This window comes from Danio rerio, chromosome 3 (assembly GCF_049306965.1).
Source record: "Danio rerio strain Tuebingen ecotype United States chromosome 3, GRCz12tu, whole genome shotgun sequence".
NCBI classification, from domain to species: Eukaryota; Metazoa; Chordata; class Actinopteri; order Cypriniformes; family Danionidae; genus Danio; species Danio rerio.
The window spans coordinates 40,882,071-41,170,428 of record NC_133178.1 but is presented as its reverse complement, the minus strand read 5'-3'; the positions used below and the strand labels follow the sequence as shown (position 1 = coordinate 41,170,428).

Below are 288,358 nucleotides of genomic sequence, written 5' to 3'. Positions count from 1 at the left end.
ATGAGGTATTTAATTGACTCGCTACATACTACACTCATTTCATTTGACAGTTGGGTTTTACAGTGTAGTATGATTCAAAAAAAGAGAAAACATCCAGTGAGCTGCAGTCCTGCGGGTGAAAATGCCTCTAAATCTTTACATTAACAGGCTTTTTTTTCTTCTACTTTTAAAGGATGAAATGTTTATGAGCTGTTCATTAAAAAATCTAGATCATCTCCATAGAGATGTATGCATAAGTGCTGCACTTCACCTTTTTAAGTGAAATGCATACATACCTGTTTTTTTTTTCTTCTTTTTTTTTCTTCAAAGCACAGCAGTATAATAGTCTCTATCTGCTAGTGGCTTGAATTTAAACACCCATCTTTGCCTGTGTCAGCGACATGTTTGGGATGATTCTGGTTGGTCCCCTTGTGTGGATTCAAACTCAGAAGAGGAACCTTAGAATAAGTTCAACTTTTTAGATAGAAGCTTTTTGCTTTCTGAATAGATACTCTCAAAATATGCACAACATCATATAATGTAAATAAGTATAAGAGAAAAAAATTTGAATATGAGAAAAACTTTAATGATTGAAACATCGGTGATGAATTCATACAGGCTCTCCAAAATGTAACAATGACTTGAAAATGATTTCTCAAACAGTTAGGTCAGTGTTCTTACACAATTTACACAACCATACAAACAGACTGTGATTTAACAATTGGATTTCACTTTATCTTGCTTAATGAACTGCATTCAGGTAAAACATTAATTCATAGAAAATACTGCAATTAATTCTGGATTATTGTTATATATCTGTTGGATATAATTAAGGATGTCAAGAAATACCACATGTTGCATATTATAAAAAATAAATTGACTTAAATAGCCTACAAATGTCTTCTTTTTACATTTTGACAAAATCACGTTTTTCTTTTTTTCTAAGATGCATCCAAGATGAAGAGTTCATGTAAATGTTAAATTCCGACACTCATATAGGATCTCTGAAGGTCTCTGCTTTTGCTTGAAGATACATTTCTCTGTCAAACAGATTGCTCATCACAGATAGGGAGTTTTGGTCTTTGGTGACAAGTGACATTGACTGAGTACAAACATTCCCTTCATTTCTCCTATATGTTGACCCTGAGGTCACATAATATGTTGACCTTGAGCTGAACCTGATTCATAAAACGGTGTCCTCAAGTGACTCTAATGTCATCTGGGGCAATTCTTTGCTTCCATTTTTCTTTCACTTTCATCCATTCAGTATAAGCTTCTTCTTTCTCCCAGGGCCTTCATTGTTTCGCTTGTATGGACAGGCAAGATATAATTAAACAATTTGCTAAATTGCACTTCTGGTGCATTGTGTATTACCTATTAATGGAAAATTCAGATAATTTTACCTACTCTGACTTTTGAGTCTTGTTCATTGAGATGATTTTGTTTTTGAGTCCTGTTGTGCAATTTGCCAAAATATAAAAATATTACAAGTTGCTTCCAAACACATCTACAACTAGCCCAAACTCAGATTAAACTACAAACAAGTCATAACTCAAATGCCATAAGAAAGAGAAAATAATCATTCATTGTAGGGATGCTCCGATCAGGATTTTTGCAGCTGATACCAGGTCCTGATTCCTCGTCAGGTTCATTGAACAGTGCAAAAAATACTATCCACAAAACAGACCATATGTCTTCAGTGATTCAATTGGAATATTATCAAGCTACGAGAATCCTTTTGTGTGCACAAAATACAAAAAATAACAACTTTAGTCAACAGTTTCTCCTCCTCAGTGTCAGTATAGGGCGCTCATACTTTCTGCTCATACAGATTTAATTTAATTAAAGAATTAAAAAGATAACCAAATTGTAATATTACTTGAACTATTTAATGTAAATCCTCACAATTAAGGTGAATTCTGAGCAAGTTATGTGACTGTTAATTGCTTTGTGAGCATTTAATACAATTATCTTAGTTCACACGCAAATAAAAAACCCATATTCCATTAATTCTTTAAGCTATTTCCCCCTCTGTACTGTTAAGCAGTCTATATTTACAGCAATATCAGCCTTGAAATGGAAAGGAGCAAAAATGAATATGCTAAATTGTCAACACATAGTATTTTATAGTACGAGCAAGCATGTAATAATTTGATTCAAATTTACAGTCAGGGCAACCTTTAATGCATATTAATATACTACTTTAACTCACTTCACTGAAAAGAATAAGAGTCCTGCACCAGATAAACAGTGCAGCCAGACAGAGCGGGTTCCTTTATGTGGCTAGATGTATTAAATGTAGCCTGCTCTTCAGTTCAGACTCCAGGTTTTCTATAGCGTTCAACTCCTCAGGCTTAAATGGACTTTGCATAGATGATTCATTCTTGGAAACGAAGTGTTCTACCAGGCTCAATAAAATGAAAGCCACTGATTAAATATAATGAAACATAAATGAACATTTCTGTACCTGGAAGTTCCGCATATGTTATGCGTTTAAAAATGTGTTTATAGTTAAAACAAGATATAATTTTGTAGACCTGTAATTCTACTTCTTTTACCCTCAGCCTTCCATTTTATTCTGATTTCCAAGTGCTACTGTTTTATTTTATTTTACTTCAATTTACTTTATTTTATTCTATTGCAACAAATTAACAAAGTTGAAACAATTTAACTTTAGAAATCATCTCCACTTTAAAAAAAATTAGGTATAACTTTATTTTGATTGTCCCTTTAACACATGTTGTTGGATTTAAGTTACGTTGCATCTACATGCCAACTAATTCTCATTAGTTTATAAGTAGACTGTTAGGTTGGGTTTAGGGTTAAGGTTAATGTAAGTTAACACGTATTTGCAAAGTTCCTTATAGTCAGTTAAATGTTTGTTGAAGGAGCAGTATCAACAGATATTAAGCAGACAGTCTACTAATATTCCAATAAGTAGTAACTGGCATCTACTTGCAATGCAACTTTTAGTCAACAAAATGTGCGATAGGGACAACCAAATTAAAGTCTTACCAAAACCGAATGTTAACTTTCAAAATGTTAAAGTATCCTATAAATGTATGTTGTCATGCCTTTTTGATCTAATATTTTATTGTTTAGTTATTTTTTTATTTTGAAGTCTTATCATTCATTTTTAGTATTATTACTTTTGTTCAGTCCATTTAATTACAATTTTATCATTTTAATCCTTTTATCTTAATGTACATTTTCCATGCGCAAAGAGATTGTTAAATTATTTAGATTTTTTATTTTCTTTGTAAATTTTGCGTGTGTGTGTGTGCAACTTGACCTCATGGCAATTCGTAACTTTTTAATTTAGTGTGCGTATGATTTCGTATTGAGTTTGTATGAATTCATAGGATTTCATACAATCTCATTTGTACAATTTAGCTTGATTTGCTCATCCCCTAATGACAGTTGAGTTTATAGGCGGGTTGGGTGCCATGCCTCCTTTTTAAAATTGTACATTTTTGTACGACTGAACTCGTATGAATTAGCCACTAAACAAACAAAACGCTAAAATATACTTTTCCTTATGAGATCAGGTTGGTGTGTGTATGTGCATGTGTGTGTTCAAAGTTCAGCTGTGTGGCAGAATGTCACAATGTAGACCATTCAAATTAACTAAATATAAAACAAAAAATACTAAAAAATGGGTCAAAATTACCCGAGGAGGTGCTTAGGGTGGCAAGATGGCTCAGTGGTTAGCACTGTTGCCTCATAGCAGGAAGGTCACTGGTTCGAGCAATTGATTATAATTTATACCAGGGGTGCCCAACCCTGTTTCTGGAGAGCCACCTTCCTGCAGATTTCAGTTGCTACCCATATCAGACACACCTGAACCAATCAATTTTGGACCTGAACACCACGTGATAATTACAGGCAGGTGTGTCTGATATCGGTAGCAACTGAAATCTGCAGGAAGGTGGCTCTCCAGGAACAGGGTTGGCCACCCCTGGTTTATACTTTTTTGTGTGTCTGTGTATTGTATTGTGACCAATGACTGTAAAAAATATGGACGACGCGACAGCCCCTTTTCCCATTGAACGCATTGAGGGCAAAACGCCTGCTTGACGGGCACAAACTGTCGCAAAAGTCGGCTGAAATTGGAGCCTTGACATGCGCAGAAGGATTGTCTGATGGAGCCAGAGGAGGAGCCGCGAAAATGAGCGGAGTCGAGCTTCCAACCAAACGCTTTATGTAAAATCAACCACGCCCCCCGAACTTCTCACTCGACTGCTGGTGTCTGCACTATAACAAACGCTCACTGATGTAAATAGAAGCACTTACATTAAAAAAAACACAATAATATACGGTTTAAAAACGGTGTGATGTAAGCTGTTAAACTTTAATAAAAGCAATACATGGTGGACTGCATAAATAAACGATCTTTTATACACTCTAGCCTGAATATGAGCACAAATAATATATTCTCTTATTGTTATATTTGTTGTTGGTATTTGTTATCTTCATAGGGGTAGAAATAACAAAATATGAACAATAACATATAAACAACACATACATTTTTAGAAAGGTTTTTATTTTTAATTAGCCATCAACAGAACCCAAAATATAGCCTACACACCATAACGATTTACCATGCGGGAACAATCGTGCGTTTAGAAGATAAATACAGCAAGATTACTAAATATCAACAGGATATTTACACATCCCAACCCTGCAATTAGTCAATTTGTGCAAAAAACTTTGCACTATTAATACAACGTCTATCTGCTGCAACATCACTAGTATATTGTTTATTTATTTTCGCTTGAATTGTTTATTTATTTAATTTTTTTGCCTCCGTTTTCATTTGGTTTATTCGATGCCTTCATTATATCTGGCAACGAGGAATTTACATTCATTTTAATGTTAGCTGGAGTGTTCAAATAAAACGCCAACAGTAAATGATGTAAATAAATAATATCTAACATTACAGCTCTATTAGGTTATATAAGATTCGATTTCAAGAACCTTATAATGATTTATAACAGCAAATTCAGTAGATTACTTAATAACATGCCAAAATTTAAAATGCAGAGACGTCCTGTAAAGCAAGTTCAAATAACCTTACAGGAGATCAACGTGGAGATTATTATTAAGACACAAAGAGAATTACTGCTAACGATCTCCTGTATTTTCCCCGTACTTAAATTGGTTTATTTTATTGTGCAGTTTTATTGTCATTTTCGTATTTCTTAATTCTTGTGCACTACAAAATGTATTCAATTGTATTATTATTTAATACTTGTGCAATCGATACAGGTTTATTGTTATTTATTTTGTCCTTTATTTAAATAATTGCTATGTATGCTGTTTGCATCTTTATTCAAAGGTTAAACTCAGTGATACACTTTGCGTTCACATAGTAGCATGCGTTTGTTGTTATATCAACAAAAATTGTTGTAATAACGTTAACAAATGTGAGGGTTTTATATAATGAAGATTCAATCGCGCCAGCTCCGGGCAGCAGCGCACATAACCTACTCGCGGCGTCGCGGGCTGATTCCGGCTCGCATGCGGCAGCGCCTGCTCGCTCGGCCGCCGCATCTGGCTCAATTGACTCAGGCTGGAATCGGGCAGTGAGTCCAGGCATCCGGAGTAGGTCCAGCAGAGGTAGTCAGTCTGAGGGGTAAGTCTCCGGCAGGCAAGAACTGGCCCCAGTGTATTTTGCTATCTGGGTGGCTAGGCGTGTATTAGCAAACTAATAAAGCCCGAAAAAAGCTCTGACCTTAGCGAATAAAAAGTGTTCCACCAGATCATGTATGTCAGAAACTGTAGTTTACTGCTGAACTCATTTTGTCATAGTAAAATATCACAGAAATTGAGTAATAACACTTTAGTCTTCTGCCGAAGCTCAGACGCCGCGCTTTGAGAAACTGTCAATCACCGCTGTCAATCACGATGACACGCCCAGCATTAAATTACTGCTAAAAACAAACTGTTTACAAAAATAAAGATCTGCACCTATTTCAGCACAATAATCAGTGCCTTAATCGACCAGAACCATCTTTCGGGACATTTTATTGCAAGTGTAATTAATTTTTTTATTTGGGCTCAAGTCTCCTTCATTAACACGGAGGAGGCGGGCTTTATGACTTGTACTGCAGCCAGCCCCCAGGGGGCGATCTAACGGCCGAGACCTTCACTCAAACGCAGGCTTGCGGCACACTTGATTGTGACATGTATTTTTTATTTTGTAACTCTGTCCTATACTGCCTGTCTTGACCAGGACTCCCTGATAGAAGAGATATTGCATCTCAGTGTGTCATTCCTGGTTAAAGAATTTAAATAAATAAACAAGAAATGGGCATAGTGAAGAGGTGTCCATAGGTCCTGGAGGGCCGGTGTCCTGCATAGTTTCACTCCCACTTTGTTCAACACACTTGCCTGGAAGTTTTAGTATACCTAGAAAAAGCTTAATTAGTTGTTTCAGGTGTGTTTAATTGGTGTTGGAACTAAAATTTGCAGGCCACCGGCTTTGGGCCGAGTTTGGGCACACCTGCCGTATGAGTGTGTGTAAATGTGAGATTTGGGTTTTGAAATATTGGGTTGAGCTGGAAGAGCGTCCACTGCATAAAACCTGACAAAATAATTGGTTCATTTCGCTGTGGCAACCCAGATTAACCTTCCTGTCGTGTTCTGGTCAAATCTGACCGATTTACATTTGAAAACACTCATAAATATTGTGTTTTACATTTGATTGCCTCAAGGCATCATCATATCCTCCACACTATGCATTTAAACATAAGTGATGATCACCTCTTTCACTGAATTTTGAGTGTTTTAATCAACAGCGTTACACCTGTGGAGTTCCCGGTCAAAAGTGACCACCGTAAGAAATGAATGGCTAAACAGACTATATTCAACCATCAAACAGAAAACATCCCCATATACACTACCCCAACTCACTCACTCTCTCATACACATTTCAGACTGAGTACACCTCTTTCCCGTGCTTATGTGCTGATTCTCCCATGTGATTACCTCCATGACATGACCATTTTGTAATACATTATCAGTGCCTATTGGTATTTTCACTGCAGCTATTTTATCTCTAATTCTATAAATTCTATTTAAACACTAGTTTGTTTACAGCTAAAGAATGTTTTTTTTAGCAGTTTAAGAGCAGTTAAAAGAGACCAGTCAATTTTGACTGGGAACACTAAATTAATGGGCGAGGTATGAACAGGACAAGAAGGTTAATAAAGGGACTAAGCCAAAAAGTAAATGAATGACTGAATGAGTTGGCGGTTCAATCCGCTGTAGCGACCTCTGATAAATAAGGGACTAATTCGAAGAAAAATGAATGAATGAATGACTTGAGGAGAAGATGAATGTTCAATTATGAATGGCAGCATTAAAATACAAAAACACTACAGTTTCACAAATGTAGAAGTCAATATAAAATTCATTCTGAAAGGTGCAAAACATAACTCTCTGGCAAAGTTGTGTGTGTGTGTGTGTGTTATACAGAGCATCAGCTCTAGACAAAAGTCTGTCACATTGTGAGACAGAAACATATTACCATGACCTCAAGTTCCTGAACACTGGCCTCAGAGAGAATCTCCAGAGATGTTCCAGGAAACCTGAAGGACGCGAGTTAACAGCAGTAAAACTTAAAGCGAAAGAGACAGAACAAAAAAAGTCCAAAATCAAAATGATAACTTTAGTGCCCAAAAAAAGCTCTCATAAATGTACCGTGATCACTTGTATTTCCATATCAGTGAGTGAGGCTGAACCCCTGCAGACTCCAGTCTCCACTTTCACAATCGTTAACAGGCATATAAGACTAAGCCCTCAAATAAATTCCTTAATCTTCTATAATGAATTCTCCAAGCTCTCTTTCACATGTCACAGATGCAGGAGGGGATTGTTCCCAGTGTACATTTTTTTCTGATACGTCAATGCGATGATCAAAAAAATCACTGCATTCAGATTGACAGAAGCGGCACGCGTTAAACATGTTGCTGACACAGGCATTCAGATTAAAGAGTGCGCTTGCAAGAATTTCCATACTGTATGGTGCATGCTGCAGCTCTGAATCTGAAAGCACCTGAGCTGCCGGCACAATTCATTTAGGTATGTTTGAGTCTCTCGGCTGAGGCTTGAGATTAGAGCAATCCAGAGTCGAAGCTGACAGTCTTTTTCTAGCGTTTTCGAATGAAGCCTGCAGCCTACAGTTTCAGGTTGCTCATACATATATAGTTTTATAGGCAAGGAGTGTATATCTATAAAAGGCTTTTGTTGTCAATTGTAAAACACCTTTTATTATTCTTTTTAGCATATTAATATATGTTAGATTTAAATTTGCTTTATTTCTCATGGTCTTGATGGTGAAGTATGCTGTTTCTGTGCTAAAGTGGCACCTAGTGGGGTTAAAAGATACAGCATTTTCTTTTTATTATTAATAAAACATTTGCAAATGCTTACACCTACCACATCCCCTTTTAAGATTGTTTTCTGGCAAGGCTACAAACTTTTTGAAAGATGTTGCCATTTTCGCACGTTTCAGGTTTGGCCAGGGGAGCAAATAAAAGCTTTTCTCCTTTTTTGCCCCTTATTTTAGTAATTCCTGTGTGACTCCAGGCGATACTTCTGGGTTTCTTCCCACCGCAGCCTTGCTTTCACTTTTAAAATGAAGGTCTGAATAAGTTTATTGTCTTGATTACATCTGCATATGTTTTATAGAAGGGACTATTTTGTCACACTGCTCACTTAGTCTTTATGATTGGTGTAATTTTTTGGAATAGCATTATGGGTAATGTAGTTTTTCAGCACAAATTCCTCTTTTAAAAAAATCTAATTTATGGGAGCAGGTGATTTAAAAAGGTATTGACAACCAGTTTATCAGTTATTAACCAAAAATTCCTTATGTTTAAAATGTCGAGTTTTACTTCTTGATCCCGACAGTTGGACTGCTCTCAATGTTTTGGTGAAAGAGATACTTTTCAGAGAAGAAGACCCTTAAATGCCATTCTTATAATAGTCTGTTAACAATTTATATTCATCATTGTTTGACTTTATCTAATGAAGATTTTTAATTGAAACATTATTATTTTACTTTAAAACGAAAGGAAATAGTCTGCAGATTATTCTCACTGAATTAAATGTGTTTAATTTTTGACAGGAGATTCTAATATTACTCTTATTTTCATATATTTAGTTCTGCACAGAAGTATATTAGAGGCTTCAATTCAATTCATGTTTATTTATGTAGCATTTTTACAATGTAGATTGTATCAAAGCTGCTTAACATAGAAGTTCTAGTAAATTGAAACAGCCAGTCCATTTTCTGAGTTTACATCAGTTCCTCGTGGTTTAAATTTCACTGCTGAAAGTCAAAACACTGAAGAGTAAATCTATCAATGTGCAGCTCCACAAGTCCCAAACCAAGCAAGCCAGGGGTGACAGTGGCGAGGAAAAAACTTCAAAAAACCTTGAGAGAAACCAGGCTCAGTTGGGCATGACCATTTCTCCTCTGGCCAAACTTCTTGTGCAGAGCTGCAGTAGGCTACATATTGTTGCAGTAGGCTACATCTCTACATATTGTAGCCTACTTAACATAGTTGTAGAATCTGTGTGTGTGATCTATTTTTTCACCTAAAATATTCTCGCTCTAAAATGTTTGCCAGTTCATGATTTTCATGACACTCTTTTCCTATGGTTATTGAATCTAGCCTGAAGCATACAACTTTTAGCTACTTAAAGTTTGAGGAGTTTCACTCAATAGAGCATTAGAAATGAAAAGAAAATGAAAGAAAAGCAAAACCATAAAACGCCAAGAGGCTTTCATGATGAATACACTCTAATTTAACCTCTATGAATCATTTAAACACCCTTTATTATCTCTAAATTTCTTTTCAGCTAAGGTTAGGCTATGTCTAAATTCTCCATATAGCACAAGCTGGAAGTCATTCAGATGGACTGAGAGTCTGAGGGCTGATATCTGTGAGACTGCACTGCTACACACACAAAAGATTCTCATTAGTCATACTGTCTGTAACACACTTCTCCATCCTCTCTGGCTTATAATGAGAGAATGATTACATCGTTCTACACGGCTGGAAAAACTGATTTTCGGTATTGCGTAAGCAATTTAGCTTTCCGGTTGGAGGGACGTCAAATTAAAGTGTTGTCAAATAAGACACACTTCAAGAGTTCGCTAAGATGTAAATGACAGTGCGTGATTTTTAACTTCTGCGCACTTGACCATCAAACGGTCAAGATAAACAATGTACCCAATAAAAGCATGTCTACGCCGTCTCTCTCTACACTGGAATGGTACAGACTCTCAGGATTAATGTTATGTTGATGCTTTCACGTGGGCAATTCAAGAGCGCCATCTGCTGTAGAAATTAATATCTTCACATCCACTTCAGTATAAAGTCTTCCTCTTCAATACTTTTAGATGAGACACTGCAAGCAAATAAAAACTGTCAGTTTTGAAAACTTGGTCTTTTGGTTGTTCATAAAGTTTTTTTTTTTAATCCAATGTAAAGAAACCGCACAATATGCAATTTTAAGTAATGTTATTGTCACACTATTTCAATTTGTGTTTGTAGATTACTTTTGGGCTACAATCTATCTCTTTTATCTTTGCCATGATGACAGTAAATGATATTTTTTCTAGTTATTTTGTGATATAGTGTTCAGTTTAAAGGGCAAATTAAGGCTTAGATAATAAAGCTAACTAGGCAAGTTAAACAAATTAGGCAAGCCGACAAAAGGGGTTTTATTAGCCAATCAAAGAATTCTTAATCACAGGCCAGGGTCTTTTAAAGAAGCCTGAAGATGACTGAAAATATATTAAAATAAGACAAATCAATGTTTAAAAAATAAGCTTAAAGTAGTTTCTCTCGGGTGGCATGGTGGCTTAGTTAGCACTGTCACCTCACAGCAAGAAGGTCGCAACAACAACACAATTAATGTTTTTTTGGGGGGATAACGTAATTGTTTTATGCTCAATACACCTAAATTTGCTAAACCAATAACTTAAATTAATACCTTCATAGTGTCCCGATACAAATCAATTGTGTGGAACTGAACATTTTTACAGTGTACTCGGAAAAACTAATTTTACAACACTGGAAGTCTTTTTGTTGTTGTTGTTATGTATATTGGCTTGTGACTACTAGTTTGTAAGAAATTGTTATACTGTTCAAAAGCATTTAAAAAGACTTAAGCATTGCTAAAAAAAAAAAAAAAAAAAAAAACTTTATATATAAAAATGTATACATATTCGACTGCATATACTCACACTGCATTATGGTTATTATCTTTTAAAAACGTTTTCCCTATCTATCTGTCCTTTATCTAACGTCACAGACATGCTTAAGGTAAGATAAGTAGTGTTGGGACAAAGTTGTAAATTATAAAAAAAAAATAATAATAATTACAATTACTCTTCTTTATTATGAATTGTTTGTTATCATCACTAATCATTTATTTACTTATTATTAAGTTATTTTTTGATAGCTAGTTGTTGTATTATTTGTCAAAAAATTCATCTTAGACTGTGGTTTAAAAACATCCAATTATCAGATAATATGAACATATGTCTCTTTTATTATTCTCTCTGTGGTTTTGCAGGATATAATTAATAAATATAAAATAGAGGATTTCTATAAAATCTATATAAATGCATGCCAATCATGCCTTTATAAAATTATGCTTTAACACAGCTAGGAAATTGAAAATCATGCAAATCTGACTTGACACGATGTCAACACCTGAATACTTATTCCACTAGCATTCACATCTACAATATGAATATATCTAATGCTGTAGGAAATTTTTTGGATAAGGAAATGTAATAAAGTTTTCTTTCATTTAAACAGATCGTACATTTCAAGTTTTAAACTTTACAGGGTTCACACTCAATTTTTAAGGACTATAGCACCATTACTTTTCAATCAAGTGCCTTTCTTAATTCCCTCAGCCTACCCTCTCCACAAGAGCTGTCATTGGGGCAGTACCTTTTCAAAAGGTACATATTTGTACTTAAAGAGTCCTTAGTAGTACCTCAAAGGTATATATTATTACCCAAATGTACCTAAAATGTACCTTTGAGGTACCAAAATGGACTCTTCAGGTACAAATATGTACCTTTTGAAAGGTACTGTCCAAGTGACAGCTCTTGAACCTTTATTTCTGAGATTGTATGTAATGCCATGAAAGTTTTGCAAGATGAAACTGCAAGTCTCGGACACAATGTACTCACTGGAAGTAGTGATGTCACTGTGAGGGGTAGGGTTAGGGGCAGGGTTAGGTGTAAAAAGCATTGCATGCAGCTCAGATTGCAACTGCACTAGGTCTGCATCCAGAGCCTTTTCACTTCCCATGCTTTGAATCCATATGCCTGCAATTCAAGTACTTTCAAGAAGTGTGGAAACCTTGACTTAATTAACGTGTAATATTACATTTTGAGGCAAAAATCTTCAAAGTTAGGACATTCAAAGTTTAATGCAAACTGCTGCTGCACTACAAGGAGTTTTGACATCACAACCCCTACGGTGTCACATGTGGCATCAATACCAAATACCAAATTGTGATCTGTCATTCAGCAAACTACGAGACCTGGATTTCCAACTTGATGGCTGTTTTCAACTCCACCCCCAACTGTGCTCAGCTAATCTTGTTGGATCATCGACTGAAGTTATGGTTCACATCAAACGCACCTAAAGCTTTTCAAATCTTCAAAACAACTCAATCAATTTATTCACAGAATGATTCAATGTTTCGAAGCTTTAGGGAAACTGTGTAAATGCAAAAATAACTTATTTATTTATTCATTTTGTCTTAGTGCCATTATTAATCAGGGGTCACCACAGTGGTATGAACTGCCAACTTATACAGCACATGTTTTACACAGCAGATGTGTTTCCAGCTGCAACCAAACACTGGGAAACATCCATACACACTCATTCACATTTGAGGGAGCACCAAGGAAACACATGTGAACACAAGAAGAACTTGCAAACTCCACACAGAAATGCCAACTGACCCATCCTGGGCTCGAACCTGCAATCTTCTTGCTGTAAGGCGATTGTGCTACCCACTGCACCATCGTGATTCGTGACGCCTGCACCAATAACTTATAATTGACTTTTTCAGAAATGTTGCAAACTTTAAATTAAAAGTATAACTTGTAAAGTCACTTAGTTTACCATCAAATATCATTAAATATTAAGTGTGTGCATAATGCAGACATGTCAACAATGCATTCTTTCATACATTTTCAAGGCTTATATATTGTTTGTTCCATATAGTGGACCAAAAAAACAACCCAACAAAAGACTGTTAGCTATCACCCCTTTTTCTTTTTACAAATAACTTATTAAACAGGGCTTGACATTAACACCCGCGGGTGTGCTAGACTGCTGCTCCTACTAGCCACTTCGGTTGGTTGAAAATAATTTTAAAAATTGTAGTTCATAAAAAGCAGGGTTTGACAATCAGGATAGCCTTCGGGAATTGACAAGCTTTTGAATTTGTCTTTCGGTGTGGCCAGAGGAAAATTTGCTACACACTTAATGTTGAGCCCTGAAAAGACACGTGAAATAATAACTAATTACAATGCAACACCATGAAATCACTACTGATTTGCCAATGCTCACTGAGCAAATTCATACACAACCCAACAGTGAAATGAAGTCATGTGTAAATAACCCAATATCTCAATCAAGTAATTTTAGCATGCCAAACTCAAATTTTATGCATATAAAATATATTTTCACAACAACAAAATTGTGGCTAGTGAAAATGGTGAGTGGCTAGTAATGTTGAAAAACTACTAGCCACAGTGGCATGGTGATCAAAAAAGTTAATAATCGAGCCCTGTTATTAAACATCTACAAACTTGTTAAACTGATTTAAGATCAGGTAAAAATTCTGAAACCCGTTTAGTGATTCGCCACTGAGGGGGGTGGGGGGGGGGGGTGATCTGAATGAATTCATGTGGATTTTATGGAATTACACAAATCGCCCCTAGTGGAGAACCACTGAATTTTTTAAACATTTCTTGACGTAATGACTTAGGGCCTACTCACACTATGCTAAATGGCCAAGGCCCGTTTCCCGCAACGTTTGAAAAGTGTGAGTGCTCTGAATTGGGCTCAGGCACGGTTCACTTGGGCCCAAACTGAAAGGGAGATGTGACTGTTTCATAAGGATTAATTAATCACTCTTACTGTTCAGTGAACGCAAACTATCAGAGTTTATTAAAGACGCAAATCCCTCACTGCACGACAGCTGCAACTTCAGCAAACCTCCTAATTCCTGCAGCACGAGGACTCAATGATTGTTCATGAGCGACAAAAGTGGCGGATCTGTTCGGCGAAATATTTGACTGCGTGTCACTGCATTACAAAGGACTAAATCAATATAAATAAAAAGAAATCTCCACTGTGCTGAGCGAGAGCGCTTACTGAACAGTGCATCATCGATGATGTAAGCTTGCCAAGGCCCGAATGTAATGTGTGTGCGGGCCGTCGGGTGAGGCGGGAGGGGGACAAGCGTGCTTTGGCCCAGTTCAAGACAACTGTACATAGTGTGAGTACGCCCTTAAAAAAGCCCTGTTGAATGAAATCATGTGATGCTGACAATTTGATATGCGCTCTGACAACTGATTTGAAACAAAGGATTCATAAAGGTTTTAAAGCTTCATGAAGCAATCACTGCAGAGAGGTCAACAGACCATTTTTAGGAGAACGAAAAAGCAGTAGTAGAATAAAAATGAAAAATATGTAAAAAAATAATGAAAAACATTAGCACATATCTGAAAAACAATCAAGCCTTCAAAAATACCTAACTGACCTTCCCTTTAAAATACAATTATTTATTCATATTTCATATTTTAAAAATGCCTTAAAGATTAATTCTATCTTTTTTTGAACATGCGGGCCAGAAAGAACAGCTCTGCTGACTCCTTCCTGCTTGCTCTGGGTTTCACAGTTCTCACATCTTGAAATGCAGAGAAAAGTCTCTGCTGGAGCTTATGAGCCAGACCTCCATCCCAGTATTTACAAATTAAAGAGCCTCCAGGCCGCAACACCTTGTCAGCTAAGTCCAGCATTGACAGACACATGGAGACCAGTCTTTCGTGATCCAGCTCCCGGAAGCCGCTGGCATTGGGGGCCATGTCACTGAGGATGACGTCTGCTCCAGCTTCAGGCAGGAGTCTCTCCAGCGCCGTGTGAGTTGAAGGAGAAGTGATGTCATGATTGGTCAGAAACTGAGCTCCGTCCAGCGGGAAAATGTGTAGTATGTCTATTCCGATTACGCTGCCTTTGGGAAGATCCACACCTAGAATAAACAAAGGTTTGTTTAGTAGCGCCATTGTGAAAAATTGTTCGAGAAAATGATTCTGAATCGATTATGGAACCTTCAAAAACAAATTCGAATCTCTCTGGATTCAAGTTTTTATCAGCTGATGTCTCCTTAGAATAGTCAAGGTTATTTTTATTGTCATTCCGCTACATGTTTGGACATACAGAGGAATGAATTGCCGTGTCTCACAAGACAACAGTGCTACATAAATATATCAAATACAAACACAACACTGGACATAAGAGCTATTTAAAAAAAACAAAAAACAATGCATAACTAACATACAGTATACTGTAAGAATACTTTTCAATTGCATGTAGCAGATGCCAGCTGGTAAAGTGCTGAGCAGGTAAGCCTCACTGCTTTGACCTCTAAATGTTCCCCTAGAGGCTTTAGAGGTCTTTAGCCTCCTTGGTAGAACAATCGACTCCCATGTGAAAGGTTGCCGGATCGTTTCCTGCTTGGAGCAGGTTGGGTGGTGTAGGATTGGTGGGGTTACATGTACACCGAAATGCATTCAGCTGCGTCAAAAAAGCTGACTTTATTTAGGTATTAGCTTAAATCTTTCTTAACTTTATTAGAATTGTTTTAGGTTCAAGTGGTTTTTTGTAAGGAACTGAACCCAAATAAAGTATGACTGCTTGTAAAGCATACACCGCCACCTGCTGAGCTCAGAATCATTCAAGAAAGAACACAGATGCATTTTGAAAATCTCAGAATGGATGCAGAATAGATGTCTATGTTTAGGGAATGTCCTCAAAATGACAATTCTAAGAGTTTGTTTTGGCCATGAAATGGTTCTATAAACAACATTTAAGCTTTAAACAGTTGTTCTGAATTTATTTATTTTGCAGCCTGAAAATATGATGAAAGGCATGATTTTATTTTTTTAATTTTATTTTATTTTTTTTTTATTTGCCATCAGCAGGTTAAATGTCATTTTAAATATTTGTAAAATGTTAATTATTCAGTATTATTTGCTGTCAGTCAACTTTTTTATTATTATTATTTATGACAAAATACTCTTTATGACAATATTTTTATTTTAAATGATGAAAAACTTTATCTTCAGTTTACTGCAGTACGTAACTACAAATCATAAATCCACAGAAACTGGAAAGTTGTGGCTATTTAATATGTATAAACTTCAAAAGAATAGTATTTTGATTTGGTTTTGAGTTTCTAAAGTCACCTTTTTAATCAAAATAGTATGTCCTTCCTTAATAAAAGCAGTAATAAAAAAAAAAATGGTGGCACAAAGGGTATCGCTTTCGCCTTACAACAAGAAGGTCACTGGTTTAAGCCTTGGCTGGGTCAGGTGGCATTTCTTTGAGGAGTTTGCATGTTCTCCCAGTGTTCGCGTAGGTTACCTCTGGTTTCCTCCACAAGTCCAAAGATGTGGTATAGTTGAATTGGGTAAGCTAAACATTGTCTGTAGTTTATGCGAGTGAATGAGAGCGTATGGGTGTTTCCCAGTACTGGGTTGCGGCTGGAAGGGCATCCACTGTGTAAAACGTATGCTGGATAAGTTGGTCGTTCATTCCGCTGTGGCAAACCCCAGATTAATAAAGGGACTATGCCAAAAAGAAAATAGATGAATAAACAAAAGCATTTATTTCTACAAATAAAAACATTTAAAAAAAACTGACTTATAGCAGTACATGTATTGACGTGACATGACATGGTTTTTACATTATCCTTCATAATTTACCATTATTACTTACTCTCTCCAGTTGAATTGACTCTTTGCACTGCAACTTGACTCCACGCACCGGGCGCAGCACCGCAGTCAATGACAGTAAAACCCGGTTTGAGAAGTCGGTATTTGTCGTCCATCTCGATCAGTTTGAAGGCGCTTCGACAGCGGTAATTCTGCTCGTGAGCAGCTTTAACGAACGGGTCACTGAGCTGCCGAATCAGCCACCTTTTATCAGCAGCACTCTTGCCCTTTAGATGCAGAGGAGACTTCTTCAGACACACCGCTGACATGTGAATACACGACCTCTGCATGCGTTTCCACATTATTAATAAAGAACTAAGTGACCTAGAGACGAGATCACATGTAGAAATTAAGTGCATGAAAACAAGGAAGCACGTGGGCGACTATGGTTTCAGCGCGTCAACGATGCGTACACTATGCGCAGAGTCATCCAACATCTGAGGTTGAACAGACTAACGTTAATACCTTACTTTAGATATTAACGTTTTCTGTTAAACGGCTTAAAAGTCGTTGAAATTTTTTAAAGAAACATTAATTTTAACATGACTTTGTGCGTTTGCTATTTACACATATGTGGAAAAGCGGTGGATCTGTGTTTACAAAGGAAATACTTTTTAATTTGATGATAAGTTTGTTAAAAAGTAAGCTTACATCAATCAGATAATTTCATTAGCCATAATTAAAACTATGTTATTTATTAGTGACTTTTTTTTACAAAAAAAAAAAAATCCTACCCAAACAAATGCTATAAAACTAACTGATCCTGTTCTGTTTCTGTCGGAAATGTTTGACTGTTGCACGCTTTGACATCCGATTACTGAAAGAATTGTTCATTTGAGTCGGATCTTTTTAATGAACCGCATTGAACGGAATGTGGACGCATGTTACAATTATCGCAAATAAATAGTGCTTACAATGTTTACTGTTCTGTAAAAACATGTATATGATTGTGTAAAGTAAACATAACGTTTTCAATTATTTTAACTCGCCTCGTTCTGTTCAAAAGAACCGAGTCACAGAGCCAACTCAGATTTCCAATCGAGAACATTTCACTGTTGCACGCTCAATTACAAACCTTAGGTAGGTGGAGTTTACTTGTTTCGCAGATCTACAAACCATATTTGTACGTACCACACGTACCAATCTAAAATCACTATTATTTCAATATCGACTGTTGTGAATCTGAATCCTCCACGTGACTCTGAGCAACACGCGGGAACAAGAGCGAGAAATTCATAACATACACAAATATTTATTCTGTTTTTGTACAAGTTATTACGTTCTGTCTCCACAGGCTTCTTTGGACAAAGTAAGGATATTATTTGGATAAGAAGTAACCGTGAAAAAACCTTGACAGGACTATTTAAATGAATCGTATTAAGTCACTGTACTTGAATAACCTTATATTATTATCAATTATCTAATCAATTAATTGTCGTCTTCTGTTGTTTGTGATGTGAATGCTTCAACTGTAGTGTAAATACAAGTCAAAACTTTGTATAATTCAACAGAGTCGTCCACATTTCAAAGACTTTATATTACAAAGTTGTTATAAAGCTGTCGTAAAGAGTGATGTTATACGCATTTAGATAAACATCAGTGACTTTCAGACAGTTTGCTGAATTTTAGAGGAACTGTGTTGTATTTATAGGATTATGTTCACGTCTAAGCTGCTGACCCTGGTGCTGGTGGTCCAGCCCGGCCGGGTGTTGCTGGGCATGAAGAAAAGAGGCTTTGGAGCTGGAAAATGGAACGGCTTTGGAGGAAAAGTCCAGACTGGAGAGACCATAGAGCAAGCGGCCAGACGGTTAGAACAAACCACCCCAGTGGCACTGTGTGTGTGTGTGTGTGTGTGTGTGTGTGTGTGTGTGTGTGTGTGTGTGTGTGTGTGTGTGTGTGTGTGTGTGTGTGTGTGTTTGCAACATCTCCACATTTGAGTTTACGTTGAGGAAATTTTGTATTAATTAACACATATTGTTGTGGTTTTATTAATATTTTGAATTTTCTACCAGCTGAAGTAAAGCCATTTTATGTTTTATTTTATGTCAGTTGACCTTTTATTTCAAGTAATTATTTTGAATATATCTTCCTTTATTATACAATTCTTACTTTTTTTCGTGGTTTTGGGTTCTGCCAGTGCTACGTTGTTATCTCTGATATATTGCAATAGTTTTTAATATTCAGAATTTTCTTTACGATGAAATATTTATATTGTTTTATATCAGTACGTAATCTTTTTCATTTCAAGTAATGATTTTTAAGGTTTATATAAGATGTAAGATAAAGTTTTTGAATAAATTTTTTTTTATTGATTTGGGGTCTATATTCTACTATAACTAATGGTATAATAATAACATATGCAATATATTTTGCATATATATATTAGAATACAGATTCAAATAAAATAAACAGTGCTTTTATGATTTTCTTGATATAGTATTCAGGCACAGAACTTGAATAATTAAATGGAAAATATCACTGTATGGTCTTCATCATATTAATAATTAAATATAAATAAGCTTCGTAATCTAAAGCTTCAAACGTTATAATTTCTTGATCTTTTCTGCTTTCTTGAAATGCTTAAAAATAATCAAAGTTTTAAAAACTTGCAAACGATAAACTTTCACTAGATTGTGGATAAACGTTGCTATGATGAACTATTGTACCTGATCAACTATAATCATGACTGGAAATTGTACATGCTACGATGTGACTATGTACATTGTGGTATGTGTGGTTATGTACATTGCGATATCGATACTGAAACGATATATTGTGCAGCCCTATTAATAATGAACAATTATAATTATGTTTACAGGACAAAACATTACAAAAACACAGAACAAAAAATATCTAACAATACATTTTCTAAGAATTTTCTTATAGAGTGTATTATATTTTAGTTTTTACAAATGGTGATGAAACTGTACAGTAATTCCTTTATTTTGCATTTGAAAATGATGTTTATCAGACTAGTTTTGCTGTGCGTTTGCAGCATGTTTTGAACATACTGTAAAACCAGGACATTTCTAGGGACTGTCGCTGGAAAAGGAACATCTCTGGTAACCCTTTGTTAATATAATTATTATAATAACAAAATTACAACTAGGGCAGCACAATATACAGTTGAAGTCAGAATTATTAGCCCCCTTGTTTATTGTTTTCCCAGTTTCTGTTTAACGGAGAGAAAAATTTCTTCAACACATTTCTAAACATAATAGTTTTAATAACTCATTTCTAATAACTGATTTATTTTGTCTTTGCCATGATGACAGGAAATAATATTTTACTAGATATTTTTTAAGACACTTCTATACAGCTTAAAGTGACATTTAAAGGCGTAACTAGGTTCATTAGGCAGGTTTGGATAATTAGGCAAGTAATTGTATAACAATGGTTTGTTCTGTAGACTATCGGAAAAAAAATAAAGCTTAAAGGGGCTAATAATGTTGTCCTTAAAATGTTTTTTAAAAAAGTAAAAACTCCTTTTATTCTAGCCAAAATAAAACAATTAAGACTTTCTGTAGAAGAAAAAATATTATAGGAACTATTGTGAAAATTTCCTTGCTCTGTTAACATCTTTTGGGGAATATTTAAAAATGTAAAACAAATTCAAAGGGAGGCTAATAATTCTGACCTCAACTGTATATAAAAAATCACCAAAACATCGATATCGCAGAGAAGTGCAATGATTTTTATTAATTTTGATGTGCCAAGCATTTGAGTGCTGCATGCTTAGGTTGTTTATCTAAATCTGATCAATCATATGTGGCCATTACTAAACTAATGCCGGGAGACAAGAGAAAAAAAAATGACAAAAGCCATAAGAATCAGAATTTCAGCCGTTTTTACTTTTTTTTGTGGTGTTTTAAATTGCTGATAAAATAAAGCTTTTTAAAAGTAGTTATATCATTATCACAATACTCAACAACATTATTGCATACTTTCTAAGTATCATGCAGCCTTCATTACAATACCAATTCACAACAGCAGTTTTTTTTGCATGAAAGTATATTCATTCAGATCTTATCCTGCGTATGTTTTGCGCAGCGGATGCCCTTCCAGCCACAGCCCAGCACTGGGAAACACCCTATCACTCTTGCGTTCACACACATACACTACAGCTTAATCAATTCACCTATACCGCATGTCATTGGACTATGGGAGAAACCGGAGCACCCGGAGGATACCCACGTTAAAAACGAGGAGAACATGCAAAGTCCACACAGAAATGCCAGCTGACCCAGTGGGACTCGAATCAGTGACCTTCTTGTGGTGAGGCGACAGTGCTAACCAGTAAGCCACTGTGCCACCCATTAAAGCATTTTAATTTATGTAAAAATACAGTTAAGAATTACCTTCTTCATTAACCTCTTTAGGGATTTCATGTTTAGGTGTATCAATCAGTGTCTGTTTTCACTCCCTCAGAGCTACAGATCAAAGTTAAATGGATTGAACCTTGTAGTACCGATAAAGTTTAATATTATTTACTTGTCTTGAACTTAACAACGGTGTCAGTGATCGGTCATGGTCAATCTTCCCGCTTTTATTGGTTTCCCAACTGAAACAAAATGGTCTTTTTTTATTTGACAGGGAGCTGCTGGAGGAAAGTGGCCTCACTGTCGACACCCTCCACAAGATTGGAAACATCAAATTTGAGTTTATTGGGGAAACCGAACTAATGGATGTCCACATTTTTAGAGCTGACAACTATGAAGGAGAGCCAGCCGAATCAGACGGTAAAACAGCTCTATTGTCTGCTTTTTTTTTTTTTAGACATTTGATGAGGCTAAGGGTCTAATGATGGTTTGTTTTGTCTTTCAGAGATGAGGCCGCAGTGGTTCGACATTGATAAAATCCCTTTCAGCCAGATGTGGGCCGATGACATCTTGTGGTTTCCTCTGATGCTTCAGAAAAAGAGGTTTTTGGGGTATTTTAAGTTCCAGGGTCATGATGTAATAGTTGAGCATAAACTGGACGAGGTGGAGGACCTTTGAGTGGGGTTTTAAAGAGACAGTTCACTTAAAAATGAACATTGTGTCATCATTTACTCAATATCAAGTAAGTCCAAATGAAGTTATTTTTATTCTGTAGAATTAAAAAAAAAAGATATTCAGAACAATGTTGGAGACCGGTAACCATTGACCTCCATGGTAAGGAGAAAAATACTATAGAAGTCAGCATTCTTCAAAATATCTTCTTTTGTAGTCAACAGAAGAAAGTTCAATGGAATACGTGTAGGGAGAGTAAATTATGACAAAATGCTAATTCTTTGGATGAACATTTGCTTTAATACTGTTTTTGATGGATGTTACCACTGTATCAGTGGAAATTATCCAGCAAGATCTGATGTTCACACTACTGAGTATGTTTCATGGATATGGCCAAATATGTAATATGGCCAATATTTGCCTGATATCCAGTGCTGTATTTTGTATTAGCACATTCTTTTGATGTGAGAAGTTTCCATTGAAATCCACACATTCAAGAATCTGTATTCTGATACGGTTTGGTTTTACTTAATTCTTTGTCTTTTCTACAATTAGTAGTGTACTAAATAACAAAAAAAGAAATCGCATCGTTAACTTCGTCATTTACTAAATAAAACATCAGAAAATCCAGACAAAAAGTAGCTTCATTCAGTAGTATGGTGTATTTTTTTATGTCCATCTTTGTTCACACCTAAGTTACAAAAAATAAAAAAATATTGAGAGAAAAATTGTTTTTGTAGGGCTGCCTGTTATTGGAAAAATCAGACATTTTAGTATTTTGTTTTTCTGCAATAAATATTGTGATATACTGTATATACAATTAAACCATCGTCACCTTAAAATTATAAGGTTCTGTCTGCGTTCTGAATGATTTTGAGAAAATTGAGCTTCAAAGTTTTTGCATTCCATAGTAAACAGTATGTGTATAATATTTGTTTTTAAAATAAAAAATCTTAAAATTTAAACAACTTATAAAAAAAACATCCCATAATGTAAATAAGTTGTCATTTAATAAGAATATGTCAATAACCCAATTTTGACAAAAATGTCAGCTAGAACCTTATAATTCTAAGGTGACGAAATGACTAACTGCGATTTTTGAAATGTGTTATCCTATACAAAGTTACTTGTCAAATAAATTAACATGGAAGATTATTTTGAGTTAAAAGTTGCTATTTTCTAAGTCCCCCCCCACACACACCCTATAATAAATTACAAGCATAGATAAATACAAAAGAGCAAAGACAGAAGTGTGATAATATTAGTGTTTCATGGTTTTTGGGGTAGTCAAATAGTATTTAAACTACAGAATTTGAGTAATCAATGTAAAATAATAATGCAAAAGTCTTTAATGCATAAATAAATCGATAAAAGTATTCTTTAATTAAGAATACTAAATGTTGCGGATGTGCGATATTGATGATTAAACAATATATTGTGCAGCCCTAGTTTTTTGTTATCAGTCTTAAAATTGCATTACCAATGTATGTCAATCGAAAGCTTATTTGAAAAATAAAGAGTCAAAAAATCAAAAAAGAAATATTTTCTTTACCATTTATTTAGTTTATTAGTTGAATGTATCCCTGCCAATAACAGGTGTTTATTTCTTTCCAATTATTCATTTCTGTGTATTTATATATTATTCATACATTTATAATATTCTGCAACTTGCATTTACCATCAGTGCCAGCAGGTGGCAGAAATGAATATGCACCGCTCAACAAAACTGTTTTCATCTCTTCATTTGTTTACTTCATCAAACATACATTTAAACAGTCATTTGAGTTTTAGAGAATATTAGGCATAAAAAAGCAACAGCAATCTAAACACTGACTATACATGATGATATATTAAGCTTTTTTTTTCAGGCCGACATATAAAAATATGTCTGAAATAAAGTTCATGTAATAGCTTACTTTAAACCTTCACCCTCTCAGAAATAAATGAAAATACACCTCTGGTTTGTGTTTTTTAGAGCAGCTAATAGAAGTCAGTACTGTGGCAATGAATATTTTGGTTCGTTGTAGTTATATTGATTCACTTAAAGAGCCCATATTATACATGAAATAGGGTCATATCTTGGTTGTAAGGGTCTCCAACAACAGTTTAATATGCATGCAAGGTCAAAAAACACTTTCGTGGTCTTATAATCTGCATTCATTTTTACCTAATTATCCCAGCGACTCCTGTATGAATCGTCCAGTGATTCATTTGTTCCCAAACCCCTCCTTAGCGCGAAGCTAATCTGCGCTGATTGGACCAATGACAGTCTGTTGCGATTGGTCGACTGCCTTCAGTGAGAGAGTGAAAAGCCAAACAGCTAATCAGCAATATAAAAGTAATCACAGTTCATACACGCTCGATAGTGTAGGCGTGGATTTTAGCTGCCAGTGGGTCAATGTAAATACAGACTATGGACTTGAAAATTCAGACGATTAACTATTTCATTGAGCAAAAACTCCAAAAACAGTTGAGGAGATCTCCTAGCTTCTCACTCTGCTCTTTTCACAGACACACACACACACACACATATTGCACACACACACACACACACACACACACATATTGCACACACACACACGCACACACAGACACACACGCTACTCCTCGTCCACGGAGCTCCGTTAACAAAGCTGCACGCGTTGCGTTTTTAACGTGACTTTGCACGCGATAAGAGAATATAGCCAGTTAACCTGATACAGTACACGCGGTTACAAGTAACAAAACACAACTAAACACATTTGCAAGCTCGAGTCAACGAGGCAACTTTAATCGCACGTACTTACACTTGAGAAATGGAGGAAGAAAAATCCATCCTGACATCCATCAGTAAGTTACTCTTTACTGATCCTTCCTTTAACAAACGCTGATGAAGTATTCTTTGTAGCATGTAGCTTCCAGTAGTTTCCAGCTGCTTGGCTATAATGCTGAGGTTTCATCTTTGGGTAGAGACTCAATATATCCATCTGCAGTGTGACTTCAATCGACCGGCATGTTTGTGTGTGTGTGTGTGTGTGTGTGTGTGTTTGTGGGTGTCTGTGTGTGTGTGTGTGTGTGTGTGTCTGGGTTTCTGCGTCAGAGGGCGGGGCCTCAGGTTTGAAATCTCCCGGGTTTGCGCGTGCACGTGAATAACTTGGTTTCGTTTGTACGTCATGGCGAAACACCTAATGAATCGGTATCAAGGCGACTCGTTTGAAGCACTATGAGTCGACTCTTTTATAGATGAATCAACAGTTTTAAACACTGTACACTAACAGATTTAAGCCTCAGCTGGATACTTCACTTCACTTAGAGCTGTGTTACACACTACATGGAGGGGAATTTTCAAAAACCCATAATATGGGCTCTTTAAAAAGCCTAAAGATCCTCTGAATCCAGAATCGGTCTTAGCTAAGTGTCAAATCCAGTTCCTGGAGGGCCACAGCTCTGCACAGTTTAGTTCCAACCCTAATTAAACACATCTGATCAAACTAATTAGGTCCTTCAGGCTTGTTTGAAACCTACAGGTAAGCGTGTTGAAGCAGGGTTGGAACTAAACTGCAGAGCTGCGGCCCTCCGGGAACTGGACTTGACACCTGAAAAATTGATTTAGCTTTTTATTTCTCACATAAAATACAGATTCAAAATGTTCACTTTTAATCTGATGTTAACCAATAGTGTTACAATTTAATAAAGCCTTTCTATTTCATTTAAATGTGCTGCTTTTTTGTTGACACATTTTAAGATGCAAAAATGTTTGTAATGCACATTTTTGTTACAAATTACAGTCACTTTTTTCATCCGTGTTGAAACGTAAATGAAAGAAAGTATGGATTTCTTTGACACATTAGAATGAAAGTGAAATGTGAAACCAAAACAAAGCTGCAAATCAAACACACAACATATATCAGACTTGTAGAAACATCTTGACATCAGTTAAATCCCCAACCTAAAAACTAATACAGTGCATTTACAACCAATAACACAATCTATAGGCATTTTCTATATTTTTCATGTATACTAAACAGAACACTACAAAACACTATTAGACTAACTATTAGCCTGTCAGCTCACTTTATTTTGCACCTAAGATAGAGAAGTGATAAAAGTTTGTTTCCTCCTATTTAGATTAAGCTTCAAAACCACATCTCATCAGCTTTGCACACATGTAGACTAAAAACATTAATACAGTGTCTTTCTAAAATTAATAATAATAGCTTCAATGGTGGAAAAAAAACTGTTAAACCGACCACTACAATACCTATAAAATGACTGAAAAACATTCTGCTGAAGCATTGAAAATGATGAACTGGCCCACCTCAAGTCTGGACCTCAACCCAATTAAGCAAATTTTGCCATAGGAGGATAAACAGGACAGATCTATTGTACATTCAAAGGAAAGTGTCTGACTTGATTTACATAAGGCATTGGACAGCATTAGTGTTGAATATACTGAAACTATGCCAGGAGATGTGCCGCTATAATTGCTGCAAAACATATTTACATATTACAGTTAAAAGTGGATAAAAATGATACTTCATCTGATATCTGTTGTCCTCAGAACAACCACCTGCACATTTCGTCAACATTATGAAATGAAATCAAGTTTTGGAGACAAAAAAAGGTCTTCATTTTCAGATTCTGTCAGGAGTTCTAATAATTTTGGCCACCTTTGTATTTATTTTAGATGTCAGTTTGCTAAGTTCAACCTCTGTCAGGTTTTCTCCATAATTCTTATCCCAATTTTCTTTTCAAGAATGGCAGTGCTTTTATATAATTTTAACTGTACTAGTTCTCTATTGAAAATAGGCCAGAGTTCTTTGTCTTCTTTCAATTCTGAAGGCAGAGTTTATTTTGGGCTGAGAGGCGGAGAGCGTCCATTACCATCCCCAAAAAGACTTTTCAGCTTGGAATGCAGATCTTGCCACACCTCACCCATCTAGATCCAGAGCCAAATCAACAATAATTAGACATTCATTATGATCGGATGTGCAATATTTATAATCTACTACTGACTTTTTACCATTTTAAAATCTATTCAGCCTATCTCCTGAATCTGGCGGAAGAACTTTTAGCTTAGCTTAGCATAAACTATTGAATCAGATTAGACCGTTAGCATCTCGCTCAAAAATGAACAGATTTTTGCTAATTTTCCTATTTAAAAATATACTTCTATAGTTATATTGTGTACTAAGTTGCAAAAAGTTACTATTTTATTGGTTGTACGGCTTCTAGGAACTATTTTCTCATTGTGTAATAATCGAGGACCTTTTCAATGATATTACAAAACTTTAAATAATTTTGCCAGAATGAGAGTATAGTTCCTATCCATATCGACTTAGAAAATAGCAACTTTTAATTTTCTGTCTGCCCTAGTACACAATGTAACTAGAGAAGAGTCCAGCTCTGAGTGACACGCCAACAGTCTAATCTGATTCAATTATCTATGCTAAGCTAAGTTAAAACTGCTCCAACCAAATGGGCTGAAAGCATTCAATAGTGGTAAATCTCAACTGTTTAACTTTAGGACAACTGTAAAATAAGTATTTTCCAAAAAAAGATGTGTTCATAAAACACACAAATAGTAAATAAGCTGACCTCTTTGTGTCCCTGCACTTGTGAGTCCACAAATGATGCGAGGATGTGTGATGTAATGGGCAGGTATGTGAAGATCAGCTGGCTCTCCTGGTGCAGGCAGAACAGGGAGAAGTAGTTGCGTAACTCCATGGCCTGAATAGCGTTTTCTTGCTGTCGTGAGTCAAAAATCGAAGAGAGGTCACATTACAGTTATCATCATCATCGTCATCATCTCTGTTACTCGCTCATTATGAGCCACCCTGCTGGTTAAAAACACTGAATCATGTCACGCTATGAAAGGTTAAATAGAAACTGTGCTGCGTGGCTCACATGATTTTGCCTGGCATTAAAATCACTCAAGCCCAAGGGAGTCCTTCTTTTTTTCTCTCATATTCTCCATCTGGTCAGGCTTTAAGCATGAAAAAGATGAGGGCCTCTATAAAAGTAAAATAATTCAGTTCATAGCTCACATTTTGATAATTTGACAAATGTGGAAAACCAAACAATTGCTGGTCCCCAATGCCCTATAGTATGAAAAAGTCATTAGGAACCAAACATTTAGTTACCCACATTCTTCAAAATATCTTTTTTTTTGTGCTTTGTAGCAGAAAGAAATTTGCTCAGAGTTGAAACAATGTAGGCTGTTGAGTTTTGGGGTGAGCGATCATTTTAAATGCAAATGTATTCAATAAGCCAAATTTATAGACATAATAATATTTGTTGCAAGGACTTAATTGATGGCTGATTAAAATACTTTGTGTTAATCGTGCAATGAAATTACATTGTCTAATAGTTACACTAACAGTTGATCTCTTTAATTTACACAACACCTAATTTAAAATAATTTATGTGAACAGAAGTGTTCTCAAAAAGTTCATATTCAGTCACAGAATGAGTTGACTTCATTAAAAAAATATATATATATATTGAAATTGATTTATACTTCATCCGATGTTTAAACTATATTTTTCAAATAAGATAAATGAAATGCTATCATAACTGACAAATTGTCAACTAATGATGATGTTGTTATATTATCTATATGATCTCTGTTATGATCTGTAGTCAATACCATGTGTTTTTTCAAAGACGATGCTTTTGATAAACTAGAATGCATTTTGATCAGAAATACAATAAAATATTAATGTCGTGCAGTATCTTTCCAAGTTGAAATAACAGCTTTTTATTTTGATACATTTTACAAGGTCATTATTATTATTTTTTTTTGCGTTAGTGTCACATGATCTTTATAAATCATTATAATATGCAGATTTGCTGTTTAATAACAGTTTCTGATTATTACTCTTGTTGAAAATAATATTGTTTTGTGGGTCATTTGATGAACAGAACAACATTTATGTGAAACTTAAATCTGCTTTAACATTATAATTGCATCTATGGTTACTTTTAATAACCTTAATGAGTACTTTCTTTGCTCAATTAAAAAAAAATGCTACTAATACATACACACACACACACACACACATTTTAAAAATTCACATTTTACAGTATATAAATACTCTTTCATACATTTGTAGATCATAACCACAGGTACAGCACCATTATGGTAAAAAGTAGCCTAACTATTAGTGGTGTAATGGATCACAAATCTCATGGTTCGGATCACTTTATGGTTCTTTAGTCACAGATCGGACCATTTTTCGGATCAGCCAAAAAGGGTAAGAGACAAATGTAATTTGCTTTCCATTTATAACAAAATCAGCTCTGCAAGAAACAATTTTTTTAACGAACAGAACTTAGAACCTGTAATTTTATAAAAAATAAAATGAAGAAATAATCAGCTGAATAAAAATAAATAGTAAAATATTCAGTACTGTTAAAAATTCACTGTTGCTACTGCTGTTGCTGATAACATTAAATCTAACATTTTAATTTATACAACCCATATTTATTAAATCCTTTCATGCATGTGATTTGAATGACATAAGAGGCGATCTCTCTGTCATCATTACAAATTAATGATTAATCTGCAAGTAAAAACAATGTATTAATCCGCAGGTCACGTGTGTTTCATGGGTTGTAATCCGTAAAAATCACAAATCAATCGTGATCCGTTTTACCCTTACTAACTGTTTCTGTAATATTTTATTTGAAAACAGTAACATGAAGTAGGCCTGCACGATGTTGGGAAAAACTGATATTGTGATATTTAATTTTTCTGCAAAAATATTGTGATGTGAATACAGTTTTACAAGATAGTTTTAATACCAGTATTTAACACTTTTTTTTTTAAAGGGAGTCTAAGAGTATTCAAATACAGAAATTAAATAAATGCAAAAACAATGCTATTTTTACTTTGATTTGTCTCGTTTCTAGTCCAAATGACAAAAAAATCTTAGATGGAGTAAAATAATTGTTTTGTTTTCAACTTCAGAAAAAAATAAGGCAAAATGAAGAGTTTTACCTTAAAGCAAGCAAAGTTATCTTCCTGTGGGGGAAGTGAAATAATCTTGCTTTCGCTTTGAAATGTAGATATTTGGACTAGAAACAAAACAAAAATTTTATGTACTTTTTTATGGCAAAAATCATATGAATTCCATATAAATACAGTAATTAAATACAATTCTATAGCTCCTGGTCTACTGTAATCCAGACTCAACATTGCAGATCTTGCGATTTGACTGTTGTGGATGTACACATTGTGATATCAACTCTGAAATCATATATTGTGCAGCCCTAACCTGAAGACATTCAGTTTAAGTACAAATGCAGTTGTTGAGAGAATGTTCAATCTCTGATTAAATTTCTTTTTAAACTAGTTTAAATTGCATACCTAAGTGATTTGTACTGGAGAACTCCCTAGATCTCGCTTTCTCTCACAATCTTTTCTTTTGAGCTTAGCTTTTGGTGTTTAACGTGTATTCATCTTGCAAAACAGATTGCTAAACCTTATGTGTTTGGCAGTGACACCTCAAAAAAAAAATATGTTGCGGTCTGGAGCTCTGGCAGACTACTATCGAACCAGCAACTTTCTTGCCGTGAGGTGACAGTGCTACTCACTTCACCACGATGCCACCCTTGCTTATTTTTTTATTTGATATAATTGCATTTTCTTGGCATTGTAACCATATGATTGAAAAATATTTATATAAGATTATTAGTGGAATATTTAATACATCTTTATTTGACCTTAAAGCATATCAGCTTCTGTGCTCGGAACCACTGCACTACATATCAAGGAAACAAGTCTCTCCAAAGAGCCAAAGATCTTCATTCAGATGCCTGCAGCTGCCCAGGGGGGCTTTGGAGAGACAAATCTTGCTCAAGGGCTTTGGTTTCAAGAGCTTAAGATCAATTTCAGCTACTAAATTAAAGGATGAATCAGTGACTCTCAAGCTACTGGTCGCTACATTTCCCCTTCAGGATATTTTACCTCACCAGCAGCTGTCTCTTCATGTGTGTATGAGCGAGTGTTTAATGTGTACCTCACATTTTACAATGTTGGGACCAAAAGTTCCCTCAGGTATAGCAATACCAGTCAGTTTTGACCTTATGGATAATGGAAGGAAAATGGCTCACAAATCACACATAAAGATGTATTTTTAAACTAAAAATGCACAATGCTACTTATGAGAGTTGGTTTTAGCAGGATAGAATATACATTATTGTTGTATGAATTCATGTTAGTTAATGTGTTCACTAACATGAACAAACACTGTATAATGCATTTACTACAGTATTTTTGACTATGGTAGTTAATGAAAATAATTGTTCTTTTCCAGCAAGCATTTTTTTGTTTTTAATAGATGTCTAATAGACATAAACATAGTCGTCTTGGCTAAAACAAGGCTAAATTTAGGCTGTCAGTGAAAATCTAATAGACATCTAAAGCCGCCTTTCCACTGCACACAACATTTGGACAGGACTGTCGGAATACCCCCTTGTGGTAGTCACACAGAATTTTCAGTTCTGACGTGCGCAATGGGAGAGAAGCTGTTCCCGAAGTGTCCGAAAAAAAGGAGTGCAAAAGCAAGAGCTTTACACTATGATTAAATTAATGAATAAATACTAGAACTCATAGACCACTAAAAAATATTGGAAGCAACATAAAAAAATATTTTTATTACTTTATTACATACATTTATGAATAGAAATTGTTTAATTTTTTATGTAGTCTTTGTCTGATTAAAAAAATAACCAAAAAAACATTTTTTTTTCGTCTCGTGCACACGGACCTTCTTGGACAACACTGGAATACATCACATCCGGACGGCCAGTTGCATACGGTCTAGTCCCAGGAGTTCAAATATTTCAACTGATACGCAGCTCAATTCGGATCCGAACTTTCCACATACGAAGATTATCGGAACTCGGCTCTCGGACTACTTTCCATGGGAAATTAATGACTTCTGGTCTGTCGTTTGTCGTGTGCAGTGGAAAGGAGGCTTAACCATGGGTAAAAACCATAGACTTCAAAATATATGAATGTAGTATTCGTGACGTCAGCCATAGGTTTCTGAAAAATGCAAAAGAAGCTACCAGTAGACATAGCCAACTGTCATAATTTTGTTTGAGTGTTATCACACCGACCGGGAGATACCAAATAAGGGTAAAGAGACGGAGCTACAGACACCTGCTAGCATTTTGCTTAGACAGGCTTTTCTTTGGCAGAAACGCTTAATATGTTGTTACCTGCGACTTGTTTGTGTTCTGACCATATAAGCTTGGTTGTATACTCCTTAAACAAAGTGTTTAGACTTTAAAAATAATAATAAAATAACTGTTGTAATACATTGAGCCACTAAGCATTGTTCTTATGACGTTTTTCTACAGGGGGAAATTACTTCCAGGCACTTCAAATATAGTATGTGTTAATAAATGGAAGACTATTTATGAAATCCAGGCATAACACTGTATGACAGGGCTATTCAATTAGTTTGTCGGGGGCCGGTTCATGAAAAGCATCTCAAACGAAGGGCCGGACAGTTATGACTTACTATATGAGTGATAACACAACTGCATATAGGAGCCTATATGCTGTATTTTTCCTTAAGACACCCACGTTGCCTTTTTCTACATTAAAATGTTACTATATTGTATTTTGAAACTACAGTAACAATAAACAATAAACTATCAGTGTATTGTACAATAGACTTTTTTTTTACAAACATTCAAATGTTGTATTTCAGAGCAACAAAAGCGGTGCATTGCTGAAGTAGGCTTCTTCTACATTTAGACACATTCATATGTTATGTTTTGAAATGTATAACAATTAGGGATGCAACAATTATAGATTTTGGTTGTACGATTATGCAGTCTGAAGAATAATCATGGTTTCAGGGTTATCACGTCTAATGTAAATTCAAGCTTTATATTGGGTAAGTAACTATTTAGATGAACTCTTGTTGCCATCTGCATTCATGCATACATAATCATTTTAATAATAGTACGTCTAACTTTTGTTTATATTGCACTGAAAGGCACGCACAACTCTCACCGAAAGATGTTTTCTACTGCGTGCCCCTGAAAGACACAAGCCTGTTGCTCCGCTTGCGCCTGCATATTGTCATATTTTTTTACATTAGAAATAACAAACTTATAAGCGGTAAAGATGTGATATGGGAACGGCCGCTGCTATAGTTAATCCGGTGTGTGTGGGTATTAGCCTCGGTGTACATACTTGGAACTTTAAACTAGCGCACAGTTGGCAACTTGGCATAACTTTGTTTAATTACAGCAGTTTTTTTTTTGTTCCGTGCAACAGAAATGTGGCTTAGAAGCCTTTACGATTAATTAACTGTGACAAATTAAAGGGCAGTAAATAGTGGCTAAATATCGGCTAATCGTTGCATCTCTATTGATGATATCAATGCATAGTACAAAAGGCCTTTTCTATAAACAGATCCAAATGTTTTCGGCTGCCCACGTCACATCACGCTCTTTGCAGCCCTTAACTGCAGCTCCTGCTGTATTGAACAGACGCTTATCACTTCATAATTATAGCGGCTGTTTTTCAACTAAATTTATTTTTGATGTCTTGGTCACACTATTTGGAGGGCCGGAACAAATTGCCTTGGCGGCCGGGTTCGTTGTCAGTATGACACTTTAGATGGCTGTTCTAAAAACTACAGCTAATTAATCTGTCAGATTATGTAGTGCATTACAGGTCTAAAGAAAATGTTAAAAATATAAATGATCTTAAATAAAACTAATACATTTATAAAGATGGCATAAGTATATAATTTCACTCACCTGGGAAATGAAGGCCACATGAATGGTTTGTGAACACAATTAAGTGCACACAGCATGCCATATCATCTGATAATGGTAGGATAAAATTCCAAAAAGCAACTGACTGTGTAGCTACATAAAACAACACAAAAATACGATGTACGTATATGCCGAGTTTAGCGGCTAATCAGCCAAAATCAGCTGAGGTAAAGTGACGGCCACCAGCAAGACCTAGCTGTCACTCAAGTGGCCACGCCCTTTATTATGCAGATTTAATACAACCTAATATAAAGGAAACTGATGATTTATTACAAAACTCACCCCCCTAACAGTTGTCATGAAGGGTAACATTAGCTATATGAACCAAAATCGTTCTTTGCACCAGGCTGTAAACACCTTTTTTTTCTGCTGTAACGTTGGCCATTTTAACAGTGGGCTCAATAGAAATTTGCTCTATTATGGAACCAGGACTAGCGGAATTTCGATATATTGCAGTTTCAGTTCCGTATTAGCTTCATAAGGGATGACTACAGCTATAAACTCTGTCTAATCTGTCTGTTTATACTAGTCTAGTTTTGGGCTGTTTTTAGATGTCTATTAGATTTTCACTGACAGCCCAAGTTTAAACTTGTTTTAGCCAAGCTGTCTACATTTAAATGTCTATTAGACGTCTATTAAATATAAAATAGTTTGCTGGGTTGTTAGTTCACGTTAACTGGAGGTACATTCACTAATGCTAACAAGCAATTTAGATCTTAATAATGCATTAGTAAATGTTAAATTAGGAATAATAAATGCTGTACAAGTGTTGCTCATAATTATATGTTAGTAAATGAAACCTGATTGTAAAGTGTGACTAAAACTCATCAATTGAAAGTCTCTAAAAAGATAGCTGTTCAAGTCTGTTTGTGTGTGTGTGTGGTCTGACCTGGACGATGCGGGACTCCAGCTGTTCAACAGAGAGCTGTTCTTTAGGCTGTACGGTGGCACTCATAATTTGCCTCTTCATGATGCCATATTTTTGCAGCGCTCGCTGGTGATCGTGCAAAACCCCTTTCTCATGCCGTTCACACAAGTCCTAAAAGACAACACAAGTGCATGCTTAGAAAAACACACACTAGTGGTAAACTTAAATTTGCATTTATTTCGGTGTGCATTTGAGCGACATTGGTTTGAATCCAACCTTTAGTATTTTCTGTTCTCCTGTTTTGATGTAGCTTAATAGAAAAAACTGGCTAGTTTTGAAATGTCCTCCCAAAGCATGCCGAAATTAGGAAAACTACTAGTTAAAACTACTAGTTAGTTTGGTATGATTTCTTTATTCTTTTTTCAAAAGAAGTGTCTGTTGCTAACAAATGCTGCATTTATTTAAACAGGAATATTGTAAAATAGTAGTAAATAATAGTACTGTTTTTCAATTGACATATTTTAATACTGTATTTATATCTGTCATGTGTCACAGCTTAATTTTCAGAAACTGTTAATGCATATATTTTTTTTTCTGGTAAACATAAATACATAATAAAAGTCTTTACTTTCATTTTGGATCAATTGTATACATCCTTGTTCAGTGTTTTTGTTTTGTTTTACATTTGTAGCTTTTTGTCCAAATAAAGCATACAAATAAATACAAAATGTCAAATAAGATCAAAATATGCATACCTGACTTCAAATTATACATAGTATGGAACATGCGAGTTCGATACCATGGGCTAATCTGGTTACAGAATCACGTCAAACTCCTTGACACCTTTGCTTAAATAATCAGACCAAGAAAGAATCTTCTCCAAGGATGGGTGTGTGAAACTACAATAGGCATTTGCATTTAGTGGTATGTTAGATCTGGGAGTTACTGCCTATAGGGAACAAATTGTCATTTAAATAGAAGCCCCCTAGATGGACACACACCCTTAGCAGTGGGTCAATAGATACCTGGAGTTATAAAATTTTACCTAGATTATGCTTATTTCTATGAGAACGAGACTCTTGTACCAGTCCCACTGAGACATTTCAAATGATATCAAACATGATAGATAAAGTCACTTGCATTGATATAGAACATTCATACTTTGAGATGACCATTCTTTGTGAGATGGATGAAGGGAAAGGAGAGTCGGAGAGAAACGAAGGAATGAGCTTTTCCTGCATTCTCACTCTATATGGTGCGAAGGCAAATGTTTCTATGTTTATACACTGTTTGTATTATCCATATGTGAATGCAGTAGAGTTGTGAACATACGCTGGTCTCACGGTTTGGTTCGGTTATGATTATCATGCCATCGATTAGGTTCAATTCGATATCTCGGTGCATTGACGATGCTTTCCATACACAGTTTTATATTTTCTTTACATCATAGTAATTCTTGAATTAAAATGTGTAAATATATTTATATACTCTTTGTAATACAATTTTGTCCTTTAATACAAACAGTCAGATTTATAAACTGTACCTTTAAACTACATGAGCATTTATAGCAAATAAACAAAAATAAATATCCCGGTCGCTTTCTGAGCCTAGTCTACCAAGTTCTGTCTTACACCCCTTTGATTGGTCACGCGCTCAACGAAAGGGCTGCGATTGGCCCTGCCCGTGCTGGCGCTCTTCATAGATGAGTAATAAACGGCAGCGGCGATCACATCTGATTCATGATAGACACGGTGGAGAAAACTCTGCAGACACACGCTAGTGTCTGGATCCAGAAGTATCGCTGTAACAGCCAAGAGGAAAGTAAAAGTCATGCCAGCAGGTCAAACGGCCACAATGGGAAAAGAAATGGAGTTTACTTTCATTTTCTCAATCGCAGTGAAATAGGGGCCTCTGCTCTAAGTGTCAGTGAAAGACTGTTTAGCAAACAAATACGCAATGTAATTGTGCACAGTTTCTGCGTTTTTAAGAAGTTAGAGCATTATAAATACTCGCGCTCGCCTCCCTCGCCATTGTAAGCTACGGCGACATTGTGCATATGAGATAAATGGCATCAGTACATAATAACCGGTTATGAATATTACTGAAAAAATACAGAATTGTCCGCGTCGGCATCACGGTGCACCAAAAAAACTATTAATTTTGACACCCCAAGAATGCAGACGTGAAGTATCTGAGATTTATTCAATCTTACAGTATATTATATATATATATATATATATATATATATATATATATATATATATATATATATATATATATATATTTACATTTACATTTAGTCATTTAGCAGACGCTTTTATTCAAAGCGACTTACAAATGAGGACAATCTATATATATATATATATATATATATATTATACAATACACTAAATGTTTCTTAGGCACTGAATCAGCCCGTTTCAGAAGAACTGAAGTAATGATGCTGACTATTCAGTAGTAAATGACAAATAACAAATCTTTACAGAAGAAAACCAAAAATGATGTTTTACTCAACCACAATAACTTGTAAATCCAGTGTAGAAGGAACATCCTCAAATATCCTCAATATTTCAGTCTTTTGACCATAATCTTTTAACACACCCCTAAAATTTACATTAAACTTGGTTCCCAGTAAATTTACAAGCCTGCAAAGCAAAATGTCTTGTAATGGCTGTGGTGAAATATTACAGCACATCAATACTCACCCTGTACGACTGCAGCAAGTCCAGGAACAGATCCAGTTTTTCCACCACCTCATCCTCCTCTCTTCTGCCCTGAATGAAATAAACAAAAATGAGATTCCCAAGCAGCAGAATGCGACCGGTTCTTGTGGTATGAGCGTCACAGTACCTGTCGGGCAGCTTTTTCAGACAGTGCAGAAAAGTCAACAGAGAGGCCTTTGACCGAGTGCCTGAGAGCAGACCAGGGGTTCCTGCCAGACACCAGGATGGGCACAGGGGACTCATCTGACCCCAAAGAGCTAGAGAGGACAGAGATTCAAGCTCTCACATCAATTAAGATTACAGTTGTGTAATGTTACATGTAGTGTTGTTTGTAGGAGAGAATGAGCAGTCAAATAGTTACTGTCACAAAATTAACCCCCCTGCAGGGGTCATTTTAAATCATGATATTAATAACTATTTATGTATAGGTCTTAAATTTAAAAAAAAAATTAAGTAGAAACAAACTTTACTATAAGAGTATAAAAATAAGCACATCATTTATATAAATATCTATAAATTAATAAGAAAATACATTCTTAGTCCGTTTATTAATCAGGGGTCACCACAGCGGACTGAACCGCTAACCTATCCAGTATATGTTTTAGGCAGCCGATGCACTTCTAGCAACAACCCATCACTGGGAAACATCCATACACACTCAATCACACACATACACTACGGACAATTTAGCTTACCCAATTCACCTGTACCATATATGTTTAAACTGTGGGGGAAATCGGAGCACCCGGAGGAAACCCACGCGAACATGGGGAGAACATACAAACTCCACACAGAAATGTCAACTGACCCAGCCAAGGCTCAAACCAGTGACCTTCTTGCTGTGAGGTGATTGTGCTACCCGCTGTGCCACCGTGACGCCTGAATAAGAATATAATATAAATATATGCACAATTTGATTTATATATTGCATTTATTTAATTATATATATATATATATATATATATATATATATATATATATATATATATATATATATATATATATATATATATAGTAAGTAGTCCATTTGGAAGATAATTTTATCCAAAAGTGACACTAATTCAAGATACTTTCTCTGTTTTACCTTTAATTTTGCCTTATAAAACATTCAAGAATTAAATGAAATTTGCCCATACTGTAGAAGAGGCTAAACAATAATCGTCAAAGTCTTGTCACCAAAGACAATACACAAAAATAAAAGTTTTGACACTTAGATTCTGATTAGAAAGAAAATGTAGTAACACTTTACTTGAAGGGGTGTTCATAAGACTGACATGAAACCTTTATAACCATGTCATGGAGGTGAATGTTATTATATGCATGCTTATGACAACTGTTATCAAGTGTCATTTGCTTGGTTATGTCATTTTAAATGCAAGATGACATTGTTATGACAACTTGACATTACAAAGACAGCATAACCTGTCATAAATCTGTCATAAACATAATTGTCATGAAACCATTATAACTGTCATGAATATTTTTATGATCACATTTTCAGTGGAACAAATGGTATTTGTCATTAAATTGTCTCATTACAAGTTTCATTACTCAATAATCATTTTTAACAATGTTATTAATATTTAATGAAATTTTAATGACAATTTCAACTTGTACCACTGTAGTTAAGGTAATATATTTTAATGAGGCTGTTAAAAAATTCATGACATATTATAATGGCTTCATGACAATCGTGTTTATGACAGATTTATGACAGGTTTTGTTGTCTTGGCAATGTCAAGTTGTCATGACAAAGACAAAGATGTTGTGTATATATACACAAAGATGTTGTGTATATGTTATGTTTGGATTTAAAAATGTCATACCTGAGTAAATGACACTTAATGACAGTTGTTATAAGTATGCATAAATATCATATACATTAATGACATGAGTAATGTCCTTAAAAAGGTTTAATGAGTCTTATGAACACCCCTTTAAATAAAGTGTTACCAAAAATCTTTGTGGCAGCAGGTCTTGCGTGCACGGTTTATCTTAGATGTTTCTAAAGCATGATTGCATTGCTCTATTTTTTTACAGTGTTATGTTTTTTATAGTGCAATTTTCACCATACTGTAGCTCATGGTGTCATGAGGTGCATGTCATACTCAACTTTATGAGATATATGTGTGACTTATTATGAGGTGGTAAGTTTGCTAAAACTGCATAGAGTGTAAAATAATCAGTTTCAGACAGAGCAGCACTCTGGATCATCTGGTACCTCAGCTCTTTCCCAAACATCAGCAGATCTGTGGCATTGTCCTTCGAACGCTCGGCCATTTTCTCTGCCCTGTCCCGTAACTTCTGAAAACTGCTATGGATATTTCTGATCAGCTGCCTGCTGGAGGAAAACTGACTCTGGATATCAGCTGGGAGATAATCCTACAAAAAAAATTATAACAATAATAAAAAAATAAAAAAAACATACACCAGTGTTCAGGTCCAATTGATTTCCCAATATTGCATTAAATAGATAAATGGTGTTGATGGTGACATTTAAATGTATTTATAATATATATACCATTTACTTTTGGCAATTCAACATACAATACATGGAAATAAAGTAAAACTGAATCAAACCTTGGCCTGTGTTGCATATTTACATGTCATGAACTCATCACCCAGTTTTCTGCAAGCATCTCTGAGTTTAGATTGGACATCCTGTAGGACACAAATATTGTATGAATGAATATATATATATATATATATAAATCATAGTGTCATGAACTAAAATTGCCAACATCCAATGTACTTTTAAACTGCCTCAATTTAAAATGTTCCTAAATATATTTTGGAAGGTTTCCTACAATAGTTTTAAATCCATCCAATGTCAAAAAACACTTTTATTGTAATAAAATAAATTTAAGCAATAGCTTAGTACACTAAAGTATTTGAAATGATTCGATTGGCAAACAAGCACATATACAGACTATCTTATTTTGCTTTTAAATGGCCATCTTTAAGCAGAAATGCAGGTGAAATAGATCCAAGAGAAAATAAAAAAGGAAAGATTAAAAACAACGAAGGAAGGCAAGAAAAGTACAGCGTGGGAATGTATTAGCAAGGTGGTTAACAAGTCTTTGTTTGTGCTGAATATACAGGTTATAGTTTGTGTGTTGCAATGATGTCAACAGCAATATTTAAAGTCTGAAGGAAGTAATGAAGCCTGTTTATTAATTTTATTAAGAAAATTTGGCCTAAACTGTCATGAATTAATGTTTGTTTAAATGCAACTTGCAGTAGAGTATTTATCATAGAGGCACACGACACAGATCACTGAATTTGCTGTTAATCCTTTAAGGTGCACTCCTTAAAAATATTGTTTTGGCCCACATCTTGTATTGAATATACTGATACAACACTTATAAATGGTAACAAGCAATTACATATAATAATGATAATCTAGGTCAAAGGTAATCGGTAAAAGGGCAACCAGGTGGTTAGGATGCCTGTTATATATATATATATATATATATATATATATATATATATATATATATATATATATATATATATATATATATATATATATATGTATATATATATGAAAAAAAGTATAGGTGTGGGTAAGTGGATAATTACTTTGAAGCAGTTGATTCAGATGACATTTGAGTTGATATTATATATAGTGGGCAGCCAATTAACTCAATAGAAGATATGGAAAGTTGTGTAAGTTTTGTAAAAAGTTAGGCTTGGTATTACTGACGACTCATTTCAGGAAGTTCAAAAACACATCTTTCTTTTAGGAGGCAATAACACTATTTATCATGCCACTTTGACCTTTGAAAGTGTTCAGATCTTTTACATTGGCAATCACAAACATATATAAACAGAACTTTTTTTTATTTTTTCAAATATTTCCCAAACAAGGTTTAACAGAGCAAGGGAATTTTCACAGTAATTCCGATAATATTTTTTCTTCTGGAGAAAGTCTTACTTGTTTTATTTCGGCTTGAATAAAAGCAGTTTTTATTTTTTTAAACCATTTTAAGGTCAAATTATTATCCTCATTAAGCAACATTTTTTTCGATTGACTACAGAACAAACCATCGTTATACAATAACTTGCCTAATTACTCTAATTTGCCTAATTTACTTAGTTAAGTCTTTAAATTGCACTTTAAGCTGTATACTAGTATCTTGAAAAATATCTAGTAAAGTATTATGGTAATACTTTAGCTTAGGTCACAATTCGCAGTATTAACAAACCATTAACTAACTCAATAGCTTAATAAACTACTAATTAGCTGTTTATTATTAAGTATTAAGGAAGAAGTTGTGTTTAGGTTTTGGGTATAGGGATACAGAATAAGATCATGCTTTGTAACTACTAACAAACAGTTAATATCTTAATAATAGGCAGGTAATAAGCCAGTAGTTAATAACGTGAATTGTGACCTAAACTAAAGTGTTACCAATATTATGTACTGTCATCGTGGTAAAAAAAAAAAAAATCTGTCATTAGAAACTAGTTATTGACACTATTATGTTTAGAAATGTGTTTGAAAAATCTCTCCGTCAAACAGAAATTGGGGAGGAAATATACAGGACGGCTAATAATTGTGACTGTACAACTGTACATTATGCAAAATAAGGAGCACTTTAAAAAAATTTTTTTAATAAAATCAGAAAAAGAATAGGTGCGAGTGAGTGGACGATTAGTTTGATGCAGTGGATTCAGACATTTGAGCTGATATTATTTATAGTGGACAGCCAATTAACTCAACAGGAATTATGGAAAGTTTTGCAAAAAGTTTGACTGGAATTACTGACAACTCATTTCAGGAAGTTCAAAAACACATCTTTCTTTTAGGAGGCAATAACATCATTTATAATGCACTTTGACTTTTGAAACTTTTCAGAACTTTTTTTAACAATCACAAACAGATATATACAGTTGAAGCTGTGTATTTTTTTTTCTGATAATATTTTTTTCTGCTGAGGAAAGTCTTATTTGTTTTATTTCAGCTAAAATAAAAGTTTACAATTTTTTAAAAAACATTTTAAGGTCAAAATTATTAGCCCCCTTAAGCTAAATTTTTTCAATTGTCTACAGAACAAATCATAATTATACAATGACTTAATTACCCTAACTTGTCTGATTTACCTAGTTAAGCCTTTAAATGTCACTTTAAGCTGTATACTAGTATCTTGAATAATATCTAGTAAAATATTATGTTAACTCTTTAGTTTAGCTCACAATTAACAGTATTTACAAACCATTAACTAACTCTACTAGCTTAATAAACTACTAAATAGTTGTTTATTATTTATTAATAACTAGGAAGTAAGAAGTTGGGTTTAGGTTTTGGGTAGGATTAGGGGTACAGCATAAGATCATGCTTTGTAACTACTAACGAACAGTTAATACATTAATAATAGGCAATTACGGCAATACGCTAGTAGTTAATATGGTGAATTGTGACCTAAACACTGTTATAATATACTGTCATCATGGCAAAGATTAAAAAATATGTTATTTAGTTACTGTTATTTAGAAATTAGTTATTGACACTATTATGTTTAGAAATGTGTTTGAAAATCTTCTTTCCATTAAGAAACTGGGGACAATTACACAGGGTGGCTAATAATTCTGACTGTAAAACTCTACATTAATTGTAATATGCAAAATAAGAAGCAGTTTAAATAAACATTTTTTTATAAAATATAACATTTAAAAAAAAACTCAAATAATCAAATTCATGGTCAGGAAAAAAGTCCACACACCGAGCCACTGAAGGTGAGGAATGTTTTCACAAGCTCATCTTCAGAAAACACAGGGTGCCGCGCCACAAGATTCAGAAACCTGGTCAGAGCTCGTCTCCGGCCTTCAATGAACTCTCGCTCCGACACGGAGGTCAGGACTGCAGCAGGGGCCAAAGAACAGAGGAAAGATTAAACTTTTCCAGAAATAACAAAACACAGTCCTTCCATTAATACAACACAGCGAGGAACGTTCTGGTACTCAGTTACTATGGAAGTACAGCTTGCTGAAGTCTGCAGAAAAACAGAGAAAGTTTACTTTTTTTAACCTTGGCAGAGCAGCTATTGTTTGTCTGGTGCTTTCCCAGATAGCATTGAATGTCACAGCTCAGTCGAAGTGGGAAGTACACTAGACTGTAATCTGCTGGTTTGATTAAACAGCATTTACAGGCTGGGAGTTTACACTGTTTAAAACATCACTTTACCTCCTTTCAGCGCCCTTTTTGGAGGCAGAGCCGGCACCACTCTGTAAGAGTATCTCTGAAGCAGAAGCTCGTGGAAGACATCGAAATCGCTGTATCGTCGATAAACTGTTAATGTGAAACGCTGTAAAAGAGAACATGACTGAAATAAGTTGTGCTTTTAGCCAGCTTAAAAAGAATTTAACTGATAAATGTTTCCCGCATTCTCTTTCACATATATAGAGTTGAAGTCAGAATTATTAGCCCCCTGTTTATTTTTCCCCAATTTCTGTTCAATGGAGAGCAGATTTTTTTTCAACACATTTCTAAACACAATGGATTTAATTACTCATTTCTAATAACTGATTTATTTTATCTTTGCCATGATGACAGTAAATAATATTTTACTAGATATTTTCAAGACACTGCAGCTTAAAGTAACATTTAAAGGCTTAACTAGGTTAATTAGGTTAACTACACAGGTTAGGATAATTAGGCAAGTTATTGTATAACGATGGTTTGTTCTGTAGACTATTTAGAACATTTTGTGCTAAAAGGGGCTAATATTTTAACCTTAAAATAATGTTTAAAAATTAATAACTGCTTTTCTAGCTGAAATAAAACAAATAAGACTTTCTTCGGAAAAAAAAAAACATTATCAGACATACTGTGAAAATTTAAAAACTAACTATACAGTGTTTTATATAATAATACTATACTATTTTAGACACAACAATATGTTGTACCATCTGGACATGCATGACATTTGATGTATGTTAAAAATAGGAATAATTTGATGACCCATTAAAATGATCACAATGCAACTGCACAACACTGATTAACTGTCATTTTAAACTTTATAGTTTGAAACTAGCCTTCAAACATAGATTTTTACTTATTTGCAAGCAAAAACTTTCATAGTGAGTATAATAACTTTATTATAATGAAATTTGGTATTGATATTTGTATATATACAAGCACAGGTAAGACACAACGAAACATTATTCTGTTTTGATATGTTATCTTCATTATAAATAGTGTTCTGTATAAATCATTCAGTACGTATTTAAAATCTAAAAAAAAAACATATTTGATTTGTTATATGTATATAACATATATACAGTGCATCTGGAAAGTAATTATAGCGCTTCACTTTTTCCACATTTTTTATGTTACAGCCTTATTTAAAAAGGGATTCAATTAATTTATTTCCTCAACATTCTACACACAATACCCCATAATGATAATGTGAAAACAAATTTTTTTAAATTGTTGCAAATTTATCAAAAATAAAAAACCCAAATAAAAATACATCTACAAACGCATTAACAGCCTTTGCTCAATACTTTGTTGATGGACTTTTGGCAGCAATTACATCCTCAAGTCTTTTTGAATATGATGCCCCAAGCTTGGCACACCTGTCTTTGGGAATTTTTGCCCATTCCTCTTTGCAGTACCTCTCAAGCTCTATCAGGTTGGATGGTCGGTGACGGCGTACAGCCATTTTCATTCTCCATTGATATTTTGGCGGTGTGCTTTGGTTCATTGTCCTGCTGGAAGATGAACCTTCGCCTCAGTCTGAGGTCTAGAGTACTCTGAAGCAGGTTTTCATTCAGGCTGTCTCTGTACATTGCTGCATTTATCTTTCCCTCTATCCTGACTTATCTTCCAGTTCCTGCTGCTGAAAAACATCCCAACAGCATGATGCTGCCACCACCATGCTCACTGTAGGGATGGTATTAGCCTGGTGTTGATCGGTGCCTGGTTTTCTCCATACGTAATGCCTGGCATTCAATCCAAAGAGTTCAATTTTAGTCTCATCAGACCAGTGAATGTTGTTTCTTATAGTCTGAGAGTCCTTCAGATGTCTTTTGGCAAACTCTGTCTGGCCACTCTACCATACAGGCCTGAGGGGTGGATTGCTGCATAGACGGTTGTCTATCTGTAAGGTTCTCCTCTCAGACAGAGTGACCATCGGGTCATTAAACACCTCCCTGACTAAGGACCTTCTCCCCTGATCACTCAGCTTAGATGGTCGGTCAGCTCTAGGAAGAGTTCTGGTGGTTCCAAACATCTTCCACTTAATGATGATGGAGGCCACTGTGCTCATTGGAAAATTCAGAGCAGCAGATTTTTTTCTGTAACCTTCCCCAGCCTTGTGCCCCAAGACAATCCTGTCTCGGAGGTCTACAGACAATTCCTTTGTCTTCATGTCTGGTTTGTGCTTTGACATGCACTGTCAACCCTTGGACCTTATATAGACAGGTGTATGCCTTTTCAAATCATGTCCAATCAACTGAATTTACCACAGGTGAACTCCAATTAAGCTGCTGAAACATCTCAAGAATGATCAGTGGAAACAGAATGTACCTGAGCTCAATTTAGAGCTTCACGGCAAAGGCTGTCAATACTTCTGTACATGTGATTTTTCAGCTTTTTTATTTTTAATACATTTGCAACAATTTCAGAACATCTTTTTTCACATTGTGTTTATGGGATATTGTGTGTAGAATGTTAAGGAAATAAATGAATTTAATCCATTTTGGAATAAGGCTGTAATATAAAAACGTGGAAATAGTGAAGCGCTATTAAGTGCACTGAATATATACAGAAGAGTAAAATGATTTTTTATCTTAAATGATCCTGCTGTTGTGTCAAATACATCCTTTAATAACAGGCTTTTGGAAAATTCTGAATTACACTGTGATGGGATCGCAAAACAGTCTTTGCTGAAACTTGCCAGTGGTCACCCAAGTTCCTTTTTAGACTGCAGAGAGGCATGCTAATGTTGCAGGATGATTTCATAGCTCAAGCAAAGGTTTTAAGCTATTCTTAAACAGTCAAATAACCTCTTTCCTTATGGTGTAAAATCTTTAGAATATTGTTTTCATGTTTATTTTGGGCTGTCAACAAGTGATCAGATCACCTGAGATGGACGCTAAAGCTGAAGTGGGCATTTCATATAAAAAGACAAAAATTTCCCCCAAAAAAATTCCCCAACGGTGTGGGCGTGTACATCATGGCAAAGTAACAGTGACTCCACAGTTTTTCTCTGATCTAGAAATTTGCTCATTCAATGATGATGCCCTTCAACATACCATAATTAAACCTTTTAGAATGTCTTTTAGGAATATTCAGACTGCTGTGTTGGCAGTGGTTTTCTTCATGGTACATGTTAATTATGCAATTATGCAATTTCTTAAATATTGATTGAAAATATTATTATTTAACATTAAAGTCGGCACAAACCAGAGGTTTGTGTGTCTTTTTATTTCAGTGTGTTGATGTACCTCCAGCTGAAACGGAATATTGAATAGCGTCTTGACTGGCTTTCTTTTTGCTCATCATTCCCTCGTAGCAAGCCAACGGTAGAAGGGGAATGGTTAAAGTAATTGTGGCTGAAGCTGTCAAACTGACATCAACAAAAAAGAGCCACCACTAAAAACGTGAAAGCAAATGGTAACATTTTAAAGATTACCAAAACCAACTTTTTTTCAGCAGATTATCTTGCATGGATGAATTGTTCACTTAAATAATAACACTGTGTGCTACCAAAACAAACAATGTAAATTCTCATTTCATACAGACTTTAATAAAATAGCTTCTATCTACCTAAAGTTGGAATTGGTGTTTTATTAAGCTGTGGTGACCCCTGACAAATCAGGGAATAAGCCGAAGGATAGTAAGTTTTTGTATATACAGTAGCTAATAGTTAACACATGCTATTGAGAAAGAAAGAGGGAGAAGGCTATGCTTATGACAATAACCAACGCATATATATATATATATATATATATATATATATATATATATATATATATATATATATATATATATATATATATATATATATATATATATATGTATATATATATATATATATATATATATATATTAGGGTTGTAACAATATACCGGTATGACGGTTTACCACGATTTGAACGTGCACGATTATCATACCATGAACAATTGCATATCAACGGTATTAACCCTTAAAGACCGAGACAGCCGCCCGCGGCTAAAAATAAGTATTGCTCTTAAATGTTTAATAACTTTTGATCCGCTGATCCGATTCATACAATTCAAAGATTGGCATAAAGAAGAGAATCTCAGCTTTCCAGTGCTGTATCACATAATATTTGCGGACTTTCAGAGGCTCCGGAATCAGTGCGGTTACGTCATCAACATTTGACAACGCAGATTTGACAAAGAAACGCTCGTCACTGTGTCTCCGGACAAACCAGACATGATACATTGATGCATTGTCCCTCCTCCATGCCCAGATTGGTTCAAACTCGCTATATCACAACCAATAAGCATAGGTTTCGCTTTTGTTTGTGGACCAAGCTTTTTGAACAACACGGAATGAGAGATAGGCATACATTTATGCGCGGCTAAATAAAACGCAAAAAAAAAGTTTTGCATAAAATAATTCTCATACTAAGTACTTTTGCATGCACAGCAGCACAGAAACATGACAAAACAGTGACACAGCAAAGACGAACTGCTGCTCTTGCTGTTTTAAAAAGACGCAAATGAAGGTGCAGCTGTTTGTCTGCATTGCAGACAACCATGTCCAAATCCATATCCACAGACAACCATATCCATGCTGGCACATAAAACCTAAGGATGTTCCATATTGAATCTAGTTTCGTTATGTAACTATTTATAGTATAGTAAATATTTATATCTATTTTTTACTGAGGATTTGCACCATGTTTATTTGGACTTTATTTGGACTTTGACACATTATTTATTATTTTCTTATTTTTATTTGTTCATTGTAAGTGGTGTTGTTTATAGTAACTAAAAATATATTATTTGGAAAAAGTCAAATTTGCTTCACTGTTCTATTATTTTGTAACATTTGTAACATACCGTATACCGCGAAACCGTCAAACCGTGGTATTGTTTTAGACGATTATCATACCGTGAAAAATTCATACCGTTACAACCCTAATATATATATATATATATATATATATATATATATATATATATATATATATATATATATATATATATATATATTTATATATTTATATATATATATATATATATATATATATATATATATATATATATATATATATACAATATGAAGAGGTTTACATGACCTGTTGATAACTCATTCGCGTTACAGTAAAGTCACATGATGCAAAACACACTGGACAAGAAGCGTGTGCTGACAATTTAATGCTTTACACACCGGACGAGCACACTCTATTCATGATTACTATAATGTCTTTGAATCTAAAGCTATGTAGATGATGCTCTGTGGAGTGGTGGGTAATTTGAACAGTGTCCTGTCTGGCCAAAATGTGCAGGAAATCTGTGGCATCAAAAAAAAATGCAAGCTTTACAAAATTTTGTGTAATTTGCTTGATTTTTCATTAAATTCGACGATCACGGAATAACCTAAAGGAGTCTGGTAACTGAATATGTAGTTTAGTGTATGCTCCATTTAGCCCTTTTGTTTCATTCAGCTTCGTGTTTCGTGTTTATTTTTACGTTTTGTGACAACTCTCACGATCAAGCCTAAAGGCTGATTTAAGTTATGCACGAGCTAGAAGGAATATTCTCCATATTAAAAAGAGTTTTTGTTCTAACCAACACTTCAAATAGATATATTAGACTTCTTGTAGATGAACGACAGAAAACAATGATCTCCTCAGGTACACCTCATGGTCTTTATTCAGTGTAAAATGCTAATAATATGAGTTTGAATGCCATTTTACATGACATTTATTGCCATATTACTGAAAGCAGCAGCAGATATTTCACCTCAGATCTTAAAAATAAAATAAACCGTTAAAAATTGAACTTGAGAACTGTGATTTAGCATGTACATTTAAGAATGTTAAAGAAGTTTAATATGTATTAATTAGATTATAAATCGAACCATTTCGCTGGAGTGCAGTAAGTACATTATTTTGTGCGTCTAAATGGCTTTATTTAAATTTCTGTCAAGTTTCATCTGGTGCAATCAACCAAATTGCTTATCACTGCAAATCTCATTACAAAGATCATTGTTAGGACACAGGGTAACAATGTAACCTGCTCACCTAATGTTTATGCTCGTAATATTTATATAATTTGCTTATTAATAACCTCATCTGAAACTCTAAATCTGCGTCTTATTTTGGAGTGTACTACTGTCCGCTGGAGGTCGCATTTCGGTCACGGTTGCAATGAATAAATGAAATATGTGGTTTTCCCAGCCTGATCTCACGAGGAAACGCAAGTATTTTACGTTTTGTCAGTTTAGTAGTAGGTAATTCGAACGAATTTGTTTTAAAAAGGAGGCGTGGCACCTAACCCCACCCCTAACCCCAACCGTCATTAGGTGATGAGCAAATCGTACTAAATTGTACAAATTAGATTGTACAAATTTATACGAATTGGCAACTAAATAAAAAAGTAACGAATTGCCGTGAGATTGCATTGGGTTTTCCACCAAGGCAACCCGGGGTGCTGAAATATAATTGGCTAAACTAGCAGCGGGAGGGTTAAAAGAACCAAAACAAAGACAGGAGCTGCGTCTCAAATGGCACACTATACACTATGCACTCATGCACTATGTTCTTATGCACTTACACACTCAACAGCATAGTACATGTATGTAGTGTCGTCCCAAATGGAACACTGTTTTTTTTACTAAACGGAAATTCAAACTGTTTCCCTGATGACGATTGACGGTTGCCAAATCAGTGAAATAAATGAACAAACTATCCAATAATATCTACCGTGAGTATAACCGCATTCACCATCGGGAGGCGCTATAATCACTCTCGTATGAGAATTTTGCTTTCACCAAACAAAAAAAATAAAGTTATCCAACATGTGCGCCCGATAGCTCCGCTCCTTTCCGTTACGTGAGCAAAGCTGCAACTGTTAAGTGCGTGAAGTGTCCATCATTACACACTTTATTTTACTTGTCGAATGTGTGCCTCATCCGGGTAATTAAAGTGCACTTATTACTTTTAGAGTTTTCAGTGTGAACGCACTACTTACACTATACTACAAAATGGCGTAGAATAGTGCATAAGTATGCGATTTGGGATGCAGCTAGGGTTCAGGCACTAAACAAAAACATATTACAAAGCAGAATATCTGACTTCAGCATTGTTTTTCAGATAAACAAGACTGTTCAAGAGCATGTTTCTTAATATCTGCAAATATATTGGTATTGTTATGCTTTAGAAGAGTCAAAAACTCACATACAGCACTTTTAAATTCAGCCCATATAAATTGTTTGCAACAGTAACCTTAAAAAATGGTGTAAATCCGATTAGTTCTTATTTTCAGTGTATAAGCAGGATTAGATGCATCCAGGATGTACTTTCGTATCGCTTCAGCATTTATTGGAAAAAGAAAAGTTGATACTGTCAACAGCCTACTTTCATAAGTGGCAAAAACGAATTGTAAACTTGTATACTGAGCCTTTTAATGCTGCCTCTAAACTCACCTCACTAGTGACCTGATACTCCACATGTTTAAGAAACAGACCCTTCTTCTCTGGAGTGAGCTCAATTTTGATGGTGTCCTTCTTCAACAGCTCTGCCAGGGTCAAAGACAAGATAAGAGGACTGTCCTGCATCGTCTGCATCTTCAGACTCTGAAGTTCCTTCGGCTCACCCAGCTGAGGCTTTGGGAAATCTTAAAAATCATAGACACAGAATGTATTTAGAAAGATGTGACTGACTGTACATTACACACAGAATGCAAAATCATAGTTTATGACTTTAAGGAAGATTAGATGTTTTTGGTAACACCACAGAAATAACATGTAATTATGGAAAGGACAGAAGGAATGACTGAGAATGAAAGAAAAACAAGGGACAATGTTGAGCTATGTGGCACACAGTGTGGATTTCTGTGGTTTGTGTGTCGGATTTAGAATTTAAAATATGCAAAATAGGAAAAACTAACATGATTTTGCATAAAAACAGAGATGTCTCAGCAGATTGAAACCTAGAATCTTTGCTTTTGTTTGGTGATGTGCAATAAAAAAAGAGAAAGATGTTTCCCTGCCATTTCAGAGAGATGAGCATTTGGCATGGAATGAACAGGAAACATGGTCTTGCTTTGAGGAGAAAACAGGAAATATGACTTTTAAAGTGCACAGTCAACTGCCATACTGGCAACACCTGAAACAACACAAGAACCCCTTATTGTATAGAAACTTTAACCCTTCAGTGCTTTTACATGAATTGTATGTGGTTAAGAACACTCCTTCAAGATGACCTTTTTTTCTTCAAGGAAACTCTAAAGGGGTAGTTCATCTAAAAAAAAGTGTCATCATTTTTTTACCCTTCATTTGTTCAAAACCTATTCGATTTTCGTTTTTATTCTGTTAAACACACAATGCTGCAACCATTATTCTTCAAAATATCTTTCTTGTGTGTTTAACAGAAGAAAGAAACTAAGGGAGAGTAAATCAAGGTTTCTGCAGGTTTCTTCAAGTCAATATTAGACTTTTTATGACCCCTTAAGAACATTATGAATAAAAATTAGAAATTAGAAAATTAGACTTATACAGGACTAAACATTAAGGATTTTTTTTTCTAATGGGCCAGCTAGTTCTGCAAATAGTTTTTGTATTAAAGGAGGATCGTGTTGCTTTAGTTTTCTTTCCCTGATTAAATTTACTTTGCAGAATTTTCAGTAAAAATGTCTAACAGCTGTTGTGAATTGTCTGTCTTTGCAATAAAAAAAAAAACTTAATAAAAAAAGTTTTAAGATGTATAATTGGGTAGCTAAATGGACATAGGAAAATAAAGGTCTGTTTGAAATTAATTAAAACAGAGTTACAACCCATTAGTTCAGTACATTTAAGACTTTTTTTAAGACCTCGCGGACACCTTGGTAAATGATGAGGTCATTTAGATTTTTAGGTCAATTGTCACTTTAAGAATCCTTGTGATTTATAGTGAATCATGTCATCCAAGTTGATGGCTTCTATATATCTATATATACTCTTTCAAGATATATGTATATATATATATATATATATATGAATTATCAGACATACTGTGAACATTTCCTTGCCCTGTTAAACATCATTTGGAAAATATTTTAAAAAGACAAAAATTCAAAGGGGGGCTAATAATTCTGACTTCAACTGTATTTTATAAAATACACACATTTCTAGTCCAAAGAGAGAAAATACAAAAGGAAAATACCAAACAATTTTGTAATATAGTTGATCAAAAGTGCCTTTTAGGCGGAGGTTCAGTAGTCTTTGACTACATTTGTTCTCTTTAAAAGGGAAATACTTAGATAATATGATGCTTACATTTACATTAGACAAATACTATTTTTATTTATTCTTTTTTATTATTATTTATTCATTGTTCTGTCATTTATTTTCAGTGTAAAATTATTACTTATGCTTAAATGGCAAAAACTTTTTTTCACTTTAATATTGATGTTGTGATAACCATATAATCGTACAACCAAAATCTATAATCGTTGCATCCCTAATGATGACTCAAATGATTGATTTAAAAACAAATTAATTCCAGAACGAAACACACTGAAGTGTTGCTCTCAGACAAAAAATGCTAAATCTTCTTTCAGAAAAAACTGCAGATACCGTTCCTTATGTGTCAATCAAGCACAAAAATAAAAAAATATGACAAGCAACATGCTATAAATAAATAAACACCTGCAGAGCAAATCAAATGTGGATGTTTTGAAAAGTACAATGGTTATATTTTATTTATAGTACAATTTCTGAAGTAAAACTGACTTAATAACAATTGAATACCTTCTAAAACACAAATCCAGTTCCTGGAGGGCTGCAGCTCTGCGCAGTTTAGTTCCAACCCTGCTTCAATACACTTACCTGTAGGTGTTTAAACAAAACTGAAGGATTCATTTAGTTTGATCAGGTGTGTTTAATTAGGGTTGAAACTAACCTGTGCAGAGCTGCGGCCCTCCAGGAATTGAATTTGACACCTGTGTTCTAAAACACATTTGCAACAGTAATGAATATTGTTACTTACTTTAATATGCACATACAAGAACACCACACATATAAAAACAGCTTTAAAAGAATAAGCAAAAGCCATGAGATAACATATAACATTTTGGAACTTGTTTGTTTACCACATTTATTTTGTGATTACCGTACCTGTAATGTCAGCTCAAACATCTTTAAACAACATATACAATATTATCATAGAAGACAAATATAGCACACACCCCTAAAACAACTTAATTTTTAAAAAGTAAACAAAGTTACACTTTAAATATTTTTTTTCTTCTCAAAGCCTTTTATAAATCACCAAGGACCACAATTTTGCCTAACATTATATCGTTCTACTGAAGAAAAATTCAGTCATGGCTATTGGATGGTCTGAGGGTGAGTAAATAAATAGTACATTTTAATTTCTGTGTGAACTATCCCTTTAAACTCATCTCTTGTGCAAATCATGATTATGACAACAAAAACGAAATTCATCTTGCATGTAAATCATTTGGGAAAGCGTGTAAGAGTGCCATACAGAATCACAAGACACCCTGAACAGAAGACAGCTTTATGGAGACGAACTGAGGTTACTGACTTCATAATGACATCTGATTAAGCTACACATTTACAAGTCAGCTGAGGAATCTGCTTGTGCTTACCTTGTATGAAGTTCTCCAGCAGTTTGGGACTTGGTGGTTTTCCTTGTTGGGCAAGGGCAATGAGAGCCAGAGCTTTATATAGCGATACTTTACTTAGGAATCCATCACTGCTGTTAACATGTTCGAGAATCTAAAATGTAGATATCATTGAGTCTTTACAGGATAGTTCATGGTTCCACTGGCAAAACCATGCAATCAACTCTTATTCAGGTTTAAATAATGTTATTTAGCTAACTACCACCTACAGTCATCCTAACCAATAATGACATGTAATCCTGGAGTAAATCTCACCTGGTTTTGAACAGTGACGGGGAGAGATGTTCTGGTGAAAACTCTCTGAAATACATTTACAGGCACTCGTTCATCACTTGCGGAGCAGAGGGCTTGATGTACTTCACGATAGTATGAAGGGACCGATCCTACATTCAGAAGAGCTTTATGTTATTAATAGTTAATTAACAAAATAAAAATAAACAATTGGGATCTTTTCCGTTTTGTGCTACTGTGATTTGTGAACACACTGATCTATTCATTTTTGTGCCAAACATGCTGATTGCTAAAACACTGGTAGGACGTTGTAGTTGCACAATTTGTACAATTCTATTTTTGATAACCGAGTTGGGTTGGTTCTTAAGGATAAAATAAAATAAAATAGGAACACTTAAATAAAAACAAAATGACATTAAATGCAATGTTGACCATCATAAGCAAATCGTCACCTTAGAATTATAAGGTTCTATCTGAAATTTTTGTCAAAATTGAGTTATTGACAACTTATTTACATTATGGGGTGTTTTTTTAATAAGTTGTTTACATTTTAAGACTTTATATACTGTTTGCTATATGGAATGCCAAAACTTTAAAGCTCAATATCTCAAAAACTTTCAGAACGCAGATAGAACCTTATAATTCCAATGTGACAATATGTTAAATGCATATTTAAATGCTTATTTTAACTGAGAAAAATAGACAAGTAGTTTCTAATATTATTGATTTAAAATAAATTTAAAGAACAAAAAATTGTTGATTATTTTCCAATCAATCATAAATTTTCACAAAGCTAACCCTTGCTATTTATCTTGTTTTGTATTCTTTAATTTAGCCTTGATTATTTATTATTATTATTAGTTTTGACTTGATTAATACCAGTGTTATGCAAACAGCTTACATTTCAAATCAATCAATTACTAAAACATTCTTGTTTTATAGGCTTCTTTTTCATTTAATACTAAATATTTACCATTTCCATAATGTTTGGTATATGGAAAAATACTTGATATAAATATATGTTCTAATATAAATATACTGTATATATTTTATTCTGTTATCTCCATTTAAGCATTGCTGGCCAAATTATGTGGATATATTCATTGTAAAACCCAACAGTTTATCAAATGAAATGAGTGTACTTATCTCAAAATTGACTGAAAGTTAATTTTACTCATTTGAAAAGAGTTTTAAATTCAGTGTTAAAGGTCATGAGTTAATTAAAGACCTCATTACTTCAACTAAAAGTAAAGATCACAGTTATCATATAGATTAGTTTTTTAACTCAAATGGTTTATATCTGTTTCCTCAAACGGTTTGAGTTTCCTTAACTTATTGGGTTTTGCAGTACTCAGTTGGTTTGAGTTCTCTTCATTTATTGGGTTTTACTGTGCTCAAATTGCTTCATTCCTCAAATGGATTAAGTTCACAGTACTCATAAGGATTCGATTTTTTTAACTTAAATGGTTTGTTGCAATCGGTTTTCTCAAATGGTTTGAGGTATCATAACTTATTGGGTTTTACAGTGCTGTCATGGGCGTCCTTTATTGGTACTTGTGTGCCATTTCATTTGATGCACAAACTCTTTACTATACACTTGCATTAGTTAATGTTCGTTAACAATTAACATGAATCAACAATACATTTATTACACAATGAATTCATCTTTGTTCAAGTTAATGAAAATACAGTCATTCATTATTAGTCCTTGTAAATTCACAGTTCATTAACTAATGTCAACAAACACAAATCTGGAATTTAATAATTTATTAGTAAATGTTAAACTATGATTAATAAATGCTGTACAAGTATTGTTTATTCTCAGTCCATGTAAATAAGTACATTACTCAACATGAACTGAATCTTTATTTTAAGATGTTTTGTAAAGTGTGACCCTTAAAGGGTCAAAAAAATAAATAAAAATTATTTGGTTGGTTTTTAAAGTAACATTCAGCCTATAACGATGGATGTATGGCCTATTGACTGATAATGATTATCCCTGTGATTTTTGTTCCATGGGAAAATAATCTATTGTCCATCTGTTTTGTTATTGTATATATAAGGATTTTCTGGGTGGATGTTGAATTTTTTATTAGAAGAAAAACAAATGTCATATTCAAGTTACAAAATGTTGACATAGTATGTCTATGTAACAAATTTACCTTCTTCTTACAACTTTTTAAAATTGTGGGAAAGTTTCATACATAAACAAATGGTCTGGATTCAAGCCAAATTTTGTTCATTTTCTTTAAGAGACTAAGGACTACTGGCCAAGTTTGGGAAACGTTATTAATCAAAAGCAAAGAAGACTTGCAATATTTTTTAAGAATATTAAATTAATGTATGTTTTGTATATTGTTGAATATTATTCCATAATTCTATATGTTTTTTTAAAATACAAATCCTATTGACTGAATGCAATTGATTGTTTGATAAATCGATACAACGTTAACATACCTATAAACATTACAATTTAATGCAATGTACTATTATAATGTATCTCTGACAACTTAAATAACCGGTTATCTAGTCACTAAACAGGTGAAACCAGTGAAACAGCAAAGAGCAATAAAGGCAAGAGGATGAATAGAAACACGAAGAAAAGGTGACATGTTTCGGTAGCGATTTTTAAAAACACCAACAGCGATATCAAAGTCAAGAAAAACAGTCGGGAAGTCAAAATGTACAAATATAAACACGAGTAAAACGGACAAGATTACCAAAACTGTATGATATGTTGCTGAAACTGTGGTATTTTGTAATCCTTACCTTCATTTATGTCCCCTGCCATCGTTTAGCTGTCATGTGAGCGCGATGGCACGTCCATGTGATTTCCTGCAGAAAAGAGCAGGAATGTCCTTCTTAAAGTTGTAATGATGTGGAAACACATGGTGAAGTGTATGACAGAGCGACTGGGCGGAGCTTCATGTCCAACAAGCTCTTTAAGGACAAACCATAGACTGTGGGACAAGCACTACTTTCATATGACATTACTTACAGACTGTTTTATAAATAAATAAATATACATAAATAAAATAAACGTATGAATAAAGACAAAATGTTATAGAACAATAATGCAATAGTTCAGCTTCCACATTTACCTTCATATAATGGAAGATGTCATAATTTGCTCACCCTCAAGTGGTTAGGTTTGTTTGTTTGTTTGTTTGTTTGTTTGTTTGTTTGTTTGTTTGTTTGTTTGTTTGTTTGTTTGATTGATAATTAACACAAAAGAAAAATGCAGAAAATTGTAATGAAATCAAAACTGGTGCATATACTGTAGGCCTATGTTAATACATACTTTATTATGCTGTTTAGTGTGTTATTTATTTATTTATTTATTTATTTATTTATTTATTTATTTATTTATTTATATATATATATATATATATATATATATATATATATATATATATATATATATATATATATATTTATTTGTTTATTTATTTATTTATTTATTAACTTATTTATGCTCACTAGTGTTAAAAAAATCTAAATGCATGAACATGAAAAGTGTTGTGTTATTGCAATGATCAGACAACAAAACTTTGGATATGTTTCGCTCTTCCCCTTTTGGTCAATATAGACCAAATTAATATTAATGTTGAAGACAGAACACATGCTGGGAATCTACCCTGACCTTAAGAAACTACTAAAAATAAAAGTTACAGTTTATTATAATTTACTAAGAAAATAATTGATGAAGTACTGTCTGTTGGAAAAGCTAGTGCATTAGAACACAGCTAAATTAGCTTTTATAAAAATGAACAACAGACTTTAATAAAGCAGGGGTCACTATATGTTAGATGAACATTATTTTGTAATAAACTCATAATGGGTCATATGGAGACTAGATTGATCATTTCTTGATGCTTAAATAAATTCACCTTTAATCACACTGCATCACATTTGCAGTAAAACTGCTCACATGTTGTTGACTAATTATCATCACATAATTTTACTAGTGAACCTAAATGCCAATGCTCATATTGACTTGCATGTGATAGTTCATGAAAATTTATAATTTTCCCACTTTGTCTGTCGTGAAAGTGAAAATGTGAAGACATTTTTTAATACTAAACTGTTACTAAACATTAAGCCTATACTGTTCCCTGCTACAGTAAATGTGTATTGCTATATAGATTCGTGTTTACTATGAAATCTAGTTAACAGTGTTATTTTATATTTTATTGTTGTTGCTACATAGCAATGAAATGATGAAAATTGCTAAAAAAAATGTATTCACCAAGGGTTATAATTTCACTGCATCAGTTGCATTTGTAAGAAATTGTTGGTATTGACTGATTGGTTGGTTGATTGATTGATTGATTGGTTGGTTGGTTGGTTGATAGATTGATTGATTGATTGATTGATTGATTGATTGATTGATTGATTGATTGATTGATTGATTGATTGATTGATTGATTGATTGATTGATTGGTTGATTGGTGTGATGGTTTATTTGATTTTTGTTGTTTTGTGTGTGTGTGAGCACGCATGTGTGTTTGTGTTGTGTGTTTCTCACAGAGAAAGGGGTAGAATTCAGATATTTATTTATACTGCACGAGAAAACAACTGAAATTTATATACTCATATAACATTTCTCATGTTTTTTACACCTTACATATTGAAAAAATAAATATTTTCATACAAAAAAATAAATGCTGATAAAACACAATAAATCTGAAGTGATCTTTTAGTTTTCTAGAACTGTAGGGTTATGTGACCCTGGACCACTAGTCTTAAGTTGCACGTGTATTGAATAGCCAAAAATACACAGTCTGAGTAAAAGTAATTTTTTTTCTTTTATGGCAAAAGTCATTAGAATATATATCTTTCATGAATTCCTCCCAAAAATATATTAAAACTAAATTCTTCATTATAAATATGCATTTCTGAGAACTTAATTTAGACAGCTTTAAAGGGATAGTTCACCCAAAACTAAACATTCTATCATCATCTACTTACCCTACTTGTTTCAAACCTTAATGAGCTTCTTTCTTCTGTTAAAGATTTTTTTCATGAATCCAACATCCAGCTGTGCAAGAAAACACACAATCTGACATGAGAAAATCCTTCTTTTGCCATTGCATTGTTTTTAAATAGAGAAAACATTTTACAAGTAACTTTTATTTAAAAATAAATAAATAAATAAATAACCAAATGGCCAAATTCTGACTGAGGCTGCATGGTCAGTTTGTTATTTACCTAATAAATGACAATAGGCTAGTTTGTAATTTAAAACTTTAACAGAATCCTTTTTTTTCTAATGATATATGATGTAATAAATACGTATTTTAAAAATAAGTATTATTTCACACTTATTTATTAAAATATTTAGAAAATATATTTGGTACATTACAAAGTGTGGTTATAATGGACATCTGACAAGCTAATTCAGCTAAAATGGTGCTTAAAATCTCATTAAAACACAGTATTTAAATCTCATAATTAAACAGAAAATGAGGCGAATAACTGCAAGAAGGTCCACTTTTGGAGAAAAAAGAACCAAGCCATTCAGCAGGCTGGCTACAGTCCTGTTTTTTAGTGTGCATTTGTTGATTTCACCCCTACTCCTTTGTTTGTAATGGTTTGCTCCAATCTTGTTGTACTGTTTGTTATATTTCGAAATGGGAAAGTGAAAGACAGAGGAGCAGTTTTTGACCGGGGTTTGTTATTATGATGCTTGAGAATTCAGTAAACATCTTTACATGGAAAGAAACTCTAGTCAATCTAATAGTCGACTGATTTTTAAAATCTTATAGTACAGACAGAACCTATTTATTTAGCTTTTTTGAGAACACGTATCAATATATATCTCAAAAATTGATGTAATATTATATCTGACCACTAGATGTCCGCATTCTCAACGCTTATCTCATACCATAGTAAATAATTATCCAGTCTCTCTCAGCGTGAGTTTGTTTCAGTGGGCATCGGTCTCTCTCTCTCTCCCCCTTCACCAACACTGGATTACAGCTCATCTCACCGAGTTTTGTCGGCAGGGAGGAGTCGCGTGGCGCCCACTAACCCACAAACGGACGTTTCGACTTAATAAACACCTTTTCCCAGTCATTTAGGACTAATAAGAACGAAAGGACGGAGGAATGGGAATGACGGAGCCGAAGACAAACGCTCGGCACTAATCTCGGCCAATGACTGACATAAAACGGGGAGATCCATCTTAAAACTGGCTGGCGTTGAAAGTACCCCGAGGATTGAGTCTTGGATCTAGGAAAGGATCCAGCTTTGAATGCATGTTCATCTCAGGGTGTATCGTGTGGATGCGCTTAGTTTTAATGTCTCTAAACAATAGGCAGTTTGGCGAGAGGAAGTAGGAGCTTGTAAATCACACTTCCCTTGTGTATTTCTGCCAGCCGGTAGGAATAACGTTAGGGAAGCTCAAATCTTGTTTCATACCGTTTAAATCCTTTAAACGATTAGCTCTGTTGGTGTATTCACATCGTTTTACTTCACCACCTTTCGGTTTCACTCTGGGGACTGCTGGAGCTTCAAAACAGCCGCGTTTAGCTTCATATCACTATGGATATATGACGACAGATGTTATTTTCCTGTGAAGAGCAGCGTTTTATATCATTTACAGTCTAATGACATTGTTTAGAGCCTAGTTGTGAACTTCCTGCTTTAGTTTCTGTCGGCTCGGAGTGTTATTGTCATAAAGATAATGGCAGCCGTCGTGAATTACTCTCCTCCGTGGTGGGTTAACCTGCTGCACAGACTGCCTCACTTCAATCTCCAATTTGAGCAAACCAGCAGTGATTTTCGCCCAGAGGAGTCGTCATACCAGCAGGTGAGTTTATGTATGTAACTGGTTGATACAGCACCACGTGCAAATGAAAGGATATGTTGGAAAGGTAGCTATAACAGCCAGTGTTGCTCATGACATTCATTACTAAAGCACCATGACTTTGCTTTATACTTGTGCAGTAGCTTTTTATTTCATTTAACCAGGCATAAATTGGATTGTTAGTGTGTATATTTTGTTTAAATTTGTTATCAAAAATCAAAACCAAGCTTTGCAAATTCCCCTGAAAAGCTGGACCTGATATTGCTGCAGCTGCTTGGCATTTCGTTCTGTGATTACTCCACTTTATCCATTTGCTGCTTTCCAACACATGTTGAGAGATGGATCTGTAGAAGTTCATATTTATAGTCCAGGACATTCAGTGCTGCTTAAAGTGTTAGTTCACCCAAAAATTGTTAGTTATTACTATACGTTACCCTGATGTACTTCCAACCCCCTGAGACTTTACTTTGTCACTGCACAGTGATCGTGAATGAGCACAATATACTGACACTGAGATGAAGAAACTGTTGAGTATGTGTGCACAAAGGTATTCATAAACAGTACATTTAATATTGGTTTGCTTAGTGCTTTCAATGTCATTATGATAAAATTTAAAGGTTTAAAATGTGAAGAAAATATTTTGTTATTCGTTAATTTCAGCTTAGTCTTATTCTGAGGATGCTAAAAACTTCCCTCATTTAAATACTAAGAACATTTATGAAGCCTTGTCATCGCTAAAGTCAACGTTTTCTCTTTTTCAAATATACAACCAACCCAAACAAATGTAATTCACTAAAATGTTTGGCATAAACGTAGCCTGTACTGTTCCACTAACATATTAATTGAATAAGTGTCACAACGTGAAAAAAAGTGCAAATCAGCCAGCAGATAAGCAGTCACATACTTCTATTGGTCATTTTTGGAAATTACACGGCTTACTTACCTGTTAGTTCCATGCCAGTAATATGGTTTGCTCTTTTTAATGCAGTGAGGTATTGTTTGCTTGTTTGTGTGTGTGTGTGTGTTTGCATTGAAGAGCCACAAAGTACACGATAACAGCTGACAGGTTGTGAACATTGACACTATATTTCAGCATCCAATTTGACGGCAGACACTGAATAAGGAGAATGTTTTTCTCTCTTACTTAAATCTCATTTGACTGAAGCACAATGGCTTTAACACACATCTTTCTTTCAAAATTAAAGTTTTGCATCACAAAAACACTGTAAGCCACTGGAAACAGTATTGACACCCAGTTGTTAAAAGCTTCTCTGGCTGATGACAATTCTTAACGCAAGTTCTAAGCAGCCAACCGGAAGGCACTGGTCACTATGGCGCCCCTCCATGCAGCAACGAAGAAAAAGGTATATAGCGCATGTCTTTGGACTCTGAGGGAAATCGGAGCACCCGGAATAAACACACTTGAACATGGGGAGAACATGCAAACTCCACACAGAAATGCCAACTAACCCAGCCGCCACTCGAACTAGCAACCTTCTTGCTGCGAATCAACAGTGCTTACAACTGAGCCACCGTGCCCCAAAACATTTTGTGATTAAACTTCTATCCAAAACAAATGCTGTGTGGCCAGTTAAAGTTGTTTACAGATGCCTGTTAAAAAACATTAAACTAACATCAGAATGATGAAACTGAAATTGCTTACGCATTTTCAAGATTTTGTCTGTAAATATGGTATTCGTACAGTTTTCACAAATATAACATTTTTGTTTTGCGCTTGTGGTGCAATCAAAAATGCACCTAATGTGTGTTTTTGAATCAACATATTGTAAACATTAAAAGCCAAACATTTCCAGTCAAAATTATTTGAAAACAACTTTCCTATTTGTAAGTACAAACTATACAGGAGGAATTAAATTAACCAATAATTCCTGCTTTTTTAAGGTCTCATTAGAGGACCAAAACAAACTGTTCAATTCACCTAAAGAGGGAATTGGTAGCTTGTCTCCTGATGAGATTACACAGATCTTCTTTTTTATGCGCACATGTTATGGTTTCATTAAACGCTCATTCAGTCTTTATAATCAATGTATAATTGTCGTTGTTAATCTGTGCATCTCTCTAATGCTAAACACACACATGCATGGCTGCTAAAGGTATAGTAGGTAGACTTCCTATGAACTGCCTTTGAACTACTTGGTTTGTCTTTCATAATGCGACAACAGATGGCCTATAGACAAGCCAGAAGTGCCATAAGCCTGGTTACAATACATCTAATCAAAGCTTCTTAAATCAAGTTTGGCCTTCACTGTTGTTCATTTTATGGAGGCTTGGGTTAAACCAGTTGCGAGCTTGGAATACTAATGTAGAGAAGCCTCGCTTGTGCCTGACCATCAGCACCAACCTAAGCAAATGTAGCGTGTATGTTTTGAATGACAAATTTGGTCATTTGAATGAAATTGAGAGGTCCGTCTTACCACATCGTCATCTAATCATTGGCTATACCTGTGTTGTTCAGCATGATTTGGCGTTTTATTAATAGTCAGATTACTGGTTGAGGGTACTTTCACAGGCCATCATTACTAAAAAAAACTCATTACTGGTTCTAACTAAAATTAACACGTCTCTCTTGTGTTCGGATTTCATTAAAATTTTGTGAGCAGATTAAATCACATGAACGTTAACATCACAGCATTGTCCAGTTGGTAATATTTCCGCAAGATGACAATGTCACAGTTTATCAAAATAAACATTGTTTTTCAGCTGCAGCCGAGCTTCATTCTTTTATTCTGCGGGTTTCCACCTCTGAATAAATGGGGTTTAGCTTCTTGTAGCTTTCAGAAAAAACAAAACACCCTCGAAGAAACCCAACACAGAGGAACAAAAGAACCTACTGCCAGCTAGTGTTTCAGAAGTGTTATTGCAGAGCAACACAAACGGCACGCAGAAGTATAAATGCACGACCATGCGCAAGGCTTGCGCCATGGGTGACACCGATTACTTGATGCATCAGCTTTGAATACCAAGTGTAAACGAGCCCTTTTATGAAGTCAATCAGCTAATATGTTTTGGGGTGGACAAAAAGAGATCAATAAAACAATGTAGTAGTTTTGCTAATCATATTTTTATTTACATGCGATTTAGGTATTGTAAACATTTACTAAATCACCTTAACATGTTTCCAATTTTTTTTTAAAATCATTACTTAAGTGTCTAGACATTTTATTAGGGCTGCTGCAGATGTTTACATGATGATGAGTATCACTTCTCTTTCAGCCAGAATGTAGAAGTGAGATACTTTATTTAGACAGCAGTTGCAAGCCAAAAGGGATAGTTGACCTAAAAATGAAATCTGTCATCATTTACTTTATTTGTTTAAGGTTTCAGTTTTTCTTCTGTTGAACACAAAATAAAATATTTTGAATAGTTAATGGCACCCGTCTTAGTATTTTTTTCATATGGAAGTAAATAGCATCAACCAGCATCTTTAAAGTATCTTCTTTTGTGTTCAACTGAAGGAATAAACTATACGGTGAGGTCATTTTCTGTGAACTTTTCCATTTAAAGCTTAAACTTAAAGCTGAAAGCCAACTCGAAGCTTGATCCCAGTCTGCTAGCTTGTAGCTTCTAATAAAAACCATGAAAAAGTTGTTCAGGAAAGCAGCTGAGATGAAGCGCACAGGTGAAGTTGCTGAATTCAGTGCTTTTGGGTCATAAAATCCAAGATAGACTGTCAGCTGTTTGAAGATATGCTTCACCGGTGACTTTAAAACCAGGAGCTCTCAAAGAATGTCTTAAAGCAGCATGACAAGCGCAGACATAAGCACGCACGATTTAGATTAAGCAAAGATTTTCCGTTTTTCCGTTGTGCTATGGAGTCTGTCCCCCTCCAGTCAAAAGCCAATACTATCAGTTGTGTATAACAAACACAACTGCAGAGGAAAGTCTGATCTAAACACTCAGGTTTTATTTAGGAAGTGCTTATTTGCAGCACATATGATTAAGGAATTTATTAAAAATTTTCAAATCAAAATCTGGACAATAATCAGCTAAATAGCATAGCCTTTGTTAAATTTGAGCCAATAATAATAAAAAAAATATTTTTGTCCAAGTGTTTTTGGATACTTTAAAATGTTATATTATTGTGTTCTTAGCAAGAACTGGCCTAATTTGTTGCTGAGATGAAATTCATTTACAACTTCGTTTTTGTACTTAATTGCTTGTGAAGTTTAACATTTGCAGAGTGAAAGATGGTGTAGTGGAGAAGCAGAAAAATGTGAAGGGTTCACTTAAAAATTTAACTAATTATCATTTATTTGTATCCATGTCATTTTAAACCCTTGTAAACTTAATTTATCTTCTGAACACACATTGAGATATTTAGATGAAACCTGAGAGCTCTTTGACCCTCCAAAGATAGTGGATGTCCTGAAACACTTGGGGTGCGCTCAAACTATGTTATCCGAAATATGCCCAGGTGCGTTTCCCGGTTCGTTTGACTAGTGTGACTATTCTGAATCGGGCTTGTAGTGTGAGTGTAAAGCGCACCTAAACCTGAAACTGAAGACACGACGTCACGTTTAAAGGACTGTTTCATATGAATTTATTAATCATTCTTACTTTTCAGTGAACACAAACTGTTGTAGTTTATTAAAGATGCAAACCCCTTGGTGCATGCCAGTTGCACCTTTAGCAAACCTCCTAATACCTGCAGCACGATGACTTTCATGATCATTTATGAGCGTTAAAATTTAAGGGCATCCCAAATGACTAAAACGATATAACTAAAGAAATCTCCACTCTGCTGAGCGAGAACAATTCTCTTCCTGTTTAACTGAACAGTCGCATCATTAATGATGTAAGCGTGCTCGGGTTTGGAGGGCAAAATCAGTGTGAGTGTAGGTCGTCGGGAGAGAGGGGAGGGTGGACAAATGCTTTTTCGGCACAGTTCAAGGCAACTGTACCTAATGTGAACGCCCTTAAAACCTAGAAAGATACCAAGTACATCTTCAAAACGTTTCATATGACTTCATTGGTTCAAATGTAATTTTATTACTATTAATTATTATTAAAATCTCTGCATCACAACATCTCACAGTGCTCTTGTAAATGTGCACCATGAACTGATGCTGAAGAGAATAAATTGTTGAGTATTTCATTTTGTCCGCAGAACTGTTCTTGTAACTTCATAAAATTACAGTTGATTTATGTTTTTTTTTTTTGCAAAATGTAATAATGAAGGAAGAATAGTTGTGAACAGAAGAGTTACAGTTATGGTAGGGTTGCCAAAAGAATCAACTTTGCTACCAGTCGGAACTGCATAAAAAAAAACAAAAAAACGTCAGTTTCCCTTCAAACATTTCAGCACTGTTGAATGTTTTCTTAAACACAGTTGGTTGGAAATTTTGTTAGTTTTCAACCGATTGGACTGTGATTGGCTGTAAAAGTCATCGGTTCATCACTCTTCACTGATGGTTACCAAGTGCAAACATAGTTACACTGGAGAATTTCAAAGCTTTGATTGGTACTGAACTCAATACTTTTGACAACCTGACTATATAAGCATTGTGACATATGAAAGTGGCAATATTTATTCATTCATTCATTTTCTTTTTGGCTTAGTTCCTTTTAATCTGGGGTTGCCACAGCGAAATGAACCATCAACTTATCCTGCATATGCATACACACTCATTTACACTCATACACTACGGACAATTTAGCCAACCCAACTTACCTGTACTGCTTGTCTTTCGACTTGTGGGGGAAACCAGAGCACCCGAAGGAAACCCACACGAACGTTGGGAGAACATGCAAACTCTATACAGAAACGCCAACTGACCCAGCCGAGGCTTAAACCAGCGACTTTCTTGCTGTGAGGTGAACGTGCTACCCACTGCGCCACCCTGCAGCCGAAAGTGTCAATATATTGAACGCAATGTGACTATTATAAAAGTGAATTTAAGTATAATGTCATAAACTGTAAGGAAATTAGTATTTTTCTATTTTTTTACATGCAATATTGATGGTCTACGTAAATAGTTTAATTCCTAAAACATATCCAAATCTAGACAACCCGACAAACCATTTAGTCATACACATTTCAAAGAGACAGGATGTTCAAGCAGCTTGTACTAGCAGCCTGTTCTCTGCAGCATTTGTCTTCTAGTCCAAGCACACAGTGAATGATAACAGACAGCACAGCTGAGGATGGGGGAGAGAGAGAGTGAGGACACCTGCTGTCTTTTTGAATGGCGCTTGTTCTCAGGATTGGCAGTAACTAAAGATGTCATTTAGTTTGGCCACTAGTTAGGGGTTAAGCTCCCTCCTGATGTCCCACTTGGGCTTTCCTCCAGGCACTTATGTGTGAACTTTGTCCTACTTTTAATTTCATTACTTTCCAATGGTCTGTTTCCATTAAAAAGAACAAAGGCACCTTTGTTTTTAGCACAGGATCATTATTTATTGATGCCGCTGCCTGAATATTCAGTTGTTGGGGACTGCTGGGCTTGAGATGACAGGTTATTAATGATGCACAGCAGACTGTTAAGAAATGCCGAATTGCAAATGCATGTACTGGAGAGAGTTTCGCTAATGAGTTTATGGCAACTTTAATGCAGGATGTCATCGCTTCAGCTATTCCTGTGTAAATATGACAATATGCATTTATATTCACTTGTTGAATCTTAAGTGAACCTCTGGGTAACAACATTTCACATTGTTATTTTAGTGTTAACATTTCAGCAGTGCTTTTTAAATCAATATCTGTTTCCATTCAAAAATGGCAATTAACTTTATGCGCAAACCTGGAATATCGCTTAAAAGATGTGTGAATAAAGCACCGTTTCCATCCAGTCAAAGAGAACCAAATGGTCACTTCCTGATTAACTGGCGCCAAATATCAACAGTAAAAATGAAATTTACTGCAGTAGGAGAAGCTGTGTGAATCTTTTCTTCATTTAATAAATGATGAAGGCAATCCTAACACGTGGTGGTTTTTGAAGGCATGAGATGTGGAGCACAGACATTCTTGATTCTGGAGGCCGTTAATATTATAATAACACTAATACTGAAACGGTTAAGCCATTTTAGAATTACCAGAACAACATTTTAGATGTTTTACTATGTGCTCAGCCTGCTGGTGATCGCATGATCTCTTATAACAAAATCACTTTTTTAATGCACATACTGGAATTTGTTCTGTAAAAGTGTTTCCATCGTAGTTTATGCGCATCTTCTCTCATCAATGAAAAGTTTATCCTACTCATTTATGCGCATGTATCTTCACGTTTTAATCAAACTTTTTTTAGGTGCATATCCAAAATGCAAGTAAAAATATAGGTGGATAGAAACATAGCTACAATTATAATGTTATTATTATTATTTTTAATGAATATGAACCCTTAACCATTTTAAGACTGAAAATGGTATTACTAATACTAATGTTTAATAACTCTATTTAATAACTGAATAAATCAGACCCCCTAGTAGTTTGTGATATTTATTTATTTATTTATTTTATTTATTTTTTTTTTTTTGCGATTTAAAAAAAAAAAGAGATTTGTGGAGATTTTGCGAGTAAAATATTTTAGATTCTTGTCAAGACAAGATCTAAAACAGATCTAAAACTATAGGGATTAAGAAAAAGGAAGGCTGTGTAATTTTTATGCACAAACTTACTTTATCTCTCTCTCAGAGCATCTGACATGTACCTCACTCCGAAAATGCATTAGGGCTTCACCTACCGTAAAACACCTAAAACACGGATTGGTGTAAAATTTGTCACAGGGAATCATTTTGGTTTTCTCTCGTTAACTGCAGTAAAATAGTTAAACGAAAGCACTTATCAATTTCATAAACATCATAATACGTGTAAACTGTAAGGCACAAATAATGTCTTTCAATTTGGACAAGTCCAAAGCTTTCATGCTTGAACCAATCTCCATCATTGTAAGCTGCTTGCTGTTCTGTCTGTTTCACACTGCTCCATTTTTTTAGACGTTTGCTCATACTTTTTTGCAGTCTGAAACGCGCCAAACTTACAGAACACCCAGTTTACAACACAGGATGTCTAATCGCATCTTTGCATTGACTTCACATTTAAAACACTCGCGCTTCATCCCGTGTCTGCCTACTTCACTGGCTGTAAAACAGACCCCCGTCCACATGTAATCGTCATTTTGTCATTTTGTCATTTTTCAAGAAAATCTCAAATACATGGCGTGCGCTGTTTGTGCAATGTCTATAAGTCATGTAAAACAATTGATTGGTAACTGAAATAAATATATTTTGATTATATGGTTTGGATTTTGATGTTTTATGAGATTATAAAAATTTTTAGATTTTTTTTATTTATTTTTTTTTTTTTTTGTTTTGTTTTTTTTGTGTGTGTGTGTGTGTGTTTAATTTTGCTAGCTTGCGAAAATTTGTGACTTTTTGTTGATTTTTGCGAATTGCGAAAAATTAGGGGTCTGAATAAATGATTACATTTATGTCTGGGATGACAAATCAAATTTAAATGTATTTTATTATTTAATTTAATGTAATTTTTTATTTATTTTATTTAAATTAATATGACATTATAGAAAAAAATCATTTGTTATAAATTCTGTCACAAAACAAAACTGTCACAAAACAAAAAATACAATTCCAAAAAATAATAAAAAGGACTAGCTGTAATTTTGTTTCAGTTTAATGTGTCTTGCTGCAAAGTATTAGAAACATTTCACTAGAAATAACTAAATATTAAATAAAATATATAAGAAAATGTAAACTTTAAAATGGTATAGTGTAATCATTTTAAAACTTCACACTTTATTTTACCTAAAAACATATTTTAAGTATCACAAAATTAAATAAAGTGCATAATCATTCTGCCGATTCCATTTAACTTTGGTTTAGTAAATAACTGGTATTATTAAATGCGTTACGTAAAAAAATAAAAATTAATTGGCACAGCTATTTTCCAGTATTGACAAAAAATGTTTCGGCTGCTAACATTTTTTGGGTCCACCATTCCATCTGTGAGGTCAAGTGGGGTGCATCTTTGTCTGATATTCCAGCTGAACTTCAACCTTTCCCATCCCCAAACACTTGTGATTGGCTATCAATGGGTATTGCCATTGAGAAAAGTATGTCTAGCTTGTTTACACAGGCCAGGGCTGTGGGAGTTTGAGCAGTGCTTCTCCTCTCACGAAGCGTCATGGATGAAAGCCAAGCTGTGAAGGGGAGGTCCAGTCAGCCGGATGATGGATGAGATTGGACCTCTGGGTTTGTTTGGGTGAGGACAGACCTGCCAGTGGATGAGGAGGGCACACAAGGCTAACTTGAGCATGTCGCCATTGGGTTGTCTGCCTCGTTGATTAGCCTAAATGTAGCTTGGGGAATTTCTTTCAACGTAAAAAAGAGTTTTTATTTTTTTATTAAAGAGTAGACAATGCTTATAGCATATGCAACCTTGCTACAGTTAAACAGATTTGATAAAGTAGTGTTTGTATATTTATGTAAGCTATGTCTTTTTGTTAGTTATGTGTTTCCATTCATATTGGACTGTCCCAAGCGAATTTTACTCGAATTAAAATCTAAAATCTAAAGAAATAAAGTAGCAGTCTTTGTACATTTAAAAACACACCAACAAGCCATCTATTGCCACTTTTTTTTTTTTTTGCTAGCTGGAAGATAATTGGAAAATTGGCACATATGCCATTCTAGAAAGCATTTTTTAAAAAGCACCTACGCTTCTCGTGCTTGTGATTGAGGTTTGGGTTGATTTATAATGGGTTTCATCAACGGACACCTCGAATTGATAAATAAATCAATGTAATCCTTATTTTCTGCAATGATTATGATGACTGACGGAAAGGCAAAGTATACCCAAATATCACCAAAATATATTGCGATTAAACAATATCATTGTCATTTTAAGACTACTTTATGCCACTCATTAATGTCAGAATGAAAATATAATATCATCATGATGAAAGCACACTTCCAGAGAACACATCATATTTTATTCTTAAGAATATTTCATTTAATTATGGTCATTTTAACAGTTTAATAATGAGGCATTGGAACTAGATTGTGAAAATGTATATCCTAAATAATAATAAATGTTAACAAAAAAGTGCAAGATAAAGAGTAAGAGAGGCTGCGATATCTACTTCCAGTTGTCAGACACCCACATGACAATATACTATAGTAATTTATAGGTAATACTATAGTGTTTTTTAACCATAATGACACCACCACCATTTTTTTTATAGCACATTGTGTTCTGAGTCCTGACTGGCTGTAGACCATTGTCAATCAATGTCCTCCATGCTTTGTCTCCTTTACAGTGCTGAACTGTATGTTTGCAAATTTTCTTTCCACAATATCAACAAAACATTCTGCACTGTTAATGACACCTGTGGTAGCACCCAAAAGGCAGAGAAAAATGCTAACCATCTTCTGGACTTGCTAGAGGTAGATAGAGGTTATGCGGTAGGGCGCCATTATGGAATAAATAAATGAAGATCAAATGGTTTTGATGTTTGGTTTCATTCTATAATACTGGACTTATCTTTCTACAAAGGTTTGAACTTTGAGAGTGTTTAAACCAGAGAAAATTGTAAAAATGTTAATGGCTGCCTGAGAAAAGTGTATAAAGTGTGTAGTGAGGGGTTTTACAGCCTTAAAACATCTATAATAATTGTAAAAAATAAAGCTGATTGCTACTTAGATTTTGCCTATTGCTGTTTCTGCGAATAACAATGGACCACTAAGGGAAATGACATGCATACCCTTCCCCATAGATTCTTCCATCAAATAAATAAGTAAATAAATTAAAAAAAATAAATTAAATTAATGCACCAGTAAATAAATAAATGATAAAAATATATATTTTTGTATTAATTTGTCTCTAATTTATCATCCTTCTGTTACAATTGTCTAAAACTCACCTTCTTCCCAGGGGTAAACATACATTGGTTTAAAGGGGACTGAATATTTCATGCCATTTTTTTTCTGTGTTTAAGAAAAGTGATAGCTTTTGGTTGCCAGAACAAGACTGTAGACTAAATTTGTAAATTCTATGATAATTTTAAGCTTCACAACACAAGAATTCGACTTGAGTTAAATAAAAGTGTTTAGTCTTCAACAACTTTATTAAAAACACCAGAGTAGTGTTGCTCATTTGTTTTGCTGGTTAAAGTCCGCTCTTCGTGTAGTGAGAATGTGGGCTCAAGCACGACATGAAGTGCAAATTTGAGAAACAAAACCCCAGCATGCTTTCCCACTCCCACACCTACTCCCCAGGCTGGCTGTGGGGGAGGCTGGAGAAATTCGTGACCGGCCTCTTCGTGTCACGGGGGAAGAGACAGAAACATTTTCACATTTGCTAATCGTAGCGCTGATGATTGTCGAATCGTTTGAGTCATTGTAGCGTGTCATGCTAGGGATGTTGTTGGGCTCACAGGAAACGAGAGCAGGGATGCTGCTAATCTGTTTTGTCAGCGTGTTTGCATGGTGCGACACAGACTGACGAGGCAGGAAACACAAGCTGTCTCTCACTGTGGAAAACTGCCAATAAGTTCATCACGTGACCAACTGGTTATGAAGGATTTGTGAAGGAGCCATTCATTGAATGATGTAAACACAAACCCCATTTGAAATATTAATGTCTCAGCTTTTGTTCGACTCCAAATCTGATCTGGGTGGCTCTGTTGCTTTTACAGTTTACATTAGCAGGTAAGTGTTAACTACTAACTTCCTGTGTGTGTGTGTGTGTGTGTGTGTGTGTGTGTGTGTGTGTGTGTGTGTGTGTGTGTGTGTGTGTGTGTGTGTGTGTGTGTGTGTGTGTGTGTGTGTGTGGAAAGGTTTATTGCCATCCATTCTGCCTTCAAAGACTGAGATGCTTTTGACATGCTCTCTGCAAGTGTTTCGGTCTCCTCCCCAGATTACTGTTGGTTTCCCAAAGAAATCTCTGACCCAGATTTGGCCCCTTGCTGCTCCAACTGCAAATGAAAAGAGCCTCATTCTTTTTCATGACAATGTGTAAGCTATATGGCTCCCTGAGGAAAATTAAATCAGCAGAAAGTGATGTTTTGGGATGTCAGTATGTAAATTTCAGACTTTAAGCACAACAAGATTTTCCTCTTAGTGGGAATGATCTGCTTGAATGAAACAAAACTACTACAGGAACACCCTTCTCTTTAGGACTGCACAATATAGAGTTTTAGCATCGGTTTTGCCTTGTGATCATTTGCAATAGTCACGTCGCAGAATATGCAATGCTGAGTCTGCATTACAATCAATCAACACAGTCTAATGGCAATTCGTAATGTTTTAATTTAGTGGCTTATTCTTATGAATTTGTGCAATCTAGTTTTGTACGATTTGCATATCCCTAATGACGGTTGGGTGCCAAGCCTCCTTTTTAAAATCGTATATCTTCGTACGACTAAACTTGTACGAATTAGCCACTAAACTGACAAAACGTAAAATACTTACATTTTCTTGTGAGATCAGACTGTCATTTTGCAAGTGTTTTTTGAGGCCTGTGATTGTATGAGGGTTTTAAAAGCATTCAGGCATAAGAAATTGTACCATTTTAAAAAAATTTTAATGATTAATTTTATTGTATTGTTTAAACAACAAAGACTATGCAGTATTATTTTACATTTGATTATTCAATTACGTTGCTGCTTGTTCAAACTGCTTATTTAAAATGAGTTGAATCAACACAATTCAATTAAAAAAATGTGTTAGTCGGACGACTTAATCGTTTTATGTTTAATTCAATTACGTTTTTTAAAACAATTAGGCTAACTGAATAGATTTGTGTTGGGACAACGTGAGGGAATTGTGTGGAACCCAGCATTTTTTTACAGTGTGAATCAGGGCCGGAGCGGGGATCCTTTTCAGCCCTGGAGTTTCAAGCCTTAGACCGGCCCACCTCAGTTCACAACTGACTATATTAATATAACGTCATTTCCAACTCAGTTTCTTATGACACTATCACATACGTCTTTTTCAAGGAAACAGCTGCTTTAGAACTTCAAATGTTTTTCATAAATATGAGAAGATTAAAGGGTAGCTAAATCTCCGACACTATTCTTTAAAACATCACCATGTCCTTTCCTGCATTATCTAAATATATATTCTGTGCAAAATTCTTTATAGATATCCAGTCCTTTCTAACGGTGGTAACACAAAAAATAAAAATAAAATATTTACACCTACATAAGTAACCCAAACAGTATTATATGTCCTGCCACAAAAAAATTATAAAGATAAAGAATCGAACCCGGGTCGGCAGCGTAACACAACGTGCGGACTACTGGACCACAATGGCTTAATCTTATGCTTCACTAAGGTGCCGCTGATTGCAGTCGAATGATAGTTACATCATCATTAACCTGCAGGCTGCATTTTGCTTACGGGGCTGCGAGAAAATAAATAAAATAAGCGGAGCTGCTGCAAAACAATGAATAAAAAGAGTGAGGCTATGGTCAAATAAATAAATAAATGAAAAAAGTGTGACTGCTGAGAGTGCAAGCAGCTAGGGACATGGGCCCTCGCGGGCAAAAAACAAACCGGCCCACCGGTAATTCTCCTGGTCCTCCCGATTAGCCAATCCGGGCCAGGTGTTAATACCGTTAGATTTGGAGCTGGGCGATGTGGCAAAAATGATATTTTGATCATTTATTTCCATATTGAACGATAATGATGTATGTTTCGATACAACTTGTTGATGCTTCCAGATTTAAGAGTACCCTAACAATGACGGAAGCCACAAAAATTATAGGGTCTATTAAATTTTTCGGCGGCTTAAAATTCAACACTTCTCTAATATAATGAAGAGCCTTTATTTGTTACAAAATTGTAACATACAGTGAAATTTTACCCCTCTGACCATACACAAACATCGCGCATTTCAGGTAAAGACAGGTCAGTCGAAAGGTAGCATAAAAAAATAGAAAATAAGATATATTGGGGAAAAAGGAGGTTTTAAAAAAGGCCTAAAAGTCATCAATTTCATTGCGATTCGATATAATATTGTTTATCGGCCCAGACCTAGTTAGACTTCTCGGAAAACAATAAAACACTGTTTATTTAACTGGCAACTTTTATTGAATTTATTAAATTTATCTGTGCTTGTAGATTGGTTATTATGTTTTATGCAAATGCAGTCCACTACATTGCTGTTCCTGCTGACACATCAACATATTTTGGGTGTCTCCCTTATCTGACCCAATGATTTCAGATTTTGGAGTCTATTCTAATGTTCTGATGAGTTGATTCAGGTGAGTTTGATTAGGAAGAAGTTGAAAACGTATAATGTTGTTGTGCCTTCAGGAACATAGTTGAGAAACACTGCCCAGACTATGCCAAATCAGTCTAAAATTATTAATTCTTTGCAAATAGTTTTTTCAAGTGAAATCATATTAATATCGCAGTATATACTGCTGAAGAAATAACAAAAAAAATATTGAAATGTTAGATTTTTCCAATATTGTGCAGCCCTACTTCTCTCACTGTTATATTCTGTTTTTTATGATTTTTAAATGTGACTTTTTCAAATGGCAGCTGTACCTTTTTTTGTTTGTGGATTTACACTGTAAAAAAGTGATTAGTTAGTTTTAGTTTCAAAAGTGAGTAAACCCATTGTAGCTTAAGTTTAGCTTAAGAATATTTATGCATATTTCATTTACTTTATCATTTTACACTGTGTATTGGACTAAATGGGATGTTTTAAAAATTGTAATATAATTGGCTTTTTTAAACTATATTACATTTAGTTGTTTCAAATAATTTAAATAATTAAAAATATAAATATGATTAATATATATGAACATGGCTAAATGCACTTATGCATGGGCATATGATGGCATTTCTAGCTGAGAAAAGAGCCAAAACAATGGCACAAATTTCTCTGTCACACACACACACACAAAGAAACATGATGCAAGAAAATGTGTTTCCAATGTCTGCTGAACTGTGATGCAACATTGTGTCTATGATGAAAACAAAAAGCATGTTTCAGTCAAAATGCAGAGTTTGTTTGGAAGTAGACTGAGACCCATCTGTTTGGAAATCTGTGTCTGCTTGTTAGATTCTCATTTGTTAGGGTTCGGATATCAATGTTCACATTTAAATGAATCTCATTATCAGAGCAAGCACACTTGTGTTTGCTGTAGTCAGATTTTTAAGAGGGAACAATCTGATTAGTTTATAAGATAAACTAGGAATAAAAATGGGCACCTGCAGGGCAGCACGTTTCAGAATCGATATCACAATATGTGCATCCGCAATTGTCACATCGCTGGATCTGCATGGTAAATCAGTATTATTACTGAACAGAATAAAAAAAAATAATTTTCCATATAGACTATCCATTTCAACTGATGAAATTATATATTCAATATCGCAATATATATCGTAGAAAAATAAAATATGGCAATGTCAGTTTTTTTCTAAATGGTGCAGTCCTATTGCATAGTTACCTGTTGCTTTAACACACCACCCACAAAGATTCTTATTTGTTTATTTTTTTATCCAAATGTTCTAGATTTCAAACCTGTAGCTTTACCTTTTGTTTGATTTCAGAAGTGACATGTTTTTTTATTTATTTATACAAAATAATGTGTCATTTCCTGTGACAGTTGTGGCATTTTCCAATGTCATTTCCATATATCCCATGACATCCGCTCTAAATCTTGAGGCTGTGCTGTCTCAGACTCCTATGGTAGATTGTTTAGGAGTGCTTCATTCTCTGTCAGACTGAATGAAACCTCTGTGTGTTTGACTGCTGTGCTGCATTCATTCGTTCAAAGAATCAAGTCTAGTCTCTTATAAAGGAGAATTAAGCTCTTTCATAGGCAGCTCTCACATAAAGATTAAGTCCATACATGATTCACTTGATAAAGCTGGATTCTTTTGATAAAGCTGGATCCTTTATACTGATCCTCTGAATTACATCTCTGAATGGTTGTTTTATGGATGTTATGGTGTCTTATGAAGAAGAGATTGTTAGACCTTTCAAGCGGATAGTGGTGACACATTTACATAGTTTTATATTCGTATAAATTAGGGCTGGGTGAAAATTTTGAATGAAGCGGTATAGTTTTATTAAAATGTGGCTGCTGAGCGCATGCCTTGGAAGCAATAGGGTGTAAGTTTGTCATTTCCAATGGAGGCGTGTGACCTGCACGACAAGCACATGGTGTGCAAGCGGCGCACATGTGATGCACACGCATTTCCAGGTACACCTTAAAAAGCGTATGAACTTTTCAGAATGCTGTGAGTACATTGTGATTTATGCAAGTAAGTAGAACTAACCACCCAAACACAGCACTCCAAACACTGCTGTTCTTCTTTCTTTTCTCCATAAACTTGGATCGGAGCTGCAGCAATGGTTTGTTTGTTTGCCATCCTCTGAGAAACGGTTAACCTGGTTTATACTTTTGCGTCAAGTGACCAGCGTAACCAACGGCGCATGCAACGCGCGTAGCTGTGCATTTATACTTCTGCGCGCTGTCTCTGTTGGTCTGCATTAACACTTCCAAAACGCTAGCTGCCAGTGAGGTGTTAATGTGTCTCTGTGTCGAGTTTCTTCACCTGTGTTTTTTTCTTTCTGAACGCTTCCGCTATGTACAAGTGGCTCAAACTCCCTCATTTTGAGGCAGGAACCGGCAGCCGTGCAACAACTTTAAATATGAGGTAAACACAAAACAAAACTTTCCATCCGGAGCTCCTTCGCGCGACTCCACACTTGTAAACAATCGCTCCATTGGGCTCGCGCCGCTCGCACAAGCTCTCGATCCCGCCCAGACTCGTCAGCGCTACAAGCCGACCATCACAGTGCTTGCGCTATGCGTCGTTGCGACATGTAGTTAAATTTTTTGAGAGGTGCACGTCAGCGTCGACGATGGCCACAGCATAGGGTTATGTGTGAGTGTCGCAGCATACGCGTGTGCTTGACACAGAAGTATAAATCAGCCTTAATAGTCACCTTGTTACGAGAGACACTATTGAAAATGGTGAAGGGAACCATGTGCTAGTCACTTCAGGTCAGAATAACAGTACATGCTAAAATGAGTGCCGTATAGCAGCAGTGAGGAGATTGTAAATTTTAAAAAAAAGGAAGTAAGGAAGTCGCCAGAGTGGCTTTTTGGTTTCTTTTCTTGTGCATCCCAGCCATCAAGATTTTATTTAAGCTTAAGGGGTAATGTAGTCATTTAGCTTCACAATCTGTAATGTTGTAATATGTATTTGAATGATGATGGTCATCATTATTCACAACTTACAGATGTTGATCTACCTTTACCATTGAGATGAGAAATTTTGTTTAAATTGTTTTGTTTTTGATTATGAAAACTATTTGCCTTAGTAATGTTGGTAAATTAAAATTAAGTGGTTTTAATTAAAAAAATCCTAATATTCCTAAATGTGTTGTTTAAAATATTCAATGATTATCGATATAGAGTATTATGATACATGAGATCGTGAGATTTTTGTTTGTTTTTATGCAATATGGCCCAGCCTTGCTTAGTATATTAATTTTTAAAAATAGTTATGTGCATTCTGTAATTTCCTTTTCTTTATATTACAGAAAATAAATACTATTAGGCATTTTTCTTTTATAGATATGATAAATGTTAACCAAACTAATGTACTATGGTGCTGATTTGATTTTGTACAGTACAGTGAGTTTCCATGCTGAACCTTCGTTTCTCTGAAACGTGACTGGATAATGGGTGGTGCATATTTTGCAAATATCAGGAGAATGGCCTGCAGCCAGGAGCACATTTCAGCACAGTGACCTTGTGTTTGAAACGCTGCTGTTGTTCTTGGGCAGTGGTCTCTTTCGAATGGGGTCTCTCGGCGCAGCGCGTCCCGAATCAGCATATGGAAAGAGTAGATCCATTAAGATAATCTGTTGAAGATTACAGTCTGTTTAGAAAAGCTGAGTCTGGGTCTTTTCCTGTTAGCGGCAAAAGGAGAAACGTGGCAGGATTGAAATCTCGATAATTGCAGTGACCTCCTTGGCACAAGCTCTTGCAGGAAAACATGAGCACGAGTGTTTGGCAAATGCCAGCTGTGCTTCAAACCTCTTCGTGGGGAAGAATTTGATAATGTGGAGATAAAGTTACGAGTACATTTCTGCATTTGATTGCATTTAAAGCGCACATTTGATCAGTTCAAGCATTCCCTCGTAATCAAACCCCAGTCCGACAAGCACCATGATTTTGAGTTGCACAATATATATATATTTCTAAGCTCATGTTTTCCTGCAAGAGCCTAGAAAAAAGTTATTAGTTAGTTTTAGTTTCAAAAGTGAGTAAACCCATTGTAACTTAGTTACTTTTTGTAAAGTAAACTAATTACTTTTTAATCATTTTACACTGTGTATTGCACTAAATGGGATGTTTTAAAAATGTTAATATAATTGGCTTTTTTAAACTATATTACATTTAGTTGTTTCAAATAATTTAAATAATTAAAAATATAAATATGATTAATATATATGAACATGGCTAAATGCACTTGTGCATGGGCAAAATGCTTAGGATTGTTGATGATATTTCGCTTTTTTGCCTACCATCATCTGTTGTGATGATTTTTAGAATGGCTAATCAATGGCGATGTAACCATTCACCTGACGATTCACCTCATGATACTAATCTCACAATACGATTTAGTCACATTTTTTAAGCAAAATTATTAGAAACACATTTAAGGTGAAAAGCCCTTTGAAAAAATACATTTTTTTTTCCGAAAATGCTGCTTTTTTTTTTTTTTTTTGCAAAATATACTATATTTAAATTGAAATAAACTAAATTGCTATTTAATAATAATAATAATAATAATAATATAATAATAATTATTAATATTAATATTAAGAATAAAAACTAATGAAGACTCATTAATATAAACAAACTAAATCGGGGACTTAGCTGAGATTTTACATTTTTAAAAGGAAATATCAGAATATTAATCTTTTCTGTCTTAAGCTGAGGTCTTTGCACATTTACAATAACCCCTGCTTAAAAAAAACCTCTTTCACTGGGTACTGAGATGGCTGGTGTGGAGAGGGAAGCCTTTACTTAACCAGAGAGCAGGGTGTATAGGGGTGGTTATAGGCCTTCGCATCCAGGGGATTGGCCACTGGCATAAAAAAAAAAAATTGAACGTGATTATGAAGGTAAATAATTATTATTACTTGTATAATTAAGTCTGAAGTATCAGTGTGATATGCTTAAGGAAAGATCATATTGAACCTTTTTATGTATTCAATAATTATAAGCTAATTATTAAAATATGCGTAAACTAATTTTAAAAGGAGAGCGTAAAAATAATATAATATTAACTTTCTCCTTTATTCTGAAAAGCATCTTCACACTTTCGCTATGAAAACACTGATGCACCATGTGATCTCTGTAGCACTTATTGGAGCAAGCGGAGCTGCAAATCATCCAGTCTGCTTGCTTTGGCTTACTAATAGTTTTTTCGGTATCTGCGACAGTAGTTTTTCAATGTGCTGATGGTTTGTCCATCGTATTCGTTGTTCTGTTAGTGTAAGTAAGCATCTTTTAGCAGGATCTGCACAGTTTGTGTTTTGTTTGGCGCACTTCACCGCTGTTATTTTACTCTGCTGCCCCACCTCTTGCTAGTTGCTGATGTGCAGGTAAAGCACCTGTAAACACAGCGCCCTCTGTGTTCAAAAAATGTATCACAATTTGTTCAACACTTGAATAGTCACATGTTTGAATCGATTTTCAACCGGCTTACGGTGAATCAAAACATCCCTATATCAACATCAATTATCACATTATAGTTCATTCACACAAAATGTGTCTAAAGATCCGAGACGCATGCAAACAGCAATGTCTTTCAGAATAGACTGGAGGAATGTCTGAGTATCCCTACGAGCGCATAAAAACAGACTTTCAATGCTTGCCCCTCCTCCAAGTTCTTCTGATTGGTCCACTGCTTTGGAGCTGACGTTGAAGAATGGTGCTGTGCATAAAGTTGAAGTACTTTTAACTTGACATGGTGTCTAAAAAAAAGAAGCGTTTCGTGTTTTACATGTTTACATTGGAAAAAAGTAGCATGTCTGAATGGAAAAATGCATTGTGCGGGAATGACCCCAATCGCTGGTTAATAGAAACACACTGATTTTGCACTATTTTTTTATTAATTTTAAAAGAAAATGTTTAAGTGCTTTTATTAAAACCTGGTACACAACATGAAGGCAAGTAAATACCATGTTTTAACAATGAAGCCAAGTAAATACCATGTTTAAACAATTGTTTAGCAATAACATGTTCATACTGGCTTATGAAATGGTTTTTGGCATTTAAAACTCTGTTTTTGTCTCAAAAACCAGCTTAGTGGGTTTTAAATTGACCTCCAAACCTATCGTTTCTTCTGCCATCTTCTACCAGTGCTGATTATTCAATTGTGTTATATGTTTACACAAAGGCACAGCATTCTGCCAGTACTCTGAGCTGATCTCATGGGCTCAAAGACTGTTAATCACGTTCTCCAAACACATTATCAGAGGTTGTCAGCTATGCAGTGCTGGCAAGAGCTGCTATTTTTTTGTAAATGAGGGTATTTAAGCACTGATTAATCATATCAAGTGTGCTTTCTGGCCATTCTCCCAGATGGTGTTGGCACCAAGTTGCAGATTTTCTCATCCTGAGTCGTCATATCACCCATCATCGTCATCATTCACACCTCATTTGTCACAGATGATGTCCTGCCTCATGTTTGGCCGTTGTTACATTAGATGTTTTTTTGGGTTCAAGAAGAATTTGCCCATTAGTGATGAACAGTAAGTGATTCATATAGTTATGACTTGGATGAACGAGCTCGTTCCAGCTCATAATTTGTTAATAATTTGAATAATTTGAATGTTAATTTTGAATAATTTGTTAATATGTTGAATAATTTGAATAATTTGAAATATCTGTTTCTAAGACCCGCGTAGGCGATTAGATCATGAGTGGGACACATTGTGGTTTCATATTAGCAATAGGTCATGGTGATTATTCATCCATCAACTGTTTAGTTGGCTAGTGATGTGGGCTATGGAAGAAGTTATAGCAGATATGATTGCCGAAGTTGTCTCGGTTATTCATTATTATTATATTGGTTTTATATTGGTTTTTCACCTGTCATTCAACATTTAAGCAATCATAAGTGTGAAATCCATTGGTCTCTAGTTGTCGGCACAACCTTCACTGTCTGGTTTTGAACTGCCACACAGAGAAAAAGATTGAGAAGACCTCAAAAAAGATTCAGTTTTCTTGAAGTGCCACTGTGAATAGTAGGCATTGTGGGTTGTAGAGAAGTGGTTTTCACAGTCTATACAGTACAAGGCTTAATTGTGCTTCTAAAATTAGACCAGTGTTTAGCAGGGATGCACTATACGGAGAAAAGGAGATATCGGATATTGCTGTTGGGTATTGCGATATTGATATTTCTTGCGATATATCATAGAAGTATTAGGTCATCCGAGTACTTCTTGCCTTCTGTTTTTTAAAGACCATGAATTTGGACATACTACTCATCTTGCATACTGTTCATAATGTACAAGATAATAGGGAAGTATGCAATTTTAGACGCAACCCTAGTATTTAGCATTTACACACAAATACTGGATTGTTATATTTTTTGGGAAGTAATGTCCCCATGTTTCACTGTCACACTGTAATGGAAGGCAGGAATGAACTGATTTTTTTAATTGAATGCAGAAGTTCTTCGTTTAAACTTGGCTCAAGGGCAGTCTTGCTTTTTAAAACCATTTCACTGAAGGATGTGCAAAAATACATAAAAAGAGAATAACTGGAGATATTTTTATCTTACTGCAATTGAAAGATATCTGCCAGCTGGTCATGACTGATGCTCTGTTTCGAAGGCCAGATTGACTACTCTGATTGCGTGTGCAAACTGAAGTAACCCAATTAGCATGGCTTATGTTAAGCAAGATCTGTGAAAGATACTTGTTCTTTTGTTGCATTAAACTCGTCCCTTAAACTCGAAATGGTGACATTCAAATAATTACTATACTGGTTGGGTAGACTTTTATCAGTTTGGTGGCCATTGCACAGCACCACAGCTTGATAGAATTGATGACTTTGACTAAAAGTGTCAGACTGACTGGCATGCATAATGAATGGCCTGTGTTGGTTTGGAGCTATATTTAATGTTGCTACAGTCGAGTTGAAATAGACAAGTGTGCTATGTGGTAGAGCTGCACGATTCTGGCTAAAATGAGAATCGCGTTTTTTTTTTGCTTAAAATAAAGATCACAATTTTCTCACGATTCTGTATATGTAAAAAAAAAAAAAAAAGGTATGGTAAAAACAAACAAATGGCATAACATCGATAATAATATTATGTGTAGGTCTACTGGTTTTTATAAATAATTCTATTCTACTTATAATAATTCTGATGTTGAATTGTGTTTGAGATATATGCTTGCAATCTGTCATATTAGACAATTTTATTCACTGGTAAAATCAGACATTTGCCATTATCAGATTATATTCAACAATATATAGGCTAGAGTAGTTATACTGACATTGTAAACATTTATTTTCATGCATAACAGTGGGTTCGCTATGAAAGAAAAAACATATTTTTTTGCTTGCCGTAATCATAACTCTAAAATGCGATATGAACATTTAAATGAAGTGCACACTTTCGGTTTCATTTTGACTGCTAAGTGCTCGTTCATACTTCACGCACAGCTCTCAAACGATCACTCTGTGCCACAAACAGAATATTATGTACAACTGTATTACCTGTTACTCACAACATTTACAGGTTCTGTTCACTAGGCGCGCGTGCGTCTGTCATTAAGTAGAGTGCCCTCTCTGTGATAACAGCTCACGTCACGTGTGATTTCCCGGCCGCAAAAACATCCTTATATTAAGAGAAAAATGACATTTGTAGGTGAATTATACCTTATAAATACATTATGTGACCCATTCAACATCATTTGGAGGTTTCGATGTCATTGAGCAACGTATGTGAAAAAATGAAAAGACTCGTGCAGCCGCCTTTTCTTCTCTCCTGAACTTGAAACTATGATTGGCAGAATCGTAGAAATGCTGGATTAAGATCGTCCAGGGGGTCGAATCGAGATCGCGATCTTTTAACAATTAATTGTGCAGCTCTACTATGTGGTAGCTCATGCAAATGATGGGACAGAGAAACATTGACGGAAGTTATGAAGTGATTTGGAGTAAGAACATGTTATTAGATGTGGTATTTTCACATGTTTTTAAATGTGGTTGCATACACAGAGTCATGGTTTACAGAGAAGCTTTGCAAAGTCATTTTTGCAGAATTGTTATCTTCAATTTCATTATCGGCAATTAAATCGCCTACAGTAATTAAAGTGATATTTCAGCTCTGTGTAGTAAACGCTGCCCCATCTGAAAGAATGTGCTGGAGATTTATTACTGATCACAGGACTAGCTTTACTGACAAAATGTGCATGAATATTGTCTTTGATTAATTGTGCAGCCCTTGTTTATATTATTATGTGGAAAATATGTTGTAGGGAAAGTAAGGAACACTTGCTTCATTATTAATTGTCATAGTCATTCCTATGGTCGATGTGGGAATTTTATTTTCTTCTTTGAAGGAACAAGGTCAGTGAAAGTGATCTATGAAGTTACAGCACATTTATACAGCCATATTCTTGTATTGTATATTAATAAAGATGCATTGATTTGCATTGAATTGTATGCACTCTCACTAAAAAAAATAAATAAATAATGTGGAAATGTAAACATACTTTTAAAGTAGCTTTACAGAGCCATGCTATTACTTATTATGCTATTGGTGCTATAACATTGATCAGTTTTAGGAATCAGTGAAATGATGATACAGATACATACAGTATGATCCTCCCTTGAGCTCAAACTATATTATTATTTTACTAGTTTTATCAGAGCTTCTTTTAGCAAACATGACTGAATAAAAGAAAAATTGTCATGGAGAGATGACTGAATGCTTTGTTACACTTAAAAAAAAGAGTTCTTACTCATTAACTGTTATTAGTTTTCATCCATAGTGGTGATTTAAATATCACAAATATATAATAACTTTCTATTTACATAAAAATAATTACTTATACAAATATATGAAATGAAATATAAAAAAAAGTTTGAAAAAATTTTTTTTTTCCTTCTTACATTAATATATGATTTTTGCCTCAGATTGCACACGTCATCACACAGACACAGTAACAAACGCTGTCATATTATCTTGCATTCAGAGGTAGAAGATGAGGTAGAATATTTGGGTACCCTATCTTGTGAATCAGTTCGGGGAGGTCATTTAACCAAATGGTTGTGATAATAGACTTTGGCTCAGGCTTTCCAAAAGGATTGACTAACTCTTAGGTGGTGTGCTGGTTTGTACAGTTATTCGGAGCCATGATCTGTAGAGTCATGAGTTTTTGTTGTTTGATTTATGTGTGCATTGCAATTTATTTTTATAAATGTGTCTCTGTCACACTTTATTTTAGTGTACAATTCTCATTATTAACAAGCTATTGACTATTATAGCTTTATTAAATGCCTAATTTGCGGCTTTTAATATGTTTCTAGGCAGTAGCTTGGTTTAAATATTGGACAGGATTAGGGATACAGAATAAGATCTTGCAGAATATGAGTACTTATTAAGTGCTAAAGAACAGTTAACATTTTAATAATAGGCTGGTTATAAGCCACCAGTTAATTAGTATTCAAAATTACTCTTTGTACCAGGGTGCCCAAACTCGGTCCTGGAGGGTTGGTGTCCTGCAATGTTTAGTTCCAACCCTAATCTGACAAACCTGGGCTAGTTTATCAATCTCTTATGCCATGGTCACGCTAGAGTTCGAGCATGCAAAACTCTTTCTTCCGTGCTGCAAAAAGGGGCGGGATTAAAGATAGGGGTGTCAAAATTTATTGTTTCTTTAGTGCACCGCGATGCAGACGCGGACAATTCGGTATCGGTTCAGTAATAATCATAACCGGTTATTATGTACTGACGTCATTTATCTTATATGCGCTCTGTCGCGAGGGAGGTGAGCGCAGGTTTTTACAACACTCCAGGTGTCAACTACATAAAAACAGAGAAACTGTGCACAATTTCACTGCATGTGTGTGTTTTCTGGACAATCTTTCCCTGAAACTTACAGCAGAAGCCCCTATTTCTCTGCGATTGAGTGAATGAAAGTGAACTCCAATTCTCTCTCTCTCTCTCTCTCTCTCTCTATTTCCCAGTTCACCTGCTGGCGTGACTTTTCCTCCCCTCTCTTTTCCTCTCGGCTGTTACAACATACTTCTGGATATAGGTCTGCGTTCCCGCGGCTGTACCTGTGCATTGTCGCAGGACCCGACCAGATTTCATGCGGCGCGGGAATAAATTTCCAAAAAAGGGCAGGAGGGGTCGGTTACTCTGGTGTAATTATAACATGAGTGGGCGGTCTCACAATATCGCTCCCAAGCGTGCTTGTGTGTGTGTGTGTGTGTGTGTGTGTGTGTGTGTGTGTGTGTGTGTGTGTGTGTGTGTGTGTGTGTGTGTTTTTGTTTGGTGCTGTCAATGGTTGTGTATGTGTGTGAATGAGAGACAGTGTGGTGCTGTATGTGTTTATACAGACCGCTTGTTATAGCCTCCCCCCAAAATATAACACTGTGTATGGAAAGCATCGTCGATGCACCGAGATACCGAATTGAACCGAATCGATGGCATGATAATCGTAACTGAACCGTGAGACCAGTATAGGTTCACACCTCTAATTAAAGATGATTAGGCATAAAAAAAGTAAGCGATTGGTCCATATTTTACATTTCTTTACAGAGAGATCACGTTTTGATCTTTGATTGGTCTTGTGCAGTCACGTGATGCGATTTTGCAGGTCAGAGTTTACTAAGCATGAACTTGGTGCATGAGCTTGTGTTTCTGCTTTGTCGCATTCACTTGCGTATAAATTGGAAGTCTATGGGACAACAGCTTTACTAGACTTTCTACAAACATCCATGAAGGTGCGTTAAGGCAAGTTCTTCAGGCCACTGGCCCTCCAGGATTAAGTTTATGCACCTTTGCTCTATACATCTGTTTCTTTAATATCTTTGTTGCAGGCTTGTGTTGTATAAAATAACCTGATATTAATCTAATCTAATCCTAATGGATAACATAAGATTAGACATGATATTTAATGTGCATTCTGGTGTTTGTTTTTGTGTGTGTGTGCATAAAAATATCTAGATGGAAACATGGCTGTATTGGCAGTCTAGTACAATGGGAACGCTTCGGTTGTTTCCTGACAGACTGACACGTCTGTGCACTATGACCCAAAAATTAGCTAGAAACGTCTCAGCCTAATAAGCCCAAGGAATTACCTTGAGACAAACAATCAGGCTTTGTGTTTTAAAGTAAATGCGCTGCAGCTCTGATGACCTTTTAGCTTTACAAACTGCTTTTAAGACCAGCTCGCTTTTCTAGTGTGCCTCGCTGGGCCCTTTTCAACAGGCGCAACGGTTTTCCTGTGATCGCAAACTGTGCGCTTGATGGACAACTTGGCCAAGGTTGAAAGGCAAATGGAAACTGTGATTTGAGAGATTGGAAATGCGAAGAAGGGTTCATTGAGTGTGCACAGATTGACTGACTGTATATCAGGCCAGACCTATCTTGACAGATTACCCCGGTAATCGGGCAGGCCTAGAATTGGGTCGGTTTTTGAGGAAATTGAGTGCAGATGATCTTAAAGTGCTTAATCCCTGCGTGGTTGTCACAACAAGACTGTCAGAGTGAAGTGTGCGTCTTAACCCAGAATAGCTCTGACCTCATTATACACAAAACTTCCCCTGCAGGTTACTTGTCACGTGAGTTGTAGCAGGAGACTCTGCATTGAACGACCCACACACTGTTTTTGATTCTTTCTAAAGGAGCACTTTTTTGATGTGCATTTGATTTGTTTGTCATATTCTGAGGGAGTCGTACAACTTTGAGAGAGAGCTGAAGATGAGTCAAACTTGTTGGATTGAACAAATTGTGGCATTTATATGTTCGTACATTATTATTATTTCTTTACGATGATTATATTAGGGCTGGGAGATATTGTATAAAAAATAAATACCACGCTATCAAGGTTCATATCATTTGAAGTTGATAATTATTGAATATTTTAAACAATACATTTAGGACTATTAGGTTTTTTTTCTATATAACCACTTAATTTTAATTTACTTACATTACTGAGGCAAATAGTTTTTATAGTCAAAAACAAAAATATTTAAACAAAATATCACTTTTTAACATAAAGTAAACAGGTGTTAAGGAGACTCTTAACAGATAAAATGTTGTTACAAAGTGTGTGCAATGGTAAAGTGCAAATGCTGAACACTTAAAGCAAACTTTAAGGTGTGAATAAAAATGATTCAGTAAACCTCAAAATCTGTCAACAAAACAAATTATGATGATCAAATCTGAGCTTTCAAGTAAAGGAACCAACCATCATTATTCAAAAAAATATTGCAGCATTACAAATTGTGAAGGTGGATGTCTATATTACCCCCTATGCTAAAAAATCTTTCAGATGGGGAGCTAGTGGCTGGGATGCACAAGAAAAGAAACCAAAAAGCCACTCTGGCAACATCCTTGCATCCTTATTATTTTATTTTTTTTACAATATCCTCACTGCTACTGTATGGCACTCATTTTCGCATGTGTTAATATTCTAATCTGAAGTGACAAGCGGGTGGATTCCTTGACCATTACAATGGACTTTGCTCTCATGCTCCCTGCGTTTCTCGTAACTAGGTTACCATTAATTATTTTTTCAGAGGATGACAAATGGACAAACCATTGCTGCAGCTTGGATACAAGTTTATAGAGAGAAGTAAAGAGCGCAGTGACTCGTGACCCCCCAATATCCTCTGAGGTGGTTATAAATGAATAAAGCTTTCACACTACAGTGCACAAATACCGATATGCTCAAGTCTATTTATCGTTTAATTTTGGAGAATGCCACTGGGAGACCATCTTCCATGTTTAGTTGTGGCTTGAATTTATTTGCATTATACGTGATTGCGGTGAAGGTGTCAGAAAGTTTACCCTGGTGCCATGAAATCAGTCTGCTGTAATCTGACGCTATTGCTGTGTCTTAAATATAACGTAATCATGCCAGGGGTGTTACTTGCTCTGTTAAACATAATTTGGGAAATGCTTGAAAAAGCAAAAAAAAAAAAAAAAAGAATCACAGGAGGGCTAATAATTTTGACTTTAATATCTTTAGAACGTTTAACAGATTCAACATATAATATATTATTTTTTTTACATAGTCACCTTGAAAGTATGTCTAAACGTTGAGCTTACATTCTTTTTATTAACCGTCTGCTTAATATATTTTATTCTAAGTGTGTCATAGAAGTGAGTTGAGTTGTTCAAGTGTACAAATGTAATGGAAACTCTTATGTTAAAAAAAACTATGCGGAAAAAAGATGTTGTCCATTTTATATGTTGTAATAATGTACAGACTTTACTCCATTATGTTTGCATATTCTAAAATAATCTAAAAATGCTACTATTAACAATAAATATTTTGCGAAATGCCTTTTGCAAAATACTTGGGGTTAGCACAATAATATTGTTTTTAATTTAATACAACAAAACATTCTGGCAATGTGGTAAGCAAATAATTTTTTATTTCAAAGCGAGATCATTGAGGTTGTTTTAAAGAAAAACTCACTTAATTTTGAATTATTTTTCTGAAAACAATACTGCCTGCAAAGGCAGAAGACCGCAACTTCGTTTTGATATTTTTGACGACAATGAAGGAAGACACCTTTATCATGAGGACAATATCATTGTTTTTTCAAGAAAATAATGTCTTGTCTAAACAGTTACTTCCAAAAGCCTAATCGAAACCGAGCCAGAACACCATAACCCCAGTGAGCGCTCTTTGACTTGGTTTTGGTATGCTCCATTAAGTTACAAAGCACTGCCTTTTTAGCACCGCGTGTCAATATGATATTCGGCCTTTCTTTTACTGTCATACTATCATAATAGGCTAACAATCTGCTAAATATAAAGCAATGCAAACAACAAAGACTATAAATTGCGAGCACAAATATCTTAAATGATCTCAGGAATTTTTTCTTCACAGTTGGTATTTTTCACTAGTGCAACTTGTCAATAGCCCCCGATTGGTTGACTGGAGTGTCGTGACAGTGTTAGCATTTTAGCATGATCACGCATAAAATCAGTACAGTTTGCAGTTAAAACCGTTCTTGTAACCCAATAAAATCCCTTGCAATTAATGTCAACAGAGATGTGTAATCCACAAGAATGATCATTATTCCAACCTGCTGGCGTTCACATTGGTCCAGTCATCTTTAGGCTAGGCTGGGTTATTTTTTGTGAATTAATTAATTTTTTCAATGAATTGCGAGAAGTCCTTGAGCTCAAGATTTTATTATGTAGACAAATGTCATTGTAATTGCCAGTTTTCCAATGTCCTATCTATAACCAATTTGTCTGTTTTATTTGACAAAAAAAAAAGTATTTTTTTTCTCAATTCAACACTCTAACAACTTAAGGTCTTTTTCCTTTGTAGGGCAGAATATATTTTTTTTCTTGTCTAGAAAATGCTCCTTGATTTATGAATTTACAGATATTTGGACTCAAAAACTTTACTCCAAGTAAGAAAAGCATTGATTGCAGTGCAGCGAGTTAAAATGAAAGACTTGGATACTGGATTTTCTAAAGTATTGCTCTTTTCTTCAGAAGTATGAATTCAGTGTTTCATCACCCATCAACAATGTCCCACGTTCTCTTCTCATCTCTACTTTCACAGTCGCTCCTGCTTCTCGGCGGTGTTGCTCTGGCATGCTTGGCTCTGGACCTTCTCTTCCTCCTCATCTACTCCTGCTGGCTGTGCTGCCGCCGGAAGAAGAGCGATGAGCAGCCAAACGCAGACTGTTGCTGCACTGCCTGGTGCGTCATCATCGCCACCCTCGTCTGCAGGTCAGTCTGACTACACTTTTTTTCACATCAGCATCTCATTCAGAGATTTATGGCTACTCATGCTTAAGTAAAATGTTCCGTTGCTGAAAAAAAAGCCGTCCGTTAGCTAAAAGTTTGTGGGGTTTCATTTCTGGAAGGGAAGTCCCTTCTGTTCTATCCTCTATGGTTCTATCCTTTGGCTAAGTACCTGTTAGCTGCAGGTGTGGGTTTAATTCTTCATGTAGCCGCAAGACTATTAATGATTGCAAGGGTTATCTAGAAGGAACTGTCCACTGCATGAAAATGAAAGTGTATCATGCCAGGAACTTATTACAAAGTATGTAAACACTCCTGGCCAATCCATTTAAAATGGCGTGCTGTTTGTGTTGTCATTGTGGTTTTGCTCTATTTGGCTAGCTTAAAGTTACGGTGGCCAGGAGAGCTCAACGCGCTTCGACGTAAGAAAACACATGCAAATACATAAATAAAAAATTACAAGTAAGGTTTGACAGCATGCATGTTGCAAATCCTCACCATGCTAACAGGAATAAAAAACACACAGCAAATCCTAACAACGCATGCAAAAAAGGTCACTAAAGTTAGCGATGTCCTTTCCATCATAAACCTACAAAATATGTATATTTTTAACATTATTTTTATCTGCATTTTATTTTTATCTCATTTTAAAAATTAATGATGCATTATGAATTTATTTTCATTATTATTATTATTATTATTTTTTTGTTGTTGAGTATATTAAGAGAATATCTCTTAGCTCTTTTATATAATAACATTTCACAGTTAACCGTCAGTTAATTTAGGCTAATAAGAGGCAAAGGAAATATGTAATCAGGACATTAAAATAAAAACTCACCCTTTCAGGTGACCTACAAATTCACTGTCCAATAGTCACTGCACAATATGAAAATCCCAGTTGTGTCCATTGCTTTTTATGAGTTTATCACCTTGAAACATTTCCACTGTGGTCTGTGCTATTTGCATGTATGGTGATGTTTCTTTTTTTTGTGTATGCATTGCAACACATATGCTGTCAAAAGCTCTCTTGTACACCATAGATATTTTACCTAAAGCTGAAAATTCAGACATTATTTACTAACCCTTCACTAGTTACAAACCTGTTTGACCTTCTTTCTTTCTTTTCTTTTTTTTTTAAAACACAAAAGAAAATATTTTAACAAAAGCTGAAAATATGTAATCATTAACTTCCAAAGTATTTGTTTTCTTTACTACTGAAGTCAGTGGTTACAGGATTCTAACATTCTTCAAAACATAGTCTCTCAAGTTTAGCAGAAGAAAGAAACTCAGAAAGGTTTGTAAACACCTGAGGGTGAGTAAATAGTGAGTCAGTTTTCATTTTTGAATAAACTAACCCTTTAATACAACTTAAATGGAAAATTCACCCCAAAAAAATTTCAACTCGGTCATGGTTAGAATTGGGTGTAACTCATTCCACAGTATTGCATAATTTTATTCTAATTACATTTTTGGGGAACACGGTAATGTAACTAATTACATTTTAAGTTTGTGCAACTTGATTACAGTTACTAAAGTCAATGTAATTGCATTACTTGCATTACAAATATAGTTTTTAGAAGTTTTAAATTGCTGAAGTTGCTTCCTTAAGTGGAAATACAGACATTACTTTGATTTCATTGATCGTAAAAACAAAAATATTACGGTGAAATGCAGTTTATGTCCCGTCTAAAGAACTTTCGACTGCTTTCAACTTGACCAGCAACTTTTTCAAGCAGTTGAACAGACATTCTAACATTCTGTGACAATACTCGTCACCAAGGAGGACATCTACGCCCAAAAACACGGTGGTTATCCATTTTTCTTTATGTCTTCTTTTGTGTTAACAAAAAACGACAAGCAGCTTTGCAAAAAGTAAATGATGAGAGACTTTTAAGTTTTGGGTGAACTCTTTAAGTCTTATGAGTATATCAAGCTGCTGTGATCAACCCATTGTAATGTTTTTCAGTGATTATTAAATTACTGACAGAGCTGCAGTTTGTTTTGTATTTTTTACATTTTATTTTGTTTTTCATTTTAAAATAATTAGTAATCTAATTACTTTTTATATGAAGTAATTAGCAATGTAATTAAATTACAATTTTCCAGTAGTAGCCAGTAATTTGTAATCTAATACTTTTTTAAAGTAACTTATCCAACACTGATCATGATTTTTACAATTTGTACTACTATTTTATCTTCTGGTGAAACAAAAACGGATATCTTTAGGAGTCTTGTAAAATAAACAGTTTAGATACACTGGGCTTCCTTTATAATGAGAAACACATGCTGACTCATTTCTCAATAGATTGTATTAAATCCATTCAGTATTATTTGACACAGCTGCAGTTTTGAACATTAACCACAATTGGTCTATTAGGTCAACATAAAAAAACAAGTCTTACAGGTTTGCAATGAAACTAATTGATTAATTAAGCTGATTAGTTGATGACTTGATGTAATTAATGTTTATGGAAGTGAACTATTTCTTTAAGAGAGTTAAACAGACTTTTGTTGATCAGTCCATCAGGAACAGAAGTTAAGAAGGTAAAAGGTTGGTACGATGAGTGCTGTTTAGAAAGAACTAATCTCTGGATTTAACAATGTTTGCCAGGTTAATGCGATCAGAGTTTTAGTAGGAAGTGAACTGGTTAAGATACCCATGAGCCATCAAATGTGTCAGCAGGCAACTTTATTAGTAAAACTCTTGCTTTAGTGAAGGGCTTATTTGATTGATTGCTTTTGTGTGTGTGTGTGTGTGTGTGTGTGTGTGTGTGTGTGTGTGTGTGTGTGTGTGTGTGTGTGTGTGTGTGTGTGTGTGTGTGTGTGTGTGTGTGTGTGTGTGTGTGTGTGTGTGTTTTGTGTGTGTGTGTTATTTACACACACCTAAAGAGTGAAGGGACCAAAATCTCAATATTAATATCAGTATGCTCATTTCAATACTCAAGTCAAAGCAAAGAAATGATCACAACATTATTTGGTACTCTAGGAGAGGCTGAAATATCAATATTAATATCAATACCAAAATATTGATGTTAATTCAATGTTATGATTTTTTTATGAGACACAGAAGCTCTTTATTTTGTTCAAAACGAGATAAAATAAATACTGTACTGTCACCTAGTAGAATAAAACAACACATTCAGAAAGAGACCAAACAGATCGAAGATCACACATTAAATGCAAACATTAAAATGCAATGAACTGAAATGTGCAAAATCCAACATACCAGGGCTAGGCGTTTTTTTTTTTTTCGATTAATTCGAATTAACATTTAAAGACGAATTTGTTTTGTATCAAATCGGGGTATCGCGATTTCTTATATAAAAACCATTAGATACATTATAATTGCACCACTGCGCTTTGGCTTACTCTCTGTATTAGGCTATACCTGACTGCCTGTCAGGGTTTCAATCATGGTAGTGAGGGACTGAACACAGATTGGACAGCCTAATTTAACCCAATGCATGAAGTTGTGGGAATGCATTGCAAAGCTGCATGGTGCAATTACAACAAATACAAGCATTTATGTTAAGTTGTGTATTTTTGTCTTTTTAATACCGTTGGATCAAACGCGCTTTGATCCACTTCGCTATTCCAGCACTGCCTGACGAGGGGATTTACATTCAGACTAGCAACAAGTAAAATCCTACATGAATTCACGCTTTATTAAGTCACGTCTGTGTTGATTGTCAAGACAAATTCCCTTATCATGTCGATAAACTCGATCTCTCTACACGTATGAAGGACGGAAAAATCTGCCATGTTAAACAACCGCGCCGATCTTATAGTTTGAACCGCGCTGATCGGCTGCTCAGGCTGGCTTCTGTAAAGATCAGCCTATACAGATCACACAATCTCAATAAACACCATGTAAACATATAAATATTTCGATAAATATTGTTAACGGAATATTTATAACGACATGATCTTGCTTTTGGTTATATGCCGGCTTTGAGCTCTTTACGCGCGCGCTCTCTCTCTCTCAAACCGGGAGTTGAGATGCTCTTTTGCAGCGCGCTACACACTCGCAGCACACACTGGCAAGATAACAGATGCTAAAGTCCACGGGACCAGTTTTTATTTGTTACTTGTTCTTATTTTAAAATGCCTTTTATTCTTAAAACTGGGTAACATATTCTCCCTCGGAGGTATTGGAGTTTAATACCGTGGTGCGCTTTAACCAACACCGCCCTGGAAGTTTACACAGTGCTTATAGGCCTACAGCTCTAGTGTGTTATGAATTGCATGTTACGTTTAGTTTTTATTGAAAAATATTAACAATAACCTTGTACACAGTGAAATAATAATTTTTGAATGGCTTGTCTGTTGGCGGCGTAGCAATATAAATGGAGTAAGCATATTTTTTTATTAATATTGAAACACATTAATACAAACTAAGCCATCCTTTGTTTTGTTTTTTTTCTGTATATTTTTCATCAAACGAAAAATGCAATGATTTTTTTTTTTTTTTTTTGGTTTCCATTTTATTACAATGATTATAGCTAATTATTAGGCGGTACATTTTCTCCATATTGGCTCTGATTGCGTTTACAGATATTTACAAATAGACTTTTGGCTCAAAAACATTAATGTCTTTTAATTTCAGCGCTGTATTTTGACAGATTTCGGCTTCAGCTATTCTACCTTTCAGGTATACCAGCCTTAGTTTTGCGACTTGACTTGTGTGGCGTCTGTCTGCGGGTGACAGCGAGAGATCAGGCGTCAGATTCGATGTGTGGCCGCACGTCACAGTTACTTCACAGCATTTTTTAAATATTGGCTCATCTAAATTAACTTTTCATTCGATTAAAAGCCGAAATATTGCCACACAGACAAAGCAACTTCGTTTTTTGAAGAGAGCGGCTTCAGTGATAAAAGACGCACACACACACACACACAAAATGAGTACGCCTTAAGTATTTATGGCTATTGATAGGCTCTTGATAGGCTAGGAACAGCCTATCATTCTGCTATTATTCATATATTCTGTTAAAAGATTTTTGTGTTCATCCTTGCTACAAGCAAAAAAAAAAAAAAAAAGAAAGAAAGAAAGAAATAAACCTAATTGAAACAATTTATATATGGCATGGCCATTAAAATACAATGGTCCTTAACCAGATCGTTTTTCAATTTACTTATAAAGATAATGTTACTTCAGTCATGTTGGGAAAAAAATCGAAATCTTGAATCGGTCAAACTTTATAAAAAAAATCTAGATTTTTATTTGCCAAATCGCTCAGCCATATGACATATGCATCTTAAAATTTGGAGGGTTTTCTGTAAAAGAAGACCATATTCATCAATATACTCCGATGTATGTGACCGGGGCACTCTCCTGAGTTCAACAAGGCAAAATTATGTTAGAACAACAACAGCAACAAGGAGCAAAACATGCAGCGGTGCTGAAGTGGTTTAAAGGGAAGCTCTTAAATTTGTTTATATAATTAATAGAATTGATATAATATTAAGGTTTGTTATCGTTATTGTGAAAATGTTTTTTTCCCGGTTCTTTAAATGTGCATTCGTATCGTACGCATGCATGTAATTTGAGTTTTTGGAATGAAAAGATTTGTATTAAAATTATTTGTGTATAATATTCCTTGTTTTAAATGTGCATTACATGCTGGATTTTCGATAGCAACCTAGCAAGCAGTTGATGTGTTTTTTCATGTTTATTTCGACATATGAATTTTGTCATCATTGTCATTAAACGTGTCATATTTGAGGGCAAAAGGAAAAATAATTTGTGGCCCCTCAGTTTTCATAAGGGATTAGTTGAGTCAAAAGTGAAAATAATTCTGTCTTTAACTACTAACAACAACGTTCTGAACACACATGTATAAATTTGATATTATGAAAAGGCAAAAGAAAATTGCGAAATGAAAGCGATAGTCCAGAGATGCGGTCCCCACGTCGAGTCAGGCTGCAACAGTGCAGGTCTCCAGCCGGGTCTTGAACCCGGGTCCTTCTTGTTGCGAAGCGAGCGCGCTACCCATTGAGCCACTGAGTCGCCGTACCGGCCGCGGGAAAAAAACCCGTCTTTTATAGAGTGGCCTCTGCCGGCTGACAAGGAAGTCCCGATCGAGGGATCCCTCAATTCCTGCATAAATAAATATAGAAACAATCAATAGTGCGGCCTGATAAATGATCAAGTACATTGCACCAATGTTGGAGAAATAGGAAAATATTGAAAAGAAATAATTAAAAAAAAATCATTATTTATCAGCCTGCACTATTCCTTAGTTGTGTATTTATTTAAGCAGGGATTTGTGGATGTATGTACTCATTCATTTATTTATTTATTTGCATATTTATTTATTGTTTTATTTATGCAGGGATTTATGGATTTTTCAGCTGGGCGGTGTGGTCCACCATAGCTTGTTGTCAAGGACGACAAAAGGTACAAGTGTAAAATCAAATAAAAAATGGCCCCGGGCCCCATCGGCTGCATTTGGATCCGAAACTTGAGGCCGAATCTTGGTTGCCAATTGATATCGCTTGTTTTGGGTCACTTTGGATGAGCTTAATTTGAACAGCCGCTCTGGCACCCAGGGTCCGTATCCGAGCTGCTTCGCAGACTGCCTTTTATACATACGGTAGGAACGCTGTTTCTCATCGACGGTAGGCCACATTTTCAACCATCGCCTAGACAGCAAAGGTAGACGCCACCCATCTCTTCGAGAAACGTGCTGTCATTTTGGCTTGTTTAAATCTTAGTTTTATTCCATTTGTAGCCGTTTTAAAGGGCGAAGTGCGCTGCCCAGAATGCATTGCGGCAACGAACGACCAATCAAGGGGATTGCTGTGCCAGACCTGTCTTTTCCGCCTTCTGTGTGGAAATCATGTCGAGAACAGCAAACAAAACCGTGTACTAGGACGTGGGAGTGCGAGGCGGGCCTGGGGGACACGTAAAGGCCCGTGGATACTTACAACTCGCCCAAGTTGGCCGTTTGATTGACAGACGATCCGGCCGCTATGCTTTGACCACGCCCCGAGGGCCATGAAGAGAGGGCCATAAATAAATAAAAATGCAGTGCTTTTAGTTCAGTTTAATTTGTTCCCTTTGAGTGGGAGAGTTCTCTGGAAAATTTACAATTGAAAATATTAAAATTATACTATTAAAAATATTGGGCATGTGTCCAATTGTTTCTCTTTCAATACTGCACTGCTTTGAGTTTTATTAAGAGCAGGGATAAGCTATTATTTATTAAGGGAAGTATATGTTTGTAACCTTTTTACTTAAATCAGATTATTTCATCATATAATAGATTTATTTTTACTTTGACGCTGCTATGAATATACATGTATATGATCTGTTATATGTAAATGTTCCAGCATGAGTAAAAAATTTTATTATTTTTTTCATATTACATGGTGTGTCATCTATGAATGCAATCAATTTCATTATTTATTATTTACTAATCCATTAAAGTTTTGTTCAGTTTCTCCATTTGAATGAAGACAGTGCTCTGACAGTGTTCTACAATTTAATTAATAAGTTACAAATAATTTCATAATCTAATATTACTGAATTAAAATGCAGTCTTCTTGGTTTTATTTTTGTATTATTTGTAAATACAGGGTAAATACTTTAATACCACTTTCTAACAACACTTTATACTTCATACTGTGCCACTGCGTTGCCTACAATGTTTTATATGATTTTAAATATTTTTGGGGGGCAAAATGTAAATAAAATTAGATCTTTAATTGTTTTTTTTCTTGTATTAATATTATTTTAATCAATTCTCCTCGTTTTCAGGCAATAACAAGTATGTGGGTTTCTCTGGTGCAGCTCTCGTTTGGCTTTGATGTTTGTTCTTTGTTGTTTATTGACCTTGTCAAGGTCGTTTGGAGGTTATTTAAAATGGTGTGCAGTGCACTTGGTTTAAAGAAGAATTGAAATTTAATGCAAATTAGGACAAACGAAACGCTTGACTGTTGGAGAAACCGCTGCAAGTCCTTCCACACGCAAGTGTTTGATTGCTTGGATTAATCACGGGATGTCTATTGATCAGTCTGTGATATTTGCTGAGGTTAAACATTGACCATTTCATTAGCCATTCATTAGGATATTGTGTCTCTACATGAAAAACTGCTGAGCTCTAGAAAAAAAGGGCAGGTTTGTGCATGCGAAAGCCATTACTTTATAGTATACTGCATCCTTCTGGTGCTGTTGCTGTAATGAATGCAGCCACAAATAGTGTTTCTGCCGTCCTTCGCTCAGTCTACTAAATCAAGCATAGTGCTGTTTTTCTTTTCTTTTTTTAAAGCGCATTATAATCCATTAAAACGTCAAGATGTTTCTCTGAGCGAATGCGATTGCAAACCACTAGACGCTTTCATAAACAAACCGATTGCATTAGTAATGCTGGCTTTTGTTATGATGATGTTTAAATACGAAGTGGACGCACTATGTCAATGAAAAGAATTTGGTGGGAAAGTTGAGGCTCGGCTATTGTCCTGTCCGACATCCTGTCCTAAATAAACCCCGTTGCCATGGCTGTCTTTCCCAGCAATGTCTAACTTGTGGCTTCTGCCATTATACTCATCATAGGAGACCAGCAAAAAAATAAAAAACACCCTTTTCCTCCCCTGCATATCATGCTCATTCCTCATTGTAGTGCGTGTTGACGTGTGCTCGCTCTTCAGGGAGTCCCTCTGTGATGGTGCCACTTTTAGAGAGGCCCTGCCGTGTGGTTTTGTGAGTCTTTTCTTCTGTATTTTAGCTGAGTTGTCAGGTGAAAACTTTATGGTTGCTATGATTTACACGTCTTGCAGTAAATCTTGTCATCAGTACATGGTCATTTTTTGCCCCCACTCGGATGTTGTAAAACCCTCAATGAAAAAGTACATGTGTTCAGAGTAAGTATTTTTTATTTATTTATTTTTTTAACATGTTTTTTATTTATTCATTTGTTTTTCGAAAGCCAAAATGACAGCAAAAAAGGTCTCCCTTAGTTAAAATTTTAGTCCACTGAAAAACAAATGAATTATTTCGGTCATCCTTTACTCATTACTTGGATTAGAGTTTAAATTTCTTTCTTTTAGGGAACAAATTTGAACATTTTGACAACCAATAACCACTTACAAAGTATTTGTTTGTCCTATTATAGATGTCATTTAACATTTTCAGAATATTGTCTTTTGTGTTCAACTGAAAAAAGAAACTTACAGTTGAAGTCAGAATTATTAGCCCCTCTTTGATTATTTTTTCTTTTTTAAATATTTCCCAAATGATGTTTAACAGAGCAAGAAGGTCTCATAATATTTTTTTCTTCTGGAGAAAATCTTATTTGTTTTATTTCAGCTAATATAATAGCAGTTTTAAATTTTTTGAAAACCATTTTAGGGACCAAAATTTTAACCCCTTTAAGCTATATATATATTTTTTTACAGTATACAGAACAAACCATCATCATACAATGACTTAATTAACCTGACCTTCCAAGCTAACCTACTTAACCTAGTTAAGCCTTTTTTAATGTCACTTTAAGCTGGATAGAAGTGTCTAGAATAAAATATTTTTAATGTCATCGTAATCATAAAATTGATTAGAAATGAGTTATCAAAACTATTATGTTTAGAAATGTGTTGAGAAAATCTCCTCTTTGTTAAACAGAAATTGGGGTGAAAAATAAAGAGGGGGGCTAATAATTCAGTGGGGCTAATAACTCCTAAGTGGGGCTAACAAGTAAATTGTTAATGTTTAATACTTTCAAAACTCATACTGGATTTATTGAGTAAACCGTGGACGTTTTTTATAATACATTCTAAAATATTATTATTGTATTAATGCTTTAGTTTTCTCACAAGTTACAGCCCTATTGAAGTTTTAACAAATACATGAATGGGTAATATTCATTTCTTATCGGCTTAGTCCCTTTATTAATCCGGGGTCGCCTCAGCGGAATGAACCGCCAACTTATTCAGCAAGTTTTTACGCAGCGGATGCCCTTCCAGCCGCAACCTATCTCTGGGAAACATCCATTCACACACACATTCATACACTACGGACATTTTAGCCTACCCAATTCACCTGTACCGCATGTCTTTGGATTGTGGGGGAAACAGGAGCACCCAGAGGAAACCCACGTGAATGCAGGGAGAACATGCAAACTCCACACAGAAATGCCAACTGAGCCAAGGTTTGAACCAGCAACCCAGCGACCTTCTTGCTGTGAGGCAACAGCACTACCTACTGCGCCACTGCCTCGCCATGAATAATATTATAATGTAAAAATATGTGAAATGAAAATCAGTTAAAATAAAACCAGTAATTTGGAAAACAAACTAGAGGATTTATGCTTAAATATCTCTGTTCACCGCATTTTTTTGTTTGTTTGTGCTATATTTTTTGTTAGGTTTGTTTTTGTTTTGTTAGTTTTGTTTTGTGTATTTTTGGTCTTTTGATTTTGGTTTAGTTCATTTTGTTTTGAGTTTTTGCTTTTTCTTTCATTTTTTAGGTTTTGTATTTGTGTGTGTGTTGTTTGTTTTGTATGATTTATATATAATCGGTTGCATTTTGTTTTTATTTTGTATTTGTATTATTTACATATAAATTGGTTTAGTTTTAGTAGTTTGTTTTTTTATTTTTTATTTTTGTGTTTTTGCTTTTTGTTTTCTTGTGTGAATTTGTTTTGGTTTTGTGTGCGAGATTTGTTTGTTTTGTGTGATTTATATATAATTTGGTTTATTTTTGGTAGTGTGTGCTTGGTTTAGTTCATTTTGTTGTGTAATTTTGTGTTTTTACTTTTTGTTTTCTTTTTGTGTGGTTTTGTTTTGTGTTTTTGTGTGGAATTTTTATATCATTTGGTTTATTTTGGTTAGGTTTTTTTTTTAGTTCTTTTTGCTTAGTATTTTTTTTTCTTTTTTTTTCTTTTTTTTTGGATTTGTTTTGGTTTTTGTTGGTGTGTGTGTGTGTGTGTGTGTGTGTGTGTGTGTGTGTGTGTGTGTTTTGTGCTTTGTTTTGGGTTTGTTTTTTTGTTTTTGCTGGCACATTTGGTACTTTATGGAAGTGAAAATACAAAGAACACTTCCTCTAGTTCGCAGCCTCCCTGCTGGTTTCCCCCCATGGGGAAGAAGACGAGCATGTTTTCAACACAAACACCATTAATAATCCTACCTGCGAGGTACATGACTCAAGAGTTCTCATAACGCAAGATTAAGATTCTCATAATGTGTGCCTGCAGTCAGTTAAGCTTCAGGCAGACTTCATTCACACTTTCAAGTGGTATGCTTCAAGTCTAGGAAAAAAAGTTTACTTTGAACTTATAATTATTACCAAGTATTGGGATGGTTTATCTAAGTGTTTTCTATAAATTTATATATATATATATTTAGCATTAGTGATTTATTTAGCTTGCTTACTGCAACATTTCCCCTAAATTTGCGCGGTAAAAAATATCACACAAGTTGCATCTTTACATCCATTGTCCGTCATAAACTGGAGTTGCTGTCACATCAATGTTTGCTTAATAAAGATGTGCAATTTTACTAATGGCTTCTAAAAATTTAGATTCTTTGGTCACACTTTATAATAAGGTTTCATTAGTTAATATATTTAGTTACGTGAACCAAGTATGTACAGCCTTTATTAACCATACTCTACCTGACAAAAGACTTGTTGTCAATCCCAGTTGTAAGAGCAACAAATATTAACTTGACTTCTAGTTGATCATTTGGAAAAGTGGCAGAAGGTAGATTTTTCCAACAAATCGTCTGTTGAACTGCATCCCAATCATTACAAATAATGCAGTAAACCTATTGGTTCCTGCATGGACCCAAGAATTTCACAAAAAATCAGTCAAGTTTGATGAAGGAAAAATCATGGTTCGTGGTTACATTCAGTATGAGGGTGTGCAAGAAATCTGCAGTGGATGGCAACATCAACAGCCTGAGGTATCAAGACATTTGTGTTGCCCATTACATTACAGACCACAGGAGAGGGCAAATTCTTCAGCAGGATAGCGCTCCTTTTCATACTTCAGCCTCCATATGAAAGTTCCTAAAAGCAAAGAAGGTCAAGGTGCTATAGGATTGGCCAGCCCAGTCACCAGAGATGAACTTTATTGAGCATGTCTAGGGTAAGATGGAGACATTGAAAATGAATCCAAAGAATCTTGATGAACTCAAGAGTCCTACAAGAAAATTTTCTTAGCCTTTCCAGATGATCTACTGTACATCATTTCTTATTTTGCTTTTGTCTAAGCAAAGTCAGACTTTACTGTCCTAATTAAATAATTAAAAATAAAGGCATGATCATATTTTATTTTGTAAAAATAGCGTAATCTAGAGGCCTTTGCCGTTCATATAATCCACTTTTGATACCAAATAATCAACTAGAAGTCAAGTTGTTAATTGTTGTTCCTAAAACTTGGAGAGGCGACTTCAGGAGTTCAGGATTTTCTAGTGCATTACTAAAATCCAAATTCATGCTTGTCAACATTAGGTAATGCACCATAAGTTAACATGAACTAACAGTGAACAGCTATATTTTCTTTATCTAACGTTAACTAACATTAATGCCGAGTTCAGACTGCATGATTTTCAAAGTAGTCGTGTCACAGATGTTTTCACACTGCACGACTAACTTTACTATAGGAAGAATCGCCGACAACTTCGTCCAAACTACGTCTCACAGCCAAAAACACGTAGTATATCTTTTGTTATTAACTACATAATGAGAAAGAAGCCTTTAATGGGGTAGAACATATTCATGTTTGCTCACCTGGGTTTAAAGAAAATTAGCCATTTCTCCTCAACGTTGATAATAAACTAATTTCTTTCTGTATGAAACGTCAAACAGACACAGTTGCTCCTGAGTCCTTTCAAACCTCCACTAGTTTTTCCTCCATTTCGTGGGTCCAAATGGCCTGCAGCAGGTATACACACACGCACACAAAAGTGAAAGCTGCTCTCTCATTGGCTGTAGGCGATGGCTGATGTTATTTTCAGTCAAAACTCAATTCACACGGCATGATTTGAATCGCCGACAGCTTCAGATATTTAGCATGCCAAATATCTCACTGGCATCGGCGACTCATCGGCGATTCTCTCAGATCGCGTCTTTGATAGTTCATACTGTGTGATTGTCATTCATGTGCACGAGCAGCGATTTGCCTGTGATTTCAGGCATTTGTCTGCAATTTTTCAAAACCTGTCGGCGAGCCAAAATCGGGGCTAAAATTACGCAGTCTGAACTAGGTATAACAATTACTGTAATAAATGTGTTGTTCATTGTTTGTTCATGTTAGTGAATGCATTAACCAATATAACCTTGTTGTAAAGTGTAACAGATTCTTTTTATACTGTATGCATCTAGTCAATTTCAATATATACAGTCTTACACATGCCTAGTAATTATGAGTAATTATTAAGGCTAAATATGTTATTTGTAATAGTCATAATCCTTGGTTATAAAACATGGGCAAGTTGACACATGAAGATTTACCCATTCTTCAACTTCCCTGTCCATTGATGGAATAGGAATTTTAAACGTGTCCTCTTATTCTGTTTCTAATAAAACATAGTTTTAGACTTGAGCAAATTTCTTTCTTTCTTGGAAGCAAATGGCATGGTGAAACCTCCTGTGAATTGCTGATGAAGGCACATATTTTTTAAAGCTTTTCAAGAAATCTCAGCGGATGCATTTGAGGGAACACATGAGCGCTCAAATAGAAAACAGAAAGCACAAGAATGTTTTACAAAATGCAGTCAAGGCATGCAATCCTCTGTCCTGCATCGTTGATTCACGAGGAACGCATAGGAGCGATCATAAACAGCAGATTGTAATTCATCTTACTGTACATTCATCTACAATCCAAGCAGCAAAAGCCCATTTGTGACTTGTGTAAGAATATTTAGATGATAAAACATATTATAATGAAATATATTTAAAAAAAAAAAAAAAGATTTTTATTCTGGAAAAATCTAAAAGGTGCTGTATGTAAATTTTTGACTCCTCTAAAACATAAAAATACCATAATATGTTTGCAAGTGAACATTCTTGTTTATCTGAAAAACAGTTTTGAAGTCAGATATTCTGCTTTGAAAATGTTATTTCCATGCTGGAATCCTGTCTTTGTTTTGGTAATTGTAACCTGCTCAATGCCAATTTAGTCAATTATATTTCAACACCCGAGTTGCCTTGGTGGAAGACCGCGTATTTCATTCATTCATTCATTCATTCATTCAGAAAGGTTCTGAAAGCAAGAGTCCATAATCGAAATGCAACCTTCATTGGACAGCAACAGCCCCGAAATGAGACGCAGATTCAGTTTCATGTTATTATTTAGCAAATTATATAAATATTACGAACGTTAATATTAGGTGAGCAGGTGAAATTGTAACTGCGTGTCCTAACAACACGCTTTGTGATGAGATTTGCAGTGATAAGCTGTTTGCACCAGACAAAACGTGACAGAAACTTACAATACAGCCATTTAGAAGCGCAGACTATACACTCAATTGCGAAATGGTGAGGTTTGTAATCTAATTAATACATATTAACATTATTAAATGTAAATGCTGAATTTCTGATGTGTGTTTTGTTCTAAAGTTCAATTTCTAATGGTTTATTTTATTTTGAAAGATCTGAGGTAACCTGTCTGCTGCTGCTTTCAGTAATATGGCAATAACTGTCATGTAAAATGACATTCAAACTCACATTGTTAGCATTTACCACTGAATAAAGCACATGAGGTTTACCTGAGGTGATCATTGTCAGTTTTCTGTTATCACCTGTGAGAAATAGAAGCTGTTTCTAATATATCAATTTGAGGTGTTGGTTTGAACAAAAACACTAATTTTAATGTGAAAAACATTCCTTCTATCATGTGCCAATGCTTTTATTTAGAACACGGTTTAAATCACTCGCTCCTGTCATCAATCTGCATTATTTAATCCAGTAGAAATCCCCTCAAACGCACAGACTGTTCCCACAAAATTCTTGTATTGGAGGCTTGAAAGTCATGGCAAAGAATTAGCTTTGTTTCTAATGCTCTAATTTAGTTTGATCCTCACCTCTGTCAGGCGGATTGAATGTAGTTGGTGTAGAACAGCCTGCAGGACTCATTCCAGATGCACACGTTTCATGCTTGGACTTCTGATGTCTACACAGCTTCAGGCACATTTTAGCTCCAGTGCTGCGTAACTAAAGATTATGCAAAAATCCAGAAAAAGCCTCTGAAACCTTTACAGCGTTTATGCTAATCAGCTCATGACTTGACATTGAAGCCACTTCAAAGGCTCCGATAGCATCACGGCAGCCAGTGTGCTGTTCATGGGGGGATTTTTGAAGGGCTTGAGAGCAAAATATATTAAGGTTTTGTGTCCATCCAACAATTTTATGGCATTGTTATAATGATCTGTCTATATTTGTTGTAAAAATTGTTAATTTTTTTAGATTATTGTTTAATTGTTAGATCTTTTAAAATCCAAAGGCTCTTGATTCTTGTTTATTTTAATTAATTAATTAAGATTTCTGTAAAAACACCTGGTTTACTTGCCAAAACACAAACAAAAGAAATCTGTCCTAGCTAGTACTGAAAATTATATTGGACAGTAGGATTAGACAATACATTGGAAATTAAATTAAATAACATTTTTATATTATATTATATTATATTATATTATATTATATTATATTATATTATATTATATTATATTATATTATATTATATTATATTTGGACTGCATGATACTGGGAAAAATATGCACTATCCAATTATAATTAACATTTCTTTCTAGAAAAAAGTGTAGGTAATTTATTTATTTTGAGATATTAAAATAAACTGGTAAAATATATTTTTCAGATTTAACTAAGACTAATTCAGACAAAAAAAAAAACTGTCAAGTGACTAAACATTTAGTCTTTAAAACACTATGGGCTCTATTTAAACGATCTAGGCGCAAAGACTCCTGTGCGAATATTGCAAAAGTATTAAAGACGTGTCCAAATCCACTTTTGCTATTTTAAGGTTGGAAAAATAGTTTGCATTGTGGCGCATGATCTAACAGGGTTAAGCTTATTCTCTTAATGAGTTTTGGGTGTGTTTTGAGAATAAACCAAACAGAGTCTCATCTTCCATGCCCATGAGTCAGTTGCATCATGCCATGGCACATGTGCTATTTACATGGCTGATTTTGTAAGTGGAAAAACTGAGCGCTTCACTAGCAAGAAAAATGTTAAACAGACCATCCGCAGTATAAGGATAAAGAATGAGCCTCCTCATTTGACCTCTTGACTTTCTCTTTCTCTTAATTCACTTTTCTTGGATAAGGAAACTGTGTTGTAAGCACTCCACTGAAGACATCTATTAGCCTACTTAATTTTGTTTGTTAAGCACAAAGATTTGTTTCAAAACTATTTCTAAATTTAGTTCTAATTTCCAGGAAACGAATAAATGAACAATAATAACAAAGTGTATTCAAAAAAGTTTAGTTTTTTAGTTATACACAAACACGCATCCTATGCCCCATATGGTAAAAAACTTGATCGGTGGAGAAATCTAAGCTTGTTTTTATTAAAACAAATAAGGTGCTCAACAACGCTCTCTGCGTTGGACTTTAGACCTGCTTTCAGCTGGTCTATTGCACAGTCTATTTTAGTTCCTCAAAATTGTTGTGTTTGTCTGAAAATAGCAACACGTTGCAGCAAACATGTCTTGCACTTTATTGCGCTGGGTGTACGATATAGGGCCTAAAATAATTAGCCCTCTTGTGAATGTTTTATTCTTGTTGTTGATGTTTAACAGAGCAAAAACATTTCCACAGTATTTTGTAAAACATTTTTAATTTAGGAAGTCTTATGTTAATATAATTTATGTTTTAGTCTGGCTGGAATGAAATAAGTTTTTATTTTTTAAAAACATTTTTAAGGTCATTATTATTAGAATTTTTAAGATTAGTTTGTTTTTCGTTTGCCTACAGAAAAAAAAAAAAAACACCTAACTTTCCTAGTAACATAATTATCCAATGTAAGCCTTTAAATGACATTTTAAGCTAAATACGGTGGTGTCTTGTAAACTAAGTTGACAAGTATTATGCCTAGTCTTCAAGGCAAAGACAAACTAAATTTATTATTTATTAGAAATTAGTTATTAAAACCTTATGTTTAAAAATGCGTTGAAAAAAATCTCAGTAAAGCTGCTCTTTGAGAATTTTTTTTTTTTTAAAGAATGAATATTTTACTGAGCACTAATAAATAATGTTGACTTGAGGCCAATTGACTGACAAACCTTTGCTTGAGTTAACTCCTCTTTAAATGAATTGGCACATGAGAGCCATTTGTTTTGCCAAGAACACAAGTTCAGGCACTTAGTGACTAAACCGGTCTCATCTTAACCATGTGACACTCCACTTAACCAAATGGCTGGTGATTCAGGATAGCTGTGCTTTAGGGGGGAAGGGCGCAACAGGGCAAGCATGAGTAATGAGAAAGCCCAGTGCGGTCTGTCCAGTCAATGGAGTTTTATTCTCGAAGGAGCGTTTAACCCCATTCACATCGATCAGACCTCGCAGGTCATTACTTATGCTTTATGTTACACAACTTATGTCTGCCTCCCAGCATCAGCAATAGATTTTGTTGAGTCATGTGGTTTTTTTTATTTATTATTTATTTGTTTGTAGTATAGACCAACCATTTGCTAAGAATAGAGGGTTTCTAGCAGATTGAGCTTGCTATTATAGAGGATAAAAGTTTTATTGACCCAGCGTTGATTGATTCATCCTCAGGTCAGATCTTGCTCAAGTCTGCACAATCTCTTCCCATCTCTCAGTAAAACTGTTATCTGAGATGTCTTTGTAGGATTTAATGCTTCAGACCTTGTAGATCTCACTACTGGCCTTTTTCTTTGTTTTATGGCTGGCATTTTGTGTTGACTTATTAATATATTATGTGACACTGCCACTGTGGGAATGCCTTTTCAGGTTTGTATGATATATTGATTTCAACAAATGTCCTGGTTCTCCAATCTGATTGGCTGATAGCTGTGTGATATTCTGTAATAACAGCACTCATACAGCCTCTTCACCCTTGTGTATTACTCCGCTTGTATGTTGTAGCGCTGTATTTATACCATAGTAATCTGCTAGTATTTGCTTTGCTTTGGCTTTTTCAGGGTTAACTATTGTGATCTCCCTATTGCAACCGAGAAATACTGGGAAATCTCTGTAGCATACCTGTCAACCCTCCCATTTTTTCTATTCTCCTGTATTTTACAGTTCTATCCCGCTATAATCCCGTGAAGGTATTTTCCTGTTTTTCCTCACATATTTTAAATTTTTCTATAAAGGGCGCCATTAAACATCAAGTAGCCGATACTTACTATACTCAACCCATACTGCCAAACCACCAGGAGACACACCTTGCTCTTAAATGTGAATGTGTTTTGTGCTTTTGCTTTATTTAGGCATGAAAACACTTTGAAATGAATATAAAAACGAAGCGATTCCCTTTCTTTACATTACAGGCACCATTGCTCCTTTGCAATCCTCAAGCAGTCAAGTAGTGGTTCGTAATTGTCAGACGCACTCCATAGTGATGTATACATGCTATTTCCAACACGGACTCCTTACACGCAATTTGAAGGGGAGTGAAAGTCTGGGTTTTGGGTGCGTGTTTGAACAGACATATACACATAACTAATCATAATAATAACATCTAAACATGTCGATCTTGATGGGTTTTCTTTCAAACACAACTAATTTTGTCCTAAATGAGCATAAATAGTTAAGAAAATAATCAAATGCTTTCATTATAGCGTTAGATGTGCTCATTTTAAAGTGACACCTCTAATCAAACTAATCAAATGAAACATCTAAATATGAGATTCATGGGCATATCACTTATTTTCACATCCTAACGTTGACAGGTATGCTCTGTAGACTGATGACATTTCATGCTGTTCAGCCTCAAATACTAGTTTTTAAGCAACAGCTTCTGCTGTTTTGACCATTAGCTGCAAATGTGAATGAATGTCGGAAGACAGTAGTTCTTCGTACAAAAGGATTTTGAGACTCTCTGTGTTTGATTTTCTTTTATATATACACGATTATGTCGTCAAACTGTTGTATAAATGCAATATCACACTCGTAACAGTGCGGTATGGTTTTATATCATCACTGGTGGAACACTAAGGCACTTGACCTGTGGTCTCAGGCCAAGTCACGCATTCCACCAGAGCCGATATACAGCCAAATCTCACTGCTACGAGTGTGATGTTGCTCATATATAGCAATATGTTAAGACAGTGCCATATCTCACTTTCCTTTCGACATTCTTTATAAGAAGTTGCCACAGTGGAATGAACTGCCAGTAAGGGAGTATTGTTTATTTCAATATACAATAAAAGTTTGATATGAGTGCATGTGGAGTATTGCTTGAAGTGCTCATTTTTGAGCATTTTGTTCACATATATAGTTTGAAGAGGTGACAGATATGGGTGATACTGTAAATACATGTGCTGCTAACACATCGTCTTCCTGTGCTGGTAAAAGTGTTTGAGATGTAAACTAACAACTAACATTTTTAAGTATATTCTCCATCTTTAAGTGTAGTTATTAAAGTAATTATATTTTGCTGTATGGGGTGTGTGAGCTTTGAGCCTTCTGTGTGTGAGTTTCCACTTAATTTCAGTAAACAAGTGTGGCTGTGAACACTAATAATTCAATAATTCTGACTGTAATATGCAGAGATATTTTTGTGGTCACACTTATGGCTGGACAATATGACAAAAATGTTGTATTTTCAATCAATTAGGTTTATTTTGACGACATGGAAATTTTTATTTTAAAAAAGCTACATTTTAGCGTATAAACTCAAAAATGCTTGTTTATGTGTGATTTTCTTTTTTTCTCACTTTATTTAGAACTTTGGAATGTACAAATATAATCATAGTATCCGCGGGGTCTTAAAAAGTATTAAAAGTTGATCAATCATTGTAGAGAAATTAAGGGCCCTTTAAAGTATTAAAGTCTTAAATGCTGTTTTGCAAGGGGGTATTCAGTTTTATATCATTTTTGATTATGCAAAGTATGGTTGTATGCTAGAGCATGCCTAAATTAAATCTGCGAATATCAGGATGCTCTGTAGTTTATCCAATCAATAAAATCCTGCTAGATTTGACATCTTGCTGCTTTTGTTTACTGCTGAAATCAAGGCATCACCATTATTTCTGCAGTTCTTTGGGCACATACCTGCTAAATTATCTACATTCAATAGATTTTTATTCAGTATATGAATAATGTTTTAGTTTAGGATTAGTTTCTTACATTAATAATTAGGAATTATACTGTAAGTTATAATCTTATCAGTGTTTCCGGTTGAAACCTAAAGTGGTTATAAGGTCTTAAAATGTATGGAAAGAGTCTTAAAAAAGGTCTTAAAATCTATTGACTTTCACTCTCTGATTCCTGTATATACTCTCTATAATATAAATACTAAATATAAACATATTAATGAAATATAAAACACCTTTCAAAATTGAATGACAGACGAATGAACACCATCACCAGCTAGGTAAAGAAAAGAAAAGAAAAGAAAAGAAAAGTAAAAAAAAAGAAAGAAAGAAGGTTTCCCAGAGATGGGTTGCGGCTGGAAGGGCATCCGCTGTGTAAAAACGTGCTGGATAAGTTGGCGGTTCATTCTGCTGTGATAATAAAAGGACAAAGCCGACAAGAAAATGAATGAAAAAAATGAAAGAAAGAAAGAAAGAAAGAACTTCATTGACTTTTTTCATGAGTATATGTTTTTATTATTCGTTTACTATTTAAAAAGGAAAATCACTTAATGCCAACAACACATTGTGTCCAAACTACTAACTTATTTCAACCTTCTTGGGGGAAAAAACGAACCTCAGCATCCACATAATTTCTCAGTGAAGTCACTGTTTTGTCTTGTTTTACTGTAAACTCGCAAGTAGCATTAGAATTGTTTACTACAAACAATATGGGAAATGTCCCACATAACACCGTCTAGTCATCCAGAGTCTGCTATGAGGGATTACACTGTGTATTTGTGTATTTAGTTAACGTTGCTCTCGCAGATTATCCAGATTTGCTGTGTTGTAGGAATGCTGGGAACTCCACTGAAACCTCTCTAATGGGTCACATGACCACAGCCTCAGGGGGGACGGCGAGGTGACATCTGCTTCCTGATCTGCACATTCAAGCCGCAACACGTCCCGAACAAACACCGCAGCATAAACCCAATAAATCTCACACAAAATAGCTGCTTGTTTATAAAAAATACAGCTAGGCTAAGCGACTGTCATTGGATTCAACTCAAGCGACTTCCTTCCTACGTTAAGCCACAGTGACAATGGCTTCTTCACATCCATGTAATTTGTGAATCTAAATACTTAGACTTTGATCGGAAAGCAATAAGACTGGCGAGCGCATGGAATGTGTCTTAAACGTACTCTAGCTGAAAGCTGCAAGGCCTGTCATGCGGTGAATAGCTCTTTGTTTGGCCGCAGAACCCCACTAAGCAGGGTGGCCGCTGATTGTGTGCTTTACAATGGAGTTGGGTGATATACTTGAGTGAGAGAGGGTGGGGAATGGGAATGAGTGGGATTCAGAACCCCCATTGGCTGCTTGCACTGTTACGCCATCTGGTGGTGAGGCAACAAGTTAAGAGAGTTTATCTAAAAATGAAAATGTTCTCGCTTTTACTTCTCTTCAAGCGGGTGTAAATATTTGATTTTCATTCTTCTATTGAGCGCAAAACAGATTTGGACGAATGTTGGGAACAGGTTGACAATGGTGAAAAATATGTGAGGGAGTTTTTTCAACATCCTTTAAAATATCTTTAGGATTCAACAGAAGGAAGAAGCAAAAGCAGGTTTGGAATCACTTAGTAAATAGTATTTTATTTATTTATTTTTTATTTTATTTTTAGCTAATTAATTTTTTTGGTCAGCTAAACCTTTAAGTGGGATGTTTTGGTTGTTCTCTAAAAGAAGGTAACTTTAATGAAAAATCTCAGTGGGTTTGTGGGGCAGCGTATGTTTATGACCCGAATACTATTTTTTTCTTTTCTTTTTTGTTTTTTTCTTCTGGTGGGTCAAAGCTGTTAGCACAATCGATTGGTTTTCATATCTGTTTTCCCAGGGCTGTTGTAGTAGCCCAACTGTGTGTTGAGTTTCACTGAGTGCTATTGATTGTCTGACCACTGTGTTTCTGTTTGGGGCTCTCACATGTGCAAAAACACTTGGACTAAATGGACTAAAGAATCTTCGTGGACAAAAAAAGCTTCTTGTTAACTGTTAACAGTTCAGGTGATTGGCTGTGAGTAGCTGTGTGCTTTAAGTTTTAGAGGTTATATTACACTTGCAGAAGTCAACACATCCCAGTCATCTTTACAGGTTAGGCTTTAAGACTTTTAAACAAGCAACTTTTAAAGGTATGAGCCATATTAAGTATATGCATTAATGCCCATATGCTGTATCGCTCAAATTAGGACTGCACGATTATTCGTAAAAAGATTGCAATCTTGATTCTACTCTATACATGATCTTAATTTAGCTTTTCTGTGATTTAGCAAATTATATTTTCAAGGTCAGGAGAGAAGCGTAAAGGTGGTCGCATAAGCCTTCACATTGTTTTATATACATTGCTCAGCAACATGGACACCTCCAAATGGTGTTAAAATTGTCACTTACTGTATTTATAAGGTATAGTTCACTGATGCACTGTTTGTTTACTACCAAGAGGACATTCAGAGCATTCATAGCGAACATTGTTGTGCATGAAATAAATGTTTAACAGTGTCAGTATAACTACTCTAGCCTATATAATGCAGGAGGGAATGATGAAAATGACAAATGTCTCATTTTACCTGTGAAAAAAATGTTCTAATAAGGTTATCAATGGCAAATGACATGCATATCTCAAACATAATAATTCAACTTCAGAATTATGAATAGTTGAATTCTTATATCATCACTTTACTGCTATTTAACAACCAAGACAAAATTTGAAGTGTGTTCAAGTCCACCATTTTAAGTCTATACAAATTGTAGCATTTTAATTTTAATTAGAAGTTTTTACTGGTTTCCTCTTAATATAACATGCAGTATCACACAAAATAACAAAATGCATACAGAATCATCCAATTTTTTATGATAATTTGATAAAGTTAAAGATACAGATAAAGGAAAAAGCAGTATTTTTTAAAATGTGTCAATTTAATGTAACTTTTTTGTCATAATTTTTGATCCCGATACCAAAAACCCAAAAACGATTGTCAAACTGAAGCTTAATTTATTTATTTTTTATGTGACCATAAAATTGATTTTAAAGGAATGCACTTCAGTGCTTCCCACATAGACTTTACAGGTATATTAATGGCTAGCCAAGTATATTTAGTGACACTTTTTTTACTATCATTATCATTCTTTTACACTTTTTTGTATCCACCCATTATAAACAAACATCCATGGTCGATAAAGAAGTGGAAAATCTCATTCTGTGCGTGCAAGAACTGTCAACCCTCCCACAGACACCCCACAGACCCAGAGAGACCAACAACATTTTGTGTACGGCGGGAGTAAAATGTACCAAAATGTTCAGTATTTGGTTTTGCTTCGGTTTCCTAAGCTGTCGTTAATTTTATGCGCACAAACACAAGAGCGAGAGAGACATCAAATAATTAATTCTTTAATCTAAACGAATCAGAAAAAGTTTGCTAAATACCCAGAGAGGACGGAATTACATCTTAATCTCTGCAGAATATTTGTACACCATTGGAAATGGAGAATCAGCTTATTTGTCTTATTTAAATAATCTACACAATTTATTCTTGTAATTATGATTATTTTTAGAGATGTCTGTTGTTATTCCCTTTCCTGTCATTTATGTATCATTTGCTGTATATGTTATTAATTTGATAATGTCAATGTATTGCATATTTTATACATCTAAAATGCTTTGGCAATATTGTACTAAATGTCATGCCAATAATGCAGTCTGACCTTGAATGAGAGATAAAGAGAATCAGATTTGACCTGTCAGTGGGCTCCTGAATAGTGTAAAAGAGAAATAATAGATTTTTAAAATTTATTTCAACAGTCTTTTTTTGTTTTACTTTAACCCATTGAAAAGAAAACAAGTTCAAAACAGATAATAATAAAATTAGTGTTTAAAAAAAAAGGTAACTACTTGTGTGCTGTGGGTAAAAGGTGTTTCAATCTATCTACCTCCACAAGTATATTTCAAAGCTGTGGGAAGCACTGTGCTTTTAAAACTTGTATAACTGAATGACAAACCTGAAGGACCCAAAAGTTGATGTAATGAAAACTTCACTTAACATCTTGTGACAAGATGAAGTACAATACAAGTCAGCAGGAACCAAAGTTGGTCACTTCTTTTTTCTTTTGATGTTCAGGTCAATGGTAGTAAAACAGAGTGGGAAGTGACTTACTGTAAAACATTATCCTGAATGCATATAAGTAACAGTCATGTGTGTGTGTCATCTGCCTTCTGCCTTCATGGTTTAAGACATTACTGAGCTATTCCTCAGTGTTCTCTGAGTTCTCCTGAAGGCCTTCATGCCCCAGTCCTGCTCCTCCTCACAGCACTCTCTCTTTGTCTCTTTCAGTGCTGGCATTGCTGTTGGTTTCTATGGGAATGGCGAGACCTGTGACGGCGTCAGTCGGCTTACCTACTCTCTCCGGCATGCCAACCGCACCGTGTCAGGAGTTCACAGACTGGTGAGGCACTGATATAGTTTTATTCACATCCCTCCAAAACACTTAGGTTTACAATCTCACTGACACATGCTTATATACCAATGCATCACTGTGTGATCTGCCGCTCGAGAAACGCGCTTACAAATCAAATGTGTTTTCTGTAGGTGTCAGAAAGTACTTCAGCTCAGAGCCAAACTGTGGATGAAAACCTGCGGATACTAAAGGAGCAGTATGCAAAACACACAGACTATTTGTCCATCATTCAGAAACTGCAGGATCAGCGGAGCGAGCTGGTTCGTCAGATGGCCGACATCCCCTTTTGGAGCAACCTCGGCGTCTCCCTGGAGGATCTGGCAACCCAGATTGAGCTGTATGACTGGTACAGGTACGTCACGAGAAGCGAGGTATTGGTGAAACACCTGCTTCAAATGTTATCAATCGATTGAATGAACGTTATCAGCTGATATATATATGGACCAGTAGGTGCCAAGATAATTATAGTTAACGAAAACAAACGAAAAAAATGAAAGTTTGAATTAATTTTCATTAGCTGAAATAGAAATAAAAGCGAGTTCTTACAAAAAACTATAACTAACTGAAACTGTTTTGTGTGCATGCTGTGCAAAACTAACTGAAACTAACTACAATTAAAGCAAAAACGACCTTCGTTTCATCTTTGTAAATATATTTAATGCATAATCTTACTGTAAGCCTTTTAGAAGTAAATCTGTTTACTTCGCAGTGCCAGGTGTTTGACCCATACGGCACCTCATAGTCTGTCATCCAGCTGCCATTGGCCAGATCGAGTCAGTTATCCTCGCTGTTGCTCCCGTGACAAAAACAACGAGTGGACATGACAGTAGCATGGCAACAGCATTAATTACAGAGACTGAAAGTTATTATTTTAACACATTTGTGCCCAATAATGGCTTTTATTTCTGTATTAGTGAGTGTGATCGCGAACATATCTTTTTAACTGGATCTTCTAAGTGAACCGGTTGAACTAGTTCACCAAATCGAACTGAATCATTTGAAATGATTTGCGTCTTCAGTAAGCACTCTTAATCACTAACTACTAACTTTTTAACAGTCCTAATACCCCCGTCTGACTCGAAATAAACCAATATATATACTGTTATTCAGTTATTAGAACAGATATGTTACACTGAGATCACATTTAGAAGCGGTTAACCGATAATTCTGCACATGCGTGATTCAGTAAACCAAACACAAACAGTACTTGACAGCCTGCTGTGACTGAACTAAACTTGATCAACAGCCGCGCAGGTAAACCAAGGGCTTAAATGAGAGGATCTGATCTATAAACATTTTTTATAATAGACACAGCCTTTTTTATAGGTAACAAAAAATAATTTGAGCCAGTTGGCATTACTGTGTGGAGTTTGCATGTTCTCCCTGTGTTAGCGTTGGTTTCCTTCAGGTCTTGTGGTTTCCACCACAGTCCAGCGATATGCGGTATAGGTGAATTGGGTAAGCTAAATTGGCCGTAGTGTATGAGTGTGTGTGAATTTGAGAGTGTATGGGTGTTTCCCAGTACTGGGTTGCGGCTGGAATAGTATATGGTTCATTCTGCCGTGGTGACCCCTGAAAAAATAAATGGCCAAGTCGAAGGAAAATGAATGAATGAATGAAATATTTGCAAATTCCTTGGCATTGGTAACTGAAAATTTGGTACCATGACAGTCCTAGAAATGTTTTTGAAGCACATGATAAAGTGTTGGTGTAATTGATCCCAACTATCCAAAGGAAATAAAAATAAAACTCTGGAGAAGGAAAAAAAACAGTGCTCAAAGGCTTTCTCTGTATCACAAGTTGAGCCCAGTGCACTCTTAGAGAGAGTAGAAATTAGTATTCTGTTCACCCACAGCTTCTCTTCAGTTATTTCCATTTCCTTGTGAAAGAAACTGCCCTGGGGTCTCGGTAGTCCTTAAAAAAGAGAACTTATTTCATTATAGATATCCAAAACAAGATAACGCAATAAACTAAACACTTTTGGTTTTGATTCTATAAATGAAAGTTGTGTCTGCTTATACAAAAGTTGCAATGTTTACCCAGCAACAGCTCCTTTAATGGCTAAGCTTCATAAATCACTAAACTCCGCTTTGGTTACACAATCCATTAGAAATCATTGTAATATGCAATTTTGTGTCACCTGTCGGTCAACAGCTGACAGTTATGTTCCTTTAAAGATTATGTGTGCATTTTATTTTCATAAATTGTGATTTTGATAAACTTTTCAACAATAATGAAACATAATTTATTAAAATGTAAAAAAGTTGAGTTATTTCATTATGCAAATGAATTCTTCATCCTCTATATAATAGATGCCCAAAGTAAGGCTCAGTTGGCCGATTTTAACCTTTGATTTGGCCCACAGTCCAATCTGAAAAGAGAGGGAGAATAATGGGGAGGTGGTTAGGGCGAATGCCTTTGACAGATATGACTTTTCAAATTTATTGTAACTTATTGTTTCTTTATATTGTTGCTGAGCTACAAAAGAAGCCAACTGAAATGTCAACAACTTTTGTTCTGTAGACTATCGAAAATATATATCTTAAAGAGGCTAATAATTTTGACGTTAAAATGGTTTTTAAAAAAGAAAAAAAACAAATAAGACTTTCTCTTGGAAAAAAAAAAAAAAAAAAATATATATATATATATATATATATATATATATATATATATATATATATATATATATATATATATATATATATATATATATTAAAACATATATATTATCAGAAATTCTGTGAAAATTTCCTTGCTCTGTTAAACATAATTTGGGAAATATAAAAAAAAATAGAAACAATTCAAGGTGGGTTTAATAATTCTGATTTTAACTGTATATACAGAAAAGAAAACGGCAAAAAAGAAAAATATTATGAAAGAAAAAAAAAGTAAAAATATCCGATAAAATAAAATGGTTAAGACATTTTACAGTAGTATTTCCGTGTAGTTCTCTTTCTTTCTCTCTCTATTTTTTATTCCAGTGAATTTAAAGATTTTTAGCTTCATTACTCCAGTCATGAGTCATGATGCTTTAAAAATCACTCTAAAAAAAAAAAAAAAAATTATATATATATATATATATATATATATATATATATATATATATATATATATATATATATATATATATATATATATATATATAATTGAAATAAAAATTGTTGTTATTGTTAATGGTAATGGTAATAAAAGCAGTAATGACTGGATGTATAATTTAATTTGAAACTACATACAATAATAAAGCAGTTATTTATAATGTTATAAAAATATTGAATAATTTAACAATTTTTTACATTTTAATAATTGTCGCAATTTTTTTTAAACATTAAAAACTGACTCACAAGTTTTTGCCTGGTATTGTCAAAAAACCTTAGTAAATAGTAGTAGTAGTAGTAGGTAAATAATGTAATAACAAAAATCATTTAAAAATAATTAATAAATAAATAAAATAATTATAATAATAATAAATAAATAAAAACAAAATAATCAGAATAATCTTTCTCTCTCTCAAATGTCACGTCTAGTTAAAGTCACAATTATTAGCCCCTATTAATGTTTTAATGTTTTTTTTTATTATTATCTGTTTAACAGAGAGAATATTTCTTCAACACATTTCTAAACATAATAGTTTTAATTTCTAATAACTGATTTATTTCATCTTTACCATGATGACAGTAAATAATATTTGACTAGATATTTTTCAAGACACTTCTATACAGCTTAAAGTGACATTTAAAGGCTTAACTAGGCTAATCAGGTTAACTAGGAAGCCTAGGGTAATTAGGCAAGTCATTGTATAAAGATGGTTTGTTCTGTAGACAGTCGAAAAAAAGAATTAGAAGGGACTAATAATACTGACCTTAAAATGGTTTTTTAAAAAATTAAAAAGTGCTTTTATTTTAGCTAAAATAAAACAAATAAGACTTTTTCCAGAAGAAAAAATATTATCAGGCATTATTTGAAAATTTCCATGCTCTGTTAAACATCATTTGGGAAATATTTATTTTTTATTATATATTTATTTATATAATAAGGGGGGCTAATAATTCTGACTTCAACTGTATATATTGTCAAAACATTTGTGATGTTTACATTAAACAGAACATATGAAAACAAATGACACAGTAATAGTGATAATAAAAAACAATAATTAATAGTATATTTAATAATCAACATTTTATAATTCATTTACAACAATTTAGAACTCTGCATGCATTTTTGTGCGGTCTGTCACTCCATCTTTATCTCTGTCTCTCACGCACACAATTTCAGCTAACATTTTATTGTGTTTGTGTTTGCATTGCATTGTTATGCACTGCTAGTTGCATTTGCTGTATGAGTTTTACAGCAGTTGTACTGTATTAATGTAAATGTATGTTTGTCTTTTAGATGGCTGGGATATTTGGGTCTGCTGCTGTTTGATGTGCTTATTTGCCTACTGGTGCTTTTCGGCCTCATCCGCAACTCTAAAGGCACTCTGATTGGGTAAGACAGCTCATATAACTTTGTCTTTACATCATGGGTTTTACAACGAACAGAATGAAGCTTTAGTGCCTGTTAAAACCAGCACACTGTATGAGCAACAGCATTTGGTGCAGCCCTGTTCCTGCCTCTCAAATGACATGCCCATGAGATGTCGACACCGCTCCATGAGGCCCTGGTGAATGATTTCAGACTCTAAACGTGGTTATTCCAGATTGCTCTGAAGTGTTAGTTATGCTTTTCTGTTTTAGCTCCAGCAGAGAAACCATATTGTGTCTTTTTTCTCTGCTTTTCCATCCCTGCTTGGAAGTTAATTCAAAGACGCAGCAGAAAAACAGAAGAACGTGCTTTGTGACGAGCTCTCCCCTGTGTCTGAATAAAGTAGCATGAAAATCAGACAAGTTAACTCTGTTTTACATTACAGTGAGCTATTTCACTGTTTACTCTCTGCATAGACATCATCCTAACTGGAATGCGTGACTAATTTGAAACACTCAATTTAGACGGCAACATTCTGCCACACAACCTTATTTGATGTGCAAGTAATTTTGTTTAAACTAATAGTTTTCACCCAAAAGTATAACATAATTAATATAATTACCCCATCATATACTCACTCCTGAGCTATTCTCAATATACACCTTTTATCTGTCAAACAAACACAGTTAGACTAGTTTTAAATTATATCCTTGCTCATCTATAGGGTGCATGCAGAAGTATGCAGACTTTTAATTCAGTATTCTGGGTCAAACGCTTCCAGTAAACTGTACACAGTTACAAAAATGTCGTGTTTAAGGTCTGTTTTCTTTAAAATCAACAATCTTCACTGTCTGATTGAAATTTGATTTAAGGTAGGTCTCAGATTGTACAAGAAGCACTGCATTTGATTTGATTTTTGATTGATATTTATTTTCGAACAAAAATATCATATTTAAAATATGATTAACAAAAAATACATTTCAACTAAAGGTGTGAACCTATACTGGTCTCACGGTTCGGCTACGATTATTATGCCATCAGATCGGTTCAATTCGATATCTCTGTGCATCACGGTGCATTGACGATGCTTTCCATACACAGTGTTATATTTTGGGGGAGGCTATAACAAGCTGTCTGTATAAACACACAGACACAGTACCACACTGTCTCTCATTCACACACATGCACAAACATAGACAGCACCAAACAAACACACACACACACAAACTTAAGCCCTCGCAATATGTGTTTAGCCGGGAGAGCTCGCGCTGAACGGAGCAAAAAACAAAACAAAAACAAAAAGACGCTCTTGTCTTACTGTCCCTTACTGAGAGCTCTGCTCAGCGCGAGCTCTCTTGGCTAAACGCATATTGCGAGGGCTTAAAGGGAGCAGTGATCGTAATGTCGAGCGAAGGAAAAAAAAAAAAAAGAGGAAGAAAAAAAAAAAGAAAAAGACAGCTCTGAAACCTAGCCAGCTTTGTCTTTTTGTCGAAAACACACTTTAGATCTTTTTAGGGTAAGAGGTTTTTGAGTTATTGCCGCTATAACTGAATGTGTCAGGAATATCGAAAACAAAACCAACTTAACCGCGCTCATTTCTGGCGCCCCCCTGGATGTACAGCGCCCTTAGCATTTGCCTATACTACTCTTGCTTTTCTATGAAACATATTTTATTCTTTTGGCATCTTTGACATATTATATGTTTGATTCCATTTGTACCTTTACATACATTTGTACTATCACATACTGTACATTAAATAACACGCCACGCCATATCTTTAAAATGTGAACATTTATTTCAACCCAGTATTTTCAATGGAGTTCCTACGCTAGCCTTCTGATCCCGACAGGCATCATCTTATTTTATCTTCATCTTATTTTACACTTGAACAACTAAATGAGTGCTGAAGTCTATTTAGCTGGTTATGTTTTAATGATTTTACAACATAGATGCTGTAAAAGGAACCGGATAAAATTGAAAGAAGTCATATTAACCATTCACTGGAAGTTTATTGGGTATGGAAAGAAACTCTAGCTGTGCATATAGCCTAGGCCAGTCCGCATCCGGACCCAGACATGAATAATCTGGACCGAGGCCAAAACCGGCATGCTAATTTAATCCTAATCCAAATGAGTTTTTAATTGAGTGCGCAATTGTGATTCCGCGATATATCTTTGAGGATTCAACTTCATTTGGCTGCTTCAACTATGTCCAATCACAGCAGTTGTAACAGCCAGCATCGCTATAGCAACATGACAACTACGTCACTCACTCGCTCACGTTCTCGCTATCTTGCGCACTTCAGGCTGTAAGTTTTATCTACCGTTGCAAGCAAACAGGAGTTGTCATCATTTCCGAACAGTGTAAATATAGCTAACTTACTTTTTTGCAGACTGAACGTGAAAATGGCGTGCTCAAAACTTGAAAAGTTGATTTTGAAAACCACGAGATTAAGACTGGGTGGACCAATAAATATGCTTTTGTGCTTCCCGCGGGAAGCCGAAAACCAATGTGTTTTATCTGCAACGAGATGGTAGCAGTCATCAAAAGTGCGAACGTAAAATGCCATTATAAATCCAAGCACACACATTTTGAACAAAATTATCCTCAGAACACAGAGGTAAGGACCACAAAAATAAACCAGCTAAAATCATCATATGAAGCTACGAGTAGTGTAATAGTTAGATCAGCCACACAACAGGCCAACAGAAGCCTCGCTAAGAGTAGCATGGGTCCTGGGAAAACATAAGAAACCCTTCTCTGATGCTGAAATAGGGAAGGAGTGTATGTGTTAAGTGGTGACTGCTCCGTTTGAAGGGACTCAAAAGGATGAAATAATCCAGAAAATAACACAAATACCCTGTTCTCATTCCCCTGCTGCAAGACCAACTGAAATACTTGCTGATGATTTGCTTGAACAACTAAGTTCTGCTATAAAACAAGCCAAATTCATTTCATTGGCTCTGAATGAATCCACAGACTACACAGGCAATGTTCAACTCATTGTAGCGAGTTAACTCAAAGGGAATCGAAGATTCATTTGAACGGGGCTTCAAAAAAAATTGACTCTTTAAATCCGAACAAACAAATCATCCAGTGATCATTCAAACTGACAGTTTACTTTATGGCAATCAAAATAAAAAAACACTTATGTTTAAGCAGGGTAGCAAGATCGAAGTTTAAGGGCTCTATTTTGATGATCCATGCGCAAAGGCCAAAGCGCAAAGGCATTAATATCCATTAGCCTATACATAATTAGGGTTAGGGTTGTGCAGCCTATTATAGTTCCTCAAAATAACAACGTACCTTAACACGCCTCCTTTTTTAGACCAGAATGCCTATGGGCGCACATATGAGCACCAATGCATTTGCTATTTAAACAGCGTGGTATAAAACGTCAAAACGACTCTTGCGTCGAGCTGAAACTAGCAAACAACAATTGCGTTGCGTCTTGCGCTGCATTGCGCCTGGTGTATGATTTGGCCCTAAGACATTAGAGGCATGAAAATGCATCACGAAAGAATTCATGAATGGGAATCGTGTGATGATGACAAAATGGCGGATGTAGTTCGTCCGAGTTCCATTCATACTACTGACATTCATACTGCAAAGAACATACGTTTCTAATGTTTTAGTAGTAAATTCAAATTCAAATGCAGTACCTACTAAGTAGTAGGCAATTTCGGTTTCAGCCTATGTCAGTCTTTAAATATTTAGGTTTCTTGTTCAATATGTACTACTCTAGAAGAGGAAATTAATAGAATTGATTTTAAATCTGGAACACAACTGATGTATAGCATACTCGAAGAGGGTAAAGTAGCATTTTGTTTTTAAATAAACGCCTCATTGAAAGACACATACAAAGTTTACAAAGTTCTCTAGTTATCTTGTGCTGTATGCATATCTTTTGAACAAAAACAGGATGTGAAAGTGTAGATAGACGACAATCTAGGTTTTTAAAAGGGAGCTATTTTCAATGTATGTGTGAGTCTTTCTCTAGACTGTCTGTCAGGTTTGTTTCTTGTTTCTGTCTTGGGGCATGGTGTCGGGACAGATTGTGTTCTTGTGTTTAGCAGATCGCACACAACCCATTCCTCTAGCCCTGATATAGAACATATTGTTTACAGATGGAGCCATTGTGTTTCTTAGGCAGTCGTTAACCTGATGTTTCTTATAGGAGAGAACAGTGCATCATTTCCCCCTGGCTAGAGCTCACATTAAAGCCTGCCATCTCTATTCCTGTAGCTTTCTCACTGATATCCTCCAGCTCGTCTTGTTCGCTATAAGTCAAGACAGTTAACATTTTGCATCTATATTGCATAGAGAAAAAGGTGGTTTGACTCGAGTGCATGTCAGAAGATAAATGTCAGGGTATTGATTCACTCTGTAGTACTTGCTAAAAGCATGAAATCTTTAGGTTGCTGCTTCCTGCAGACTTGAAAAGCATTTTATGATGCAATGATACTGTCATACTGTTTGATAGGGCTTTTATTTAAAGATACAGATGTGTTTATACTTACACATACACACACAAAAATTATGTTTGCTGTTTGTTCAAACTTATTTGAAATGAGCTGAAATTTTTTTATTTGTGAGAGAATTAATTGTTTTAAGTTCAATCCACTTAAATTTGTAAAAAAAATTAATCTGTTTCATGTTTTTCCAACACAAATTAACACAAAAAAAATCAAATGTCTTTTATTTATAGATGAGTTTTTTATATCGTTTACAAGTAAACATTTTTGAGATAAATGTTTTTCAATTAAAAAGGGATTTTAACACACACTGCCTGACAAAAGTCTTGTTGTCGATCCCAGTTGTAAGATCAACAAATAATAACTTGACTTCTAGTTGATCATTTAGAAAAATGGCAGAAGGTAAATATCTCCAATGAATCATCTGTTGAACTGCATCCCAATCATTACAAATACTGCAGAAGACCTATTAGAGCCCACATGGACCCAAGATTCTTACAGAAATCAGTCAAGTTTGGTAAAGGAAAAATCATGGTTGGGGTTACATTCAGTATGGGGGTGTGCGAGAGATCTGCAGAGTGATGGCAACATCAACAGCCCGAGGCTTTAAAGGGCCATGAAACCCCCTTGTTTCAGCAGGGTGTTTTCACACCTCTACTTTGGAAAAAGTCAGAAAAGTGGGCATGTCCAGCTCTGTTTAGGGGGGAGTGTCGGAGGAACTAAAGTGGGAGGGTGTGGGAGTGTCTATTTGGGCACGCGTGAGTTTCAGAGTCAAAACACACACACACACACACACACACACACGGGAGAAAGTGATGGTGTTTACATGGACATCTGTAGTCGAATTTTTTGCCAAATGATTAAATGGTGGACTTTACCTGCAGTTTGGCTCTATCAATTAGGGAATTCATTCATGCCCCTCGCGACAAACGCGATATTTGATTCGAGGAACTGCTCTAAGCTTGTATTTTTCATCCAATGTTTGATACCGCATGGCGAATGAGAGAAAAAACCCTCCGCATTTCCCGGAAACTTAGATGCACACAGCAGGTAGTGTCAGAAAGCCGCGTGTGTTATTCCGGTCACTAAATGCGGCGAAAAACCTACACGTGGTTAAAGTTAGGTTGTGGTGCTAACATGTTTACACTCGGTGCAATAGTTAACTTAGTTCGATACGAACAAACTGAATAAACAAAGAGCACTGGTCGCTCACTTACCAAATCTGTAGAGACAGGACAATCACCAGCAACTAGAGCCGCGTCTTTATTAAGAGGAGACTACAAGCGAATCCGGATCTCAGCGTTTGCAGATGAGAACAGCTCTCAGGTAAACAGTAATCCTCCTTAGACACGTAAGTTATTGTTGTCGAGCGTCGCGTACACTGTTAATCCACACGTGACTCCAGCTGCGCTCTCACAGAGAGAAAATGAAAACAAAAAACGGCAGCAAACTATAAAAGCAACACTTCACGCTTGTTTTGCCAACACAACGTGTTGTCTCTGTCGTCTAAACACTGTGACAGTAATGAATATTAAAAAAGTTGCACAATAGAGCGCGCTGATTGGTTTGAACCAAGCCTTACTCATTAATGCATCACACTGTAAGACGTAATAAGACACACTCTGGAATACACGCTATTATGTCATGGCCGTGACGCAGCTTCAAAAATTCGTTTCAAACCGGAAGTACGAATTTGCTTGAAATAACGCAAAAACAACCAATTTACACTTTTTAGCGAAATATAGGTGTCTTAATAGTGTTTTGGTGTTTTGGTGTTTCGTGACCCTTTAAAGACATTTGTGCTGCCCATTACATCACAAACCACAGGATAGCGCTACTTCTCATACTTCAGCCTCCACATCAAAGTTCCTAAAAGCAAAGAAGGTCAAGATGCTCGAGGTTTGGCCAGCCCAGTCACCAGATATGAACATTATTAAGCATGTCTAAGGTTAGATAAAGGAGGAGGCATTGAAGATGAAAGTCAGACTTTACTGTCCTTATTAAATAATGAAAAATCTAGGCATGATCATATTTTATTTTGGTAAAATAAGCGTAATCTAAAGGCCTTTGCCTTTTATATAAGCCACTTCTGATACCAAATGATCAACTAGAAATCAAGATAATAGGTGTTGTTCTTAACTTGAACATGCGACAAGACTTTTGTCAGGTAGTCTATTTGTCAAGAACAGATTTATTTAGTTTCTATCTCTCGTACACTTTATTTTATTGAAATTATAATTAAATTGAAATATAAATAAATGTTATATTGGTTTGCAATTATATATATTTGTTTTCCAAACATAGTTATATATTTTAATTTTACATTTATAATTAATTTAGGTTGCATTTAAAATAAATGTGTTTTAATATTATAATGAATTAGTTTTTTCGCACTCAGTTGTGAAGCTGAACAGATGTAACAGCATGCTGCATGCATAACTAGAAATGTGTTCTTATTTCTTAATGGTTGTGAATCCCACTGTCACCTCCATAATTGTACCACCATTACACTCATATAATAGATGAACGTTATGAAAATTGTAGTGGTATAATTGGTTTCCCCCACAGAAAACCCTCTATTAAGGGTTTCTAACCTCATATTATATGTAAGCTGTCTATGATGATGATAATGATGATTTTCTTTGTTCTGTTAGGGTGTGTATTCTGGGTGTTTTGGCGCTGGTGATCAGCTGGAGTTCACTGGGTCTGGAACTGACGGTCTCCTCGGTGAGTGTCTCTAACGCAGGACAATATTGTAGCAGTTTCTCCATTCATGATGTCTCCTGCACATGCTTGAATTATAGCTGCATGGGGAATTAACTACGGATTCCACTAATAGATTTTTTCTGCCATTAGCAGTAATATCAATTGTGTCAAATCCTAAAACATGCTTTTGTTCCATAGCTCTGAGGTCTCAATCTATAGATAAGAATTGAAAAATAATAACATATGTTAAAATTGTATATAAATGTATAAAATGCCTAAAAATTATGATTTTGACATAATTTAACCCCCAACTTCTTCCAAGCCTGTTTAAGTTTCTTTCTTCTTTTGAACACAACAGAAGTTATTCTGAAGACTTTTGGGGAAGCAAAGCAGCCATTAACTAAAAATATTTTTTGTTCCTAGAATGGATGTCAATTTTTTTTTTTCCAACATTCTACAGACTGTCTTGTTTTGTGTTCAACAGAAGAAGCGCCTATAAAATAAATAAAAAAGAGAGAGAAAGAAATATCCCTTTAAATTTTCAGATTTTAATTAGCTTAAAGTTTAGATCATCATACTCGTATAGGTAAAACCACACACATTTGACCTCATTACAATGTTGAAATGTAACTGGTTTCTAAACAGGGTTTGACATTAACACCAGCTAATGCGGGTAGATTTCAGCAGTGGCTGGTTAGACACCCACTCCCACTAGCCACTTTGGCTGGCGGAAGATCAATTTTAAAATGTAGTTTTTTTTTTTAAAGCAGGGCTCTACAATAGAGAGATGGCCCAATATGCGTGCAAATGTCATCTTTGAATTGAGTTGCAGCACGACTGACAAAAATAGCGTTTGCGCAAACAAAAGAAAGCAGGTGAATACCGAATAAGAGAAGGATTATTTGCATGCACTGGTGATGTGATTCGATGCGATCGATTGTTTGAAAAATTGTGCGTGTTTCCATTTCCTGGCTTGAAGCAACTGCAACTGCTGCGATTGGTTCTCTTTGAAATGGATTGGACATAAAGTGATGCTCGTGCGTCCGCAGTTCTGCTGCTGTCAAGAGCAGCTCTTCTTGTAAGCAGCAGCAGTCGCCACTTTTGCTTTAACCATGAACTGGTTATGCGCCTAATTTTAACTGTGTGCGTGTGATCAGATCATTTATTATACCACACGGTATGTTTTCCACCTGCTTTTTTTTGCTTAATTAATTTTGTTATATATGGTTTAATTTAAATTTTTACAATAACATTGCTTTAATAGGAGATTAACTCCCCATTTATGTGTACTGGTGATCTGTGAGACGTTTAGACAGGACAGACTACTGTGCAGTTTTAGATGGCAATAATTCTTTTTTAAATGTTTTTTTTTTTTTTTTTTTAAGAAAGGTTTTATTGAACAAAAATAGCTTGTATACAGCTATATTTTGCTTGTGTTGACATATTATTTAAAAAATTGTGACTAAGAAATAATAATTAATTTATTTTTGGTGTGGTCAGAGATAAATGTGATAAATCCTTAGTGTCGAGCCCTGAAAAGTCATGTGAAATAAAAACTAATTGCAATGCAACACTATGAAACCATAACCCATTTGCTCATGCACATTAAGCAAGTTCACACAGAAAAAGTCAAATGAATGAGGAGGCATGTGAGCATAACACAAAACCTAAATCAAGTCATTTCAGCATGTCAAATTTATGCATGTAAAATATATTTTCCCAGCAACAAAATTGTGTGTAGTGTTGGAAAATTCCTCGCCACAGTGGCTGGTGATCTAAAAAGGTAATGTCAAGCCCTGTTTCTATATTAATTTTATGAAAGTCACTAGCCTGAATACATCAAGTATAAATGCATGTGCTATAGTTTAACAACAGCAAATGGTGTCATTATAATGTATTATTAATTTAATACATGTTTACAATAATAATATAATAAAACTCATACAGTATGTATATCTCCCAGTCATGCAAGAAATAATAAATAAAAATCATGGTTCAGTTACTTATTCATCAGTCAACCAATGGTAAATTCAGTTTACTATGCTTTGTCCCATTGAGGGCAATTTATGTGAATAAATCACATAGAAAAAAAAAACGTACAACAAAGGCCACACAACAATTAAACATAAATGAATACATAAACAAAAACTGCAGTTAAAACTGATCAAAAGAGGTACACAGGATACATGAAGGAAGTAAAGGTCAAAATATAACTTTCAATGCTAAAGTTCAATGCATTGGGGTGACGCAGTGGCACAGTAGGTAGTGCTGTTGTCTCACAGCAAGAAGGTCGCTGGTTCGAGCCTCGGCTGGGTCAGTTGGCGTTTCTGTGTGGAGTTTGCACGTTCTCCCCGTGTCTGCGTGGGTTTCCTCCAGGTGCTCCGGTTTCCCCCACAGTCCAAAGACATGTGGTACAGGTGAATTGGGTTGGCTAAATTGTCCATAGTGTACGAGTGTGAGTGAGTGTGTATGGGTGTTTCCCAGAGATGGGTCGCAGCTGGAAGGGCATCCACTGCGTGAAAACATGTGCTGGATAAGTTGGCGGTTCATTCCACTGTGGCGACCCCAGATTAATAAAGGGACTAAGGCGAAAAGAAAATGAATGAATAACGTTCAATGCTTGAATTGATTATTCACTGTTTAAGTTGTTTGTCAGTGCATTTTTAACTGACTTAGTTAGCATTTTCATGGAGCTATCTATTTCTACGTTCACTTAAAATCTAGTCACATCTTACAGCAGACGTTATTTACACATTAGGAATGTATCAACCTACCGTTTAGTAAAATCTAGTATATAGTAGTAAACTCGTATATAAACTATCCTGTGAGTAATTTACTTCTAGTAGACTATTTAAGTGGGTTGTTTCAGAATAACCAAACCCTGATTTGTTTTATGTTTTTTCAATGGGAAAGTTAGATACTCTTTCCCAAAGAAAGAAAACTGATTTCAGGGATCTGAAGATGAAGCGCTTTTATGTGCTGGACTATTTTTGACTTGACTTGTCATCTTAAAGACACAACACTTGTCAAACCGCTAAAGCCCAGCCAGCTGTCGGAATGCTAATTAAATCTCTGTCGCTGAAAATAACTACTACAGTAATACACACTACAGTTCAAATGTTTGGTATGCTTATACAGAGGGAAATTTATTTGATCAAAGCATACACTTATAACAGTAATATTATAAAACTGTCATCACAAAAATGTTTAAAAGGATAGTTCACCCAGAAATGAAAATTCTGCTGCTATTTAGTCATTAGCCCCTTTCACACATACAGACCTTTCCGGAAAATTACCGGCAATTTTCCGGAAAGGTTGTATGTGTGAACAGGTCCTTTTTGAAAATACCGGTAAATTCGTTCTGGCTATTTTCCGGAAAGAGAAGTTGTAACATTACCGGCAATTTGCCGGAATGCTGCGCTGTGTGAACGCAGAAGGAATATTTCCGGAATAAGCGCGTGCACGTCTAGAACGTGCTGACGTAAAACTTCTGCTTTAGCCAATCACAACAGTCAGACGCATTTACGTCCGCGCGGTTTGTGAGAATAAAAGCCTTTGAATATTTTTCCAGACGCATTTAGCTGCTAGAAGTTAGTCAGATAACGTTTATATGTTCTCCCTAATGCCAACTGTGCAAATAATCATCGATAAGATGCTTATGATAAGCCGTTGTTTGTTTACCTTCAAGCTTTGCGTGTGCCCATGAAACAGCCTGTGAGCGGCAGCACACGCACATATTATGAACATCTCGACATGCGAATATGATCCAGTGAAAGTTGTTTACAATATTGATCATCAAAAGAGTTTGTAATTTAGTCAAATGTTTACAAATACAAGCGCAGCCGTTTAAAGCTCATTTGTAGTGAATGATGTCAGAATTTACCGGTATTTTGGAATGGATGTGTGAATGCTCTTTTCCGGAAAATTTCCGTAATGTCCTCGCCTGTGTGAACAGCACTTTTTTTAATATACCGGTAAAGTCGTTCCGTAAATTTTCCGGATATTTACTGGTATCACTGTGTGAAAGGGGCTATTGTGTACTTGTTTAAAACTGTTGAGTTTCTTCCTTAAACACAAGACGATTATAGTTGGAAACCTGTAACCACTGACTTTCATAGTATTAGTTTTTCCTATGAATGTCAATGGTGGGGCGAAGCAGTGGCACAGTAGGTAGTGCTGTCGCCTCACAGCAAGAAGGTCGCTGGTTCGAGCCTCAGCTCAGTTGGCATTTCTGTGTGAACTTTGCATGTTCTTACTGCGTTCACGTGGGTTTCCTCCGGGTGCTCCGGTTTCCCCCACAGTCCAAAGACATGCGGTACAGGTGAATTGGGTAGGCTAAATTGTCCGTAGTGTATGAGAGTGTTTGTGAATGTGTGTGTGGAGGTTTCCCAGAGATGGGTTGCGGCTGGAAGGGCATCCGTTGCGTAAAAACTTGCTGGATGAGTTGGCTGTTCATTCCATTGTGGTGACCCTGGATTAATAAAGGGACTAAGCCAACAAGAGAATGAATGAATAAATTAATGAATGTCAATGGTTACAGGTTTATATATTCTAGAGGAAGAAAGAAACTATAAAGGTTTGGAACTACTTATAGAACAGTAAATGGAACATTCATTATCCCTTTAAATGGTTGTTTTGTTGTGATGTATATAAAATGTGAGTTATTCCTATGATGTAAAGCTGATTTTTCAACATCATAATATCAGTCTTCAGTGTTACTACATGACTCCTGTTACTTATGACAAATTTAGTCAATAAATGATCTGCACTGAAATGCTGATGTCATGACATGTTTTAAACTTCAGGGGGGGAAAAGTCAAATGTACTCCTCTAATGTTCATTGTTTGCATTTCTTTCACATTTTAGGGCTTCAGTGACTTCTGCGCAGCTCCTGACATGTATATCACTAAGGTGTCAGAGGAATACACGATTATCAAGAAAGGTACTTTTCATTTCTTTTTTAAAACCACAAAGATATTGCGTGTCTTTCTTATTTCTTCTACCTCCTCCAGATTTGTGAATAAGATGCTGAATCCAGCAGGTGTTACTGTGATTCACTCATGAGTGTGTCTGAATTTAGTCCGTGTTCTCTGAGGAATGAACAGTCGTGCACTATTTCATTTCCTGTTCGCTCAGAGAGGAAGCGTTCCTTCTGACTTTCTCTTCCTCACTTTATCAGCATTACTCAACACAGCAGTTCCTCTTCAAAGTGACCTTATTATCCACAGGAGGCTGGATGCTCTCAGTAAATTAGTGTGAAGAGACAACAGTGTGGGTGTTAGGTTTTTAGTTGTATGTGTGTCTGATCATTTCTTTTTGGGTGGCTGCAGCGAAATGATCATGATGACGGGGATGTCGGTGGAGTCTTTTTCAAGCCTAATGTAGGTGGTCTCAGAGTTCAGCACATTGGGAATTTTTGTTCCTGTGACATATTTAATGGAAAGGAAACATTTGCACTAGCCAGTACATGTGAATCCTATTTAGTTTTTTTTTTTTTTTAAATGGGTTTCATTGTGTGGAACTACTGTGCATTGGTTAGAAAGGGGCATTTAGTTTCCTTTATTCATTCATTCATTCATTTTCTCGTCGGGTTTAGTCCCGGGGTCGCCGCAGCGGAATGAACCACCAACTTATCCAGCACATTTTTATGCAGCGGATGCCCTTCCAGCTGCAACCCATCTCTGGGAAACATCCACACACATTCACACACACACTACGGACAATTTAGCCTACCCAATTCACCTGTACCACATGTCGGTGGGGGAAACCGGAGCACCTGGAGGAAACCCACGCGAACGCAGGGAGAACATGCAATCTCCACACAGAAACGCCAACTGAGCCGAGGATCAAACCAGCGACCTTCTTGCTGTGAGGCGACAGCACTACCTACTGCGCCACTGAGTCACCTTAGTTTCATTCAGTTTTAGCACAATAATGTTTTGTTGTGTTATTTGTTTTTAATGCTATTTCTTCTGAATGCGTGTATTTTTTTTAATGCAGCTTCGAAACTGAGCTCAATTGTACATTAAGTATTAAATAATTTCTTCCAAATCTCACCAATTTAAAAAAAAATGTACGCTTTATTCACCTGTTAGTTAGCATTAATTCTAAAGGAGTTCACTGACATCTTCAACAGAGATTAGATGAGATGAGCTAAAATATTTATGAATTGCATGATTGATCTTTGTTCATGATTCAGCAGGCACTACTAGAGGCCATATTGTATTGCACAACTCAAAGTTCATCTGGAAATTGTGAAACCACGGTTCCTCTTTGAACTTGCTTACTTTAACCTTTCAAAAACCTCATATATCTTCACTAAAATTATTCTTGTCGGTTTCCTTGCTATTACTAATTGGATGACACACCTTTGTTTCCTTTGTACATTTAAAGGGTGACCTTACAGTATATATGGCATTCATCCTCATGATATTTAATAGCTTGTTATGACAGGAAAAAAATATGTTTTAGTCATATAACCAGCTAAAGAAAAGCTGTCCTTTTATTGTCTCAAGTCTTCTGCAAATCTGTTTTGGAAACCAGTCTGCCTACTTTTTTGAGGGTGCTTTCACACCAGGGTCGATTGCCTGGTCCGAACCCAAGTTTAATTGTCCCCTCCTTGCCACCTTCTTGGCTGGTTTGTGCTCACATTGTCTTTTTTTCCTTATGTACCCTGGTACGCTTGCATCATCAAGCTGCTGTTGTGTGTACAGTTGTTGCTACATGATGGCCACGAAAGCCAAAGTGCCAAATTGGAAAGATGTACGCACACCTCTGTCGTTCTGCTTTTACTGAATCTCCCATACAGAGAGCAACTTGCATCTATCTGCCACAAGAATATTTAAAACAGAAAGATGTTCAAAATGTTCAGAAAACAATACGATGACTGCAGAAGTCGTTTTTGAAGGAGACAAACAGACATTGTCACTGTGTTTGCACTGGGTCAGTCCCGCTTTTCACCAAGGAACAGTATGTGATACACAGACCAACACACAATTGATCGTTATGAAAACTCAAGTTTGTTCTGACACTTCACTTCCGTTATTTGGTACGATTGCATTCATATCAGAAGTGAACTGGACCAGTTTGCACGTACCATACCCCAGACAACTTCTTTCGAGCGGACTTGGATACGGTTCACACGAGTTCAGAAGACGTCGTTTACACTAGTTAAATATACCAAAGTCTGACCTCACACAAACCCGGGTGTGAACTCAAAGTGCTAGTATGAAAACACCCTTAATGTTAAATACTGTAAAGTTGCTTGTTTAAAGCAATCTCTTGTATAAAGTACTAAGTAAACTTTGACTGGAGTGCTTAATTGCAGAGCTTTTGCAAATATATCCCCATCACCATGATCAGATGCTTCAGTTTTGTCATGTTTTTTTTTTTTTTTTTTTGTCTGATCATTTTGTTGTTGAGGAGAAAGTGTTCAGCACATTATTAAATATTCATCTTTATGCAAATTATACCCGTTTGGGTCGTTTGGCGACAGTGTACTGAAAAAATGTAGTTTAGCCTTTTTGTGCATAATGAATATCCCCTGAGTAAATAATGAAGCAGTCCTTTATGTTGTGTAAGTAAATCAGTCCCTTTAAGATGCAGAGGATATATTGGTCTAGCATTACTGCTATGCGGGAATCTAAAGTGTCTTTGTGAATGCCTGTGGATGCTTTTATGCATTAATATAGCATAAGCAGGTTTGAGATGTCAGCTTTGGCCTCGGTTATGATTAATCGGTTTGTTGGAAGAGTATGTCTACAGCAAAGCCAATGTCTGAAGAACAGAGCACATGGGAGAGAGATAAGAGGAGAGGAAGAGAAAAGCGCTGAAGGATGAGGATGATAAACCATGTGACTATCAGCTTCACACACCCATGTAATTGTGTGTCTTCTGGGCTCTATTCTTATCTTTGCTCCTCTTGTCTTCAGCCTTCCTCTCATTTGCTCCAAATAACTTGTTAAACGGACAGTTCACCCAGAATTGAACTTTCTGCATCATTTACTCACCATTAAGCCTTTCTAAACCTAGTCACGACAAGTTTTTTTAATAGTTGCCATGAATAAAATGTGTATTAAAAAATATGTGTTCTATATTTTAATAAATGCTTACTTTATTTTTATACATTAAAACATTTTAAAGAACAAAACATTTGGTGACAGGAGCAGTTATTAAAAAACACTAGCATTAAATAAAAACAAAAAGAATAACAAGAAAATACTTCATTTTCAATTTCAAAGGACACAGCTGGAAATACTATGTCCTGTTCAGATACGTAGTAACAGGCCCCTGTCTATGTTAAAAAATAGCCAATTCCAATTGAAGTTTGGCAGTCATATGTTCTATTCTAAATATGGATTCAAGTTTTCTAACAGCTGTGCCATTATTGAAGGGTGTGGCTACATCCAATTTATTTTTATAGTCTCTCTTTCACTTAGTAACTTGAAAACTTGCACTTGGTTTTGTTGTATACATCCATGAGTATCTCTTCAAGCAGGAAAAACAAGCAAGTAAAAGGTCTAACTGCATAATTTTCATTATCTCAATCTTAACCCCTTGCCAAAACCTCTTCAGACATTCCCAAAAAATTTGTGTGTGATTACTTACATTCCTGCAATCCCTCCAGCATTCCTCTGACTGTGGACTGTTAACATATTTTGACCACATCAATGGCGTTCTAAAAAAAACTATTTTTTGTTTTTCAGTCAAACTCTTTCAAGTTATGGCTATTGATCCCCTTATGAGTGTCTGAACATATTTTCCCACTTTTTTGAAGCAGTAATGTTGTTGGCAATGTTTATTTCTTTGGACAAACGTAAACAATATAAAGAGTTTAGTTGCAAAATCCCTTAAGTGCCATCTGAAATTTGTAAATCTCTTTTACCATAAAATAACTGAACATAAACATAGGAGGCTGAGAAAAATTCCCATTGTAAAAGCAATTTACAGATTGCACTAAGGTTTTTGCATCTGAAGTCTTGATATATTCTAAAAACTAGTTGAAATTAAGGTTCCTAAAAACAGACAAAATTCCACATTATTATAAAAAGAAACAACATAAGAATGTAACAAAATGACTAAAACACTAACTGAAAATATAAAAAAAATTATATATATATATATATATATATATATATATATATATATATATATATATATATATATATATATATATATATATATATATATATATATATATATATATACTTTTAATATAAGTCAGGGTTGTAAGTGTATAATATAACATACATTGACTTATATGTCAAGTTAATGAGTTGAAATGAAGAGCCAATCTCCAAACTAAATGAACTAGTTTATTAAATAATAAATAAATAAATAAATAAATAAAATAATAATATTAATAACAACAACAATAATTAAGCTCGGTGACTCTGTGATTACTTTATTAACAGCTCACAGATATTTACTGGAAAACAGCCTAAATATAAATGTATATTTACTGAGTGAGTCATTTTGATCATTTTTTGCTGGTTTTATTTGACTTTAAAGGTGCTATATACTGCATTGGTTTAATAAGTTATATTGTTCTCTGAGATATACATAGTAGGTTTATGGCTTCAGTAAGTTCAGAAAATATCCAGAAATGATTTTATAAGCTAATTCAATTTAATAATTCATAAAATACTTCTTGAATCAGAAGGTCCATGATTGACCATATATGGTTTGTGTCGTGAACATTAATGAGCTCCGCTCTGATGTGCAGCTCTGAAACACACATATGTACACACTGCATGATATACTCTGAACACGGACAAATATAAATCCAATCAGAGGAGTTATGTTAACCTATTTTGCTCATCAAATGTCAATAAAGGCTAAGTTATAATTAAACTTGACAAAAGAGAGCGGTAATGATGTATCGCATTGTATTTTTAAGCTATAATTTCAAAGAAAACACAGCCAGGACTTAGTATCATCCTGCATGAGCAAATGACAGTTGAGCTGAGTAATTTGACATGATTCAGCACGTGTTTGTTAAAACATACGCTTCAAATTTCACAATAAACTCAATAAATTGCCAAAAGATACAATAAAACATATTTTATACCTCTTTGGAGTGGAGCAGAATAAATGTATAAACTGTAAATCTGGCCTTTTGCATCCTGAAGCACGTCTCGTGCAGTCTTTGCACAGTAACTCATAGTAAACAATCTGCCATTGCATTTTCAAAATAAAAGCCCTACATACATAGTAAGTTAAATATAAGCATTAAAATAACTAATGGAGGGAAACTATCATTGTTTTCTCGCTAGAAAATGTTGTAGCTTATAACACAGCCTGAGATGTGCATATTAAGAATCTCAGAGCTACATAAGTCTGGGTTCTCTTGTTGACGTCAGAGCTGGATGAATGGCCTAAAGTAGTCATACATGCAAATGTGAAGGGCTTGGCCCATGAGTCTCATCACAGTTTGTTTTCTCTTCTTATTGGCCCGTTGTCCACCAGGGTTTTACACTTGTGGAATTTACATGATAACGAGTAAACAATGGTCTCTGAGGTTCACAGTATGTCCATTTCCATAGACTCATCTCCTATTATTCTACTATGCCTTGGTATACCCAGTTTTTCATTATAGGCTACCTTTAAAGATTTGAGTGCATTGGATAAGGTCTATAATTTAACCAACAGTGTGGTATAAAGAACCACAAAACTTCTTTTTCACATGATGAGCATGTTAATCAAATATTTGTGACATAAAATAGCTTAATCAGGAAAGTCTGTTTAGCTAGTGGAATTGTAGAATTTGTAACGCTATTCCTCACAAATGGCACATCGATTAAACGGATAATTTCAAAGGAGCATCTTTAAAATATGCAGGCCAGACTTTAGCTCACACCTTTGCACAAGTTCTCAGAATAAGATATGTTGCAATAATTTAGCCGGAAGCATTAATGGCTGTGGATGGAAAGCAGAGAGAAAGGGATCAGTGAAGCTTTGAGTGTGTTCCTTCTGGCTATCACTGTCCCAGACTCGTGAGTCACCCTACTGCGCTTCACTAGAATAGAACCGAGACGCTTCTGTACTTACAAATAGCACACGTCCCTTCTGTGAGGAAAGCCCAGCATGTCTTCTGTGCTCGTGTGTTTAATATAGACGTGCTTAAAGAGGCTTTTTACAGACTAATGCATTTTCCGCTATAATTAAAATAGTAAATCTCACTAACTTTTTTGTTATCTACTTTATTCCTTATTATGTTGGTTTCATAAAGACCTAACCATAAACATAAACCACCAAATTTACTCTTATTTCCCAAAAATGGAACCCACAGCTATAATGCTTACAAACTTCAGATTATCATTGATTAGTCTAGCTATCACGTGTAGAAAGCCTAGCAACTGGCCCGGAAAATGCTAATTGATGTTTAATACGTTGATAATTCTTGCTTGCAGCAGGCATATTATGCATATGTTAGAATTCCACTAATTTGTTTTTTGAAACAGCAACATCATGCTAATTGATGAAAATAATGTTAGACACACACTAATTCATGCTAATAGGCTAACACATTAGAAACATGCTAGCAATGTTCTGCGTGTTAGAATTATTCGTGTTAGAATGCCACTCATTTTTTCCATTTAATTCATTTTTTATGCAAATCAACACCATGCTGATTGATGCAAACAATGGTAGCAATGCTAGACACACACTATTTTATGCTAATAGACTAACATAATAAAAACATTCTAGCAATGTTAAGTGTGTTAGAATTATTTGTGTTTGTGTTAGAAAACCACTTATTGTTTTTTTAAATGTTTCAACATCATGCTCATTGACGGAAATAATGTTAACAATGCTAAATACACACTAATAGGCTAACATATTAGAAACATTCTAGCAATGTTATGTGATGCTTGCAACAAGTTTACTTTTAAATTTCTTAATCAAAACTGTTAGAACACTTTTAGTTTTAACACTAACCATAGAGGCAGCCATTATAACCATTTTAAAATGTTTCATTTTAAATAACCTAATTAAAATAAAATCCCTATAACCGTTTTAACTTTTTCATTCTAACATTAAAATCCCCAAAAAAACATGAAATGCGTTTCAACATTTACAATTTCTCGTTACTTTGAATACGTGTGCCTCAGTTGTCTAGCATTTTTTTTTTCATAAAAAACAAATTGTGATGCAAAAACATAAATTTACTTCAGAAAAGTCTTTCAAAACAACATTTTCACTGTGGTAAAAACTTGTGGTTCCAGTGAGGTTTGCACCTTCACAGGTGGTTTATACTCAATTATCGACAATATATTATACACAATATAGGCTTTATTTATTATTAAAAATATGTTTTTTAGGGTAAAGACTTCATAATATATGGCAACAGACAGTCAAAGCTTCATTCAAAGTCTCATTCTCATTCATTTTATTCTCAATAGAAGTTTTGAATGTTATAATGACTTGATATAACAATTCAGTTTTGTGCAGTCTTATATCAACAGCCAGAATGATCACTTTTGCCATACTAATAATTAAATCATTGCAATAGTTGGTGTACATCTGTAAAATACTTTTGTTTTATAATTTAGCTAACCCTCCAAACATTTATTCAATTCAATTCATCTTTATTTCTTTAGCACTTTAAAATCTTGATTGTTTTAAAGCAGCTTAACATAGAAGTTGTAGTAAATTGAAACTGTGTCAGTCCAGTTTTCAGAGTTGTAGTTCAGTTTAGTTTAGTTCAGTTCAGTGTGGTTAAATGTGCACCGTTAAAGGTCAAACACTGAAGAGCAAATCCATCAATGTGCAGCTCCACAAGACCCAAAACAAGCAAGCCAGTGGGCCATAGTGGTGAGGAACAAAACTTCACCAGTTGAAGAAAGTGAAGGAAAATAACCTTGAGAGAAACCAGGCTCATTTAATACTTTACTACAGTCTCACTAGATATCAGGCAATATTAACTAATGTTGAGCTATACAACTTTTGTTAAATTATAACAAAATGAAAATAATTGCCGCTATAATTCTCCTCCGTTATAAGCACATCTTACTCAGAAGAATGTAAAATGTTAAGTTTATCACTGTAAGATCTTATTTATGAAGTGTTTCTCGCCTTTTCTCCAGTGTTCTGGCATGCACCCAGCCTCTCATGAATCAGGATCTTTTACAACCTGTAGTCATCACAGCGTGAGTGGGATTTAAAGCTCTACCTCCACTCAGATCGTTTTTGGAAGCCATCCCATTGTCTTTGATATGGGCATCGCCAGTCAGCCAGTACTACAATACAATTACCGGAGGTCATTTACACATGATGGATGAAGCCCTGAATACTATTGGAGCCTATAAATCCAGCCAGAACCAACATTATACACCAGTTTTGCTTAATTCAGTCTTTTACATACAGCCATCCATGGGTGTAATTGAGAGGCCCATTTATTCCCCTAATCATTGCTATAATTATACCATTTATTGGCCAATCAGGGAGGCCGGTTGTTTGGAATGGAGAATAGACTTGTTCATAGGCCGTTTTTAGATGCTTCACTGCTGCCGCTTTTGCCAGTGACCGCTGCCATGTGCCTGTCCACGTGGGTAATGATAGTGATGAAAGCATCACTCCTCTTCAACAAGCCCACCGCTTTGACGCATGTGTCTGTTTTTGATCCGCATCCACACAACATGCTGCAAGCTGCGCATGAAGATGGCCCAAGACTCCATCTGCGTTGGCGTGTGGAGGTTTGTGAGAGGACTGTGTGAATTAGTACCATTTCCTGTGCAGAAATAGAAAGTGTTTTTTTTTTATACTGCAGTCTGGATTCTCAGTGCATGATGTATTTTCATAGTCACACGTCATTGATTCAAATAGTGATGCTGGCATAAATACGATTTTAGAAAAAATTCTTATTTTTATTCAGCAAGCACATGTAAAAGGATGGTTCGCCTAAACCAGGGGTGACCAAACTCGGTCCTGGAGGGCCGATGTCCTGCAAAGTTTAGCTTTAACCCTAATCAGACACACCTGGTCTAGCTAATCAAGCACCTACTAGACTTTCTAGACACATCCCTGCTGGTGTTGAGGCAAGTTGGAGATAAATTCTGCAGGACACCGGCCCTACAGGACCATTTCTATCTATCTATCTATCTATCTATCTATCTATCTATCTATCTATCTGTCTGTCTGTCTGTCTGTCTGTCTGTCTGTCTGTCTGTCTGTCTGTCTGTCTGTCTGTCTGTCTGTCTGTCTGTCTGTCTGTCTGTCTGTCTGTCTGTCTGTCTGCCTGTCTGTCTGTCGATCTATCTATCTATCTATCGATTGACTGACCGACCTACCTGCCTACCTACACACACACATTTAACTATGCTTAAAAAATGTTTATACTCAAATTTGGGGTAATATTGACTAACTCAACAGATGGCTAAAAAACTATATATATTTAGTTATATATATATATATATATATATATATATATATATATATATATATATATATATATTTATTATTATTATTTACTATAACTCAAATTTGGGTTAAAACAACCCAGCATTTTTAGAGTCTACTGTTATTTAGGAACGTCATGTCACTTTTGTTATTTTCAGTTCTGCTAAAAACTTAAGGATCTGTCAGCACTCTTTAAATGTGTGATTGTGACTTCTCTTCACATTTGCCGAAAATAGTATCTACTCATGCCGACTTCTGTCTGAAAAGTCACTCATTTTGTTTGTTTTATTTCCAATGAAATCCCAAAATGAAATGTGACCCAATATGACTCTAATTATTGATACACTTTCACTGACAAACATATACATTATTAATCATCATTTAAACAAGATTTGGACTTGCTACCTCCTGCGCTCAAGGTGAAAGATATTTATGTGCACCCCTGGGACTGAAGGTTTAGTGTTTTTAATCATATCAGCTATCATTAAAAGTGATCCCAGCTTTATTTGAACACTTTTTAAGCATGTATTCAACCCGCCCAGCATCTGCAGAATTGGTCTCTGATGAGTTATCGATTCATGTGCGTTGACTTGGAAATACTCCTCTGCAGGAGAGGAATTATTTGTTTGACTTTAGCTGGAGTGAGTGGGGGCGGTCGTGAACTGACTCTAGAGTGGTTTCGTGGTTGAAAACATAACTGTTCAGATACCTGACATGAATGCTGTGGGCGCTCTGAGGTCAGGAAATGATAGTGTGTCAGGGTTTGAGTTTGTCATTTGGGCAGATGTGAAGTGGAAAGAAAGGAAAAAAGATTTTAGCCTGTTGCAGGTTTGTAATGATTTAAAGTGCATGTAGAACGGCTTTTAAGTTTTGTATTTTTGTATGTTTTGTATTCTTGTAGTGGCAAACAAAAAAGTGATTGAGTGTGTCCTTATTTTCATGTTAAATTATTTTTTTGTTGTTGTTGTTTAATGTTGTTCTTGGCGTTTTGACTCATCACCTCTATCTTTTTTCACAGATATCCTGCCGTATTACCTCACATGTGATGTGGGTCAAGCCAACCCCTTCCAACAGGTAGCTATAGTCTCTCTCTCTCTCTCTCTCTCTCTCTCTCTCTCTCTCTCTCTCTCTCTCCTCTCTCTCTCTCTCTCTCTCTCTCTCTCCTCTCTCTCTCTCTCTCTCTCTCTCTCTCTCTCTCTCTCTCTCTCTCTCTCTCTCTCTCTCTCTCTCTCTCTCTCTCTCTCTCTCTCTCTCTCTCTCTCTCTCTCTCTCTCTCTCTCTCTCTCTCTCTCTCTCTCTCTCTCTCTCTCTCTCTCTCTCTCTCTCTCTCTCTCTCTCTCTCTCTCTCTCTCTCTCTCTCTCTCTCTCTCTCTTCTCATGCCAGAATACATTCTTGTGCAATGAGTTTAGTCAATTTGTCAACGATAGTAAACCTAATCAAATAAATTTGTATATCTAAGTTTATGATCTTTTTAAAATGTACATGTTTAAATATTACACAAATATTCACCCAAGATCAAGTTCCTTACTGTCCTCAGGATTGCTAGCCGATTAAATAAGCAAACTCTCATTCTGCCCAATCAACACTGCTCAAACCTAATAAGTGTACAACCTACCATTAAAAAAAAAAACAAACAGCGGAGTGTAGTAATAGTGCTACCCTGGTCAGAAGGCTCATATAAACTGTGCTCATGTGGACATGTTTACAGCCTTAAACGTGTCTGATTCAATCTAAATTACGTATTTCACTCAGTCAAACTGAGCCAATGCGAGATATAACTGTATAACTACACAACTTGTATACAGTGGGGGAATAAGTATTGAACATGTCTTGGTTTTTTTCTGGGATTAATATTTCTAAAGGTGCTGTTGACATGGAATTAAAGCAGATTTTGGTAAAAACCCAAACAATACAAACATTAAAATAAAAAATAAATAAATCTAAAAAATTAGTTTTGTTGAATAACACAAGGAGAAAGTACTGAACTACTGAACTGTATTTCATACTTTAAATAAAAGGCTTTTTTGATGATGGCAGCTTAAAGACATCCCTCATGTGGAGAATGAAGTCATGAATCGCTCAGGTGTGATTTTAAATTTGTAATTTCTATTTGATTTGAATCAGGTGATTGGCCAGAGCATTCTACAGCTTGATTTTATTTTTCTGAAACTATTTCAGAGTTTTCTTAGCTGTGTTTTGGAACGTTCTCTTGCTTAAATGTCCACCCTGGTTTTATTTTCATCATCCTGCTAATGTAGATGTTGGACTGAAGCAGCTAATATTAATTCACACTGTTGTTGAATTACTACTAAGTAATTTCAGCTGCTGTCTGGGCTTATACCGCTTATTACCGCTTACTTTTTCCTTGTGTCATTTCATTTTATTATGCATAACTTGATTTGTAAACCTATTATTATTGTTTTCTTTGCATATTGAATTTCTTTGGTTGTTACCAACATCTGGTGAAAAATTTTAAGTCAACAGCACCTTTAGAAATATGCTTTCTGAGAAAAATGGTGACGTGTTCAATACTTATTTCCCCCACAGTATAAATAAAATGATTGACTCACTGTTGCTTGTTAATATCATAACATTAGAATGCACATAACTGTCTTTTTGTGAAGAGAAGCACACAGACGTGATGCATTTAAAATATATTAAATGTATACTACATTTATCTAGACCAGGGGTGGCCAACCCTGTTCCTGGAGAGCCACATTCCTGCAGATTTTAGTTGCAACCCATATCAAACACACCTGCCTGTAATTACCATGTGGTGTTCAGGTACTAATTAATTGGTTCAGGTGTGTTTGATATGGGTAGCAACTGAAATCTGCAGGAAGGTGGCTCTCCAGGAACAGGGTTGACCACCCTGGATCTAGACGGTTAATAAATAATTTTAATTTATATATATAATGTTATATTATGTATGTGTGTATGTGTATGTATGTATATTTAAATTTAGAATTATTAGCCTCCCTATGAATATTTTTATTATTTTTAAAAAAATGTTTAACAGAGCAAGGAAATTTCTCACACTGTGTGATATTTTTTCTTCTTGAAAAAAAAGTCTTATTTGTTTTATTTCGGCTAGAATAAAAGCAGTTTTTAATTTTTTAAAAAACATTTAAACTCTGTTTTTTTGATAGTCTACAGAACAAACCATCATTATACAATAACTTGCCTAATTACCCTAACCTGCCTAGTTAACCTAGTTAAGCCTTTACATGTCACTTTAAGCTGTATAGAAGTGTCTTGAAAAAAATCTAGTAAAATATTTTTCACTGTCATCATGACGAAGATAAAATAAATCAGTAATTAGAAATGAGTTATTAAAACTATTACGTTTAGAAATGTGTTGAAAAAAATCTTCTTTCCTTTAAACAGAAATTGTGGAAAAAATGAACTGGGAGGGGGGGGTGGGGGGGGGGGTAATTCAGGGGGCTAATAATTCTGACTTCAATTTCAATATTCAATATTGTTTTAGAACTTCCGATATATTTGCGTATGGGATTAATGATAAGGAATGATAAACGGCAGAAAATGGTTAAACTACTTGCTCTACAATGTTCATGACTATACAGACAAAGCAGACTAACACAATAAGAAAATATCAGTTTGCAACATCAACTTCCTTTTTTTAACATCTAAAAATCAATAGAAGTGAATGAGACCAGAAGTCTCGAACCAAAAGAATTTTAATGGCTGCGCCCACTGAAGAGTAACGTCAATACCATGCTAGAACAGCAGTGTTTTACAAAATAAGCAAGGCACTTCAACAAACAAACAAAAAAACATTTGTGGAAAACACAGTGATTGTGTTCTATTTGTTGTTCTATTTATTGTTTATAGCTTTAACAAGCCTTTAAGTCTGTGCATTTTTCATGAGGAGCTCTATTTGCACAGGGGACCATTAATGAATTAAGGATGCAGCCTGAGTAGGCAGTTGTCTGTGTGAACAATAGGCACTGAGGCATCTCGCTGGGATTTGGAACGCAGCCAGTCTCTTTCCTCCGTACACTCGATTACAGAGGAAGTGGCGCCCCTGCTTCATTTGTCCCTGTACATTTACATTCTCCTCATGGCGAGCAACTTGATGGAAACGTGCTTTTATTTGGATTCCTGCCTCTCATTTTAGTTGATGGAGTCAGTCTTCAGGTCTATATTTGAATAATGCATTGGCATAATTCAGACAAATCACAGCTCTTAACTGATCATGATTGATGGATTTTGGCCAGTGACGGCTCCATTGTCTCGATGTCGTTTAATTTGAATGAAGGCTAAAGCCCATATGGAGATTGAACGCTGCACTTTTGTCAGCTCATGTCTCTAAATGGAGTTCCTCCACTTCTCAGGCTGCATACAGATCAGCTGAGACGGCAATTCGTTGAAATAGATATTGATTTTAGGCCAAAAATGTCACCTGGGAACATTTCAAGGGAGATATTGACAAGGGTGTTATGCATATACTACAAAAATCAGAGCTGTCTTGTTGTTTAATGTGCGTTAACCTTCGAAGGATTGAGCATTTTTTTAAATGTTTTTGGAAAAAGTCTCTCATGCTTAATAAAACTCCATTGATTTTATAAAAATCAATACTGTAAAAATCGTATTATTACCAAATGTCATCACAAATTAAAGTGGGTTTAATAAAGTTAAAAAATATGATTTGTTCCTATAGTGCCAAAGCTAGATTTCGACGATTCAGCGGTTAACAATTTATTACAGCTGAAGAACTTTGCCCGAACCCGCCGGGACCCGATGGGTTCGGGCTTAATTTCTATCATTTTAGATTGGGTCGGGCTGTGTGATGCATTTCGAATAGTGCAAGAAAATAATCAAATCTTAGTTACAACATTAAAATCCGTCCCTGCAAAGGTGAAACAAATGATGACGGAGAAGTCAAAAAGAGTGAATTTTGACTGCTGTCTGGCCAGCTGCCAGTTCAAAAAGGACAGTCATTCTAGCCACCGTGGTATTTCGGCGATCTCTCATACACTGTGTATTACAACATTAGAGCGCTAAACAGCAATGTACAGTAAGCTGACAGGGAAAATGACAAGGTCACTCGCTACATTGAAACCACTCTCATGGAAAATAAAATGGATGTTCTTGGCTGGTGGAAGATGAACCAATAATCCTACCCAAAACATGCAAAATTAGCTAGATCAGAACTTTGCATCTCGGCCTGTAGCAGCAGCAGTGAAAGGGTGTTCAGTGCTGCTGGACGCACTATTGGTGAGCGCAGGACCGCGGTAAAGGCATTTACAGTGGATTCAATAATGCTCCTTCACAAAAACACATAGCCTAATCTTGGAGTAAAGGATTTCCAAATTGCAACTATATATGAATTAAATCATGAATGCATAATGTAGACAGAGTATATAGGCTAATGTGGGCATTATTCTTTTATTATTCAGCTTCACCGTCGCCTTAAGGGCAGATTGTGAACATAGACTGTAAAATATATGGACGTAGTATCCGTGACGTCACCCATAGGTTTCTGAAGAGCGCAAAAGAAGCCACAAGTAGGCGCGGCCAACCGTCGCCATTTTGGTCACGCGTCATCACACCCACGGCGGGATACCAAACAAGGGCAAAGAGGCGGAGAGTAAGCGGAGCTACAGACACCTGCTAGCATTTAGCTTGGACCTGGTTCAGACACACTTTACTTTGGGAGAAATGCTTAATACTTTATCACCTGTGACTCGTTTGTATTCTGACCACTTGTGCTTGGTTGTACACTATATCAATAAAGTGTTTAGACTTTTAAAAACACTGCTGTAATACATTGAGCCACTAAACATTGTTCTTATGACGTTTTTCAACAGGAGGAAAACGCAAATTACTTACAAACACATCAGATATAGTCTGTGTTAGTTACTGTAAGACTATTGATAAAATCCAGCAGAACACTGTATGACAACACTTCAGATGACTGATCTAGAGCCTACAGCTAATCAATCTGACAGATTCTGGAGTGCATTACAGCTCTAAATATAAATATAAACGATAAATAAAAATAAAACAAATACATGTATAGAGATGGTAGATAAGTATATAACTTTACTCACATGGGAAACGGAGGCCACGTGAATGGTTTGTGAGCACAATTAAGTGCCCTCAGCATGCCATGCCATCTAATAATTGTGGGAAACAAGTCCAAAAGGCAGTTGACTGTGTAAAGCCACATAAAACAACACAGAAATACGATAAATACGCAGAGTTCAGTGGCTAATCTGCAGGATTCAGCTGAGGTGACGTGACGGCGACCAGCGAGACCTAGCTGTCAATCAAGTGACCACGCCCTTAATTATGCAAACTTAATATAACTTAATATAAAGGAAATGGATGAGTTATAAAAAAATTCACCCCCCTCACAGTTGTCATGAAGGGTACAGGGGTGATAGCGTTCCGGCACCACGCCGGATTTCCGGCGTACTGTGGCTGCGGGGGAAAAAAAAATCAGGTTCACGGATATTGATCTGTATTTCTCTAGATTCACAGAATTCACTCACTGCTGAAAGCGGCGGATTGGTTTTTATTAAGTGCCATTTTGTGTGCTCGTGAATCATCTTTTGAGTGTAGACGCCATGTAAATAAAAGATTAATTGTGTAATTTAGAGAGCTTTATAAATTATAACGGATCTTTGTGAGATCTCTATGACCTAAGATTAGTGACGCTTTTTAGTGATAATAAGAGGAGCGTGCTTTGCACTTTCCAGGATATAATCTATTCAGAATTTGTATGAAACTTTCGTTTTCGGCACATATACGCTGATATGTTTTGGGAATGACATCTGCATATTTACGCTGGGTTTATTCTCGAAATAACGGTGAAGCAATAGACGGGACAAAAATATATTTCCTCCTTCTCCTTAAACAACTTAGTGTTTCAGCTATGAAATAGTTCAGTTTTGTATGTAGCCTAATGGCAAAGTGTTTATATTTAGTTTCGTTTTTTATTCAGCTTATTTAGAAAAACGTTTGGAGCATTTTTTATTCGTTAAAAATAAGTTTATTATTATTTTTTTTTAACGAACAGCGCCCAGCGGAAGACCATCATTGTCTGTTTGATCAGTTTGCCTTCTCAGATCATCACGACTTGCCTAAAATAAAAGATAAAACAGTTCAAGTATAAAACAATGGTAGCTTAAACGTTAAAGAATGTGTGCTATTAGGCGCATAGTTTGCTTATAAAAAGCTTGCAGGACATCGAGGCGCCAGAGCAATCACTTGCATTTTTTCAGTGGGAGCAATTTAAAGTTATCCGTCATTTTTGCTCACAAAGTACGAGTAATAGGCTACATCAAAAAAACGTTACAGCGTTTTTATAAAATAAAGAAAACCAAAGTTATGCGCTTTCTGTCGTCTGGTTTTTGAACAGGAGCGCTCAACAAAATGAAGCAAAATGTATATGCCTCACAGACATAATAAATATATTTATAGAAAGCTTTAAATTTGTTACTTAACGAAATAAAACAAATCGAAAACAAAAAAACTCCTTCATGTAATCCGTAAAGATGAATTTCTCTCTAAAGGCGAGTCCAACAGGAGATTGCCAGTCAGGATCTTTGCGACACTGACTCAGAATAAGTTTATTAATAAATAATTAAGATATGTCCTTGCTCTTTCCTCGACACATTCATTGTTATTTGTTTTTGCCGGTGCTTGGGGCGAGTTTTAGCTTATTGTGTGCGCTTAAACGCGGATTCACAGTAGCAGTTTTAACATGGAGAGACACTACTTTAACATGTACAGATGACACTGTCGTACGTACAGATAACCCTATCGCGCCTAAAGCGAGCAAGCCAAGGCCAGTGGCGTTTCCACTGTCACTTCCGGGGCCTAATCGGGCCAAAGCGGGGCTTTCTTGGGGCCAGCGGCCGGCTTTTTTCGGCCCGCCGAATACCTTGGGCCAAAGAGGGCCAGCCGAGGCGGGCACAGTTTTCCGATCGCACACGAGTACATGCGCCAAACACATAAACAAACAAATAAATAAGAGAAAGAAAACATCTGGAACAAATTATAGGCTGGGGTCTTTTTTGCATATGATCGCCCTTATGTTTCTCTTTTAAATGTAAGGCTGTTGCATAAAATGATAGTTTTAATAAGTCACTTTTCTTTGCTGCATTTCTTTGATGTTTCAATAACTAATCTTTACACCATATTAAAGACACAGCAGACAGTAAAGGATTTCAAGAGGTTTTGTCAAGTTTAATAAGTGTTTTTGCGCGTTTAGATGCCTGTGTATGTGTGTGAGACCGAGGAAAAGAGCGCTCCATTCATAGCTCTGTTGATGCCGCGAGCGGCTTTTTTCTTTTCTTTTTATTGTTTTAATTTATTTTGGAGATAATACACTATATGAATACAACAGAAAGACATTAAACTTTACAATTTTCATGTCCGCTTTTGTAGGCTCAAAACAATAGTGTCATATCTAGATAAAATAGCCTAAGCTATATTTAAATAATTTAAACAATTATCAGATAGGCTTATAATAAAATCACATTAAATAAATAAACCAATATAAAACTAACAAAAGCTATAGCTATAACAATTAGGTACTATATCAAACTGTTTCAAATTTATATTAAACTTTCATTTTTCAAAAGCCTATTTGAAAAAAGGATTTTCTAAATAAATAAATAAACACCGGAAAATGTTTTAAATATTATTTATAAAGTATTTGGATACGATAATATTAATCAAATCATGCAAACAGAGCATTTTCGGGGTGAGTGAACGCAGAAAATATGCGACCTTTTTTCTGTCTTCAGCTGCGCAGCACTTTTTTGACGGGGAAAACTGCAAGTTCAAACTGTGTTCTGTGTCCTTAAACAAGTGTGTATGTTTTTATATAATGTGGTAAAATTAAAAAAGGAAATTTAAAATACATAAAGAGCTTTATTAGTGCATTGCTGCTGAGCGCAACGAAATATAGGCAATATTTTATTACGTGCTGCTCTTATGTGCTGAAACACTGAACACTTTCCTTTACTTAAGATATAATAAGCAACATCTTTAAATAAAGGGAATCACCTATTAAGTGTCGTGTCGTAAAGCCTATAGGGAAAAATAATCATGTTTCAGTTCTCTCCGGAGCATTTGGGATGAATGTTGGACAGCGTCTGTCTAGAGGATGTTATAAAATACATTTTATATCGAGTTATTAACGGAGAATTTTATATATGTGGTGTTATATTATGGATGTGTGCGCTCCCTGCGCTCCGGGTCCCTCCGTTGGTGGCAAGACCACTGGATTTCGATGCCAGTGGGTCGGCGAGTAAATGAATATGATGAATGAAAACACACAGGCATGTGCGTATAGACATGCGTTGCACTGCTGTACAGTAACGTGTCATTTGTTTGTTTTGGTTGTCCTAATTTTAATAGTTTCGTGATGATGTGATGGTGTGCTTTATCTGCATGATTCTCGCTGAAGTGGGCGGTTTGAGTGACGTTCGATTCGGGGGATGTTCTGGGGGCGGGGTTTGCTGACGCGCTGCTAGCTACTAGCCCCACAGTGGAAACGCGACATGATTTCGGCCTCACTGCTCAACCTCCCAGGCGATTGGCCCGGCCTGGCCCGATATAAGCCCTGGCTCGCACTGGCCTGATAGTGGAAATGCGGCTAGTAGTGACACTTCCGGTGGCACGTCCGGTTTTCCACTGTCATGTGTCACTCGCTAGTGGCATGTGTAGTGACCTGTGTCACTCAGAGTGTCGCGCTGCATGTCACTGCAGTGACATCGACACCCGGCGAAGCTTATGACATTAATTAACACGAGCAAAACCATATTTAATCATTACGCGACATTTAACCTAATTTATCGCGTCGCAAGTTAGTTTATTTGCTGAGCTACTCCATGATGTTTTAATTTAAACGCATTTATTTTATGTATTCGTAGTCATACTTCCGTACGTAATATAGTCATTTGACAGTACATGTCAGTCAAATTTATTGTGGCATGCTTATGTATGGGAGGGGTTACACTTATCTGTTGTACTGTATATTATTGCATCCTGGCAGTTCCTTTGTTCCCTACAATATGGACTTCTCTATGTTTTTAATTCATTCATTTATTTTATTATTTAACTTATTTTCATTTTAAGGTATTTTAAATAATATCCTTTAAAAAGTTATAATAAGATGCATGTTGAAAACTCATAACATATATGCATGTAAGATAACAGGTGTCATTTGCCTAATGATTTTTAAATATTAAAGCAAAGAGACTTATAAGATTAATGTGCTTATAACGTGCTTATACTGACACCTACTGGCACATGTCACAAGATCACTGACACTGGCATGTGTCACTGACCTTACTGGCATGTGTCACTGACATTACTGGCATGTAGCTGCAGTGACAGCAACACAGCATAATGATACTTATAAACAAATCATTAGTTTATCATTAATTTATCACCACAACAAATTTGACTGACATGTACTGTCAAATGACTATATTAAGTACGGAAGTATGACTACGAATACATAAAATAAATGCGTTTAAATTAAAACATCAGCAAGGAAAAAAAGTTCAGGCTCAGGAATTTTTTCCACTATCAGCCCTGAGGGTAATACTACCTGTATTAACCAAAATCTTTTTTTGTACCAGGCTGTAAACACCTTTTTTCTGCTGTAAAGTTGGCCATTCTAACAGTGGGCTCAATTGAAATTTGCTCTGTTTTGGAGCCAGGAGCCGCCAGGACTAGCGGAATTTCGGATGAATTGCAGTTTTAGTTACTTCCGTATTGGCTTCCTGAGGGAGAGCGGGAGGTTGCCGCTTGATTGTGAATAGAAGTGGTGAAACAAATCCCTCAGAGCCTTTATCTTAATTTCGTTATTACCAACTACCCGTCATAATTTAGAATGTATTTTAATTTCGTTTGTTAGGAAAGACTTATTTGTGTGTTGGCCAATGTAAAGGCTAAGTGTATTTACCTAGGCTTACTGATTATAGCTCTAGTGCAGGTATATTGGAGTGATATAAACTCAACAAGTCTTTTTTTTAAAATGTCCTGATGTTTAAATAGCACCCAAATCCCTGTGTGTTTTAGGCCCACCACAATATGCGGTTGTAGTACAGTTTTCCCCACTTACCAAATTAACAGGCGCCATGTTTGTATAATAACATGTATACTTGTTCCCAGAATATTTTTTTGCAGAAACTGGGATTAACATGTCTGTTACAACTCTCTGTGGTTTTTAACAGAATCATTCATTTGTGATTTGACAGAATCAATCAAAAGAGTTAGTGATTCTCTTTTTTGTGTTGTTTCTGTATAGTTTAATTATGTATAATGAAAAACAGCAGTGTGTCTATAAAATTAAGAAATAATTCACAGATCTAATTTGATGTTATACTTTAGATTTTTACCTCAGCTATTTAAGACTTAAAGGGCACATATTTTACCCACTTTATTAAGATTTAAGAGAAGTCTTGTGTCTGTTAAGTTTCCCCTCAAAACACCCATCAGATTATTTCAAGAGTTCACACTTAGATACTGTTTGATAACTTGTTAGCAAGTTAGCAGGTTTGGCATGCTGTCCTAGGAGAGTACCCTGAGCTTGGAGATAGTTGAGCCCAGGGCTCTGCCAGGTCCAAAGAGCATGTGAGGGGAGTACGAGATCAGGTGTTCTCGAGAGCTCCCCTCGACAAAATAGGAAAGGAGGAGAAGGGGTGGATGGGGGGTTTCTTCGGGAAAACGAAGATAAGGTATTAGTTCTTAGCTAGGTTACTTATAGTGGGTTTGGATCAATCTGATTGGCTAGCTAATGAGTGTAGATGAGTGGCCAGCTGCAGTCAATCATATCACGTGCTCCTTTCGAAATTAGTTTGTGAAACTTAATTTTTTATAGCTTTCAGACTATTGGATTATCTGCTCTGAACACAATGTTGCTGTTTTTGTTGCCTGTGCCTTTAATGTTAGTTTTCTCTGCCCAGCGTTCCCTCGTGCCTGTCAGAGTGTGCCTCAATCTCTGCCTCGGCTGTGTCAGATAAACAGCACAGTGACAGACATGAAGGAGCAGATCTCACGTAACATTTTTGAGAAATACTACTGTAAGAACTTTCAAACATGCTTTCAAAAGAATTTCATTTTCAGGTCCACAAAACACTATTGTCATATAAATGAACTGCAGAAATGCATTTAAAAATGTTCTATATTTATTTGAAAACAATGTTATGTAAACAACCCTCAGGCAGCTTGATGTTGGTGACATTTGTTACTCATAATTCCTGCTCACAACATTGAGTCTGCACTTGCTTTTGAGCAATTCCATTCAACTTAGTCATGAAAACAAAAAAGTTTTCACCAAAATAGTCAAAGCCCTTTTTTTTTTTTTTTTTTTTTGTAGGCTTGTATTTTACAGTCCTGCGGAAATACTCAAATATGCTTCTGTCAATGTTTTCAAACTGTTATATTTGATTTTCCAAAGTCACACAAGTGCCAATTTCAAGTATGTTGTATACTGCAAACTAGTGCTGTGTGGTTTGGTGGAAAACTTCTAGTTGCAATTTATTTGTATTTATTTGTTTATCAGATATTGTAAATGCAATTTGATTTGCGAATTAATTTTGCCATCAAGCGTCAGCTCAATATTCTGTAAGCCATGGCAACAATTCTGCGACAGTTCTTAAAAATTGCCTCTTTTTGTTCTGTGTCTGTGAGTTTGAAACCACAATATTCCCATATTAACAACCTGCTGTTTTTCTTTGTCATGAATTCTTTTATTAATGCTTTTGAAGCTGCAGATGCCATTATCCCACTTTCTGTGCTTTTCTGTTTGTTTTCCTAATTTTTTACTTTTTTATTTTATTGTGGATATTCTGCATAGTTCAGATGCGCATTTCTGACTACTAAGACTGTCATACACATTCGAATGTCACGCATTTGCTTTAGGCGGGGGAAATTAGCAAATTTTATATCACAGCCTCTTGCAATTAACTAATTGCAATGTTTCAAATTTCAATTCGTTTTCGATTAATCGCTCAGCCCTACTTCAAACTTAACGCATGTTAGTTTTTTCTTTTAAAATATAAAATATGTTTACAGACTTATATTTGTCTAATCCTTTAACTCTGTGCTTAGTAGTTGTGGATCATTTAAACAGATGTTTCAATATAATATAACAAACTTTGTGAATTCTTGTTAAGTTTTTATTGCAAATGTCACACCTATAAGGCTGGAATTGCTCTGTTGCCTGTTGTCTTCAAGTTGCTTTCTAGCATTTCTGCTTACGAATAACAACATATTCAAAAGTCCTTCTGTAGGCTCTTTGAAAGAAAAATATGTTGTACTTTCACAGCCTCTTTCTCGGTAAATATCAGCACATTTTTCCCGCCTTTGACTGTAGATCTGTTGACAGACAAAGCTGACACTGTGCCCATTTGGCGTCTCAAATATTCATGCTTTCAAGACCCCTGCTCTTGAAATGCTCCGTGGCACACTTTAAAATCTCTTAAATGGCCGAGTGCAAGAGCTTGGACCGACTCTTTCTGCTGGGTGTAAATGCAGTGTTGCATTATTCAATCTGCTCTCACTCGTGCTCCAGCAGTGATAGTGGAGAGACTGTGGGAGTGTATGTGTGTAGTTCTAAACGAACACTGAGGAAATGCTGCTGCACTGGGCTACCTCCAAATGACACTTCGACAACCCTATTTTTATTATATGTATAGCTCTTAAGTTTGTTTTGTGTCTTTCGGAATATAACTTCTAAAGATCTACACCTACTGTACATGCCCCCCCAAAAAGAAAATTAACAGCCAAATGTTTCCTTAGGACATTACTGTAGTGATTTGTATTGGAAAGGGTTCAGCATGGCAGTGTTAAATTATTAACTGCGTCCAATGCTGTTCAAAAGTTTGCTATTAATTCAAAATATTTTCTCTTGAGGAAATGCAAACTTTTATCTAGCAAAGTTGAGTTCAATCTATAAATTCTGACAGTAATTAATTAAAGAGTTTTATTTCCAATGATGGCTGTTTTAACTGTTATTCATCGCTAAGCCCTAAAAAAAAAAAGCCGTTTGTTTTAATGAAGTACAGATGTTTTTAATGTTAAGAATAGCACGTATGCATTAAATCAGCATAATGGAAAGATTTCTGAAGAATCATATAGTGCAAACCACTATGGTAATGGTGCAGAAAATGCGAGTTTGCCGTTGGAGGAATAAACATTTGAATAATTTCTCTCTATAAGGGATGTTAACGTCTTTTAAAATGCATTTCATGTTTAATTTTTAACCACAGTCTTTATTTTATTTTATTTTTATATAATAAAAAATATGTTCTTTTTTTTTTTTATTTGCATCCATTTACAAAATAAAAATATTTTAATAATTTAAAAAATATATATTTTTATTTTTTTAGGCAATAAAAGAAGCTAAATTAAAATAATTAACCGGATTAATAAAATGCACTCTTTGTGCCCTTGATGGCTAAATAAATGAATAAATAAATAAATAAAAATAAATAAATAAAAATAAATAAAATGATATACATATAATAAAATGAATAAATAAATAAATAAATAAATAGATAAAATAAATAAATAAACTAAATGAAATAAAATAAGTATGAATAAATAAATAAATAAATAAATAAATAAACTACATCCAATTTTTAATTGATGCGAGTTGTAAATGTAAAAAGATACACAGTTTGATAATGGTTTATGTCTTGTTTTGTAGAAGCTATCAGGAAGTCACAAAGCACTGGTGGAAATGCAGGACGACGTGTCTGAACTACTGCGTTCTGCAGTCAGAGAATACCCCAAAACAAAGGTGAGTGCTTGTTTACAGGTCTCTACGTGTTTGTCTATGTGATTCATAGAATGCATGCAGTGTGTACTGCCCGTTTCCCACAATTCACGAAGCACAAATGTCCAAAAAGCTTGCTGATCCTTTTGTACTGTCAGTTTAGTGTGTATGTGTGTTCTCCCCTTGGGCCTCTGTCATTGTGCAGCATCTGTGTGTGTTTTGGACAAAGTGAAGGCTGACGTTCTCCACATGAGAGAAAACGCTGAATCAATGGAAATATTTCACCCTTAGAACCAGCCAAAATCTGATTGCCTTTGCAGCTTTTTAAAGAAAACAGGCCTCTTTCTTTGACATCCTTTAGTGTGATTGTTTGTGTTTGTGTTTAGTATTACTGTTGTGTGTTAAACTTTAAAAAAACACCATAAACCCTTGCAAGAGTGAAATATGGAATGGAAATATTAGCTATGTTTCCTTGGGCATAAAAACATATTAAACATAAAACATATACAACTGAGTAGGATAAACTCCTTTTTTATAAATAAAACTATGATGGAAACACTTTTAAAGAACAAATTCCAGTATGCGCATAAAAACAAGTCATGTGATTTTGTCTTAAGAGATAATGTGATGATAAAAATATATGTGAATGGACAAACCAAGCGGCTGACCACATTGTTTTGGTCATTCTAAAACACCTTAGTCATAGCAGTATTAGTGTTATTATATTATTAGTAACCTCCAGAATTGTTAAGAGCGTCAGTGCTTGGCGCCTCATTCCTTCAAATGCCACCACGTGTTCAATGCGTGTCGGCATTCGTCTTCTGAAGTGTGAGTAATGTATTAAATAAAGAAAAGATTCATGCAGCTTCTCTGTTTTTACTTTTGATATTTGGTGCCAGTTAATCAGAAAGTGACGATTTTGATGGAAACGCTGGTTTAATCGTACCTCTTTTATACAATGTTACAGTTTTGCGCATTCAATTAATTTGCATCTTTGAATGGAAACATAGCTATTGATTATTGTGTGTGCACATAACTCTGTTCCGATGTTTGATGTTCATTCATTGACTTGAACAGGAATTGTTTGACTTAATCTACTGAATGAATGATTCAGGTAATCAAAGACTTGTTTCAATACTGAATGAGTCTTTGGGCTCTATTTTAATGATCTAAAGCACATGGCGCAAAAGCATTAAGGCTGTGTCTGAATCCACTTTTGCTATTTTAACGACGGAAAAAATGCAATTTGAACTGTGGTGCATGGTCTAACAGGGTTGTGCTTATTCTCTTAATGAGTTATAGGTTTGTTTTTAGTATAACATGCAATAAACCAATCAGAGTCTCGTCTCCCATTACCTTTAAGAGTCACTTGTGTCGTGCCATGGCACATTTGCTATTTACATGACAGAGTTTCTAAGTGGAAAAACAAAACGCTTCACCAGCGAGAAAACAGTTAAACACCATCTGCAGCGGGGATAAAAAACGAACCTCCTCCATTTGGCCTCTTTACTTTCTTTTCACTTTTTCACTTTCGTTTATTGGGAAACGGTGTTGTACGCACTCCACTTAAGACATTCATTAGCCTATATATTTAATTTAGTTTGTTCAACACAAAGATTTTTTTCAAAACTATTATCAAATTCCAGAAATCAGTTCTAATTTCCAGCAAGCAAATAAATTAACAATAATAACGAAGTGCGATCAAAAAACTGAGTTATATTCAAACACACCTCCTGTGCCCCATATGGTGGTGCATAAGTCTCCAAAACTTGACAGATGGACAACTCTAAACTTGTTTTTATTAAAACAAATATAAACATGCAAATAATAAATAATACTGCTAATAATAACAACATTATTCAAAAGCAAATTGTCATCAATAAATAGAAAAAAAGCCCCTCCGAGATGAAGAAGGCATGGAGGTAGTGATTTTTATATTTATGTAGAGAATAATAATAAATACAAATTTTTTAATCCTTTAATTCTTTTTTATTTGTAAAGATATTTGCATATTGCTGTACATTGCTGTGCATTTAAGGTGCACAACTAGCACGCTCTGCTCTGGACTTTAGACCTGCTTTCAGCTGGTCAATTGTGCAATCTATGTTAGTTCCTCAAAATAGCAACGTGCCAACAATGCGCCTAACACACCTCCTTTCTATGCTGGAACACCCATGAGCCCACACAGTTTTGATTGATTGAAATTAATTTGCTTTTGACAACGTGGCGCAAAACGAGAAAACTTTGGTTGGGTTGGTCTGAAAATAGCAACAAACATGTCTTGCACCTTATTGCGCTGGGTGTATGATAGGGCCATATGTGTTTAACAAATCTTTTCAAACTTATTTTTGATCAAATAAACAGCCTTGATGTGGATAAATGTTATGTTTACCTGGCAATGAGGTAGTATGAATATATACATTTCTAAAACTCGCACTTTGAAGCTTTTCCAAAAGTATGCATTTCATTTCTCTCTCTCTCTTTTTTTTTTTTTTTTGCAGGGTAACCTTGAGCAAATTCAAAGAGGCTTAAACACCACTGAAGCTGGACTACATCAGCTCACTGCCCTAGTGGATTGCCGCAGTTTGCACATGGTGAGAAACTTTTTTTTTAATCATTATTTTACTCATCGAGCTCAATACTGACCCAGAGGTCTGGTTTAAATTTCCCTCTACCCACAGCCCATTTACAAATAAACACACTAGCTTCCAGTAAAATGTTTATTTTCATTGTATGATTCTCCCATAACGTCTTCAAATAAAACATATATATATATATATATATATATATATATATATATATATATATATATATATATATATATATATATATATATATATATATATATATAAATATGGGTAACACTTTACTATAAGGTTGTATTAGTTAATGTTAGTTAATGCATGAAGAAACAATGGACAATACATGTATTCAGTGTGGGCAAGCTACTTGAAAAATGTACTGATCTAAGCTATTAGCTACTCTACTTTTTGCAATTTTCATTTTTAAATTAAAGCTACCTAAATTCAAGTCAATCATATCTTAGTGATCAATATAACTGTCAATAAAACATTTGAGAGGTAGCAGTAAGGCATCAAAATGTTTGTTGTCGATTACCGAAAAACAAAAATTCCCAGCATTATATGGATTTACTTTCATCGGCTAGACACTGACCTCACAGCTCTATGAATGTCTGTGCCGTCACTTAATGATCCGCGACCTGTAAATGTAACTTGTGTGGACGCTACTGCGCTACTTGACAAAAAAAAAAAAAAATAGCTTCGCTACTGAAAAGCCATTTCATTTAGAAGGTAGCGACGCTACTGAGAAATGTAGTTGAGGTAGTAGCGTCTCTAATTGTAGCAATGCTACTGCTCAATACTGCATTTATTACAGTATTTGTTTATGTTGGATAATGAAAATACAGTTGTTTTCAATGTTAGTTAATTTTAACTCACGGTACATTAACTGATGTTAACAAGCATGACTTTGAATGTTAGCAAAGCTTTTATTATTCTTTAAACAACAGATACATAACAATAGAACAATTAATCTAGGACAGGGTTTTTCAAAGTCTAAGACAGTGGGCCTCCCTTTTGACACAACTTATCCATTGGCGCCCCCCTCCTCCCAAACACACATGCAGACACACACACACACACACACACACACACACACACACACACACACATATATATATATATATATATATATATATATATATATATATATATATATATATATATATATATATATATATATATATATAAGACACAGACAGATGTCAGACTGTTAACTCACTTTTATCATCATTTGCATGAAAGTGCAATTATTTACAGAGTAATAAGTGTTTTAATATAACGTTTTTAAAACTAGGATGATGGTTCAATATGAATAGAACCGATCCAAGAACTGTCCATCCCAGTCAAAACAGTCGAAGTTTAGCGGGTCTCATGCTGTCATTAGCCAAAATATTTTGACAAACCACTCATAAAGGTTGTGGCTCATCATCTGGTCCTGTCCACGTAAATCCTAAACTCAAATACTGATCATCATATCGTCGTCTTTTGGGTTTAAGCCCTAAACTTGAAGGCTTTGAATCGGGGGGGTCTCAGAAACTGATGTATTAGCAGGCATATACCTGTATTGACGGGCTTGCCAAACAGAAGCAAATTCACAGCTATGGCCTTCTGGGTAAAAAAGGTTTTCTTATTTTTGACGTATTATTTTTTTTAGCTTTGTTTAATTAAAACGTTTAAATATAATAAAAATACATATAATAATTAAACGTAATTATATTTTTATTATATAATATTTTTTCCCGCGCCTCCCCTGACATGCTCTGGCGCCCCCCAGGGGAGGCGCGCCTCACACTTTGAAAACCCCTGATCTAGGATGATCAAAGGTAAATAATAATACCAGTATAAAAAACACATACACAAACACAAACAATGACACAAAATAAAAACAGTATATATAATTCAATAAATTTTTCTACAATTACAAACAAGCACTTCATTGCATTACATTATTCAAAATTTTGAAAATAGAGCTAATAATGCATTTGTAAATGTTGAAATGGGATTAATAAAAGCTCTATAACTATCATTCATACTTAGTTCATGTTAGTAAATACGTAAACTAATGAAACCTAATCATATAGTGTGACCTAAATATTTTTGTTTGTTGTGGTTTAAAAATTAGAGTTGTTCCACAAAATGCCGGTCTCTTAAAGATAAAACATTTCTATTGTGTGCAAAAAAACATTACAAGTGGGCATAAAATGCTCTAAATCAGGGTCCCCAAGTTCTAGGTCTTAAAAGAGTTGCTACCATGCCACAAGAATACAAAATTACAATGCAATCCAAATTTGTTGTGAATTTTCCCTTTAAGAACCAATATCCATATTTGTGCAAACCACACAACAAACGCAAAAGCCTGCACCTCACTACCATAACTAGAATGTTTTTTATGAGGTTACGCACACCGGTGTGGTGAGAAATCGAATCCCCCCTGGAATTGAGTCCGCTTAGGACCCCTAAGGGATCATCTGTGGTAAATGCCTAATCAAAAGCTATTATAGTGATACCTTGTTGTGTGGCTAATCAGAGCTGCATTAGCTTATTGTAGCTTATAACGGTAGAGGTATGATTATGCTAGCACATAAGCTAACTGGGCTAACTAAACAGTATAAAAGATAAAAGTATATGAAAGGTTCAATATAACACTTATAAATGCCATTTTAATGGAGAAATGAAATAGTTTAAACTACACCTCCTACAAAGAGCTTCTAAATTGGGAGTAAATTGATCCTATTGTACCTATCTGGTGTCTTGTTATTTATCGTTAATGCTATGTGGTATGTTGGTTGTATTATATGTTGTTTTATCTGTTTTATCTGTTGTTTTATTCCTCTATTTTTTGATAATTTTGTTTTTAGGTTTGTACAGCACAATGGTCAACAACTGTTGTTTCATTGTGCTTTATAAATAAACTAAACTAAACTAAACTAGTCATTATAATGTTTTTCACATGATATAAATTACGAACAGGATTTCGTATTGTGTCATTTTTAAGAAGGCACTAAAAAACTTGGGTTGGGCCGATAGACAATGCCATCGTCCATCACCAAAAAAATGTGTAAAGCCCTTTGCGTGTCTAGAAAAGCGGCATCTAAATTTAAGGAATATTTAATTGAGGATGAGTTATGGTTTCTTGTTGCATCCATTTTTCAAATGGATGTACGTTCACGTTAATCAAAATCTTGTTCTAAAATGTAATAACATTAAATAATAACGACAAACTAAACCCCAGTCTGAATAAGGTTGGAGACCCCTGCTCAAAATGACAACATTTTAATTTAAGAAGAAATATCATTAGTAGTTTACGAACAAAACCAACTGAACATTTCACTTAAACGCACAACTGAATTCTAAACCCACATAAATTGTCAATAGTACAAATTTGATCATAGTGGTCTTTTTTTTCCCCATGGCTGTATGATCTGTGTTTCCATTTGCTATCAGCTTTAAAACTTACCAGCTTTTCCTGCAGCTGTCTCAAGCCTGTGCTGTTCTCCAGCATGATGTCTGATATTTCAGCTTAACTAGAGCTCATTCTCAGGGCAGGAGAGACACAGGCCTGTTGTGTGGGTGGTCCTGGAAGTGCATCTCCTTCCCACGAGAAGAGAAAGTAACAGATAAAGCAGGGACTTTTTGGAGATGTTTTGTGCATTATTAATGGTGTTTTCATGCTGCAAAAGCAATAACACAGTTCGCAGTCGGAATCGGAGTCATACATCTGGGTTGTGTGTGTGTGTGTGTGCGCATGTGGGAGAGTTTGTGTTGGAGATGCAGAGCAGTGCCGGCAGCAATTACTAACAGAGCAGTTTTGCAGTTAATAATGACAGTAATTTGGAGGAAGGAGACGCTGGTGTGGTTTTCTTGATAGCAGCATGTTGTAGGGCTGGTCGCGGTTCTGTCGGCATGTATTATTGAAAAGCCTTGTTTCTCTGCAGCATATGGTCCTGTCTGCTGCAGGAAGTTATCAGTTACAGTCTAGCATTGGATATTTTCATAATTTTCAAGTTTTTGACTGATTTTCTTTTCTGAAAACAACACAATGGGCTCTATTTTAAGGATCTAGGTGCAAAGAAGCACATGGCACAAAAGCATTAAGGGCGTGTCCGAATCCCCTATTTTAAGGGTGGAAAAATTCGGTTTGCACCACTGCGAATGGTCTAACAGGGTTGTGCTTATTCTCTTAATGAGTTATGGGTATGTTTTGAGAATAAACAAATCAGAGTTTCATCTCCCATTTCCTTTAACAGTCAGTTGATTTACACCATGGCGCATTTGCTATTTACATCGCTGACTTTGTAAGAGGAAAAACTGAATGCTTCACTAGCAAGAAAACCGTTAAACAGACAGGTTTGCAACGCGAGGATAAAAAATGAGCCTCCTCTATTCGACCTCTCTACTTTCTCTTTCTCTTTTTCGTGGCTTATGAAACGGTGTTGTATGCACTCCACTGAAGACATTCATTAGCCTACATATTTAATTTTGTTTGTTAAATGCAAAGATTTGTTTCAAAACTATTTCTAAATTCAGTTCTAATTTCCAGCAAAAGCATAAATGAACAATAGTAACGAAATGTGGTCAAAAAACTGGGTTATATCCAAAGACACGTTCTATGCCCCATATGGTCGAAATTCCTTTTAATCTTTTTCGTTCATAAAGATATTTGCGTATTGCTGTACATCCTGTGTGCATTAAGCAATGTATACGCATTTAATGTGTAGATTTATTCAGTTTTTATTCAGTAATTTATTACTTTTTATTTCATATATTAAGGTTTTAGTTATGATACTCCGCTGGATACTCCCAAAATAATTTCGCAGAAATCCGCAGATTTTTACCAATATTCTCCGAAAAATAGCAAAAAACGTCCGCAGATTCCGTCTGGCCCTGAAGGAAGAAGAAACTGGTTCATATAAACTGTGTAACAGTTACTGACAAAGTCCTATACATTAGTATAGTCATTGCTGACCTTTCTTTTAAAAGCCGCCGGTAAATCTCATAGTGCTGCATAGATTATTGTATCAAAAATCAGAAAAATGGCAGAAATAAACACGGCACTTGGTTGATGATACAGTGGTGTTGTGGTGTAAATCAACACACTATATAGAGGTTCATGTTCAAAAACCCATAAAAGGGGCTCCTTTAACTAACTAACTAACTAACCTTTTTTATCCATTTAAATGAATCTGTCTAACATTTAACTTTTTTTAAAATTTACTGATAGAATATGGGATTGTTTTACTTTTTTATATGATATAATATAATAAAACAGTATTGTTTATTATTATTATTATTATTATTATTATTCTACATTACTACAATAGTAATCTCTATAATACTAATACAACAATATTACTGCTTATTATTAGGATTAATAATAATAATAATAATTGTTATTATTATTATTATTATTATTATTATTATTATTATAAGAAGTAATATGATATATAATAAAATAATACTGTATGGTTTAAAAGACTGTCACCAGTTTAACAATTATGCGTGACATCTGAATCATTGTCAATTGTGAATAAGACTTTGTGAATTGTTTGAATCCCTTTTTTTATATTCTAGCATTTTTTGATGACTAATTGTTCTACTGTATGTGTGACATTTATATGACATTTAAAGTGACACTTCACACAAACATGTTCGCACTAAATTATTCTGTCTTCATTTTCACTACTTTTGTGCATCCAGCGAGAGAATCTTGAAGCCTTTAATAACAGTTTGTGCAGCGCTTGTGTTTGATGCAGCGTGTCTGTGTTTCTGCAGGATTATGTGCAGGCACTGACTGGCGTGTGTTACGACGGACTGGAGGGTCTGATCTACTTGGTGCTCTTCTCCTTCATCACAGCTCTCATGTTCACCTCGGTCATCTGCAGTGTGCCGCACACATGGCACGGCAAAAGGTACGATCTGTAAAATGAAATGAATTTAATTTGTGCTGCATAGAAGCACTGTAAAAGATTAAATGATTATTATTCAGCTCAGTTCAGTAGTGCCAAATCTTATCGACTTTGGAAGGTTGTAGATTTCAAACAAAGTGGCCAAATAATATTTAATAGATTTTCAAAGTAATACAACTGTAAAGGGGGGCGACACGGTGGCGCAGTGGGTAGCACGATCGCCTTAAACAGAACTGCTGCGGCTACGTGCAAGGCATGCGGCGTGGGTCACGCTGATAGCCCGACGCAGAAGTCTTTAGAATAGTCCTAACTTACCACCAAACAGTGTTTCTAATTATACACTTATATATTCCTATCATTAGATCACTTAATTGAATTTATGAATGAGAATATGTATTGTCTGACTTTGCATTTTAGATAATTTTTCACAAAACTTGTCCTGTGCAAGTGTTGTTCATTCAGTACAACAAACTCCTTTTTTTGTAGCTGACTTCACTCAGGATGTCTAAACCAAAGATAAAAACAAGGGTGAAAGTGTTTAGTGATATGTTTGTGTGTGACATTGATATGACGACAGATCATCGCTCAAGAACTCCATGGAATGGACTGCATCCTTCCGGCTCTTTCCATTTTTCTTTGTTTCCTTTCTTCTTTCTAAATGTTCATTATAGTAGTTGCTGGCGTAATTACATACAATATAATGACTTTGGCCTGGACCCATGCGGCTGCTGTCCCAGGACAGGCTTGCATCAGGCAGACAGGATTACACTGGAAGAGATAGAAAGGACAAAGACGCCAGCTTAAGCATATTATACAGTTATCACATTCATAAGCGTGTCTCATGATACTCCTCTACTCGCTCTACCTCTTCATTATGGATAATTAGCAGTTTCTGAATATGAGTTTGGGCAAGCTGTGGCAGGCAGTGTAATGTGGAGGCGGATGATGATTTTGTTAACGGGGTGGACTGGTGGGAAATATTTAGCAATATGTGAAAGTCAATGCATGAATTTTTATGTGCAAGGAATATTTTTCACATCAGTGATACCTTATAAAAGCTGTTTTACTGATGACCTTGATGGAAAGTGGCATATATGTAGGTCACAGCACTAATTTAATATCACTTGCTGTGTCTTAATTGATAAAAAAAATTTAAATAAAAAAAAAAAAAAGCAAAAGTAGCTGTGACGATGATCAGTGGTGGTAATAACAGTGATATATATATATATATATATATATATATATATATATATATATATATATATATAGTTTTTTTTCAGTAATCTAATAAATTACTTTTACCCAGGCACATGCACACATAGGGCTCAACCTGTGCAGTGCGCATGCCCTTTTTAGTCTTAAATAGAAAGTGCCCTTCCAAAATGATCTGAAGTGCCCCCGCGACAACACGCCAGGAGTTAGCCATTGTAGAAGTTAGCTATTAAACTGACAAAATGTAAAATAGTTCTCACGGTTCCTCGTGAGATCAGGCTGTCCTGTCAATGTTTATTTTCCTCCCTCTGTTCACCGTCAGGCTGTCCAGATTCACTTCATTCTATTTCTGTTCCTATATAATCCAATCATAGTTCAGCAGAAGCAGGAGAACAGGCTGTTAGTGAATCATGGAGTCATTACAGCAGGTATTTTCCAGGCTTTCGCTCAACTGGTAATATGTCATGCAGGGTTCCCACGAGTTAAGGAATTTCATTGAATTTTAATTCCAGACATTAAAATTAATGGATTTTTTTTTTCATCAAAGTCATGAAATATGAAGGATTTTTCGTAGTTTAGTGCCCATTTATCAAAATGTAGTTTTTCTATACTGTATCATGTTTTTTAACACGTTGTTTCACACTTTTTGCCTGTTGTAATGGCTATGCTATTCAGTACATCTTTATTCCTTTCCCGCTGGTCAAATTGCAGTTACTTGAGTCAAATGTAATCATAAAGCTCTATCTGTTAACTTGTATGCCGAGATCAGACTGCATGATTTTAGCACCTATTTTGATTCACCTACTTGGTTTTGAGAAATTGCTGACAAAGCTCAAGCGAATCGGTGCTCGTTCACGTGAGTAACAAACACAGTGTGAACTATCAAAGACGCAATCTGAGAGAATCATCTGGTGCTGTCGGCAATTCAAAACCATGCTGTGTGGAATGTGTTCTGATTGAAAATAACATCAGCGATCACCTACAGCCAATGAGAGAGCAGCATCCACTAGTTTGAATATCTGCAGGCCAGCGGGAGGACGGGGAAGTTAAAAGTGCTTATTTTCATACTATTTGGACCCAAAAATGATTAAGAAATTATTATAAATTTGGCAGAAACACCAGTCACTGTTTGACGTGTCATTTGAGCAATACAATAACCAGGTTGGAAAAGAAAAAAAGTTGAGAAGAAATTGCTAATTCCTTTCAAAAGATCAGGGGCCTTATGTATTAACGCTGCGTATGCACAAAAACTTTGCGTACGCCAGATTTCACACTCACATTTGGATTTACTAACGATGAAATGAACGTGAGAATGCATTGGTCCACGCCAACTTCATGTCTGGCGTACGTGCATTTCTTGTGTATGTTTGTTTTATTTCCGTTGGCGACTCCTAGAGGCAATTGTATTAAATTGCACACTACACTACATTGCACTACTATCTTTGAGCCGTGCAATGGTAGCTGTATGGGACAGGATCATCCGCATGTCTAGCAGGTATATAAGGTTTCCATACCATGCAGTTGACCAGCCAAACATTTCAGCACAATTTGCAGCGATCGCCGGTTTTCCAAGCCTGGCCTTTCCTCTGAAGTGTAAATATGGAAGAGTGGATTACAGCATGATGTCTTGTTCAATCTGCCTGCTGAATTGAATCATGTGAATTAGAATGGCTCCCTCGTGTTTGTGTGTGGACTTGATGTGCTCTTTTGATCGGAGATCGCCCTCTGCTGTTCAGAGACCCCCCTGATGCTTTCATACAGAAAATCACAGAGCATTTATTCATGCGCTGTTGGACAAAGCCCTCAGTGTCTGAATGATTCATGATTTCTTCCCAGTTTTTGTAAGTTATTAAACTGTAATTATGGCTTAAATTGAGCTCTGATTCTTTTCTTCTTTCTTTCTTTCTTTCTTTCTTTCTTTCTTTCTTTCTTTCTTTCTCTGATGAATCTCTTAAAAAGGTGCTGCTGTTAATCAACTGCTAGTATTTCATGGATGACAATATCTCTTTTCTTACGCATCTCGTCTGTGTTTTGCTCTCTGCAGTTTCCAACAGTGCTAACCACCAGTTTAACACCAATTCCCACTCCAACAGCATTCACGTCTCACGCTCTCAGTCGGGCCGCTTCTCAGCAATTTACAAGTTGCATGACTTTGGGCTTGTTTTAAAAGAACAATGAGAGACACTGAAGGCAAAAACATGCACAGTTTTGAGTGTCTCTTTTGGGCTCAAAAATTGTGTGTGGTTTTGTTTTAGTCTAAAGGAACTACATGCGTTTAACCCTTGCATATTGTTCAAATTAACTAACTTTTCATTATATTAGAGGCTGTTTTCCCCCATCTTCCATTATAACAAGGTTTTTTGATTGTACACCAGGGTTAAAGGCTGTTTTCTCATTTATTGGGCCATTATTCAAATGAACCACCAAACCTTAGTTATCTTCATATCTACTGAGGGTTTCTACAGAAGCATTTGTTTAATACATATATGGCTCATTATGAAGCAAGATTTTATTCTAGTTTTTGAGTTATGTTTTGCTAAAAAATATTTTTTTAACCTGACTTCACAAATGTGTTCAGATTTTTATACATGTTAGCAATTATTTAATGGACTATATGCACAGCCACAATGATGAACTTCCTTTAAAAGCTTAATGTGACTATTCATACGTTTTTTTGCAGCATCGATGTTGTAATGTAGCTCAAATATAATAAGGTAAATAGATGTAATCTATTTAGTTGTTAAAGCGTAAAAAGAGACGAAACCCTGTGTAACCGCTAGCGCCATCATTAGCAGCAGCCGAGCACAAAAACTCCATTGAAAACACTGGGGTACAATTCATTTCCATATATTAAAGATATGGAGCAGTAAAATACAATTTAATGCCGTGCTTCTTGTTTGGTCTGTTACTCACTTTATATCATATCTCAGCCAGGCAGGAAATTTTGAATGGGATGACAATTAATAGGAAGCCCTGGGGTCTTCATTGGATAGGAAGTCTGTGTGCATAATACCCCATTAAAGGGATAGTTCACACAACAATAAATATTCCCTGTTAATTTACTTAAATACAGGTCATCTAAGATATAGGTGACTTTTTTTCTTGGTTAGGTGATGCAGTTTATTGATAGAGGCTGATAGATATTGGTAACTGCGTTACCAGCCCTTGCGCATTCATCAACAAAAGTGACAGGACTACATTGAACTACACTGTAAAAAATGCTGGGCTGCACACAATTCCTGTATATTGTCCCAACACAAATTGAATAAGTTAACTCAATCGTTTTAACAAATTAATTAAACATAAAACAATTGTCAAGTTTTCTGCAAAAAAACTTAAGAATTGTGTTGTTTTAAAGGGCTTCTATGGTGAAAAATCTACTTTTCAAGCTTTTTGGACAGACATATGTATGTATAGGTATAGTGTATAGTGTAGACCATCATATTGGGGTGAAATAAACACACCCAGTCCTTTTTTTTTTCTTTTTCAATTTAACAACATAAAAACGGTGGACCAATTGGAGAAGTTTTTAGATCGAATAGGAGTGTGGTCCCCCCGCCCACCAATATTGATTGACAGGCGCGCATCACCATATTCTCAGTTTGTTGTTTCAGCTCGAGTCAAATCGATGTCACCAAAGGAACACCCTTGCTCTATTTTTAGATGTAAGGCTTACTGGGCTCAACACAAGATCAACATTCACCACATGATTGCTCTCATCGGCGCCATTGTTTGTAACTTTAGATAGGTTTGCAAATGTGTACTTTTCATTGCGTCTTCCTTAAATTTAAGCTATTTGCATTTCCCGTGGTTACAGAAGCTCTCTGTGATCTTAACTAGGTGCAGCTGGAAAGTGCGAGCACGTTGCCTCATGTGCGAGTCCCTTCATTGGAAATAAGGAGCTTGCCTGCAAGTCGCCCACCAGAAGCTCGGTGACGCGCAGCATCGCGCCACGCAGCACCATGCATTTTAGAATTCTAAACATGAGTTTCTATCAGGGTACACACACCGGCGGCTGTCCGCGGTGCCCTGCCATGACCCAGGACACTGTTCATATTTCTGCTGCGCCACAGAGTGCCATCTGAATAGTTTCATTTTAAACAACATGCGAATATGCGTGTCTGGTGTGTCGTGTCGCGGCTCTAAGTGGGTCATCCGGTGCCTCAGTCAAAGTTAATTTAGTGTGCGTGGTTATTAGTCTTGGTGTACAAGTTCGGAACTTTAAACTAGCACACAGTTGGCTGTAAAACTATACAAAGACACAAATGATTTTGTAGTCTCTGCTTGGTCTGTGTCCGAGTCGAACATGTATGGCTGAATGCTGGTCCTCTCACTCATGTTGCTTCTCTCTCTCTGCCTGTCTGTTACCAAACACAAAGCAGGGGAGCTCTTGGCTCCGCCCACTTGTTAAGTTGGGCGGGAAGTCGAAACTAATTTTCATGTGAAGCATCACTTCCCCAAATCAGCGACATGTGTTATTCTGTTGGATCTGTTGCTGTGTATACCTGTTGTTTGTAAATAGCTGTCTGTGTGTGTGTTCAGGCCTGAAGAGGACAGTGAGGAGGAGTCGGTGGCTCCAGGAGGCCGTCAGAATCATGATAACCTGTACCGTGTGCACATGCCCAGTCTGTACAGCTGCGGCAGCAGTTACGGCAGCGAGACCAGCATCCCTGCAGGAGCTCACACTGTCAGCAATGCTCCTGTCACTGAGTACATGTAAGTAACTCACACACACATTCAACATTAACAACCAACACAACGCATGCAGCTTACCTACATGAATTATGATAATTAGTTCATATATTATATTATATCAATTATTAAGCCATTTAGAAATTATTACACTACAAGATTAAGTAAATATTATTAATAAAAATAATAATTATTATTATTATTATAATTTCCCATTGATGGATTGTGGCTGGAAGGGCGTCCGCTGTGTAAAACAAATGCTGGATAAGTTGGCGGTTGATTCCAATGTGGCGACCACAGATTAATAAAGCCGAAAAGAAAATATATGAAGAATAATAATAATCAAATAATTTATTATTATTATTATTATTATTATTATTATTATTATTATTATTATTGTTGTTATTACTATTATTATTATTATTATTATTATTATTATAACGCCATTTAAAAATTACTATACTACAATATTAAGTAAATAATAAGTATTATATTATATCAATTATTAAGCCATTTAAAATTATTTTACTTCAATTTTAAGTAAATAATAATAATAATTATTATTATTATTATTATTAATATTATTATTATTTTATTATTATTATAAAACCATTTAACAATTGATATACTACAACATTAAGTTGATAACAAATTATTATATTATATCAATTATTAAGCCATTTAGAAATTATTTTACTACAATTTTAAGTAAATATTAATAGTAATAATAATAATAATAATAATTATTATTATTATTATTGTTGTTGTTGTTATTATTATTATTATTATTATTATTATAAAGCCATTAAAAATATATACTTCAATATTATGTGGATAATAATTATTTATATTATATTATATTATATTATATTATATTATATTATATTATATTATATTATATTATATTATTAAGACATTTAGAAATTATTATACTACAATAAGTAAACATTATTATTAATAATAATAATAATAAGAAGAAGAATCAGTATTATTATAATGTAGCAGTTCAGTAGTAATATTTATAATAATATTATATTGTTGTTATTATTATTATTATTGTTATTATTATTATTATATTGGTGTTTCTTTTTTATTAGCATGCATTTAACAGGATTTATAAAGCTGGGGCAAAAAAGTGAGGTAAAGAAGCCTAGGTTGTAAAAAAATAAATAAATAAAATGTTTCGGAACAAAAAACTGGTCACAGGTTTCCCCAAAAGCATTAAGCAGCACCGCACTGATGACTATAATAAATGTTTCTTGAGCATCAAGTAGGCAAATGAACGTTTACACTGCAGTAATGACTGTAGAACATTCAGCTTGGCCATCATTAAAATGTATTAAAATTCAAAACAGTTGGTTTAACAAATAATGTTTCTCAATATTTCTGCTTTCACTGTACAGTAAATCTAATTTTATCATCCTTCGTAATCTTATATTTCAGACCCCCAAAAAGTCTGACATTTACTGTGCACAAGCAATTTCAACCTTTAGATCAGCTCAATAAATATTAGTAAAGGAGGATTTGGGGTCTTTGTAAAATGTGTACATCTCATTTCCAGGACCCAGAATGCAAATTTCCAGAACCCTCGCTGTGAAAACACTCCTCTGATCGGCAGAGAATCTCCTCCACCATCTGTAAGTGTCCTTACTTGTCTTCGATGAATGACAGACACAAACACAAACACACACACACACACACACACACACACACACACACACACACACACACACACACACACACACACACACACACACACACACACTTACACACACTAAACCACCAATCATTCACAGAGTCATTTTGACAGCCTGAATGCTTCAGTATTCACCATGAACAGCACACTCTCCTAGTTTGCCTGTGTTGATCAGTAATCTCCCTCACTGTAGTTTCTGCACTGTACACAGCAAGTCATTACAAACAGATGAGTGTCTAGATGAGAACCGACACCATAAAGAAAAAAGTAGGATCTTCTAGCTTGCCCAATTTCACAGAACAAGTTAGGCCGTCTGGAGATTTGTTGCCATAGATCAATGTTGCATTGATTTTTCATTTGTGAGGAAAAGGAGAAGAGAGATTTTGAGCCAAATGAACACTTACCAGCTCGAAACCCTCGATAAAGGAAGTAAGATGTCAACATGGTCAGCTGTTGTTGCTGAAATCGTGCTGTTACTCTCAGGGCCTCACCATTGAACTGGGCAGATTGATTGAATAAGTGACTCTGACATTTCACATAGAGTTCTTGTGTATTTTAACACCTCGCTTCAGCAGCTGATCAATGTGAAGCTCTTAAAACAAGACCTGGAGTGCAATGTTAACGCAAGCAAGCACCACAGACCGCAATCTTGCTGCAGTTTTGGTATATCAATTTCTGAGGGGACAAATTTCGAAGAGCTCAGGTAGTGTGGCTTGTTAGTTTCTATTTGGTTGCAAGAATCTGCCAATCAAGAAACTAACTCACTGTGTACTTTCACCTTGCTTCTTTATCATGTTGAAAGAGTAATTTCGTTTGACTGACAGACTGTTTACAACAAGGGGTCTTAAACTGCAGCCTGCGGACCATTTGTGGCCCCTCTACTCCTCCCTCCGGCTCACAACTGACGTCAAAAATATTCGGCCCACCAAAACACATTTTTGAACCACTATCATTGTTGTGCGAGCAGTCGCATATACACTTGTGGTTTTGACCCCCACCTACTGGAGATAAAATACCATACTCTTTAGGTTAATTTCGGTTTCTCTCAGCGTGCGGTTGAGACTTACGCACTTGCAGATTATTTCTGGGACGCGATTAAGTCTGTAAGTGCTCTATTTTTACTAAAGCTCTATTTCTGAAAATATTCAAGGGTCATAATTAGTTTCATACCCCCTGTATTTTGTTGTACAAACCAGGGTCCCCGCAGGGTCTTAAAAAGTATTAAAAAGTCTTAAATTAAAAAATCGAAATTTATGGCTTTAAAAAGTCTTAAATTTGCTTTTCTAGGTCTTAAATATTTTTGCACAGGTGTTATTTTTGCGATGGCCATGTAACGCTACATCTAATGCTCATTTAAATTATTTTTGTTGTTGTTGCTAGGTTTTTGGGGTGTTGTAGTTATTTATTTCACTAGTCCAATTGTAATTTGCAGTATTACAAGCACAAAAAAGTCAACTTGCAATAGCCAATCAGCTTTCTGATATTAAACTCAGTGCGTGCGGCGAATGTGACATCATCGCTGTGTTTGCGGAAGTTCGCTTTGAGTGCGCGCGACATGATTTCGGCTGGCATAGTATGCCGTTATTTCACTGACAAATGTCGCAAGCGCAGTTTTGTAAGTCGGGAGCGCTGTTATACGAGAGAGCGAACTGCTTGCGAACTCTCAAAACACTGGCTGCTCACGTGCGAATGATCTGCTCTCGCTCCGTCGGACTTCTTTCATGCTTTTCCAGAGATGCTTCAGCATACTGTAGTATTAAGAATAGTGAACTGATAAAATGAAATACAGTGTAGTTTTACTACAGTAAAGTGTGTTGAATTGTAGAAAAATAAAAAAAAATAAAAAATGTTTTTTTAATACACTTGTTATGTTACCATAGCAACTATAGTATTACCACAACAGAGTAATTGAAGTACTTTACTGTACTTCACAAAACACTGTACAGCAGACACGAGTTCACTTTATTTTAGTAATAAAATGGGATTGATAGTGGGATTTATTTGAAGAGTGAATAGTACAGTAGGCTATAATACCTAATCAAGTTTTTACCTATTTTCTATCACAGTTACATTTCTGCTTGCCAGAATGACCAATAATTATTGGCTAGAAATTGCAACAGCCATGGGAAAGGAGGAAAGTTTTTGTAAAACTTTGGAAAAACTCTGAGGGATATCTTTTTGATATTGCGATATAGATCTTAAATTTAATACTTAATGGTCTTAAAAAGGTCTTAAATTTGACATTATGATATCTGCAGAGACCCTGAAAACACCTTTTCATGGCTTACACGTTATACTGGGGTGTAAATATGATCATTTTGTTTATGTTCGATTCAAATGGTTTGGTTAATAGATTTTCCTCATATACATATTAAGATTTGTATAAAAGTGTGCATTAGTAAAATGTGACTGCTGGCCAAGTTGAACTTGTTAAAGTAAATATGTATATATATATATATATATATATATATATATATATATATATATATATATATATATATATATATATATATATATTCTTCTCCCTTCTGTGTTGTAGTTTTACAAAAAAAGTGTTGTAGTTTTTAAAAAAGATATTGAGAAGAACAGTTGCCAGTAAAGTCACTAAAGTTACCCAAACTGCTTTCCGCTGTCTTACGCTATCTGTTAAAATTTTGATTAAGCAACAATTAATTGGGACTGACCCCCATCTCCCCCACCCAGAATTTAAGTTTGAGACACCTGGGTAACAAGAGTGTTTGCAGGTTATCAACAAGCAACAAGTTGATTTCTTGATTTTCACCACATAGTTGGCTAATGTGGTGACTAAACTTTTTTAATGCTGCTTAAGTATGCGCATTTATAATGTGTTGTAATAATGTAATATTGTGAAATGTTTTTGCACTATAAAATAACTGTTCAAAAGTAGTTTATCATTTTATTTAATTCTTTATTCCGGTGATTTTTAAAAACAAATTTACAGCTTCATTATGATCCTTCACAAATCACTTCAATATTAATTTTTACTATTAATATTAGATTATTATTAATTGTAATAATAATAAAAGCAACAATGACTGGACTATAAATATAATTTAAAACTACATACAATAAGTAATAAATAAATAAATATTTAATGAATAAATATTTAACAATTTAACATTATTTTTGCATTTAATAAATGCCGCCTTGATGAACAGAATCATTTTATTTATTTATTTTTTAAAAAGCTGACCCCGAACCGGCTGACCGGTAGTGTGTATATAAACTTTATTAATCTAGCTCTCAAAGAAGTACCTGTATACTAAAAATAAAAAAATCCCAATAATACACAATATAAATTCACAGAATTTTGAAATATATCATGTATGTATGACATTTTTTTATTATTGCAATCTGAATATTACCTTGTGTTTTAAATATTTAAAGATATGCATTTATTGCCATATCTCAGATTTCTGCATTCGGGACTGCACAGCTGCTGCTTTCAATTTTGGTTCGATTGCCCTGCTTGCCTGTTATGCATATCAGAAAACGAGAAATTAAGTCCATAAATACCAGGGTATCTGCAGGGTTTTAAAATGTCTTAAGATGTCTTAAATCAAAAACTAAATTTTAGGCCTTTAAAAAAATTTTTTTATTTATTCATTTTTTTACAGTTGTACTGTAGGTCTTAAAACTTTTTTTAAACAGGATTTTTCTTAGTTTATGTATTGCTACCCAATCTGACCAACACTCATCCAATCACCAACAAGCTCAATAAAACTTTTACTTTTATTTAATAATTAAAATTTTAGCTCTATTTACCATAATAGTTTAGTTATTTGCCCTACAATAACACTTTTAAAAAAAATCCTCTATGTATTTACTGCTGTTGAAGCTGACCTGGACAGACTGTTGAGCATACATTTAGTTTATTATATAGTTTTTAAAACCTTTTTCTTTTTTTTTCTTTTTTTTTAAGAAAGGTTATTTCAAGTTGTCTATATGTACAACTAGAGCTTGTTTGTTTTGACACAATATTTAAAATATTTTGCCCAGAATTAACTAAACTATTATAATTTTTAAGTATTAAATTATTATTATTGCATTATTAAATAAAAAGAAAAAGTTATAAAAATATTTTCTAACTGGGCTATTCAAAAAACTCCACAGCATTAAGCCTTGTACGAGTCTAAAATATCATTCATAATGGTCTTTAAAAGTCTTAAATATAACTTGCTCACTTCAGTAATTGGATGCAATGGTGACTTCCAGTGAACCGTGCACCAGACCATCTCTTCATGCGGATTTTGGTGGTTTATGGGTGCAACTGCAGCTACAAACTTTATTTTAGATTCTTCTGTTAAGTCAAAGGCGCGCCTGTGTACTTTGTCCTATGCCACTTTAATTGCATCCAAATGAATTCAATTTGAGAGAAAATCCAAAGCCTATTCAAGCACCACTACTTAGAAATCAAATAAATGTATATAATGAAAACAAGCACATTATCTTACATGGCTAACCACACACTTAACATGTGTAACATGTTTGTAACATCTGTCTTGCTAGTGATGCATGGGGAAATTCATGATTTCCCATGTACTTGTTTAGGTTTTGATATGTCAAAGTCTTAAGTGGTTACTTAAGTGGTTTTTTAACCCATAGATCTTTGAACCAGCTGTGTGCACCCATAGAGAAAAAAATACTAATTAGTTTGTCCACAAGGTGGCGTCACTTACCCAGACATTTTACTGAAAGAACGTGCTGTTGATATAAATATAGGCACAGAACATGAACAACATCAAACTTCAGTAGATTGCAAAAATAACAGATGTTTATAAATGCTTAGTGAACAGATTAAAAGACATCCACCATAAAAAGACCTGACTTTTCTTTCCACATCTGCAGTAAAGTAATCATGTGAAGTTATGTGTCACGTTGGATTCTCAATGTTAAAGTAATTATTGATTATTAAATGTGCATTTGGATACATATTGTAATTGATTGGGGCAAATCTAGTAATTTTCAAAGGAAATTACAAACAAGGAAGAATTCCCGGCACAGAATGTGTGACAGAATTAAGTTGGTCAATTGATTTGTTTAAATTGAATTCTAAGATGTGCTTCATACATCACTGCAGTATTGGCAGTTGGTAACAGACTGGAAACTCTTGCATTTTACTTTTATTATTATTATTATTATTATTATTATTATTATTATTAATTGTTTATTTATTAAGAATAGATTTGTATATAAGGTATGGGATGTTGATTTTTACAGTGTTGACAACGCAGACTGGGTCCTGTAATAATAAAAAGGTAAATAGCTCTGTAATGTAAATAGTCACAGAATTGGTCAAATCTTCAGGTCACACTATAATAATGAATAAGGTTCATTAGTTAATGTTAATTAATGCATTTACTTACATGAACAAACAATGAACAATACATCTACTACTGTATTTTTTCATGTTAGTTAACATTAGTTATTTAAAATACAGTAGTTCATTGTTAGTTTGTTAACTCATGGTGCATTAACTAATGTTAACAAGCATGGACTTGGATGTTAATATTGCATTAGTAAATGTTCAATTATGAGTAATAAATGCTGTACATGTGTTGTTCAGGATTAGTTCATGTTAGTAAATGCATTAACTAATGAACCTTATTGTAAAGTGTTACCAATCTTCAATAGATAAATCCAAATGTGAGAAATATAGGAAATAAACATAGATTAATACAGACTATTGTCTGTAATTATTACACTGCAAGACACTATTTGTAATATTAGTTTAATTAGTCTCAGAATGAATGGCACATGATGACTCGTGTGACGCTCGTGTTTGTTGTCAGACATTGGCATCTTAATATGAAAAGACAACATATGGACTTTATTTCTAGAATTAATATGAGTATCATCACTTTAGCATTTTACTAATTTTATATGAGGAAAAAAAAATATCGTAATATTTTTTACACTTAGAAAAACACAGCTGCCTTCACAACAACACACCAAAAACAAATTCTGGTGTAATTTTAGGTTTTAGTTTAATCTGAGAGAAACATTAAATATTTTATGGGATTTCAAAAACTGTAATTATGTTAAACTCTTAGTAAATTGTGATTAACTTGATTGATTATACCTGACTTTCGATAAACTACACATGAATGAAGACTGAGCTACATTTAGTGGGGAGAAAAGCAATACATCTTTCATAGTAATCTTTTTATATGAGTTCTAATGCTTTGGAGTCTTTTTCTGTGGCCTTTGGCAACCGTTACAGTATGATAAACATGTAACATTTAAAAAAAAATACATTTAAAACACTTTTCATGGATATATTTATTATTTTATTAACTTGCAATTATAACAAGCATGTGTAGTTCATTTAATAAAGCACTACTAGGATTGCTGAATTGGGTTGGTTAGCTGTTAGTGTTTAGGTTGAGTGCAGATTATTTGGACTTGCTGATGTAAGTTAACCGTTCTCATCCCATGTACCTGTGTCCCCTGCCTGGTCTTGTGCCCTCTAGATCCCGTGTCTTGTTTTGCGTGTGTTGGAAGTGCATGTAAACGTGTTTCTGCAGAGTCAGTGGTGTCTTTCTGCTCTACACTTTCTTGTCGTTTTTTATTTTAATTTTTTTGCAAACCCACACAGTTGTATTTGACCTCCACGGACAGTAACAGCCGCCACAGCTGGCAGTTAAAGCCATCGGAGAGTTCCCGCTCTTTTTGGTAACAACCTCAACTAAAGCAACAGGTACTCAAATGTCCCACTAACTGGCCCACTTCCCTCCCCACAAGAAAACAACAGCGTGATTCCTCCCCAAACCTAAAAAAAAAAAACCCCAAAGCTGTCCTCGTGCCTGTTGTGTTTTGGTTGTGTGTGAATCCCTGGTCTTGTTATATCTGTGGAGCAGCATGTTCTCCCTCCCTAGCATTAACTCTTCACGTTTCTGACAGAAAATTCTATTTGGTGGAGCACGGAGAGGAATAAATGCAATAATGCTGACATTAAGGGAGAGAACCGCTTTTTAATTTAGTTTAGCTAATGATGAGCATCCTAAAGGTGCATCCACACTGACGGTTATTATATTGATGGAGGTCACTGATAGTTTCTAGTCTCGTTTGAATAGAGTCTTGTTGCTTTGTAATGTCACTGATTGTGTTGTTGACTGGAATCTGTATAAAATACTGATGGGACTTGTTTACACCTGATATTACGATGTGTTTTTATCATAGTAGTTCAAACAAATAATTAAAATTCTGCATCAATTACTCATCATCCACTTGTTTAATCAGGTTTGAGTTTGTTTCTTCTGTTCAACACAATGGAAGATATGCTGAAGAATGCTGAGAAAAAAGTAGCCATTGACTTCCACGTTTTCTTTTTTTCTATAAAGGCTGATTTATACTTCTGCGCACATGTAGGCTGTGCTGTAGGCGCCGTGGATGCATAGCCCTTGCAGTGGCCGTCGGCATCGCTGACGTGCACCTCTCAAAAAATGTAACTACAAGTCGCAACGATGCATAGCGCAAGCTCTGTGATTGGTTGGCTTGGTAGCGCTGATGAGTGTGGGTGGGACAGAGAGCTGCGTGAGTCCGCATAAGCGAGTCGAGTCCCGTGAAGGAGCTCCAGATGAAAAGTTTTGTTTTGTGTTGACCTTATGGTTAAAGTTGTTGCACGTCCGCCAGTTCCCGCCTCAAAATGACCGAGTTTGAGCCACTTGTACATTAAGAAAGCGTTCAGAAAAAACAAAACACCAGAGAAGAAACTCCACACAAAGGAACATAAACAGCTCACTGCCCGCTAGCGTTTCACAAACAGAGGATCACAAACAGCGTGCAGATGTATAAATGCACGGCAATGCGCAAGGCTTGTGCCATGGGTCATGCCGATCACTTGATGCAGAAGTATAAACCAGGCTTTATGGATGTCGATTTCTATGTCTCCCCCAACATTCTTTAGAGTATCTTGTTTTGTGTTCAACTGAAGAAAGAAATGCACACAAGCTTTGAACCAGTTGACTGAGTAAAATACTAAATAAAAAAAGACATAACATTATTTGGATGAACTTTTAATGCAATACAAAATAATACAATAAAATACATTACAATAAAAGAGACATTTCAATATTTGGGTGAGGTATCATTTTAATACTATACAATACATGAGCAATATCACACAATTAGCAGTGCGATATGGCTGTATATCGGCACTGGTAGGAGGCGTACGTTGACTCAAGGCCATAGACCAAGTGCTTTATACAGCCATATCGCTATATCAAGCAATATCAAATGTGATATTGCATTTATACAACAGTTTGATGGCATAATCGTGTGTGCAAAAACAAAATCAAACATAGTCTCAAAAATCCTTTTGTAAGGGAAACTACTTTCTTCCACCATTCATCCACATCTGCACAACTGATGGTCAGAACAGCAGAAACCGTTGGTACTTGTAAACGTCACTTTAGAGCTAGTATTGAGTGATTCTCTAGGGTAATGTCTAAAGTTATGAAAAAACAGGTCATTTTTGCTCACATTTTAAGATTATAAGGCTGAACGGCATGAAATGTCATCAGTCTACAGAGATTCCTCAATATGTCTCTGCTGCAATCGGGATTTCACAATAATTAACCCCAAAAAAGCTAGAGCAAAGCAAACACCGCCATTTTCTGGTATAAATAGGAATTCTGGAATAGGAATATGGTATAAATAAAGCAATACAAACTAAAAAAGAAAGAGATCGAATGTCACTTACCTAATTTATTCAGCTGTAGTTTAACACTTAGAAAATGCTGTTTTTCTTTCCTAAGGACTTTGTTTGCCAGGTCTGTCGCCATCTTGTGGCGGAACGTCAATTGTCATTTTCTTTGGTCTGCTCAGACAGGTTGATGCCAGCCAATGCACTGAATTTGATGCTCAGAAATTTTTTATTTGGCACTAATGGTGTGCTGATTTGGTTTAAAACACATGCACATTTATGTATTTTAATTCGTCTCTGCGTCTTAAGTGCAACATTCTCACTTAAGAATAAGATAAAATAAAATGAATTGTATTTCTCCAGGTCTTTACTTAGAATTTTTATAAAACATCATGACACCCTATAAAAAATATAGGCTACAATATGTTTTACTTTAAAATGAACTTTACGGAATGTGTCTCCATTTTTTTTATTGGGGTTTTAAAATTAAACCTATAAGATTGACATTGCGACTTTCAGTTTGTTAAGCCTACATAGGAATTTCTAATAAAAACAAACAGCTGTGTGCAATTTAATAACTCTATGACAGGAGCTACATACACTATCTATGATTAGAGATTACTCACAACTAAGGATTTTCAGCAAATGAACATTTTGCCTTCCCACAGTGTAAAATAAAAGTAAAATATGATCAATAATTCATGACAACATGTGTTTATGTTAACTATTATACCTTATCCAACAAAGTGAATCATGTTCTTAATTTTTTCACAAATCTCAGTCAGTGTGAATGTACCTTAAGGCTTGTCAACACAAATTCCTCCACTTCCTGCATTTATAGATTGCACAAAAAGCCATGTTGTTGTTTTTTTTTTTTTTTTTTTTTTTGTAAAATTAGATTTCCGTTCATGTGTAGTTTGTTGTTTTATTGTTGTACTTTGAAGTGTTGTTATTAGTGATACATAATAATACTGTCAGTATTAATATGCTGTAGCTAAGAGCTTTCAACCCCATTTACTGCATCTGTCATCTACACTGATGATTATCAGCGTACGTTGAATTAGAAAATACAGATCAGGCAGTTCAGTCCTACAGGAGGAAAGAGCTTTTTTAAAAGCCACAATGCAAACATAAGGATAGAAAGAGTGAGAGTAATCCTCCAATTGCATTCATGCCACACTCAAAAACTCAGAGAGAATAAAATGAGCTCAAGGGAACTGATTGAGACTTTACATTTAGCATTTTAGGACTATTTTTGTACTCATTTTTGTCATATTAGTAAAAAAGGTAAAAGCACCATTTCTGATGTAGCTTGACAGCTTACTGTTTATGAGCAACAGATCAAGTTAATATGTGCATTTTTACCCTTCTAACATTTTGTTTATTTTTGTCCCTTGGACAGATCAGTATCTACAAAGGCTGTCGAAATGATTCTGCAATAGTGAATTAAAATATTTGAAACAATTAAAAAACAAACACTGTATGTTAGGGATGCTATATACATTATCATGAATACATTTAGTGATCATGGGTCAAAGACAATAACATTCTAATAAAAGCTGTATTTATTTTATTTATTTATTTATTTATTTATTTATTTATTGAGTCGATTCATACAACCAATAAATTGTAATTCAGTTTACCAATATTTTACATACCAAAAAATAATAAAAATAATGATATTAATATTGTCTGGCATATTTAGAAACACATTGTTGCACAATTAAAGATTTAAAGACCGCCATCTATAAGCAATACGTTTTAAATAATATGAATATATAGCACTTAATATGATCACTTTTGCTTTTGTATGTTTTAGTAAGGTTAGACTAACCCCTGGTTCCATAGACATGGCTTAAGGCTTGTCCTAGACTAAATTGCAGGCATGAGGTTTTTTACTTGTAAAGAACTTAGTGTGACATATCTTTAAATATATAGATGAAATAGTTTTGTCTGAAGATGCACACCAGTAATGTGTTTTCAGTTTTGTATTTTTTAAACAGTTTAAATACCCTAACTAAATTAAACTAAGACCTAGTCCTGACCTATCTAGCTAACTCGTGAGACCAGGCCTATGTTTATGATGCATTTCACCCAGGTTTTTACAATTTTGTTTTCTCAAAAGTTATTTGAAAACATTAACGGAAAACTCCATATTTTTTTTTAGAAAGAGGCTCATTTTACGCACAACTTCCCAAGAGGTCTGGCTGCAGACCTGGTGCAGTGCAATCTGAGCTGCATGCAATGCTTTTTAATGGGCTAACCTAACCCAACCCCTAACCCTACCCCTCACTAGCTCCATTGAGTGCATTGTGTCTGGCATTGCATGTCTGAGATATGCAATCTAATGTTGCATCATCAAGGCTGCATTCAGATATTATTCACATGGGAGTCAGTTACTCTAACAAGGAGGCTAAAGAACATGGCCTCTAGCATCTGTCGCTAGAGCACCCTTTTTTTTTTCTTTTTTTTTTTAAGTGGTCAGAGGAGTGAGGTTTACCTACATAGCACTTCATTAGCTTAGCATAAATAATAGAATCAAATTAGACCATTAGCATCTTACTCAATTTTATAATTCTTAGTATTTATAAAAAGCTTGGTACTTCTGTATTACAAAAATAAGGAAACTTTTCCTATCGCTCTTACTAACCCAATGTATTTTTCTTTTAAATTGTCAAGCTTAATTATTATTTTATTTAATCTTTTTTTTTTTTGAGCAAGATGCTAATAGGCTAATTAGATTCAATGATCTATGCTAAGCTCACCTAAATTTGCCGTAGAAACATGGATTCAAAAATGGTCAAAAATGACCTTGTTTAACCCTAGCGAAGTTGTAAAATAAGCCTATTTCTAATGATATTTCTAAATAAAAAGTGGAGTGTCCCTTTAAGTAGACACTTAGCAAGCATTTCAAATGTCTATTTTTAAGTATGACTTACTTTAATTAATCAAAAACACCTAAATGAGAATTATTTTTCTTTTTTGATCTTATCATCAGCTCTACACAGAATCTAAATGATTTTAATCCAAATTGTTGTTGTTGTTTTTTGTCTCTCTGTAGTACACATCCAGTATGAGAGCCAAATACCTGGCCAACACCCGACCTGACCCCAACAGCAGCTCCGCAGCAAACTAGAAGAACAGCATCTCTTTTCCGAACAGTCTACAGCTCCCACTCGCACCACATCTACTCCCACTCTCCCAATTCAGTTTCACCCCAGGCCCACCATCCAGCCATGCTGATCTCTGACGTGTGCTCTTCAACCCAGCGGATAAAGGACGTCCTTGATTCATGTAAATACTGCTGTCGGAGGAATGTTCCAGATGGCCGGTTCAGTTCAGGCAGCTAGTTCATCCAGTATGTGTGTGTGTGTGTTTGCATCTGTATGAACCACATTACTTACAGATAGATTGAGTGACATGCATTTGTGTGTGTGTGTTCATTTATGCTGCCCTTGCGCAATTGTGGTGCTCTTGCCAGAGGTTCAGAAAGCTCCAGAACTGAAGGACTGGATATGGTTTAATGCCCGTACATTCCTGCATGGCCTCTGTTCTCTGAAGAAATGTGACCTTCTCCATTTGCCACATGCCGAATCTACAGTTTACATCAGTGAAGTCTACTGTAATATAACTGAACCAGTCTCTATCTCAATAGGATGATGAACTCTGAGCAGTGAGAATTTAGCCCAGGTTTGAGTTGAGGTCTTCTTTGATAGCAGTTTTAGGGATGAGGATTGATGGTTATTACAGTGAAATGGTGTGAGAAATAAGGCCAGAAACATGCTTTATGCTAGTGCACGAATGCAGACACAACAAATGTGTCAATTCAAAATGGTGTTTAATGCCAAGATTTATAATCTGAATTTTAATCAGAAAAAAAGCTATGGAAAAAATTAAATGACAACTTGAAAGCTATTGTTTTTTATATAGATTTAATGAATTGATTAGTTATGGCCAGTGCTTAATTTGAGATGGATTTTGCCGGATCCTGTTCCGGAAAATGTCTGATTTTCGTGTTTTGCGTTCCAGTATTTATTTTACAGGATCCGGCATTAACTTGTGCATGGTAAATAGTCATCAAGTGCAAGTTAAAGCAAAACTCACGTTAAAATTTTGGCCCTCTACAAAATTTTCAGCTAAACGGCTTTCTTATGTTTGCAGTCACTCTTATTGGTTGGTCATTGTTTCGCGTGCAGTGAAAATAACTAATGGCATAGTGGCCAACATAAAGAATATTTGTATTTTCAAAATGGCAAAGAGGCAGTCAGGCATATATTCATTTTTTTAAAACCACAAGTAAATCTGATATAGGGCCTGATCAAACGAGAAGATGAAACTGCGTGAATGGATCAGGATAGCAGGAGACAGAAGCAAAGTCAGCCAGAAAACATGACAGAAGAGGTAACTGTAGCTCTTCTTGTAGATTAGACTGGGTGAGTCTTTTAATTATTCTTTTTTCACTTTGCACATAATAGTGATGTGAACTGAATATTGATTGTTCGTAAGATTTATGTTTGTAGCTACATGTTTTTATTATCCATGACTGACCCATAATGTTATGTGGTACAAAATAAAGTTCAGAAAAAGGATGCTCTTTTTAAAATACGAGTGCTATCACCATTTAGTGATGTCATGTTCCGGGGAAACTAAAATTGTGTGGTGGAAGTCGGTCACTGTACTTTTATTTTCAGGCTTTGCTCTGGGAATTATTCATTTAAAAATTAAGCACTGGTTATGGCTTTGAGTGTGTTTTATTCTTTAATGGTCTGATGACATTCCTCTAAATAAAAATATTGTCATTTAGAGCATTTCGTTTATAAATGATTCCATTTCTGGTAATTTAATTTTTTTTAGGGTTTTGTTAATTTTTAACTGCAAAAATGCGGTAAAAAATGCTCTAAATGAAAAGATTTTTTTTTTTTAATTTGAAAGAAATGTCATCACTGCTACAGATTAAAAGACTACATTTTACTCATAACTACACATGTAACTATACATCATAAATACAGAGAAACTGAGACTTTTCAAGTGATCAAGATTAATTTCTTTTAATCATTTATGATTTAATATAGTCCACTATAGTAAATGATAATAAGTGAGCGAATGCATTGTGCTTATTGAAATCTATTGAGTCCAAACTAATCGCAGTATAGTACACTATATGCATATGTAGAGTGGTTTCAACCACAAACATTTACTTTTTACAGAAATAATTAATCTAATATCTAATATGACTGTTGGAAGATTCTGCAAATGTTGCCTTAAAAACATTTTGTGCAGCATTCATGACATGCTCTACCCAATACTGTTTTTGTTTATGTCAGTACAGCAGTTGTTACAAGTCATGACTAAAAAGTCTATTTACAAGTTAAGATTATTATAATTTCATTATTTCACTAGGTGGAATCCTGCAATTATGCTAATTAGGACATGAATATGTAATTTGTGTCGTAAAGTGATATGATACAATAATTGAAGCTAACATTAGAATAGCTAGCATTTGCATGAAAATGTGTACTCTTAACAGTTTGTATTCGGGTGTTGAACTCCATACTGAAGGTGGCGGTTGTGAGTGCCAGATGTGTTTTCATTCAAGTAGCTAGCTGTTAACATCTTCAGTTAATGTGTCATACCTCAGTTTGTGTGTTGATGTCATGCTCTGGCATTAGCATTGTTAGCTTTTGCAATCCTGCACTAGTCTATAGTCTGTTTCAGGCCTTTATATGTAGTTGTGAGGAGAAGAATGCTTTGGATTCTGTCATCTCATTTTCAGGCTTGATTTTCGGTGGAAAGTTATGGTTTCTAGATGCCGTGCTTTTGAAATGCTTGGTTTTCCCCTCAACACTCATGAATTGCATTTCTTGAAAAAGGAACAATACTAATAATATCCACTGCCATTACTGGAAAAACCTGGACAAACAGAGCTGGACTGGCCAGCCTGGCGAAGAAGACGTTGAGGAAGCTTGATCAGATTGTTGAACAAACTCTGATGATCTGGATTTTGACCAAACGCTGATGATCAGGACGACCACAAACTGCTCTCGCATTCAAGTATTTTCAACTTCTCGCTGTCTGAGATGTGGAAATCTGAGTTTCCTAGTCTGATGCTGATGCTGGAACATCTGAACATTAACCTTTGAGACACTGGGACCAGTTTGGATGATTTTGTCATCGTTTATCTCTTCAAAACAAGAAGCTGGGAGGATTTCATTGTACTGTACGCAGTGTAAACTGAACGTTTTGCTGATCAGTTGAGTCCTCAGGGAAGGGGATGCCAGTATGACAGGAAGTGAAGTCATCTGTGGCCTGTCTTTTTATTACTACTTTTTTTTCTTTCTTCCCTTCAAAGACACAAAAGAGAGGTCGCATGCCTCAGTAACTTTTGCTGTAATTAAGTGTGACTGTCAAAAGCCCACAGTTTCCTGGGCTTGTTGCTTCTGCACCACAAATTGCTTTCATTACCAGAATTGAGGGGAATCTTGCCATCCCAGAAGAAGACATTAAAGTGAAGTGCCGTCACCGAATATTTTCCCCTTGGTGAGAGAACAGACGGCTGGCATATGATCAGGGTGAACTCTCTTCCTTTCTGAAGTTACAGACAGAGTTTAGTATGAATATGTCAGCTGTGTGTGTGTGTGTCTGTGTGTGCGTGTGGGCTGGTGCCCGTGTTTTCTGTGGGCATCATCTGTCTCAGCTTCACCAGGACCTTCTCCTTTCTCATGCTGCCAACACCCCTATTTCAGGACACTGAGTTCAGGTCATGTTCTGAACCCATTTCAAGGCTCAGCAATAAGTAGACTTTAGTTTTCCTTTTCGTTTTAGTCTGACATCACTTGTTCCACAAAAGTGCTATGCTTCTGATATGCACATGTAGCAAAAATGTCAGAATTTTCTAAATATTTATCTACGTTTTTACATCTATAACTGCAAAATGGCATCTCTAAATTAAAATAAATATAAAATCGCAAACACAAATCAAAAAAGTCTTCTACTCTTTTGTAATAATAAAATGTGTATACTTTTTTGATTTGTGTTCAGAATTGAATAGGTTATAATTCAGTTTTCTTATATACAGAGTGTGTTTGCTGTATGTGTATTGTTAATACCTGCATATACACACACACCTTTACATTTAAAACCTTTATAGTTTTGCTATAAAATTTAGAAAATATTTTATATGGATATGATGTGACCACATCTAAACATGTATTTGCAATTAAATTCATGTAACTTGAATTTGCGGAAAAATAATGCTTCTATACTGTTGCTGTTATATCCTAATGAGTAATGTGAACTTAATCTATTTGAATAAACGAAGCAATTTGAAAACAGTAAAACCCAATAAATGAAGCGAGCTCAAATCAACTGACTACTGTAAAACCCAATAAGTTACGGCAACTCAAATTGTTTGAGGAAACCGATTGCTACAAACCATTACAAGCTAATCTATATGAGTACAGTGATTTTACTCCATTTAAGTTGAAGTAATGAGGTATTTAATTAACTAACACTGAGTTCAAAACTCTTTTCAAATAAGTAGAATTAATTGTGAGCTAACTACACTCATTTCATTTGATAAAGTTGACTATTGGGTTATAGAGTGTGTCTGTACATAAATACACTTCTAAACTAAACAGCTATCTAATGCTACACTCATTTACCCTGTAAAACCTAACAGTCACAATCACTACCTAAAATAAGAATTAAATAAGAAAATTTTTTTAAAAGTTACTTTGTCTCGATGAAAAAGAATTGTGGTAACTCATGAACGGATTATATTAAGCAGAACTTAAAACGAATGAGTTATGAATGAATTAATTATGATTTTTTTGCTAACTTTAAAACAAGGAGCAATACCAAACCATTCCAGTAGCTATATGATTGCTTGGAATTAATTTGTTGAATTTATAGCGATTTGATAACTGAACTTAAAATGTTTAAGTTACTAACACTCTAAAAGTTTGACAACACAAATTATCAGCACATATAATATACGGTTGAAGTCAGAATTATTAGCCTCCCGCTGAGATTTTTAAAAAAATGTCCCAAATGATGTTTAACAGAGGAAGGAAATGTTTACAGTATGTCTGATAATATTTTCTCTTTTGGAGAAAGTCTTATTTGTTTATTTTGGCTAGAATAATATATATATATATCTATATATATATATATATATATATATATATATATATATATATATATATATATATATATATATATATATATAAACATTTTATGGTCAAAATTATTAGCCCCTTTAAGCTACTTTTTTTTGATAGTCTACAGAACAAACTATCCTTATACAAGAATTTGCCTAATTACCCTAACCTGCCTAGTTAACCTAATTAATCTAGTTAAGCCTTTAAATGTCACTCAGCTGTATAGAAGTATCTTGAAGAATATCTAGTCAAACATTATTTACTGTCATCATGACAAAAATAAAATAAATCAGTTATTAAAAATGAGTTTTTAAAACTATTATGATTAGAAATGTGTTGAAAACAATCTTCTCTCTGTTAAATAAAATTTTTGGGAAAAAAAAAAAACAGGCGGGCTAATAATTCTGACTGTATGTGTATATGACTTTATGTAGTCATAGTCATAGTTTTCAGTACTCAAACCATATTGTTACAAAACTTAAAAGGTATGCCGCAATCGGTTTCCTCAAACAGTTTGAGTTAATTGTACTTATTAGGTTTTGGTGTACATGGTGATGGCTCTGAATAATTGTTAGATTATGTTCGAATATATTGATTTTACAATGATTCGTCACAAAGCAATTTGTATCTTCAGTGTAAAGTGCTCAGCATATATAAGTACAGCCCTCACAAATCTCTCTTTTAATTTCATATTTTTAGGAAGCTATACAATATCATATTTGTGCAAATACATTAGAATAGTCAGTACTGAAGCCAAATCTGGAGCTTATCCAACAAAATAAATATACGATAACAGTTCAAACATTAACACACCCAAATTTATATGTTATAGACAAATACTAAATACTTATTTTAAAAAGAGAAAATATCAAGCGAAGCAAAAAATGGAAAAATGTAGTTGAAATTTTGTAGGTTGTAATTTATTTTTGCAATATTTTGCTTGAATTTAGGTGTATTATCTTTCAATTTCTGAATGTGTTTGGTGACTAAAATATTATTTTAATAAGTATATCTGTTTAATAAATCTGTTTGTTTAAATGCACCAAAATACAATGCCTACATTCACTGAGAAATGAACAAAATATCCTTTCAAAATGGGGTGTGCTCAATTATGCTGAGCACAGTTTCTTCAATTTTCTCATTGATTTTCAGATTTTACTTTGAAAAAATATGTATGCACATTTGTACATTTATAATTTAATAACCGGACTGGAGGTTATCCTTGTTGCTGAGCCTTGATTTTCCATCTAATAAAGATCTGCGTGGGCTCTGCATGCATGCATGTTTTGTAAATGCATCCTGGGACTTTGTGACAGTTTCTGAACTTTCAAACCCTCCCAGATTTTAATGAAAGCGAGAACTTGGAGAAGAGAAATAAAGGGATGTTTTACAGCTATCAACATACAGAGCTTTGGATTGTGCTGTTCAGCTGATTATTGGAGCGTGTGAGCTTTTTTTTTAATGACTGTTATTGCTTCTCAACAGCATGGTCATCCTGTAAATGTGGAGTGGGACCATGTTGTGTGCTACTGACGCTTGAATTTGTGATCAATGACGGGGTTTGTAGGTTCTCGACTGTGCCAATAACAGCTTTTTACCTTCTGTGTATCTAAATATTTTGCGATCTTGGAGGGACTTGAGCTCTGCAGCCCTACGAGACACCTGTGAACATGAGCCTGGCGTTGTGGGAGTGTTTTTTTTTATAATTTTCATTTTTCTGTAAATGACCACATTAGTACTGATGCAGTCTCTGGTTTTATGTCTACATGTAATCATTGGGTATGTCATACTGCAAAGAAAAATAATACATCTATACTGTTATAAGAAACCAACATTTGCAAGGAAGCGGCGCAATTGCTGACATGAGATTGTGATAGTACAAACTGGTCATTTTTTGATTACCTTTTTAGTAGGGTTTCATAGTCCTTGTGGCATATTTTTTAGACATTAGCAAGCACAAAATATTTTGTCTCTCATGCAAATCAATGATTTTGGTCTTTTATCGAGATGTTTTTATATGACTTCACTGTAGGTGACCCTTTTTCAGTTACTAAACTATTGTACATGTAAAAACCTGTGGTTTTATTGAGCTTGAACTGTGTTTTCAGATTAAACCTAACAATAACAATGTTCAACTATTAGCTTATTTATCTGCGTCATTTTTTCTTGACCTCTTTTTATTACTGTCATTCATTTTTCTAAAGTTTATTCGATTGTTAAGTTTATGTGAAATGTATAGATTTATTTGTTCATTAACCTTTTAACTGTCCTACCAAGCAAAAAAAATAAAAAAATAGATGGAATTTCTTAACCCTTAATGTCGCTAGTTACCACACTCGATGCATTTTTTTTTTCGACACACCCCATAATTTCTAAAATATCAACCTCTACTAAAAGGTAGATGTATCAGTTTATGGTAAAAGTGCCAGAATTAATAGGGGAGAGCGAAGCACAAAGTAACACTTTGGTTTTGGCCAAATAAAGAACAAAGTAAAGGGGTTAGACAAACCATTTGTTTTTTACCAACAACACACAAGCCTCTCTTACAAATGAGCACTGTTTGTATGATCGCCAGACTTGTGGTTTCTGTGCAGTATTGTCAAAAATGCCAGGAGTATAAATGTTACTATTCATCCCACCTGCGGGGCAAGTTGTAACAGACAGAGGGTTAGTTGTAACACGCACTTAAAAAGCTAGATTTTACACAATTATTTTATATTCAGTTTACTTTAAATAGTAGCTATTTCCTCAGTACTTAGCTCAATTATTTTGTTATTTTACATAGTACAGCATGTTTATTTATTGGATAAACACATTTGGATTGTTATGCATTATTATACAATGCATTTATTTGTAGTATTAGCAATATTTTTTTGTCTGTTAAAAAATATTTTCTATTAAATAACATTTTATTTTAAAAGTTTCCAACATTACACTCAAAATTCAGAAATTATTTTGTTAGTTTAGTTGGTGTCCAACAGTGTGTTGCGTAATTGTAACAACTTGTTATGTTACAACTTGCCCGCCGTGTCGTCTTTTTTCAAAACTGGCTAGCAGTCACTGTTTTTGACATCTTTTAAAATGGTTTCATCTTTTAGTCTAGAAGACGGTGATCACAACAATATAAGATTTTATTCACTTTCACAGATTTTTTTATTTTTTTTTTATAAAAAATATGACTATAATAAAAACATTTTTATGCTGCAAAAATGGTTTCTCTCATCCAGCTTTCAACAAACGTTTTCAATAATTGGTAGGAAGAAGTTTGCCTACACTGTGGTGAAAACCTTGGAAGCATGCCATGGTCAAACCTGAGCAAATACCGGTGTCACATTTTACCCTGCGTAACTTTGTGCCCCGCACTCCCCTACTATCTGAAAATATAAAGTGTAAGACCAATTTAGTAAAAAAAAAAAAAATTATTTCTGAATACTAAATCTTTAATTTTGAAGTATGCCATAAAAAAAAATTCTGATTCTCATTTAACATGTTTTCTTGTTCTTTATTTACCATAAAGCCAACAAAATCCAACAATGCTGTGTGTAAGCCATTGTTTAAAACGGTCATTCTTTAAATGACTTTAACAGTAATTATTTAAAACAAAGTCAACCATTTGATAGAGCAGGCAGTTAGTAAATTATTCGAGTCCATATTTTCTAGCGCACGTTGACTCTGCTTTACTCGTGTATGAACACAGGAGGGCAGCGTTGTGTCGTGTAAAGCAGGTCGCACACCAGAAGCGCCGCTCGGCGCCGCGACACGGCGCGTACATGACAGATTAAAGTATCGCACACCAGACGCGCACATTCGAATGATATTTAACATGAAACTAATCAGATGGCGCTCTGTGGCGCGGCTGAAAAATGAACTGCGTCCTGAGCCGTCGCCGGGCGCCGCCGACAGCCGCCGACTTGCGGCGCCGGTGTGTGTATCCTGATAGAAACCTATGATTAGAATTCTAAAATACGTGGCGCTGCGCGGCGCGCCGCCGAGCGTCGCTTCTGGTGTGCGACCTGCTTAAGACAGCGTTCACTGTCAGGGACTTCGCCTGAGGGGAAAACTTGCGAATTAATTACAATCTAGTTTTCCATCAAGTATTTTAATACAAAACAGTGAGTGAAACAAATTGTTATTCCAGTCGACTGGTGGTCAAATCATACACATCTGCCAGAAATTGTGAGACCCGAGCATACCCTTTTGTCAAAAAAAGTCCAAAAATCGATGTTTAAAATGGCTACCGATTGAGTCTGTGTACTGGAAAAGGAAGGTACTACATTGCATTGTGGGAGGTAAGAAGCTCTGTTTTATTTACTGCTGATCATATACAGTTTAGAAGGTTAGTTTTATAGAGTATTCTGTTATTACAGGAATTATACATATATTAGGCCTACCACTGAAGACTAGGAGTAGATGGGCAGTGGATAGTGCTGTCGCCTCACAATCAGTCTCGGCCGGGTCAGTGGGTATTTGAATTTGAATTTATTTCTTGAATATGATAGCCCCTTAAGATGAATCATCTCATTTTCTAGGGGGTCCCTAAAAAGTAAAACAGAGTACAACACATCATAACGTACATACAACAAAACAAACAAGCAGCACACTCCACCTGAAACACTTTCCACCATCTGAAGCCTAAAAAAAATCAAAAACAAATAATGAAAAATGTAGGCTACAAACAATTTGATATATAAATACATAATAAATGTTTAATTTGGATACAATATTAATAAAATTCGCAAGTTTCCAAAAAAGAACATAAATTAGCCCTGAAAAGACTGTGATTTCATTGATATTCATAGATATTATGGGAACAGAAAAAAAAAATTCTGTTGCATATGGCGAAGCGAATATGATGAGGTAAATGGAACAAAAAAGAGGGAAAACTAATATAAACACATTTAAAAATAAACAAATTTCTGTGTGTTCTCCCCTTGCTCGCATGTTTTCTCCGGTTGCTCAGGTTCCCCCACAGTCCAAAAACATGTGCTATAGGTGAACTGGTTAAACTAAACTGGCCGCAGTGTCTGCCCACATATCAAATGTTTTCTGGCCCAGCTCCAGGCCACACAATAACTTTTCCCTTGGCCCAAGTACCGCAAAGAATGATGGCCCTGAAGTGGCCCATAACTGGATTAAAGACAAGGGCCACACATGGGCCATGACCAGCCTGAATCTCAGCCAATTTATCACCCTTAACTTGCCCTTCACTGGGCCAAAACAGGTTTATCATTGGTACCGATTCTCAGCTATAAGTTTATACTTTAACCAGATCCCCCCAAAAATCGCTACACTGAATAAGGGACTAAACTGAAAAGCAAAGGAATGTTATTGAAGGTATTTTAATGTAGTGCAATTAAATACACTTTTTTTTTAATACTTTGAATTATTTATGTTTTCTGTTTAATTTTGTTAATGTTTTCTTTGTATATTATTTTGTATATATAATTTTCTGCATGCACACATGTTTTATTTAGCTACTTTTAGAAATGTTTTAGTTTAACAAGATAGATAGTTTCCTAGTACTGGTTGCGGCTGGAAGGGCATCTGCTGCCTTAATCATATGCTGGATAAGATGGCGGTTCATTCCTCTGTAGCGATCCCTGATAAAAATAAAGGGAGTAAGCCAAAGGAAAATGAATGAATCAATCAAGATAGATCGATGAATGGATGAATGGATCGATGAATATTACATTAGACATTACCAAAAGCAAACATGTAACAAATCTAACAAAATATTTAAGATAATGGTGCAAATAGTAGTACACCTCCAAATAACATGTTAGGGGAAATATTAAAAACAGTATAAATTACCTAATTACTTTATTATGCAATACTTAATGAAGAGGAAAATTCAAGATAATCATGAAAAATATCGAATTCAGTTGACGTTGTGTAGTTTGTCATTGTGTGTATGTGTAAGTGTTTATAGTTGATGTTTTGATGCTCAAATTGAAAATAATTATACAATATGTTTAATTGCATTACTTAATTGCTTTATTATGCAATACAGAGGAAAAATCTAGAAAACTATTACAAAAATGTTGTTCAAACTGTAGTTTGTCATTGTGTGTGTGTGTGTGTGTGTGTGTGTGTGTGTGTGTGTGTGTGTGTGTGTGTGTGTGTGTGTGTGTGTGTGTGTGTGTGTGTGTGTGTGTGTGCGTGTCTGTGTCTGTGTGTGCATGCGTGCGTGTGTGCGTGCGTGCGTGCATCCAGCCCGAAAAATACAACAATCTAATTGAAACTCCAAGTGTTCTTACAAGAGAGAAGTTAAAGGCCTACAAGTCTTTGGATGCCAACAATTTGGTTCTGTGTGGTCATGTGCAAGAAACAATGTTCCATGATTACCAGATTTTTAATTAGGTTCTCACTCCATTCAGCTCCCTTTTAGCCAAAGACGTCTGTGGTTGGCATTAAAAGCAGTGTGGTGTACGATAAAAGTTACGTTTTCGAATTTGGCATCCTACCGCACAGCATGACATGTTTGCTATTGCAACTGGTCTCTTTTTGCAACCGTGAATCCATGTGAAGTCTTGTGTGATGTCGGTTGGTAATTCCTCTATACCGTAGGAATGGTATAACAGAATATTTTGCCAATTTTAACACCCTGACTTTTCCAAATTGTGGTATACTTTGAAAACGGTTATCGTCCCACCCCTAGTGTGTGTGTGTTTACAGTTGATGTTTTGATACTCAAATAGACCAGAGGAATGTGCTGAATGCTGTCTGTGAGCTGACAGGAAAATCGAAAAAAAACAGAGATTTGTTTATGACCTCACTGCTATGACATCAGTCATGGGGGTCAGTGTCCATAGAGGCCACACCATAGAGGCCTTCCTGTCAGCCACCAGACAGCAGCCGCTGTGTTTGTGTGTGGAGGGGAAGAGGGTGGACTTCAGGGAAAACAAAGCAGAAAATAGAGCACACCCTGCCTGTCTCCTCTCATTGTCCATGGAAATGTCAAGCGTTTATTTTTGAGAGCCATGGTAGACGGTGTCACAAACTCAGGCATCAAAGAAACGAATTAGCTTAGCGTTGCCCTATTGAAAAGCTGGCGTACGTGTTCTGGCACTCGTCTTCAGTCTAATAGAAAATGCCACCGTTTTTTCCTGTAACAGGGATGGCAAATGGAATTCCGCACAGTCTAATTATGCTGGAAATTGAGTTAGGCCTCTATTGTGGGTCTGCAGGAATGCAGTGCGAGTGCACTGAAGTGGTTAAGTGAATGGGAACAGGGGTGATGCCAGGCTCCTGTGAATACCCCCCTAGCAGATTTTCCTTTATTAGAAAGGGCATCATGCCAGCACATTTAGTGTGGCTTCCTCTCACTTCACACTTGACGTGGCCTTTTATCTGTGGACAAACCAGTCTTTCTGATCATAGGTGAGATTTCTGGAGGGGGTTTACTAGAAAGCCATCTGCTAGAAAAATGCTTTCTGTTACTCTGGAAACTTTTGGGGGTTTCCTTGTCAGGTGGTAATTCAGTTGTGCTGTCAAAGGGGCGAATTCTATGATTGTAAAATAAAGAGTGCTGTTGTTTACTAAACGATTTAAAAAAATAATGTTGATAGAAATTAAGAGAGTATGGAATAAAGCTAAATACTGAAACGTCAAAATGAAAAGTAAAAGTTACATACCATTATTCATATAAATATTTCTAGAACAGGGGTGCCCAAATGTTTTCATATTGAGGGCCAAAAAACGAGTATCATTATGAGTTGTGGGCCGAAGCTAAATATATTATAATTTAGTGTTGTTACTTGACACACCGCAGCCACAATAGCGCTGTATGACAGATGCCTTTTATTATGCTTTTCCAGTTTAATAAAAAATATTCACACGCTTGCTCATCATGTCAAAACAAAAACTTGCTGTATGTGAGTGTTTTTTGTTGTTTAAAAGACGTATAAATGATTTTGATAGGGATCTATGACGTGAGATGGGCATCCCCATGTTTACTTGCGGCTGCGCGCATGCGTCATTCATAAAAGCAGAACGCAGCATTCAGCACGTAAATTCATCAGTTACTCCCAAAATGCATGAAAGCAAGCAGCTGGCCAGCTGGGAGAAGAATAAATTGAACTTAATTGCAACATGTATCTTCCATAGACTTTTTTGTGTGTTTTACAAACTCAAAATATATTGTTTTACTAGTACTTGTGTGTATTTACATATCTAAAACATAAAATAAGCATTGGGTGGTTAAAAACACTGCCTAATTGTGATAATATGGCACGTCTTTCTCTGGCTCAAGCACCAGCCAAGGCACCAAAGCACAGTTTGAATTTTTTACTTCATGCTTGTCAAGCGGAATAACAAGTAAACACCAGCATCAGGGACGTTACGTTACTCACTTCAAAACGGAACAAAAGCAGGAGTCTGTAGTGGTTTACTCTGCTGTTGTTCCATTCCCCGCCATGTATCTTTCCTCTAACCAACGTTACCTCGGCTTGTTTTTTTGCTCCGTCCCGTCGATAAGGCACCGAACTCTGCTGGCATCAGTGCGCGAAAAAGAGTGCATTCACTTTACCCCATGCTCAACTAAGTTGTTTATATATTCAAATGTCTCTGCATTGTGTGACACAGCGAAACGACTATAGAAATTTGTTGCCAACGCTTTTAGTGAATGATTTTAATCGATTTAATTGATTTGTTGTTGCAGCCCTACTTTTAATAATCAAACAATCAAACAAAATGTTACATTAGATTGGAAATGACAATCTCTGAACCATCCCTATCATCCTTCCTCTCTTCTCAGATGGGATGATGGACCAAATGAGAGGTTACTATGGGCCAATGGGCCCTATATTTGGGCATCTCTGTTCTAGAGTAACACCGAACATACTTTTAATACACCAGGTAACCAATAAAAAACTTCATAACTCTTGAACTTGAAATCTTAGTCACTGCAACGAGTAGAAAATAAAGTAATCTTAAAGTTATACTTTTTTTATGAATTGAACTCTACAACTAAAAAAAAACAACAACATTTGTCCATTTTAAAATGGTAAGCATCTAGACTGGTCGAGCATGGTATCTGTGCATGCATGTGTATGGTTTTAATTACTTTATTTTGATCCTATTATAACAAAATAGACAGGATCATACTTCTATACGTGTTCATAGAGGATCTGTGCAGATCAATCCCTGTTTTATTCATCATGTGTAGATTTGAATAATTCATTCATTTATTCATTTTCCTTCAGCTTAGTCCCTTTATTTATCAAGAGTCACCACAGCGGAATGTACCGCCACCTTATCCAGGATATGTTTTACACAGTGGATGCCCTTTCTGCTGCAACCCATTACTAGAAAACACCTATACACTCACACATTCACACACATACTCTATGGCCTGTTTATCTTATCCAATTCACCCATAGTCTTTGGACTGTGGGGGAAAACGGAGCATGCAAACACAGGCAGAACATGCAAACTTCACACAGAAATGCCAACTGACCATGCCAACTGACTGAGTGTCTCATAGATAAATTCTCCAACACATTCTCATTTGAAATTTATGTTTTAGCCTACATTTTTTTTGAGAAACCTCAAAAACATACTTAAACATATATTTTACTGTAGTTTTTAGGTAAATTAAATGTTACAGAGTGGCATGCTAACAACTTTTGTGTATTTTCATGCTAATGATATTTACAGGGACATATTATCAGCAAATAAAGCACTGTTTTTGTGACCTTTTTTAAAATTCAATTCAATTCAGCTTTATTTGTATAGCGCTTTTACAATGTAGATTGTGTCAAAGCAGCTTCACATAAATGGTCAGAGTAACTGGAACAGTGTGGTTCAGGTTTTAGTGTTTAAGTTCAGTTCAGTTCAGTTTAGCTCAGTTCAGTGTGATTTAATCATTACTGAGAGTTCAAACACTGAAGAGCAAATTCATCGATGCGTAGCTCTACCAATCCTGAACCATGCGAGGCAGTGGCGACAGCGGAGAGGGAAAAAAAAACTTCACCTGATGGGAGTGAAGAAAAAAACCTTGAGAGAACCAGACTCAGTTGGGCACGACCATTTTAATTTCACCGCTGGCCAAAAGTCTTGTGCAGAGCTTCATTCGCCGTGGTTGAGGCTGGAAGATGGCCTCAGCGAAGACTCGTGTTCTCCACTCCCCACGACCATCAGCGCAGCAGCAGCTCAGGATATGGCCTGGTCCCGGATATGTAATCCTTGGGATCATCTCGTCGCTGGTCATGGATCCAATCAGTGACTCCTCATAATCTAAGGACCTCGGGATGAGTATCCCCAGGTGAAAATAGAGAATAAAGAAAATAATTAGCGTAGCTGCTGTTCATAGTGTATATAAACAAGATGCAGAAGCCTGTGTGGAACCCGCTAGGTGATGCATCGAGTGTATGCTTTACTAAACAGATAGGTCTTTAATCTAGTTTTGAACTGGGAGAGTGTGTCTGAGCCTCGGACGTTATCAGGAAGGCTATTCCAGAGTGTAGGAGCCATGAAAGAGAAGGCTCGACCTCCTTTACTTGATTTTGCTATTCTAGATACTACCAGAAGCCCTGAGTTTTGAGATCTTAAAGAGCGAGTTTGTTTGTAGCGAGACAGAAGGTTGGTTAGATAAACAGGAGCTAGATTATTTAGGGCTTTATAGGTGAGAAGTAATATTTTAAATTCAATACAAAACTTAACAGGCAGCCAGTGTAAGGAGGATAAAATTGGGGTGATATGATCATATTTTCTAGACCTGGTCAGAGCTCTGGCTGCTGCATTTTGTACTAATTGAAGTTTGTTAATAGAGGATGCTGGGCAGCCAGCAAATAGAGCATTACAGTAATCCAATCTCGAAGTCATAAAAGCATGGACTAGCTTTTCTGCATCTGAGATGGATAGCATATTTCGTAATTTAGCGATATTTCTCAGATGAAAGAAGGCAGTTTTAGTGACATGGGATATATGGTTTTCAAAAGTTAGATTGCTGTCTAATATGACACCCAGATCTTTTATAGTAAAGCTAAAGCTAAATTTGTATCCCTCTAATTGTAAATTGAGTTGCGAGATCTGCTGTGTGCAAGATTTAGGCCCAATAAGTAATAATTCTGTTTTGTCGGAGTTTAAGAGAAGAAAATTGTTGGTCATCCAGTCTTTAATGTCTTTGATACACTCAGTTAGTTTAGAAAGTTCAGACGTCTCGTCAGGTTTAGTTGAAATATATAATTGAGTATCATCTGCATAGCAGTGAAAGCTAATCCCATGTCTTCTAATAATGTCTCCCAGAGGTAGCATGTAAATTGTAAACAGTAAAGGGCCTAAAACTGATCCTTGAGGCACCCCATACTTTACTGGGCTGACTTGTGAAGGCTGTCCATTAATATTCACAAACTGGTAACGGTCAGTTAAGTATGACTTAAACCATTGTAGAGCCTGTCCCTGGACACCTGTAGACTTTAAGCGATTTATGAGGATATTGTGGTCAATGGTATCAAATGCCGCACTAAGATCGAGTAAAACTAATAGCGAGACGCACCCTCGGTCAGCAGCTAAGAGTAAATCATTGGTTATTTTCACTAAGGCGGTTTCTGTACTGTGGTGAGCCCTGAAACCTGACTGAAACACTTCAAAAATATTGTTCGTCTGCAGAAAAGAGCATAATTGAGTGGAAACAACTTTTTCTAGTATTTTAGACATAAATGGAAGATTTGAAATAGGCCTATAGTTAGCTAGGTTGTTGGTGTCTAGTTGCGGTTTCTTAATAATAGGCTTAATAACAGCTAGCTTGTAAGAGTTTGGAACATGGCCTATAGATAAAGAAGAGTTGATAATGTTAAGAAGAGGTTCTCCTATAGCAGGTAGCAGCTCTTTCAGTAATTTTGTTGGAATTGAGTCCAGCATACACGTAGCTGGTTTAGAGCTATTTATAATTTTTACTAACTCTTCATGTTCTATGATTTTGAAGCAGTGTAGGTTATTATTATGATTCAATGAAATATTTACAGGATTTGGAGTATAAGCTGGTGCAGAAAGTTTGGCATCTCCTATTTTCTGTCTAAAGCCTTCTATTTTATCACTGAAAAAATTCAAGTCATCACTACTAATTTGCGGTGGAGTAGTTTGTTCCAAGGATGACCGATTATTTGCTAATTTAGAGATGGTGTTAAATAAAAATCTAGGATTGTTATGATTATTTTCTATCAGTTTGTGCAGGTGCTCGGTCCTGGCAGATTTTAGAGCCCTCCTATAGCTGGACATACTGTTTTTGTACGCAATTCTAAGGACCTCTAAATTAGTTTTTTTCCATTTACCTTTTTTAAAACACCATATACCACAAAACAAGTAAATGGTGTTTAAGATTTAGAATTGAATATGTTTGCCTCGCCTGTCTGTCTAAATATGTTCAACATTTCATGCATGGTCAGTTTACTCAGGAGTTTGCTTTGCCTTTCCACTGCACACGACATTTGGACACGACTGTTGGAATACGCCCCCTTGTGGCAGCCGCACAGTATTTTCAGTGTCGTCGTGCACCACGGGGGAGAAGCTGATTCTCACGGTGTTCCGAAATAAAGGAGGGCAAAAGCAAGAGCCTTTAATCTCTGTGAGTTTACATAGTTTAATGGATGAATAAATACTAGAAACTCATAGACCGCTAAAATATCGGAGGGAATGTGGAGACAACTTTAAAAAATATATATTTTTATTACTTTCTTTCTTACATTTATGAACAGAAAAGTTTTTTTTAATATAGACTTTTTAATAATCCAAAAAATAAACAAATAAACTCTTATTTTTCATCTCGCGGACTCGCGCGCACGGATCTGCATGGACAACAGTGGAATACATCATATCCGGTCGGCAGGTTGCATACGGTCTAGTCGCAGGAGTTCAAGTATTTCAACTGATCCGCAGCTCAATTCGGATGTAACATATATATAAGCAATGACTACATGGCCACAACACACTCTTCTGATACATTTGCTTTTAAAAACACTATTGGTTGGGTTTAGAAAAGGGATTAGGCCTGCCTTCTTATGGGTGTGTACAAAAAGATAGTGTATTTGAAATGTATAACAAAATCTACCCTAAGTAGTGTATTTCAGGTTAATAGAAATCTAAATAGCACCCTCTTGTGGATTTGTCAACTGGAACATGCAACAAAACGTACTGGGACCAACTTATGTTATGTTTCACTAAAATATAGGCCAGGGCTATTCAATTAGCCACCTGCAAGCCGAACCTGGCACCCGAGGCAATTTGTTCTGGCCCTCCAAATAGTGTGACCAAGAGATCAAAAATAAATTTAGTTCAGTCCAAAAATGGCCGCTATAGTTAAGAAGTGACGTGCGTCTGTTCAAAACAGCATGAGCTACAGTAGCTGCACAGAGCGTGAGTCACCATAAGTGAGTGGCGCGAAGAGCCGAAAACATTTGGATGTATTTTTAGAAAAGGCCTTTTGTACTATGCATTGATATCATTAATAGAGATGCAACGATTAGCCGATTTCACTTTTTACTGCCCTTTAATTTGTGACAGTTAATTAATCGTAAAGGCTTCTAAGCCACATTTCTGTTGCACGGAACAAAATGAAACTGCTGTAATTAAACAAAGTTATGCCAAGTTGCCAACTGTGCGCTACACACACCGGATTAACTATAGCAGCGGCCGTTCCCATATCACATCTTTACCGCTTACAAGTTTGTTATTTCTAATGTAAGAAAATATGACAATATGCAGGCGCAAGAGGAGCATTGGGCTTGTGTCTCCCACGGTGAGAGTTTCAGTGCAATGTAAACAAAAGATATGTTAGACGAAATATTATTAATATGATTATGTATGCATGAGCGCAGATGGCACTTATATTATGTAGTTTCAAAATACAATATATTAACATTTTTAATGTAGAAAAAGCCAACGTGGGTGTCTTAAGGGACATATGGGCTCTTATATGCAGTTTAATCATCACTCATATAGCAAGTCATATCTTTCCGACCATTCGTTTGGGATGCTTTTCATGAACCGGCCCCAATGACAAACTAGTTGAATAGCCCTGATGTAGGTTGAGTCACATATTTCCAAGGAGCCTGGGCTGAAAATGTGTATGACTTCCATAATCTGTTCTGTGAAGCAAGTTCTAGCAACGGTAACCAAGAAGGGTGGAGCTTGTCTATTCAGTTCTATTCACACCTTCAAAACTCATCCTATCCATCAAGAGCTCAATCAGATCTGTCTCTAGTGTGTAAATCCCCTTACGCTCCTTCTTGATGGACAAGGCTGTGAATCTCCATGACAGGACAGATTCCTGAGAGCCATAGCGCAGGGCAGCTGCATTCAGCAGATCTGCATACTCATTCCTCACACCCCACTGGCTCTTTTGAGCATCGTCCTCCACCAGCAGGACGGAGCAGTCCAGTGTGAATGGCTCAATCCTGTTGTTCCCTCTCCTTTATGGAAGTGCAGTGTGGGGATTCCTTCAGTGCTGCCTTTGATTGTCAGTTAACTTCTCAAACTCCACCCATTGGCCTTCTTTAATACTCACACCATTCAGAAACATCTAAAGCTGCTTATTCCTAGCCTTACGCCCTTTTCTTACCCATTTTGTCAGCTTTATTCCCCCTCACTGTTGCGATTTATATACCTCAGTGTTCTTTCCCACCACAGCACAGTGACAAGGGAAAGTTAACAAGGTATAACCCACATTAGTGCACAACGCTGCTTCTGAATACCCCAAAATTCCTCAAGAATGAACAACTGCATGAAAAGCGACCGGTATTGTGTTAAATGGCAGGAGTGTTGTAGTCAAAGCTAACAAGAGTAACTTCTTTTAAAGGAGGTTCAGTTTGTTGTGTCGGTTGAAGATATAAACGAGAAAACCGAAACCCTGAGGAGAGAAGCAGTTGGTTTTAACGCATAACAGTTGAGTGTTAATTGCTGTCCAGTCACGCAGCTCTGTTGGAATTGTAAGCTGATTGGCTGAAATTAAAATGCTAAGAGTGGGAAAAAAAACGTTGCTGAGAAACGTCCTGAGAAATCTGAGTTCAACTGATTTTCCTGCTTATTTGCATCCTTATTTGCATCCATCAGTGAATCACCAACTGATCACTTTCTCTGCTCTTAACTCGCCCTCAGGAGAGACACGCCATTCAATTACTTTCAGATATGTTTGTGAAGACACACAAAATGTTACATTTTAAGATTGAAATCAAGCTTCAAACTGTGGTTTTGTTGTTTATATGTTATTTAATTAATTTCATTTATTTTCATCATAACTTTAAGTTTTAATGTTTGCTTGCTTTAATTTTATCTACTATTTTTAAACTGAAGAGTTCAGAGGCAAAAATTTCTAAATGCCATCTGAAAATGTCTTCTATGAGCATAAATTAGCATTTTTCGCAAGCTCCTGTTTGTATGTTCAGTAAATTCATTGTATGGCAAACAAATAGATTCTCTGCATTGCATTTAAAGTGAAATAAATTAACAAAAATGTTGGACGCTGAGAAAAATGCTCATTTTAGAAGAAAATTTCAGATGATTTTTGCATCTGAACTCTTTGATTATTTCTGTTTAGCTTTAATTTAATTGTGTGGTCATTTTGTACCTCTACTTTCTCATTTCTATTTTTCGTTTTAGGATTTTATTATTTTTTTACATTTTGTTTTCCATATCCATCTTATAAATAATTCCAACATAGACTCATTCTGAAAACGTAGCCCTATATACGTTTCTGGAGATCACGAATAATGTAGCCAGAGCTACGTATGGCTGCAATTTGTCTTTCAAATGAATGCTATGGGGCGATATGATGCCATTCCTTATCTTGCTAACCAGCTGACCACTTGCCTACATATGGACGGCTTTCCCTTTGTACAAAAAATATTTTTTTTTTTGCTCGTTCAAACTACCTATTTAAAATGAGCTGATACAACACAATTCTTGAGATTTCTTTGGGACAATTAGATTTTTTTATGTTTAATCCACATAAATTTGTTAAAAGTGTTAAGTTAACTTAAACAATTTGTGTTGGGATGACATGAATAAATTGTGTGGAACCCTGCATTTTTTACAGTGTGTTACCAGTTTGTCCAGTAGCTCGGCACCTGCGTCAACGGACTTGAGATGCAGAGCAGAGTTGACCGCGACAACGGAGTTCGATTCTGGTGAAGAACGGTTCCAGAAAGCAGGTAAGACAAAACCAGAAGCCAAAAAATTAAATAAACAAGTAAGTAATAGGGTGAGAATGTGGTAATCTGAAATCATTGTAAAAATCACGATTTTCATTTTCTGGATTGCTTTTCAAAACACTGCGGTTGGGTTTAAGGAGTGGGTGGGCAGGTCAATAGGTGTTTTTAAAAATATTTTCAGTTGGGTTTAGGGAAGGCGAGGTGAAAGGATCGGTCAGTCATTCAGTCAGTCTGTGAGTTAGTCAACAGCGGCCACTGGTGGATTTACACAAGAACAGCAGGCGCGAATGGCACTCGCGAGAAAAATTTGAGATTCACGAAAACAAAAACTCAGAGAAAAAAAAAATAAACAATGTAGCTCCTGGGACGTGTTTTGCTCTCTCCAGAAATGTATACAGAGGTAAGTTTTCAGATTTAGCCTGGGTTGACTGATTAATTTGTCAGTATACTTATTTGTTAACAAAAACAGTTGTAATATTTAACCGGCTTAGTGACCACATAGGTGGACAGCACATTTAAATCTTAAGTGGCTATTTAAAAATACTTTCAATGTTTTATATTTTATTTTAGACATAAAGTGTCATCCTGCAACTGTTTTGCAGCATATGAAATGTCCCAAACACTATTTTTAACTGTCCAAAAAGGGGGGAAAATTTTGTTTTTACTCTCTGATAGTCAAAAAATGTTCAAAAAAAGTTAGATGTTATATATGCATTAAAAACAGTCAGGAAAAAGTGTTTTATGTAAATTTGGTTCCAATAAGCATTCCAAAAATGCATGAAAAATACCTTGTGCCTTAAGAGGTTAAAGTTTAGCAAACAATAACAGCAAAGATCAAACTAAGGAGGCAGTTATGCTTTTGTTTGTTCAGGTCTCACATTCACAAACTACAACTTGATTGACATGTGAATGGGATGGGGTGGTAATTTTATTCTTAAAAATGGACAATGACATGAGTGGCTTATTTGACAAGACAACTACTAACACCCAGCATTAAATACGTTTTTTAAGCATAGTGAAATACATGTCAATGCATTATTTAGAATTTTGTTTTCCTAATTAATCAGGACAATAAAAGGAGACACAAACAGACTCTAACAGTTGTGGGGGGACACTAAATAAAACAATAACACGTCTGGTCTCCCTATAATAATCTAAAAAAGTGTGAATGTTTTATCATTAAGAAACAAATGTAGTGTTCTTAATTTCTTTATTTATTTGAACGTGAACACAGGGCAACGCAGTGGCACAGTAGGTAGTGCTGTCGCCTCACAGCAAGAAGGTCGCTGGTTCGAACCTTGGCAGGGTCAGTCGGCTTTTCTGTGTGGATTTTGCATGTTCGCGTGGGTTTCCTCTGGATGCTACAGTTTCCCCCACAGTCCAAACACATGCGGTACAGGTGAAATGGGTAGGCTAAATTGTCTATAGTGCATGTATGTGTGCGAATGAGTTTGGATGGGTTTAGGCAGGATGGGCATCCACTGCGTAAAACATGTGCTGGATAAGTTAGCGGATAATTCCGCTGTGGCGACCCCAGATTAATAAAGGGACTAAGCCAAAAAGAAAATGAATGAACTTGAAAACAATCACATTACGTTATGGCAGTGACTAGATCTGTCTTCACTATAAAGTAGCTGCAATTATCAGGCAGCAATTCCCTATGTATCTCAACCACTGGCCAGAGCTGAAATCATGCTCAAATGTACTGAGCAACAACTTTCAGATACCCTCAGCCAAAGAGGCTTTACCTCACAAAGCAAAAATGTGTCTTTCAGGGAATCTCATGGTTTTCAGAGATGTCTCCTGGGTTTCCCACATGTTGAGCATTCACTCAACACTCAATTTGTCCATAACTTGGACATTTTTTGTGTTCTTGGCAAAGCTGTCCTCCCTTTCTTTCTCTTACCTGGATGACAAAAAAACAGTCAAATACATACAACTGCACACATTTGAAATAAAACCCCATGAGATGTTCTGCCAGTGCCGAGGCTAAAAGTATAATGTGTGATCTCATCCCCTCTTTGCTTTCATCTGCATGTTGCAAGCTCTTTCCAATGGCTCATTGTGGAAAATATGATTTTTCTTTTTGAGCGTCTTTAACCTTCTTCCATCAGTGTCTGGCAAATATCTCTATTATTAACAGTTGACTATTTCCAATTCAAGCAGAAAGTTTGGGTGGCACTAAGCAAAGTTTTTTTTTAATTATTATTATTTTTTTTTACTAGTCGCAACTTCTTTTGTTCTGGTTTTAAGTGACTAATCTGTTGAATTAATCCTGTTGACCAATAAAAAAGTGCTAGGGTGTATTTATTAAGTAATACTTATTTAATAAATAAGAACCGGTATATAATAAGTACATACTAGTATGTAACGAATATATAAACAAGTATAAAAAAAAGAATCACAATGAAGTTTATCATGCTTGTAATCTTTTGATTTTTTAAAATTTGTCAGGTTTTTTAAAATGTGTTAGATTTGTTTAGAATCAATCTAAATTTGAATGAATCATTTAAAATACAGTACATGAATATAAACATAGAAAAAGCCGTGTTCAATTAGCTAAATTGTAAGGTTTACTTGATATCCGGGGACAAAATTGACTTATTTCAAACACATTTGATTTATTGATGATGATTTCTGTCAGGAAATAGTTTTAGATAAAATGATAGTTTTAGATGGGAGATAGTTTTAGATAGAATGTTTGTATCTTTGTAATTCCCTTTTCCTTACATATTATTACATAAATCTTGTTCTTATTTGTTTTATGTGTGTTTAACTAACAAATATCAATGACATATTGTTTATTAGTTGGGTTATTTTAAAAGTATTGAATCCAAATGGATGAACATTTTATATGCATACATAATAGGCAAATCTAAATATTTAATATATTAAATATTTTTTAAGTGTAGCATAATCTAGTACTTTGCTCCAGATGTGATTTAAAAATAAATGTAAAAAAGTCTTCGATAGACAGAGATAACACAGATGATATCGCGTCCGATATGAATACAGCCTGAATAAAAATATGAATCGTTCATTCCTATGATCAATACAGAGAGTTCAAAAGGTTTGAGAATGTTGAAATATGAGGACCCCGGAGCCCTCTGACTCAGAATAAAATTGCCATCTTTCCGTGAAACCAAGCAACGGTTGCTTTACTCAAGAAGCCATTCATTTGTCTGGCCAACCACTATGTGGTTTGTGGCCTGATGTTTTCATGTTCTGTGTTTTTGTTGGGCTCTCTGAGGTGGAACTGGCATCGCAAGATACATCAAGGTCAAGTGTCAAAATAAGTAATCAGTTCTTTTTCAGTCCAAAACTTCATTATCGAGTCATTTTCCCTTCTCTTTTGCACTCAGACATTGTGTGGTCTGACTGTATTTCATGCATGAGCTCAGAAGTCAAAACAATGCTTTAATTACAAATTAGAATTTGGCATGAGGATGAGGACGGAAATGAGTTCCATTCCCAAAAACTGTAATGTTTGTCATGCCAGTCGACTTAAGTGTTGAGTGGAACTCATTAATAATCTTTTCAGAGTTGATGATTTGGATGGATGTTTGGGTGAAGTTTTCACATATAACCCACGCTATTATTTGAGGTCATACACTTATGAAAAGTAGGAAAGCATATTTCAAGGTCGAATCCCAATTCTACCCCTTAGAACTTCCCCTTACCCCTACCCCTCGTTTGCTTGTTCCTCTGAAGGGGTAGGGGTGTCCCAATTCTCTGTAGCTTGAAGCCGTAGGGCTAAAGGCAAGGGGTAGATACCACTTCGAACAAAGATTTTTCAGGACCACACTCGAAACCATGTAACTTCTTGTAACTTCATTTATTAACATCTTGCCCAGAGAGGCCCAAAGTTGCCTTTGTTACCTTACTGTTAAGTAACCTTTTCTTTCTTTCTTTCTTTCTTTCTTTCTTTCTTTCTTTCTTTCTTTCTTTCTTTCTTTCTTTCATTGCTGAGCTACAAAAAAAAAAAACTGATATTAAATGTTTTAATTAAATGTTTTGCATAAATCTGAATTAAAAAAATGTAAATGCTGTCACAAATCAATAAAAAGTTCATTATAGAATGCAAAATATATAGTATACCTGTCAAAAGTTTTGGGTTATCATGATTTTTAAATTCTTTAAATTAAGCTTCTCCTGCTCGCCAAATCTGCATTTATTTATTCAAAAATACAATACAAATTGAAACATTGTGAAATGTTACTACACTTTAAATTAACTGTTCAAAAGTAACTGTTTTGTTAACTGTTCAAAGTAAACCTTTGACCGATTTATTTATATATACAATTATTAATATTATTAAAGTATTTTTTCTCTTTATTTTTAAATCCTAAGAAATTACCATGGCAACTTTTTAAAAGTTTCATATATTTACCTTTGTCCCACCACCCTAAATCAAGTTTGGGTTTTAGCCCTTCATAAGAAAAATTTGGGCACCCCTGATCTAGTCTATGTACTAGTATAGTACAATAAGATTAGTTTGCAAAGTTATCTAATTATGAACACATTTTAAGAGGACAGTTAGTCTGGTTGTAAGAATACTTAGCATATTTGATTTTTGCAAACAAATATCTGTTAATAACAGTTTCACTAAGTGATTTCTGCTTGTTTGCGGTTGTTAATTGCATAATGGGACCTTTGGTCTTCGGTCTCTGCTCTGTCAACTTTTGATGTTGAAAATTGATCTCTACCATTTAACGAAGTGACATTTATTGACATTTTAGTAGTTTGAAATAATATATTGCATAAGCAATAATATATAGAAAATTAAGTCCGTAAAATAACAAAAATTATTCCTATCCTTTAGTGTGGCCCACCATCCCATCTGAAAAGAGAGAGAGAATGATGGGGAGTTGGTTGAAGCCTTTGGCAGAGATCATCATTTCAAATTTAATGTAACCTTTAGTTTCTTTTTTTTTTTTTTTAATTGAGGAGCTACAAAAAAAATTGTGTTTGAGTTAAATGTTGCAAATAAATCAGACTTTTAAAATGGAAATACTGTCAGTTGACAGATGACAGACAATGCACATAATATCGGTGAGCAAATCAAGGTAATGGCAGGAACAGCTTGACTAATGTATTGAGCACTGAAATCTGTTGTGTTATAAATAGAATTGTTTGTTTTCACTATAATAAACTCATTATAAAATGTTTAAAATGATACTGCATCAATAATTGATATGTTTTAAAGCAACATTTTCTAGTTATTTTTAAATATTAGAAAATAAATGAGGAAATTACCCATGGAAAATGTAATGTAATACGATTTGGAATATTTAACTTTTGCCCACAGCCCTCAATCAAGTTTGGGTTTTGGCCCCTTATCAGAAAACGTTTGGGCACCCCTGTGTTAAACTATTAAAAATGTTAAAAAAAATAACTTAAAAAAAAAAAAAAACTTAAACTTAATAAAAAAAACTTTTTATTTATTTTTTTTTTTTTACTTTTGAAGGTTAAAAGTTATTGAAAGAATGATCAATGTCTCACAATACAATACAAAAGCAGAAATAAAGAGGAAAAAATAAAAACATGAATCACACAATACAGAAAACTGCTAATTTACAGATATCTTTTACAGTGTAGTTAAATTAGGCATTTGAGCAGCTTTTATTTTAAAAAAGAGAGAGAAACATGACTGATCTGTGTCTTGAGTCAAAACAATGATACTGGTGTGTTTTCAGATATTTCAAGTTATTTTCAGTTTAGACAGCTCAATCATGCAGATTAGTCTTAGACTAGCTTTAATCTTTATCTCTGAAACCAGGGAGTCTGATTTATGTACTGAAAAAAAAACGAATAGGCTGCTCAAGAGTAAAAACAACTGCAAACCAAGTATTTTAAGAACATCTAAGTTATTTTTGCTCACACTTTATCAATTAGCAAATCATTAGCTAAGACTTTTAGTTGAATAAACTAGTAATTAGCTGCTTATTAATAGTTAGTAAAGTAGTAGTTGAGTTTAGTTATTTGGTAGGAGGATCAGGAATGTAAAATAAGATCTTACTTTATAAGTAGGGATGTCCAGCTCTGATCACATGATCGAAAAATCGGGCCCAATCACGAGGTTTCAGACTCGATCGGAATTGGATTGTATTAAAGGACGTAATAGATGTAATAAATAATATAAATAATTCTTGTTAACTTCCGGCCGCAACCGTATCCGATCTAGCAACAACCCAAGTATGTCTGCGGTCTGGAGGTATTATAAAGTTGATGATGACAACATTGCCATGGCAAACTGATATGTAGATCTGTAGATATGCAGATGTAGATATCGGATAAGGTGAAGAATTTATGTTAGTTATTATTTGATTGCTCAAGTTACTTTATAGACGTTGTTAAAAGAATTGTTGAATGTTAAAATAAAGTAATTTAAGTGAAAAATAAGGAACTTCCTGCATTTGTCTCTTCGATCTTCTTTATTCTTTTTTTATGTATTATAAAAATATAAGATCAGGATTCGGTATCGGTAGATGTTTAAAATCAAATGACTCAAGGGGGAAAAAACCTGATCGGGGCATCCCTATTTATAACTATTAATAAACAGTTAATAATAGGCGGATAATAAGCCAGTAGTAAATGATGTGAATCGTTATTTAAACTACAGTTTTACCATACTTTTATGATAATAAACATGTTTAAAAATAGTATAGGCGTAAGATGTCATACACTTCATCGCATTAAGTATATTTAAAGTACATTCAGATAAGTTTATAAAGAGTAAACTGAAAATACACTTTATTTTCAAGTTTAAAAGAAGCATGCTAATAGTACACTTAAATAAACGCCTTTTTTTCATAAGTGTAAGCACGCAGTTTCAGTTATGATACAGGTGCTTTTGTTTATACGTCGCACTAATGGCGTAGTGTTTTGTGTACGGATGACTTAAAGGCACCCGGTTTCTTTTAACTGATAACTATCTCAGTAGTATTTAGGCAGTTATCTTTCCTCCAGGCTGGATATCTGGCTGACTGCCCTGCAGAGAGTGCTTTGCATAACTCAATCTCCAATGTAAATGTGCTATTCAGCTTAAACAAAAAAGATGTTGGGCTTCCTGGAATGCAGACTTCAAGATCAGCACCCGTAATCATAGGGTTTGGTTTATTACAGGGCAGTGGGAGCAAACACATGCCCAAATGTGTCTGATGCTTGGGCTCCTCCAGACATGGTTCCTGACATCCGCAGCCACATATATGACATATGGACTGTGTGAAGCCTAAGAAATATGATTCAGGATCATTGAAGGAAGTCTTTTGGGTGTTTTCTGGAGCGATCCGTGTCTCAGACTTAACCTAAAGAATGCAGAAATCCGCTCTCTGCCCTCAGACTCATGGGAAAACCCAGGCAGTCGTGGCTTATGAATATAAACTCTCACACCATTAAAACAGGCACAGATGTGACTTAATAAAAACATGATTATGTTTGTTGTAAGATCTTTGTGATCTGAGTGGAATGCAGAAAAGCGGCGGTTTGAAAAGTGTATTAAATCGTGTCATTGGGGTGTGTGGAATTGATGTTTGTGGTCGAGTTCTTCAAATATGACCTCAGCCTGTTATTAATGTTGCAGGAATAAAAGGATTTGTATCTTCTTGCAAAAACATTTACAATGTCTGTGTCGCTGACCTCCCGTTTTTGCGGGGAATTCTTTGATTTGAAGCAGTGTAAGTCTTGGTAATGTATTTATTTAGCCAAAGAAAGAAATCCAGGCTAATACACACAGCCCTTCTGTCAAATTGTAATTCATTTTTAAACATTTCCCAAGAGCTGTTTAACAGAGCAAGGACGTTTTCACTGTATTACCATAATAGAAGGTCTTATTCCTTTTAGTCTGATGTATTTATTAATTTAAATATGTTTTATATAATTAGAGCCCTTGAGATTTTTCTTTTTATGGCTAACATATAAATATACTGAGGGCAGCACGGTGGCTCAATGTTTAGCACTGTTACCTTACAGCAAGAAAGTTGGTTCGAGCCCCTGCTGGGTCAGTTGGCATTTCTGTGGAGTTTCTCCCCGTGTTTGCGTGGGTTTACTCCGGGTGCTCCGGAAAAGTGTGTTGTGTGTGTGTGTTATGAGTGTGTGTGTGTAAATGAGAGAGTGTATGGGTGTTTTCCAGTGATTGGGTTGCGGTTTAAAGGGCATCCGCTGTGCAAAACATATGCTGGATAAGCTGGCGGTTCATTCTACTGTGGCGACCCCTCATAAATAAAGGAACTAAGCTGAAGGAAAATGAATAAATATACTGATCAATATACAGATTTTTTGAAATAACGAAACCAAAAAACACGTTTATTGTAATCCACACAGACAGAAGGTCACTACTTCATGACAACTTAATGTTATCAAGACAACATAACTTGTCTTAAACTTTCAATTCAATTAATATTTATTTCTATAGTGCTTTAACAACGTAGATTGTGTCAAAGCAGCTTAACAAAGAAGTTCTAGTAAAAGTGTCAGTCCAGTTATCAGAGTTGAAATTCTGTATAGTTCAGTTCAGTGTGGTTTAAATTTCAGTGCTGAAAGTCCAAACACTGAGCAGCTCCACGAGTCCCAAACCTTGCAAGCCAGTTGCAACAGTGGTGAGGAACAAACTTCATCAATTGACGAAAGTGAAGGAAAGAAACCAGGCTCAGTTGGGCACAAACATTTCTCCTCTAGCCAAACTTCTTGCGCAGAGCTGATGTGTAGGCGCTGGAGACTGAAGAACGCTGGACGTCCATCGTGGAGAACTGCAGGTGTGAGTGGGTCACCAGCTGGTGTACAGGCTGGCCCACGAGATCAGTACAGAGACTCGTCTGTCACTGGGGTCTTACAGGAATCAGTCTCATGCTCTCCACTCCTCCATGACCACCACAACATCTGCTCAGGATACGGCTTGGTCCAGGATTATGGAAACCTCGGGAATAATACAAACAGACTAACATAATAGTAGATGCCGTTTAAATTATAATGTCTTTTGGGAAGTGTTCATGGCTCCGGTTGCCCTAGTAGTGCAGACTAACAATCCTTTAGAGGATTTGGATTTCAGAAGCATTTGTGTTTTATGTGCATGCTAATGCAAAGAAATCTTGAATCTAGTCTGCTTGCCGAACTGTGCTAGGAAGGCTTTTCTAGAGTTTAAGTCCCAGATATGAGAAAGGTCTACCTGATTTTGATATTCTGGGAATAATCAATTGTCCATAATTAATTGAGCGTAGGACATGAGGGTCTATAATATAAACCTTAAACAAATATTTAGAACACAATTATAACAACCTCATGACAGTCAAGTTAATAACAGGTTATGTTGTCTTGGTAATGTCAAGTTGTCATGACAAAGACGCTGACAGGTTTCAATGTATTTAGTTACTCTCAAACAATGTCAACAATGCATTTAAAATTACATAACCGCATAAATGACACTTAATGGTGGTTGTTATAAGATGTCCAGATCACTTTTAATATGTCATGTCATGATAATAAAAGTGTCAAGGTGTCTTATTAACACCCCCTTTAAGTAAAATGTTACTTAAAAACTATTCATAAAATAGCACTTCAACAAAAAACTTTTATTTTGTGGAATCAAAATGAGAAAACGGTAATGAGTGTAGCACAACGAACAGTAAAAAAAAAATGCTTATCCTGCTTTTATGAGAAATCATGCACATCTTAAATGAATTTGCCAAAAGATAAAATAGTTACTTTTATGTTGTAAAATTGTGTTGTTCATGCTTACATTTACATTTAAATTCACAAGCAATCAAGATTTCACTCTTATAATCATACAAGGCAATACATTTACTTACCAGCTAAAATAAATTCTAATCTTTTTTATTGCAACAGCTAGCCTATATTAAAACAGTTAGCATTCTTGCAACATAGGTTCATTCTGAAAACGTAATCCTATGTACGATTCTAGAGACCTCAAAGTATGTAGCCAGAAGTACATATGGCTGCATTTCATTTTTTAAAGTGAATGCTATGGGGCGGTATGAAGCCATTCCTTTTTGCACTTACCAGCTGTCTGCTTACATTTTTATGAACAGCTTTCCCACTGTAACCTGTTTGTCCCGTTAGCTCACCATGTACATCTGCGGACTTGAGATGCAGAGAGGAGTTGACCATGACAACAGGGTTTGAGTCCGGTGAAGAACGGTTCTAGAAACAGGTGAAACAAAACAGAAGCCAAAAAAATAAATAAATGAACATGTACGTTACAGGTTGAGAATGTGGTGAAATTTGAAAACGTGATAAAAATTAGATGAAGGCTTTTCTTTTTCTGGATTTCTTTTGAAATTTGTTGGTTGGGTTTAGGGAAGTGGCTGGACAGGTCAATTGATAAAATTGGTTGGGTTTAGGAAAGGAGGGGGTGGGTCAGTTGATTGGTCGGTTAGTCAGTCAGTCTTTCGAATTGTATATATTTAAGTACATTGAAATGTATATAGAGTCATCAGGCTTTGGTGGATTTACGCAAGAACAGGCGCAAATGGCACTCGAGAGAGAGAGAGATTGAAGATTTTAAAAAATGTACACAGCGGCCTCTCGTGGATTCGAAAAGATAAAAACTGCAAAAAAATACCTCCTACACTCTCAGAAATTAAGGTATGCAAGCTGTCACTGGGGTGGTAGCTTTTTAAAAGGTACACATTTGTACTTGAAGGATCCATTTTGGTACCTCAAAAGGATATATTAGTACCTACAAATTTTAAGAGGAACACTTTTGTACTTTTTAGGTACTAATATGTACCCTTGAGGTATTAATATGGACCTTTTAGGTTACAAATTTGTGCCTTTCGAAAAGGTACCACCCCAGTTACAGAACGCATACCTTTATTTCTAAGGGTGCTTTCACACCTACACTTTTGTTTCGGAACGTATCTCGTTTGCCCAGTTAGCGCGGTTCGATTGGCATATGTGAACAGGGCAATCGCGCTCTGTTCCGCGCCAAAGTAATCGCTCCGAGATCGCTTAAATGAGGTGGTCTCGGCTCGATTGAAACGAACCCTGGAGCGGTTCGATTGCAGTGAGAAAGCGATCCGATCCGAGTGCGGTTATATTAGTGTTTTATGGATATATAATAGTCTTACGGCTATATGAAGAGAGAATTATGAGTATGGCGGGAAGTTTCGCGAGTCTCCGGATGCCCGCAAACGAGTGATGATCTCCCGGTAATCTCGCGTCTCTCTCCCGGTCCTCAAATAGGCATCGTCGCGCACCCTTCTCACCCCTCCCCACCGTGTCTCTCCTCAGACACGTCACGCGAGCGCACCCTGTCAATCATCACCAAACCACTACCTCTCCTGACAGCTGAGCGGAAAGCTGCAAAATAAACCCTGACACTCTGACCAATGTAAGGAGAGTTTACTCGCACGTGACTTGTTTTAGCTCTTTTGGTACGATTAGAAACTTTGCAGTGTGAAAGCGAACCGCTCCAAGAGCAAAGAGCAACAATGTAACAATTTTAATCTCTGTTTCGGAACAACTGAATCGATTCACAGGTGTGAAAGCACCCTAAGAGTGTAGGACATATTTCACAGTCTCCAGAAATGTATATAGAGGTACGTTTTCAGAATGAGCCTGGGTTGCATTCTTACATGAGAATATTTTAACGTAATGGAGCCATTTCCACATGTTCGCAGTTTGCTTAATGAATGAGGTGACAAATCTTACCTCACTCTCAGTCCCCCCTATATGTTCTAGGCCTCGGATGACGTGACTATAATGGTGTGTTGAAAGGGCCGGTAGTGAGGAAATGTTCTTTCCCATGGCAGTCGTTGTAGAATAATAAATTATGAGTGAGTGAGACTAAACTTTCAAGTGTGTTTCATTAATTCAACGAGCAACACACAACGGGTCAGTGCCAGCGCTCGAAACCCACGAGGGGCCGAGTTTGTTTGGTTTGCACGCTTCAGTAACAGTTCACAACAATTTTGACAGAGTAAGAGACACTGGCCTCTGAACCTCTGCGGTCTGGCAATGATTTTACTCGAAGTGATTGATGCAAGTTGTCTGTGTGTTGCGATGTTGTAAGTGTGTGTCCTTTTCTCTGTTTGTCTTGGGTATTGTTGAAAGGGATAGTTTACCGAATATTCTGTTTGGCTTCCATTAATTTGAGCAATTGGAGGGAAATGTTTTAAAATCATGATGCTTTCTTCCATTCAGTAAAAAAAAAAGATGATGTCATATCAGAAAAGCATTTTAAATATGATTTTTTTTTCTCTCTGTGTAATCATATGATAGATTTAAGTTACAGACTAACATGCAATTTTTTTTACTTGTGAAAATGGTTTGGAGAGTCAGCAAGTAATGACAGAATTGTGTTCAGAAATCTAAAAAATATTAGCCTGGACCACAAAACCAGTCTTATGATGTATGCAGGGATGGACTTAACCAATTAATGAGGTAAGCGGTCGCTTATAAATAATAAATTATTTTCTAAAAATTAAATAAAGCATAGATTTTTATTGCACTTTGCATGGTGAGGGTCTAACAAATAATATTTTTAAATAATTACTACGTGTGCCAATGTGTCCCCCTCCCCAATCATGGATCAGTGGAACATGCCATTAATAAAGCAGATTTAAAAGCAGTTTAAGTTTTAACAACAAAATAGCTCATTTTGTATTTCAGTGAATTCATGTTAATGTCACATTGAGAAAACAAATCATTTAAATGTAGATTTAAATGTAGATTAAGGTAGAAAAGAAGAGGTGCTATAAATTACTAAATAAATAAATCAATCAATAAGGTGCATATTAGACCTGTTGAGCCCTATGGGTGGAATTATTTGGGTCCCCAAATCACTAAATTCAACCTTGGTGGCATTTTAAAAATAATTTTTATTAGCCAAAAATGCATTGCATTGGTCATAATAATAGTTTTTTTCTGCCAAAAAAAAGTTCAATGAAGACATTTTATACATTTCTGACCCTAAATGTATCAAAACTTTTTGATGAGAAATATGCATTTCTTAGCACTTAATTTGCACACTTTTAACCTCCCTCTGGGGTTCGGTACCGGCCTGTTACTTCATTTACTTCTGCATCCATACATTTTAAAGCTCTGAACTGGCCCAAAACCCCCATAAATAGTTCAATCATAAATCAGTTGAAACAGAATAACTTTTGCATAGATAATGAGAGAGACATTTTTTTCTTTTTTCTTATGACTGCTGACATGTACAGCAACCCAGATCACACAGAACCTAAATGATACACTTTCAAATTTGAGTTTACAAAATAAAATAAAAAAAACATTTTTTTTGAGGAAAAAAAGACAATTATTTTTCACTTTCAACAGTGTTTTATGAAAACTCAAAGGGGTTTTCTTTAAAATGACACTAAAATGTTGCATTTACACCTCTGCATGTGGATTTGGGAAGCTTTTAAAATTGGGTAGGCAAAATCCAGGCAGAAAGCCCAAAATTGCACTTGACTTTAAGAGATTAAAAGCAATTTTCTTAATATTTAGATTTTATGAACAACTCAGATTCCAGATTTTTACTGTTGTTTATCAGATATAGAGAGTTTTTTTTTTTTGTTTTTGTACAATATATTTATTACTTTTTTCAATTTGCATATCACAACAGATTACACAGTTACAGACTAATAATCATGAAGTCACAGCAAACGTTTTACACCCTTTACTCCCTCCCATCAACACATTCCCTTTAAAAAATAATAATAAAATAAATGAGAAAAAAATGATGTTTAAATTAGGTAAAGAGTGTTTCCTGAGTCTATGTTTAGGCCATGATACTCCCCTACTCCTTCTAAGCTTGTTCTTGTTGTAGTAGACTGCCAACATTTACATTGTACTTCAGGAAGTTTTTAAAAGGTCTCCAAATATCTTCAAACACATTTTGTTTTTTTTGTTTTTTTTGACAATGTGTGATCTTTTTTATTGACATATGCAACGCTATTTCTTTAATCAACTTTCCTATTCTAGGTTCATTTATATTTTTTTCCAATTAACAGCAATATTATGTTAAGCTTGTAAACTACACGTCTATCAATCTGACCTCTTTGCTTTGTAAAGGAGGTCTAAAAGAATATTTACCCAGGACAAAAATCTTAGGATTTAATAGTCATTTCTTTGATAAAATGTGGTCAATTATTTTAATAACACCTTGCCAAAAGAGTTTCACTTTTACACATTCCCATATACAGTGGTAAAGTGTACCTCTTACCTCCTTACACTTTATACAGGTATCTGGAATATTATCGTTAAACTTGTGCAATATAGCGGGAGCTATGTATGTTCGCATTAACCATTTGTACTGTACGAATTTCAGGCTACGATTGATTGTTAGTATCTGAGCTTTCCTGCATGTCTCAGTCCATAGAGAGCTTATTTATTAAGCATTCATGAGAGTAATGATCTCAATTTCCAAAAATGTTATTTCTGGTTTTGTGGTCCAGGGTCACAAATATGCAAGTGTCCAAAATGAAAACAGACAACAATTCTCAAAAAGTTTTTTAGCGAATATGCTGCTTTATTCAAAAGCTGAATTACCAAGGCAGCCCAAGGTAACAACATCAGGACTGTGATCCCTGAGATGACAACATTTGAACAATGACTCCAGATACTGGAATGTAACTTACAGCCTTTAGCGAAATTCAGAGCATTAAAAAACACGATAGGAATCATCAGAACCAGGTCTGATCCACAAGTGACCGAATGCAAATAATATCTAAACAATTATGTACAAATACAGTTGTTTTCAAATAGCACAGTACATAAATACTGCTTTAAAATAAGATATACAGGCTCACCCAATATGGGTCATTCCCAAAGAGAAACCGAAACTCTGTTAGGATCACTGTTGTTGCTCATGTCAAGCTCTCACTTAGCATGTTTTGTATAGTTGGCATAGTGATGTCCAACTGTGAAACTGTGGCTCTAGGCCAGACCACTCTGTGCAAAAGGGATCAGAGAACTCAGATCTGTGCTATAAACACGTCTTCAACTTTAGCTGCCATCTGTTTTAACAATGTACATTGTGTTGACAGTGGCCCTGGCGCCAATTCACAACAGTAAACGCCATTGCTATGAGACGCTTTACTTGAGCAACCAACAGTTTCTTTAAACCAAGCTGTGCAACTCCCACTTAGGTACATCTTTGAGCAAAAGCTAACAATAAAATATTTTAATAAATCATGCCAAAAATCTCTTCATATATATCTGCAAAGATTGTGTGAATGCATTGGCATTAAATAATATAAAGATCTTAACATTTAGGGCACTTGATACATTATTTCACACAGCTTTAAGATTTAAAATCACAATAAAATGCCCAGATTTTAGGGAGAAAAGTGCTCAATCCTCATATACTGCAGATTAAAACAACCTGCCAGCATGTTCGGAATATTTGCCTATTGCCAGCACAAAATGTCAAAATCAACTAAACAGCAATAATAATTATAATAACACTGACATTAAAGAAAGAAATTCACAAATAAAAAGGACCTTCATTTCATTAATTGTGTCCGGAGTCCTTTAGAGCAGTGTTTCTCAACCGCATTCCTAGAGGACCACCAACACAGCATGTTTCGGATGGTTCCTTAGTCTGTCACAGCATTACAGGTCTTTCATTCTCTGCTAATGAGCTGCTGATCTGAATCAGGTGTGTTTGGTTTGGGAGACATGTAAAATGTGCAATGCTGGTGGTCCTTCAGGAGCGTGGTTGAGAAACACTGCTTTAGATGATTAAAGCACCTACGTTACTGATTTTCTCAGAATATTTCTTTTGGAAATCAATCGTTAAATCAAACCTGAGGGATAAAAAAACGTCCTGAATGAGATTTGGAGAGAGAAATAATCAATATAAAGTATTTGCTAATTCCAATTTAAAAACTAAGCAAATAAAGCTGGCAAAAGGCTTGGGTATACTAGAAAGTTACATTCTATGAGAATTGCAAATGGGATACAAGCAACAGTAATGACGTAAAGCACAGTTGATTGCATGCGAAGCTTGGCGATGGAAGCGTCCTTCTGAAAGCCGGGCCCTGCGTCGTGTCTGAGTCGGACAGGAAGCTCAGGCACCAGGCAGGAAGGAACTGTTTAAAGGCGGGCCGCACAGCAGCCCAGAATAACCGCGAAAGGCCGTGCGCCACTGCAGAGTAAACGCAGCGGTCACACAGCCCAATACCACACTGGTCCCTCATGCCTTTCAGATACCGAGGCAGTGAGAGACGAGGATACAACAGAGGAGCCGGTCGCCTTAGTAGGCAACCTGAGGAGGGCACCAAGGAGTGTCTGGATACAGCAGACAGTGCACTGACTTGAACCTAAATGAGAACATAAAAATAACGGAGGTTAAATTAGTACATGTATGCAATATACATACACTGTAAAAATTCCCAGAATTTCTCAACGTTACTGTAATTTTTCCAAAGTAAATTACATTAGTGTCACTTTAAAGGATTTAACTGTTTAATCATACATATTCAGACTTTTATTGTAAAATTAAGGCATGTAATCCTGTAATCATGATTACAGCAAATTACTGTAAAAACCGCTATATCACATTAGTTGTAGGAATTCAAACACTAATAATATTTTATTCAACATAGAAATTAATACACGTTAGTTTTATGCTAGTACAGGCACCTTTTTTTGATATTATGAAATATTTACAGAATTACTGTTATTATGAAGTACCTCACAGTAATTTACTGTGAATTTACATGCAGTACTTTACTGTGAAAGTAATGCAATTATTAGCCAGTAATTTACGATGAATTTAAAGTCAAATATTTTACAGTGGACATCATCTAGAAATGGGGCATCCAAAGTGACAAGTCTACAATACTGACCAAACACACCTAAACCAGGTCTTCAGGCAAGTGTTGGGTGTCACCTCAAAAAGGTAATTAACTACTTATTATATTATTAAATTGTGTGAAAAATGTAAATTTTAACTTAATCCAGATAAATCTGAAAACCAAGACAATGAAAATTAAATGTAATTTTTAAAAGTCAAAACAGGACTTTGTTTAAAAAATATAATAAACTTCTTGAAATTTAAAGTTTTAATGCAAAATATCAGACTAAAGTAAACGCACAATTACTCAAATTACTAAATACAGCGGTTCTGCAGGTTTTACCAAGTCAAATTTATGACATTTTAAGACCATGAAGAATGAAATTTCAGCCTAATATAGGGCTAGATGCTAAATTTTAATTGATTTGCAATGATCTTTAATGGCCAAGCAGAAAAAAAAACTAATTAGTCATTAGCCACATATTTTAAATAGCTTGTCAAAACAAGCAAACCTTAGTTGTATACACATATTTTTGTTCAACACAACTTGAAAAACAACTTAAAAACTATATGTTTGCACAAAAGACTACAGTTATAAAATTAGTTATGAGTAGTTTTACTAAAAAGTTTTATTGAGATGTGTTGTTGGTGATCGGATGTGTTTTGGATTGATTGGGTAATTTTACATAACTGAAAGAAAATAAGACCTTTTTAAAATGATTTAAGACCTACAAGACAATATTTCAGTGGACTTAAGACTTTTTAAGACCCCGCATACACCCTGTAAATGATGCACAATTATTTAAACCTTTTATTTTCATGAAATAATTGTAACCTGTAATATTAAAAAATAATAAATGTAACTTATTTATCTCTGAAAAATAGGATTTATCTGCAGAATATATTCACATAACTAAAAAATACGATTATTCTGCTTTTCTGAATTGACTTTTACAGAACAATTGAATTTATGTACAATATTTAAGGCAAGTGTATTATAAGGAGCTGTAATTAACTGACTTAATAATGAAAAGTAATCTGTCTAGAGCAATTTGTGGTTAAAGCCTGTAGGTTGTTGGCCTATAGTTGTGTCCGGAAACCATCTTACCTGGATGGGTCCTCCTCAACAGAGAAAGCCCCTTTCATGTTGATGATATTCCTCTTGTTTTCAAACATTCCGTAACTCAATGTAATCTAGATGAAATTGTACAGAAAACTGCATTAGCACAACTGTAGAATATTTCACAGAACAGTGCACTTGTCAGTTTTTTCATTGAAGTTTCTTACCTGTTTGTGTACTTCTGATTTGGACACCTGTTGCAGGTTCTCTAAGTGCGAGTGGAACAAGCTACTTCGGGTCAAAGAGACCCCAAGAACTGACTCGATGATATAGCCAATGGTACAGTCATCAGGAAGACGGATCTTCTCAGCAGTGTTCATGAAATGGCCACCACTATTATATAAAGATTGAAGAAAGTCAACAAAGTCTGCTAATATCTTCAAACTAACATCACAATAGTTGAATGTTTTTTTCACCTTGCCCATGGACTCATCTTCAAAGCAAGCCCACGGCTGATACAGAAACCAGCTCCTCCAGTGGCAAACCAGAAATTCACAGGTCTCTGCAATGAAGAAACAAAAACCATTAGTTTCTATTCTCAATGATCCTTTTCAGTTTTAATACCAATATATGTAAAAATGTTTTGGTATACTTACCATTTTGTTGTCCCCAAGTCTTTCTGTAGCCTCAATTGGCCTGTCCAGGCTAGGTTTGCCAATGTACATGTCCTGAGTGTGAGGGTAGTTGGAGAGCAACTTCACAAGTGTCTTCGTGTTCACATAGTTATCATCATCCACATGACAGAACCACCTAATCCAGGAAGGGATATCATTAGAACATCCAATGTGATTCACTTTGATGCTAAAACAAGTACTTATGATGTAGCATTATTCATGCATGCTTACTTTTTTCCAGACTCAATGAACTTGTCATATTCAACAGCCATCTTGCAGGACAGAGCCTGGCGACTGTGGGCAGCAGAGCAGTTGGTGTTGATTGCATGGCTTCCTGTGTGGACAAGAGGACAGGTTCTGTCAATGATCATGTAATGCTCCTCTTATACGTCTCACTTGAGAAATGCCCATCATCTGAGAGGTCAGGTGACTTAATACCATCTTTCTCGAAATATGCCAGCCCCCCTTTAGCTAAGCACAAGATTTTTAAGAGGATTAGGAGGCTGCGTCCAAACTATGCACATATCAAAGAAAGAATGGCTGCTTCTTTCTAGCCTTGTGACTTTCGCTTGAGGAAGCTGGACTCACCAATTTTCTTCTTCAGCTCCTCATCCTCGCCGTCTGTGAAGATGTATGTCTGTGAAAACAAAGAGAAAGCCTAGTTAGCTTTTTCAACAGAGTCACACAAGTTCATCAGTGAATCACTGCACCATAGCAAAGACGAAACAGGAACTGACAAGCTCCAAACTGGAATCGTGTGTCTTCAAGAGCTATTTATCCCAAGCGGCTTGATTGGGAACCATTGTCTGGGTTTTACGCCATGGAAAACTTAGCAAGTTAAACAAGCCAAACTCTACCCCCCAAAATAAAGGCCTCTTGTTCTTGTTGTCAATTTCTCCATGGCAACTGCTCCGCACCCCAAAGCATCCCATGCCCAGAACAAAGCGGGGAGCAGACCACCCCACTTACCCCCATCCTCCCCCCAACCCTCCACCCCCATTCCACTGCCCCTGAACACCTCCCAAGTCTTTCCTTTCCTCGACCCTCTATCCACTTCAGACATGTTAAAACGTCCCAAAGAAAGAATGGCCAAGTCATTTGGAAAAAAGAAAGAAGCACCAGGTCCCATTCTCCCGGACATACTCAGAATGATGAATACATATTCACCACAGAGAATGTGCATTCACTGACGTCTGACCCCTCAAGGCTTTGTTAACATTAAAATAGACGGGGTGGGATTAGGAGCGCATTGTGGAAGATAAGACAGAGCAGGTGCGAGGCGGCAGCCCTAGCTCAAAGGAGCCATTGAGAGAAAGACACCACACGCCTCAGACAGACTGATGAAAAGGCGGCGTGCCCCTGGCCATGCACTGCCGTAAACCTGTTTGCTTTCCACCTCAGGTGAGACAGCACCTGCCACCCGCCGCTTTATCACAGCCACGTGTCTGAACAGGTCAACCTGCCCACGCCCAACTGGCCTTGAACATGTACACCTACACTACAAAAATGTTCTCTTATAAGCTTCAGCTGCTTTTGATCTTTATCTCAACAGTGGATTCACTTTGTGATGCTTTTTAAACGCGAGCATGCACGTGGACTCAACCCCCCTTTCCACAGTCACTTTTTTGACCGTTCAAACATTGCCAGATAATGTTTGATTGGTTTGCAGAACAAACTCTGAGCAGATGTTTAGCGCAGCACTCTGGGGCCAAGGCCCAATGCCTCTGTTTGTTCAGGGAGGGCTGGCGGTTGGGACGGGTAGAGGATCAGAGGCTGGCGCTATCTGCGCAGAGTTCCGCTGAAAGGGCAGACTAATCACGCAGGCAGCTGCCAAGGAAGGCTGGGCACTGACAGGGAGAGAAACCTCAGAACTGATTAGTGCATTGGAAATGTGTGTGTGTGTGTGTGTGTGGCCATTTGCCCCCAGCCCTGCTCCCTTTGCATCGAAACAATGAGGAGTGGGTAAAGACCTCACTGGGTAAATCCTAAATATGTTTGCCTCAATTTGCATACAGCTGCAGTGGTTAACTAAAGAGAGGCCTCTCGTGGCACATGGCTTTGTTTCTCAGTTTCCCTTTTATTGAAGATCTTGTGAGCCAAAATGACCCTTTTGTGGTCTCTTTCATAAATGTCAGGGCTTTTTTTTTCAAAAACGCACTTTTCCCAGCTTTCCCGGCACACACACAAAAAAGGATGGGGGTTTTCATTTGGTTGTTTGGAGATCTGATGAGTGGGCAAAGATTGCTAGGGCTTCCCACCCCACCAAAGGAAGGTTTGGCATTTAGGCCAGGCAGACCCTGGAGCCTGGCTGTCTGTCTCCTTCTACCCGGGAAGGATGTAGAGAGATGTTACTCCCTCTATTAAACACCACACATGCCTAATTTTGCTACCAGTGCCAATTAGAGACTAGATTCTTGCACTTGACTCATGCCACAACAGATCCTCACAGTTTCTACCAGCTTGTTTTCACCCTAGAAGAAAATCTACTTTGACAAAGGTGAGTAATTACGCAGTTACATTTCACAGACAGAAGTTACGAGCTTGGCCATGCTTATTCTACAAGTGTGCATTTGATCTGACTGCTATTTGGTAGCTGTCTGTGTAACTGGACACCGGATACTATAGCCGCGGGCCGCAGCACAGGCTGTTCTCTCATTGTTGTGAATTTCTCTCACTGGGGAAGCTGTATTGTTCCAGGGGGGAAATTAAGAGAAACAGCGGAAGCCAGAAGCTGTAGCGTGAACAATTCGAAATGAAGCAGATCTGAATGAAAAGAATAACACTATTCAAGAGTCCTGACTCATCAAGTCAAGACAATTACAAAGCATGCATTTTATAATCAGAAACAAGTACTCATGCAGAAACAGCTATGGGGATTCATTTAAAAACATCAACAGCAATAATAATGATGATAATTACAGTGTATTGACAAGAGTATGGGAGCTTCTAGCTGACTGTGACTAACTCTAAACAAAGACAAGACAGTTTCCCATCATGATGAGCCACAGGCTGCCATGAGTGTCAACAGCATGCACAGATTGGATCTACTCTCTGTGTTTACATGTAAACAGTCCAATACATCACCCGTCAGGCCAGCACCTGAAATAGGTGAGCAGGCTGAAACGATCCTTCTTACACAAATGTCTAACCCCTATTAACATGTTCGCAATATCAGTCACGCATCATCTCACTTGACATATGTGACAAAGTTCCCATGCTGTGGGTCTAACAATGCCTGGCCCAGCGAAACACTTGTCTGGTGCCAGCCATTGTGGCAAGTGGCCAAACAGTACACTGGAGTCCTTGGGATAATCCCCGGCCGTTCAGATGACAATAACTGGGATTTAACAACGTACTCAGGTGTTGCATGGATGAATGTTGAAATAATTTGAGAGCGGCCTTCCATGTCCACATGTTGAGACTCTGAGGGTTTGTATAGCTGGCATTAGAGCCATCTTTTGTTCTTTGAGACCCAGCCACCTGGCACTCATTCTCCAGAAACTCCCCCTTGTATTCTAGGCTGCAGTGGTCTTTTATGTCTGCACTGCTCCCCACCAGCTGCTGCTATTAATCCCTGCTGTTAACTCTCTCTTCTGTGGGTTAACTTCTATCAACTCCTGTACTGAACAAGCTCAGTATTAGTTTTCCAATCTCACCTTGAAGCCTGTAGAGTGGCTGTATCAGTTTAGCTGGACAGCAAAAGACAAATCTGAACTGACTTAATGTGTGCTCACGACATCTGATATGATTTCTTACATTCCACATGCTTTCATATTCTCACAAATGTCACAAACAATGTTCTTTATGCTCGGTTGCGGCAAGAATATAAAAGTGCTGCTATGGCTGAGCCATATTCAAATAGCATTAATAAAACCTACTCGTGTTTAAGGTGTGAAGGAAACTGATTGTGACAGAGCCCCGAGGCAAATTAAACTGACTTTTGTAAAAAAGTATAAGCGACTACTCTAGATGGTGGGTAAAATCACTTTGACTGCTCTGCGCTTGCTGCTGTCAAGGTGCGGAGAGTGCTTTTGTGCTGTCTGCAAAAGAGGCCTATTTCTCAGAGCTGTATTTTCATACTGAGTCAACTCGGCATGTTGCTGAAAAGCCTTTCCTTGCCTATAGATGCTGTCCCTTTGTGCCCCCCAGCATCTCCATAACGAAGACTCTCTTTTCCCACCGCTTGGGTAGCTTGACCCAGCCTCTGCTCCAGATCCCCGGTTCCCATGGAGAGTGGGAGACAAGGGGCTGGCAAAGCTTTTCTTTCCCCCTTCAGAAAGACGCTTTGTTAGCACTGAGAAGGGGACAGCTCTGAAGCTGCTGCTGTGATGCATCCTTAGGCCTGGAGTATTCACGGGGACACCCCAAACAATGGAGCAGGAGGGGAGCAGGGGGGACTTACAGCCACCCTGTGAGCAATACAACCATTGCCACAGACAGCACAGAGAGATTGTGAATCTGTGCATTTTATTTTTGTTTTTTTTAATATTTCAGGAATATATAAATGTATTTGATCACCTAATGACTACAAACATGACATTTTAATGGGTTTGTGATACTGCTTATGCTAAATAAAAACAAAAGTTATGAGCTAAAGTCTTTGTAGCAACACCACTAACCCAGTTGTCTTCAGCACAAAACCATAATTTCCACAGGTTAAGCAACTTTATTTTTAGAAAGAGGGAATAAGTGTTACAAAGAGGCTGTATAAAACAGCAAAGACTAAAATTATTTAAACACTTGAAATGCAAATATGGATAAATTCATAACTAAAACTGTTTTTTCTAACGCACACGATTTTTAAAATACTAAGCAAACCAAAATTTGCAACAAGATTTAGAAACAATATGTAACAGTGTATACCTGTTGCATGTTTCTGGAGATCCAGGTGTCCAGCAGTAGATCCAGTCTGGACCGGTGAAACTTTTTAGTGGTCTTCACTGCGATGAAGATGTCATCCGCGCTGATGTCCTCCGCAGGCGGCGCGTCTGTCGCCGCTCCGGGTGCCTCGCTGGGCTTATCCGCTTCCCTCCTGCTGCGGGTCAGCTTGGAAAAATAGGCAGAGAATCCTTTCTTTGCATTCTGCTCAGGCTGAGCTCCATCATCAGTCTCTGAATCTCCCAGACTCTGGAGAGAGCGCAACCCGACCTCGCTCTCGTTCTGCATCCCGTCCGCCTGAATCCGCTGATGCTGCGAGAGAAACAACAGAAACCCCAGACAGGTGACGGTGGCTCCCGCAAGAGAGACCACGACTTTTCCGCGATATGTTTTCAACATGTTCAATAAACTATGTTTTTTTATATACACAGCATTTATCTAAACCTCCCTCCAAAAGCCTATTCTAAAAAAACAAGCGTGTCATCCGACTGCTGCATAGTAGCGCTGAGAGTCTCCTCATTGTCACTCGGAGGGGCTTTTATAAACTGCCCACAGCTTTGGTTACGCCCAGTGGGCGGGGCGTTGATGGCTATTGTGCTGTGGGAACCGCGGAGAGACTATCAATAGGAGGACGCGTCAAAGGACAGCAGGCGAGGGACAAAGAGGGGGGAGGTGAAGAGCACGAACAGGAGTAAACATTTCCAAAAAAAAAAAAAAAAAAAGCATGCTTTTTAAAACTGTCTGTGTGTTTGTCTGTGCTGTTAACTGGTGTTAATTGCACATTATCAGGAGGAGCAGGGTGTGCAGATTTGTAAATATTTATGCAAAGTATGCTTCAAATGTTTTAGATGGACAAGACGATTTGTTGTCAAAATGTTTTATCCCTCTAAAACTAACCACGGCTGTCTGTAAAAATAGCACAAATTTTTATTCACTGTAACAAAATCCATATGTTTCTACACAAAATGCATATAATATTTAACTTTAAATATATATTTATAAATTTAATAAACACTCTGAAACTAAAAAAAGCGTTTATTGCTCTTCTAAAATATAGCATTGTGTTTAATCCACCTTTAAACATACTTTTTTTAATTTCTGTCATTATTTATTCAGTATAGAAAAAAGAACAATTAAATGCATGCTATTTTAAAGTATTTTTTTTTTCAAGCAATGCAGATTTTCCATCATCATTATATGTATATATAATATATAATATATATAATATATATTATATATATATATAATAACAAAATGTTATGTTTTCCTTTGCCTGCTTCTGGGTGAAATTTGACTGGGACATGTTTTCATATGTGTAAAAAACACTGCTACTGAACAAAATCTGCAGACATCACACCAAGTACCAGCCATTTTTAAATGTCAACATTCACATCAGGCTCACTATAATGGCGCGCTCCAGTCAATCCTCGGCAGCTGACCTTGTGGGGCCTTCAAACAACCGCGTGTTCCTTGTGCTTACTTAAAAATGGCGCCTCTTCTGCAATGAAGAGCCTGTAGAGCTGGGAGCACGACCCTGGCCGTGACTTCCAGCTGACAGCTCAGCAACTGCTGGTGACAGACTTAAACACTTTAGATCCTACTTCTAACCCTCTCAACAGCTTACTTGCAAAGCATGCCACAGCCAGACACTACAAGTAAGCCCCCACTGTTCAGACTGAACAGCTGAGAAGTTCTTAATATTTCTGTAAAAGAGGTCATTAACATATCATCAAGTATATAACAAGAAGTTTTACTTTACTCTTTAAGATGGTTCAAGACAAAGTGTGTAGGTTCAATATTGTCTCTTGACAGGCAGCATCTTTTGTTAACGTTCATCGTTTTTTTTTTCTTTATCAAATGTTTTTTTTTCACTTTTTCCACATTTATTTATGTTACAGCCTTATTCCAAAATGGATTAAATTCATTTATTTCCTTAATATTCTACACACAATAACCCATAATGACAATGTGAAAAAAAAGATTTTTTGAAATTGTTGCAAATTTATTGAAAATAAAAAACCTGAAAATTCGCGTATATAAGTATTCACAGCCTTTGCTCAGTACTTTGTTAATGCACCTTTGGCAACAATTACAGCCTTAAGTCTTTTTGAATATGATGCCACAAGCTTGACACACTTGTCTTTGGGAATTTTTGCCCATTCCTCTTTGCAGTACCTCTCAAGCTCTGTCAGGTTGGATGGGAAGGGACTGTGTACAGCCATTTTCAGATCTCTCCAGAAATGCTCAATAGGATTTAGGTCTGGACTCTGGCTGGGCCACTCAAGGGCATTCACAGAGTTGTTGTGAAGCCACTCTACTGATATTTTGGTATGTGCTTTTGGGTCATGCCTGGTTTGTGCTTTGACATGCACTGTCAACCCTGGGACCTTATATAGACAGGTGTATGCTTTTTCAAATCATGTCCAATCAACTGAATTTACCACAGGTGAACTCCAATTAAGCTGCTGAAACATCTCAAGAATGATCAGTGGAAACAGAATGTACCTGAGCTCAATTTAGAGCTTCACAGCAAAGGCTGTCAATACTTCTATACATGTGATTTTTCAGCTTTTTTATTTTTAATACATTTGCAACAATTTCAAAAAAATATTTTTTCACATTGTCATTATGGGGTATTGTGTGTAGAATTTTGAGGAAATAAATGAATTTTATTCATTTTGAAATAAGGCTGTTACATAAAAAAGCTATGAATACTTTCTTGATGCACTCTAAGTAACACTCAAGAAAAAGTGACTTGGAAGATATCATTAAAAACGCAAAATCTGAAGCATATGGCGCAAAAGCATTAGGGTGTGTCTGAATGTCCTTTTGCTAATTTAAGGACGAAAAATTATGGTTTGTACCCCAGCACATGGTCTAACAGGGTTGTTCTTATTCTCTTAATGAGCTAGGGGTAGGGCCAGACGGAATCTGCTGACATTTTTGCTATTTCTGCGCAGAATTTTGTTAAAAATCTGCGGATTTATGTAGAATGATTTTGGGAGTATTGTAACTAAAACCCTAATATATGCAATAAAAGTAATACCTTTTTAACTTGTCAAAATGCAAATCCAATTAGATTCACTTTATTTGGTAAACAAAGCAAGTCTCTAATATAATATATCTACTAAAAGACAGAAAATATTACTTTAAAACTTTATTGTAAATAAATCATATAAATTTTTTCAAATTAGTCAATAATGTTGCTAAAATTAATTAAAAAATGGAATAAATATAAATTTATAAACATTTACACAAATAAATAAACAGAATCAATGATGAGTTTAAAATCTGTGAAATTCTGTGCGCGCAGATTCAGTGTAGGCTTTAGGGGTGTGTTTTGAGCGTATATGCAATAAACCAATAGGCGTCTCATCTCACATTCCCTTTAGGAGTCAGTTGAGTCGCACCATGGCGCATTTGCTATTAACAAGTAAAAAACTAAATGCTTCACTAGCAAGAAAACAGTTAAGCAGACTATTTGTCTAATAGGATAAAGACTGAGCCTGCTCCATTCAGCCTCTTTACTTTACTTTTACTCTTTACTTCACTTGGTGGATAAGGAAAGGCTGGAAACTCGCTCCAATAAAGACATACATTAGTCTACATATTTAATTTCATTTGTTTCAAAACTATTTCTAAACTCAGTTTTAATTTCCAGCAAACAAACAAATAAACAATAATAACGAAGTGTGCTCAAAAAAGAGTTACATCCAAACACACGCCCATATGGTGATGCATACTTTTACAAAATCCGACAGGTGGACAAATCTAAACTTGTTTTTATTAAAACAAATATAAATATGCATATAATCAAATAATACTAACAATGATAACATTATACAAATCCAAATTGTCATCAATAAACTGAAAAAAAAATGTATTTACTATGTTAAAAAAAATGTGGCGCAAAATGTGGAAATTATAGTTGCGTTGGTGTGTAAATAGCAACAAATCGTGTCATACACATCTTGTGCCTTATAGCGCTAGGTGTATGATTGGGCACAAAAAGTTGTCCTCTTTAGACCAAGTGTGAATGTGATGTGTGAAGCCTTCCCTTGACTGACAGCATTATTTGTTCTTCTTCTTTTTTGATAAAATGATTAAAGACATTTTGGAGGATATCATTAAGAATATAACAAAAAGTTTTGAAATTCTGCAGTTCTACGACAAAGTGGGAAGGATCAAACTTTCTTTTAGCAAACAGCATCTTTTGTTAATGTCTTTCCCTTTTTTGATTAAAAAGATAATCAACACTTGAGAAATGGTCATTTAGAGCAAATCTGAATATAACAAAGTTTTGCTCCTTTATATATTCTACAGGTTCAAGACATGAAAGTTCAAACTTTCCAGTGCTGCTACAGAGAGATTTTGTCTTTTGTTAATCTTTTGATGTAGCCTACACAAAAACTTTGTTAAAACAAGTATAAGAAACCAGGCAGAGGGGTCAACCTCGACTGGCCTCTTTTCTTTTTTAGGATCAGCGCCCTTTTTTTCTCTGGAAAGGAGGAACACTTCAGCAAGGTTTCTCAGACAATCTGTGCAATGAAAAGCAAGACTAAACCACACAATGCTAAAGTTCCGCTTATATCCCAGATTCCTGCCAGTCACCCCCTCCTCCTCCTCTCACAACTAACAAAAAAAAAGGAGAGAAAAAAATCTTTTCTTGCAACCTCTCTATCATTCTCCAAAAAAAAAGCCCCCGTCTGCCCTCCATACCACATCCCGGATCCTTCCCCATCAGAAGACATTACCGCTGAATTCCAATTAAATGAAATCTCCCATTCGAGTGGAACCCGTTTCACCACAAGAATGCCCATAGATCCCACTAATAAACGTAACAACGCTGCAACCCCATTACCGCTATCCCACTATGACATATGGAACTGAATGATGGAGAATCTCTAAGGAATGGATATGATTACATCTGTGCTATTTATAGTTGTACAAAGCAGAGGTACAACATTGCAATGCGTGTGGCATCCTTGCTAAATAAGACTAGATTTGAATATCCCCCTTTCCCGCCTGCCAGAACACAAGCTCTCAAGGCTTGGCGCAACTGTTTGATTTGGGATTTGACTGTTTGCGCAGGGTAAACAAAGCAATTTCAGCATGTTAGTTGTATTTGAGGACAGAGTTGTCTTATCTGACCGTTTAGTTTAAACAGTTCGCTTGATGCAAACTGACTTGCTTTGATCTTAATACCCTCCATGCACCACAAGTACTAACATAGAAACTCTGGGTAATGAGAGCGGTCTGTTCGGAGTGGTGAAACGCCGTCATGTTGATAAAGGCACATCCTTCCCTCATCCGTTCTGTATTTCATTTTTATTTCATCTTTGTCTTTTCCTTTCCCTCCAACCATTGTGCAGATGCTTTGATGATGGAGGGTAAATTCACAACAGCTGTATGTTAGGATGACGGCTATGTGGCGTCCCACTGTATCGTTGTACAATGGGTATGTATGCCCTGTGTGCTGATGGTTAGCGGTTCTCTGTCGGTCTCCTGTTTATTGTTCTGATTCACATAATGAACCATTTAGCTGTATTCATGTGGAGTTACTGTAGTACATCTTTAGGTGGTCTGTTTGATTTTTTTTTTTTTGGGGGGGGGGGGGGTAATTTCTTTCTTTTGGTCAGCTCTGAAATAAAACGTTCAAATACTGAATACAATAAATGACATACAGTCATCTCTTCGCTCAACCAAACGGAGAAAAAATGTCTCTTTCAGATGGAGGTCATGGCCGTTTGGCGTATTTAATGGAGATCTGTGAAATGTTCGACTGAATCATTCAGGCACCAAGTTCTGCCAAGTCCGAGTCTGTCCTTGGAGCTTCAATGTCTCACTGTCTTGTTTCTTTCTTTCGTTCTTTTTCTCCAAAGCTCTTGGATGAAAGATGGCCCTGGATATCATGCACAGTGATACAATGAAACTATATTCGCCCCATTTGGGTGGAATCTATTTCAGTTGATGGAAAAAGTATCTACTCTGTCCAGATAACGAGAAAACATTCTTTATTTATTTGTCTTTTTTGGGGCTATAAATCCTGCAGAGCATATCCTCTACACTTGTGTCCCGAGCAGAGAAATATAATGCAGCTTCTGAGGGGCCGCGGAGTCCCCTGGCTCTCACTTCTGGTGTGACCTGTAATCCTATCAATGCTAGCACAGCCATGCTGGGAGAATAAACAGAGCTATTGGCTTCTGCCACTGCCCTTTTTATAGACTTTGTCCTTCTCTCATACAGAGCCTTGGAATAAATATTCGTGAACGTGAAAATGCTCTCAGATGACTTGGGTTTGCGCCCTTTTTTCCAACAACTTTAACAAATAAACATTGCCTGCTTTCTCAGGGCTCATCCAAGCCTTTGATTCACAAGTCGTCCTCGCCAGATTCTGCAATGCTTCAGAAGAGACTTAATTTTGTTATTCTGAGAATTGGGGATTGTTAGAGTGTCATTTATTGCAGATGTTGGGTCCATGTCACAGCGCCAGCTGCTGTTGGTGTAACTTGTGCTTTGTTTCCACCATGTCAAATGGATTATGAGAAATTTAGCAATGGATTAGATGGCCATTCTGTAGCATTTGGGGGTCAGATTGCACCCCAGGCAAGTCCAGGCTTGTCCTCAACCACAAATGCTTAATGTATGTTGTGTTACAGCATTACACAAGTCATGCGGCGAGGTTTTCTTTCAAAGTTCTATCAAATAAATACTGACACATAACACAGTCATGAGGATCGCTTTAATTAATTGCTCATCATCTCCATAATTTACTGGATAATTAGTTTGGAACCGCAATATAAAGAGCATTGGAACCATGTGTAGGATTTACATACAAGAAGCAGAAGTAAATCATCTCCCAAACCTGTCGACAGTAATATTTTGTGGCTGATTAGAGTTTGAGGAAGAAGTGGGAGGTGTATTGTTGGGAATGAACCCGCTTGGCTCTTTTTGTATAGCTCTGGAACAGTGGAGCTGGGACAAGGACGCTGCTGTTTGTGGGTGAATCAGGCTCCGGATCACTCAGCCTCTTTGAAAGAGTTCTCTTCAACCTATACCCTTCCCCTTTTGTGGCCTGCCACTACCTTGCTGAGCGGGACAATGAGCCAACCATTGAAAACTGAGACATGTTTCTGTGCTGCCCGGAGCCCATTAAGCTCTAAAGCTCTACTGTAGGTCTCTCTCATCAGGCCTCTATTCTCATTCTAATAGCTTGCTGCATGCCAATAGGGCTGCCTGAAGCACCCATCGCATTCCTGTCACAAAAACAAGAGTGGGTTTAAGTTGTCAGATTTTACCACCTTTGGTTTTTGAGAACACTGCCAGTTGTAATGATGTAACCTCATGTAGTAATTTGGATAGTCCTTTCTCATGAATGCTCCAATCTAGCGAAGCTGTTGTTTACAATTCCAGCTTTTATTTATTTTTCCCCTAAATAGTTGCAATGTATCTTAGACTTTTTTTTGGTATCAGGCACTGAGATGTTGAACAGTTTCCTTTGTTTTCATTGACAACAATGGGAAATTGCAGATATGGGTTTAAGGGTGGGGTGACCACTATTGAGGTGAATTACCTTTTCTCCAGCCCATTTTGGTTATTCAAATGCTAAACGACTTTTGGGAATGCTGTGATGGCTCCTCTGGGAGAATATCAGGAGATCTCATTATTTGGATCTCCTGGTGCTTTCAATGGTAATTACTGGTGAGATAAGCTGTTGATATTCAAATATTAACCTGGATGAATAGATGTGACGGGAACTGTAGTGTATTTGTTTAATGTAGTTAGCCTCATTATGTGTATTTACATGCCTTTAAAGGTTTCCAATTGACTGAAACTTCTTAAAATGTCACATGCACACCCCTTATTAACATTAACCATGGTTTATTACAGTATAGTGTACTAACTCTATGTGTATGTTTGTTTTTTGGCACATTGATTACTAGTTGTATAACCAGTTTTGTTACAATCACCATACTATACTATGGTTAATGTAGCAAAATGTTGGCGAAATGTGGTTATCACAGTTTTAACTACAAAAAACATGTTTTAGTTTTATATATTATCAAATCATGGTTAATTACTATAAGGGAAATTAGGGTGGAAAAAGGGCAGAGTACAGGTTGTACAGTCAGACCACATTTTAAAACAATAAGCATTACAAATGAACCAACTTTGTAATTGTTCAAAAATACGTCCATCATACAATACACAAATTTAGCTGACTTTTTAAAATCTAATTAGTTGCACCTAGAGTCGACGCCTCCAAAATTCAAATGGGGAAACAATACTGGCAAATGTTGAAGCTAAGTCACATTAGTTTGTTTTGGTTGCACATCAGGAAAGCAGACCATGTTTTTGCACTGTAACTTCCCTTGTTCAGAATTATATTTTTGATTACACACTGCTACTAAAGAGCCAGTACAGAAGACTGTAGCTCAATGATGGCCCATTTACACCTGATATTATGATGCATTTCATCAATCAATGAGAGTAAATACAGACGTAAATGGGATCTGATGTTTTGATCCTGCTGTAGATGGCTTCCAGAGGTTGTAGAAAATACATCTGATTGGATTACTTTTGCATAGTGTAAGCACTGATGTATTTAAATGCATACAAATGGCATCAAAAGAGTTTCAACTCTCTGCCGATTAAACTAATACTGCATTTAAGTCCTCCTGGGACCATTTGTACAATGTAGTGCAAGTAGAGTAAAAGTATCTGTTGTAAATACTATTGAAAGTATGAGTAAAAAGTAGCCAAATTACGCTGGGAAAGGTTGGTGCGTTTACATGCAGTTTGTGAGGGATGTGTAAACGTAACATTCTGTAGTGCATTCATTGATCCTCCTATATTCGTTCATTCCTTCCAACCTTTCTTACATTTTTGTTTGTTCTGTCCTTCATTCATTCATTTGTTCATTCCTTCGTTCTTTTTTTTTCTTCCTTTGTTTTTTTCCTTCATTCCTCCCTTCATTCATTCGCTCATTTATTTGTTTGTTCATATTTTTGTTCTTTCCTTCTTTAGGTTCTTTGTTCATTCATTCATTCATTCATTCATTCATTCGTTTGTTCCTTCCTTCCATAATTTGTTCAGTCCTACCTCGAATCCTTCATTCGTTCATTTGGTCCTTCCTTTGTTTCTCTCTTCATTCGTTCATTCATTCATTCATTCATTCATTCATTCATTCATTCATTCATTCATTCATTCATATTTAATTTCCTTCCTTCAGTAGGTGCTTTGTTTGTTTGTTTGTTTGTTTATTTGTTCCTTCGTTCATTCGTTTGTTCCTTCCTTCCGTCCTTCCTTCCTACCTTCTTTCTTCCAAACTTAGTTTGTTCAGTCCTTCCTTGAATCCTTCCTTCATTCATTTTTTCCTTTTTTCTGCATTAGTTTGGTCCTTCCTTCATTCAACCCTTCCTTCCATTCTTCATTCATTCCATTTAGTGATTGTTAAAGGCAGTTTGATGATTTCAGTAATCATACAGTCACCATCTTTCACTTTTCATTCAGTCCTTGAATCATTGCATGTAACGCTTTTGGACATATTCTTGGACATTTTTAATGCTTCTAAAAGTTTGTGCATTTATAAAGGGCTGATGTATTGAGGTTGTTTAGTGTGAAGTGGTTTACCTTCTATGTGCGATTTGATCGGACAGGAATCGCAGGACTGATTTTTCTACTTTAGCCAATTACTACAGACAAGAAAGAAATAAAGTAGTGACTGCAGGTTGAAGGAAATAAGTGGAGTAAAAGTAACAATACTGCGCTACAAATGTAATCAAGGGAAGTACACATTTGAAAAATACTTAGTAAAGTAAAATTCCTGAGAAAAACTACTCGATTACAATAATTGGAGTATTTGTTATTTGTTACTTTACACTGTGATGTTACACACACCACTGTCCGTTTGTCAGTTGATAAGTTATAATAACAACATTGTGTGACATTGTGCATTCAAATCATTATTATCAACACAAGATGGCATTTTACATGCTTTTGATAAGTTACAATAACATAGCAGCGTTTGGTAACTCTGCCTATACAGAAAACGAAGAGCAGTTGTGACTGACAACATGACTTCGCATCCATACATTCCGTCTACTGATCAATATATATATATATATATATATATATATATTGAAAAGTAAGTATTGAAATGTAATTATGCAAATTCTTTATTGTAGATAAGTTATTTCACCATGTTTCTCACTGAGATGCCCCCATCTCAAAAATTATGAGTTTCCCCCATCATAATAAGGACTTTGTGATGTGTATTCAACTCTTAAATTCACTTTATTCGTCATGACCTGGATGCATCATAATACATTATTGTTATGGGATGAACTGTGAGAAAGTGCACAAAGCAAGGTGTTCATACTTTGCGGTGTTGTACTATAACACACAGATAGCGATCAAAATCATAGTTCTTTTCATTCCCTTGTTTTCCCCCATGATAACACGTCTCTCAACTGACAGCTCTCAGCTGGTGTGTATCAACAGTTGGGTGTGAAATCACAGCACAGGCTTTAGGATGTGAATTTGATGCACAAAGCCGTTGTGACATGGAAGTGTGTAAGTTAAACACCATAAAACACTGTTTCAGATTGATGATGAAGGCCACACCAGTCATAGCTGCAAGTGCGAAAGTCATTGCCCAAAGTGTCAAAAGCCTCAACACCGCTAAGTGGTCGACAACTTCAAACACAAAACCCCTGTAGACTCTCATTAACTGCAACAAGCTCCAAAATGAATTCTTGATCTGTTTGTTTTCCTGTCTATTTGTCCTCCCTAACAAGAACCACATGTTGCCCAGTTTCAGCCTAGAGTTTCCAAAACTGCAGATCTCCAGAGGAAAGCAGTCTGTGTGTTTTTCAGTGGTCCTGTTTTATTGCTTAGTTCATAAAAACTAGAGTAATAACCGAGACTGCTCTATTGTGCTAATTGCTGTCTGCACTGTCCTGTTATCTAGACCGGTTCATTTGCATAACTGCTGACCCCCACTCGTGTCCTACTTCCAGCCTTCCCCCATTTCCACTCTCGTCCCATCATAACTTCACCTTTGACCCAGGCCTGTTATCCTGAGAACCTGCTAATGAATGACTGCCTTACAGCCCTGTGAGACACAGAACATCCACTTTAGATTAATTGAGGTTGCAGTTTATGTGAGGACATGCGGTGGATTTGGAAGAGAAGTGAGAACAGCGTCCCGGGACAGTACCAATTAACACAGTCAAGACCCAGAGAGCTTGATTTAGTTTGTTTGTTGTGTTCCTTTTTTTTGCCAATGTCCTCTTGTTTTTGTCTTGTGTCAGCGATGTTAAGTTTCGGACAGGCTTTGTGATGTGAAGTATCTGTGTGGTCACAGGGGACGTCATCCTCCAATGTGGGACAAGGAAACTATTGGGAAGCGAAACTGTAGGCAAAACGTCTGTGGAGGGGTAGGATGACAGAGAGCGCTGCAGTGTGAGAATCTCACGGGGAAGCAGCACAAAGTGCTGAGCAGGAGACAGTGAGTGCGCTGGGAAAACGCTGAGACTCTCTTTGTGTGCGTGTGATGCTAATCGCGGTTCACCCACCGAGGGAGAGGCGTGAGACGTGGGAAAAATAGCACGGACTGATAGGGCTGGCTGATGAGCTCACTTGTCCTAAATTTTCGGTCTCATCGGACTTAGGGTAGATAACGTGTGATTTGCCAGCTTCAGCGGTAATCCTTGGTTCAACAGAGCTCTGAGAAAATAATATTACAGACATCAGAGGAATTAGTGTGTGACTTGCTAGTCTGATTTACAGTTTTGTGGGTAATACATTATGTAATGTACTTTTTTCACATGTGAGGAAGAGTAACTGGTTGCTTGTTAAAGACACAACATAATATCTAAGTAAAAATGCTTGTTTTATTTTATTTATTATTTTCCATGCTGACATAGATGTCATATTAGTGGTTACACACATTTCTTACTTTATATTATTTTATTAATTACTATATAAATTAAATTAAATTAAATTAAATTAAATTTTATTTTATTTTATTTTATTTTATTTTTAATTTTATTTAATTTTATTTAATTTTATTTTATTTTATTTTAAATTTTCCTTGCTGAAAGAAATGTCATACTTGCAAAGAAATAATTTATAGATTTTATCAGGAACACATTTAATTGATCTAAAGTATCAGAGTACAGTTCGAAAATTTTTCAATAATAAAAAAATAGTAATAATATAATAATAATAATAATAATAATAATAATAATAATAATAGTAGTAGTAAATATACCTTGTGCAATCTTGTACCCATGCACATACAGTTCTGTAGTTCACCATTGTTATTTCGGTTGTCAAGTACATGTGTAGACTTGAAGTATGACTTGAAGACCCGAATTATGAAGTAATTCGGGCATGACGTCATTGTTTTTATAAAATAAAATTTCATAGTTTACACGGAGGCAACACTTAAACTTTCAAGGCTTATGCTGCTGTTGATGCGTAAACAAACTGTCAAAACATTTAACAAGTTTTCTGATTTCAGTCTCACTTTATATTAAGCGACCTTACTTATGTGCTCACATTACATTAACCATTGGCTACAATGCACGTTTTTACATTATGCTTTTATATCTATCTGTAATTACTTTTATTATACAGTATAATAATACAATATAAACACAATAAGTACATTGCACTTATTTTTTGAAGTACCAGTGAATACCACCTCAAAACTGAGACTGATAACTGTTATTTTAAAGATGATAACAGTTTCATAATATTAATGTTTCATCATTGTATGCTCAGTCAAATACAGTTTGTATGAAAGCATGAGAGTCATCCTTCAGAAACACTTACAGAAACATTTAAATAACACAGAATCATCACTGTTGAGTGTAATGCTATGTTTTAAAATAAATGTCAGTTGAATCCTGTTGTACTTACTAGTCACTGCAGGCCAAATGACAGGAGCGAGTTGCTGATTTGTGCTCAGAATGTGTTGATTTGAGGTTTGTGTATGACATACCACAACACGCAGTCCTTTTTATCCGTTTAAAGAGTGGTAACATGAAAATACTCCAGAAAATGTTTATTGCTGTTTTCTAACACAGTAGGACTGAAATAGTCAAATTTCATGTTTAGCCTCAAAATAACATGCAAAGTGTGGGAAATTTTACCTCAGGGTCAGTTCTCTTCTCACAGATTACTGTTGTTGTAATGTTACATAGAGATTGTGAGTTGATTTGTAAGTTTTTTTTCTGTTAAGTCACTAGACCAGTTTTTACAATACTGTTTTGAACTGAAATGACAAAGCTCTTCTTTGCATTTTGGGTTTTGATTTACACAACAATGGCCTGAAGGCCTGAAAGTGCAAACTGTTGAAAACAGTTTGAAAACGACACCGTTATCCTCTCTACATAAATGCAATAGAGTGAAACCTGTGATGTCAAGAGAATGTGTATTTCATGTTCTGTCTTTAAACATGAGCAAGTACTTAATAGCTAAAGCATCAAAGCTGGACTGCAGGACTGCATTTGTGCTGGTGTTTTCGCTGTGATATCGCTATTGGTCTACTAATGACTAACAGTCTAGCATGCATAATAAAGCACTTCTAGTCATTTTCAATGTTGTGCAAACATGTTTTTGGTTTAGAGCAGCTGCAGCCACCGTCTACCTATTACATTTACACTGAGTCACTGGAGAACAAAAGTAGATCATACATTTCTTGGGGGGTCGGAGGCTCACTCTATACAAAGTCTCTTTAGTGGACTGTATTCTATAGTCTTTTACTGTACCCTAACAACAAGAGCAGAAGTGTAAATACTGATGGAAAACATTATTTATATTAGTGCCTTAAATATGAATAAAGTACACTTAGAGGAATTGTTACATTAACATGGGCAGGATATATTATCATAGTTATGTTTTACTCAATACACAGAAACTGTGACTTTCAAACTAAACTGAACAGTATCATTAATTTTATTTCATTTTATTTCACTGAAAATATTGTTAATTTTTCTTAAATTACCCTCTTAAATTGTAATGCATTTATTATATTGCAGCCATTTGCTAAAATCCGTTCAGTCTTTTCCTCATTAATATACACAATATTGATATACACATTGTTCTGTCATATACATTTTTTACAGATTTATTAACAAAAGAAAACTGAAATATCACATGGTCCTAAGTATTAAGACACTTCACGGTGGCATTCATATATTTAACTCAGGTGCTGTCCATTTCTTCTGATCATCATTTAAATAAAATCAATCCTTTAGTGAACTTAAATGATTTTAGCAAATGGCTGCAATATAACAAAGAGTGAAAAAGTTTAGGGGTTCTGAGTACTTTCTGTACCCCCTATATATATAGCAGGGACACATTAAGCCACATCCATTTCACCCTGCAGCCCAGCACCAGTTATTCACTGGTGCTAAGCCTGGTCAGGACTTGGATGGGAGACCACATGGGAAAACTAGGTTGCTGTTGGAAGGGGTGTTAGTGAGGCCAGCAAGAGTGCTAAACCTGTGGAATGTGTGAGTCCTAATGCTCTAGTATAGTGAAAAGGACATTATACTGTCAGTGAGTGCCGTCTTTCGCATGAAATGTTAAACCGAGGTCCTGACTTTCTGTGATCAGTAAAAATCCCATGGCACTTCTCGTAAGGATGTAACCAATGACTGTAAAAAATATGGACGACGCGACAGCCCTTTTTCCCATTGAACGCCTTGAGGGCAAAACGCCTGCTTGACGGGCACAAACTGTCGCAAAAGACTGCTGAAATTGGAGCCAGACATGCGCAGAAGGATTGTCTGATGGAGCCAGAGGAGGAGCTGCGAAAATGAGCAGAGTCGAGCTTCCAATCAAACGCTTTATGTAAAATCAACTACGCCCCCCGAACTTCTCAGCATGCGTTTGCTGTCATATCAACACAAATGGATGTAATAACGTTAACAAATATGAGGGTTTTATATATTCAATCGCGCCAGCTCCAGGCCGCAGCGCATAACTTACTCGCGGCGTCGCGGGCTGATTCCGGCTCGCATGCGGCAGCGCCTGCTCGCTCGGCCGCCGCATCTGGCTCGATTGACTCGGGCTGGAATTGGGTAGTGAGTCCAGGCATCCGGAGTAGGTCCAGCAGAGGTAACATTAGTCAGTCTGAGCTCTAAGAGATAAGTCTCCGGCAGGCGAGAATCTAGCTGGAACTGTGTTTTGCTATCTGGGTGGCTAGGCGTGTATCAGCAAACTAATAAAGCCCGAAAAAAGCCCTGAACTTAGCGAATAAACAGTGTTCCACCAGGATCATGTATGTCAGAAACTATAGTTTACTGCTGAACTCATTTTGTCATGGTAAAATAACACAGAAATCGAATAATAACATTTCAGTCTACTTCAGTCTCCTGCCGAAGCTCAGACGCCGCGCTTTGAGAAACTGTCAATCACAGCTGTCAATCACGATGACACGCCCAGCATTAAATTACTGCTAAAAACAAACTGTTTACAAAAATGAAGATCTGCACCTATTTCAGCACAATAACCAGTGCCTTAATCGACCAGAACTATCTTTCGGGACATTTTATTGCAAGTGTAATATTTTTTTTTTATTTGGGCTCAAGTCTCCTTCATTAACACGGAGGAGGCGGGCTTTATGACTTGTACTGCAGCCAGCCCCCAGGGGGCGATCTAACGGCCGAAACCTTCACTCAAACGTAGGCTTGCGGCACACTTGGATGTAACCTGTACTGTACATGTGTTAGCTGTCCTGGCTAAATTCCCTTTATCAGCCCTTGCCCATCATGGCCACCCAATCATCCCCATTCACCGAATTGGCTCTTTCACTGTCTCTGCACTCCAGCTATAGCTGTTGTGTGGTGAGTCATTGGCGCTGCTGTCCTGTGGCTGCTGTCGCATCATCCAAGTGGATGCTGCACACTGGTGCAGGTGTGGATAGACCTCCCTCATGATTGTGAAGCGCTTTGGGTGTATGGCCATACACAATAAATGCGCTATATAAATACACATTACATTACATTACATTACAAATGTAAACTGAACCGTACAATTTGTGAACTTACTAGAACTACAGCAACATTCTAGCAGTATTCTGCTGCCTCCCTGATATAGGTGATTCTGGAATTGTAGGTAACAATGGCGTGTCCAAGTTAAACCCTCTATTATTTTTTAATTCAAAATTTTATGAAACAGCTTTAAATAACAACACAAATTATATCAAGTGATGCCCAGAAATAGTGTTTGTTTATTTATGGACATTTAATCTTTAATTTTTGACAGTCTCTTCATCCTGAATTAAATGTAAACTACATTTAGCTTCTTGTCTCCTTAAATAATTAAGTCTATTTTACTATTTATTTGTGTGTTTACTCTATGAAGATTTAAATGACTGCATCTATTTTCTGTAGAATCCGTAATTTCTGTAATAAAAAAAAGTCCTGTTTGTGTTTGTCCCTACATTCTGGTCAACTCTGCTACATCAGTTAGAAAAAAAGGCATGGAAATCTTTAAAGCACTCATAGAAAAAGCATGTTTCTTGCTGCAAGTGATGTCACTTCCTCTGGCGGGAAACTCTGAAAGGCACTGAGGCAAATCATTATACAGGGTGATTTAAAAAGAATACCACAACTTTGAAAATATGTATTAAATCAAAGTAACATGATGGAACCTTGGGTAGTTAATCAATGGAAGAGTATTAAAGTTTTTTGAGTAGCAAACATGGTTCATATGTTCAATAAGACCCCCTTTTCTTTGTAGAGTTGTCCATTTTCAAAGTTGTGGTATTTTTTTAAACCCTGTACTTTGCTCAAGAATTTGTACACAATGTATTGCTACACTAATAGTAAATTAATTATGTCAACTTTGTTATATTAATATTTCAATGAATATCTCTGTCACAACCAGCGATCGCTTCCCAGAGGATCGCTGGTTCTCACATGAACTCTCAGGACTACATTTCCGCATTCCCCAGGACTTCACATTCATACATGCACTGCTCCCAAACACGCACGCCTGCTCACTCATGTATCCTGATTACAAGCACCAGCTAAACCTTGTTCACAGACTGATTTGATTCCCTTCATAAGCCACTCATTCACACTTCCAGTTTGCCGAGTCTTGTTTTCCCTGAGTTACATTACAACGCGTTTCCCTGTCTTGTTTCTCCGTGTATCGATCCTAGCCTAGTACCCTTGTTATCCTATTTAGCCGCCTGCCTTTTGACCTTTAGCCTGTTTGACGTTTATGATTCTGGACTGCCTATATATACCTGTTTGCACCTGATGACCACTGCTTGCCTGACTTTTGAATAAACTGCATATTGGATCTTACCTCCTGTTGTCTCCTGTCACTCCACCCCAGTCGTGGATACAATCTCAATCTGTTTTTAAAACGAGACTCTATTACTGTCTACTCTGTTAGTTGCTTGAAAAACAGCATTATGATAAATTGATAATTGATAACTTCATCAAATATTTCCTACAACATTTAATAGTTTCACATTAATGAACATCAAAAATGGATTCAGTTTACTGTAAATTATATATTTATTGTATATTATTTCAGTTTAAGGAAAAGTAATACAAATGTTTAACATAGCCACAATTCTAGAGTCAAATGTAGAATGTGTCCAACAAAATGAAATACTTTTGTTTGATTTATTTATTTTTGTATCCCTTTACTGTTCATCCATGGCTTTGATCTGCAATAGCCCTATAGAAAAAAAATCACTTGACTTTTTTCCTAGATGCATCAAATTTATTATGTTTCCCACGCTTTGGTCTGATTTTAGTGTGTTCTCCAGGTAAGAAGCTCAAGAGCTGGTCTGGGGCCCCTCTGTGTCACCATTATGACCTGCCCAGAGTCCCCATAAGCTCATAAAGGTCCCAGGCCTCGCACTATCCCGATACCCGATCCGCTTCCCCAGTGATTCAGGCTTTACAACCCCCTGACTTCCCTTCCCTCAAGGCTTCAGGATGAACCAGTGGCCCCCATGCAGTCAATCTGTCTGTGGTACAGTAACCGCTTAGCTTTTGAAGCCCTGTTTGACTAATTCTCCCCATCAACAGAGGGCCAAACACATCCCCTCAACCCTGCTGCTGCTCCATCCTTGTACACAGAGCACGAGAAAGCATGACAGATGGGTGGGCCATTCGAGGTCAGTAATCCAGCCAATCTGTAATCATACACTTCTCGTATAATCCATTTTAGATTTCACAGTTTTGCCTGCTTTTATTTTCCACTTCGCAGCCGGCATCTTTGGTTTCAGTCCCTAGTGGCATCTATGTCCACGTTTTGGGTGCTTGATTTATTGAAGTTTGACCGTTATGGGATGAAATCACTGAAGAAGAGGATCAAGTAAACAAGACAAGTTACTGTAAGGTAATCTTTTAGTCTGTGTTTTGTAATGTAGCCAGTTGAAAGGAACATGGTTGAAAGGTGCATGGTTATATACTGTGTTTTACATGAAGGGTTGCTCTTCCTGTTTGGGAAACTTTCATTAGTAATTGCTAAAGCAAATCATATCATATACACCTACACTGTAAAACACAAGTCACCTTCATTAAATGGAATGAGTGTAAGGAACTCAAAATTGACTGAAAGTTAATTCTACTCATTTGAAAAAAAGAGTTTTGAACTCAGTGTTAAAGGTAATAAGTTCATTAAATACCTCATTACTTCAACTTAAATGGAGTAAGTTCACAGTACTCATATAGATCAGACTCAAATGGGTTGTTGCAATCGGTTTCCTCAAACAGTTTGAGTTACCTTAACTTATTGGGTTTTACTGTACTCAGTTGGTTTGAGTTCTCTTCATTTATCGATTTTTTCTGTGCTCAAATTGCTTCATTCCTCAAATGGAACAAGTTCACAGTACTCTATAGGATTAGTTTTTAAACTTAAATGGTTTGTTGCAATAAGTTACCCTCAAACGGTTTGAGTTACCTTAACTTATTGGGTTTTACAGTGAAGTTAAAATGAGTGATTGTGCTTTGGCTTTGTAAGGATGCAATAGTGTGGCTTTTATGTGGTGGTCCATGGGGGGCCGGAGGAGTTGCATCCTCTCAATGAGAAGCAGATGTGACGGTGTGGTTGTTAAATGACTTTACAGCCATGTGAGACATACGCCTAGAACATCACACAAAGAGTGCCAGGCCACGATTATCACCAACTGCAAACATGGGTTCTTATGCATTCATTCGTCTATTTTCATGAAATCTTTACGTCATGGGGGCTTTGTGCAGTGACTCATATTTTGGGGTGAAATGAGGTTGTAGATTGTAGCTGTCAACACTCCTTCGGTCATCAACCACGATTCAGTTCAAGCTCAGTTCGTTTATCTTGGTCCAGGTTCATTCAAAGCAGCGAAGATTAAATATTTTTCTTTTTTAAATCCAATATTTTTATGTAAGAGTTTTTCCAAATATGTTATTTTTATATAATAATATAATTTTACTGGACTTTTCTGACCTTGTTTAAACAAATACATGAAAAACCAATACATAAACCACACATCAAAACTAAACAAGCTGACATATCTATACTTCCACTGCAAATATATTCACTACCAAAGAGCATAGAATCACCAAGAGGTGACACTCTACTGCGATTTGGGAAAAACTCCAATAGAACCACAGCATGATAATAGTCAGTAAAATAAACTATTAAAAGTGCTGATGATTGTGATAGTAAGTGTTGTATTGTCGTCTTTTAGGTTGTGTCTCAGCTTTAATGCATTTTTTTAAATAAATACAAAACAAAGCAGCATCTTGCCATCGCGACAGCAATAGGATCCAATGGACAGCCGATCGCTTTCACTCCAAAATGGTGGAATCCGGGGCTGTTGCTGGGTGCTGCTGTTGCAATGGAACGCTCTATTGAGTGTCGCCTTTTGGTGATTCTTAGCTCTTTGTCACTACCCTTCAGAAATATATTATAGTTTTAATATATATATATATATATATATATATATATATATATATATATATATATATATATATATATATATATATATATATATATATTTTTTTTTTTTTTGAAAAATAATTGAGTCAACTGAACAATTGAGTTTTTATATTTTATTAGGCAAATTAAATTAAGTATATTTATTACATTTATTTAACATTAATACTTTGAAAATATACAAAATCTGAAATTAGTGCATTCTATTGTATTTGCAACCTAAAAAACTCTTTTGCTTCATTCTATAAACTATTGATACATTTTTTTTCTATCAAATGAAATAAAAAATTTGTAATTTAGAGCATTTAATGAATAAAATGCATTCTGTCAAAAAAACAAAAATGTGAAATACTTTCAGACATGTTTATTTTAATTTTTGACAACACAATACAATGCCTTAAGTAGGAAATTAATATATATTCATAAAAAAATAACTTTTTTATCACAAAACCAAAGGATTCTTTAAGAGCTCCTTTCATTTGTTCCATTTCATTTGTTCCATGACTGTTTTTAAAACATGGATCTGACGATAAAGCTGAATTTTCAGCAGTATTAACTTTCGCTACTTTTTTATTTTTTTGATTTTGTGCTAGATTCTGTGATGAAAAGACAGTTCAAAACAACTGTGTTTATTAACACTTTTTCATACACACTGTGAATTATCTGTTAAGCATTAGCAAACAGTTAATTCCTTATTTATTAAGCATTAACTCTACATTAACATATGTTAGTAAGCAAACCATCTAAAATGCTGTATTTTTGACATGTATAATGAGCTTAATGATTGTATTTTCATATTTTGATAATGATTTTTTTCATTACTAAATTAAGTATGGCATCGTTTACAAACCAATTATTTAAGAGAAGTCGGTGGTAGAATTTTCATAATTTGAAAGTGAATGATTAATAAACTAATCAAATGAACATTTATTTATCTTATTATTCAGAGTATAGTAATAGTTACTCTCTCTGTTAATAAATGCTTTATTAACTTCATCCAGTTTTGTGACCTAATCTAAAGTGAGGACTATTTATGCTTTTTAAATCCCTTATAAATGAAAATTAAAGGCTGCGTCATCTTCTAAACAGGAAAAAAGAAAATTAACAACTTTATTCATTTCTATTCATTTGAAGATACACAAATGAAACTGCATCAAATGAAAATGTTTGCAATCTTAAATAAAATTACTGTGCAGTTTAAACTTTGCTAAATAACCTTAAACGTTGTATCTTAATATATTGTTAAATTATTATATTGCTGTTGTTTTATCCAATTCTATGCTGTATTTTGACACTCCTGTTATTCAGCAATGTTTACATTTTACAGTAGTTTTACTTTTCAGATAGGAATTGCAAAGATGTGTTGTTAATTTGACACTGAGCATTTATTCATTTAATCTGGGGTCACCACAGCGGAATGAACCACCAACTTATCCAGCGCATGTTTTACGCAGAGGATGCCCTTCCAGCTGCATGCCATCACTGGGAAACATCCATACACACATATACAGTGCACTACGGACAATTTAGCTACCCAATTCACCTGTATCGCATGTCTTTGGACTTGTGGAAGAAAAAGAAGCACCTAGAGGAGACTCACATGTACACAGGGAGAACATGCAAACTCCACACAGAAACGTCAACTGACCCAGCTAAGGCTCGAACCAGTGACCTTCTTGCTGTGAGGCAAACATGCTACCCACTGCACCACCGTGCTGCCCCACTGAGCATTTAATTGTCATTTATTAAGGATTTATGAAGTATAAATAGTCCTCACTTTAGATTAGGTCACAAAACTGCATGAAGATAAGCTAATAAAGCATTTATTAACAGAAATAATGAACTATTAGCATATGCCTGAATAAAAATAATATGTAAATGTTGATTTCAATAGTTTATTAGCCATATATATGTGCATTCTGTATGATCTTAAAAAACTCTTAAATACAAATAATTTTCAAATAATGTCATACCCAAATGTCATGATAAATTAATCAGTAACAAAGTGGTAAGGTACAATCATTAAGCTCATTTTAAATGTGCTTATCAGTCAAGAGTAGAGCATTTATAAATGCAGTTTTAAACTGCTTAACATCTGGTAATGTAGCGTTAATGCTTAACAAACAATGAATTCACTATTTGCTAATGCTTAATTGATGATTCATAGTGTGTAGTTATGATAGTGTTACTTTGTGTTGTTGCTCTATAATATTGATAAATAATAGTATTATTCCTTTTGAATACATAATCCCATATGTATTTCACATGAAATGCTTGATAAACAAATGTGTACATAAATGTATGTGTATATAAACATAACGGCTCTAAACTAAATATAGGAACACTCTTGATAATTTTTTCTACAATTATAAATACAAATTTCTATCTTGAAAACTTTGAGCAGCATCCTAAATGTGTGAGATCATGGGGGAATTGTCAAGCATTTACATTTACTTTTCTAAAGTTATCCCTAACCAATTCTAAAGGGATCTTGAATCCCTCCATTCACTATTTTTTCTTGAACTGCTTATCCTCTGAGCAATACTTTACAACAATACATGTTGGATGCATGGATAGAGTCAAAAACACTCCCAAAAAGCCATACCAGCTGTTAGCCACAGATTTAGTGTGTTTATCATATATACAGACCCCCCAGACCCCCTGTCTCTGCTCAGCTGACTGGATCTTCTGCTCTATTTGGCTCAATCCCAGAGTCAGTAGTAAACATGTTTCTACCTCTCGGGGTCACAGAGTTGCGCTTCTCTGGTGGGAGGACAGCGTTGGATGTCCCAGCATTCATTATTCTCAATGCGACCCGACAGCCTTCAGTAAGACCCTTGAAAAGGCTTTTAGAGGGTGGCAGAGCAGGCACGAACAACCTTTTAATTAAACAGGAGCCCTGTTGTTTAGTTTTTGTCCACTTAACATTATCACATCCCATCTCTTCAAAATAATGATTACTGCTGCTTGTTCCAACTAGCTGCTTAAAATGAGTTGAAACATCACAATTCTTGTCATTTCTTTGGGTAATTCATTTGTTTTATGTTCAGTTTACTTACATTTGTCCACCATTAAGTTAACTTGAGCATTTTGTGTCGGGACAGCATGAAGGAATTGTGGTGGTCCAACTACCTGGTTAGGGGATTAGTAGATCCCAGCATGTTTTGCGTGGGATTAAATTAAGAGAGGAAAATGTTGACAATAAAAGTAATCTTAGGTGTTTAAAGTTAATTAAAAGACTTGTTAGAGATTAATCTTCACTTTAGTTTCAAGATTTAGAAGAGTTTCATGTGATGCTTTGAGTTTTAAGATTACCTTGCAGAAGCACCCATGTTTTTGGTATTGGCAGTTTAATTAGCAAAAATGGGATCTGTTACTTTGCTTAGAGAGCAACAACTGTCCTAAAATGAGTTCTGAAATTAGTCTTAATCAACTGTCTATGTATCTCATGAAATATGCTTAAAATGTCTCTTAGTTCATGTAGGATAACCTCAAGAGACTCTAAAATGTACAACACATAATAGTCACACATGAGATTATCAGACCTTTGAGTTTAAGTTAAATAAACATACAAATGTATTTAAACTTTTATATAATAAAATCATGTTGGACCAACTCAATTGCATTTAATTGTGTAAATGTTTTTGTTAGTTGGTGTACAAATGTATTGGATGGAAATCCTGCCCTCAATTAAACTGAGCTCCTCCAATGAGTTATTTTTTATTTATTTTTTAGTTTTGTGAGTGTGTTCGCAGCACTCTTTCCTTAACAAAGATACTCTGGGTTTAGTTATAAATCAGTGAAGATTTTTTTTATACTACAGATTTGTTTATTGTAAATAAAAAAACAAACAAAAAATTACATTGTTCAAAAAGGTTATGCTTTTTTTAACAACAACTAACGTCAATCTGTGTAGCAACAGACAGTTTTACATCATAATAACCCTAAAGCCACAAAAAATAAAGACAATTAATTTAGCTGTAAAAAATATCGGTTAATTAACAGTTTCAGTATTTTGTGATTCACAAAGGTTTTCTGTTTATTTGCGGTTGTGAATTACATTATGGGACTTTGATCTCTCCTCAGTAAAATTTTGATGTTAAAATTCCACTTTACAGTTTAACAAAGTGACTTTTATTGACATTTTAGGAGTTTGAAATAATATAATGTATAAGAAATAATATATAAAGAAAAATAAGCCTGTAAAATAACAGAAAATGTACTGCCAGTTTATTACAAGGTTTCTGTACCATAATATTTAACACCAACCCTGACAACATATCACTTTAACCTATTAAAAATGTCAATAAAAGAAAGATTAAGATCCCATAATTCATTCATTTTCTTGTCGGCTTAGTCCCTTAATTAATCCGGGGTTGCCACAGCGGAATGAACTGCCAACTTATCCAGCACGTTTTTACGCAGCGGATGCCCTTCCAGCCGCAACCCATCCCTGGGAAACATCCACACACACACTCATTCACACACACTCACACACTACGGACAATTTAGCCTACCCAATTCACCTGTACCGCATGTCTTTGGACTGTGGGGAAACCAGAGCACCCGGAGGAAACCCACGCGAACGCAGGGAGAACATGCAAACTCCACACAAAAACGCCAACTGAGCCGAGGCTTGAACCAGCATCCTTCTTGCTGCGAGGCGACAGCACTACCTACTGTGCCACTGCGTCGCCTCAAGGTCCCATAATACAATTCACAATCATATAAATGGATGAAGAATAAAACATCAATCACAAAATCCGGAAAACTACTTATTTACAAATGTTATATATGATCTTAAATCATAAGATCAACTGAAGACCATAGAATACACAAGACATGCCACTCTGATCTTTTTGAATTGTGAAAAGTGTAACGGTCAATATGGTGAATAAAGCTCCGCCTTCTAGTACAGGAGCAAATCATTGATCACTTGGCGAATAAAGCACACCTTGTAGTACAGGAACCAAACATCGATCGCTATTGACTGACGATACTCTGGGGCAGGGGCTCGGACCAGACGTAAGTTTCTGCAGATTTTGTGCGATTTGAATGTTTAGAAATGAAACTAAAGACACAGTTGTTTAATTTTATTGATAATTCCTAATATAAACTCAATCGTAAGCTTGGCAAACAGTTTTGTGGAATTTAATGTTTCCCCATTCAGACAGAATTCCCGAGCACACTGCCCGAGAGGCAATTCAAAGATGGCTGCCGAGAGAAATGACTTGCCTTAAAGGGACTTTGGATCAACCAGATTGATATGAAATAAACTATAGCAATGCCTTATTATTAACAATAAAGTCTTGTTTGCAAATTGTACTTTGTGACACCTCATAGCAAGAAGGCTGCTGGTTCCAGTCATGGCTGGGCCACTTGGCTTTTTTGTCTAGAGTTTGCATTTTCTCCCCATGTTTGCGTGGGTTTCCTCCCAATGCTCCGGTCTCCCTCACAGTCAAGACATGCATTTTATGTGGTACAGGTGAATTGAATAAGCTAAACTGACCATGGTGTATGAGCGTGTGTGTGAATGTGAGAGTTTATGGGTGTTTCTCAGTACTGGGTTGCGGCTGGAAGGGGATCACATTTGCTGAAATAGTTGCTGGTTCTTTCCATCATGGTGTCCCCTGATTTATAAAGCACTGAGCCAAAGGAAAATTAATAAATAAATAATTTGTGATTTCGCTTTTTATGTGGTTTAAATGTGGCCCCCATTGCGTATCCAAATGCATCCTTGTTGAATAAACTCTTTAATTTCTTTATTAAAATGAAAAAAACAACAGTATATTGGATACATTGTGGAGGTTTCGTTGAGCCAGAGGAGGCTGATCAGCTTTGCCAAACTCATACAGTGAGCGTGAGAAAGGCCTGCATTTTCACAGGTTACAGGGAATTCTGATTTCCCAAGAGAGGAATCACAGAGCAGGTTAATGCAGCACATTTGGGCTCATTTAAGCAACTGCTGTAAGCATATTGAGCTGTTCACTAGACAAACCGAGAGGCGCAAATGAGCTCTAAAAGGTGTTGAGTTTTGACACAAACTCCTTTGAGTCTGGCCATTACATTTCTGCTCATTAAAGCTAAAAAAATAAAAAGAATCCTTTATTTTTTTTCTCCTGATGACAGAGGTTCACTTTTCATAATGTTTTGCTCATAGTGTTTTTCTTGTTTTCTGTCTGTTTCAGTGTGGTAAATAGGCGCCTGTAGGTCAGCTGGTCTTCTTTTTATGTTCTGCCATAAAACTTCTTTTTATTATTTGACCACAAATATTTTTGTGGTGAGACATCAGGAGTGTAATTCCGACCACATCTACAGCATCTGACTGGGCTAAACAGCAGGGTATCTTGAGTGTCCTGTTTTATGCTTTGAACGATTAAGAAATTTAAAGGGACAGTTCTCCCATTTGTTTTCTTCTGTTGAACACAAAATAAGACACTTTGACAAATGTTCAAAACCAGTGGCCATTGACTTCCATATTATTTTTTTCTACCATGGAAGTCGAAGCCAGTTTCTAACATTTCTCAAAATGATACACATCCAGAGAAAAAGAGTGTTTTACTCTATAACTATTTTATACCATTTAAAAAATAATCACATTCTTTCATTCATTCATTCATTCATTCATTCATTCATTCATTCATTAATTTTTACTCGGCTAAAGGTTAATTTATACTTCTGCGTCAAGTGATCGGCACGACCCACGGCGCAAGCCTTGTACGTAGTCATGCATTTATACTTCCATGTGCTATTTGTGTTGCTCTGCTGTAACACTTCCGAAACGCTAGCTGGCAGTAGGTTTTTCATGTGCCTTTGTGTCGTGTTTCTTTGCTGGTGTTTTGTTTTTTCCTAAACGCTACCTTAAAATACAAGTAGCTAAAACTTGCTCATTGAGAGGCAAGAACCGGCAGACATGCAACAACTTTAATCAAAGATAAACACAAAACAAAACTTTCCATCTGGAGCTCCCTTACAGGACTCCACACTTGTAAACACGCGCACCAACGGATTCACGGAGAAGGGTATAAACGGGGGTTGAATCCAGCTCCAAGAAGGTGGGACTTGAGCTTCAAGTGAGTGGGCCCTTGAGCTCCAGGTGTGCTGTACAAACCTAGAATTTCTATTTATTTAATGTCTTGTACATGACACGGAGTCTAAGGGTGCTTTCACACCTACACTTTTGTTTCGGATTGTGTCTCGTTTGCCCAGTTAGCGCGGTTCGATTGGCATATGTGAACAGGGCAATCGCGCTCTGTTCCGCGCCAAAGTAATCGCTCCGAGATCGCTTGAATGAGGTGGTCTCGGCTCGATTGAAACGAACCCTGGAGCGGTTCGATTGCAGTGAGAAAGTGATCCGATCCAAACGCGGTTATATCACAGTGTTTTATGGATATGTAATAGGCTTACGGCTATATGAAGAGAGAATTATGAGTAGGGCGGGAAGTTTCGCGAGTCTCCGGATGCCCGCAAACGAGAGATGATCTCCGGGTAATCTCGCGTCTCTCTCCCAGTCCTCAAATAGGCATCGTCGCGCACCCTTCTCACCCCTCCCCACCATGTCTCTCCTCAGACACGTCACGCGCGCGCACCCTGTCAATCACCACCAAACCACCACCTCTCCTGACAGCTGAGCGGGACGCTGCAAAATAAACCCTGACACTCTGACTAATGTAAGGAGAGTTTCCCCGCACGTGACTTGTTTTAGCTCTTTTGGTCCGATTAGAAACTTTGCAGTGTGAAAGCGAACCGCTCCAAGAGCAAAGAGCAACAATGTAACAATTTTAATCTCTGTTTCGGAACAACTGAATCGATTCACAGGTGTGAAAGCACCCTAATGTTGTGCTTTATTAACGTCTACACCTACCCCAACCCTAAACCCAACCTGACAGTAACCTGTTGGGTTTTATTAACGTCTATACCACCTAAACCCAACTTGACAGTAACCTGTGTTGTATTAATATCTGCTCCACCTACACCACCTAAACCCAACCTACTTGTGGTTCAAGTCCCTCCCACTTGAAGGTCACCCAGCCTGCTTGTTGTGCAATCCCTCCCACTTGGAGGTCTCCGGGCTGCCGTGATACCTACTTGAGTTTATGCAGCTCTCGGCCGCGCCCACACTGGTCAAAGCTACCAAGCCGACCAATCACAGAGCTTGCGCTACACAACATTGCGACATGTCGTTACATTTTTTGAGAGCCACGACGTGGGCTATGTGACCGCACGAAGGCTACACCACAGCATACGTATGCGCTTGATGCAGAAGTATAAATCAGCCTTTAGTTCCTTTATCATCAGGGGCTGCCATAGCAGAATGAACCACTAACTCATACAGCTTATGTTTTACGCAGCTGATGCCTTTCCAGCCACAGCCTAGCACTGGGAAACACCCATACACTTTCACATTCACACGCTCATACACTAGGGCCAATTTAGTTTATTCAATTCACCTATAGGAGAACATGCAAACTCCACACAGAAAATGCCAAATGACAAAGCCAAGACTTGAACCAGCGACCTTCTCGCTGTGAGGCAACAGTGGTAACCACTTAACCACCATGCCGCCCCTAAGAATAATCACAGTTAACAAGTTAATGCTTGCTTTTCCAACAACAAAATTAATAAGTTGCTCTTTCTCTGCTTTTTTGTTAGCTTGAAACCAGAAATAAACCAGATACATGCTACCAGAAATAGTAGATATATTTTCATTTTGTAACCTTAAAATCAATTGATCGATTATGAGAGAGAGAGAGAGAGAGAGAGAGAGAGAGAGAGAATGGTGGAGTACTTTTTTATTTTTGTTTTAATTCATAGGTAATAATATACCTTTAAGTCAAAATAATACCTTTAAGTCATCTAGTTTCTTCTGAAAGTTGTTTGATTTGATTTTCATCGCTTTGTTCGTTTAGGTCCACCATCACCAGAACAGCATTGACCAGGTGTTATTTACAGTACTAAGCCTCTGTATTGTAAAGATAAATGAAAGCCTTTTGGGGTTCCACTTCGACTGATTTACGTCTGTGAATAGAAACATTCTTCACAGAATGAATGTCCGCAGCTGATAACTGTGTCATCTGATCTGTCCATGTTTCATTTTGTGGTCACTTTGATTTTTCAGAGTGCTTGTGGCAGAATAAACATTCCTCACTCACATGATGCCCACAGAAAGACAACCCTTGTCCTTGAGTTCAGTGTGCTCACTGCTGTCACTGAGTTTATATCAAAACTGTCAAGCAAATCTGAATTATTTTTACTAAAAATTGTAAATGCAAAAAGAAAGAACATCATTATGGAAATTTTAATCTTTGCGAATGAAATTTTATGGAGATTTTAGGTAACATAAAATTCTACTTTTAAAAACCCAATAAGTTTATCTTTACACTTAAGAATAATAACAATAAATAGTAGCTGTATTATTATTATTATTATTATTATTATTATTATTATTATTATTATTATTATTATTAATGATTTTAACATATTCGTTGTAAGTAAATTAATGAATATGTTTCATTTATAAGAGATTTTTTAAAAAGGTTACACATTTTTTATAGCTATATTAGATTAACAGTCATTTAGATATGTTTTTACTGTGGTAATAACGACAACAATAATGATGATAATAATAGTAACAATAAAGTATGTGCATTAGACATTTAATTTGCTGGTTATTTTAGGTAAATACATTTTATTTTTAAAAACAAGACTAATAATAATAATAATAATAATAATAATAATAATAATAATAATAAATGTATAATAAATATTTTCTGCATTTTTGGTAAATATTAGTAAATTGGTCAAATTGATTCTCTTCACAGCAGCAGCAACAACAACAGTAAAATTTATAAACATTACTTATTTATAATAATATTTATAATATTTTTAAACAGTAATATTTAAAATATGTGCTGTATTTGTGAAATAAGGTTGCATGATTACTTTTGGAAGGAAATTCTAATAAAATTCTACATACATTGGGGGAAAAAGTTTTGTTTGTTTTATTTGCATAGCGCATTTTAAAAAACAGGCTTTACGCAACACAACACACATTAAACACAACACATACATCTAAAATTGTATCTACAAATAAATAACTTTCTGGAATATGACATGAACAAATATTTTATATTTATTATTTATTATAACTTGAGGATAAATAAAAACTAAATTGTAAAATGTTACCTAGCAAAGTGAAAACGGGGCAGTTGCCATGCTTTTATTTTTAATTCCTGCCATTTATTGTCTTCCATCTCGTCTAGAACACCTAGCTAAATCATACACTGTAAATAAAGATCTTCTGCATTTACATTTAACATGATTTTTTAAGTTGAAACAACTTGAAGTTATTTGTTAATTCAACATTCAAACAGGTTGTTTCAGCTAGTCTGTAAGATTTTAAACTAAGTCTGTAAATTTGAGCGTAATTTAAAATTTACAATTACCCTGTAAGGACATTTATTATGTAAGTTATGTATAATTGTTAAATTGAAAAGTAAAATTTTGAATAAAATGTGACAATTGGTTTTCAGTGCTTTTAAAAATCAAGAAATCTGCTCAATCAAGTTCATTGAACTCAAATGTTAGTAAAAATAACTTTTTTACTTTTAACTTAAAAATAACTTTTTAAAAGCTATACTATGCAAGCTCTGCTTACATGAAAATGTAAGTTAACCTATTAAAATGAAGCTTTTTAAGTTTATGTTACTCAAAATATGTAGTTGGGTCAGCTATTTAACTCTTTCAACTACACATTTTAAGTTGAAAATACATTGAGTAAGTAAATAAACCTTAACTGAATAAAATAAAATAAAATAAAAGATAACTAATTATAAGCGGAGCTTATTTTTTTCTTTACTTTTATTACAGAGTAGACTACACCGTAAAAGAAAGATGAAGAATTCAGTAAGAAGAAAAAGTCAAAAGTAAAAAAAGATTCAATGATCCTTGCTGAAAGAATGATCTACACTGCTATCCTTCAAACAACAACTAAAAACCCATGTCTTCAGAGAACATCTGAACACCGGTGAATAATACCAAAATCACATATGGAAAAACTTTATCTCTCTCTCTTCTTCTTTCCCTCTCCCTCAAAAAAAAAACTCCTACTCAAGCACTAAATTCTCTGAGCACAAACATATTACTTTGAATAACTAGCACTTCTTGTATGTATTGGCTCTTCTTGTTGAATCGCTGAATACCTCCTCAACTGTAAGTCTTTTAGACAAAAGCGTCTGATAACTAAATGTAAATGTAGACTACCAAAAAGCCTACTGTAAAGATTCAAGGGACTCCAAGAGCCTGGGTGCGCATATACAGAAGTTATGGAATAATGCCAAACACATGTCCTTTCATCCACAAGAACAAGCTCTCTCTCACTCACACACGCACAGCACCTGTTACCCTCAACATACACCCTCATTCCACACAGTCTTTGGCCTCTTGAAGCCACTTGATCTGAAGTATGAGCCTTATGCAAGATCTCTCAACTCTGAGGAAATCCCTCAAACACCTCCTGTCCCGTCCGGATTAGCTGGGGTAACCTCATGTCCCGGACTGTGTATCAGACCTGCTATTAATAAGCAGTAATGGTGTCCAGTCGAGCCGGCAACAGCCACTTGCTCCACATCTCTTTCCCACAACCCTCAGGCACCTCAGAGGAAGTCATCCATGGCTAAATGTGCCTCCTTAATCAAAGGCTGAATGTAGAAGTTGTCCTGGAGGTTGGCGACAGTGATCGCAGCATTAGCGGAGCACATGCTCCCCTTTCAGGGCCCGACAATGAAGGCCATTGTGTTGCTCCAGATCTGTCCATTCTGATTTAGGATGGAGCTCCAGCAGAGACAATGCATGAGCGCTGGAGACACAACATGTCCTTATGAGTGAACCAGAAGAGAAATAGGACTATTACTGTTGTGCTACATGGATTCAGACTAACATAACCGATCTCACGAGGAAACGTAACTATTTTTTGCATTTTCAGCACCCAATTTGTATTTGATTTGTGTGTAAAGTACAATTTTACAAAAGGAGGCATGCCCTCATAACCCCCCAAAAATGAGGGGTAATGCTAAGGTGAAGGGTTAAGGGGTAGAATTGGGATTGGGCCTACATATTAAATATATACAAGGCTGCTACAAGGTTTATAGATGGTAATGTTTGTTCTACATTTGGATCTCAATTCCCAATTCTAACCCTAACCTTAACTCAAGCTGTCAAATTTGACCCTGGATCAGAAAATCTGTCATTAGTGTCAATTTTTGAAGATACAGTGGTCCCTTGCTATAACTCGGTTCACTTTTCGCGACCTCACATTTTTTCTACAGCTCATTGTGTTCTGCATCCTCACTGGCTGTAGACCACTGTCAAGCAATCTCCTCTGTGCCGTGTCTCCTGTACAGTGCAGAATGTGTTCAGCTTGCCAAATTGACACAAATCTTTGATCGCTAGCAGTGTGACTCTGACGGGCTGTAGGCTACTGTATGTTTGCAAGTTTCCTCCCTACAGTGTTGGCAAAATGTTTTGCACTGTCAAAGGCACCTGTGGTGGCATCCAAAAGAGGAAGATGCTAACCATCACACAAAAAGCTGAACTTCTGGATATGCTAAATGAAGGTAGATGTTACGTGGCTGTAGAGCGCCATTAGGGAATAAATAAATGAAGATCAAATGGTTTCATTCTATAATGCTGGACTTATTTTTCTACAAAGGTTTGAACTTTGAGAGTGTTTAAACAAGAGACGATTGTGTGAAAATGTTAATGCCTGTCTGATAAATGTGTATAAAGTGTGTAGTGAGGGGTTTTACAGCCTTAAAACATCTATAATAATTGTAAAAAAATAAAGCTGACTACTTCACGGATTTCACAGGATATTTTTAGAACGCAACTCCTGCAAATAACAATATTTGGTGACAAATCACAAATTATTTTGACACATAACTTGGGAAAATAATTAGAAAATTGTTCAAACATTCAACAATACACTTTGGGAAAACTGACTCCCCTTTTGTTATGTTGGTGGCTGTTTTACTCTATTGACTTCCATTATAATGACATTTTTTAATTGCAAATGAGAGCATATAATCATGCATTCTTGTTTGTTGCTGGTATTTGTTGAGAAGAGATACAATTTTACAATTTTAAATTTTTACTGTTGCTCATCAGTTACAGTACAAAAAAACGTGGTTTCTTCCTTCTAGACTGCAGGTCTAAAGTTTTGAGTCAGTATAAGTTTTTTAAAATGTTTTAAATAAGCTTGTCCTGTTCACTGAGGCTGCATTTATTTAATCAAAAATACAGTACAAATTGTAAAATTGTAAAATGTTATTGTACTTCAAAATAACTGTTTAAAAGTACTTTACAATTAATTTAATAATTATATCCAGTAGTTTTAAAGATGATTTTTCAGCTTCATTATTCCAGTCTTCAAAGTCACATGATCCTTCAGAAATCACTCTAATATTTATTATTATTATTATTATTATTATTATTATTATTATTATTATTATTATTATTATTATTATTATTATCGTAATAGTAATACAGTCAGTAATGACTGGAATAATCATTTCATTTGAAAGTACATACAATAAGTAATAAATAAATATTTAATAAATAAGTATTTAGCATTTTGTTTTTACATTTAATAAATCGTCACATTGGAATCATAAGGTCTGCGTTCTGAATGATTTTGAAATATTTAAAAGTTTTAAAGTTTTTTCATTCCATAGCAAACAGTATGTGTGTAACAATTGTCTTTTAATTAAAAAGTCTTAAAATGTAAACAACTTATGAAAAAACATCCCATAATGTACATAAGTTGTCAATTAATAAGAGTATGTCAATGACTCAAGTTTGACAAAGAAGCCAGATAGAACCTGATCATTCTAATGTGAGGAAATGCCACCTTGATGAACAGAATCATTTTCTTAAAAAACAACATGGAAAAAACAACCCCAGACTTTTGACCGGTAGTATATATGTGTGTATGTGTGTACGTGTGTGAGAGAGACCTTTGTGTACTTGCTTTAGTATGTCTGAGAAAATCAAATTAGCAGCTCAGTTCTCAGAAAATAGTAAATGTATTTAAGCACACACACTATAATCTGCTGTTTTACTAGAAATTCATATTAAAACCAGAAACTTTCTTTTTGCACAGGCCTTTCCAATAGGGCAATGATTGTCAAAATGAGAACTCTGACCTCTTTCCAGCAGTGAAAACCACCAACAGTCAAGAATGCATGATTATGTTGGTGTCATTGCTTTGTAATCAAAAAAATGTATTATAATGGAAGTCTAAAACAGCCACCAACATAACAAAAGAGCAGTCATGCTGAACAGTACACAAGGGTTAAACATCATCTTAAAGTTATATGGCAGACAATTTTAGCTTGTATTCAATCTCATATGAATTATTGATATAAAAATAAATGATTTAATATATAAAAAACTACATTTTTGATAAGGAAAAATTTAATTTTGGTATCAACAATCAAAGTTTTGATATTATATTGTATTGTTTAGATCAAAATAATATTTTTGAAATAAAAGATAAATATCCTAAGAATGAATAAATGTCAAAACAGCTTTTTTTAGTTCACACTTTATTCTGATGGTTTGTTAAATTTAAGTTAGATTGCATCTACATGCCAAATAATTCTCATTAGATTATATAGACTTAGGTTGGGGTTAGTGTAAGTTGACATGCTCTTGCAAAGTTTCTTATAGTCAGTTAAATGTCTGTTGAAGGAGCAGTATCAGGAGATATTAAGCAGACAGCCTACTAATCCTCAAATGGACCATCAAAATAAAGTTTGGCCTTTTTAAAAAAAAATTGTACACTAACAACAAATTTTTGCCAAATTTGACATTAGCTTGAGTTGCAAGCACTGTGGCAGAATTGTGAATTGAGATCCAGATGTAGAAATAAATCCTATACAATTATACCAAGACAATCTCATGGCAGTTCATAAGTTTTTTTAATTAAGTGGCTACTTCCTATTAATTTGTATGATCTCATTCATACAATTTAGTACGATTTGCTTATCTCCAGTGAATGGTGGGGTTGTGAGTCATGCTTTCCTTGTGAGATATAAACACTATCAAACCTTCACATTTTAGTGTACTTTTTCTAACATATAAAGATCTAGGGCTCTGTCCTATTCAGAACACACACCGTTAATTGTGAAAATATCACTCAAATTGTCATGTTTTAGCTTCGACAAGACATAGGGGCCTTAAAGCTAAACATTTTAATAGCATGGTGTGTTCAATTGTTTTAGTAATTACTAGCTAATAACAGGAGGAGGTTTTCATAATTAGCTGACCCATTTAGAAAACACAAATGCTGTTATTTTATCTATATTATTGAAGATTTACATATCACAGCTTTATAACAGACTTAACTGCTAAAATTGTCATGCAGCTAACTACTGCCAGGGCTGCAAATAGAAACTTAGAATAGCATGAGATGAACCGCAACAGATTGTTCCTCAAAGCCTTCATATAAATAGCGCTTTCTTTACAAAAAAGACAGACCTCCCTGAAAGTCATTGTGTAGTTTAGATCATGTGCTGTATATGAGATATGACAAATGAGGCATGTTTCCCTGCACTGGAGCTCAGTTCAGCAATGAAAAACACATCGCTCACAGCACAAACTTTCCACTAAGAGTGCTTTTCTTTATGCTGAGACGGATTGTTTTTGAAATGAGCCGGACTCCAGTGTGGCATTAGCTGATTTTATTGACTTTGAGAAAGCGCGATTCACTTATCACCATTTGTAATGCCACTCTGTTTTCCTTGTGCTGTCAAAAAGTGGTTAGTATAATCATGTTAGTTTGACAGTCAAGAGGCCGGTCGTGTTTGCCGGATCTGTGGTCTGATAAATGCTAACCGTTCGCTGACCTCACAGTCAAATTCATCTTAATTGCTGAATCAGGAAGCAAAACAGGCCTCCTGTGATGCTTCAGTTCGCGAATTAGCACATTTACGGATGCTGACGTTTGGAGAAGGACAAATTCAGATACTGGAGCTGTTAAGTGCATCAGTCTAAAACTGATTTAAAACAGTTAAGAGAAGTTGAAGTGTCAGCTGAAACACATTAAAGGGATAGTTCACCCAAAGTTGAAATTGTACTCTATACTTTCTCAATTGACCCTTTGCTAAGCCACACCCAAAAACCGCCACCCACCAATCGTGGCTTAGCAACCGTAACTATGCAGAGGGGCTCTGTCAAGCTTTTGAGCGAGGGAAACAAGCCAAAGCATTGTTGCATATGGATTGTGCAAATCTGACTCCCAGTATCTGAAAAGTTTGGACAGGGTGGTGGATTTTTTTCCCTTTTCAAAACCTAAAGCCCAAGGGGAGAAATACCAGCGTGGATCAAGCTGTGTGAGGGGCGCTAAAGGAATGGAGTTAAGTTGGTTTTGTTTTGATATTCCTGACACATTCCGTAATAGACGGCAATAACTCACACACATCTTACCCTATACAGATCTAAACTGTGTTTCTTACAAAAATACAAAGCAGGTTATGTTTCCCAGCTGTCTTTTTCTCTTTTTTTTTCACTCGATATAATGAACTGCTCCGTTTAAGCCCATGCCATAAAAGCCATACTAATAACAATCATATTTTCATCTGTTTCAAGCTAAGAAAATTTGAAATTACATCAACAGAACAAAACCAAGATGCGATCACAAACTGGGCACTTGCGATCAATATACTTTACGAGTTAATATTTGTAGGTCTTTTGAAGATTTAGTCATTGGTGATGATGTTATACCGGTCTGCTTTTTTCTGCTTTTTATTTGGTGTCTGATTAGTATTTGCTGGTATGGAAAATCTGTTTGTTCACTTCTGCTATTTATACTTTGATTTGCATTTAAATTTATTTCTTTATTCCACTTGTTCTTTATTCCACTAGAATAGAAACTGGATTAAGAGCACACAAAAATAATGACAGATATTGTTACTGTACATTGGATCAATAATGTTAATGTTTGGTATAAATCCATCAATTTCTAGCTGCTCTTTATATGACTGAATCCCTGCCGGTTAGTAACGCTATATTTCATTGCACAACAATTAATCGATAAGACTTTTTGGCTAAAAATAGAGAAATCACGATTTAGCTTGTTATTATTAGATTATTTTTAAATTTCCCCTATCCTGCTGTGCATGAAATAAGCTGTTGAATGGTCAGCGTATTCAATTATTTTCTAGTTGGTTACCTATTATGTCGTGAATATACCCCTGAAATGCATACTGCAGTCCTTTTTTTGTCTGGCTTTCTCGGATATCTCACGTGTTCGCCAAAAATGACTAACTATATCCCTGGGAATGTCTGACACTGGTGCATACATATTGTAATAGACGTGCCAGGCAAGAAAGCTTGACAGGTGTAGCAACAGGAACTAAGGAGGGCAGGGCTTCGCGAAGGGTCAATTACAAGTATTGAAAAAATTGTTATGAGTTATATATATTAGTATATATACTATATTATACTATACTATATTATATTACTAATATATATATATTAGGGGTGTCAAAATTAATTGTTTCTTTGGTGCACCAAGATGCAGACGTGGACAATTCGGTATCAATTCAGTAATAATCATAACCGGTTATTATGTGCTGACGTCATTTATCTCCTATGCTCTCTGTCGCGAGGGAGGTGAGCGCGAGTATTTACAACACTCAGCCAACTCAGGGCCGGTCCGTGGCATAGGCACCATAGGCAAATTCTAAGGCCGCTGTATATCCAGGAGGGCTCCAGAAATGAGCGCGATTCAGTTGGTTTTGTTTTCGATATTCTTGATCTAAAGTGTGTTTCCTACAAAAAGACAAAGCTGGTTATGTTTCACAGCTGTCTTTCTTTTTTTTCGCTCCACACTACGAGCACTGCTCCGTTTAAGCCCTCACAATATGTGTTTAGCTGGAATAGCTCGCGCGGAGAGGAGCTCTCAGCAAGGGACCGTCGGAAAAGTGTTTATTTTTTTCCGTTTTTTTTTTTCGTTTTTTTTGCTCCGCTCTTCGCAAGCTCTCCCTGTTGCGAGGGCTTAAGTGTGTGTGTGTGTGTGTGTGTGTGTGTGTGTGTGTGTGTGTGTGTGTGTGTGTGTGTGTGTGTGTGTGTGTGTGTGTGTGTTTTGTTTCTTTGGTGCTGTCTATATTTGTGTTTGAATGAGAGAGTGTGGTGCTGTGTCTGTGTGTTTATACAGACAGCTTGTTATAGCCTCTCCTCTAAAATATAACACTGTATATGGGAAGCATCGTCAATGCACCGTGATGCACCGAAATATCGAATTGAACCGAATCGAAGGCATGATAATCATAACCGAACCGAACCGTGAGACCAGTATAGGTTCACACCTCTAATATATATATATATATATATATATAAATATATATATATATATATATATATATATATATATATATATATATATATATATATATATATATATATATATATATATACATATATATATATATATGTGTGTGTGTGTGTGTGTGTGTGTGTGTGTGTGTGTGTGTGTGTGTGTGTGTGTGTAAAATATCTTATTTTGTTGAACACAAAATAAGATATTTTAAAGAAAGTTGAAAACCTGTAAACATTAACTTTCATAGTAGGTAAACAAATACCATTAAAGTCCATTGTTAGAGGTTTCAAACATTTTTCTAAACATTTAATGTGAAAATCAAGACCCCTAAAAGGTATTGAGATGTCTTATACACATTTTTACAAGGTCTTAAATTTTGTTCAAGCATTGTCCAAAGTGTTTGACTTAAATATAGCATAAATACATTTATTTTCCTCCTAATATTAACAACACTGTGCGTGATCCACGCGACTGGTTTGAGCCAGGGCACGTCCAGCCAAGCTCCTCCATCTGGGTGATGCCACATAATTTGTGACAAATGCAGGAAAGGTGATGTGACACTCTCCATGTGTAGCGAAACTATGTAGCGAAACAGACGGCAAAATGGAAAAATGTAAGTTTAGCAGTGGCTGAAGCCTGTTGCTGAAAACAACTGTGTAATACAGTATTAACAACTGTTTGTTAAGGTAAAGGTTTGATATTGATTAGAACTTGAAGTGGAGATGAGGTCTTAAAATATTCTGAGAAGCTCTTTAAAGGGATACTGAGACCAGATCTGTGTGAGTAAGTAAACAGTTTATTGCAGAATGATGTAAACAGGAATATATGAAATGCAGGGTAAGTCGCTATCTTGCAGATAGTGAGTTGTGGAGCTGTGATGGAGTGAACTGGCGACTAAAGACGATGGAGACAGACAGGTTTGGGAGACACACAACCAGGAGGGAATTACACTAGGAAGAGACAAGGAGACCGTGTGGGTACACTCGGAACAGACAAAATAAGTATAACTTGGAAATAACCGGAATAGACTGACCATAGGAATGTCCTTCTCAATGTGGGGATGACGTGCATATGCGCTTGATGATTAGTATTAAGGGGACAGGGATCTTGCTGATTGCAGTGACAGAGAACAGGGTGAATCATGTGACCTGGCTGTGACAATGTTCTACACAGAAAATATTAAATGAAGACCAAATTTACTTGCACTTATGTGGTTCCAATCATTGTTTATGTTTCGACTGCATATAAAAGAATGATGGAAACCAGTTGCTATTGACAGATACAGTATAGTAAGAAAATCTATTGCCATCATTCTTAAAACTTAGGTTAAACAGAAAAAAAAGTCTGAAGAATTGTAATGAAGTATGTTTACTTTTTTTGTGAACTGTCTCTTTAAATCAGGTGTTTGATGAGACCTTTTTTCAAAATCTCAAGCAATCCAATGTTTTGTTTTTCTTGGTTGATCTCCCGTTAGAATAACTTCATGGCATTCGACATGTTCTTGGTTTTGTATCAATGATTCAAGCTGGCACTCCAAGCCTCTGATTCCCAACTGTCTTACATCATCGTTCCTATTCCTGCATTGAGCCTATCGAATGAAAACCCTCCTGCCAGACCTTGTTATCTCGCATTATGTTCAACAACTGCCTAAATCCATTTTAAATTTAGTGCATGTGGTAAAATGAAGGTGTTTATTCACCTTTTTTGAGACTGGATATTACAGCAAAAAATGTTTTATTACTTAATAGTACTTAAAATAATGATTTAAAGTCATTGCTTTTGAAATGCTTTTTTAAAACAACACGAGTAAAAGTAAATAATGAGTTTTTTATTTTTTGGGGGGTGAAATATCCTTTTAACTGAAGCGGCATCCGTTACACAAAGCATTGTAGAGTGTAAAGAAAGTAAAAGTGATTAGCATTGTCTTGTTTTGTTTAATTGTGGCTGTTTACAGTGTGTCATGGCAGACATGTTAAAGCAGAGGATCTGTGCTTTAAGAAGGCGTATAAAGCTCTTTTCTTTCTGTCTGTATGTGATTAGGCTCAGTATCAGGCTGGTTAAGGGAGCTCTTTCTTTTGGGAGAGAAGGCGTCTTTTAGGGGCTGTGCTGGAGTGGTGCTTCTCCTTTCTCTCGTGCGGCGGGAGCCTATTTTGATTTAAATGAAGGCTATCTATCAGAGGGTGGGACGTTTCTTTCAGGTCTGAAGAAAGGAGACCTGTTTGCGAGCTGTACGGACATGCACACAGCAGATGTGTTAAAGAAAGCGCAGCCTGTCACTACAGACACTGAATAAGCTTTTTTCCCTTTACTTGAGAACAGCTTTATGCTAATTTCCCAGCAGACGGTTAGGGAACTTGGATGCTGTTTTGGCTTTTAAGTTTGTGGTGAATGTAGTCATGACACAACTTAACCACAGTGACTAACTTTTCCCCTCATGCTTTTACTGCAAACTGGCAGCGAGAGCGTGATGTGCCAGTAAAGACCAAAGGGGAATAGAGGTCTCGCTTCTCCACAGTCTCATCTTCAAACGTCTGATGTTATCAAACTCTCAGCTGAAGCAATAAAATATAATGCCAGAAGATGGATCATGCTTATTAAAACTGAATCATATGACTCCCTATGATTTTGCAGATGTTGGATGAAACTTAAAAAATACATATGAACAAACAATAATAAAAAATCCATCAGTGTTATAAGGTGTAAAATCAGTGCAACAATTATGTTTAGTAATAGTTTTGTAATAACTAAATATTACTACATTATCATTTATTCATGCAAGCATAATGATGAAAAATAAGTAGTAAAAAAGTACACACACACACACACACACACACACACACACACACACACACACACACACACACATATATATATATATATATATATATATATATATATATATATATATATATATATATATATATATATATATATATATATATATATATGTGTGTGTGTGTGTGTGTACTTTTTCAATTCATGTGAATAATTTGTTGGTTAGTATTATCAGCAGTAGTGTATAAGTAAATACAAAATATATGTTTAAAAATGTATAATTTATAATTAATATATGTACAAAATTTAATTAATTAATTTTTTTTTTCATTTGTTCACTTTTTCTTCTTTTCCACACACTAAAAAATGTTGTTTCAACTTAATAAAGTGTCTTAGTGTTTGTGCTAGCTTAAATTTATAAGTTTACTTAAAAAGTGAAGTTGTCTTAACTTAGGTTAAAGTTAACAGAACCTGACAATACAAGTGTAATGAAGGTGATCTAAGTATAGTTAACTTAAGTAGATAAGCTGTTGTAATCAAGAATGCTGTTGATAGGACTTTAAAATTCAAGTGTAATGGACACGATTTAAGTTATTAAAGTTGACTCTCTCATTCACACAAAAAAACTAATGTCAATTTGGTTTATTCAATTCAAATATACTGCACGTCTTTAGGGAAACCAGAGCACCACCATGCAAACACATGGAGAACATGCAAACTCCACACAGAAATGCCTTCTGGCCCAGCTGGGACTCGAACCAGCAACCTTCTTGCTGTGAGGCGACATTGACATGTTACTTACCTTAAAATAAAGTCTGCAAACACAAATTTCACCAAAGAAACAGGCATCTGAGAAGAACCTCCAACAAACACACCACAACATTACAATGAGAAAATGGCAGTCAGTGTTGCCAAATATACTTGTAATAAAAAATGTTTTTAGGAAAAATCCCTCCTAGACACAAAAAATTCTAAAAACTAAAAACAAGTAGGTGCGGTGGCAGGCCTTTTACACAGATCTTCCAACTACCTATGGTGTTATTTTAATGACAAATGTCGTGAGCACAGTATTACAAGTCGAGATCACATTTATGTAATACGAGCATGTGAATCTCTTTGCTTGAGCGCCAATTTCCTCTGTTCTTACACAAAACTTCTTGCATGCCCTCAAATATACACTGCTTAAGTGTGATTTAGTGCGTTAATGTAACAAGCATGTCTCCAACATTTATTAGATTTGCTAGGAATATAACTTAACTGAAAGCTGCATAATTTTTGCTAGCCTCATGCATCATGCACCAGATAGACCAGGGGTGGCCAACCCTGTTCCTGGAGAGCCACCTTCCTGGAGATTTCACTTGCTACCCATATCAAACACACCTGAACCAATTAATTAGGACCTGAACACCACGTGATAATTACAGGCAGTTGTGTTTGATATGGGTTGCAACTAAAATCTGCAGGAAGGTGGCTCTCCAGGAACAGGGTTGGCCACCCCTGAGATAGACAGTCAGTCAGTCAGCATGTCACCTTAAAGGGTTAAACAAATAACACACAGCACTACTACGATTACAGAAATGTTTGCGATGTTTGAATTCACTTACCTTATAATACGCTTTGGTGTGATTATAACCCTCTATTAAAAAAACAACGACGGAATGTTTAGAATGAGAATGTAGCCGTAGCGAGATGAATGTGGGCATGTGCCCAGCCATGGAAGAATAAATTTAGTAGAAACATATATATATATATATATATATATATATATATATATATATATATATATATATATATATATATATATATATATATATATATATATATATATATATATATATATATATATATATGTGTATACACACACACACACACACACAATTCCAAAACCCATACATATACCATTTTAAAGTGAATTTATTTCATGAAAGATTAATTAATTTTCATTTGCACGTATTTCTACTATTTTAGGCTCAGATGTTTAAATTGATCTAATGTAAATGACTTTAGCTGACCATTTGTTTAACACTTTACAAAAACAGTACATGAACAATGATGTGTTAATATGTAAACTGAACATCACTTTATTATGACCTAATGATGAGCTAATGCATGTGCTAATCATGAACTAATGGTTACTAATTAATGGTTACTTTAATTACTTAGTACATGTTGTAAATTAATGTATTAATTATCATTTATGTTTAAGCTAAATGTAACCAATATGAATTCGAGCTCTTAATGTATAATGTCATGACTTTAGCGTGACATTTAATGTATGCTGTCCCTATGCACGTCTGTCTAGAGCGTTTACACTGAATAACAATAGAAAAGTGTTCTGTCGACATCAATATGAACAGTTTACACACAGGAGTTCATGAGTAGGTAAGGATGAGTTAATGATGATAACCATTAATTACTCAAACTCATGTGACTCAACTTGTAGTTGAAGTTCATGATTAGCGTATGCATTAACTCGTCATTAATTCATAATAAAGTAATATTTATTTTACATATTAATACACCATTATTCATGTTCTGCTATTGTCAAGTGTTACCAAATTTTGATATATATGTTGTCAACACAAAACATTCGCTTTTATAAAAACCTACAAGACTGTATTTTATTCATGCTTATCTTCTCTTCCCAAGTGAGCCACTAACACACACTCCAAAAAAAGACTACCGTATCATAGTTAAGTATCAATAAAAACATCTTTGGCATTTGCTCATCTCTGTAGCCATGAATGCACCCAGCCAGTCACACACAAGCCTTATATTCTCATCACCAGTGGCTCACTGCCATCGCTCTGACCAATCTCTCTTCATTGGCCCATGACTTTGGCAGCACCTACAAATTCAGAAGAGCCTGTCCTCTTTGTATGATGACGTGTCCCAGGATAAGATCTATAGCTCATCTCCCAGTATGGTGCTCAGAGTGACAGGAAAAGAGTGAAAAGGATGACTGATAGTGTGTGCATCAAGCCCAGGGGTAAACAAAAGAGGCTTGGCTTGAAGAGCCCGGGGCGAGCCATCTGCCAGAGTCAGTGAGAGCCGCTATTGTCCGTCATAGAGGAATGTTCAGACAGATTGAAGAGGGTTTGCATGGGTCATTCCTACAGGGACGTCAGCATGAGCAACAGGGGTCACACTCTTTCCATGCAGCAGATGCGGCCTGTGTTTTCAGCTTCACGTACCAAGATGAACCACAAAGCCTGCAGAAACGAGTCTATTTTGTTCATCAGGGCGGTCCATGTAATGTTAAAAGTAAAGCCCACAGTACATGTACACTAATCTGTGCACAGTTCGTGCATTTATGTGCAGCAGGATGCTTTGAACCATGCACATTTGAATTGTACTTGCATTGCTTAGTTTGATTTTGAACAAGGACAATGTTTCTCAGATGTAAAAGCCATGAAAAAAGGTTAGGCCTCTTCTCTAAAGTAAGACTTGGTTCCCCTAAAAGATGTTCCTGTAACTCAAATATATCCTGTTAGGTGAAAACAACAACCAAGAACATGTACTGTAGTTTGTCATTGTAGCTGTTATTGTATTGTGCTGGGTTAAACCCTGCTCTGAAGTAGGACCTAATTTAGTTCCCAAAGGATCTTTTACTCGTATAAGTAAAATAGTTCCTGTGTGGAGGACAAACCAAATAAGTACTTGTACTGTAGTTTGTCATTGTGGTTCCCATTGTGCTGGGTTAGACCCTGCTATAAATTAGGAGCTAATTTAGTTCCCCATAAGATGTTCCTATAAGTAGCTAAAATAGTTCCTTTGAGGAGAAAACACCAAATAAGTACTTGTACTGTAATTTGTCATTGTGGTTCCTATCGTGCTGGGTTAGACCCTGTTCTGAAGTAGGAGCTATATTAATTCCCCAAAAATGTTTCTATAAGTAAAATAGTTCCTGTGGGTAGGAAAGACTAAATAAGTACTCATACTGTAATTTGTCATTGTGGTTCCTATCGTACTGGGTTAGAACCTGCTTGCAGTGGGAGCTAATTTAGTTCCCCAAAAGATGTTCCTATAAGTAGCTAAAATAGTTCCTGTGAGGAGGAAACACCAAATAAGTACTTGTACTGTAATTTGTCATTGTGGCTCCTATCATGCTGGGTTAGACCCTGCTCTGAAGTAGGAGCTAATTTAGTTCCCCAAAAGATGTTTCTATAAGTAAAATAGTTCCTGTGAGGAGGAAAGACTAAATAAGTACTTGTACTGTAATTTGTCATTGTGGTTCCTTCCGTGCTGTGTAAACCCTGCTCTGAAGTAGGAGCTATTTTAGTTCCCCAAAAGATGTTCCTATAAGTAAAATAGTTCCTGTGAAGAGGAAACCCCAAATAAGTACTTGTACTGTAATTTGTCATTGTGGCTCCTATCATGCTGGGTTAGACGCTGAAGATCTAATTTTACATTTTTGTCAAATTATATGCTAAATTCATTTTCATTTCCAGTTCCTACTGATAGTTATAGTAGTTATAACCAACGATGTGAAGTAACAAATACTTTGTTACTGTACTTGCGCAAATTTGTATGGTATCAGTAATTTACTTTCTGAGAAATTACTTTTAATCATTTCATTTTACAAAATATCTGTACTTTCTCCTCTTTACATTTTTAAACCAGGCGCATTATTTTCAATGTGTTTAGTGACACGACCTATATTATTTCTTGACATTGGGCAATTTGAACACAAGTAAGACATCATGCAGTTTTGAAATGAAGGTTTATATTATTAAGGGAGAACAAAATACAAAACTACACAGCTCTGAGTTGAAAAGTTTGCCCCCTTAATCTATTAAGCCACCTTTAGCAGTAACAACTGAAATCGAGTGTTTTCAAAAACTTGCGATAAGTCTCTTAAAATGCTGTCGATGAAATCTGGCCCACTCATCTATGCAGAATTCAGCTGAAGTACCACATTTTTAAGGTCATTACCGGTTGACCAAAGTGGCCTGTCCTGACCTGAATCCAGTTGAGATGCTGTGGCATGACCTTATAAAGGTGTTTCATGCTTGAAAACCATTCAATGTTGGAGAATTACAACAATTGTGTAAAGATGAGTGGGACAAAATTTCTCCACAGTGTTGTAACTGGCTAATTACCCAACCAATTATTAGGTTTAGGGGAAAACACTTTTTTCACATAGGGTCGTAAAGTTTTGTCTTTTGTTTTCTCTTAATAATACAAACCTTTATTTCAAAACTGTCAGTAGAGGGCAAACACTTTTTCACACTACTGCATATACACATATGTGGCAGTACAATCATGTTTATAAATACGTACATATGCATATGCCAGTAAAATGCATGTTCATATATGGGAGTAAAAAAATATATACATACACATATTTTCCAGTAAGTACTCAAACATAAGTATCTATACTTGTACTTGGGTAAAGAATGTGGGTTCTTCTTCCATTTCAAATTATAACTATGTGCACTGCCTTTATGGTTCCATGATAAAACCTTTGACTTAAAGTCAATCTTTCCACTGCGCTCAAAGATTTTTTCATTCCTCACAAAAAGAGAAAAATAATATGTAAAGGAATTTTTTTTCCCTTAAAATAAGTAAAATAATTTGCCAATGCACGTTAGATTTGAATAAAGATTATTTTTTTATACCCCATTGACACATTTGTTTTAAAGAGGTGGTTCAATGTGTTATTTCAAGGTTTGGTTGTGTTCCTAAGCAATGTGTGCTCATGCTTCATTTGTAGAAAATAAAAACTGTCATATTTCCTAGTTCCTTTAAAAGAGCCTTCCTCAAGAGGCTCTGATTGGTCAGCTAACATAATGTGCGGTGATTCGTGGATCGGCTTCATGTCACCGGGAAGCTTCATGCTTCTACTAGCACGAACTGTGTGCTAGTATTGTCTTTCACATATATTTGAAATAAGCATGTGTAAGTAATATGAAATGTTCACATCTCTTTTGCGAGTTTGTTATTTGACATGTAGAACGCAGGTAAAGCGGCCACATAAAGAGACACTGCAGCGCTGGTGAAGAGATGATTACAGGGGTTTGATGGATGAATTTGAATTTGTAGCTAAACTGTTTGCGGTGCCAAGCAGTGTTTCCGGTTGTTAACATCCTTGTTTATCGTCCTCGCTACAACATACCATTAACGCTAAAAACTGTACATGTAATAGATAAATTTTAACAAATAAAAATACGTACAGGTTATGGCTCACAATCCACAACTTCTTCTATCATGGTTGGAACTGCTCCTTCTTTGAGGAGTTTTTAGTCGAATCCAGCACTGAACTGAGAGAGATTCTGGAAGCTGTCCTGTGTCAAATGCTAGCTATATATTTTTCATAATTCTCTGAAACATAATTAAAATGAATCTAAAAGCACTTCTCTCTTTGTGTTATGTGCTTTGGAAACCTAAATACAGAAACAGAACAAGCTCTGTGGAAATAGCAGCGTTTGGACAGCATTTTAACTTTCTTTTCTATAACATTACAGCGCCTCTGGCCATGCCCCTTTGCTGCTGTGTGTGTGTGCACATAACCTGACGAGTTTATGTTTTCATTAACTCGGATGTATTTTTTTGTAGTCCCCAAACTTCGTTTGCTGTAAGCATTGCTAAGCTAACTTTGTAAAAGCCAATGTCTCCCTTTGCACTGAACTTTGAGTGTTTTACATTCAGAGATGTTGTTTATGTTGACACAGCTACATTACACATCGAATAAAGTTTGAAACATGACATTAAAGTGGACCACCTCTTTAAAGAAAACCCCACTTTATTTTGAAATGTTATTTCTGAAAACAAGAACTTCTTTGCACTTGTTTAGAAAATGTTTCTTGATTTAAGTATTGCTAAATATTTGGATTAAAAACCAAACAAAAACTCTAAATAAGAAAATAATTTTTTCCAGTTACAAGGTTCTTTGAGAAACCAAAAAAGCTTGTTCAGTGCAAAAACAATCCGCTTTCACATCCATTATTTTCAAGAGTGTGCAGTGCACAAAATTAACCATTAATGTCAGAAGCGCTTTATTATTCTGCTTTGACTTAGGCCACCAATGTGGTAGATCAAAGCAGCTAAAAATGTAATCCTCTTACAGTCGTCGTTCATTTCAAAGACTTTCCTTTAGAATGACTTGTGCTGTTTTCAGTACTTTGGTCTTTAGTTTGCACATCCTGAAAATGAGAGCACAAATTGCATTCTGTGTAATGTGGTCGACGAGCTGTTCTCCATTGCTGGCAGTGCCTCTGATATCCAGACGAATGAGAAAGCATGTGAACAAGCCCACTTTTGAGTTATTAGTTGCTGAGTTTGACACGGCCAATGGAAAGTTCTCCTCCAATGAAGAGACAAAGGCGAAGGGTCACGATTGGATGACAGCGGCTGCAGTCAAGCAAAGCAGCAGTAATGTGTGCGTGCTTGAAGGAGGACCTCTGACCCTCTCAGCAGGTGTGAGTGACCGAGCTTTCATGGGAGAGGTGAGCGGGGCATGTGGGACGTGCCCAGAGAGGGACAGATGTTGTATGGGGAAAGGCCCCAGGGGAAAGTGTGGCGCTATGGTGGGACAATCGTACAATAGAGAAGAGCTTGCACAAAACCGCGCCGCACAAACTGACCTGTGTCTATGGTAACTGGTTGCCTTGACAGCGAGAGTGAATGCTCTTGGAGACTAGCGCTATTAGGGCTTCCAGCTCTACATAGTTTCATAAACTCTAGTCAGAAATAAGAGCTTACAAGCTGTCAAAACTAAAATCTATTATGTGTTTAAAAGACCTGGCTGATGAATGTAATTATGATTTCCAAGTGGGACGCTGCCATTAAAAATTTAAATGAATAAAATACTGCAATAATAAAATACCTATCTGGACACTGAGGACATATTTCAACATGAGCGTTACAATGAGTAAGATTTTTTTTTTACTAGAAAATTAATGTTGTTTTTTTCCAACGTCTAAAATTTCACATATATCCTATAGTTTAGGTTTTATTCATTTGATATAAAATGTAAAACAACAATAGACATAAATATGTCAAATTTTTGCTACTTGAATTTTGTTCTGATTTTTACATATTTCAGGTCTCATTTTTAGTATAACTTTTTTAGTATTGGTTCTATTTTCGTGCTGAAAAAAACAGCATATCCTGGTAAGGTATGTTTTGATGCTGTTATGCTGGACTTGCTAGTTTCAATGCTGGTTTTGCTGCTCTTGATGCTGGTCCAGCAAAACCAGCATTAAAACCAGCAAGAACAGCATTGGAACCAGCATCAAGACCAGCAAAACTAGCAAGACCAGCATCGAGACCAGCAAAACCAGCATTAAAACCAGCATGACCAGCATCCAGACCAGCAAAACCAGCATTAAAACCAGCAAGACTGGCATTAAAACCAGCAAAACCAACATCCAGACCAGCAAAACCAGCATTAAAACCAACAAGACCAGCATCCAGACCACCATCGAGACTAACAAAATCAGCAAGACCAGCATCCAGACCAGCAAAGCCAGCATTAAAACCAGCAAAACCAGCATTGAAACCAGCTAGACCAGCATCGAGACCAACAAAACCAGCATTGATGCCAGCAAGACCAGCATCAAGACCAGCAAAACCTGCATCGAGACCAGCAAAACCAGCATTACAACCAGCAAGATCAGCATCAAGACCGGCAAAATAGCATCGAGACCAGCAAAACCAGCATTTAAACCAGCATCAAGACCAGCAAAACCAGCATTAAAACCAGCATTGAGACCAGCAACACCAGCATTAAAACCAGCAAGACCAGCAACAAAACTAGCAAAACCAGCATCGAGACCCACAAAACCAGCATTAAAACCAGCAAGACCAGCAACGAAACTAGCAAAACCAGCATCGAGACCCACAAAACCAGCATTAAAACCAGCAAAACCAGTATCGAGACTGGCAAAAAGCATTAAAACCAGCTAGACCAGCATTAAAACCAGGAAGACCAGCAAAATCAGCATTGAAAACACCAAAACCAGCATTCAAACGAGCAACACCTGCATTAAAACCAGCTCGACCAGCAACAAGACCACTATCAAGACTGGAAAAACCAGCAACACCAGCATTGAGACCAGCAAAGCCAGCATTAAAACCAGCAAGACCAGCATTGAAACCAGCAAAACCAGCATTGATTCCAGCAAGACCACCATTGAGACCAGCAAAACCAGCATCAAGACCAGCCAAACCAGCATTAAAACCAGCAAGACCAGCATCGAGACTGGCAAAACCAGCATTAAAACCAGCTAGACCAGCACTGAAACCAGCAAGACCAGCATACCAGCATCAGAACATACCTTATCTCTATATGTTGTTTTTTTTTTTTTTAGCAGGGTTATTCATTAAAAAACATTAAACAAATGGAATAACTAATATATTACATTAATATTTTTTTGCCATTTTTGTTGCTGTTTTAGAGTTTAAAAGAAAAAAAAAAGGTTTTGTGGCACAATAGCTTGGTGGTTAGCACTGTTGCCTCACAGCAAGAAGTTTAATGGTTCGAATCCCTGCCTTGGTCAGTTGGCATTACTGTGTGGAGTTTGCATGTTCTCCCAGTGTTCATGTGGGTTTTCTTCGGGTGCTCCAGTTTCATCCACAAACCCAAAGACATGCGCTGAATATGGAGCAACTAAATTGGCCTTGATCAATCAATCAATCAATCAATCAATCAATCAATCAATCAATCAATCAATCAATCAATCAATCAATCTTAAAACCTGGTGCTCTTACCATTCACACTGTAATTTTTGTGTTTAAATCTAAAGACACAAAACAAAGAAAACAGTGTACAGAACAACCAAACTGAATGCACTCATTATATATGCATGCTTGTGGTGTTATTTTTATCAGTTGAGAACTCGTGAAGAGCCTATAAAATGTCTAAAAGAGGCAAAACAGTACCATGAATTCCGCTCTAAACCACGCTTCTGTGTTGCACTGTAAAGGTCATTACTGTGACATTGAAGAGAAAAACAAGATTTCTGTTCTTTTAATTCTGTCAAATCTTGTAGCGTCATGTCTTGTTTTTGGCCGTCCTGCTTTAATTTTTTTAGCTGAACCTCATTGGAGTTCAAATGAACTGCAGTAAAAAAAAAAAAAATCACAGTTCATTTTAATATCGTCAAACCAAGTATGAGCACACCCTTGACTTCCATTGACTCCATTGACTTTACTGATCCAAGCACACTTTTCTTCTCTTTTATTTTTTTACATTCCAACTATTACACTCTTAACTTCCCTTTAGAGATCTGCGTGGGACTAAATTTTCAATCCCGCTCCCGTCCGCACCAGGTTTTAGCCCGAACCCGATCGCTCCCACTTACGTTCAGCATTCGTTGTCCCGCTGCCCCACCCGCTCCATTTAATACCCGCTGCGCATGTTCCTGCTAATGGGCGAGGGGAGAACAAAACCGAAAACCACCCACCTATACAGCGTCCAGACAGCCTATAACATACGCGTGCTCTCTCGCTCGGGAGTCGGGAGCAACATTGTTAGACCTCCCGCTCCCGTCCAAAAATACACCTGTTACCGACCGCTACCGCGCTTTATTCAGAAATGTATTCCCGCGCCGAAAGAAATCTGGTCGGGTCACGCAGCCCACTAGAATTTTGTTGTTTCAACTCATTATAAATAAATAGCTTGAACAAACTGCAATATACATTTTTTTAAATGAAGCGATTAGTTGACTTCACTTTAAAAAGAGAGTAAACTCATTGCCTTATAATTATTAAGTAAAAAATGATGTGCATAATTATACAAGTTAAGTTTAGTCAAGGCGGTTCATTCCGCTGTGGTGACCCCAGATTAATAAATGAACAAAGCCAAAAAGAAAATGAATGAATGAATGAATGAATGAATGAATTAATTAATTAATGACTGACTGACTGACTGAATGAAGTTTAGTCAATGTGTTTACTGAATTTATTAAGTAAATCAACTTGTTGCTTTTAAGGCAATGAGTTTACTCACTATTTAAAGTAACTAATGGGATATATGCCAAGCTAGTGTGTTTCCCATACTTAAAAACTTCCGGTGACCTGTTATTGTGAGTTTTTTCCATTTTATACGTTCCTTTTACAGCATCGACGTTGTAATGTCATTAAAATACAATCAGTTAAACAGACTTTGGCATTCATTTAGTTGCTCAAGCTTAAAACGAGAGAGAAAGCCGTTTGGTCCAACACAATCTCACGGCAATTCGTAACTTTTTCATTTAGTGGCTAATTCGTATGACTTCGTACGATTTAATTCGTACAATTTAGTACGATTTGCTTATCCCCCAATGACGGTTGGTGTTAGGGGTGGGGTCAGGTGCCACGCCTCCTTTTTAAAATCGTACCATTTCGTACGACTGAACTCGTACGAATTCGTACGAATTAGCCACTAAACTGGCAAAACGTAAAATACTTACGTTTTCTCGTGAGATCAGGCTGGTTTGGTCGCACGCGCCCATCAGAATTGGCAGTGTAGCACAGAAGCTCCATTGAATATACTGGGGTCAAATAAATGCTCATATTATAAAGACATGGTGGGGAAAATGTAATTCAATGCAGTGCTTCTTGTACAATCTCAGACCCACTTTATATCGGATATCACTCAGCCAGTGGAGATCGCTGATTTTTAAAGAAAACTGACCTTAAACGCGCTGATTTTGTATTGGCATTCAGTTCACCGGAAACGATTAACCCAGGTTACTGGCAAATTAAAAGTCCTATTAGCATGCTTCGGAATATACCCTATTGCTTTTTTACAGTGTACATTACATCTTTTACCATTACAGTTTTTTACAATGGCTATGACACTTTTTTCAATACATTTAACAAGTTTGCTAAACTCTTAACGCAGCAACACACCTAAAATACACAATTGGCAAAACAGTTAATTTTATGCTCAAAATCAAACATTATAAACTAAACCTCTAAACTACTTTTCAAAATACAATAATAAACGAACACACTACACCATGTCTAACAAAACACTGCAATCATGTTTCAAAATGAAATTATTGTTCAAAACACAAACACATGTTCTCTTCCAACATAAACATTCAGTCAATCAGAACACACTGACAATAAAAACACTATCATCAGCTGACATTACAGAAACTCCATTAGTTTATGTGTCAGCTCTGCCCTTATATTTGAAGTCTCGTTACAGTTTTGTTTTGTTGGGTTAAGTAAATGCATGGATTATCTTTCGTTTACGGCAAAAATTCTATACAAAACGAAGAAAAAAAATTGCTATATAAAATTTACAGTTTATGTAAAAAAAATACAGACACAGAATTACTGCAGTACAGAATGTTTTTTGCAGAAGGACATCACTGCAAACAGAAAAAGCACCACAATTATAATAAAATAACAAAGTAATCTTCTATTCTGCCCGGTCTTTTGCCACATGTTCTCATCCACATTATACTTGATATCTTCTGTGGCCCGGCACGGTAACTGTGGCCCTTTGGCCTATTATGTTTTTCCTACGGCGACATCCCCAGCCTTGTCGACATTGAAAATTTCATGTGGTACTTGATTGGCCTTTAACTTCATGACTCTCTGAAAGTAATTAGACACAGTGTATGCAAATGCTGTACTGTATATGTACTGTATGTACTAATGAACTCCAGGTTTAAAGAGTAGTTTACTGCAAAACACACTGTGTATAGTACAGTAATGACTGTATTGCATAATCTTACATGGACGTATTGGTGACAGAGTTCTTTGATGCGCTCACTGTTCCTTTCAAAAACCTCAAGAGTCCTCTATTAGAACATATGATCATGTGATTGGAAAAACCAAAACAAGACATGAGTGTGCTTTCTAGATGGGAATCAGCTTTATTTTTTTTTTCAGTTGCCAATGAGAAACAGCATATTGCAGTTATATAAATAAATAAAGATATATATATATATATATATATATATATATATATATATATATATATATATATATATATATATATATATATATATATATATATATATATATATATATATATATACATTTATTTATTTATTTATATAACCGCAATATGCTGTTTCTCATTGGCAATTTAATAAAATACAGGGAATAAACTTGTGTTTCAATTCACAATTAGAACAGCTGTTTACTTTGACTTTATCCTATATAATTTCTCTTTAGAACATGGTGTTATCTGTTCTGACATACTGTGTTAAAGCATTTGTAAATTTGACTGTAAAATTACATAGTTTTGTTCTTGGTTGTGCTTGTGTGTAAAAGAAGTTAAAGCATTTTAAATTTGTGTTAACTGGATGCATTTTCTGTCAAAACAACAAGAAATGTGTTAATTGTATAGCCCACGAAGACGGATGTTGTGCTAACTGTGTTAAGAGTTTAGGAAACTTGTTAAATGTATTGATAAAAGTGTCATAGCAATTGTAAAAAACTGTAATACTCTTTCAATAGTTTAAGGATGTGCCTGTATTTCTGCTTAAAATAATTTGGCTTAACATCAAAACTTTCCCTGTGGTCTGTTTAACATATTAAGGAGCTGATGAGCGCTGTGCTGGTGGGCTAATGGCACTTGTGGCAGACAGCAGGCCAGTCTGAGAGGAGACGGGGCCCTGCTGGGGGCCTGCAGCACTAAACTCACCCTCTGAAATCACTGGCATGGCTTTACATAAGGAGCCAAGGAATTCACTGGCCACAAAAAAGCCCAACTCCAAAACCACAGGGAGCCGCACACACAAGATAAAGATGAAAAAGCTGCATGTTCTTAGAACTTTTTCAGTGCTGGCCAGATATTTCCTAAGTTGTGCTTAGTTAGTGTCCATCATTAATTATAAGATCTACTGAGACTGCAACCAAGAAAAGTATGACGTGACACATCCACAGCTTGAGTTTGTGCAGATATTGATTCTGACTTGGTTAAAACAATCAGAAATCCCACAAGAGCTCAAAAATTCCATAACTCAATGCCAAATATGTCATGATTCAGAAGCAACAAACAAACGCAGAAGACCGAGGATAACATGCAAACTGCCTTTTGGCAGAAGTCATTGACACAAATCACAGAGGAGAGTCTGGATAACTTCCGAATGTTTTATTACAATGCTTGAAAGTTCTTTGGAAAAGGGAAAACGGGGTCAGGGATACATATTATTATTTTTTTAGTATATTAATCATTGAAGTAATTGAAAATAGTACTGTGATTGAAGACCGAGAGCTGATGTGCTCAAGTTAACAGTACAGTGCTGCTGATGTGGAGCAAAACCAATACAAGAGTGCTTTCAGATTGACTAATAACCAAATTAATACAAAATATGCACGGTAAAAAGTCATTCTGTGGCCTTGTATATTTCATAAAATTTAATATGTACACATTATTTTTAGAAAATTAATTACCTGATTTTTTAAAATGTGAAATTACTTAAAAATGTCTGTAATCAAACCTAATAAATTCTACTATAGGAATTTAGCTATTATTTTTAGATAATTTCAAAAGGAGAAAATATTTATAAAATCCAACATGTCAGTGGCTAATGTCAGAATGTCTAGCCAAGGAAAGGCTGCCCTCACCGGATATACACGAGTTATGTGCGCCCTTTATCACCTGGAGGTCAACGTCTCCACAATTGTCAAAGGATTTTATTCTTACTTTTAAAGTCAGATATTTGTCATATTTTCACTGGTTAAAAAAAAACAAAAAAAAAAACAATATTGCGATTTGCATTGGTTCTGTTCAGTACATAAGATGTTTTTATTATATTGTTGTTAATGTTTTGTGGCTCCACGCTAATGAACAGGATCCACTAATTTGTGCTAAATTTAAAATAAAAAAAATTTACTCAATCCATACTTGTTGATTTTAATTAATAATATTGCTTGTAATCTGTTCCCTCAATGTTATTGAGTAGAGCTAGGGTATTTTTTTTTTTTTGGAGCTGAGGACCAGGGTCCAGAAATTTTATGCTAGATCTAAATAAAAACAGTGAGTAGTTTTCATTAACATTGTGTTGTTTTTTCTTTTCTGTTTTTTCAGTTTACTGTGTACTGTGTGCAGTTACTCATTTGAATAGACTAATTTTCATTCATTCTTTTTCTTGTTAGCTTAGTCCCTTTATTAACCGGGGTCGCAACAGTAGAATGAATCGTCAACTTATCCAGCACATTTTTATGCAGCGGATGCCCTTCCAGCCGCAACCCACCTCAGGGAAACATCCACACACACATTCACACACACACTCATACACTACGGACAATTTAGCCGACCCAATTCACCTGTACCGCATGTCTTTGGACTGTGGGGGAAACCAGAGCACCGGGAGGATACCCACATGAACGCAGGGAGAACATGCAAACTCCACACAGAAACGCTGACTGAGCCGAGGATCAGACCACCGACCCAGCAACCTTCTTGCTGTGAGGCGACAGCACTACCTACTGCATCACTGCGTCGCCTAGACTAATTTTAACAAAGCTAATTTAATTAATTGTTACTTAATCCATATTTGTTGAATTTAATTGATAATATTGCTTATAATCTGTTACCTCAATTTTATTAAGTATATATAAGGTATTGTTTTTTTTTTTTCACAGTGTGCTCCATTAGAATAAAGATATGGCAGTAAATGCATCTTTGAGCCCATCTCCAGATCTGGCAGTGGCACTTTTAGCTTAGCTTAGCATAAATGATTGAATCGGATTAGACTATTAGCAAAAATCATAGAATATAACAATCAAGGAACTTTACTGATGTACAAGGACTGCAGAAGGTGCAATTATATTAAAGAAACTGAAAATCTCGCAATCAAGACATTTGTGAGGAAACTTTTTAGAACAGAATTCTGACACTGCTGTAACCAAGGTACAGCAGTAAATTACTCCAGAACAAATTAACCTATAGAAAATAGCAACTTTTCATTTTTTCATCTAGTATCACTGTCTGCACCTTCAGGGGACCAAAATTGTACATTCAAAAATGTGCAGTAGACATCGTTTGAACGTGTTTTTTTGAATCAACTGTTTAACTTAGTAGTAAGTGGCATAGGACATTATCTCAAAATGAAAGGTGAATGGTATGAAAATAAGAATTGGCCATTTGTAATTCATTATAGACAGTTAATTTAGCTAAAATGCATAATACGTGAAACAGATATTGTGTGTTTTCTCCAGGTGCTCTAGTTCCTCCAACAGTCCAAAGACATGAGCTCGGAGATACTTGAGCCCAGGGCTGCCGCCTGGTCACGTAGCATGAGAGGGGGTTTGAGATCCTGAGAGCTCCCCCTGGTATTAAAGGAAAGGGGGAGATGGGGTGGATGTTTTTTCTCCTCAATAACAGAGATAAGGAAGGTAGGATGAATGGGCTTATTTATTGGAGGCTAGAATTCATCTGATTGGACTAGCAATGATTAATGATGCGAGGCCAGCTGCGATCAATCATATCACGTGCTCCTCTTGAAATTAGTTTATAAAACTTAATTTATTCAATTCGCCTATAACGCATGTCTTTGGACTTTGGGGAAACCGGAGCGCCTGGAGGAAACTCATGCAAATACAGGGTGAACAAAGCATAAAAATGCCAACTGGCCTTGTCGGGTCTCCAACCATTGACCTTCTTGCGACAGAGCTAACCACTGAGGCACTGCGCTGCAATGAAAATAACATAAAAACCTTTTTGCCTTATTTTTTTTTTTACAGTGTACAAATATTGCTCTACAAATACTAGTTCAAAACATACGCATCGGGACAGAGACATGATCAATTAAGGCAAGCAGTAAATCATGAACTGAAGCAGAAAAACAGGCAGTATTTTGAGAACGCTCAACAAATGCCATTGTTTGGTTTGTCATGGTTCTCGGCTGGTGTATGTGGTGCTTGATTATTTGGAGCACATCTGTCAAGGCTGTTGATGCATGAAGTTAGCTGAGCCTTTGGTCAAAGAGTTTAGCAAAGCATTGGTCCAGCCTCTGAATAGACCAGGACAAGTCTTGAACTTTAAGGACTGAGTGAAAAGCCCAGGTCAAGTAAAAAAAAAAAAAACTTCAACCCTAAATGAGCCGGCCAGCTTTAGTATGGATTGATTTCAACAGATCTCAGACTTACAAAATACTCTTTCTCTAGATATATGAATTATTAGCACACAAACAAATATAGTTAAGCCTAAATTGAAGAATCATTTGTCAGAATTCAATTTGTTTATAGCTTTGAACAGCAGAGATTTAACAAACAACATAGTAACCTTAAAGGGATGGTTTAACCAAAATCTAAACTACCATAATTTACTCAATCAAAAATTATTTATAAGAATGTGGGTAACCAAACTGTTGCTGGTCTCATTTGACTTACACAGAACAAATACTATCAATATCAATGGTTATCAGCTAATCTATGGCCATATCTTCCCATGATATGGCTATAGATTAGCCATATCATGGATAACATGTAACTACATAAATTACATGTAAAAAAAATCTAAGCAAACTGATGTGCTGATTTAGACTAAATGAATACATTTTGATTATTTAAATAATAATAATAATAAATAAATGATTATTTCAATGAAATCAAATATATTCATGTAGTCATCATTCATTTATGACTGACAGATATGCACCACCTTAAGTTTATAATCTATTTATGTTTCTTATGTTAAAACAATTCAAAAACATAAATATTAAATAGTTAAGGTCTCAGTATTTTGAGTGCAGTCACTTATTTCTTTCATAGAGGCAAAGACGTAGACAGTCAGTGCTTACTGGTTTTCTTGGTGGTCTAAGAGATCTGTGTGGATTAAACGGCTCAAAAGATAAATTCCTTCTTTGTTCTCTTTTGAAGCAAATAAGCTGCTGCCTGAGGCAAACCATGTCCTTTAACAAGAAAAGAAAAAAAAGGTTACACATTTTCTCAATTTTATTCACAAAGTAATGATGTTCAGCAAAAAAAAAACGGGCAGAAAATGGTCAGTTTTATATGGAAAAACTGAATGACTAGTTGCTGTTAACTATAGAAACTCTATAAAGTTGTGTGGATTACGTTTGCCTTTAAATGATCAATTCTCA

General features: G+C 35.7%; 5 protein-coding genes and 1 long non-coding RNA gene across 9 annotated transcripts; 3 read left to right on the top strand and 3 right to left on the bottom strand.

Moving 5' to 3' along the window:
• Window positions 1-14,766: 14,766 nt before the first annotated feature.
• Window positions 14,767-17,383, bottom strand: mrm2 (mitochondrial rRNA methyltransferase 2). Its single transcript, NM_001386575.1, is given in 2 exon segments — window positions 14,767-15,288; window positions 17,037-17,383. Coding segments are annotated over 2 exon segments (723 nt in total). The 5' UTR covers window positions 17,335-17,383; the 3' UTR covers window positions 14,767-14,863.
• Window positions 17,384-17,808: 425 nt separating this feature from the next.
• On the top strand, window positions 17,809-22,661 carry nudt1 (nudix (nucleoside diphosphate linked moiety X)-type motif 1). 2 transcript variants are annotated; one of them, XM_073938479.1, is made up of 4 exons: window positions 17,809-18,112; window positions 18,684-18,839; window positions 21,626-21,771; window positions 21,857-22,661. In XM_073938479.1, exons 2-4 carry the CDS (start codon window positions 18,688-18,690, stop codon window positions 22,027-22,029), a joined length of 471 nt encoding a protein of 156 aa, XP_073794580.1. In that variant the 5' UTR covers window positions 17,809-18,112; window positions 18,684-18,687; the 3' UTR covers window positions 22,030-22,661.
• Window positions 22,662-25,752: 3,091 nt separating this feature from the next.
• snx8a (sorting nexin 8a) lies at window positions 25,753-57,349 on the bottom strand. Its single transcript, NM_001326490.1, is given in 13 exon segments — window positions 25,753-26,941; window positions 27,601-27,750; window positions 34,700-34,849; window positions 37,384-37,452; window positions 37,529-37,658; window positions 39,623-39,783; window positions 39,982-40,062; window positions 43,128-43,264; window positions 43,589-43,709; window positions 51,032-51,222; window positions 54,199-54,328; window positions 54,490-54,617; window positions 57,235-57,349. Coding segments are annotated over 13 exon segments (1,560 nt in total). The 5' UTR covers window positions 57,257-57,349; the 3' UTR covers window positions 25,753-26,851.
• A 3,021-nt stretch (window positions 57,350-60,370) lies between these two features.
• ttyh3a (tweety family member 3a) lies at window positions 60,371-186,162 on the top strand. 2 transcript variants are annotated; one of them, XM_009299697.5, is made up of 15 exons: window positions 60,371-61,279; window positions 91,080-91,249; window positions 115,866-115,977; window positions 116,121-116,341; window positions 120,379-120,474; window positions 127,581-127,653; window positions 132,499-132,574; window positions 143,051-143,106; window positions 156,735-156,827; window positions 159,305-159,397; window positions 165,158-165,294; window positions 171,046-171,219; window positions 172,757-172,832; window positions 179,511-179,612; window positions 184,621-186,162. In XM_009299697.5, exons 1-14 carry the CDS (start codon window positions 61,154-61,156, stop codon window positions 179,589-179,591), a joined length of 1,584 nt encoding a protein of 527 aa, XP_009297972.2. In that variant the 5' UTR covers window positions 60,371-61,153; the 3' UTR covers window positions 179,592-179,612; window positions 184,621-186,162. The 2 variants fall into 2 exon arrangements, with proteins under 2 accessions (XP_009297972.2, XP_684174.4); XM_679082.10 differs by lacking the exon at window positions 179,511-179,612.
• A 4,344-nt stretch (window positions 186,163-190,506) lies between these two features.
• On the top strand, window positions 190,507-285,302 carry LOC141381264 (uncharacterized). Of its 2 annotated transcripts, XR_012401172.1 has the most exons (5): window positions 193,483-194,007; window positions 205,749-205,863; window positions 247,044-247,397; window positions 247,490-247,621; window positions 283,846-285,127. It is a non-coding gene; the product is annotated as an uncharacterized lncRNA (long non-coding RNA). The 2 variants fall into 2 exon arrangements; XR_012401171.1 differs by lacking the exons at window positions 247,044-247,397; window positions 247,490-247,621 and adding an exon at window positions 190,507-193,443 and having other exon boundaries at window positions 193,745-194,007; window positions 283,846-285,302.
• Window positions 220,334-229,753, bottom strand: lfng (LFNG O-fucosylpeptide 3-beta-N-acetylglucosaminyltransferase). The gene is given in 8 exon segments (NM_130971.2): window positions 220,334-222,149; window positions 223,734-223,819; window positions 223,913-224,078; window positions 224,162-224,247; window positions 224,342-224,495; window positions 224,591-224,693; window positions 224,948-224,996; window positions 229,223-229,753. Coding segments are annotated over 8 exon segments (1,125 nt in total). The 5' UTR covers window positions 229,637-229,753; the 3' UTR covers window positions 220,334-222,082.
• Window positions 285,303-288,358: the final 3,056 nt, after the last annotated feature.

Coding starts and splice junctions, on each gene's coding strand:
- ttyh3a (XM_009299697.5), top strand. CDS start 61,154: ATGGCAGCCGTCGTGAATTACTCTCCTCCGTGGTGGGTTAACCTGCTG. Junction 165,295..171,045: donor CACACATGGCACGGCAAAAG/GTACGATCTGTA, acceptor GTGTGTGTTCAG/GCCTGAAGAGGACAGTGAGG. Junction 171,220..172,756: donor GCTCCTGTCACTGAGTACAT/GTAAGTAACTCA, acceptor TCTCATTTCCAG/GACCCAGAATGCAAATTTCC.
- nudt1 (XM_073938479.1), top strand. CDS start 18,688: ATGTTCACGTCTAAGCTGCTGACCCTGGTGCTGGTGGTCCAGCCCGGC. Junction 18,840..21,625: donor ATAGAGCAAGCGGCCAGACG/GTTAGAACAAAC, acceptor TTTATTTGACAG/GGAGCTGCTGGAGGAAAGTG. Junction 21,772..21,856: donor AGAGCCAGCCGAATCAGACG/GTAAAACAGCTC, acceptor TTTGTCTTTCAG/AGATGAGGCCGCAGTGGTTC.